Source organism: Neofelis nebulosa, chromosome 4, assembly GCF_028018385.1.
Source record: "Neofelis nebulosa isolate mNeoNeb1 chromosome 4, mNeoNeb1.pri, whole genome shotgun sequence".
In the NCBI taxonomy this organism is placed as follows: Eukaryota; Metazoa; Chordata; class Mammalia; order Carnivora; family Felidae; genus Neofelis; species Neofelis nebulosa.
In genome coordinates, this window is record NC_080785.1 from 14,808,109 (window position 1) to 15,096,466 (window position 288,358).

At 46.0% G+C, this 288,358-nt stretch overlaps 3 protein-coding genes and 3 long non-coding RNA genes across 10 annotated transcripts in view; 4 read left to right on the plus strand and 2 right to left on the minus strand.

Annotated features, from left to right (window-relative positions):
• The first annotated feature begins 2,219 nt into the window (after positions 1–2,219).
• Positions 2,220–40,553, plus strand: PARP12 (poly(ADP-ribose) polymerase family member 12). The gene is made up of 12 exons (XM_058724106.1): positions 2,220–2,667; positions 5,843–5,978; positions 8,726–9,026; positions 10,545–10,646; positions 17,385–17,508; positions 21,729–21,924; positions 25,539–25,680; positions 28,956–29,052; positions 35,077–35,152; positions 36,925–37,055; positions 37,871–38,022; positions 39,423–40,553. Exons 1-12 carry the CDS (start codon positions 2,342–2,344, stop codon positions 39,746–39,748), a joined length of 2,109 nt encoding a protein of 702 aa, XP_058580089.1. The 5' UTR covers positions 2,220–2,341; the 3' UTR covers positions 39,749–40,553.
• Positions 40,554–43,865: 3,312 nt separating this feature from the next.
• On the minus strand, positions 43,866–199,901 carry TBXAS1 (thromboxane A synthase 1). Its single transcript, XM_058724107.1, has 13 exons — positions 199,436–199,901; positions 163,498–163,591; positions 160,835–160,887; positions 129,247–129,343; positions 118,357–118,473; positions 101,561–101,649; positions 99,428–99,576; positions 97,603–97,733; positions 93,581–93,892; positions 52,104–52,195; positions 48,045–48,182; positions 46,356–46,518; positions 43,866–44,115 (listed from the first exon to the last, which is right to left on the minus strand). Exons 1-13 carry the CDS (start codon positions 199,522–199,524, stop codon positions 44,041–44,043), a joined length of 1,599 nt encoding a protein of 532 aa, XP_058580090.1. The 5' UTR covers positions 199,525–199,901; the 3' UTR covers positions 43,866–44,040.
• LOC131508904 (uncharacterized) lies at positions 48,873–210,819 on the plus strand. Of its 2 annotated transcripts, XR_009260208.1 has the most exons (6): positions 48,873–50,167; positions 51,318–51,455; positions 74,138–74,245; positions 137,833–138,116; positions 207,781–207,935; positions 208,871–210,819. It is a non-coding gene; the product is annotated as an uncharacterized LOC131508904 (long non-coding RNA). The 2 variants fall into 2 exon arrangements; XR_009260207.1 differs by lacking the exons at positions 137,833–138,116; positions 207,781–207,935; positions 208,871–210,819 and having other exon boundaries at positions 48,898–50,167; positions 74,138–74,361.
• Positions 90,649–93,286, minus strand: LOC131508905 (uncharacterized). Its single transcript, XR_009260209.1, has 2 exons — positions 92,739–93,286; positions 90,649–92,491 (listed from the first exon to the last, which is right to left on the minus strand). It is a non-coding gene; the product is annotated as an uncharacterized LOC131508905 (long non-coding RNA).
• On the plus strand, positions 95,759–97,666 carry LOC131508906 (uncharacterized). The gene is made up of 2 exons (XR_009260210.1): positions 95,759–96,444; positions 96,539–97,666. It is a non-coding gene; the product is annotated as an uncharacterized LOC131508906 (long non-coding RNA).
• Positions 210,820–240,360: 29,541 nt separating the features above from the next.
• Positions 240,361–288,358, plus strand: part of HIPK2 (homeodomain interacting protein kinase 2) — a 190,128-nt gene continuing 142,130 nt past the window's right edge. For 2 of the 4 annotated variants that reach the window (XM_058724111.1, XM_058724112.1), the window contains exon 1: positions 240,367–240,739. In XM_058724111.1, coding sequence (XP_058580094.1) covers positions 240,721–240,739 — 19 coding nt within the window. In that variant the 5' untranslated portion in view covers positions 240,367–240,720. Of the gene's footprint in view, positions 240,740–288,358 lie in introns of all 4 variants that reach the window. The other 2 variants (XM_058724109.1, XM_058724108.1) reach the window with 2 other exon arrangements.

A 288,358-nucleotide genomic window follows, 5' to 3' on the forward strand; every position in this document is an offset into this window, starting at 1 on the left:
TCCAGGGAACCAGTGGACAAGTCTAACAAGGACTTTTGGAAACCGCTCCAGCCCTGTTCTGCCCTCTCTGGTACCAGCAGTGTGGGCTGTTAGCTTTCAAGGCCGCCAAGGAACTGAGGAGGAGACAGGACTAGGGGAAGTTGAAGTGCTACAAAGTTTGATGTTTTCAACTTAGATTCAGCTGTTGGTTTGTTTGTTTGTTTGTGTTTATTTAAGTAAAGTCTCCACTCAGCCGTGGGGCTTAAATTCACGATCCCTGAGATCAAGCTTCGACAGGGAGGCCCTCAGCTGTTTTTCTTGACTAAATGCTAAATGAGTTGCTGCAAAACTTTATAATTTCCAGTAGGGATTTTGGCCAGTTTTTCACCTGGAAGGGCAAACTTTCTGAGGTCCTTACTCCACCATTTTCACTGCTGTCATCCTTCCTTTAAAAAAAAAAAAATACTGCAAAACAATATTAAAACCACAATTAAAAATTAGAATTTTAAATTAAGAATTAAACCTAAAAAATTGTCCACGATGTCTTAAAGTCCAAATTTATTTTATTATTTACTTATTATTATTTTCTTAACATTTATTTTATTTTTGAGAGAGAGGAGAGACGAGCTAGGGGAGGGGCAGAGAGGGGGACAGAGGGTCTGAAGCGGCCTCTGCGGTGACAGCAGAGAGCTCAGGGCGGGCTGGAATTCACTAACGGAGATCATGCCCTGAGCCCAAGTCCAACACTTCACCACTTACTCAGACTAAGCCACTAAATCCCAGGCGCCACTAAATCCACATTTAAAAGCCAAGCGATAACTGCCCCTCACCCCCTGATTCATTTGTGCGTGTTACTTTATACTCACCATCCACACACTTAACAGATTTTTACCGTTTTGCGGTAATATTATGGAGAATTTAAACATCGTACCTAAGTTTCCTTCCCCTGCAATCTTCCCGCCCCTCATTTTTCTCCCACTTTCCTAGTGCCCCTTACTGCATACTCCCCGACGCCAGTGTTCATGAGCAAACTTTGGCAGTGTGTCCTTCCTGAGCCTTCTCCTTGCTCATTCAAAAACAGCCACATTGACACACAAATAGGTTCTCTTTTCGCTATTGATTTAAACGGTTCTGTACCGCTTTTCCCCCTTAACACGTCACGGACGTCCTCCTAGGTCTGTAGAAATTTAATGCATGCTTGTTTGCGTCCTGTAACAAATAGTCTGGACAAGGATCCCCTGCGTTGCTCCCAGCACCATACCTCCTCCCCGCCTCCCCGAAACACTCTCAGCAGAACTTACTGTTGCTTTTACTTTTTTTTCTTAGGAGGGTTAATTTTATTTTTTGTTTTTATTTTAATATAGCTTACTGTCAAGTTAGCTAAGTGAAATAAATCAGAGAAACACCGATATCTTATATTTTCATTCATATGTGGAATTTGTTCCTTTTAGTGCTAGAAGATTCTCAGCAGACAGACTGCTGGGTCAAAGGTCATGCATCTTCAAAACTTTGCTAGCGGCTCAGGGACTACTTTGCCAAAGGGCGCCAACAGTTCACCTTTCCATCCGCCCGCCCCCGCCCCCCCACCCCGGGAGTGTGCCGGGACTCCGAGCGGTCTCTAAGCGCTCGGTCACTGTATCATTGAGCAGGGCTGAGGAGAAATGGCTTTGCTTTCGCACAGGACAGACGCTTCGGGGCTTAGAACGGCGGGAGCGCCGCCCAGAACGGCGCGGATCGCCCCGGCTCCAAGAGAAAGTAGCGCCCGAGCCGCGCGGCGGGTCGGCGTGATCGCGGTCACGTGGTGTAGGATACGGCCCGGCGCCGTCGGGAGCAGTCGGGCTGAGGGGCTCGGTCGCCAGGTGGGCGGCGTCCCCGTTTGCTCGGCCAACGCCCGAGCGGAGAGCTCCCGGGCCGGCGGCCGCGCGATTTCCAAATGCTCGGGGCTTCGGGGAGCGGCTGCGCGCGGCCCGGGCGTCTCCGCCCCCGTCCACCAGGCGAAGGCGCTTCGAGAGCCGCGAGGCGCTGCCCCGAAGGACGAGGCTGCTTCTCTCTGGAGCGCCGGAGAGCTGCTTTCCGGGGCCCCCCGGCTGCCGACGGAGCGGGGGAGCGGGCCGCGGGGCCCGGCGGCCGCGCACAGCTGGGAGCCCTGAGGCCGGAAGGCGGCGAGCCCCCTCAGCTGCGGGCCGGTGGGCGTGGTGAGGCGGCACAGGTTCCGTTTTTCCGGGCCCTCGGGAGCTTTCGCTTTCGCTTTCGGTTCCAGCTGGCGTCTGAGCCCCGCGGGAGCCGCCCGCCCAGTCCGCGCCGGCCGCCGCCCGCGTCCCGCCAGCAGCTCTCCGACGGGCAGCGCGCCCCCGCCGCGGCCATGGCGCAGGCTGGCGTCCTCGGCGAGGTGACCCAGGTGCTGTGCGCGGCCGGGGGCGCCTTGGAGCTGGAGGAGCTGCGGCGCCGCTTGCGGGAGGGCGTCGGCAACGACGCGCTGGAGCGGCTGCTGCGGGACCGCGGCCGCTTCGCGGTGGCAGCGAGGGCGGGCGGCGCGGCGGCCTCCGCGCAGCGCGTCGTGGTGGCCGTCTCGGCGCTGCGCCTGTGCCGCGCGTACCAGAGCCCCAAGCCGGGCTGCGTGGGGCTGTGCGCTCAGCTGCACCTCTGCAAGTTCTTGGTCTACGGGGCCTGCAAGTTCATGAGGGCCGGGTAAGCGCCGCGCCTGGAGCCCGACGGCGGGGCCGGGGGACCCTGCTCTCTCCCAGCCCGCCCTGGGCCCCTCCTAGAGTCTGGGGAGACCGGGGGGCGTCCGTTCCCTGGCCTCTCCCCACCCTTAATTCTCTACAGCGAACATTTATCGAGCACCTGCTGAATACCGGGTGCCATGCAAGGGACTCAGGGTGAAGCGGTGTCCCCAAGGCTCCTGCAGTGTCAGAGAGGGACTTGGAGCGCGGTACCCGCTGCGACAGCCGGGGGGGGGGGGGGGGGGGGTGGCGGGGGGGGGGGTGGGAGATTCTCCGCGAGAAAAAAGCCGCCTCTGGCTTCCGGAGCCCCCCCCCCCCACGCCCGGTCTCCAGGGCGACCTTTGAGGGGCCCCACAGCCGAGGGCTTTCTCTGCCCGGCAGCGAAGGAATCTTCGAAAGCCTGTTTCAGCTTTTGCTCGCTTGCTTTACAAGCCGGCAGTGGCCTCCGTGGCACTGGGAAGAAAATGCGTGGCCCCTGTTGAGAAGCTAGTCCGCTTATGTAGAAGAATTCGTTTCTCCTTATTTCCTTTTCTTTCCCCCTCCCTCCCTCCCTCCCCCCCTCCCCCCCTCCCCCCCTCCCTCCCCCCTCCCCCCCTCCCTCCCTCCCTCCCCCCCCTCCCTTCCTTCCTTCCTTCCTTCCTTCCTTCCTTCCTTCCTTCCTTCCTTCCTTTCTTTCTTTCTTTTTTTTTTTCTGGCTTCACTTCTTTCTTGCTCCCGTCAGGTCCACTAGACAGCATGAGGTAGTGGTCTTGATCCATGCAGTCATTCAGGGACCCAGGCCGACTGACCTAGACTCTGTCTCCTTGGCCCATGGCTCTTTAGGCCATTCTGGGTGTCGGATTCCGGGGAGCAGGTGGAGAAGATGGACAGGGGAGGGTTGGGGGGAGGTTTTCCCAGGTCTGGAAGTGGTGGACAGTTTTCCATCTGTCCCCTGGACCACAGGATGTCTCATGCCCCCCATCATGTCTAGATGCGAGGGAGGCGGGGAGCTGGGAAATGTGGCCCCTGGGAAGCAGCTGTTGAGAAATACCTAGATTAGAATATTCCAACCCCCAGCTTAAGACCTTAAGAGGGGTGTGTGTGTGTGTGTGTGAGACATTAGAGCGAGATGGGGAGTTGGTGAGAGTGTGGGGACAGGATGGGGGAGAGGTGATGGCTGTTATCTTATTGTTGACTGAGGGATGACTCCTACATTTCTTTTTTCCTTGTTGACCGAGGGATGATTCTTACTTTGCTTTCTTATTGGCGGAGAGAGCAGAAGTGTGTCCAGGGGCAGCTCTCCAAGTCTGCAGCCTGGGAGAGCGTGGCCAGGGTCCCAGGTGCTGGCGTGGGAGTTTACGGGTCCGTGTGTGCTAGGGCTGCAGCCCCAGGAGCGGGTCAGGTCTGAGGTGGAGGCTGACGGTGGAACTTTGGGCAAACTGGGCCCCCAGGGACTGGTGTGGATGGGTCACTTCAGGGGAGAAGGAGGAGCAGTAGCTGGAGAAGAAGGTGGACGTAATAAATGGTGGATGGGTGGGTCTAATGATGGGGTAAATAGATCATGGCTCCTGCTTTTGCCCACTGGTCACAGCTGGGAAGGGTCCCAGGTCCCTGACTTCCATCCTTTGCTGAGGAGCAGTAAGCATCGTGGTTAAGAGCACAGCCCCAAGACCAGCCTGCCTTGTTTCAAGCTGGCTGCGCTCCCTGCTAGCTGCACGATCTTGGGCAGGTGACTTTGTATCAGTGTCTCCGATCCCTCATCTGCAAAATGAGGATAAATATCACCTACCTCATAGACTTGTTGAGGACTGAATGACTTAACTGATAAAACCTCAGGAAATCCCTGGTTTGTGATAAATGCTCAAGTCTTAGTAGCTATTGCTGCCGTCATTATTCTAATTATTAGCTATATTTGGTTCTGGCGGCACCAAGTTTGCCTAGAATGTTTTCCTCTTCTTGCCTGGTTCCTCAACCTAAATATTTGGCCCAGGCTTTACACCTTTTAGGCACTGTCCCTTGAGTGCTTCTGTCAGGCTCAGGTGCCCTTCCCGTCTGCATAGACTTACTCTCAGCACAGCTGACCATGCCATTTTAGAGTCCTCTCCATATCTGTTACTTCTGCTAGAGGAGAGAAGGGGAAGAGTCTGGGTGACTCCAAGGTTGTCAGTCTGTGCAGTGAAGGAGGGAAGTGGTCTTTTACTGAGCTGGGGGAGCTTGTGAAAGGTGCAGGTTTGGGGGAGTCAGTCACGGGTTGGGTTTTCTTTTGAGATGCTCACAATAAACACGTGAGGTTTGGCAGAGTCTGAGTAAAGCAAATGGTATTTGCCTGACTCTTCCGGGTCCTGGTGACCTGGGAAATCATTTGAAGTGTTTGGATCATCAGGGCGTGGTGCCAGTACGTGGCTCACAGTGAACGTTCAGCCGGGGCTTGTTAATGGAAAGAACGGAGGAGGAGAGCAGAGAAGAGGTCTGAGCCTCAGGGTGTGAGTGTGTCTGTGCACATACCTATAACCGTAGGTGTCCACGCTCATTTATTCAGCCAGTGTTCAAGTGTCTGCTAAGTGCTCATTGTCTGTCATACTGCAACTCTTCTTTGGGGGATGGCACTGTCATTCTTACCAGATACTGATGAGGAGTGCTGTCCTAGACCCTTGAGCTTGCAAGGTAATGCCTTTTCCTTTGTGAATAAGCATTACATTTTTTCATCGCATAGACATGTGGGTTTTTTTCTGATGCTCCTAAGCAATGTCAAGAATGATGCCTGAAAAATTATCTTCGAGACTGATTTTACTAGCTTTATTAGTTTGCTATAGGGCTGCCATAACAAAGTGCCACAGGCTGGGGGCTTAAACAGAAACTTCTCACAATTCTCAAGGCAGGAAGTCTGAGATCAAAGTGTTGGCAGGGTTGATTTCTTTCTGAGCCCTCTCTCCTTGGTTTGCAGATGGCTGTCTTTTACCCATGTCCTCACAAGTGTGCATCTGTATCTTAATTTTCTCTTCTTATAAAGACATCAGTTGGATTGGACTAGGCCCCCACCCCCCGGCCCAACAACCTCTTTATAAACTATCTCCAAATACAGTCACTGGGGGTTAGAACTTCAGCCTAAGAATTTCGGGGAGGCGCAGTTGAACCGTGACACCAGCTCTGCTTCTTTGCAGGAAGAACTGTAGAAACAGTCACAGCTTGACGACAGATCACAACCTGAGTGTGCTGAGAACTCACGGTGTTGACCACCTCAGCTACAGTGAGCTCTGCCAGCTTTTGTTTCAGAATGACCCCTGGCTTTTGCCAGAGGTGAGTTCCAGGAGGGGGTGTGTATGTATGCAAGTGATGGGGGAGAAGCCAGAGGTCGGAAGATAGGAAATCTTGTGGCAGAAGAGGAGCCAAGGACCCCGGAGTGACCACAGGGATCTACTTGAAGGAGACCTGGATTGAATTCCTGGCTCTGCTGATTTTTAGACCTGTGACCTTGGGCCAACCTTGCCCTGTCTAGAGGCCTCCTTTCCTTCTGTGTCATTTGGGCCGGTATCTCCTTTTCAGGGCTTCCATGAGACTGGGGGAGTCTGTTTGGCCAGTGGCTGCAACGGGATGTTCCTTACATGGGGATGAGGGGATAAGAGACTCCAGCCTGCTCCTCTCTGTCTAGCAGGACTTGGAACCACGTGTTATTGCCAAACCCAGGAGTTCTGTGAGGAAATTTTTCAGAGATGCTGACAGGCAGGTGATGAGCTCTCTACTAAATCAGTTGCACCCAGGGAATTTTGACCTTTAGTTGATGTGCATTTCAGATGCTCATAATGCATTTCAGATGCTAACCGAACCTCCCTGTAATGGCCGTGTACTATCTTGGGCCCTCCAAGAAGCAGACGCCAAGATGGGATTAGAAGTGTAAGAGACCTAGTGGAGAGGGAGCAGAAGGAGGTGGGGAGCCTTTGGACAGTGATGTTGCAAGAGAGGGGGAAGGAAGGAGACCGGGTAGGAGGAGACCCTGACTGGAGCACAGTTCTAAGAAAGCTGCTGCTTGGCCATTACGAAGTTCTGAGCTAAAGTAGCTCATTGTTGGCTAGGAGCAGCCCGTGGGAGCATGGTCTCTGTGTGAATCAGGTAGTGGCTCCCGAGGGCAGCAGCTGAGCTGAGTAAGTGGTGCTCTGCAGCAGATCCGAGTGGTGTGTTCCTGTGGCCAGCACAGGTTTATGGGATGTTCTGGCACTTTCTCTGGGATAAGGCTACAGAGATTAGATTGACCTGGTTTAATGAAAATGCTTCCATATTACTCAGTTAAAACCACTTATTTGAGAACGGTGCTTTGTGGCTTAGTGACTGCTACGTAATAGATAGTAACTTTTCTCTTGCCTTTTGAAAATTACTGTTGATTCAGCTAACCTTTATTGAATAACCACTACGGGTCAGGCACTGCCGATAAGGAGATAAAAGACCCTGTTCTGCCCTTCCAGGAGGCAAGTTTACCGGGTGAGACAGACAAATCAGTGTGTGATTGTAAGGTGCTATTTTAGGTGCTGCGATAGAAGTGAGCACTCTGGCCTCAGGCAGTTGGGGCACTTGGGAAGGCATCCTGGGGTAGGCGGTGCCTGCTCTGAATGCTGAAGGGTGAATGAAGGATGAAGGTCTGGGAAGAAGGGGGGCACAGAGGACAGAACCTGGCACGGTCGGGGGACAGCATGTAGGTGAGCACAGCTTAGATTTAGGTTGGGAAAGGAGAGAAGGAGAAATGGGTGAGTAGAGACTGATCCATGCAGCCTTTGGTATCACAGGAAGGACTTGGGGTGGGGGGTTGTGTTTGGAGAGTGGACATTAATGTTTTGGAGTGAGCAACTTGTCAGTGGTATAAAAAAATGAATCCGAAGGTGACCAGTCTGGAGTGTGTAGCCTCTTGTCTTCTTGGGTATGCAGGTTGTTTTTAGAGCACAGTGCCAGCAAACAGGAACTGTGACCATAAACTCAGATCCAGTGCAGCTTTCCTGCCAGGCCTTCTGCTCTCAGGCTAGTCCCCTTATCAGATGAACAGTTGGGGCCACCACCATGAATCGAGCACCCACTATGTTCCAAGGCATTGTCTCGGCCACTTTGTATATTTCCCATTTAATCCTCATAATAACCCAATGATGGAGGTAGCATTATTCCCATTTTAGGGATCAAAAGCTGAAATTCAGAGCTGGTGAGTGACGTGTCTAAGGTCAGGCATCTTGTAAGTGGCAAAATCAAGGTTAGGGCCCAGGCTCTTCTAGCCTTTTCCCTTGGGGCTTCTGTCCCGAGTGGGGTCCCTGCATATCTAAGTCTGGGTTCTGCAGCCCTCTGCTGCTTTTCTATCTCTTGTTCAGTGTAATGCCTATGAATTGAGTGGGTAGGCCCTTGGTGGTCTCTAGCCTGGTTCTCGTCTCTAGGAATTTGGAATGTAGAGAAGGAGCAGTTGATTCAGGTTTAGGTCCCAGCTTTACCAACAACGCAGTTCAACAGACATTGCATGTGCCAGATGTAGATAGCTGGCAGTGAACTAGGACAAGCCGGTGAACTTCTCTGAGTTTCACTTTGCTCTTGAGAAATGAAAGGGCTGTATTTGGCTTTCTCTAAGATGCTTTAAACGCTCAGAGCCTCTTTGACCTTGAATTTCAGAAAGAAGGGAGATAGAAGCTTGGCTTAGGGAGAGTTGGTGAGTCATTGGGGGAAGGGTGTAGGTGGAGTATATGGGTTGTTAGCCTCCTGCTATGTGAGTTATGTTGAATTGTCTCCTGGGAAGGGAGCAGCTCTGATCAGCTGGAAGTTCTTTGGATTTTTCCCAGTGGAAAGGCTTGTTCTGCTCATTGCTGTCCACCCAGTTCCCGTTTTATCCAAGGGCATATGTTAGCACTGGTCCATCTAGAGTGGAGGATGTTCTCAGAGCTGTGTGGCTTGTGTGGATGACGGAATCACAGCTTTGGCCAGATCTCTGGAGGAACTTCTTCTGACCGTGGACTGGTCAGTAGTGGGGTGGTGTCCTGTGAGACCTTCCTAAGCTGGTGTTTTTATTCCTTTTCTGTCAACAGATCTGCCTTCATTACAACAAAGGAGATGGACCCTACGGCTCTTGTTCCTTTCAAAAGCAGTGTATCAAACTCCATATCTGCCAGTATTTTTTACAGGGTGAATGCAAGTTTGGCACTGGCTGTAAGAGATCTCATGATATCTCTAATTCTGAGAATCTGGAGAAACTGGAGAAGTTGGGCTTGAACTCCAATCTGGTGAACAGGCTGCCTTCCATATACAGAAATGCTCACGACATCAAGAATAGGAGCTCCACCTCCAGCAGAGGGCACCCTCCTCCTCCAGGCCCACAGGCCACTTCTGGTAAGGCCCTGGGCTGGGGCCTGTAGATTCCAGCTGGCCATTAATGGAATGTATGACTTTGGGCAAGTCACTGCTGCTTTTAGTAAAGTCAGTTGGTGATTCCTTCACCAGTGGGTGCTGTAAAGATGACTTGGAATCCTAGCCGTGAACAAGCAAGACAAATGCCATTTGAGGTTGACTGAATGAATTCCCCACAGGTCTGATCTACCGTGAAGGAAGCATATTTTAATTTCAGCTCTCTTCTTGGCATGAATAAATGGGATTTTTTAGTCCCTGTAAATTTTCTTTGTTCACTGCTCGTCTTCAGCACCTAGACAGTGCCTGGTCCATAGTGGGCATGCAGGCATTTGGTGAGTGATTGAGCATGCTAGTATACTTTTTTTTTTTTTTAATAAAGGAATTTGTTAACTATAGTGGCATTTAGGATTTTTAATAGACCACTTCCTAAAATATCAGTTCTAGGTGTTGCTAGGACTACCAGCAAACACACTTAACACTCTAATCTTTTAAATTTTTTTTTAAATGTTTGTTTATTTTGGAGACAGAGCATGAGGGAAGGGGCAGAGAGAGAGGGAGTCACAGAATCCAAAGCAGGCTCCAGGCTCTGAGGTGTCAGCACACGTGGGGCTCGAATCCATAAATTGTGAGATTATGACCCGAACTGAAGTTGGATGCTTAACTGACTGAGCCACTCAGGCACCCCAACGTCTAATCTTACTTGATTTTGATATTTGATATTTAAAAATTGTCCTTGCCATATATGTGTTTTCTTTACATTTTCTTCCGTTATTTTGGGTTAATTTCTTTCAATAGTAGGAAGCTAGATGTAGACAGGTTTTGCTTTAAATAGATTTTTAAGAGTGTCAATTGGATTATGGCCTTAGAAAGGGAGGGAAGGATACTTGTCCTTGGGGAGCAAGGGAGGTTATTTCCAAGGCCCCAAAGGTGTGGGTTTTGAGGCCCACCCTGTGGATGTCTGAAGGGCCCATAAAAAGAAAAAGGAAAAGAGTAACGTAATTAACAGGCGATACTGAATAGAGAGGGTTTGCGAATGGGTTTTGTTTTCTTGTATTATGGTAGGTGGGTGCGGTGGTAAATGTAATTGTTAAGTAAAGTCTCATTGGAGCACTAGTAAAGATAAACTCTGAAATCAACTCCATGCCTGTTTTAAATTAAAATTCTTGCAATTAATGTGAAGTTATTAAGGAGGTTTCATATTAAGATTGGGAGCATAGAGCTGAGAAAAAAGAGCCTCTCCATGGTGTCCTGGATTTGGCAAGCAACTGTGTGGCTTTGAGTTCCCTGGCTCCTCCCCTAAAAAGCAGAGAGGGGGTCCACTTGTATGTCTGAGGGTCATTTTATCTCGAACATCATAGGATTTTGTGAGATTACCTCGCCTGCTTTTGCCTTAGGCGGGGAAGTGAATGCTCTTTTCTGTCCTTTGTATCTTGAACTACTCTGACTCCACACTGGAAGCTTTGGTGGATGCTGATACATCTCTGTGGTGTTTCCTTGTAGAAAGAAGAGATAGTTCAGGTTGTGTATCCCCAGACAATGCTAACCAGGAGGAGAATGATCAGATCTGCTTGTACCACATCCGGAAAAGTTGTAGCTTTCAAGGTAAGTCAGAGGAATCCCCTTCATCCGCTTGCAGGTGGAATAGCTGCTGTGTGTTTCAAGAGTTCTGCCCTAAGACCACCCCTCAGGGCCTCTCCCCCATCCGGAGAGGGTTGGGGCCTTCTTCCTGGTGGGCTGGTGTGGCACTTTGCCAAACCAGTTCTGAAGCGATTTTGTTGGGGAGTCGAGGATGGTAGGAATTGAGTTTCTTGAAATCAGACTGTAGATGAGTTTTGGGGAACATAACTGGTTCATTCAGTGTCAAGTGTTGACCCTTGATCGCCTTAGCATGAGGTCACAGACCTGCACAGATGCCCCATCTAGTGGAAACAAATATAAGTGTCCCTTATAAAGGGAGGTTGTACACTTAGAAATGCTTCAGAAACCCGGAAGGCCCTCCCTGAGGTGGAGATGCCTGTGTGTGCTCTTGGGGAATAAGAACTTAAGTTGGGGGTTTCTCTCCATGGTCCCTCTTTTTTTTAATTTAAAAAATTTTTTTAATGTTTGTTTTTTGAGAGCGAGCGAGCTGGGGAACAAGGGGCAGAGAGAGAGGGAGACAGATCCCAAGCAGACTCCACACTCTCAGCAGAGCCTGATGCAGGGCTGGAACTCATGAACCGTGAGATCATGACCTGAGCCGAAACCAAGAGTCAGACGTTGAACTGACTGAGCCACCCAGGTGCCCCTTCTCTCCATGGTCCCTCTTTTATCACAAGTAGCAATTCTTGTGTGTACGTGTTTGTCTGTATTTACTAAAGCTTTGTTTTCTTCTTATTGCTGTCCTGGGTTTTGACTGAAGAAAGCTTCCTTCTCAAATTCGGTGACTGCTCTTAAAAAACCACCACCAAACTTCTTGTTTTGTTTTCAGTCTTTAAAAGCCACCCAAGCAATTCAGGAATACTTTCACTTTGTGAAAGAGTCCAATAATACAGAGTAAAGTCTGAAGTCCTCCTTCAGCCCTTCCCAAAGGTAAACACGTGCCGTGTGGTTATGATACTTGTTTCGCATGTTTTTCAACAGATGGGAACATGTGATAGGTATTATTTAACCTGCTTCCTTCACTTAACATTGTGTCTTGAAGATTTCTTTCTACGTTGGTATGTGTGCGTCTACCTTATTTTGAAAAACAACTGTAGTGTCCAGTAAGAGTGATGTTCCATTGAGCATCTGAGTACACATAGGTATTTCCATAGCTAGATTCCTGGAAATGGAATGCTAGCTCAAGAAATATGTATCATATATGCATGTATGTGTTTAAAGTCAATTTTAGTGAGATATAATTTACACACAGTAACATTTTAAGTATTTAAAAATTTTAAGTATACACTGAGTTTTTGGTAATAACAATTGGGGTAATGGAAGAGTTTCCTTATTCTAAAAGGGTCCCTTTGTCCTGTTGTAGTGAATCCTCATCCCCCCAATTTCCTGACCTCACACAGTCTCTGATCTGCATTTTGTCACTGTAGATTTGCCCTTTCTAGAAATTCATATAAATGGAATCATACAGCATGTATCCTACTGTACCTGTCTTCTCTCACTCAGCATGTTTTTGTGATTTGTCCATGCTGGCAAATCAGTAGTTTGCTCCTTTTTATTGCTGAGTTGTATTCTGTTGGATGGATTGAATACAATTTATCAATTCATATGTTGATGAACATTTGAGGTGTTGCAAGTTTTTGGCTTTTACAAATAAAACTTTTATAAATATTTATGTGCAAGTTTAATGTGGGTGTATGTTTTCACTTAAATTTTATTTTTGAGGTTTATTTTTGAGAGACAGAGTGTGAGCGGGAGAGGGGCAGAGAGAGAGAGGGAGACACAGAATCTGAAGCAGGCTCCCGGCTCCGAGCTGACAGCACGGAGCCCGATGCAGGGCTCGAACTCATGAACTGTGAGATCATGACCTGAGCTGAAGTTGGATGCTTAACTGACTGAGCCACCCAGGCGCCCCTGTTTTCACTTCTTTTGAGTAAAGACCTAGATGTGAAATTACTGGAACGTATATAAGTGTGTGTTTAACTTTATAAGAAACTGGTGGGTATACCTTCCCACCAACAATGTATGAGAGTTTGATGCTCTGCGTTTTTGTTAACACTTGGTATTGCCAGTCTTTTAAACTTTAGCCATTGTAATTAATGAGTAGTGATATTTCATTGTGGTTCTAATTTGCATTTCCCTGATGATAATGATTTTTAACATTTTTTTTTTAATGTTTTTACTTTTGAGAGAGACCGTGAGTGGGAGTGGGGCAGAGAGGAAGAGGGAGACTCAGAATCCAAAGCAGGCTCCAGGCTCTGAGCTTTCAGCACAGAGCCTGACATGGGGCTCAAACCCACAAACTGTGAGATCATGACCTGAGCCGAAGTCAGTTGCTCAACCGACTGAGCCACCCAGGCGCCCTGAACGTTTCTGCTCATGTACTCACTGGCCATTTGTATATCTTGAATCAAGTATCTGTTTAAATTTTCTGATTTTTTTTTTATGACCGCTTGATTGAGGTATTGAGTGTAATGCACATACCATACAATTTACCCATTTAATAGTTTTTAGTATAGTTACAGAATTGTGCAGCCATCATTGCAGTTAATATTTAGGACATTTCATGATCCTCGAAGAAATCCTGTACCCATTCTTCCTGCACCCCAGCTCCTGGCAACTACAGGTTTACATTCTGTCTCTATGGATTTGTTTGGTTATTTCATGTAAACGGAATCATATAATACATAGTCTTTTGTGACTTGTAAAAAGCTTATTTATTATGAAAGAAAGTGTGAGTAGGGAACGGGCAGAGAGAGAGGGAGACACAGAATCCCAGGCTGGCTCTGCAGTGTCAGCACAGTGCAGGGTTAACGACTCAAGAACCTTGAGATCTTGACCTGAGCTGAAATCAAGGGTTGATGCTTAACTGACTGAGCCACCCAGGTGCCCCCTTGTTTTGCCCATTCTTTAATTGGATGGTTTGATCTCTCATTATTGAGTTGTGAGGATTTGGTGTATTATTTATACAAGTGGTTGTGAGATGTAGGTATTGAAAATAAGTTCTCCCAGTCTGTGGTTTTATGTTCATTTTTTTCTTTTTTTCTCTTTTTTTCAAAATTTTACTTAAATTCTAACTACTTAACATATAGCATAATACTGGTTTTAGGAGTAGAATTTAGTGATTTGTCAGTTACAAATGTTCATTTTCCTTATGGTGTTTTTTTTGAGGAATAAAAGTTGTTTTGTTTTTGTTTTAGATGGTGGGAGAGAGCACGCGAGCAGGGGAGGGATGGGGGAGGAAAAGAGAGAGAGAGAGAGAGAGAGAGAGAGAGAGAGAAAATCTTAAGCAGATTCCACACTCATCACAGTCTGACACGGGCTCAATCCCATGATGGTTAGATCGTGACCTGAGCCGAAATCGAGAGTCAAACACTTAACTGACTCAGCCACACAGGCGCCTCTTGAGGAATAAAAGTTTTAATATCAGTGAGGATTTTAGTATTTTTTTGTTTTATAGTTTTCTTGTGTCTCAAAAATCTTTGCCTGTTCCAAGCCTCTGAAAATGGCGCCATGTTTTTTTCCCCTAGTTTTATCGGTTTCACTTTTACAAATTGAGGTCTAGCTGTTAATCTATATACTCTAATAATTATTTCTTGGGTATTGGATTTTTTTTAAATATTTATTTATTTATTTATTTATTTATTTATTTACTTTGAGAGAGTGAGTGAGCATGAACAGGAGAGGGGCAGAGAGAGAATCTTAAGCAAGCTCTGTGGTGACGGCAAAAGGCCTGATGTGGGGCTTGATCTCATGAACCATGAGACCTCGACCTGAGCCAAAATCACAAGTCTGATGCTTAACTGACTGAGCCACCCAGGTGCCCTGGTATTGGCTCTTCTGTGTGAGTTAGCTTCCTGTCTGTGTTAGTCTTCCTCACATGTGGGGTGACTCGTGGTTACCTACTACAGAATTCAGTGTCTGCTGGTGATGTGGATTCTGATTGAGGCTTAATGGGGAAGGGGCAGTACATTTTGTGCGGTGGCTTGGGCTGCTAGTGTGTATCCTTGGAATGGGGTGGGAGCTTTGATGGCCCTCTTACATGCTTGTCTCTCTCCAGCACTTATGTTCACAGTCACATGTTCTGTGGGACAAATAGCAAGGTTGCTGGGCACAAGCAATGCACAGAGGGAGTTCCTGCTCTGGTAGGTCCCATTTAGTCTCATTGTGAGTGGCAAGGTGTCTTTCTTGCCTTTCATTACGTGTAACTCTGAGTTTGTTAGGCCACTCTCCCTAGTATTTCTCCTTTCCATGGTAGATCTCTTCATATCTTGCAGGGGTTTCTCTCTCTTTATCTCTCTCAGTTTCATTCTGTGTCCTTCATATTCTTAGGGATTCTTCAATAATTTTGGTCTTTTGATAGCACTGATTACTGTTTTTACGGCATTTTTCAATTTGTTCTTCTCTCTGGTCTATCATTTCAAGTGATGTAGGGAGAGAGGGGATATGGATGTGGTACTTTGCCAAATTAATTTGTTTTTGCGACTTACCTTCCAGAAGGCCTAGATTCTAGAATGCCACAACAAGAGGGGAACGTTAGAAGGAGGGAGAGGAAATCGAGAAAGGGGACAGGTGGACCAGAGAAGATGTGGCAGAGAAGGGGACTCATCGACTGAGACTCCACTTTAACCAGCCACTGTGGCTGCAGTGGCCTGTACGGCACCTTCTTTTCTTAGGCTTGAGTGATGTGGTCTTCACGTTGAGCTCACATTAAGAGTTGGAAGCCTGGGCCTGCAGTCTTTTGACCACAGAGCCTTCCCTGTGCCCCTGTGTCCTTCCCAAGGAAGTGTCAGCCTGGAGGGTGGTAGGTGGTGTGCCTTCCTTGAAGGGGATCTTCTTAAGGAGAGAGTCTTCAGGCTGTCCAGGACTCACCTGAGCCGAGGTATATAGGTGCAGTGACTGAATGCTCCTCACTCTGATCATTCCCTTCGTGCCCTTCAGGGAGGGAACAGGAAATCTTACGTGGTTATGACCTCTGGACCATAGCTGTGCTCTTACCTATCCAGGTTGAGCCCTTCATTATTACTGTATTGTGCATATCCCTGGTAGAGTCCAAGAGGTCTCTTGGCTTGGTATGAGCTGTCCACGCTGTAACTCTGGACAAGTCAGGATGTCCTGAGTCCCCAGAGTGGCTGAATCCAGCCTTGGTGAACTTGGAGGGGATTTCCTGGGTTGAGGTGTCTCTTGTGCCCTGAGTCTTGGCTGGGTGCTCTTGTCTGTCCTGTCTGCCTGGCATCAGGCCTAGCCTTTGACACCTTCAGGCAGCCTGCCCACCTTCCTCCATGGTCCTTCTGGACCAAGGTAACTTTTGTAGATCCTGTGGGAAGGAGGTGGCATTGAGATATGTCTGAAAAGCCTGCATACAATTTTAGAAAGTTTTAATTTTTTTCAAGTGTCAAATTAGCCATGCTTCATTGTTAATATTTTGACATATGAGTTAAAAACATACAAAGGACAGCCAGTAAGAAATGTCTCCCTCACACCTCTTTTTTCTAGCACCCAGATCCCCTCTGGAAGCAGTCATTATTACCAGTTCCTTGACTATCCTTCCATGAAGATTTTATATGTACACAAGCATATATGTCTGATCAGTTTCCTTCTCACATAGGTGCACTGTGCACACTGTTTTGTATCTTTTCCCACTTAACCAGACATTTAATTTTTTGGAATATATTCTTGTGGTTCAAACTTCAAAAGAAAACAACACAAGTCTTTCCTCATAACTTTGTCCCTGGCTACCAACTTCTCCTCTGCAAGGAATAATATGTGTATGTATATGTATTTAGAGTATTTCTCATTTTTCTTTTCTACCTTTTTACCCAAGTAGAGGCGTTCTGCACCTTTTTGTGTATCATTCTACCTAATAACATATACCTTGGAAGTAGGTCTGTGTCAGAGTGCAAAGAGATTGCTGCTGCTTTTCTTTCCAGTGTGCCTTTCCTCGGTGGGGATGTACCAGAATTTCATATAGGATATTGAAAAGTAACAAAAGTGTCAGGTGCATTGCAGGTGAGGGGCTGGCATGAGCCAAGGCGAGGCAGGCAGAATGTGCTAGGAGTGACAGAGGTCCCAGGGTGCACAGGGAAGATGTAGGGGGAGCACCTGGCTTGAAACTGTAGACCTGGGCCATTTTGTGTGTTTTGGCAGGGGCAGGGCAGTGTATATAAATACCTTCAGGGATGATGCGGGGATGTGTCGAGGTGGTATGTTAGCAGCCAGAAGATCAAAGCAGGCTGGAACCACACTGCTGACCTGCCTGTGGTCAGATGTATCGGGGTTTGGATGGGTTTCTAGTAGAGATGAATCTGGTTCAGTTTTTAGTGTGACTGCTACCTGTCCACATGCTACATGTAGAGTGATAATGGGTGATCACACTGCCTCCCGCGGTCTGATTGACCTTTTCATGGTCAGCTGCTTTGCTCATGAGATGAAATTCAAATGTAATGTTACCTGCCAACATACGTATTTTTAAAAATTGATGTAACGCCCTATTAAAAGGGGAGATGTAAAACGGAAGTGCGTATAATAAAATACACAGTATTTCAGTGTTTAGATGCTCAGGTATGACTGCACTAAAAATAATGCCCCCACAGATCTCCAAAATGTTCCCAGGTCAGTGGGCATCACCACCCCCATTGAGAACCATGGGCCTGGGTCATGCTATGTATTGCCAAGATGTCTTACTTCCTAATATTTTTATTTTAGATAAGTGCAATAAAGTTCATTTCCATTTGCCATATCGATGGCAGTTCTTGGACAGAGGCAAATGGAAGGATTTGGACAAAATGGAGCTTATTGAAGAGGCATATAGCAATCCCAGAAAAGACAGGTATGAAATACATTACTGGTGTCTGCTTTGTGACTGGGCTTTTGTGTGCATGCAGTGTGGGAAGCTTAGACACAACAGAGTTTAGGTTTGATCAACACACACACACACACACACACACACACACACCCCAATAAACAGCTTGGGCTGGAAATTGGAAGTTACTGTTCAAACTGTGGATTGGTGCCTTTATCTCCTTCAGGGAGGAGCTATGGGGAAAGGAACTGGTGGTACCAGATAAGTTTTGAATTACTTGCTGCTGGGATTGATTGCATACATATATCCACATTGATTAATGCAGAAAAGCGAGAAGCAGTCATTTGTGAAATTTTAGCCTTTGCATGTAATGTCATGCAGCTGAATTGCTGTTTACTATTCAGCCTTTAACTTTTTAATTTTTCTGTGTGTGTCCCAGTATTTTCACTTAGTTGATTCAGAATGAATGGGGAAGTCCGGGGAGCCTTATTTTCAAATACTTCACCGTATCTTGGATTGAACTTGCTAAAATATGTTGCCATGAAGAGAATTTAAGCCCACTCTTTTTAAGGTGGAAAAAATAAATTTGTGCTAAGAGTGCAATTGTGTGCGAATTGCTGCTGGGGAAGTATGTGGAACAAATGGTTCCCCTTGGGAAGATGCATTGGCTGACTCCTCCCCTCTCTCTGTTTTTCTGAGGCAGAATTTACACATAGGGAAGTGCACAGACATTAATCGTGTAGTTCAGTGAGTCTTGATGAATGCATGCGCTCATGTAACACTCTCATCCAAATAGAGATCATTTTCATCGCCGTAGAAAGTCCCCTCCTGTCCCCTTCCCATCAGTGCCCGCCCCCAGGCCACCATTGTTTGGACATCTGTCACCACAGGTTAGTCTTGCCTGTTCTTGAACCCTGTCTGAATGGAGCACACGCTCTACCACCACGTCTGGTGTCTTTCTCTCAGTGCTTTGTGCTCGAGTCTCTGCTTGTCTCCTGGTGCGCGTGTGAGCGGGCTTCTGTAGGCCTGACGTTTGGGGATGAGAGTTCTGGGAGGTAGGCTGGCTCCCTCTTCAGCTCTGCCCGGTGGTGCTAAATGGTCGTGCCACTTTCCACACCCGTTCGGTCTGTGGTGACCGCGTCCCCAGCGTTTGGTATTGTTCGCATCTGAACGTTTCGCAGCCTGGGGATTTAAAATGGCACGTGGCATCTGCGTTTGCAGGTCTCTGGGTCCTAATGAGGTAATGTGTCTCTTCACCTGTTTATTGGCCACTTGAGCTTCCTCTGCTGTGAAATGTCTGTTCTTGTAGTTTGGCTGTTTTGTTGAAGGGGAAGATGGTGTGTTCAGTTATTTATTTAGTTTTAGGAATTCTTTAAATTTCTGGATATTAAATGTGCGTTGAAGATAAACTCTTCCTGTCAGCTTATGGTATATTTTAATATAGATAAGTATTTATCCATCTTTTCCTTTACGGCTTTTACTTTTTGAGTCATAAGAAATCTTTACCTATCCCAGGACTGGAAGGAAATTTTTCTGAATTTTCTTTAAAAAATCTTCACGTTTTAAGGACTGTTTAATCTTTACCCTGCAGGTGGTGAAATACGGGTCCAGTTTCATTCTTACGCAGATGAATCACCGGTTTTGGCAAAACTACTTTTTAAAAATATATTTAATTAAAAAAATATAAAATTGTGGTAATATATACGTAACATAAAATTTCCCATCTTAACCGTTTATTTTTATTTATTTTATTTTATTTTATTTTATTTTATTTTATTTTATTTTATTTTATTTTATTTTATTTTATTTATTTAAAGAACACGGGAGGGACAGAGAGAGAGAGAATCTTAAGCAGGCTTCACACCTTCAGCGCAGAGCCCAATATGGGGGGCTCAGTCTCACAAACCTTGAGACCACGACCAGAGCCAAAGTCAGATACGTAACCAACTGAGCCACCCAGGCACCCCTTTATTTTTATTTATTTTTTATTTTTCTTATTCTTCTCATTATTTTTATTCTTATTTTTGAGAGAGAAGTGGGGAGAGGGAAAGAGAGAGAATCCTAAGTAGGCTCCACACGTAGTGCAGAGCCCGGCATGGGGCCGTATCCCGTGACCCCAGGGTCATGACCTGAGCTAAAACCAAGAGGAAAACACTCAACTGACTGAGCCATGCAGGTGCCCCATCTTAACCATTTTTAAGTGTAGGTTCAGTGGCATGCGTTGCATTCACATTGTTGTACAGCCATTCCCATCATCCATTTCTAGCAGTTATTTTTAAACCCATCAAAACTGAGCCCAATTTGGCAGTGTTAACACATTTTATAGCTTATTTTCAGGCTGGTGTGCCAAATATCACTTGTTTAAGTAGGCCAGCTCTGCACCTGTTTCTAAGTGCCACCTGTGTCAGGCACTGGATCAGCGAATACACCCACTGGTCCTCTCTTCTTGTCGTTCACTGGTCGGTCTGTCTCTGCTTCAGTGCCACACTGTCTTAACCTAGTGGAGCTTTAAGTGTTGGCATCCGGTAAGGCAAATCCCTGTCTTCTCTTTCTTTGAATTGCCAGGGCCCTTGGTCTTTTGCTCCTCTTCAGAAATTAAAAAAAATTTTTTTTTACATTTATTTATTTTTGAGAGACCGAGAACAATTGGGAAAGGGCAGAGAGAGGAGACACAGAATCCGAAGCAGGGTCCAGGCTCTGAGTTGTCCGCACACAGCCCAGCGCGGGGCTCGAGCTCAAAAACCGTGAGATCTTGACCTGAGCCGAAGTCGGATGCTTAGCTTTCTGAGCCACCCAGGCGCCCCTAGAAACTTAAATGTCATTGGTTTTCACAAAAATCTCTGTTGTGAGTTTTGAAATTAATATTGCATTGACTTGGCATTTCTGGGGAACTGACACCATAATGATGCTGAGATTTTTCTGTTCATATACATGATAGCATGTGATTATTCAAATCTTTTAAAATATCTTTCAGTGGTTTTAATAACTTCTCCATTAGGGTCTTGGATATCATTTGTTAGAGATTTAATTTTTTTTCCAGTTGTGCTGAGATGCAATTGACTTTCAACACTAGAAGTTTAAGGTGTGCGGCATAATGACTTGACATACGTGTATATTGCAAAATGATTATCTGGATAAGTTAACATCCATCACTTCATATAGTTACTAAACAATTTTTTTCCTGACAATGAGAACTTTGAGTTTATTCTCCTACCAACTTTTAAATATACCGTATAGCATTAACTGTAGTCGTCATGTTACATGTTACATCCCCAGTAAAAAAAAATTTTTCTCTGTGCTGATGTATAGAAATGCGATTGACTTTTGTCAGCTGTTGTATCTGCAACTTTACTAAGGTATCTGAACTCAGAGGACTCTCTTGGTAATGTTTGAATTATCTGTATAGTTACCTATATATTCTAGATAATCTATCTAGACATTAATATTTGTGAATAGCATTTTAATTTCATCCTTTTTTATTCCTCCCTCTCTCCCCCTCTGCCCCCTCTCTCTCCCTCTCTCTCCCTTTCTCTCTTCTCTCTTCCTCTCTCTCTCCCCTCCCCCCCCCACAGACACACACTCAACTCACACACAATGCTGAATTTGGATGGCCAGTACTTAAGATATTTACATTCATATTTGAGTAAGATTGGTCTATAATTTTTTCATATTGTCTTGATCTGGTTGTTATCTTAAGTGTCTACCCTCATGAAGATGAGATTGGGATGGTTTCTTTTCTGTTTTCTGAAAAAATTTATGTAAAGTTAGGATAATTTTTTTCCTGAATGACCATGTGTCTATAAGAGTATCTAGGCCTAATGTTTAATTTGTGGGAAGATTTTAAACTGCTAACCAGTCAGGTTTTCTATTTTTCTTGAGTCAATTTTGGTAAACTTAATGATTTTTTCCAGGAGTTTGTTCATTTTATTTATTGCTAAACTAATTGTCATAGACTTGCTTATAATACCTCTTTTAGTGTCTATGACATTTTTAATTTTTACCTTTTATATTTCCAATATTCTTTTTTTCTTATCAATCTTGCAGAGATTTATTGATTTAATTAAAAATTTTTTTTATAAGAACCAACTTGTACTCCCCTCCCCCCACTTGGAAACATTTTTTCCCCCTAAGGTACGTGTCACACTGATGTTCACATCTACCAGCTGAGCATCTAGAAGACCACAGGTAGCACCTGAGTGTTCGCTTGACTGGTGGAATTTTCAGTTTACCTCTCACTTCCTTTGCAGGATCCTCTGTGCCGAGTCAGCCAGCAACTTTCACTTTGACTGTCTAGACTTTGACTCCATGATGTTTGGTGCTGCCCCAGCCCGCCGCCTCTCCACAGCCTCCTCGGTTACTAAACCTCCACACTTCATCCTCACCACTGACTGGGTTTGGTACTGGACTGATGAGTTTGGTTCTTGGCAGGAGTATGGAAGACAAGTAAGTGTCATGGAAAGAGGGCAGGTGTTTTCTCCTGAGGGCCCCCGATGGAGGAGCCATTTCAGACATGAGCACAAGGATTGTTCTGGGGAGTCCTTGATAGAGACGAAGAGCCCCAAATCCTCCTGTGACTCACTTGCTTGGGGAGAATTATGATAAAACTAGGTAGTTGGGAGTTCTTCTGTATGATTAGGTATCTGTTGGCCTCATGAGAACATGGCCTAGTGTAAATTATAGTGAGAGGACATTTCTTCATTGGTTTTGTTACATGGGATAGAAAGATGCCTCCCTTAACTGTTGAACAGATAGCTCCAAAGCAAATGATGTGTGTATAGGAGACTTGTGTAGCTGCAGAATAAACTTTAAGGCCCTTTGAAACTAGCTTCTGACTTCTCTGTAGCAGCAACTTCATAGAACGTGGGCAAGTGTAAGAAAATTGATTTATTTCAGGTATTGGTTTGGAATCTGGATCTCATAACTGTTGCTGTCAATTATTTGAAGATGTTCACGGCTGGATCACATTAAAGGGAACCCTCTGGGTGCCTGTAGAGGTACAAGTATAGGGAGGTCACCATTTCTATAGGAACAGCTTTCCGAAATGAAAATTGGGATACGTGGTCTGATAGACATTTGTACTCTTCTGTGTTTTATAAGGCTGTATTAAAGCTTTAGTTTCTAATTTTGACTTACACCTAGGATATCTTTTTCTCTGGGAACCCTGTAATTGAGAGCTCCATGAGAGCAGGGAGTTCTGTCCCTTTTGCCACACATGTGCCCTGTGTGGAGGACTCTGCCTGTACCCTGCAAGTTCTCAGGTCATAGATGTTGGTGGGTTGAAGGACAGAGTAATTGCTGCCCCACGGCCACTGCTGAGTTGGACATGGTCACTCTCAGCAGTAGCCTTGCTTTAGCCCTCATACACTTCTCCATTTCTTGCAGGGCCAGCCTTTCCTCATTGGCTATTCTGTCTGCCCTCTTTCCCACACATCTCCCTCTCCTTCCTTGCCATGGAGATATGTTCAGGGAGGCTCCCCAACATTGCTCTTGGTTTGGTCGGGAGCAGGAGGGGGAGGGGCCATGCCTGGTATCGAGGAGGGGGATAGAATGAGGGGCTGGTTATGTTCCATGAATGGAACTTCTCTGGTGACCTGATGAAGGAACTCATGGCAGGTGAAAAGCACTTAGCAAATGTGACTACCTCTCACGTGTTTGCTTTGTGGTGTGTCCCCCTTCTCGGGGAGCTGAATGAGATGACATGAGACCCTAAGGGCATCCCGTGAAAAAGTAGGATTCCCTAGGTGACTTGGCAAACTGCATTATCACAACTTTAGGAAGTGGGGGCCTTCTTCCTCCAAACAACCCACACTCAGGGCTTTACCTTTTTTTCCTCTATGCTGTTCTTCATTTACTCCGTATAGTCAGAGTGTATAACTTCACTTAGAACATTGAGAATCTCTGGGAATGACCTGTATTTGGGTATCAAAGATGTGCTACGTGATGGTGGGGCGCAGATGCACGTGTGTGAATTCAGTGGTTATTGGTTGTGCGGTCTCACTTGGTACCATTGGCTGAATCGCCTCATAGGGTGACCTGTCAACTCCAGCTCTTCTTTCCCGTACACTTCTGGTGTCATCCTGTATTTGGATTTCTTTCTTAGTTTTCTGCTCATTGCCAGTTTAGGACCATTTTCTTTTGATTCAGAAAGCTAGGTTCTTTTCTGCCCAAGCTCAGGAGGTACAGCCAAATTTCAGTCCAAATTACCTCCACCCTATATTAATTTCCTAAGGCTGCCATAACAAAGTACCACAAGCTGGGTGGCTTAGAACAGCAGTGACTTACTGTGTCACAGCTGGATGCTGGAAATCGAAATCAAGGTGTCAGCAGGGCCATGTTCCCTTTAAAGCTTGTAGGGAATCATACTTGCCTCCTCCTAGCTTCTCGTGGCTTCCCTGGTCTGTAGGTTCTTCAGTCCAGTCTCTGCTTTGTCGTCACGTGGCCATTCTCTTATAAGGACATAGGTTATGTGGATTAGGGGCTCACCCTACTCCAGTATGATCTCATCTTAACTAACTACATCTGCAGTGACTCTGTTTCCAAATAAAGTCAAGTTTTGAGGTACTAGAGTTAAGACTTCAGCATATCTTTTACAGCAAAGGAGGTGGCATAGTGCAATCCATAACCTAATCTTGTGTATAAAGGTGTTACTGTCCAGGCCCACTGAATTTTCCTGCGTTAAACTCAATGTCCCTGAGGTGTTGGGCTCCAGGATGCTTTACCCTGACCTGTATCCTTTTTGGATCATTCTCAACAAGCTGCTCATGTTGATAGACCTTTTGAGTTAGCACCCTTTCCTGTGATCTGCTGTGCCTTGATCTAAAACCTCTACAGTTGTTCTCACCCTTTTGGGCCTGAACAACCCATTCATCTCTACATGGAAGTAAAGACCCCTGTTCATTCCTTCATTTTCCAGGATCTAACTTGTGTTCCTGTTACTTGTTCATCTAGCCACCTTTCATGGAGCGCTGGCAGGACATGGGACCTTGCCGGACACAGCCCTTACTGTGCCATAGAAACTGGCAAATGGCCATGGGCCCAGGTGCCAAATCTTGTGGCATTTGCAGCCTTTGCCCGCTCCCTCCTCACCCTCCTGTCTCATTCCTCCTCAGTCTCCTTCATGGGCTTCTTATTTCCACTCTCCTTCTTGAATGTTGGGGTGTCCCAGGGTCCGGCCCACACCTCCATTCTTCTGACGTTAGTGGCCACCTTAAGTGGTCTCTCCACGTCTGTCTGCAGACCAGATTCTTTGAACTTGAGACTGATGTATCTAGATACACTCCTAATATTTCTGTGGCACCTTTACTTTTTGTTCCAGGCACTGTGCTAAGTGCTTTGCAGGCCTTATTTTAATTATTTTCCTAGTCCTTTGGGGATGGGATGGCACTGTGGAATCATGATAGGAGTATGATTTAAGTTTTCTTCCTGTTCTGTTGAGATAGTGGAGGTTCAGAGAGGTTAAAATAACTTGTCACAGTTATGAAGGAGCCAAAATTCAAGCTTGGTCCATCCCCAAATTTTAGATAGCTTGGAGGTAGTTGGATAGAAGTTGTGGGGTCAAAATGGATGATTGAAAGCAGAAGAGCTTCTCCAAGGGCCCAGAAAAAGAAAACAGGAAGACTAAGCTCTGACTGCAGGGTGGTGGGTACAAGAATGGGCAGAGAAGAGGCAGCCATGCTCAGGCCATCCCTTCATGCGGATTGGAGAATTCAGCGTTGGTGTTCACCTTCCCTTGAATGGAGGTGTCATCCGTTAGGAATGAATGCTGTGTCTTATTTTGCTGCCATCCTGGTTATCTTGGTATGGTTAGCCAGGATCTGCATTTACTCCCTTTCATTTTCTGGGCAGCTTTTGGAGGCATTTGTGCTGGCTTCTCTTCTGTGCCTCCCTCTCCTGCCGCACCCCTACTCCCTGGCTCTTCTCTTCCAGCTCCCCTGCCTCCCCCATGACACGAATATGCACCATGGTCATGCCTGCAGTGTGGTGTGGGTAGCACCCAGCAGCTTTCCTCATCATTGTAGGTTCTTGGCTTCACCAGGCGTCTGGCTTTTCCCTTGTAGGGCATGGAGCACCCCGTGACCACCGTCTGCAGCGGCGATTTGGAGAAGGCCTACCTGGCATACTGTGCACCTGGGTCTGATGCCCAGGCAGCCATTCTGAAGTTCCAGGCTGGAAAGCACAAATACGAGTTAGATTTCAAAGGTACTTCCTGACCCGCTGCCCCCACCCAGTAGGGCTTGGCCATCTTTTGGCTCTGCCTTCTCCACCTGCATCCTGGAAAAGGTCCATGTGCACACTGAGGGCCAGGAGAGAAAAGGAAAGGGTGGTAAGGGTGGTCCCTGCTCCAGAAGTGCTGCACATCTGGAATGGGAGACAGATGATGCCAACCCAGTGGGATGGAAGAGAAGTTGCCTGGGGAGGGGGTGGTGAGAGAGGACCCCGAGATGAAAACAGGGGCCCGAAGTTTGGAGGGATGGGGGTGGTCTGCATGCGTGCCATGGTGGTGGGCCTGTAGGCCATGGACGACGAGTCCCTCTGGTCTAAGGGTTAACTTGAGTCTCTGATTCCTGTCATAGCAGTTCTGCTGTGTCCTCCCTCGAATGGCAGCTCCATGTCATTGTCTCAGTAGGCACCTGTGGCTCAGGTGGGCTGCAGATTAAACACATGCTAGATGCACACTTTCATTAAAAGTTGCTGGGAAGCCGATTATCCTGTGCTCCAGATGTTTTGACGCTGGGCTTTAAGTGACTTGTCCTGGTTGCCTTTGCAGACAGACAGAAACAGGCCAGGTACTCTGGCCAGTTCATGTAGTGACTGATTTTGGAGAATTCCTTTGTTTAAATTTTAGTTTTTTTCTGTAGCTTGTCTTAAGACGTTTTCTCTTGGATTTATTAGTCCAGCTGTGTTTAACTCAGTTTTGCCTTACATTTGTTTATTTTTTATTTATTTTTTAAATGTTTTATTATTTATTTTTGAGAGAGAAACAGAGTGCGAGTGGGGGAGGGGCAGACAGAGAGGGAGACACAGACTCCAAAGCAGGCTCAGGCTCTGAGCTGTCAGCACAGAGCCCGATGCGGGGCTCGAACCCACAAACTGTGAGATCTTGACCTGAGCCGCAGTCAGATGCTTAACTGACTGAGCCACTCAAGTGCCCCAACATTTGGTTTTTTTAAATGTTTATTTTTGAGAGGGAGAGAGTGCAAGCTGGGGAGAGGCGGAGAGAGAGGACAGAATCTGAGGCAGGCTCTGCACTGTCAGCAGGGAGCCTGACATGGGGCTTCAGCCCACAGACCGTGAGATCATGCCCTGTGCTTAACTGACTGAGACACCCAGGCACCCCTTGCATTACTCACATTTTAAACTCTGAATCCTTCTGAATGTTCAGTCCTTTTAAGGGGAATAACTGGGCCTTCATTTAAATATGGTTTACTGTTTTCTCTATTTTTATGGACCTTCTTCTGGATAAAGGGCAGCAAAGTGTATCTGGTGAATTATCCTAAAATCACTTTACCTGCCTGCTGTTAGCCAGTTGTTTTTCTTGTGGTTGTGGGGCTTATCCTCTTGCTTAAGGTAGAATCGCTGCCCCCTCGACTTGCCCTTACAGAGAACTTAAAGGTTTCTTCTGCTCTGCGATGAGAACTGCTTACCAGCCTTCAGTCTCTGCTGGAGAACACCAGCCGTACATCAGGTGGTTTGCAGTCCACAGTCTGATAGGTACAAATACACTAAAGGGGACAGCGAACTCCATGAGGATCAGGTCTATACGGCTAGCACCCATCTGACTGCTGCTGGCAACTGTTCTTAAGTATCTGGAAAATATCAAAACCAGAAATGTCAGATGCAACCTTGATCATTCTCACCCTGGGCCACAGCCCCAGGGGACGTAACAGAAAATCAGGGTAAGGGTGGGAAAGAGCACACGAATGCAGTTTTCTGCAAACTGCAGGAAGAAGCGAGTTCACTCCAGACTGACCCAGGCTCATGCGAGTAAGGAGAATTACTTTTGTTGATGGTGGAGAACAGCAGCCACAGAAGTAGTTTGAGATGAGTTAGCTTCCCGTCTCACTGCCTCACTGAGAGGTGTAGTGAAAGCAAGTCTCGGACCCAAATCTGCCAGACACATTTATAAACCAAGTATTATTAGGAAACAAGTACATTTAAGAAACACACACAATTGGTCAAATGATTTGTACTGTAGGATTGAGGGAGGAGGAGGAAGCCTCAGGGAGGTGGTGGGGGAAGACTCAGTATTGTCATTTTAGGGACTCTTGTTATAAGTGCTGCTCAAGGCCACTGCCAGGGCCAAGAGTCCAGAGGCAGAATTCTGACAACTGTTAGCTGGCAACAGATGGGTAGAATCCCAAAGGTCAGGCTTGTGTAGGGACTCAGCCTATGTATCCCTGGTAACGTAAGTTAGAGAAAATGTCTTATTTTTCCCTGTCCACGGGAGGGTCGGGAGTGGGTCTGACATACATTTAGCCAGTCTGCATATCTTGAATCATTTCACTAGTGAAAGCCCATTTCAGATTCATCATGATGTCAGTCAACAGGCCAATAAAAACCCATGTAAGTGTGCTAATTATTGATGGGGACTTGAGTGGTGGACAACAATGGGGGCTGTGGTGGCCATGTCTGGATTATGGGTTCTTGATTAGAATGTGGGGGTCCCCCAAAGAGTGCCTGCTCTTGACGACCACCTGGGCTACAGCATGAGGGACACACATCTAGGTGATTACTCAGCATAGGTTCAAATGCTGTAATGTAAGTTACAGACATCTACAAGTTAGTATTAAGTGTTTTTTAAATGAAAAAAAGTTGTTTTTGTACTCTGGGTTCAGAAAGTAAGACTTGGCAGGGTTTTCCTGGTGGGTAAGGACATGGAATCTAGCTCATAGGCATTTGTGATTTTTCAACTTGAGGGTCAGTGTCGTCCCCCCACCCCCACCCCCGCCCGCCGCCAACCCTCAGGATAACCCTGAGGGTTTTGGGGTGGGCATGGGGCAAGAGTTTTGTTTATTAAAGATGGTACAGGTTTAAAAGGTTTAATACTGCTATGGAATCAGTTTAGTCAAATTAAGAAAAAAAGTCATAAGAGTAAAATTATTATATTAACTAAATCCCACTGGCTTAAGATGTAGTAATTTAGTCTCAGGCTGGGCTGAAGCTTTTTTATATCCAAGCTGGGAAAAATTGCTAAGCAAAATAATAGTTTAAACAAGATTGGAAGGAACAATTTAAAAGTACTCATGTATAATTGTTATGTCAATTACTCATCATTCATGTGTTCATTAAACCCAGTCTCCTAAGGATACCTGTTTTCTTTATGGATATTTGAAATGTGAAAATTGCTTTATTTCTTAGCAGACTGATCCTATACTACACATTTGGATTAGTTTTCCAGCCCATTTAGTTGTGTTTATAAAACCTTGCTGTCCTGTGTGCGTATATACATTTGGTGTTTGTTTTTTTTTTTTCAGCCTTTGTTCAGAAAAACCTGGTCTATGGCACGGTCAGAAGGGTTTGCCGGAGACCCAAATACGTGTCTCCCCAGGAGGTGAAGGTGAAGCAAACCTGGTAGGTGGCATGTGTGTCAGTTGGGGTGCGCTGTGCTGCGTGTACAGAAAACCTACTCAGACCAGCCAGCGCAGTGAGAGGGTTGTTGGCTTCCGTAACCGAAAGCGCCCACACTCCCGTCTCTGCCCAGCCCTCCTCCAAGTACCTTTTTTCTTAAAAAAAAAAAATTTTTTTTAATGTTTATTTATTTTGAGACCGAGAGAGACAGAGCATGAATGGGGGTGGGTCAGAGAGAGGGAGACAGAACCTGAGACAGGCTCCAGGCTCTGAGCTGTCAGCACAGAGCCCGACACAGGGCTCGAACTCATGGACCGTGAGATCATGAACTGAGCCGAAGTCGGATACTTAACCGACTGAGCCACCCAGGCGCCCCTCCTCCACGTGCCTTTGTACTTTCCTTCACTGAATGCCAGAGTGCTGGTATTAATATCAGTGTTCTATAAAAGGTCTGAGAGTTCATGAACCCGAAAAATCAGGGTACACCTAGCACATTTCAGATAGAGAAATATTAGCATGTATTACAAGAGTATAAAATATAATGCAGGTTTATAGAGAGGTGAACATTAGAGTATTATACTAATTACCAGATTAACTTTTATTTATTTTTAATGTTTATTTTTGAGAGAGAGAGCTAGAGAGCATGAGCAGGGGAGGGGCAGAGAGAGAGAGAGAGAGAGAAGGAGACACAGAATCCAAGGCAGGCTTCAGGCTCTGAGTCGTCAGCACAGAGCCTGATGCAGGGCTCAAACTCACAAAACAGTGAGATCACGACCTGAGCTGAAATCAGTGCTTAACCAACTGAGCCACCCAGATCAATTAATTTTTAATAAAGCATTAAAGTGACAAAGCAAGCACAACATATGTTTTAACTTTAAGTGTGCCAGTAATGTTACTGAGTCATAAAGGTACTCTTGTGCAGATTTTTCCAGAAACCAAAAAAGTTCTTGACTTTAGACTGATTTGAGAGAATGGTTAAGAAATAGTAATAATATCACTCCTAATATTTTCTCTCTGTTTCTATCTTCATGTAACTTTCTTTTGTTATAACTTGGAAGGGATCTTTTCAATAGCTCTTTGGGTTTTTTGTCTTTAGTCCCAGAGTTTTTTATTGATAGTGAGCTATGGTTTTTGCTTCTGATAAAAGCGCATTGTTCTTTGTTCTCCATTTGCATCATGAATGAATGGCAGTTCTGATGCCAAGTCACCTGTAGCAATTTGACTCCTGGCATCCATATTCCACTAGTTGGGAAATGCTTTGAACCAGAGAATTATCTTTGTAGGTAGGAGATTGGTGACACACAATTATAAGGCTGTTAGTTGTGATCAGTGTAGACTCGAACCTGGCTCATCAGGTTTTATTTTCAGTTGACTAGTTGAATTCTAGACTTGAGTATTTTAAAATGTTAAAGTAAAAAATTAATGGAATTAGATCAATAAAAATCCATGTATTTCAGGACTTGAATCTTATGGGATACCAAAAAACCAAAAATGGATAGTTGAAGGCACTAACAGGCCAGCTTCATCCTCAGAGTGGGTTCCCTTACAGCTGCCAGAAGCCATTAGGGTAGCGCCCTGCCTTGTAAGCATTTCAGAGCAGGAGAAGGCCCTTCTGCGGCTGATGGGGGTATATTTATGAGCTTTGCGCTGATCAGACTTCCTCTGAACCGCTAGTTTTAGGCTTGGTGCAGATGTGCCAGGATAGGAGCTGGGCAAGGGGTCCTTTCTCTCCGATCTGCACGGCCACATGATGGGGGAGAGGAGCCTGGCTGGCAAGAGATACTATAGTACCAGTTACATTCGGGTGTGTCACGGCTTAAGCTGAGACTTCAGCCAGTGTTGTTAGCCGTTTCGTGGAGAACTGGTAGTTTCTCTGTTGGCTCTTCTAGGTCTCACAGATGGACTTCAGTGGTCGTATTTGTGGAGCATGGTCATTTAGAGGAGAGTTTGATACAGGATAGAGGGGAAAGGTATTAGCAATTCAAGCAAAAGGTACACTCAGTGGTCTGTATCCTGCCTGCTGTTACCTCCAATGTTTCCGTAATGAGGACCTGTTTGTATAAGTTTTTGGTTTATCTTTATTATCTTTTTTTTTTTTTTTTGCAAAAATAAACAAATGCATATACAGTATTTTCTGGTTTTTCTTGTGCTAAGGGTAACATTCTAAATGTATTGTTTGTTCTGTACCTTTTCTTTTCCACTTAAAAATAATTATTTCCTTTCAACGTCAGAAGACGTTAAAGTCTTCTGAAATCTGTTGTTGTCTTCGTGGCTCTCTATCACCTGTATATACCCTCGTTTATTTAATCTGTTCCTTTTAGAGGTTTATTTTGCGTTGTTTGAGATTTTTTACTGTCACGAGTGTAATGGCACAATGGATGATCTGGTGTATGTGCTGTTTCATATTCATGGAGGTTAAAGCCCTAGAAGGTAAATGCAGGTTTCTCTGGATGGGGTTGGACCATTATGCACTTGCCCCAGGATGCTTGAGGTGCCTGTTTGCCTCACATCAAGCTCTTGGACTTTTGCTGTTCTCGTGGGTGGCAAAGGGTATATCAGTGTATTTTAATTTGCTTTCTCTTACGAGTGAGGTTTAATATTTTTTCCTAACCTGTAACAGCCATTTGCCTTTTTCTGTGGATGGTTTGTCTTTTTGTCCAATTTTCTGTCAGACTTTTGGTATATTTTGTAAATATTAAGAGCCTTTTATCTATTGGAGAGCTCACTCGGTTTCTTCTTTTAAATTTTTAAAAATATTTATATTTGAGAGAGGGAGAGAATATGAGTCAGGGAGGGGCGGAAAGATAGAGACAGAATCCAAAGCAGGCTCCAGGCTCCGAGCTTTGAGCTGTCAGCACAGAGCCTGATGCGGGACTCAAAAACTTGGGAGCAGTGAGATACGACCTGAGCTGAAGTCAGACGCCCACCTGACTGGGCCACCCAGGTGCCCCATCACTCAGTTTCTTATACAAATTTCAAACCTTTTTTCTTGGTTTGTTATTTGCCAGCTTTGTTTATGAAATATTTTACCATGCAGAAATGTTTATTTTTTATTTTTTAGTGAAATTTACCCATGTCTTCTGTGTATTGCTTCTGGATTTAGAGTTCAGGTAACTGTGGCTGCTTCTACTTCTGAAAGTTTATTTTTGATTCTTTCCCTATCCAGAGACTACCTTAGATACGGTTTGGAAAAAATCTGTCTCCTTTCTGAGACTGGATGTCTTTTATTGTCACTGTAATGTTGTTTTCATGGGGCCACAAACACACCACACATCAGAAATGATAGTGATCATTTTGGTTAAATTCAAACTGAGATGTGACTTGATTTAGGATCTCTCTGCTGCATAAGCTAAGAGTCACACAGTGTCCATACAGTGAAGTTTGTGGCTCTTCCTGCTAACCCGTGTGACAGTAGCCAGATGTTGTAACTCTAGAAAGCAAGTCTGCTTGGGCCTCTGTGGCAGATTGGGACTATTAGAGTAGGTTGCTTTCAGAAACAACTTCTTGGGGCACCTGGGTGGCTCAGTCAGTTAAGCGTTTGACTCTTGATTTCAGCTCAGGTCATGATCTCACAGTTCATGAGTTTGAGCTTTGCATCGGGTGCTGTGCTCATAGCGTGGAGCCTGCTTGGGATTCTCTTTCTGTCTTTCTCTGCTCCTCCCCCTCTTGATCATGCATGCTCAGAGATCTCTCAATCTCAAATAAATAAAGAGATACAACTTCTATGTTTATGTGAATGACAGGGTCACAGAATATGATCTCCACATTCCACAGTTATAATACAAGAGTTTAACGTAAAGTTCAAAATGGCATTTACACATCAGCTATCTGGACCTTACTGTCCTTGTATCCTCCATAAAAATGTTTTATTCATGTGATTGGGTCTTATTTTATCTTTTCTTGCCTCCTTGTGGATATTTTTTGTCATTTCGTTTTTTTCCCTTCTAGTTTGGAAGAGTTATACCTTGTATAACTCTTTTTTTTGGCCACCTTAGAAATTATAATAAGTGTTCTTAGGTATGAGTCAAGTCTGTATCTTTGTGCTTGTATCAACTAATATAAGGGCTTTCATATACCTGATTCCATTATCTTCCTCTGTTTTTTAACTTTGAGGTACTGTTATTTTATACTATGAATGTTTCATTAGATTTACTCACATTTTACCACTTTGTAATTTCAAATTATGAGTCTGTTGGACTCATAGATGAGTCTGAATGATGATGAATTTCAAAGATGAGTCTGTTGGAAAATTCTCTGTTTTTGTTTGCCTGAGTACATCTTTATTTTGCCCTCAATCTTCAAAGATAGTTTAACTGGCTGTAGAATTTTGGGGTGTGGTTATTTTCTCCTGAATGCCGAAGAGGTCACTCCACTGTCCTCTGGTTTCCATTGCTGTCTTTGTGAAATCAGCAGTCAGTCTAACTGGAGTTTCTTTCCCAGAATCCCTCGTTTTCCTCTGGCTGCTTTGCAGATTTCTTTGGTCTCGCTGTCATGCACTGTCACCTTGGTGAGGCTGAGCATGTGCTTTTATTATCCTGTTGGAGATTCTTGGGGCTTCTTAGACCTATGTGTCAGCGAGTCTCCTTTGTTCTCTTGAAGATCGCCTCCATCCTTTCCTCTCTCCTCTCTCCTCTCTTTTTCGAGGTTCGGTTAGGTTCCAACCAGATTCTGGCCTTCTCTCTCTCCCTCTTCTCTGTGTCCCAGCTTCTTCCCCACATCTTCCACCTCCTCATTGTGGGGCCACATTCTGAATTACCACTTAGCATCTCATTCAGCTCACTCTTTTCTTCCCTTCTCAGGTGGTCTCCCCTGCTCATAAGCCTGTCCTTCAAACTTCTAGCAAGGAGTGTATCTTTCATATTTAGAAGCTCCTCCTAATTCTTTTTCAAATCTTCATCTTTTTATAGTTTAGCTCCTTACATAGGTTTTTAAAGTTTGTCTTTTATTTCTTTAAACATAGAAAGAATAATTGTTTTATAATCTGCCTCCTAATTTCAGCATCTTTGGTCTTCATGGTCTGTTTCTGGCTGATTCTTGTTCATGGGACCTTGGTTAGTTATTTTTAAACTGTGCTATTTTCCTAGGAAAGTTATTTGTGGGAGTTCCTTGAGGCTTAGGATGAAGGTACATGTCTTATGCCAGTGGCAACAGAAGGAATATCTTTTGTAGGAAGAAAAGACCATTCTGAAAAGGAGTCAGAAAATTTTGGAATTATAGCTTCACAGTCCCTGTTCCTAGACCCTTTGTGTGATGTGTCTTTTTTTTTTTTTTTTTTTTTAAGTTTTTTGTGGTGGGGCGGGGGGAGCCATGTGTCTTTTAGAACTCCATCTTTCTTTATCTTTTTTGGAAGATCCTATGGTGCTGGTGTTATGTGAGACCTGTAATTAAACTTGCTAATATTGCAGCAGTAAAAATTAAGCATAGTTGGGGCACCTGGGTGCCTCATTCGGTTAAGTGTCTGACTCTTGATAGCTGCTCAGGTCATGATCTCATGGTTTGTGGGATCGATCCTCGAGTCGGGCTCTGCACTGTGACAGCATGGAACCTGCTTGGGATTTTCTCTCTCCCTCTCTCTCTGCCCTCTCCCACTTGTGTGCTCTCTCTCTTTCTCTCTCAAGAAAACATTAAAAAAAAAACATAGTCAATTTAAGTAGGGTATATACAGACCATAAGTACCCTCTTAGCAGTTTCAATCAAATTTCTACTGCCAAATTCGTTTTGACATAAATTTTATGTTTTTAAAAATGTTTTTGTATGCCAATTACACCTAATTGAGGCTGCTTGGAAAAAGTTGCAGAGCCCTTTGAATGTTAAAATGATGAGAGTTTAGGCTGCTCTAATCAGTTATTCTCTGCCTTTCATACAAGAGTTGGGATACAGGTGAGAAATGGATCCCTTGTGCCTTATCATTTGCGTTTTGGCCACCTGGGCAAAGTAGAATGCTCCCACATGGTGGATAGTGTGTGTTTAGGTGCTTCCTCACCTTCTACCTGCTTTCACAAAATGATATTTGTTTACATTTTGTAGCAGTGTCAAGTTTCAAGGCCCAAAGAGCATCCCAGACCATTGGGACCCCTCGGCCCTGCCAGACCCTGGCTTCAAGGTATGGGATTTGCACTGTTTTGGTCCGTGGAGGAGGGCGTTCTGTGACCTAGTGAGTGAACTGACTCCACCACTGAGGAAGCTATGAGGCCGGGCAGGAGGGGAGAGTTCTGTCGGGTTTTGTTATTTTCAGGTATAGGGGATTTTAAGCCTGGATGACCACCAAGAAGATGGTTGTGGCCCCGAGGGGAGAGGATGTATTGTGGATGGAGCATGATGACTTAGAAATTTCTGGGAAGGGCAGAAATAAGGAGCTTAACGGCTGCTCGGCCAATACGTATTAGTTTTACAAAGCAAGAAAACAAAACCAGGGGAGGACTTAAGTATGATGAGGGATGCGGAGAGAGGGAGTTGCTGTTGAAAGGTGCCGGATGTTCGAAGACTAGGAATAGCGACTCACCTGGCTCATGTAGTGCCTGCCAGCGAACAGGAGCTACACTGAGTTCTGTGGAGTGCTCGTGCCATTGTCCAACTGCCTTGTGTACGTGTGGCCCTCAGACTGCCCTCTGCTGCTGGCTTCCTGCAGAGCACTGCAGACCAGCTCTCTGCCCTGAGAGGACTCCTCTTGAGTTGGACAGAGCACAGAGACCCCAGCAGCACACACACACACACATGTAAAGGGCTGGGCGAGTTTGAACAGCAGCACTCAGCACCACAGGACGAGGTGTCTGTACCGAGGGGAACAGGGAAGATGTCACTGGGTCCACACCTAAATGATGGCTGGTGCTTGTACAGGCAGATGTAGGGGCAGAGCATACAAGTCGACGGAAACTTCTTAGGGAGAGAGCCTGGGTCAGGATAGAGGGCGTGTGTAGGTGTTGGGAAGCAGGAGTGACATCTGGGCTGTGCTGTGGAGCGCTTGGTTGTGGGGCTGAGTTGCAGGCTGTGACAGGTATGGGAGCCCTTGACAGTCTGGTCTGGAAGGGGCAGGCTGGTTCCACACTCAGGGGAGAGGAGTTTGGTGTCCTTCCTGGGGTGCGACCAGGGAAACCAGAGTCAGAATTTCTGTTGCAGGAGCCCATGGACATTCAGACGGCACTCAGGGTGAGGGTAGGGCATGCTACAGAGGGATTTCTCATGGGTCCCCAAATGGGCTATCACTGGGCCGTCACTGGGCCAAGCCTCGCAGAGCCAGGCTGGTTAGGTGTAGGCTTCAGGTGTGGGAATTTGTGGATGGTCGCTGTGTAAGTGTCAGCTGCCCTTGGTTAGGAATCTCCCGGCCCATAGGGAGTACTGTTCCTCAGAGCAAGACACTAGGGGAGAGGTGGACTCAGCTGGGAGGACGCAGCAGCCAGGCACCATCCCTGCAAGTCTCACTGCACTCCTGAGTTGATGTGCGTCTGTCTGCCAGCCTGAGAGCTCCTGATGCGTTGCTGCCCATAAGCCTGAACCTGCTTTAACAGGGTTGGCGCCCCTCTCTCCCAGATGTGTGCACTCCACATTTTTGATACCAATTCTGGTCTTGGAGGCTATATAGTCTGCCCTGTGTGGGTACAGAGGAGGAGAAGGGATGTCCTGGGGACACCAGGGTGGTGCTGATGTAAGCATCATCTGCCTGTCCTTCAGGAGGGTTTCACAGTGGACAAAAGGGAAGTGACCACAACTTGCATACATCTCACGCCTGGAGACACTACACCTCTTGGCAAAGGGAGGGTGGTGATCACTATCTGGGTTTGTTGGCAGTTCTGGTGTTTTATGAGCAACCTTGAGAAGGGATTGATGTATATCCTCTGCTTTGATGATAACAGAGAAAAAAATATTTGCTCCCTGCAGAAGATTGCCCTCAGTTCTGCATCGGATGAATATCAGAAGGTCTGGAACCTCTTTAACCGCACGCTGCCTTTCTACTTTGTTCAGAAGATCGAGCGAGTCCAAAATCTGGCCCTTTGGGAAGTCTACCAGTGGTGCGTTGGGGGCTCACTCTTGGTGGGCTGGTGACCGTCCCCTCTGATACATACACAGTAGGCTAGCTGCTTGCCAAACGTGTCCTAGGTTTCAGGGACAATCTGAGATGGCAGCCAGAGCTGTGTCCCCACTTTCCTCCCCGTCTCACTATCCTTATAGCTCAGTGCTGGCACATCCCTCAGTGCCGAGGGGACTGAAGCTGCCCTAGTAACAAGGCCAGTGCTTGCCTCTCTGCCTGAAGATCAGCGGGACTGGTCATTGGAAGCCACCCACACCTTGAGGAGTAGAGAGATGCTGTCCTGACAGCCACACAATGGGGGTCTCCTCTTTGTGCCTGAGGACTAGCATGTTCTTGGGCACCTAGGGACTTGGCCTTGTTGAGGGGAGATCTGCAGCAGGTCGCTGTGGCAGGCCTGGGATCCTGCTGACCTGTCCCCAGAAAGGGGGTTGGAGCAGTGTCCTCTGTATTTGGGGCCCAGTGATGAAATCAGGGTAGCACACAGAGGGGGAAAGGGGTGGCCCCCACTGACCAGCATCTTCCAGTTCCCCCAGCTGAGCTCCATGCAGAAGCAAGGTGCTGAAGAAGAAGTAGGTCTGCTTTCCAAGGACTGGTCTGCTTTGGGAGTTCAAGAAGCCGCTGGAGGCCTTTTCACTCCAGTCCCGCTGTTCACCTTCTTTCTCTGGTCCATGGCTGGTTTCACGGGCCTGGACTCCTGCTGATTCTAATAAAATGTGTCTTCTTGGGTCGAGTGGCTTGTATTTGGCAACAAGCACCCTCTGCCTCCCAACATACATTCCTCTCCCATAATTGTAGGCAAAAAGGGCAGATGCAGAAGAGAAACGGAGGGAAGGTGGTAGATGAGAGGCAGCTGTTCCATGGCACCAGTGCCAGTTTCGTTGATGCCATCTGCCAGCAGAACTTTGACTGGAGGGTCTGTGGTCTTCATGGTACTTCTTACGGCAAAGGTAAGGGCGAAGGTGGCCCCACTGGCAGAACCTGGCTTTACCTCCCCCCCCTAACCCCTGGGGCCCGGGTGGCCATTTTAAAGCAAATTGATGGAGGGCATGGGAGAGCCAGGGTGAGTTGATGAGCTGGATCGAACTCAGTGAGGAACAGACCCAGCTGGTGGCACCCTTGTTCTTACTGTGTGCAGCCAGGAGCCTGACCCTAGGTTTGAGCAGCTGGGGTTTTGTGTCCCTGTGGAATGGAGGCTCTGGAAACGGTGAGCAAGAATGGGGTGAGGAAAGCAGGTACCTTCCCAGCCCTGAGTCCGGCCCCAGACCATGCCCCGCAGTCGTTAGAATGGGAATCGGAACAGTTCAGATATGCTTGTGTGCGTCTCATGCCAGCTGTAATGGGAGTTCTCTGTTTTCTGGGTTATTTTAAAACTTCATTTGGAAATAATTTCGAAACTCACAGGGAAGTCTCAAGAATAATATTTTTACTTTTTATTTTTATTAACATTTTTTGAATTTATTTTTGAGAGAAAGAGACAAAGCATGAGTTGGGGAGGGGCAGAGAGAGAGGGAGACACAGACAGAATCTGAAGCAGGTTCCAGGCTCTGAGCTGTCACCACAGAGCCCCAGTTGGGGCTCGAACTCGTGAACTGTGAGATCAAGACCTGAGCTGAAGTTGGACACTCAACCGACTAGCCACACAGGTGCTCCAAGAGTAATATTTTTAAAACTCCAGCATAAGTTCTACCTAGATTAATCAGCTTTAATACTTTGCCACGGTGGCTTTCTCCTGACCCATGTGCAGGTAGGTGGCATATATGGTGCCATCTTTAACGTGACCACGACATGGCTGCTAGATTGAAGCATCTCCACAATGTGATACTGTAGTGAACAGCCCCTCTTCTGACCCCATCGCTTGTCCATCAGCCGTTCTTGGAGGTGGCAGCAGCTGTGGAGTCGGGATAGAGAAAGCCAGTGGCAGATGTATTTCCCATTGTGTGTGTGGTGGCCTCCAGTGCAGGCTCCTGTTGGATGGCTTCATAATTGTCTGCGTTGGGCTCCTGGCATCCAGTGTCCCGTGCGGGGTCTTGTTCCCTTTCCACACCAACCCTGTGAGGCTGGTGTGACAGGCCCAGTTGAGAGCTGAGGAAGCTGAGATCTGGGGGTTAAGTAGCAGTGTGCCCAGGGACCTTTCAGATTTGAGGGACAGAGTCGGAATCGGATCTTTCTGTCTCCAAGTTTGGAGACTCCTCTGTTGGCCTTCATGAGGGAGGACAGGAGGCAGGGGCAGGTGGTGACCGAAGGACAGAGGCCATCGGCACTGCCTGGTTGACAGGACACCCCAGCCTCCCCTTCCAGGCTGCGGGCTGTGCCCCGACACCAGCTGAGCCCGCCTGTGTCCTTGCAGGGAGCTACTTTGCCCGCGACGCCGCATATTCCCACCACTACAGCAAATCTGACACCAAGTCCCACACGATGTTCCTGGCCCGGGTGCTGGTCGGGGAGTTCGTCCGAGGCAGCGCCTCCTTCGTCCGCCCCCCGGCCAAGGAAGGCCACGGCAACGTCTTCTATGACAGCTGCGTGAACAGCATGTCCGACCCCTCCATCTTCGTGATCTTCGAGAAGCACCAGATCTACCCTGAGTACATCATCCAGTACGCCAGCTCCACCAAGCCCGTGGCGGGGGTCTCCACCCTCTTCTCCTTAGCGTCTTTCTTTGGCGGCCGGCAGTGAGCGTGCGGTGATGCTTTTAGTGCCTTTCAGGCTTCTTGTCCTTGGAGTAGCTATTTGGGAAAGTTTTCTTCTTTTTTTCTTTTAACAGAAAACTTTTTAATGAACTGTTCATTTAGCATTGACTTCCTGATGAAGTTACATTCTTAATCTCTCACTGATGATAGTTTTTAGTTTTAAGCCACTTTTGGGCTCATTAGTAAACTAACCAGAAGTGACTGTAGGTGGGCCTATTATTACTTTTTAGTAGTGTGTTAAAATTTTATTATTTACACTCTTTGTTGACTTGGCAGCTGATGGGCACCAGGCACAGAGTTTCTAGATACTATTTTATGGATTGATTTTAGATTTAAGTTGCTTTCTCTGCAGTGAGTGGTTTGGTTTTTCAGGGTCTCAGTGGCATCTCATTTAATTTTTTGTCAGAATGACACAGTAGTCATCGGTACAGGCGGCAGTCACTGTGTCTGTGGCTCTGGCTCTGATCCAGGCAGCTCTTCTCCTGGGCTTCTGGCCTTGGAATGGCCCGTATATCACAGGGTTAGAGCAAGTGGCTACTGTGTGGTGTCACCGCAGTCCTGTCAGTTGCCCTGTGTCCTGGCAGGGTCAGCATCCCTCAGAGGAAGCGCTTTAATCCTGGCAGGTGACATGGTCCCCCCAAGGGCCCCAGGCTCTGCCCACCAACACCCGTTGCCACATCTCCTGAGTACACTGGACACCCTCCAGATGTGGGTTTTATGTTCCTGTGAGATTGGAATACCTGTGCTGCAAATGTCACAACAGAGTATGGAAATAAAAAATATTTATCTGAGGTGGGCAACAAGCAAAGCTCATTCTTCAGCGTCTGTTATCGAGCACCTGCTGGATACAGGCACTATTCTGGGTGTCTGGATATAACGGAGCCTCCATTACTGGCCTCGGGGGCTGTGTGTGGACTTACCCATGGGGCTGATGAACTTGAGGGTTCAGGGCCCCTCACTTGCTGGGGCTGTCTCCACAACCGTTGCAGGGGTGGGTCCTAACTATGTGGCCACATGGTCATACATCTCAGTTAAATGCGTAAAAATTACATAGTTGGATTTTTTTCCTTCTCCAACCCCTATAAATCCCAAGTTCCACAAAACCCAGATTGGCTACTGAGTAGAGTGTGTTGTAGATGTGTGTGTGTGTGTGTGTGTGTGTGTGTGTGTGTGTGTGTGTGTGTGTGTGTTGGGGGGGGTGCATTCTGTGAGTGTCGTCCACACACAGCAGGTTATGGGAGTCTCTACCGGGTGCTGGCTGGCTCTGCTCTGGGGGAGGAGGGGCTGACAGGGTGGCTCCGTGTTATGAAGTGGCTGTACCTGTTGGTCTCTGGGTTTAGTCCTCAGCAGTGGGCTTCTCACCTCCCCTACACCTTTCCTACCCGTCCCCCCACCTTCCTAGTACAGTGTGTCCACCCCATGTGATGTCTTCACTTCTGCTGCTTTGTCCTCACATTCTCAGTTTAGTTCTTTCCCTCTTTGGAGCAGGGTTAGGGAGTGCTCTGGAACTTTCCACAGGTCAGCCAATCAAGACCAGTCATAACTGAATTTTATGACCGGGGGAATGAAACAACAGTACTATCTTACCCACCCGCAGGGCTGGTCACCTGGTTGTACATGGTGTGATTTTCAGAGCCCCCAAAATATTTCCCCCATGTCTTGACTAATCGTAAGTTTTATTCATTGCTTTTTTTTTTTTTTTTAATTTTTTTTTTTTTAATGTTTTTTTTTATTTATTTTTGGGACAGAGAGAGACAGAGCATGAACGGGGGAGGGGCAGAGAGAGAGGGAGACACAGAATCGGAAACAGGCTCCAGGCTCCGAGCCATTAGCCCAGAGCCTGACGCGGGGCTCGAACTCACGGACCGCGAGATTGTGACCTGGCTGAAGTCGGACGCTTAACTGACTGCGCCACCCAGGCGCCCCTATTCATTGCTTTTTGATTAAGTCATGGTCCTACTATATAGCAGGTGTGTGTTGGGGGGGTGCAGAGGGGTGTCAGGGAGAACCATTAAATCAGGTGCTTGCCTGCTACGTCTTAAATAGAAGTGATTCCATGCTCATTAACCACGTGGCTGCTGGGAGCTTAGTAGTGGGTGGCATGGATGGTCTGGGAGTGTGGGTGGGAAGAATGGCTGGAGAACGGTAGGAGGTGATCACACGCTCCAGAATTGGCAAGTGAGCTACGAAGACTCATCAAATCCAGAGGCCCTGGATTTGCTCATCTTGGAGAAAGCAAGCCAGGAAGAACACCTACTTGTAGGATCAGAAATTTGAGAGAAGGATGGGGTCCATCTTGCCAGATTGTTGGGATGGGGTGGGCACTGTGATGGGAAGATGTCAAAATGACGGTAATTCTCTTAGTGTAAAAACGTGGTGGGACCCAGGGTGTGTGTGTGTGACTGACAGGTCATGAGGACACGGTTGGGATACAGCTAAAGGGTTTTGTGGAAGACCCAGGCAGTGCCATCTCCTGCCCCGTTAGCTAGTGGTGTGCGTGTATGGTGGGATTTCAGGAGAGCTAGGGATTGTGGGTCGAAGCCATGGAAGAGCCGAGTCTAGCAATTCTAGAACATTAGGAAGCTTCCCTGTTTTTTTTTCCCCCCTGCTGTTTCTAAACGTGGTGAGCACCTGGACAGAACAGGTGAGGGAAGCCAATGGAGCTGATGGGCTCCGGTAGCAGGCATAGGCTGTGCCCTTAGGAGGAAGCCACGTGCTCAGCTGGGCCCTTCTGCAGGATTGAGGTTACTTGATGGCCATAGGGGGTCAGGGATTGGGAGACGGGCAGGGCAGTCTGGGAAGACAGGTTAGATCCCCAGGAATGGGAATGTGTGGCTTTCTCCAGTGGGTCTGAGCCTCAGGGCCAGACGTGTCAGAGGCTTGATCCCTGAGAGGAGCAGTGGTGGCAGCAAGGTTGCAGAAAGGGCTGTGTGATGGGCTGGCCAGGCAGCACCCAGGGCTGGGACAGTGGTGGGTGACGAAGCTGCCTTCCTATCTCTGGGGAGGCCAGAAAGTGAGAAGAGGGCTCTCTAGGGAAGGACTTTGGGGGAAAGCTTGGGGTCCTTTTGGCTGGAACAGGAGAAGACCAAACGGCAGAGGCAGGATCCACAGCCATGGATCCATGAACACCTGTTGTGCCAGCTCTCCTGAAACAGCGTAAAGGTGATCAGCCTCTGGGTATCCAGGCTTACAGATTCCCGCTCAGAATGTTATCTATGGGGCATTTAGCCCTTCGTGCTGTGCACATGTTACATAGAGGAGGGAGCTTTGATCTAGGACAGCTCCCTTGTTTTACAGATGAAGACAATGAGGCACAGGAGGATGTGGAAAGACCAGCAGTCATGACCACACACTGCTGGTGGCAGATGTGGGATTCACCCTGCAAGCTCTCTGTTGAATTTTAACTTCTCAGCAACACGACAGTTTTAATAAATTCACCTCAGTATTTGATTCTTTGATCAAAATGAAGAGAGGGGCGCCTGGGTGGCTCAGTCGGTTGGGCGGCCGACTTCGGCTCAGGTCATGATCTCACGGTCCGTGAGTTCAAGCCCCACGTCGGGCTCTGTGCTGACAGCTCAGAGCCTGGAGCCTGTTTCAGATTCTGTGTCTCCCTCTCTCTCTGACCCTCCCCCCGTTCATGCTCTGTCTCTCTCTGTCTCTCTCTGTCTCAAAAATAAATAAACGTTAAAATACTTTTAAAAAAAATGAAGAGAAGTTATGCCTTTAGTGCATTTTAGGCTCTATCACTCTTCTGTGCATTAAAACATTATAAAGTTAGTATTAGCTTACCTAGGAAAATCAAAGCAAAAGAAAGCTTTTGAGCCACTTGTCGGAGTTAAGCTTCCGATAAATATAGTTTTTTTAAGTTAGACACCATAATGTACCAGAAGTTGGAAAGGCCCACGAGGTGGTGCTGTTAGGGCAGCTCACCGGAGTGTCCCCGTGTCCTCTGCCCTGTAGATTCCTTCCATCCTGAGGCTAGGACTTCCTTCAAAACCCTGAGTTCTCAGTCACGTTGACAAAACTACATTTTTGCCTATTTATCAGCAATCTCTTATTGAGAGGTGGGTCAGCGGTTCCTACACCATCAGCAAAGTTAAAACTAAGTGCAAGAAACATTTATTAAATGTTCAGGAACATTTGGGAAAAGTTATGTAAAGACCTCTTTTATACTTGCATGGTGGGCACCCTTTCAATTGCTTCAGTGATGTTTTCCCCGAAATCTGAATTTCCACATCAAGGTTTCCTTTGCATTTGGGGGGTGTCCTCATAAAACTGTCAGCGAGAGACAATCTTGATGTAGACACCATTCTTCGGACCTAGGGCAGATTTGGATTCTAGCTGCAGTGGTACCTAAAACAGGGGAGATTAAGATACTTGTTATAGCTAACCACATCTATAGGAAAGCTTTTTGGAACTGGGCCTGAAGTGGGGTTGTGGAAATTTGAGAGATAGCAGGGCTGAGGGAGCAGAGCAGCCTCCCCAGCGCGGCCTTGAGAGGCCAGCAAAGCTGCCGCTCAGGGAGGCTGGGCGCTGGGGCCCCACCAGCACATGGGTGCTCGGCCCTTTTGTCCATGTTAAAAAAATACTGTAAGTAAGGAGGGTACTCAGTCCCACATTTATCCTCCCAAGAAGCCTGTGTAAGAGGTACTGGTGGCTCACTTTGCAAATGAAGAAATGGAAGTTCAAAGAGGCCAAGTGACATGTCTAAGGTCACGTGTCTGGAAAGTGAAGAGCAAAGTCTCAAACTGTCCCCTCTCCTACTATTCTCACTCCCTGGTGCCCTGCCAGTAGCCAAGCAGCATCCCCTCTTTTCAAGTGGCTTTGGGAGAGTGGCTTCATACTGTTCCCTTCTCATGAGTGCTGTGGTCTAGCCTCACTGCCATTCAGAAAGCTTTCCTTATGTCCAGCTTACAAGGAGATGGGTGGTGGACTGGGGACTTGGAATAAAAGCCAAAGAATTACTCAAGAAGCAGGGTGTCCCCCTGAGCCCCGTGTAAAATGATGGTTCAGTGGCTAATGTGAACACTTTAAAGGAAAGAAGCATCACTGGCCCTTAGTGCTGGGCCTTGGGTTTTTCAGATGTCTTTGGGGGTTTTAGTTCAGATGGGAGAGAAGTTCTGTGACCAAGAAACAAGATGGGCTAAACCTGTGCTACCCCACCAGTAGCACATGTGACTGCTGAGCATTAGAAATATGGTTAGTGCAAATGAGGGGCTAAATTTTTAATCTGATTATTAAAATTTAAATAGCCAGATGTGGCTAGCTGCTACTGTATTAACACAGGTATAGACAAAGTGGAAACACTACTGGACTTCAAAAAAGGAGGTTGGCTGGGGCTAGCAAATTCAGGGAGAGCTTCCTGGAGGAACATGCCCTTTAGGTGGGGCTAGGAGTCGGAGAAGCCTTGTGAGCAGCACTTCTCAGGGGCCACTTCAGGATATAGGGGAATACCCAAGGATTTGGAAGATGGGATTAGGCTGGGAACAGAGGAGTGGGAGAGATGGCATTCTAGGTAGGGAAGAGCAGGTAGAACTCTCGGGGTGGGAATTTGGGGCAGGGAATACAAAGTGGGCTCAGACGAGCTCTCCTTAGAGCTGGTAGGCTCAGGGACTCATGGCTGGTTCTTGAGCTGGGGAATGCCAGCCATAAGCAGTGTTTTGGGACAATGGTCTGGCTGCTGTGCTGTTTGTCAAGATTAAGGGTAAGTGAGACAAATCCCAAAAGGAAGTCCTGCACACATGGAACACCTACTTCAGGTAGGGGCCTGCTCTTGTCTCTGTTGGTTTGGCCCTGTGTTCCCAGTTTGCACCTCTCTGTCTAACCTTGAACCCAGTCTCCCTGTTTGTCAGAGGCAATGAATGCTACTCTTTGAATCTAGAAGTTCTCCATTCATCACTGGGTACTTATTATTTGTTCCCTTATGCACCCCCTGTCCAGCCATGCACAGGGGCTCTGAACAGGCATGGAGGGGCACAGTGTTGTTATGTAGGGAACAGCAAACATGGCAGAGAGGTGGCTCCATGTAGAGGAAGGAGGGAGGCTTGGGGGCGAGCCCAATCTGGTGTGAGCCCCTTTCTTCACTCTCTGGCTAGTCATTCATTTGCTAATATTTGTTCAGTGAAGGTGTGAGTACCTGCCCTGTACCTGGTGCTGGAAGCTCCAGCAATGAATCAGACAGACTTTTGGTTCCTGCCCTCACAGAGCCTGTGGTATATGGTAAACGTAGTATAAGGCCTCAGGCAAGTTACTTAACCTCTCTGAGCTTTATTTTAGCTCCTCATCTGAAGAATGGGGATAATAAAACCTACTCTGGGGGATTACTGGGTTCTCATTGCCGAGGAGGGAAGAGGTACAGCTTCCCTGTACACAGAACGTTAATAGTAATAACAGCTAACACTCTGATGATGTGCCTGACTTACCTGAGTGCCTGTACTGGCTCATTTAACCCTCGCACAGCATGAACAGGGAGGAGGTGTTATTACCAACCCCCTTATACCGATCAAGGCCTCTTGAGGCCAAGAGGGATTAAGGATCGGCCCCGCCATGAGAACTGGGGTGGGCACCCCCTGTGCCGGGGAGAGCGAGCTCACCTGCGTCTCCGGGCAGGCCTCGAACCGGAACTCACGCAGGACGTGGAGCAGCGTCAGCTTGATCTCCAGCAGCCCCAGCAGCACCCCGAGGCAGCTCCTGGGGCCCGCCCCGAATGGCAGGTATGTGAAGGGACGTCGGCGCCGCCGGGCCTCTGCCGTGAACCTGCGAGGGCCGTGCAGTCAGGGTAGGCCACGGACACCCCGCCTCCCTTCCCCTTCCTCTGCAGCCACTCGGTGTGGCTGAGGGAGCCCTTCATCTGAGGCCACGCTCCTACCAAGCGGGCCTGAACCCGACCATGCTCAACAGAATCCTGTTTTCACGCGGCCTCCTCCCTCTCTGGAGCAGGTGGCTGCTGATCCCTGAGCTTCAGTCCTGCCCTCTCCTGGGTCTGGCAGAGCCCGAGAGGCACTGCTGACGTAAAGGAATCACCTGGAAGGCCCACTTTGCCCTCTCGCCCTCTCCTTAAGAATTGATTGTGCTGTTAATGAGCCTGAAGGCTGTGATTCACGAGGATAAAAGTCTTGAGAAAGCACAGCCCTCACCTGGGCCTGTGGCACCAAATTTCCCATCAGCCAGCGGAGGGCACCAGCCATCAGCAGCTTCTTAAGCAGAATTCCCCACGGAACCAGCCCTCCACTTCCTGCGAGTTTATCTGTTGGTGCCACTGGGGACAGCTATCTCCCCTGCCCACACTTGCCCTTCTGGTTCAAGTGACACCTGAACCATTGGGTGCTTTCCTAATGGGAGGCCCTTCCGCAGGAATTCTCTCCTACCTGCTACCAAATAGCATTTGCCACACGTGTTCTGTGACAGCAGAGCCAGGTGTCAACTACTGTGTTGTCACAGCTCGCTTCTTACCTCTGCATTTTTCTGGGCCTAGGAGCCCTTGACCCCCTGACCCTTTTCAACTAGGATTAATGCACTTTTTCGTTTTCAAAGGTGATGCTGTAAGCCTTACAGCTGCAGTCCAGGGTGCTTGATATTTACTGTATTTCCGAGCCACTACGCACTCGATATTATTGATCTAGGTGCCACCGCCCACAGGTTCCCAGTGAGGAGGTTGTAGAGTCGGGGCTCCTTTCCACAGAATGTTGTAAGTCCTACAGGCGGAAACAGCCCGCCCGGGGCCTCCCCATGGCCAGATCACACAAGGAAGGGATATGGATTGATTCTGACGAGGAGGGTGTGGATGCCTGCTCATTTTAAATCTGGGATCTTTGAAATGAAATTTAGGCAACGGACCAAATCCGTGTAGGGGGGCAGGAGTGGGGATCCAGGTCGACCGTGTTAGCATAGCTGGATCTCATGAATTCAGGGAGAAATTTAGTTGATAACTCTTACTTAGGAACAAGCTCCAGTTTTTTAAAAAGGAAATCTATTGTTGCTTTCCAGAGCACACCTGAAATACGATCCTGTGTCCTGTTTCCCGGCTTGAAGAAACCGAGGGCCCCCAATTGAAATTGCCTTGTTACTTGCATGCAGGGCTGCTGAAACGCTACATCTCTGGATTCTGTTGGGGGCTTTTAAAAATGGTACCGGTATTTCCTTTGGAAATGATGCCTCACAAATATCTGACTCCCATGACTTTTGACTGGGGACAACTTTACTAAATCGGTGTTTCCCCTTGGCCGCTTCCAAGGGCCTTCCTCTCGTGTCCCTCCGGGGCCCATTTGAAGGACTGAGCTCACCTCTCAGGGTCGAAGGCCTCGGGGTTTGGCCAGTACTCAGGGTCATGGTGCAGGGCGCCCACCGCCATCTCCACCACGGCGCCTGCCGGGATACGCTGCCCCTGAACCTCACAGTCTCGCGCCGCCTCTCGCGTGAACCTGCGGGGACACACGGGTCAGCTCCCCGCCCCACCCCGCCTCGATTGCGCAGCTGCAATAAGCAGAACTCGGCGGCGGTGCTCTGGGGCAAACGGAGTCGGAGTGTGAAGTGCGCAGTGAGGCTGGGGTATAGGGGAACAAGAGGTCCGGCCCTCTTTCGGGGGTGATCTGGATGGTTTCCACACACCGCACCCCCCCCCCCCCCCCCGCAACCCCCTGTACTGCCCAGGACCCTGCAGTCTCTAGGCTCTTTAGACTCAGTTGGCGCTCAGTGAAAATGCATTCATCCATCGAGCCTGAAGAGCTTTTCTTAGGCCTGGTTAGGGGAGCACAGGTACCTTTGAAGGGCTTATTTCTGGGGAGGGGCTTGCAGGGCTACTCCCCTGGCCACGCTTTCCCTCATCCGTTCATGGTCAAGCCTCTTTAAATTGCCCTCGCCCACCGCTTTGCTTTACCTAAAGGAAATTTGGGTTTGAAAATCTGATCTCGGTTCATTGTCTGTGTCACTATGGATAACTTCTACTCGAGGGGAAAACTTTCGGGCAGCTTGTTTACTGTACCAAGTGGCCATGGCACAGTCCCATTTCTTTATATATATGTATTTTATATATAGTAAAAATTATATATATATAGTAAAAATTATATATACACTAAAAATTATATATATACTAAAAATTATATATATACTAAAAAACTATTATATTATATTATATTATATTATATTATATTATATTTATTATATATTTTTTGATAGAGAGGGGGCACAAGTGAGTGAGTGAGAGACAGAGGGAGAGAGAAGCAGGGCTCACCCGATGCGGGGCTTGAACTCACAAACCGTGAGATTTTGACCTGAGCCAAAGTCAGATCCCTAACGACTGAGCCACCCAGGCACCATGTATTGTATTTTTAAGGGCTAGACTATAGATTTTTTCATATGAACATAAAATTTCTGGAAGAATACCTGAACTTCTATGATTTCTTCTAAGGGATGAGACTGGGGTGGAGGATGGCAGGGGACTAGAGGTGTCAGCTTTCTCTTTGGACCCTTCTGTATTGTTTCGGTTTTTGGTTTTGGTGGTTTTTGTTTTTATTTTAAGTATAAGCATATTATTTTTGTAATATAGATAATTACTGTAAAATGAAAAATAATCTATGCTGGCTTTTACTTCACATTATAGGACTGGACTTTCCTAAATATCTTAGGGGAGATATAATTGTTATCCTAATTATTATTCTATACTCTTCTCACTTCTCAGAGAAATGAAGAGCAATCCGAGGCTCCTTGTGGGATTTAACACTCTGTTAAAGCTACCAATGCAGTTAATATGTGCTTGGAGCTGGTAGCAAAACACCAGGGCTCAAATCAGAGCAAGAAGGTGGGGGTTTCTGATGTTGCAGCCTCAGTTCTAACGGGTCAAACTAGGCTATACCCTGGCATCCCCTTCTTTGCCGTCTTTACTGGAAATATCTTGGACCTGGATCCAAGACCCCCTCAAAGCCAGGGCTTTCCCTTCTATATATGGTTGGGCCTCCTGCCGGGCTAGGCCAGCCCACACACAAGGCCAGAAAAATCTGCTGAATTATATTGCATAGAAACCTGGATTCACAGTGATAACACTTCAACAAGAGTTATGTTTTCCACAGGGGCCATTCTGAGATTTTGGGGGAATAGTGGTGTGTCAGTGCTTGGGAAAAGCCAAGATGCTTTTTTGAGATTAAAATAATAAAATAAAGTAAAATAACATAGAATTCTCACTGTGCCTGTATTCACCAAATCTATTGCTTGGGCTGAAGCGAATTGGCTTCTTGTCTGGCTGAAAATAATGATGGCTTGCCTCTCTCATTTCTGTTGTTTGATAACAGAAGTCAGCAGGGCTGATACGTTAAAAATTCCAACAGAGTAGGTGGGGAGGAAGGTGAGGCCCAGGAGATCACGGCTCGCCCAGGATTGGAGCAGGATGGAAGCGGGTCATTTGACTGGAAAGGTCAGTCCTTCTTTCTCTTCACCTCGCACCTTACGTGGTGCTCCACTTAGAGTGGTGTGGCTTTTCAGATGTTCTGTCCCACTGATTCTCACCACTCCTGTGGGGCGGGCCGAGCAGACATTGTGTGCCCACTGAACACACAGGAAGCAGAAGCACAGAGCAGTGCAGAATTTACCCAAGATCACACAGCAAACTAAGGGCAGTGATGTGAACCTGTCTTGACTTTCTATCTAAATTTGTTCTGTGATTACGGAGCACTGGCACTGTATGTGACCTTATGAGGGAATCAGCAAATCTTGTCCTGCCTTCCCGAACCAGCTGCTGGTTCTCTGGAGCAATGCCTTCGCTGGCTTCCTTTTTCATAGTACTGTTTATAAAAAGGTCACTAGGAGAATTGATCAGAGCATTTTGGCATTAAAGAGCCTGTTCACGTTGTCGCTCAACACATCATCTCCACAAGGTCTTGCGTGATGAGTTCTTGATTGGGTTCAGATCCAGGAAATGACGTGTCTTTGATCATTGATAGACTTTCTTCCCGCTAGAGAATGTGACCGTTCAACTCTGCTGGTTTCTCTCTCGGCCAGGAGCCTCAACAACCGAGCAGGGAGCTGACACCAGTTATCGGCCATCTCTAGGGTCCTGTAAAGGCTTCTTTCCTCTAGACAGTCTTTGTTCTATCACTGAATGTCTTATTTCAAATTTCATTTTAATGTGTATAGCAGATGCCCACAGTTCCCTTGGAAGGAAGCTAGGTATAAATCATTAAAAAACGAAGATTGGAGACAGTTTGCTCTGCAGCTCCCAAGGAAATCAGGAAAGGCCCATAGAATCTGGCCCTGGAGTTACTGGCTGTTCCCAGATCAGGGAGACTGAAACCCTGTGTGCTTGAGGACCGTGTGATTTCACTCCCTTCTGTGGAATTCTGTCTCTTTGCTCTGGGTCTGAACAATGCACAATCGCTACAGTCACACTCTCTGTGATGTTTTTGGTTGGAATATAATTTTGAGATACCTTCAAATCATCCACATTTTCTCTCTTAAAATGGCAAAAGCTACCTCCAAATGGATTACGCCGTATATTCATTCATAGACATGCAGAGTGGAACTTACAATATATAGGGTTAAATGCTTTGTGTTGCTTCTGTTTCTAGAACCTGAAATCTGGCCACTGTTTCCCTCCCTAAGGGTCTGGGGACCCAAGTTAAGATGCTGTGCTCCCTGGAAGGCCTCGCTTAGGGGGAGTTGGAAAGAAGTGGAAGACCAGATTCCTGCTCTCAAGGCACTTACAGGTTGGTGTGAGTGGATGTACTTGGGCAAAATATTGCAGAGGGGTTGAAAAGTATCCAAGAATATAATATGAAGTACAGTCAGCGTGAAAATGCTGGGGGAGGAGAGGCAAATGGCCTGCAGTGGCGAGTCTTGGGTTGGAGTTTGAAGGATAGGACAAGTGTGGGTTGTTGGAAAGTGAGGAGACGTCTCCCAGGCCTTGGAAGTTCCCCCCTGGAATGTCAACTCCGAGGGCAGGGGTTTTATCTGTTTTGTACATGGCTCATTTCCCAGTGCTTGCAACAGCATTCGGCTCAGTAAATAGTTGCCAAATGAATGACTAGTGAAAGCCATTCCAGGCTAGGAGGCCAAAGAGATTGGCTTGGGTTGGGTAGGAAGGTCGTTAAGAAAAGCCCAGTGATGCTTTGAGAAGGTAGTTAACAGAAAGGAAAATGAGCCAGACATTTACTGCTGTGGTTACTGCATGGAAGGCATCGTGCCCCAGGGGATACAAAAAAACCCAAGGCTCAGACCTCATCCTCCAGGAACTTGACTCCAGCATTCCTGATAACTCAGGTTGTGACAGTCTGAGGACTAGTGAGGACCTGAGACAGTGATGCCGAAGGGGCTTTGGGCAGTGTGTTGGGGGCGTGGGAGGGACTCGGGCATACCTGAAAGCTGGTGGGTAAATCCTCAAGGTCTCTGCAATCACCATGTCCAGGTAGGGCAGGTGTTCCTGGAGGCTGCAGTAGTCAGGGGCCGGCTGATGGAGGAGTCGTGACAAAGGAAGAAAGTTGAGTTATACCAAGTCACACAGCATTCTGGCTTCTCCATTAGCTTTACAGTCCCGCTCCAACTCAGCAGACTCGGAAGTGGAGACGCCACAAAGTGCAAAGTCAGTTCAATCCAAACTGCACTGGGCTAGCACTGCGCATGTCCTGTTGTACTTGTTTCGTGGTGCTGTATATTACTGGGGACCCGCCGGACCAGTTTGGCACCTGGGGGTCTCTGAGTGTCATAGAGACGTTTGGTTCCAACCCAATGACAGCAGCTTCAGCTGCAAGCATTTATTGAGGGAGGATGAGGTGGTGGCCACATATTGTATGGACACAACCTGACTTCCTCCTCCCTGCAAACCTGCGAGACAGCTGTTCTCCCATCTCTTAGAGGAGAAAACTGAGGCTCAGAGAGGTGGCCACATAGATACTAACTGGTACATCATAAAGTTAAAGGATGCATAGTGAAGTCACAAAAAAAGTTCTGATAACAGAAACTAAAGAGCTATTTTAAATCAGTAAGAAAAGAAACTCATTAGGAAAATGGTCAAAGGATATGAACAGGCAAAACACAGAAGAAGAAATACAAGTTGCCCTGATGAAAAATACAAATGAAAACGAGGAGATTCTGTTCTTCACTGATCAGATGAGGAAAGGTTGGGGAAAACTGATTAGATACTAGAGACTGAAGGTGTAGAAAAGCATGACCCAGCAGCCCGTGTTGGGGGGACACCAGTGCCCCTTGGACTGCCCACTGGAGTGACACTGTCACCCTCACCCCTGGCCTGGGGAGGAGGGACACATGGGTATGAGCTGGGGAGCAGGATGTGGGTGGGAGGGTTAGGATGGGGTCAGGGAAGCTCATTCGCTGTTCTGCTAGGTTTCCCCAAATTCTCTCTCTCTCCCCACTCCCTACAGAGCCAAACACCTGCTTGGTGGGGGACAGCGGGACAGCTTCATTTCTTTCAACCAGGTAGTCCTGATGCAAGAGCAGTCTTCAACTTGGAGATGTGCTTTCTCCTCTCCTCCCCTCCCAGAGCAGTAGAGGGCAGCACCAGGAGGGGGGTGGGCAAATTCATGCTGCAACCCCCAACTTTCCAGGGGTGGGCCCTGAGTGGCCTTGCTCCACCCTCTGGGAGCCATTCCCAGGCCTGCAGCTGGCCACATGGGATCTGAGCCAGTGGTTCTCAGAGAGAGAGCTCCCTGGATTGGCCACATCAGGGTCACCCTAGAAATGCAGATCCCTGCCTTCCCCCGCCCCCCACCACAGACCAGACCAGAAACGGTGGGGTGGGGCCAGTAAGCCATCCGGTGAGAGCAGGTGGGCAGGCCCTGTGTGGGATGTGCTTGGTTTGCTTGAGGAAGATAACACCAGGCCAGCTGGCTGGAGCAGAATGGGGACTCAAGGGGTCAGAGGGGAGAGTGGTAGGAGATGGGGTCAGGGGCCAGGACACATGGAGTCTTGGAGTCCATGGTAAGTATTTTAGCTAATCTATCACTGAACAGCCGTTCAATATAATGCAGCCATTCAACGATGTCTGTAGTATACTGTGGAGTAAAAAAGTCAAGTTACAGAATATGTGTAGTTTAATGTTTATAAATTTGCACGGCAAAGGGGAGGGGTTTCCATTTCTACTTTGTAGTAAAAAATAATAATGATTGGTTTCCCCAACTCACTCTCCTCCTCATTTCTGGGAACCCTTCCTTCGGAAGGTTACCGCCAGACCCTATGTTTCCACCTCCACAGCAGACCGCCAGGGCCTGCTCAGTGAGCATGTGGCCCTTGAGAAGGCCCTGTGCTTGGAGCTTAACGCTCTTTGGTCGCCATCTGTGATTCTTAATCCTTTTACCTCTGAATTGGGACTTTGGAAGTAGAGTCCGATGGGACAGTGGAGGATGCGCCAGGGCTTGGAGCCTCACTTGTGTGTGGTCCCGCCTCTGGCCACCTCCCCACGACCCATTCTCAGCTGCCTGCTCTCCCGCCCCTGGTGCCTGGGGCCCAGCCTGGCCCCCCTCTCCCTGACGTGCCCTGTAACCACAGTTGCCCTCCTCCCCAGTCCAGGGCCTGGGCTCAGGCACAGAGAGGGTGGGGATGGGGTGCATGTATCCTGAGGCATCTTGAGTGGGCATAGTGGCAGCTGTGCCTGCCCTGGGCTGGCAGCATCATGGTGTGTCTCAGGGCTGGCCAGAGGCTGCGAATTGGCTAGGGCCAGCATCTGCCCGCTTTTGGCCCAGGTACCAAGTGTGTCCCGGCACAGAGGTTTTAAAGATCTTTGAAGAGTCACAGTCTGCTATGGCATTGGGGGTGGACCTGTGGGAAGGAGTGATGCCTGGCCCAAGTTCCCTAGACCCTGTCCCCAGCTGGGTCACGTGCAGGGGTCTAGTGGCTAGCAGGATGGGGCAGGACCCCTAAACATGCATGGGGGCCTAAGTCCCCAGCCCGTTTGGTATCCCCGCGCCTGATGGAGTGCCCCCTTGGGGGAGCCTGGGGAACCCCTCTTCTTCCTTCTAATCTTTAGTAGTTTGAATTGTGCTTGTTTCTTCTGGCCTGCGAGTCACAAAATACAAATTGTGTAGTTTCAGTGATCCTGCATGTGAGTTAAATGCCCTGTGATAATTTACATTTAAAACTGGCATTGCATGATATAAAGATGAATGGTAAGATTCATGCTGGAGGAGAAGAAAAGAGGGAGAGCCTTTGTATTTACCATTAATGGCACTTTCCCCGAGTTTTGAATGAGGGGCCCCCTGTTTTCACTTTGTATAAAAGAATGACATAGTTGGCCCTGCAGGCCATGGTTGATTGGCCCAAGGGTGAGCCTCAGACCCAAGGGTACAATTCTGGAAGTTTGGATCTAGTGCAGACAAAAAGGAGTTTTTCTCCAACGGGTGGAGGCTGAGCTCAGGTGAGTCATGATCTGCTGGTGACCATGTTCTGCCTTGTGGATGAATAAGCAGAAAATTCCAGTTGGCTGTGAGAAAGAAGAAATGAATTAAATGTGCAGAGGGAAGTGGAGGCAAATGACACAGGAAGAGACCATTTCCTGGTGTCCCCTAGAGTTCCAGTTTCTGTTTGCCACCCTCCGACTAGTCACTAGCCCAGTGGGTGGTGAATCAGTACCCTTACAGCATTTTCTCATTTATGGTCTAAGTTGGCAACGGACAAATTCTGTTATCTGCAACCAAAGGAGACTTATCAACATATGCAGAAAATGTAAAAAACAAACAAAAAAACCCCAAAACCAAACCAAACAAATGAACAAAACACCAAACCAAACAAAACAAAAAACTAAAACCCCACAAAAAATGGTGGTACTGTGCACCAGAATATAGAACCATATTACAAAAAGAAAAAGAAACCAGATGTGGAAGCAACGTCCCTAACGGTAGATGGAATTGGTTCCCCAAACAAAATTTATGGTTTAGAAGCTGTCAGCATTTGTCAAAGAAAGAAAACTTTTAAAGGTAGGCTAAGGGAATTTGATGTGATCAAGTCACAGTCTTCATTATTCTTTCTCTGGATGAGCTTTTTACTGTGCTTCCAAGCTTTTGGCTCAAGATACACATGTAAACATCATCTTGGTCCCGCGGTTCTCCGCATGATGGAACGTTAGAAGCAGTGGGCCGACTTTTACTATATAAGGATGCTTGGGCCCTGCCCAGCCAGGGACTCAACTGTTGGTTTGAAGTGGGGCCTGGGCCCCAGTTCTTTCCAACCCCCGCTGTGGTTGTAATGTGTTGGGGGCTGAGACCACTCACTGCATTAGTCCTTCTGCTATCTACCCCCGCGATCCTTTCTGTGGGAGGAGTGGGCAGATGGGATGGAGGGAGGTTCACGCCTGCACATTTTAATCAAACCCAGGTAAGGTAATGAGGTTCAAATCCCTGTCCCACTGACAGACCAGTCTGCCCATCTGGACCTTTGCCTCACAGTAGTTCTTTCAGGAAAATCAGGAATAAAGGGGTCCTACATACCAGCAGAGGGCAGCAAGTGTATGGCAAATGGGGACTCCCTTGCGAGGCTGGGCCCCTACTCAGAATCACAAATTAAACTCCCAAAAGACTTAGGAATCATGAATCCGAATTTTTCATCATAGAGATGAGAAACAGGAGACCCAGAGAGGAAAACTACGAGGCTAAACTCACAGCTAGAACTTGGAGTAGAAAACTTACGTCCTTATTCATTCAGCAATCTCTCGATGCACACCTACTGTCAGGTGCTCAGGATCCAGAAACGATCAAGTCTCTGCTCTTTGGGGAAGCCGACTTCTAAGCAAATCATTATACTGGATGTGGAATGTGCTGTAGGATGGACTTAGGAGGAACGGGAAACAGTTTGGTTTGAGAGTTCATTCATCCACTTATTCATTCGACACTGCTGAGCAGATGTGTGCTATTGGCCAGCCACTGTGCTAGGCACAGGGCATATAACTTTGACACACACTGACCCTTCCCACCCTCTTGGACATTATAGTCCGTCCTAGAATGCAAACCAATGGTGAGGGTTTCAGAGCCGTGAGCACAAGGCTCTGTGGAAGAACAGAAGGACACACATCCCAGGCATTTGGAATCAGGGAAGCTAACAGGAGAAAATGAAGCCTAAGCCAAGGTCTTTATGATGGATAAAAAAGCCAGCGAAAAGTGGGTGGGCTTGTTTGGGTGTGGGTTCGGACAAACCAATCTAAAAAAAAAAAATCCGTGAGTCCATCACAGGACCTTAAACCATGACTGGATATTTGATATACTTATGAAATTATGGTTTATTTGCTGTTGTTTTAATTTGAGAGATGGTGGGGAGGGGAAGAGAGAGAGAATCTTAAGCAGGCTTCACACTCAGCTCAGCATGGAGCTCAATATGGGGCTCCATCCCATGACCCTGGCTGGGATCATGACCTGAGCCAAAATCACAAGTTGGATGCTCAACCAGCTGAGCCACCCAGGCTCACCAGTTCATTTGTTTTTAATGTGATAATGGTATGGTTGTCCTGTTTTAGAAAAGAGTCCTTTTATTTTAGAGGTGTAGAATGAAATATTTACAGATGACGTAAGACTTCTGAGACTTTTATTTTAAAAAAAACCCAAAAAGTGGAATTGGGGGAAGGTGGGGAAACACATGAAACCAAAATGACCATAGTTGACCTCTTGTTGAGGCTGGGTGATGCGTACATAGTCCCCTCAAGTATTCTAATTTGTATAAAGTTTTCCTTCAAAAAAAAAAAAAAAGTTAAAATACTGAATAGAAATTGAAATAACAATACTGCGGCATAGCCTTTTAGATGCGTTACAGAATTAAAAATGGCTCTGTCAGGCTGGCCAAGTGGGAGAGGTGTGGTTTGGAGCCGGATCTTGTAGGACACTTAGCAGTTTTCTGGGCACAGGAGGCAGAAAACCGTCCCACGCGGGGCAGCCTTTGGGCTGAGTCAGAAGTGTGGTGGGCGTGGTCGGTGGTGGAGCACTGTCAAGAAATGAACCAGAAATGGTACTTGTGCTCTATGGGTGCTACGTATTTGTCTTTGGCATCTAGAAAAAAAAAAATTACCCAATAAAAAAATGTTGGGAGGGGGTGGTGTAGAATTCACTTGAAGTGAGAAAGAGAGGGTAGCTTAGTCAAGAGAATGCTTTCCCTTAGAAGCAAAGGCTGGCCAGCTCACCCCAAGTGTTTACAATAGCAGCAGCATCCTCGAAGGCAGGAGGCCGGGAGCTTGGAGCTGAGGTTTCTGGCCCAGCCCATCCCATCCCTTGCTGTTGCCCTTGGGTGCTTGGACCCTCTGTGCTGCTCAGGGCTGAGGAGCACCTGGTTGGCCTGGAATGTCGGGAGAACTGAGGGGCATCTGAGCAGAACATCCTCTCATTTTGAACCAAGAAGCACTTTAAGCGTCTTGTGTTTCCAAAAGATAAAGATAAAAAGCCATCCCCCAGGGTTCTTCCTGACTTCGGTTATGCAGGCCATATTACTCAGAATTAGAATCAACCTGTCCTGCCTCCCACCCAGCGAGACTGCTACTGCAGCCTCGCTCCCCGACCTTGGCCATGCCTCGGGGTAGTTACTAGGTCCAGCTGGGGTTTCCGTCCCTGGATCCGTCCCTGGATCCTGTCCTGGATCCGTCGCCCAGCAGCTGTGGCCTTGGGGCAAGTGCCAAGGGCAACATCAGCAGGTCACCTGGTCTGTAAATTGGGGTCATGCCTAGCTCACAGGGCAGGGAGGAGGAGACTGTGAAGGTGAAAGATCTCTGCATCTTTGGTAATGTACCAAAGGAACAGGTAATTCTTCTGTTCGAACGTATCTGGAGGCAGGGAACTCATTTCATCACGAGGCCGTCTGTTGCATGAATTAAATGACTCTATCAGGATGTGTTAAGGAAGAAAGTGATTTTAAAATCCCATGGAACTTATTTCAGCTGGGATTTATTTCATAAAATAAGCCACTGTGCTCTTACAAGTTTGAAAAGAAAAAGAAATGTTAAATCTTAATATTTGATTTTGGGGAACATTGATTAAATAGTAAATATTTAATTACTAAGTATTGGGAAAAATAGAGATTTAAAAATAAACTGAATCTTTGCCTTGTGGTTTACATTCTCAGTCCAGAGTTCCTTGATTTTCCAGAAGGTTTTTTCATCTGTATGTTGATTTTCAGTGGGCAGTAACTTCTAATTTTACTTCAGGGTTCTTGGTCTCTTAGTCTTTTACTCTTAGAGCTTAGATCTGTAAACCAATATTTAAATGCAAGGGATAAACCTGATGGTTAAGGGAACGTTATGGAAAATTTGTGGATAAATCCTTTTAAATAGGAAATAATACTGCCCTCTCACCTTGCTACATTCAGATTTTTGTGTGCCATTTTCTTCGAGAGCTAGACACACATACACGTGCACATACACGCACCCACACGTGGACACATGCACGTCCTGCCCCCACGTCACTCACACCTACACTTACACCACACACACGGTGTGTGCAGATAGAATGAGAAAAAGCAAATAAAAATGTCACTGCTTTCAAAAAGATTTTTCCTGGAGAGCCAGAGACCTCATAGAAAAATTAACGTTTTCTTATTTTGTGAAAGGAAATGGAAGTGGGGGCGGCTTCAATTTTGTCCTTCCCGAGGACTAACAAGGGCAGCATCGGATGGCACTAGTGAGTGCCCACGCATATGTCACCGGACGTGGTGTTATATAAAGTGGGCTAAATTCTGCCAGCCTTTGCCCTCTAGAAGCAGGGAGCTCGAAATCCCTTAAGACTGGACATGCTAGCATGGGGACAGCCAGGGGCTGTACAGCCATATGAAGAATAAAGATTTCCATTCACTCTCATTCCCTGGGGAACGTACGATAATAGTATGAAACCAAACTGCAGAAAATGTAGCAACCTTCGCTTTGCCCTTTTGACCACCAGCCCAGGAGAAAAGCCCCTTCCCCCTGCGCCCGGTCCCCAAGATGCAGGCGAGGCCTGAGTGGGGATCTGGGCTCCTCACTGACCAGTTCTCTAAACAGAGGCTCCGACTTCTTGGCTTTGAGATTCCATAGATGGGCCCACGTGAGCTGTTCCAGGCTTGGGGCAAGAAGCAATGGGGGATGGAGGGATAGGGTGGGCTATGAGGTGGGCGGGGGATCTTTCTATCAACATCACTGCTTTGCCTAGCCAGTGCCCAGAAAGTCCTACATGCTAACTTAAAGAATTTGGCAGATTTAGATGCAGACATGCATCCTTGCCTTAGAAAAGGTAATTAGGAGAGTGTGTATAGTATCTATTTACATCCACTTGAAAAGGAAAGAGAACCCATCTCACATAAACCCCTGGATTATTCCAGGTGCTCCTGTACTCTGAGGCCAGGCCATTAAGGGATTAGGTGACAAGATTGTAATGAAAGAACACAAACCCGCCTGTGTGTGCGCTCACACACACACACACACACACACACACACACACACACACACACACAGTGCCAGCCCTTACCACCGAAGGCCCTGGGTTGAGCCTTATCAATATCCCTGACTTTCCATAAGAATTCCTGTCTTCGAGAGATCTAAGATAATAATAGCACTCCACCCCCCTGCAGTATTTTACTGGGTACAGTAGGATTTTTACATCAGTTCTGTCATTTGGTCCTCACAACTGCACTGTGGGGTAGGTAGGGCAGTTTTTGCTGCCTATTTTATAGGTGAAAAAAAAAAAAAAAACACAGAGATTCAGAGAGGTTAGTGGCTTAACTAAGGTCACACAGCTAGTAAATAGCAGAGTCAGAACTAAATCCAGATCTTCAAATTCTAAGACTTGTCCATCATGCTGTACTGCATAGACCTCCCTCCCTCTCCCCTCCTCCCATCCTCCCCCCTTTCCCTTCCTCCCTCCCTCTCTTCCTTTCCTATTTTTAAAATATTTTATTTATTTATTTATTTATTTATTTATTTACTACTAATTTATTGTCAGGTTAGCTAACATACAGTGTATACAGTGTAGTCTTGGCTTCGGGAGTAAATTCCCATGATTCATTGCTTACATACAACACCCAGCGCTCAGCCCAACAAGCACCCTCCTCAATGCCTATCACCCATTTTCCCCTCTTCCTTTCCTTTTGTACATTTTATGGAGGAATCACATGCATACGGAAAAAATATAGCACAACCTAAAGCACAGAGCTCGGTGAATTTTCACAGGGTGAGCGTACCCGTGTAACCATGTCTGGTCAAGCCCCCAGATATTGCCAGCACTCTGAGGCGCCCCCGTGACCCTGTCCAATCACAGCCCCCTCAAGGGCAACTGCCATCCTGACTTGTAACACGAGCGATTACTTTTGCCTTTTAAAAAATCTGTGTATAAACAGAATATGCTGTCTGTGGGGTTTTGCCCAGGCCTGCCTGTGTGTGTGCGGGGCCAGGTCTTGGAGACTCAGCCACGGTGTGGTGTGGAGCCGAAGTGTGTCCGCTCGAGTGATTGGGTGGTGCTCCCGCAGCAACTCATTCTTTCCACCGTGAGTGGACGTTTGAGTCATCCCAGTTTGGGGCCATTATGAATAAAGCTGAACATTCTTGTATATATATATATATATATATATATATATATATATATATATATATATATATATATTTTAAGTTTATTTGGAGAGAGAGAGAGGGTGTGCAAGCAGGGGAGGGGCAGCGAGAGAGGGAGGGAGAGAGAGAGTCCCAAGCAGACTCTGTGCCATCAGCGCAGAGTCCGATGCGGGGCTCAGAGCCACGAACCGTGAGATCAAGAAATCAAGAGTCGGATGCTTAACCAACTGAGCCACGCAGGCGCCCCTTGTATATGTTTTTTTGGTGGACATACGTACACATTCCTGTTGGCTCTGTACTTAGGAGTGGCTTTGCTGGGTCATAAGGGAATTGGTTGTACCTCAAACTTTAAGTGAATCAGTTGGAAAATAGGTCATTGACATACATTCCAGTTCCTTCTATTTAATCTCACTATGGGTTTGACCCTCTTCCCTCTGCCACCAGATTCCAACTCGCTGAAACGCAACCACTATCTCTATTCCAGAAAAGGGTTGAGAGGAAAAAGTAGTGTATTATTTGGGAGCAGAGTTATTTATCCCTCTAGTGGGCGTGTAGGGAAAAGGAGAGGTAGAGACAAATAAGACACATCTCTAATCACCTGATTTTAAAGAACTGTCCCAGTTATCAGACATAAGGACTCATAAGCATAAAACACACTCCCAAATCAACTAGATTCGAGTCTTTGGATTATCTGTTGTTATGTAACGTTTAGGATTCTGTTCTCTCCATTAACAGCCAAGTGGTATATGATGTTTAAAGAGATAAGCCCCTAAGTAAGTGACGGTTAAATCACCCAGCTCACTTTCTCTGCACCAGGGAGAGAGTGTTTTGCATTTAATTTGCAGACCGATGCTTTTTGTTCACTCTGTCCCCACATAGATAGTATGTCTAGGACATGGGTGTGACATGCCTTTAGCAGAGTGTGGGGGCAGGGGGAGAGAGGAGACAAGACACAGTCCTATACATTCAACTCATTATGTACTTGGGAAACTGTTGACTTGTTCCTTCAGAGATTTATTATTATGGTAATAGGGAGCCACTGAAGGTTTGATGAGTAGAAGTGACGCACTGAAAATGACTATAACTCTGACAGATGATGTAGAGGAGGACGGTAGGAAGAGCTGGTCAACAAGACAACAAGGAGACTATTGCAATAGCCTGGGCAAAAGTGAGGGTCTCTGATGACAGAGCAGTGGTCAGAGTGGGCAGGGGGTTGAAAGAGAAGCAGTGCAAGCGGTGATTCCCCATCTTGGCTGCTCCCCACCGAGCCCGGAGCCGTACCCCTAAATGTTCAGGTTTAGTTGGTCTGGACTGGTGTGCAGGAATTAGTAGTGTTCTAAACAGTCCCTGGAAAACTCTCATGTGCAGCTGATACAGAGTCATCGTAAGGAAGGAAGACTAGTCCAGGGAGGTGAGTCTTCGGATGTAAGGGGGCAGGGAGTGAAGTGATGAAAGCGATCCCGAGGTTTCATTCCTGGGGGCACCGAAAGATGGACGGAGGACCAGTCTGGGTGGGCTGCCTCCTCCAGGAGAGCTCAGCTCTGGCAGGCTTGTGTTGGGGACGATGGTGTCCCGCTCAGCTGCACAGAGGGGGATGAGTCCCCGGGATGGGGGCTGGAAGAAAAGCAGGGCACCAAGGACTGAACTGTAGGGCTTCCCAGGGAAAGGAGGCTGAGGGGCTGGAAAGGAAGAGACTCTGGATAGTCTCGGGTCTCCTGGACACAGCCATGGGGATAAAGGACAAGGAATGGCCTTTGCATCAGTCAACTGAATGAGGGAGGGGTGGGCCAGCATCAGGGTTAACAGATGAGCGGGTGGAGAGGGGATGGAGCGACGGGGAGTGAGCTGGGGCTGGCATGCCACTTCCAGGGGCACACTCCAAGAATTCGGGGGACCTGAGCAAACCAAGGGGGAGAAATGAGAGCATTGCCACACGACTGAGCAGCAGACATGTGACAAAGGAAAAGTACGTGCTGCTCCTCTCATTAGTGGGGCAGACCCAGGATGATGGTATAAGGCGTGGGGAGAACAGTTTTGATGCAATATAGGGAAGGATTTTCAGATGACTAGAACTTCATGAAATAGACAAGCCCCATGCACACTGGAGATTTTCAAAAGCTGTCACTGAGCATCTGAAGAGGTTGCTGGAGGATATTCATGGATCCCTCATTGAAAGCAGGTAGACATGTGTGACCTCATGGTAACTTCCACATCTAGGATGGTCTGAAGTGTCATGACTACCCGCCCCCCCCCCCCAAAATGGCACCGCATCTACCCAGGGACAGCCTGTGACACTAGCAGATCCTGGGTCACCTGCTGGCTGAAGAAATGTCACGTGAAGGTGGAGAGTGATGAACTTGCCCTATTTACCCCCCACCTCCACCCCCAGCACCGCACCCCCCCCCCCCCCCCCAGCCCTCATTCCTGTGTGTGTGTTGATAATTCAGTCTAAAAGTCAGAGCCCAGGTCAGGTGCTGTTTGGGGAAATGGTAAACACAGATAAGAGCTTTAAGCACTGGAATTTATTTTTTATCCACTCTGCCTAAAAGCAACTGCATGTTAAATTTAGAAGGCTGGCTTCCAGACCCCTCCCCACCCTCCTGTTTCCTGCCTCCTCTTTACCGCCCATGCTCACAGCGCGGTCTTGCTGACCATAGAATAGGAAATGTGTTTGGAAAGCCCAGGAGTCTTTAGAGGCTGCCTGCCTGGATGTTTCTAGAAATGTATCATCTCTGGGCCTGGGAGAGAGGGCCATTTCCTCTGATAGCTGGCTCTGCCCACCATCCCAGCAGCAACCGTCTCTACCCAAATATTTACCCACACGTCCTCTAGGCAGGGCTGCGGTACATCGGCCTCACACTGTCGGTAGGTGAGATGCTCCCCAGGGAAGTAGCCGCATTTTCAGCAAGACCCCTTACAATTTATTTACAAAGGTCTCCCTCACGCCTGGGAATCTATAATTGAACAGCTCTCTTTTCTATGTAGGTTAAATCCCTTTGCAACCAACTCCAAGAACCTGTAGAAATCCTTTTGTTGGCCTGGAATTCTGTTGTATTGAATATTGTTGGAAATAAATGAGCCATTGTCTGGACTGAGAATTTTCTGGTTAGATAGAGATCTCCACTGTGATGCGATTTATTGTGGCAGGATTTTTTTTTTCCAGCTCATTTTAAATTCCCTATTGCCTGCTCAGTCCATTTTCCCATCTCAGGATATAAGTGGGGAGGGCTAGGCTGAAGCTAAAAAAAAAAAAAGGAAAGAAAAAAAGAAAAAAGTCTCCTTTGCCCAAGAATGCTGTCCAGAGGCCTAAATGGAGTCTGGGACCAGATTTTAGCGAGGAAAGAGTAGTACATCTACTCACTGGCTTAGGAGAAAGGAGTCATAGGAACTGGCAGCCGGCACATGAGTAGGAGATTAGTTACAGGATGATAAAGAGCCTCAGAGCCTCAGAAGGTCCATGAGTTCAACCCCCTGGGGCCCCACTGCACAGATGAGGACCCACAGCTCAGAGAGGTGGGGTGGCTTGTCTCTGCCTGTGCTCACACAGGCTCATTTACTGCTCTTAAAAAAAAATTCCACTAACCCAGCTAAGCTTTAAAATATATTCAGCCCTACTTATGAGTACGTTTTTGAAGTTAAAATAAAAAAAAAAAAAAGTAAGGAGCAATTCACTGTTTTTCTCTTTTATAATCAACTCTTGAGATTTTGCATTTCACGGTTGACAGACAGAATTGTAAGTGGAAAAGCAGAGATGTGGAATTCAACAGATCTGACTGCAGGACAGTGGGCAAGTTATCAAGCCTCACCAAGATTCAGTTTGCTCATCTGTGAAATGGGGACAAATCACATTTCAAAGGGTGGTAGTGAGGATTCCTCAGAGAGTGCCAATTGGGATTTTCTTAAGAAGCTCTGTTTGCAATTCTGCTTTGGGGCATGAGGTGAGGAGTGCATGTATCAGATTTGCTTGTTTCTAGAAGTGCTGGTCAGGGACCCGGTGAGTCCACGGTAGCCTCAGGCGTGGGGTCTTCCCAGGAGGGATGGAAACGACTGTGCCAGTGAGAATTAAGAATTCACTGGGGCTTGGGGCACCTGGGTGGCTCAGTTGGTTAAGTGTCTGACTCTTGGTTTCGGCTCTGGTCACGATCTCAAGGTCTGTGAGTTCAAGCCCCACATCAGGCTCTGTGCCGACAGTGTGGAGCCTGCTTGGGATTCTGTCTCTCCCTCTCTCTCTGCCCCTCCTCTGCTCGCTCTCTCTCTCTCAAAAATAAATAAATAAACTTTAAAAAACATTAAAAAAAAAAAAAGAATTCAGTGGGGCTGCCTTGGAGGAGACGCTGGTGAGAGGCCCTCACTCCTGTAATCAGAAGAGGGAGGAAGATGCTAGAAGATAAGCCCTGGAAGACATCGCAGAGGCTCCTGGAGACCTGCCTCAACTCTTCCCTAAACAAAGAGCCTTGCAGAACGCCTCCTGTCACCTTGGAAGATTCTGCTTTGCCCCAGAGGAGGTGGACATTCCCAGAGTTTGGGTGGCTTGCCCGGGGCCCCATGGCCAGACATTGGGAGAGCTGGCCTTTAGTCAGAGCCTGTCTCCAGGGCTGCCTCGTACCCTCCATGATGGCTGTCTTGTCACCTCTGTCACCAGACACGATTTTAGCCCTTGCCGATTTTCTGCAGCTGGTGGCTTTTCGTGAAAAGGATTCCTTGTCAAGAGTGGCCTCTGCAGTGGCAAGGCTAAGTAAACATGGGCCCCGAGTAACAGCTAACATGAGCTGCCCTGACAGTGGTGGGACCAAGGACACCAAAAAGCATCCCTCCCTCCCCTTGCTGCTGGAGGACTGGGTTTGAATACATGAGGATGAGGTTTTGGGGGGAAAACCTTTTTTTTTTTTTTTTTGTAATTAAATTTGGGGGTGGGAGGAGACTCGCTAAATCAGACAGCATGTTCCTCAGAGGCTTGATAGCAATTTCTGTTCAGAGGAGCTGAGACGCTGAATTCCTACCTCAGCCTCTGGTCTGTTGGGTCAGGGCTGGAGCCTCAGGGGAAGGGGGGCTGCTGAGGTCCAGAGGGAAGGCTGGGCCAGCCGACCTGCGGGTGGGCTCCCCCGGGCGTCTCTGGAATGGCCTGGCAGATGCTTCCTTCATACCACGTTACAGGAGGTGGAGGGCTCACCTCCCTGGCTTGGGCATCCGGAGAGATGATGGTCACTCCCTGCCATCCTTCTCATGCCCAAGTGTGGGGAGAGAGGGTCCCAGGGAGACTCCTATCTCTCATGGAATGGAGGAGGGTCTCATGGAATGAGAGGCTGAGTGCTCCCAGCCCAGGCTCCCCATTCATCCCCCCATCTGCTGAGCAAGCTGGGCCTGTGGGCCCCCGAGGCAGCCAGCGAAGGCTTCAGTTAGGGGCATCGCTCTCGAGCAAGCAGCTGCTTCTGCGGACAGAGCTGCCAGAGCATGAGCCCTCGGGGACATCAGCCTGGTCCCCACTTGGGGAACTTTTGTTACCCGTTTTTGTTGTCATTGTTACTGTTTATCTGATACTGGGCTGTTCTCTAATGTAGGACGGAACCCCAAAAAAGGTGACTGTGGCCACGTGAGGGGACATTACTGCTCCCTCCCTTCCCCTCTGTGAAAAAAGATTCTGTTTATGTTTTCCTATCTTTACGCTTTTATTTGATGTATTTATTTATTTTAAAGATCTTTCCAATAAGAATTTCATCTGTCCTCCAAGGGTCCCCTTAGCAACCAACCTCTGGGGCTCCCCTGATGTTTGCAGACCACCTGGTCCAGACCACTGTTGTACCGGGAGTGTGTCCCCCACGCCTGCTGTGTGCCCCTGGGTGGGTGGGGGCCCTGGGGGGGGGAGGAGCCCTGTGGACCCCCGCTGAGGCTCACAGGGAGGGAAACACAGAATGGGGACATGGAGGGGGCCCTGTGGGGGCCACCCAGTCTGCTCAGGGCAGGGATTGGGGGGCATCGGAAACACTTCCCGGAGAAGGGGAGGCTTATGCCGAAGCAATTTTCAAAAAGCATTTGTGCTCTTTCACACAGAAACAATAAAAGCACTTAAACAAGGTTTTGGAGCAGAATTGAACCGAGTTCCTTCACAGGCGCATCGTTTATTGCCGTTTTATTGGAGTGCGTGCTCTCTGCAGTTTATGCCTCTCTGCTTCACGCCAACCACGTGGCAGCCCATGTATCGTGGAGGTGGCACGTGTTAATTACGGCAATTTGTTTTCACCGTGGATCTTAAGGAATCGTTTGTCTCTTTTGTCTTCTGCGTCTGCTGTTCCCTATCAGGGCCAGGTGTGGGGTGCCTGTCCCCCGCGTTGCAATGAGGCTTCTTCAAGGAACTTGACCTTCAGGTGGGAGCAGACTGGGGTCTCTGAGGTGCCATAGGTGACAGTGTCACATCAGGAGGCCCCGGGCAGGGGCCGGTGGGCCGAGGGATTTTTGCAGGACGGTAGCTCCAGGCAGCCTGGGGTCAAGTCCACGGCCATGGGCCAGGGAGGGTTGGAGGTGTGGACCTGGAGGGAAGCTGGGTACTTGGGGACAGAGAAGTGGCCTTAAGGAGGTGGGCGTGGCTGAGCTGGGCCAGGCCCATTTGCCAGGCCATGTTTCCTGCCCATCATGGGGTGACAGCAGATGGCCTCCAGGAACTCAAAGGGCAAGGGCCTTGCTGCTCTACAGGGTCCTGGACAGGAGGCCCAGGAGTCAGGACCAGAGGTGGTGGGGTGACCGCCCAGCAGACATAAGGAGGCTGGGCTCCCTAGAGGACATGCGGCTCACATCCTGCCACACAAGGCACAGATCGGAGAAGTTAGCTCTCTTTCCTGCCCGTAGTGCTGGCCCCACAGTATGGCTGTGACAGAGGAGTGGGGTGCTGGACCAAGGACACCCCATTGCCCCTCAGCTGCCACCTTTGTGATGACCTCCATGTCTCCCCTCCGGGCCAAGCCTCTGAGTGAGGGGCCTGGAAGCCAGCTCCAGGTGACGTTGGGACAAGGGTGGGGACAGGAGAAAGAAAGCCTGGCCTGGGGCAGGGCTGGAGTGGGAGCAGAGAGCGGAACCAACAGTGTTTTTATAAGAAGGGAATGCTCGCAGCTACACTGAGTATTCGTTGACCAAGTCCTGGAGGACAGGCACAGGGCGAGTTTCGCGTGTATCATTTTATTGAGTTTCTGTTTTACAGATGAGAAAACCGAGGCTCAGAAGGGTTTGTGCACAAGGTCAGCAGACAGAGAGAGGGTGCAGCCTGGCAGAAATAATGCTGTGTGAGTGAGAACCCCTGTCTGCCCTCCGAAGGCTGACAGGGCCAAGCCAAGGAAAGCAAGGAAGGAGGACTTTTTTCTCTTCCCGGTTCGAGAAGGACGCACAAGGGTGTGCTCATGCTCTGCTCCATGACCACGGCAGAGGGGCGGCCTGGGGACGATTGGAGGCTTCATAAGATAGCACGTAAACTGAGGCAGGAGCACATACTTGGGCTGGAGGGACGGGAGCGTTCGGGAAGAGGGAGCCCCTGCGGTGGCTGGGGGAGGACAGGACTCTGTGAGTCCAGAGTGTCCGTGAACCCCGGCCAGGCAGGTGGGGAGTGTGCAGTGGCTTCTCCCAGCTGAAGTGCGAAAAGCCCTTGCAGAAACCTCTTGGGTCCTCCTGGGTGCCTGGCAGAGTGGCTGGGCTGGGGAGGGCCCTCGTCCCAGATGGGCAGCGATGTGGGGCGGCTCCTTGGGAAAGGAGAGGGAGCCTCAGGGAATTCTACAGTGCTTGCTTTTGATGTGGTAGCTGTGGAGAGTTTCTGCCTTGTCCTGTTCCTTAGCCTTGGACCTGTAACCCCCATGAGCACCTGGGGAGCTCACTGGCCCGTGAGGAGGCCCCTGCTCTGTGCGATAGTGTCCTGTCAAACTGGGGTGGGGGGGGGGGCTGGGCTCAGGGCTCCTAGCTCAGGTTGCCTACCCCTCTTCTCTCTCTGACCCTAGCTGGCTCCAAGCTTCTTCACAAAGAGCAGTTGCTCCAAGACTGTCCCTGGGTCAGTGTGCGGCCACCCCTGAGGGTCCTGGCCAGACCGATACATATATTTGCAGTTTCCTGAAGATCGCACAATTCCCAGCTGTTCTTGATTTTTTCCTAAGGGAAGGGCACAAGGAAACGGTCTTAAATGGCAGCAGGAGGAGGGCCCCTGTGGGATCTTCTCAAGGTTCATTAACCCCACAATGAGTCACCACCTTCCAAAGAAACCGTTCTGATGTCTTGCTCCCTTTGGCCCAGACCGTAGGATGCTGTGATCTTTCCCCAGTAATCTAAGAAAAGAGTCTTTCCCAAAAGCTCAGACTAATGGTAGGTAGGGTTGGATTTCTGGTAGGGGAGTTGAATTTTGTAAAACTGCAAATCTGTCTGATGAGAAAACACCATTTGTTGTGACAGAGCCCTTAACCCCCTGAGCTCAGGGAGGTCCCGTGAGGTCTTCTAGGCCAAGGCAAGGCTGGCCTGGGCAGTCTGCTCTGGTTTTTGGGACTCCCCAGATCACTTAGCTTGCTGGTGTGGTGTTTTCTGAGACATGCGAGAGACAGAGTGCAAGCAGTGGAGGGGCAGACAGAGGGAGACACAGAATCCGAAGCGGGGTCCAGGCTCTGAGCTGTCAGCCCAGAGCCCGACGCGGGGCTTGAACTCACGAACCGTGAGATCATGACTTGAGCCGAAGTCGGACGCTTAACCATCTGAGCCACCCAGGCGCCCACTGGTGTGGTGTTTTTTAAATGTTTATTTACTTATTTTAGAGAGAGCGCGCGAGCACAATGGGGGAGGGGTAGAGAGAGGGGGGGACAGAGGATCTGAAGCGGGTTCTGCACTGTCAGCACAGAGCCCGATGTAGGGCTCGAACCCACGAACCGTGAGATTGTGACCTGAGCCGAAGTTGGACGCTTAACCGATTGAGCCAGCCAGGCGCCCCACCAATGTGGTTTTTTTAAGGTAAATTAAAAATAGGGCAACAGTCATATGCATTTAGAGCAAAAACGTCTGGAATTCACTTGGGAAAGCTCTTCGTGTTCCTGTGCGTTACCTTTCTTTCTGATGAGTGCTCTTAGTGGAAGTATGTTGTAATCAAAATTGTGCTTTCTGTAGCTGTTTTAGGCTCAGAGGCCCTGAAAACTGATTTATGAGGAGTGAAGCTAGGAAACACAGGGTGAGACTTCACACGTATGTAGCCAAGGAAGGAGGCCTCTGTCCTGAACATTCCCATAAGAGTACCGGCCAGTCGAGCTGGAAACAGTACAGTACAGTCGAACGGAAAAGCCGCATGCGGCCTCTGTACCCGGTCGTCAGACTGTCGGTCAGTCTTGGCCAGAGTATGTTTCCTCTGCCCCAACCCATTTCGGCCTCACTTGGGGTGTGAGAACTTGAAACTCCAGTCCCTGTTGAGGAATGGAAGTGAGACTCCCGTTCTGGGGTCCCCCTGGCCTCTGGGCTCTGCCGTGGAAAGAGCAGGGAAGAGCAGTTTCCTCTTGCGTTTTGATTCATGCTGGTTCTCAAGTTCAGCTGCACCCTGGAGTCACCTGTAACACCCCACAGGAAATGGGGCCTGAGGGTTGAGTCTCAGCTGTATCTTTAAGTTCCCAGGGCATTGCTTAAGCCCATGGCTTACAGAACGTTATATAAAGTCTAGCTCTGTGCAGACAGCCTGGGGAATTCTTTCAGGGTCTTCCCCCTCTTTCCACATCAAGCTTCCACCTTGGGAGCCAGTATTGTGCCTTGGGTAGAAGCCCACAGGAGTCACATCGCCCACATCTGAATTTGTGTCTCACTGCTTCTCGGCTGTGTGACTGTGGTCAGCTTCACTGTCAGCCTCAGTTTCTCACCCAGTAAGATGGAGATAATACAAATACACCTCGCGTAGTCGGCAAAAAGCCTGTTTGCAGACGGCACTTACCAATGCCTGGCACACAGTAAGCGCTTGGTGAGTGCTCACTGCTGCTCCAGCTGAGGAGCTGAGGAGTCCTGTGTGCCCCTCCCCCCATCCACATCCATCCTGGTGTCTTGAGCCCTAGGTTCCTCCCCTCTGGCCGGCCTGTTTAGATTGACTACTCTCTTCCGGCAGGTCTGACCTTCTCTCTGACTTGGTTTCTCCCTGAAGATGCTCCTAGAATGCCCACTTGGCTTCTCACACCTCACCTGCAGACTAGGCCCCGCCACGACACCATGCTTGGAACAGGCTCTTGGGTGCCGCCCCAGTGCAGGATCTCTGTTCTCAGACCCCCAGTTGTCTGGCACATGACAGGAAAGGAGATGGGGTTGATGAGGTGAGGTGGGATCAGAGCCTGTAACAGATCCATTCCCTCGCTCCTTAGGGCCCCCAGGATTCCCATGGGCTTTGGGGCTACCGTAGTGAGTCCCTCTCTTTGGAGCCTCCAGTCGGGCCAGTGGGGGGAGAGAGACGAATCGCATACACATAAAACCACAACAGAGCTAAGTGTTTTGAAGAAAAGATTTGAAGGGGGTGAAGTATGAAGTTGTTTACCATGCTTTGGAACGCTTGAAGGGGTTAATTTTGGGGGGAAAATCAAAGGAAGTACCTTTTCTATCCAGTGTATTTTTTTTTAATTTTTAAAATGTTTTTATTTATTTTTGAGACAGAGAGAGACAGAACATGAGCAGGGGAGGGGCAGAGAGAGAGGGAGACACAGAATCTGAAACAGGCTCCAGGCTCTGAGCTGTCAGTACAGAGCCTGACGCGGGGCTCGAACTCACGGACCGTGAGATCGTGACCTGAGCCGAAGTCGGAAGCTCAACCGACTGAGCCACCCAGGCACCCCTCTATCCAGTGTATTTGAAACTTGTAGGACTTACTACTCTGCAGAGTTGCAATAATTGAGATATATTTTGACAAATTCAGGGAAGGTGACTGGAGAACGGGTTATCAATGGCCGCCCCCCGTCCCCGTCACTGGAAACAACCATCATGGAAGCAGCTACTGTGCTCTCCTCTGCACCATCTGCTCGCACCCTGGGTCAGCCTGCTACTCCGGCTGTGTCACCCTCTAGAGGGACACAGGCTGGAGGGAGACTAGGGTGGGCAAGGGACTTGAAAGTGTGCCACATGGAGAAACTTTGCAGAAGCCTGAGGGGTTTCTTTTTTTTTTTTTTTTAATTTTTTTTTTCAACGTTTATTTTTGGGACAGAGAGAGACAGAGCATGAACGGGGGAGGGACAGAGAGAGAGGGAGACACAGAATCGGAAACAGGCTCCAGGCTCTGAGCCATCAGCCCAGAGCCTGACGCGGGTCTCGAACTCACGGACCGTGAGATCGTGACCTGGCTGAAGTCGGACGCTTAACCGACTGCGCCACCCAGGCGCCCCTGAGGGGTTTCTTTTAAAGGGTCATTTACATGGGCCCAGAGTTTGAAGCTATAGGTGGAAACTATAGGGAAATGGATTTGTGGATTAATGGTCTGGTCCAGCTGTTTGAAACATGGAAGAGGTGAGCCCTTCATTCCTGGAGTGACCAGTGGATGATGGGTCCCGAGCAGGTGCCCGGGAGAGGGCATTCGGGATCAACCAGCAATGTCTGAAATCCTTCCAAGTCCTCGGGTCTTGGTAATTCTACCGTTGTTTTGTTGGTCTCTGGCAGAAAATAGTGTTCTGGGGAAATAGGATGTGAAAAGAGGAACTCTGTTGGAAGGGAAGGAGGGCAGGAAAAGTTCCAGGCTGAAAGGGAGGGGCAGCAAGGGACCCCAGAGGGGCAGTGAGGGATGCGGGAGTGGCAGCAGAGGGGCTGCTGGCCGAGGGGCACAGATGCACGTGCTGAGACCCTGGTGGATCAGAGGCACATGAAGGGACACGGGTCTCCTTAAGGCTTCTGAGATGACATCTGTACAATGGGAGTGACAGGAAGAATCGAAACAACAGCAAAATAGAAACAAATGCTTCTGGGGCATAGGCACAGGACTGCACGCTAGGTGCTTTACATGTGTCACCTCATCTAATCAGCCCCAACCGAATGGAGCCAATAGGTTTATTATCCCCTTTAACAGGAAACTGAGGTTTACGGTCATGTGGCTGGTTCAGGGTTTCAACCTGGCTTTGAGGCAGGGAATCCAGCCTGGAGCCTGTGTCTAAGCCATCCGCCCAGCTCCATTCAGGGTGGAGGAAGATAAACTGGGGAAAGGGAGCTGCAAATTGCTGTCTGTGAGTCTTGCTATGAGCGTCTTGCTTCGTGCATCCCCGAGGAAGGTGGGTTGTGGCTCCCTGTGCTCAGCCATGAGGAAGCCAAAGGCAAGATTATTCTGCGGGGTGGAGGGAGAGCGCCAAGTTAACTTCTCCGTGTAAACGGACTGACTGCTGAGCTAGCACCAGAAGGAGCTCTGCATTTGGATTCTGCAAGCCAGGATGTACTCTTTTAGGGCCACGATAGGAGACACGGGAAAGGTGCTCTGGGGACCACGCGTTGCTTTGGACTTTGTCATCACAGCTAGGAAAAAAGTACACGTGGAGTGGATGGTCACAGAGAAGATCTAGAGGATAGTAAACTGAATGATTGTAAGATTCCAGAAAGTCCCGAATGTGGTTTGAAAGTCTAGACTTAGTATGTGAGAAAATATACAGCCTCCATGGATATCTCTTGGATTGATGTCTTTTTTTTTCCTGCCAGTGTTTTCCTGCCGGAAGTGTTCCTGCCAGATGTTTGCGGACATCTCGGCTCAGCACACTTCCGTGTGCTGATGGCAGAGCATCGGAGTTAGAGCAAAAAGACTTGAGCTCTTCAAGTCGGTGTTTGCTGTGTGACCCTGAGAAACACACTTAGCCTCTCTGAACCTATGTTTTCTCAACTCCGAAAGGGACTATTAGAGGGAACAAATGGTAACAAGTAATAGTTACTATCCTTATGTTTTTCTTGCATCTCTGGCAGTGCCTGTCTCCAGGGGAGAGTACATGGAAGTGTAAAGATCTCCTGAGGCACCAAAATAGTGAGACAAGGTTGGGCGCAGAGGGGAAGTAAGATGCTGCGGATCAAAGGGTAGGCGCCAAGATGAATTAGTTTGAATGTTTTTAGAAGTCAAGTGGATGTCATAAGCAATGATATAATCACTTTAGATCAGCAATGATATAAATCTTGGGAATTTTAGAAGAATCTGAAGTGGGGCGCCTGGGTGGCTCAGTCGGTTAAGCGTCCGACTTCGGCTCAGGTCATGATCTCGCGGTCCATGAGTTCGAGCCCCGCGTCGGGCTCTGGGCTGACGGCTCGGAGCCTGGAGCCTGCTTCCGATTCTGTGTCTCCCTTTCTCTCTGACCGTCCCCCGTTCATGCTCTGTCTCTCTCTGTCTCAAAAATAAATAAACATTAAAAAAATAAAAATAAAAAAAAAAAAAAAAAGAAGAATCTGAAGTAATAACAAAGTGGTTTAGGAATAGTGTAATTAGGTAAAATAAAACAAAAAAGTGGATCCTAGAATGTGTGTTATAAGTTGGAGATAGGGAAAATGGACACTAAAAAGTATGGTAGAATGAAACCAGAAACACAGGCTTGGGAGCTGAGAGACCTAAATTTCATTCCTAGTTTAGCCACAAATTAGTGAAATGGACTAGGAAAGTCTCTTAACTGATCTGACACATTTCCTCATTTGTAGAGTGGATTAAAAAAAAAAAAAAAGCTCCTTATTCACTTTCCTGAGTTATAACCCTCTAACCCAGTGTTTTTCAGAATGTGGGCTATGAACCTTTAGGGAATTGTGAATTCAATTTAGGGGATTAAGAGCAGCATTTTAAAAAAGGAAATAGAATGGAATAGAACATAGAGTATATCACACCTAGAAGACTACATATTGTTTCATAAAACATTTGTTTAATTACATGGGTATGTCTGTACTCGGTTGACTTATAAATATATTTCTTATGATGTGTTGTGGTCGACAAGTATGAAAACCATCGCTCTAACACTCCCAGGGCTGCCCCAGGAAAACTCAGGTATGTTGCCTAGCTTAGTTTCTCCCTTTGCATTTGTACCTCTGTGATCTGATCCCTCTGACTCTGCGTAGCGATCCCAAGAGCCCTACCATAGGCAATACCTGCTCCCCGCACTGTGACCATAGAGCCAGTAGGGGATAGGGTATTTATGAAGTCAGAATAGAGTTGCCAGATGTATCAAATAAAAATAGAAGGCTTCAGCAAACTGTGAATTTCAGCTATGCAATGAATCATTTTTTAGTATAACCATGTCCCAAATATTGCACGAGACATACTTACACTACAAAATGATTCTGTGTTTATCAGAAATTAATTTTTTTTAATGTTTGTCTGTTTTTGAGAGGGAGGGACACGGCATGAGCAGGGAAGGGGCAGAGAGAGAGCAGAAGACACAGAATTCAAGGTTCTGAGCTGTCAGCACAGAGCCCAATGCGGGGCTTGAACCCATGAACTGTGAGATCATGACGTGAGCTGAAATCAGACACTCAACCGACTGAGCTACCCAGGCGCACCCCTTTTTTGTAAATTTTTTTTCCAGAAATACCTACATTTAACTAGCCACCTGTGTTTTATCTGGCAATCCTAAGTAAGTAATAAATAAAGAGCAAACAGGAGGGAAGGTTTCCAAAGATTACGACTTTTAAGTGCCCAAACTACAAAACTTTGTGCTTTAATATGATCATAAATTAACAGCTGTATTATATTATGCAAATTTATGTTAAGTTATTCACTATCTGTCATCACGCTCCAATAAAAATTGTATATATGACATTTAGAAAAAAATGGTATCTTCTGATAAGAGTTTTGTGCTGCATTTTGGTGGTGCTGGTTGCCTTTGGCTTGCCTGAATGCTGCAGCCACAGACAAGCGGAGTCTTTGTGAGTGGACTCACTGAATTACTTATGGTCTGTCTACATCCATGAGAACAACCCCGGTGAGTGACCAGGGGCCGCTTTCCCTCCATTTTCATTCTTTCCCGAAGGAATGCAGGTTGGCAGGGAAATAACAGGAGAGAACCCCCCCTGCCCACCCCTGTCTTTCATCTAGAAGTTGGCAGTTTCCCACCAGTAAACACTGTGCAGCATGAAGGTTAGCCTGGCTGGACAAGCAGGAAGGGAGATTATTTGGTTTTTAATCTCTGTGCCCTCACATTTCTTGGTGATTAAACCCAAAGGGAAGAAAGCAATTTCTGCTGTTCCCTGTCTGTAGCGAAGCTATAGAAATGCCCACCAGTTGACTAATTTAACATTCAGAGTGTAATAGATAATGTCTTATATTCAGACTGATTTGCTTAAGTTTTTCACTGATGACTGTCACCCACTTGGAGGCTACTGGTATGCCACCAGTATTTTTTTTTTTAGCTTTTATAATTTTTTTTTTTTTTAATTGTGGAATACTGTCTGTGGAAGAAATGCCGGTGTCTGTTCTGGAAGGGTGGGAGGGGTAATGTCTTGACGTCTTGCTAAGGGCACATTACATCCCCAGAGCCGAAGCTTAGAGGACAGGGAGCAGATGGCCTTGAGGAATCTTTGAAGAATGCCAGGCTGGGCTTAGACGACAGGCTGTTGGCAGCAGGAATTACCGGGAGGAAGGCAGGTGAGGCCTGTACAGTGAAGAAGAGACTCTTTGTTCATCCAGAAGAGAAAACACAGAGTCTTTCGTGCTGGGGGCTGTATGGCACTCGCTCTCTGACCACAGCTGCAGACTTTCCCTGCTCCAAAGACACAACGTAGGGTCAAGGGCACACAGGCTAAGCTCGGAGTCAGGCACAGGTGACAGGCATAGGCCTGGAGTCAGGAAACCACACCAAAACCTCGTGATCTCAGGTGGTCTCCCAAAGCCCCCTGCCTCAGTTTCCTCACCTGTAGAATAAAGGGATTTGATTGAATGGTCTCTAAGTTTCTTTCAACTTTAGCTTTCATTCATTCACTTATTCATTCATTCACCTAAGCACTGAGCACCTATCATGTGCCCGGATGTGACAACAGACAGGTGTAGTCACAGGGCCAACAGCCGAGCTTGTCTAGGGGTCAGCAAGCAGAAGCATGTCACCCTGCCTAAGGACACAGGGAAGGAGGGAGAGCAGGGGGAGGAGGGGATATGAAATTATTTTTCTTCTAAGGTTGCTGACTTCAGACTTTCTGAAAATGGCTAAGGAAGACAAATCCCTAGGGGAAAGTTTGTTGCTTTCTTGGTCACTGGCTTTCCCAGCTGAGAAGGCAGAAGTCTCTAATGATTCGACTTGGACAACTAGGAGGTGCTCCTTTCTGGAAATGACTATCCAAGATGGAGCACTGGCAGGGATGGATTAAACTGATGGACCAGACTTCACCTAACTCACACGGAAGTGAATGAACTAATCAGAAAAAAATGTGTGTTGCAGCTCCAAACGCGTTCAAGTTTGATAGAGGAAATCAGGGTTGGAGGCATAGGCGGTATTTTCATCCCTTCCTCCAGTTGTAGGAAAGAAAATCAAGTGTGGAAATTTAATGGGATAGTGTTTAGATGCCAGCAATGGACAGGATTTGTTTTGCTGGATTGTGGCCTGTCTCACCAGAAATCTCACAGAGCCTGAGAAGGGTATTTGTCAGGATACCCACAGACCTTATTAAGTGGGCTTTAAGTTAAATTTTGAGGGTCAGGGAGAAAAATGCTACTAGATACAATGATAAATGACAGGTTTGACATCTGAATTATTCCCAAGGAAGAAACTGTCTGTTGAAACCCAAGAAACACAATGACTAGAGGGATTCTGATGTGGATTTTATGTAGAAGAAAAATTTTTCTTACGTGGAAATATTGATAGAATTTCCTTTTAAGACACCCAAGGGCAGATGAGGAGAATGTAAATTTTTCAAATGTTAAGTAAAAAGAAACTATATACTTCTTGGCTTAGGTTTTTTTTCTTTCTTTCTTTTGCCGTAGATTTTTATGTTGTTTGATCTGTTTATTGGTTGTTGAAGTAAATTAATTAATTTTTTATGGTTGAGACTGACACATCTTGATTTATTAGGGTTTCTTAGTTCCTCAAAGCCAAAGATCTAAGTAGCAAATGCCATTTATCCTGGCAGAAGACAAGGAGGGGACCACCCAGGAGAGGAGGGAAAATGACTCTGGGAACTTTCTGACACCCTGAGAGAGCCCTGGCTATCACAGTGCTAACGTAAGGGTCATAAATGTGTCCGAACGTGTGGTTTTAGACAGCCATCTGCTCTCATAGAACAATCTACTACAGACCTAGTGGTCAGTCCCAAGACAGCATCAAGGAACTGTGAGCTAGTGGATCTGAGTTCACATCTAGGCTCTGTTTGCACCTTGAGCCCTTCACTTAATCTCTGAGTTTCAATTTCCTAATCTTTAAGGAAATATTTTCTGCACTTAAAAATAGCGAACTGGTTGTTAGAATTGTTTGGCCCAGGGTCGGGCACAGAACACGTGTTCAATGAATAGCCGTTCTTCTTCTTATTCCCATCATAATTATTATCAATATTGTTTGATATTGAATACTTGATCCCAAAGGATCACTCCTTGATAAAAACAAATTGGAAATGGGATATTTCTGTAGCAGAACTTTAACACAGCTGAGGTAAATAGGAGAGAGTTACTACCGGCCGCAGGTTAGAGACTGAGTTAAGGAAGAGAGACCATGCCCCCTGAAATCGTACAAAGTGACTCAGTGAATCACGCCCAGAAACAAAACCGCCAGATGGTACGTGTGTCGCAGAACTTGAGACACTTCCGTTCAGTGTTTCTAGGTGATTTCTAATTGACATAATCATCTTGCTTCATAGGGCCCATTTCTTTACAGAGTTAGGTCGGATTTATTTCATGCATAAAATCATCGTGAATAATTACGGTGGTCCATAAATGTTTACTGTTAGGACGACGATGATGATGATGATGGTGGTGACCACATCATTAGTGTGTTTCAGGTCTACAAATCACTGATTTGCAGCCAGGCTGGCGAATCATTAAATGAGCTTTTCGGAGAAAGGTGAAAGGATGAGAGAGAGAGAGAGAGAGAGGGAGGGAGGGAGGGACACGCTCTGAGCGGCCACAAACACATTCCCTTCATTCTGAGATGACACGTGGCCTGAGGGAGCTCCCTAGGCCTCCGTTGTCTTGTCCATAAGATGGAGCGACAGCCCCTCCTGCTCCTGCGGGGGGCAGGGGGGTGGGAGGGCGCAGGCCAGATGGCCTCTGGTTTGGGGTCCTCCAGGTCTAAGGGTCGTAATCTAAGAGGTGCTTTCGCAGAGGCTGGTCTGCTGAGTGTTCAGAGCAGTCACCTCGCGGGCATGGCAGGCAGAGTCTCTGCTGCTTGGCTCTCTGGGTGGGCTGGATCTGCCCCACAACACAGTGGCAGAAGCCCCACTATTTCCAGGTGACCAAATGAGTGACTTCTACAAAAGTAAAAAGCAACTCCAGTAATCATGCTGATTATTTGTAAAGTTAGTCGTGTCCTTAATTATCCAACCCAAGGTCACTGTTTAACTTTGCAGATACACCTCAGGGGAATATGGCACCAGTTCTTCAGCCTGGGGTGTACCGTAGAATCGCTTGGAGACTTTTCAAGAAGCATGATGCCCCGCCTTGCTGCGGGCCAGCTACATCAGAATCACTGGGGGTGGCTCCCAAATATCTGTGGTTTCTAGTAAGTTCTCAAGGACGGGGACTACCCCTGGCTGCTCTTGGGCCTTAATTTGCATGTGGCCCTCAATCCCAGTGGCCGAGTGGATAGGAGAAGGAAGTGCTGGGAGGTCTCTAGTTGCCTGGACTCAGATTCTGCCTAGAGGTGGGCTGGGGTCTGCCCTCTATCCCCAGGCCTTGGTCCACTTGAATCAGAGACTCAGGGGATTTGGGGAGCACTCTGTAGGCCTTAGCGGGGAGCAGCTGCGTATCAGGGAGGAGTCGGGCAGGAGGAGCATCCTTGTGAGACAGAGGGCAGGCAGCACCTTCATGGTCTCAGGACGAGGAAGGTGGCATTCAGCAGCAGTTAACGGCTGGCGCCAGCCGGGAGAGCATCTAGTCTGGTGTCCAGTGGAGAGCCAGCGAGAGGCGGGACAGAGCTCGCTTTCTACAGTGCCGTGGTAATGGCAGAAGAGGGCCAGGTCGGTAATCGGCTGCCGGACAAATGTCTCAGATGCACATTTCACGCTCTTGAGCAAAGAACACAATGAAAGGCAACTGATGGGAAATTCCAGGGACGTGGGACCCAAAGGGAAAGCCTGGGATGGCTGGAGGACTGTGTACAATACATGAGACAAGACCAGTGTCACAAAAAAAATGAGAAAAGCACCAAGAGTGGCGTGTGGTGGGAGAAAGCAGCCCTGGGATATGATGTTTGTGTCAGGAATATTCCTGCTGCGTGGGGTAGGCACCCAGGGGGGCAGGTCAATGAAGAAGCTGCCTCGTACTCTTCATCTTGTGCTGTGTGGGCCACAGAGAAAGAGAACTGATATATTCAGAGAACGGGCCTTGAAAAAGTTCCAGAGTGATGGGGGAAAAGCCACCACAAAGCCAAGACCTTCTAGGAAAACTTATCCGCAGAGCAGAGAGCCAGGATGACAGGTCACGATGGTGCAGATGATGGTGACGGATGATGGTGTGTGCCCCCATCTGCTTGGACAATTGGCATTTTTCTCAATGCCGTGAGAGTGTGGGACAGACACAGCTACCAGCTCCCCCCCCCAGGGGCAGCCCAGAAGCCCCCCTTTATAGAAACGCTGGAGCCATCACTGACCCACGCCATCAGGCAGGACACCATGGCATGGAGGAGCAGCTTCAGAATCATTGAACGTGAGAGACAATGCTGAAAAGAATGGAGACTGCATGGTGGGGAGGTGTGAGTTCTAATCCAAGTTAGGCCCCGATCCTGGTTTATGACCCTTGACAGATTATCTTCTCGATGCTTCTGTGATGGTTAGCCTTTCATGCGGACTTGGGTAGGCCACAGAACGCAGCTATTTAATCAAACACTGACCTCGGTGTGGCTGTGAAGATATTCTATAGATGTGGTTGACATGTACAATCAGTTGACTTTAAAGGAGATTACCTTTGATAATTTGGATGAACCTCATCCAATCAGTGAAAGGCCTTGAGAGCAAAAACTGAGGTTTCCTGAAGAAGAATAAACTCAGTCTGACGATTGCAGCATTGAATCCTGACTTGAGTTTCTAGACTGCTGGCCTGCTCTGTGGAGTTTGGACTTGCCAGTCCCTACAATCTAATGAGTCCATTCCTTAAAAACTCTCTCTCTCTCTCTCTCTCTCTCTCTCTCTCTGCCCCCTCCCCTTTCCCCCCATTGGTTCGGCTCCTCTGGATATCCCTGACTCATACAGCCTCTCTGTCCCCATCGATTAAATGGGGATGGTGATAGTTCCTGCTTCGTAAAGTTGTGAGAGTCGAGTTAACTTTTATATGTAAAGAACTTAGTTTAGGGCCTAGCCTATAAACGTTCAATCATCATCATCATCATCATCTCTTCCAGCGAAGAAGTCTAGTTCTACCTCTTCCTTTCACAGAGAAGGAAACTGAGGCACAGAAAGGGGAATGGGGGATAATAGCGTATACACTGGCACTGTGCCCAGAATCGTACCTAGGTTCATTCACTTAATTCTTGAGACAACCTCACAAGCTATATACTGTTGCTGGCCCCATTTTATAGACAGGAAGACTGAGGAACAGAGATTATTATGCCAGTCCTCCATGACACACTGCCAGTGAGTGGCAGCTCAGGGCCTCCACATGCGCCGTTGGCAGGGCGAGGGCCATAGCACCCAGGTCTCGTGTCCCCTCACTTGGATGGCAGTGCCTCCTTGATGAGAGAAGAGTCTAGGTTTGGTCTGAATGTGATTGGGAGCCCTCCCCTCAGTGCGAGCTTCTTGACTCTGCAACCAAGCAGGTGCACCAGCGAGAGGCGGTGCCTGTCGCCAACAAGAGGGAAGACAGCCTTCAAGGAGTGGGACCCCTAAATCGTGACTGACAAGGCCAGGATACCTAGGTATACCACTTCCATGGAGAAGTTTGTGCTTCTCCAAGAAACACCCTCCCCCCGGCCCTCCCTCCTCCTCAGCCACTCGAACCAGTTTCTTACCGAGTTGATGTTCTTGCCTATAGCTAAGGAGGTGAGAAGTTTATCCTCTGCCTTCCAGTCTTAAATTACTAATTAAAATGTCTTGGAGTCTAAGCCCATTGCAAGAAAGAGCCTGGGTAGCTTTCTAAAGCTTCTTGTTCATAACCAGAGGGAAGTTGATTCTCTTCTCATCTTTATAATAAGGATTCTTTTCGCAGGGTATCTGCTTTATGCTTGCTACAGCTCTGGCCCCAGTTTGGTCCCAGCAGGGGGAGGCCAGTGGAGTTTAATTACATTCCTCCTATAGGGAACGTTCAAGGAATGAGGCTTTGAAAAACAACTTGTGCTACCAAAAAGAAAAAAAAAAAAATCAAATTAAGCGAGTGAGAAACAGGCATTGCCTTTTGTGTCCTAGAGACCCAATCTAAATATTTAAATTTTAAAGACAGAATTCTAAGTGCTTAACTTTATAAACCTTACACATTGCAATTCATAGGGGAGTCAAACATCCCTTCTGATCTGGAATATTCATATGCTTGGGCTAACAAGCTCATGTGGTTGCTATTTTCACACATACCATATTCAGCTGTAAAACAAAATGCTAAAAACAAAAAAATCCCCAAACCAAAAAACAAACGCAACACACACAAAACACCCAAAATAAAAGATAATGCTGCCTACAGTCCTGGGGCAACACAGACTTGCCAGAAAACAGAGTAAATTGAACGTCTAGGCTACAGGCAAACATTTTAGGAAGGCCCCTGTTCTCTACTGACTTCTCAGTTTCCCTTCCTCTCTCCATCTCTGAGATCCCCAGTCGCTGACGATCAGTGAGCATAGAAGTAGCCCCCACCCTGCCTCCCCAGGCGGAAGCTACTGACTTGCTGACTCCACTAGACAAATACCATGAACTGAGAGAAGTAGAACAAGTAGGCAAGCGGGTGGGCAATTAACCACATTTCAACTTAATGTAAGGATAAGGTAGCAACTTCCTTGCTCCTGGAAGCATTCAAGTGCAGTGGCATGTTATCTGTCCTGGGTGGGGGGCTGCCTTAGATGGCTCTGAAGATCCCCTCTGACCCTGAGAGCCCAGGTTCCCTCCGTTCCTTGGCATGCCAGGTTCTGGGTCCCAGCACAATTATAGGACTACAGACCACCGGGTGCTGCCTTCATCTGCCTGCATCTCCCTTGGCCGTGACCTTGTCTCTTTGACTCCCATCTCCTCCTCCCAGGGTGCAGTAACCTTGTTTTCTCCTGTGCGCCTTCCTACATCTCCCCAACTCAAATTTGCTTTCAGTTTATCTGCAGTTAGAAAAGAAGGGGCAAGCGAACATTTGTTCATTCGCTCATTCATCCAACACCTATTCATCACGAGCCTACTATGTGCCAGGCACTGCTGGAGGCCCTGGGATGTAGCAGTGTGCCAGGCAGCCGCGTCCTTGCTCTCGCAGGGCTCATATCCTAGCAGGGACTTCATTATATTGCCCCTCCCAGGAGTAAGTGGCATTTTAATAATGGATACTGTGGTGAAACAAAGGAAGGATCTCTAAGTGGTGAAATTTTAAGCCTAGTGATGGATGGATGGATGGAAAAACGAATGGGAGTCTTTAAATTTGTGCCAGCTGAGACCATTCTGAGGTCCTGCTCCACTGGGGTGAAAGCAGCTTTGGTCACTGGAGTTAAGTGGAGTTAAAAAAAAAAAGGCATATGTTCCTCCCTCCCTCCCTCCCTCCCTCCCTCCCTCCCTCCCTCCCTCCCTTCCTTCCTTCCTTCCTTCCTTCCTTCCTTCCTTCCTTCCTTCCTTCCAAAAGCTAATCGTTGGGAATACAACCCATACCTGTGATGTTTTAAGGGCCCAGAATGAGAGCAGTAGTTAAATAAATAAGCCATTCAGTTGAGAATCTACCTCAGTGCCAAGAGGACCCACAGAACCCTGAGCTTCACCTGTGGAGCCCACTTTCCCCAGTTTATTTCTAATTCTTGCTTTTCTGGATTGATGTGCACTGACCCCACCAGCTTATTTGCTTCACAAAGCCTGGCCCTCTAGAGGCTCAGATATTGAATATAAAATACTCCGAGTTGCGACATGAAAGGCACAAATATATGCTGATTGGTGTGGCCTGTTCCCCAAGGAACCACTCCTTGTGGGTCACCTCTCCCTCTGCTGAGACAGAACTTCTCTGCGGGGACTCATGAGGTGGGGGCAGCTTGGAGCATTAATTGCTAAAAATTCAAAGTGCTGAAGTGCTGATCTGGGAAGCACAGGAAAAACATCTGTAAGTCCTTCCTGTTCTTCAACCTGCCTCTCGCTTGATTGCCCCCACTGCCCCCATTCGGGACATCTTGGTACAAAACTACAGGCTTCTGGGGTGCCAGGGGCTCCCACGTGGGCAGTGGGTCAGGAGGTGGAACCAGGAAACTTCTGTGTCACTCTGATTCGGGGACTAGAGCCAGAACAAGGGCAAGGAGACTAAAGAGTGTGGTGAACTTTGGAGAGAGAGGAGAGGAGACAGAAAAGGAGCAGGACGAGAAGGAGAGGAAAGAGAGGAAGAGGCAGCGGGGCTTCTCAGAGTTCCTGGATGGCGTGAGGTCTAAGGATGTGGCTGTCACTGTTGAAACCCATGGGAGGGGGTCAAGGCCAGGGAGGGTGAGTTTCCTTGGTGGGCGTGTGGGCATGGGCTGTGGACGTCTCCAGGCCGTGGGGAAGAGTTTGGAGCCCCAGGTGGTGGCACAGGAAGGTCTTGGCCCTGAGCAGCACTCACTCACAGCACACATGGTCCCTGCCTTCCTGCAGGTATCCCCAAGGGAAAAAATGGGCAGGTGACCTGGATCGTGAAGATCAGTGCGTGTACGTAACAATCACATGGGCAGTGAAAAACTGGGGCTGCCACCTGATCCAGGGTGATGGGTCACCCTGCTTCAGGGACTCTTGGGTTTTCTTGAGTTGTCTTCTTTCCAGGAACTGGTATTTTCATAGCAGTAGCCACAAATTATGACTTCCAGGATGGAGTTCTAGAACACACCCAGAGAGGCCCCGCTTATAGGCTGTCAAGACTTCTGTGCTCTAATATTAGCTATAGGAGTGCCAGGAAAGGGTGAGAGAGGCTCATTTTCTAGGTCAGACTCTTCTAGAATGAAGGACAGGGAGTGGGCAAGTTGGACACATTCCACCTGCAGTGAGAATAGTCCACATCTTGCTCCAGGCCCCCAGGGGAATAGCATCAAAGAAGTCCTCTTTGACCACAGTAATCTCTGCATGGACTCTCATTTGGGGACTCTTAAGACTACCATGTACACTAAGGGCTCATTAGGGGAGCTTTTGGTCTAGGAGGAGCTCCCTGCCTAAAAGGTCCAGCCTGGTGGGTACCTGTTGGATGTGACAGGTCTCCAGTCTACATGTGCATCGTGAGAGAAGGCTCTGGTTATCATCTTCATCTGCCTTGAAGATGACTTCAGATCAACTCAAAAGCTCCCCCTAGCCTCCCACCCTGGAGAAGCAAGATGAGTTCAGGATTATAGGCAGTACGCCTCTAGAGATATACCCAAGATTGGGTGACCCTCGCCTCACTTTCCCTCTCAGTAAAGTGAGAGTGGCATCATTCTTTTCGGGATCGTTTTGAAAAAAATTCATAATTTATTAACAAGATGTAAATGGTCATGGAGGATCAGTGCTTTGGCATTAGGAATAAGTGCTTGCCACATAGAGCACAACTCGGGGAGAGGCAGGCCTGAGGGTTTGGAAGCTGGCTGCTCACAGCGCGTCGACCATGGACTGAAGTGTTGGTACCACCTGGGCGGTTGTTGGAAACGCAGAGTCTCAGGCCCCACCGTGGAAGTCTAGTGGTCTGTTGCTGCCGATCTCACCGTGCCGGTGTCCCTGCTCTTATCTTTGATTCTTTGGTATGACTTTAGGGCTGTAAGTTGTTCTGAGTTCCTGCCTCTTGCCTTGTACGTCTCAGCTTTGTGTCCTGTTGTGCTGTTATGGGATCTGCAGGAAAGGGCTCAGATGCACCTCTAAGCCCCACGGGGCCAGGTGAGCGTGTCGACGAGGACCCCTGAGCATATTCCTCCTAAAATGTTGGACAGCAGGACTCGAGCAGACCTGGGCAAAAGGGGAGGGAACCTGTCCAGTGGGGGAAAACCCATTTCCAGTTTTTCCCCTGAATCTTAAAATCAACTATGCCCTACTCCTGGTGTGAGGACGACCCTGAAGATTCATCCTGGGTACGATCCAAACTGGGAGACTTTTTTTTTTTTTTTTCCATAGCGAGGACAAATTTGTGTGAAGCTACACACATTTTTTCCACCCTACCTTCCTCTTGTGACAAAGGATGTATATTTATGAAACAGCCAGTTGGGAGCAAAATGGCGTGTGTGTGTGTGGCCACAAAATATGCTTTTTTTCCCCCTTTGAGATCCTCTGGCTGCTTCAAGGAACAAATCCTGAACCTTGCTCACATTAGCAGCATGAGCTAATCAGTTGAAATACCCAGCATGGAATGCTTTTATCCTTAAGAGAAAAAGAAAGAGTAAGTTGTATTTTAATTAGATATTTATAATGGTTACAAAGCAGCTCTTCAAGAGAAGTTTTAAGAATCTGGCCTTCCTTCTAAGGCATAACTGTGTTCAAATTATCCTAAAGAGAGGCTGTATATCAATCTAGCCCAATTTGTGATAAATTTACAACTGGGTTCTGCACAGCAGATTTATAACAACAATTAAACAGAAGGAAAATGGGTCATAAATTTCGGCTGGCACAGTCCGGCACCAAAGAGAAGAAGAGAGAATGGTTTGGCCAGATCAAAAGTCAATAATTTCCACATAAAGTGCTGAAGCTATAGCAAACACAATTTATATGGAAAGGGGCTGGGTTTTTTTTTTTTTTCCTTCCGATCCTTTTCAAAATTAGATATTGGAGAACACAATGAAGCATCTACGTTACAAAGGTCTTATTAAATAATTGGTGTGCTTTCTCAATTTTACGAGTAGTACACATACAAACTGCTCCCTGCTCCTCAATGCTTGAATTTAGTGAAGGTAGTGCCCCTTCGATAGGACTAAGGAAACATGGGGCAAAGGAAACATGGGGCAAGTGATTGGGTGACTTGAGAGGAAAAGTTTTAAGCTGAATTTTGGTGGTGGATTGAGAGGAAAGCCAGATGATTTGGAAGGAAACACATATGGCCTTAGAACAAAGCAGCAGGAATTATAAAGTGGGTTATAACCATATTATAACTGGAAACAGAAATATGTACACCGAAATGAGAAAGACATCAAGGCCACTTGGGTCAAAACAGGTGGCAGGACACGGACTATTACTGGACAGAATGTGTGAATTGTAAAACATGTACCAAGAGCATCTTCAGTAGTGAGGGAAGACCTCCAAGTGTCCTTATGCATGCCAGAAGTTGAGTTCTGCTGAATTAGTGACTTTCACTGCTGACAGTTTCACATCCTGACTGATAAAGGAGGCAGCGAGGCCAACCGCCAACCGGGACTTCACTCTAACCAATAAGGAAGCGTTGACTGGCTCTGTGGAAATCACAGGACATGTGGCATGAAGTGGCCACACTGTTATGAGAAGGACATAAGAGCAGGCCATGCTCACGGTTGAGAAGCCCAAGAGTGCAAGCAGTGTGACGTGCTGTTGGACTTCCATCCCACGGCTCAGGAAATCTGGGTTTTGAAAGTTCAGCGGAAAGGTGTGTGTGATTGCAGAAATTTGAAAGTGGGAGCTTCTGATCTGGGGACCATGGATTCTGGGTACTTGGGTGGACACACCGTTTTCTGGTCACCCAGCAGCTATTCTCCCCCCACTCCCAGGAACAGGGGTTTGGGGATCTCCCTCTCCTCCATCTGAGGTCTCAGTGGTTCCTGGGAGGCTGCTCCCAGGCACCAACTCCAGGGATGAGGCAAGTGACCCAGGTCTAAGTCAATCAGAGTATCATAATCTCCTCAGTCCCTGTGATTGGTGGAGGGCTGAGCGTGTGGCCCAATCGCTACCAGTGAGATGCTGTGAGCCTTTCGCTGGGACTTCAAAGAAAGAGACTCTCGCTGCTTCACATCGCACCTGAGCTGGCTCCGCACTACCCTCCCATCAGCCTATCGAAGGATTCGAGGACTTGAAGGAACACTCGTTGGAACAAGGAATCATCAGCTTAGATAGGAGTGTTGCCGGGGCCCGAGCCAAGGGATGGGGTCTAGGATAGAACACCCATAGAGTTTGGGGGCAGCTGGCTGAGTCTGGCATTTCGTTCTCCATTTCGTTCACCTGTGGATACGGCAGAATTGCTCATTTGCCCTCCCTGCCTATTTGAGCAGAGGAAAAGTAACTGGAGAGAGATGTCAGGGCAGAGGGGGCAGCCACTGTTGGTGTGGCCAAGGTGTGTGTCTCCCTGGGTCACATGGACACTGAAGGAGGCATGGAGGCTCAGAGTGAGCCATCTTGCCAGTAACCTGCTCCAGGGGGCTGACTGCCCAGGAGATCCCAATGCCCAGAAGCCGTGAGCCCTCTGGTAAGTCCTGCAGGGCCCCGTGCCAGCGCCATGGGAGGTGCTGAGAGAAGCCTCCGTTGTGTAGGAATGGGACTTCTGTTAGATGGCCCCAACCCTGGGAGGAGAAGGGGGCCCAGGAGGGACAGGGAAAGGCTAGGAAGGATTAAAAACAGACCACAGGCTGTCCCCGGGGCAGCTTCCTCAGGCCACACAGGTCAGCGTGAGCTAAGGACATGGAAGGACATTAAATTGGATCAGAGACTGAAATTTTAAACTGGACCACACTAGTCTGGACTTTTTCATGCCGAAAAGTGACCAGAAATCTTTGAGATCTATTGGAGCCATCATCAAGGAAAGGGAAAAGGAGATCATCAGAGCACAGTAAAAAAATGATAATTGGAGAAAACACGAAAAGTTTCCATGTTTGTACCTCACGTAGTTCAGATTGTTCAACACACTGGTTCCACAGCTGTCTTGAGACCACTAAGGGAGATCCTGTCTGAGAATGGGGTATGCCTAGAGTGAATAGAGCTGAAAGATGGGGAGAGAGAGAACACCGGGTTCCAGTGACAGAGTTTGAGCCCCTGCATCAAGCCACACCCGAGACAAATCTCCTCTCTGGAGTTTTCTGTTATGTGGGTCAATAAACTCCCTGAGCTAATATGGATTAAGTTTTCTATCACTATCAACAGAAAAAAAAATCCTGGATTGATACAGTGTATATATACAGTCTTGTTCTTGGGGAGAGGGACATAGCTTCTGTCGGACTCTCGTAGAACATTGCTATCAAAGGATATAACTCAGAGGAAAGAAACCCTGAAGCTCGAATCCAGCGATCCCATTGACAGATACAAGAGAAATCATCGGGTGAGATGTGTGGGGTTCTACAGGGGTATCATGGAAGAGCTAGATACTTGGGGTAGGGTCTGGGGCCTGAGTCTGGCATTAACTGGCACTCAAGAAATATTTGTTGAATGGAAAGCAACAGGAAAATTATAACAAGTCCTACATTACATGCAAATTTTCAGGAGAATATCGAAAGTGTGAACATCTAATCTGCATTTCCATGTCCTGACAGATGGCCCATGTTAACAGAACTCTGACTATAGGAAGGAAGGAAGGAAGGAAGGAAGGAAGGAAGGAAGGAAGGAAGAAAGGAAGGAAGGAAGGAAGGAAGGAAGGAAGGAAGGAAGGAAGGAAGGAAAGAAGGAAGGAAGGAAGGAAGGAAGGAAGGAAGGAAGGAAGGAAGGAAGGAAGAAAGAAAGAAGGAAGGAAGAAAGAACCTACAAATATTCATTGAGTGGGTACCATGTGTTACACTTATACAACTATTAACACAGCTGTGACTGCCAAATCAATTTTTTAAAAACGATAACTCCCATGTATTCCTATTTCTCAGAGACAGTCCTAGTTTGTCTCAGAGAAAGAAAATGACCTGGTGGGGGCAGGGAGCTTCCATTGCTGGGGCAGAGCATTGGACCCTGTTTCTTCTTAGAAGAGGGGTTTGGACCCTGAGAGTCTAGGGCTGACTTCTTAAAGTGGAACCAGGGACCACCTGTATCAAAATCACCTGGTATGTTTTATCTAAAATGCAGGCTCCTAGGCCCTGGCCCAGACTTACGGAATAAGAATCTTTGAGGAAAGGGCCCTGGCTTCTGCATTTTTAAACGATCTCCCCAGATAGTTTTTATGCACATGACAGTTTGAAAAACTTTACCTACCAAAATCTGGTTTTTTCCCCATAGGGTCTCAGTGCCTTGTAATATTCTGCACAGCCCCATGGAAGGTAGTTCTCTGGGGGAAAGAAGCCCTATCTTGGGCTGGGGGGATTGGAAGGAGGCTGGACCACACATTCTGGACTTGATTACTTGATGCCTTCTGTTGGCCTGGAGGGTTTCATTTGGAAGGGAGGTATTTTTTTTCCTTTTTTTTTTTTTCAGTTGGTGATTAAATTCCATGAAGGTAAGGATCATGACTTCTACCTCATAGAGCTGCTGCTCCCTCTTCGATACACTGCCCTATCTCCCACACTGTTGACCACTCTCTAGATGCTTAAATGTCTTTAGTTTGACCTGTGTTCTGGTTTGTTTGAGACCAAGGGGCGATTTCTCACTATTGCCCTTGCTGCCTTCCTGGGATGGCAACCAGAACTTCCTCTGGCAGGTGTCTCCCGAGTTCTCTGTCGTATGACATGGGTGTGATGGACTCTAGGGGTGGGATTAACTGGCTGAAGCCCTTCCATGCCCCCATTCCCATGGCCATGATAGTTGGTTCAAGAATGGGCAGTGACCTTAGCATCCTGGCCAGGGTTCACCTGATTGTTATTGAGAATTTGGGGCCACAGATTCTTTTTGCCCTTGGTAATGAGCAAGGAAGCCTGTAGTCCTATACATTCTTGGCAGGCTGCCTGGGCTTTGAGAAGAAAGCACAACGAGAATGGGGCCAGTATTAAGGAGGCACAACCAAGAACTGGGGAGAAACGGGGACCTGAGCACATATTTGAGGCCCAGAAAGACTTGCCTGAAGCCACATCTATTCCTAAGCTGCTCAGTGATCTGTACTATTAAGTCCCTCCTCCCCACCAGTTTTTTTGGTTTTTTTTGTTTTTTTGTGCTTAAATCAGTTTGGGTTGGGGTTTTGTTATGTGCTGCTAAATGCATCCTAACCGGTATGCCCTTCAGCTCCTCTTATTTCTCTTTCTGTAACATACCCCAGACATCTTGGGTCCCTTTTCAAACAAACAGAAGGACAGACAGAAAGACAGACAGAAAAATACCACAAGTACCCATGAAACAGAATAGGATGGATGGTAGGAATAGGTGGTAGGGTTATTTGGATGCATGGCTTGTTGAGACTCCGTGCCCTAAGAATATTGATTAATGGATCAATTTCAACCTGGAGGGAAGCCCTGTCCTGTTCAACATTTTAATCAATGACTTGGATGGAATAGGAGGCAGGCTTAGCAAGTCTCAGATGACACAGAGCTGGAAGAACTGCTAATATGACAGATGGCAGAATCAAGATTCAAAATTATTTTGACTGAGTTGAGCAATAATAAGGATAAATATAAACTCTTGCATCTAGGCTCAAAAAAATCAATTGTGTAAGCAGCGGACTGGGGAGACCTGGCTTGGCAGATGTCATAAGAATGTGGAACTTTACGTTGACCGTGAGCTCATGATGAGCCAAAAAGTTGAGGCAATTAGTAACATAGTTAATGAAGTTTTCAAATATTTGAAATATCAAAATATTGGAGAACTGCATTGGTGAAGAAAGGCTAACCTTGCATCTACTTCCCTGGTGGGTTAAAGAAGTGGGAAGCAATTTTCAGCTCAGTATATATATTTTAAAAAGCTTCTGATGATTCTAATAACAGAACAGGCTACCTCCCCAAATTGTGAATGTAATAATTATATCAGCATGTAATAGAAGTCTATTATGGTGGTCTTCAATCTATTTATTTATTTATTTATTTAGAGTGAGGGGAGGGGCAGAGAGAGGAGAGTGAGAATCCCAAGTAGGCTCAGCATGTAATAGAAGTCTATTATGGTGGTCTTCAATCTATGTATGTATGTATTTATTTATTTATTATTTGTTTATTTTTAGGGAGGGGAGGGGCAGAGAGAGAAGGAGAGTGAGAATCTCAGGTAGGCTCCCCACTGATGCGGGGCTCAAACCCATGAACTGTGAGATCATGACCTGTGCCAAAATCAAGAGTTGGATGCTTGGGGCGCCTGGGTGGCGCAGTCGGTTAAGCGTCCGACTTCAGCCAGGTCACGATCTCGCGGTCCGTGAGTTCGAGCCCCGCGTCGGGCTCTGGGCTGATGGCTCGGAGCCTGGGGCCTGTTTCCGATTCTGTGTCTCCCTCTCTCTCTGCCCCTCCCCCGTTCATGCTCAGTCTCTCTCTGTCCCAAAAATAAATAAAAAACGTTGAAAAAAAAATTAAAAAAAAAAAAAAAAAGAGTTGGATGCTTAACCGACTGAGCCACCCAGGTGCCCCTGGTCTTCCTTTTAAAAGCACAGATTTAAAAAATGATTTTAACAACTTGTAAGTCAAAGCAATACACACAAAAGCATCCAGAAAAAAATCTGGCGATTAAGTAGCCTAGCTTGGCACTCTTGAAAGTTTGTTTCAGATTCACCAAAGAGGAGCCTCATCTAGAAGGAATATCCAGAATCTGGACTTTGCGCTGGCCATCCCCATTTCACCTCATTCCATTTATGGCCCTCCTGCTTGGTGCTCACCCGGGTTTCATTCCTGCTTTGGGTTGGCCCATCCTTATGCCTGCTCCCACTTTCCAGCTTGGTCCCCTTTCCTGCCTCACACTTGCCTCCCAGAGCTGACTCCACAGTCATAGCAGTGGGAAACCACACCTCTTTCCTGCCCCTGCCTTTTGACCCTCACCTGTTGCTAAGACTTTGCAGCCTCCCTGAGCCAGGCCTGGTTTCATGTACAGCCCTAGACAGTGAAGATACGTATACAATACTCCTCTCCTCTCCTCTCCTCTCCTCTCCTCTCCTCTCCTCTCCTCTCCTCTCCTCTCCTCTCCTCTCCCTTCCCTCTCCCTCTCCCTCTCCCTCTCCCTCTCCCTCTCCCTCTCCCTCTCCCTCTCCTCCTCCCCTCCCTTCCCCTTCTTTTTATTTTTCTGTTGTTCTGAACACTCCATTTTACTTGCTAACCCAGAGAGGCAGAGAAGGTGGGCCCTATTTCATCTCATACACTTAGCATGTGATTTTCGCAAGGAAGTTATCAAAAGTAAGTTTCACTTCTACGAACACAAAATCACGTTTCCTGTGGATTTCACAAGGACGACTGTACTCACGAATTTCTCATTAAAGCTGTCCACCTCTGTCAGAAGCTTCTCTTGGCAGTTAGGGTTGGTGGCCAGGAGGTAGGTGGCAAAAGAGAGCGTGTTGGTGACGATCTCGTAGCCAGCAATGAGGAAGATGAAGGCCTGGCCCACGACCTCATCCACAGTCAGAGGCTTGGACAGGCGTCTGGGCTGGTGCAGGTGGGAGGGACCCGCTGCGCAGTCGGTGGAGAAGACTTGTCTGACCATGTCAAAGCTCTCCACGCCCACGGAGGTGGAGGAATGTCGGGCGTCCAGGATCAGTTGGAGGAAATCTTTCCGCCTCTAAGGGACAAAAGGAGAAAATGCCCATTTTGGTCTTAGAGTCATGTGACGGAGGCACAGAAGAAGACACACACCTGAGCTTGATGGGAACCAGTACCCTCGTTGTGGGGTTATCTGAGATGGCAAGAACCTGGAACCCCCAGTGTCCCTTACATGGCATTGGTTCTCAGCAAACAGCAGACTGTGATGCTGCCGTTAAAAAAGGATGAGGCCGTTCATCTGGACTGATTGGGAAGGGTGTTAAGCCATTTTGGTAAGGAAAAAACAGCAAGTTGCAGAACAGCCTGCACAGTGGAACCTCATTTCTGTAAAAACAGTACACGTACAATATATATAATTGCACGCACTTGTTCACGCATAGAAAATGTTCAGCAGCATCTATACCCAGCAGTTCACAGTGAATTTGGAGGAGGCGGGGAAACCAGCACGGGGTGGGGGGGGGGGGGCGGGGGGGGTTGAGTTTTTACGTTATGCATGTTTGTACTGTTGTTTGGTTGGTTGGTTTTCCAACAATAAAACAATGAAAACATCATATAGATTTAAACGAAAGTACGCGTTCCCTTGTGCACTTAGGCACCATTCAGGGCTAATGGATGGGTGGCCATACATTTTCCTCACACAGTAGGAAGTTGGCAGAACTGGGGGGCGGGAGGAAACTAGCCTTGGGGAAGCTGGTCTTCAAAGACCTCCCCCACTCCCTTTGTCCCCAGTGATCCCTTAACCCATTTAAGTGCTTAGAGCTTTCTTACCATTTCCCCCTACCTCCCTTATCGGCAATTTGCATATTCTTTATATTTTTACTGCCACTAATTGTAACCATAGAAGCTTTTGCATATTGCTTTCACATTGACAAAGTGTATCCCTGGCATACCCCTTCTTTGAAAAGCTCTTTAATGTGATGGGTGACAACCAATATGTTGCTCTTTTCTGAAGTTTATGGGGCTCAAACAGCAAAAGGAGAGTATCAGAACCACCAGCAGAAACATATTATAATTTCAAAGTACTTTGCTTGGTGCAGCGTTTTCTCAATTCATTGACTTCTGAATTTCTATTGCATTAATAATCTGTGTCCCACACATCAGCACTTAATTCCATCTTTTAAGATTGCTGTTATTTCACCTGTTGTTGCTTTTTCTCCTCCAAGAGAGTGTAAGCGTGTCCAGGGCAGGACCCTGTGTCCCACCCCCTCCCCCCAGCCCACGCCGCGCTGTTGCGCTGAGCACGTTAGGTGTGCGATAAACGATCCCACAAATAACAAGGCTGTGCAGGGAATGCATTTTGAAAAAGGCTGTGTTGGATTGGCTTACAAGTGATGCTATTTGGAGCAGGCAGTTTGGGTCATGAGGCCTTTGCGGCTCTACTGGTGCCCAGCTTTTGTGACCTTGCAAGACATCTGCTGAGATTCCAGCAGGGTCACAGCTAAGCCTGTGGGCATCAAGAACCTTGAGTCTCAGGAGCCAAGGCCTCCGTATCCTGCCAGCCTGCTCAGGTCAGCCACACTTGGCTGCCTCTTTCCACCCCGGCCTGCTCGTTCTCATTTCCAGGCGGCATCCTCGAGAGCTGGCTTCCCCCGGATTCCTTCCTGATGCTCTGCCAACATCTGGGTGGCTGTCGTGGCTCCACTGCCAGCCTGGCCAGGCAGAGTCGGGGCAGGGCGGGGCATGATGGTTCCTGTGGGAGGTGAGTACCTTCTGCTACCTTGGCTCCTGGAGGAGAACGCGCAGGCCTATCCGCTGGTGAGTGCGAAACTCCTCAGGGTGCTGTGCAGTCCTCCCTGAGGCTCACCTGTGGCTTTGCTGGAGGGCAGTGGGGACGACATGGGCGGGAGAGCACCTTTGGCTTTGGTAGAAGCGCAGCTGGCATCCTTTGCTCTCATCCCCTGCTCAGGAGGCTGCTAGAAGGCCATTGGAGCTCGGGAGAAATCTGTCTTCACCTCCAGCTACAGAGGCCGGAGGAAAGGGCTGCTCTCCAGGGCCCGTGCGCTGGAGAAGAGCATTAGTGCAGACGGGTTTCTTTTATTTGCACTGCATCACAGAGGCTGTTTGAACAGTGCCCATTTAGGACTGAAACAGTGCTGCTTTATGGTTATATCCAAGGAAAATACGCACCCTGATAGATGTAGGTGTCTAATCCACCCATCGGGCTAGAGCTTAGAAAAATATTTACCTTTTAACATCTGTGCTGCATTTTCCACTGCGCAAACACACATCTGCTTGATGGAATGTCTGCAGAGTTTAGATGGGTTTAAAGCAAGTTTTCTTAGTAACCATATAGCTCTGTCTTGACACGGGCAGTCCTGGATTTGTGGTTGGGAGGTTTTTCTCAGATCAGCTCATTGTTTGAAACAAATAGCTCTCGAGTTTATAAAAGGAAGAGCTGGAGGCAATCCCAGTAATTGGATCTTTAATAAACCCCTCACCTCTTAGTAAGCCATTCGGTGCAACAGTTTTAGAATTTTCAGCCCGATTCCACAGCCTGTGGGTTTCGGGCTGGGGGAGGGCTGGGGTGTGTGACAAAACTGTCATCAGGAAGCCCTTCAGAGCGATACTGAGGTTTGAAAATGCGGCTTTCCTCACCCCTCCCTCCCCGGGCTTCATCCTCATTCTGGAGACTCAGGAACCTGATGAGAATATTCTGTCCTTTTAGGCGGAGCTGGGCCAGTGATATCAGCGAGCTGATTCTTCCCACACCTCCAAGGGCGTCGAGTGGAGTTCACCATGGTGCGGGCCAAGGGGCTGTGAGCTTCTATACACCGTCCCCTGCCCCCTGAACCAGACTCCTTTGCCTCACAGGCTCCAGAGGGGGAAGCCAGGCAGATGAGGCCGCTGGTGCATCCAGGCATTAATTAACCCCCCATCTCTTTCTGGGCCAATGGCGCAGCAAGGGACCTCACGTCCTCCCTTGTTAAGCCCTATGAACCCATCTTTGAGCAACTCTTTTAAAGCTTGCACAAGTCAATTCCAGAGAAGACATGTTAGCCCTGGTTTTTTTTCCCTCTCGAAGCCATGTTCTTGAATGCAACGAAGCCCTTAAAGAATAGTGTTATACATGCATGAATGCATCCAACAGTGACGTTATCTTCCAAACACTGAAAAGTCCAATTTCTATTCTCAGCCAAGTTCAAACAACAAATATTTACCGGATTCCTACTATGCACCAAGCATGGTGCAAGTCTAGGGAGGAAAGAAGCCTCTGGGTCTCAGCCGAAGCGTGAGAGGGCCCTCAGCCCCAGACTTTGCAGCAACATCCTCCATGCTGAAAGTCAAGGTGGGATTAATTGAGAGCTGCCTAAACTCCCCTCTACTGGTAGTGCTGTTCACTCTACAACTCCATCTTGCCAGTTTTCAGTATACAGAATATGCCGATGAAAAGTACATGTGAAAATTTACCTAGAAAATTCTTTGGGGCTGCTATTGCCTGTGCTTGAAATAGAGAGGCCATGAGTTTTGGGGGGTACCCACGGCAGAGCATGGACAATTTGATCTGGGTTTCTCTCCACCATCCTTCCCCCTCCCCTTTCTCTTTCTTGTTCGCCCCCTCCTCACCCCTTCTCCTTTCCTTCCAGTGCCCTGGAAGGCTCTAAGCGGTAGGCCACTGAAGGCCAGCATAGTGTGGTGTGCGGGGTGGGTAGGGAAGAGACAGAAGAAACAGAACTGTACCAAATTAGGCCCCATTCCGTTTCAACGACAGGCCCAAGTGAGATACGTTACCTCTTCTGCTGCTTGCTGGTCCCGCAAGGCAATCACATTCCTAATGAGTTTGTTAAAAAAGCCATTCAGTTCATCTCGGTTCTTATTGGGCAAAATCCGGGCCAGTGGGACCATTATGGATGGAAATGATACTTGAAAGAAAAAAAACAAAAGCGGCACTGAAAACGGGGCGGCAATAACCCCAGGGCTATTAGATGCCTGTTGCCAGGGAAGCAAACCCTGGCCTTGACTTAGTCATTGGAAGCCGGGGCTCCCCTCTGGATCTGCACTCTTCGCGGCAGGGTTTGTACCTCATTTCACTTCCCGACTCCTCACGTTCCTTGCACATTGTAAGCACTCGGTAAATGTCTGCACAGTTGAATCCCCACTTCCATCTGGCTCCCAAGAATTCAGTCTCATACTTAGAAATTAATTTTCCAGGTCCTAGATCTGAGGGTTCAAGGTCTTTGTATCTCATCAAGAAAGGACAGATTATAGGCCATGTTTTAAATCTTAGCAAGTGGTGGAAGTGATCTACTTTCTTAACTTTCTGGTTATTTGCATAATTGTCCCCAGAGCTCCACCTGAATGGTCTCTAGGAGCTGCTGCCCAGGGGCAGCTGGTGGCATGAATGCCGGCCCCTTGGGTATCTCCCCTGCTGTGCCAGCCAGGAAGCCTGTGCCTTTGCTGCCATGGCCTTGGGACAGAGCCACCTGGGGACACTTATCCCCTCCTAGAGGGTGGCTTAGGCTGAGGGGCTGAGCTGCTGCAGTGTTGTTCAGGTCAGTTCAGCTTCCCGGCATCGACAGTGGGCTCACTGCGTACAGGCAGTGCGCGGGAGCCAGGATGGAGAGGGTAACTCTGCCCATTTCAAGAGCCAGAGTCTGAACCAATGTGGGATAGCAGGGAGGTGGGTTCAGAGAGGGGTAGTAGCAGGGCTGGGACAATGGGGCCATCCCCCCCGCCCCCCTCCGGGCATGTCCATGGTCAACGGCAAGCGGAGCTGACGCAGCGGAGTAGTTCCCGGGGGGCCGAGGGGGCAAGGGGCAAAGGGACTGCTTTGACCCCTCAGCAACTCCTCCGATAATTTGATTGCGGGTCTGATGGGGGCGACTTGGACTTCCACAGAAATGGACTCAGAAATGGGAGTGAAACTGACCAAGGAATGAATACAATTTAGCAGCCCGGCAGAAAGGTTAGAAGTTAGGGCAATAATCAATAACAACAATGGCCACACTTCAATACTTCCATAAAAGCAAGAAGATGCTGGAATTGGCCAGAGGGTAAAAACTCCCTTCTAAAATAAAAATAAAATAAATCGACCAGTCTCCACAGCATTAGGTAACCTGCTAGTCACCCTTCGTGTATGATTTCTAGTTTACTGTGCTTTGGGCTTCAAGCAGAGAAGTCTTCCAAAGGGGATTTTGCTGGAGGGGAGAAACATGTCCTAGAAAATGGAAGGCTTTGGGCTCCGATCTAGGCTGTGGCTTTCTAAGCCTCAACTTTCTCATCTGTGAAGTGGGTGAGAATACTTCTCTCTTAGTGAACACAGCACTAACAGGCGGTGCAAGCAAAGCACTTAGCGCTGGTCACGGCTGCTGTTGCTGCTGTGGCGGTGGTGAGAGGGGCGGGCACTTCCTATCTTGGTGACGGGTAGTCCTGAGTGGTGACAAGAGGAGCCTGGGTGGCCCCGGGAACATAAGGCCTCTGCAGAGCGGACTCCGCAGGGTGACTCTCAGAGGCACCTGGAGTTGTGGCGAGAGATGCCTGGGCCACCCAGCCGTCACGGGGACTGGCCAGCTTGCTGGACCCCTGCCTTGCTGCCCTGGGCGGGAGCTGTACTTACAGATTAAAACCAGGATCGGCCTGGGGATGGAGTACGCAAAGAAACGCCTGCAGTGCTTCACAAAGGGGTCCTCAGGAGTCCCCCGGGAGTCCACCTGGGTGCCAAAGGCGACACTGGCAACCACATCTGTAGTGTAGCAGCTGTAGCACCTGCGGCACAGGAGACCATTTGGATTTGGAAAGGACCCTGCCGTCGGCCTGCCCATCACACACGCTACTAAAGAGGCACCACTTCATCGTCTGCCTGCTCAAGCTCAAAGGAGGTGGTCAGAGGGGAGTCCCGGGAATGGGGTCCTTTGAGCGTGGCAACAGAATTTGGGAGGAGACACCAAAACATATCTGATCACTGGTGTAAACACAGACTGGGGAGGGGAGGAGAGCATCACTTCCTCACCTTGCAAGCTTCAGGCAGCCTTAATCAGCCGCAGTCAGATTCCAAGAAATATGCTCCAACCCATCCTCCCCAGGGAGGAGGGAAAACAGTGGACCCAAAGCTCATAAGCATTACCCCAAAGCTGTGCAGCGTTGGTCCAAAGCCAGGATCGAGTGGTTAATTGATAAAAAGCAAGTTGGGATTGATGAATTAACAACCTGGTTGTCTAGTTTTATTAGCTCTGTTTCCCCCTCTTCCTCCTAATGATTTTACAGTTTTTGTAAGAGTTACAAACAAAAAACAAGGGCACTTCACACTCAAATAAATTCAAGACAAACTTTGGGACCAGCTTCGTGAACATATGTATATTATTACAGAAAACACACGTTGCACTTTAGAAACAAACAGAAGGAAAAGTGTCTGGCAATCGCTCCGGAAAAATTAACCTCTTAGGCTCTAAGAAACCTGCCCTTAAATGGCCATTTTAAACCAGAATGATCCTTTTTTATCTTAGAGGAGCAGTCAGGTTATTTCTTTTTTTTTTAATTTTTTTTTCCAACGTTTTTTATTTATTTTTGGGACAGAGAGAGACAGAGCATGAACGGGGGAGGGTCAGAGAGAGGGAGATACAGAATCGGAAACAGGCTCCAGGCTCCGAGCCATCAGCCCAGAGCCCGACGCGGGGCTCGAACTCACGGACCGCGAGATCGTGACCTGGCTGAAGTCGGACGCTTAACCGACTGCGCCACCCAGGCGCCCCTCAGGTTATTTCTAAAACAGGCTACCAACGGCGTATGCATATCCTTTTATAATTAAAAGTTCTTATTTTTGTGGCTTGACTTAGGCACATATGTAGTTCCTTTTGTCTCCTAACCAACAGCTTATCATTAAGGGATAAATGACATCTCCAGATGACTTCTTTTATTTTGACTGCTTTATTGAAAACATTTCTACAATTGATTACACATGTCTCCACTATAGCAAAAGCAGTTTGCCTACTGAATGTGATTTCATCTGATCCTAAAGGCTGAAGAGTTAAGAGGGTTTTTTTTGTTTTTGTTTTTTTTTTTGGAAGAGTTAAGGATTTTTAAGTTATTTACTTTGCTTTTGTAACCATTCAGCCCATCTTATCTTTAGCCAACTCATGCATCTCATGACCAGAGAGAAAGTGTATGAGAGGATTTTGTAAACACAATGGCAGAATTTAAATGCTGATGATAATTGTGTTATTATTTTATTAGCAGTGATAATAAGAACGAGCCAGCTTCTGGCTGATCTGCATCTCTCGCCCTACTCTGTAAGCCATAACTTAGCAGAGGACAACTGGAGGGAAAGCCAAATAATTAGTCATTTAAATTTGGTGTTCACCGCTAAGTCATGGCTTCCAGGCTGAGGTGCACCACAATTTTTCTTGAAGTAAAAATGCACAGATTTCCCCCGCCCCCCATCCCCCGGGGACCCTGTCCTTCCTGCCCACTCCTGGGTCTGCAGAGGTCGGAGGGCGTGTCCAACCACACACCGCTGCCCACTCAAGGCTTCCCTCCACACGCCACACTTACCCTAGCCTTTGTTCATATTCTTTTCACATTTTACGGGGGTTTCCTTTTTTATTATTCAGTCCACCCATGCTTTTATGAGCCTCTAGCATTTCCATAGTTTGCTGGTCCCGAGGTAATTGTCCAGCAATTATGTACAGTTACAAGAAGCAGCAATTCAGAAGTGCAATTTCTCATCTGTCATGTAGCCATGTAGCACCCTTACCTCTGGATATCGAAAGCATCCCCGGATTCCGCATAGCCTTTTAGGTGAGCCAGGAGCATGTCACAGGCTTGGCTGATTAGGGGAGTCATCTGATAGCAGATAACAGAGGTGTAATTAGGACACGATGCAGAGAGCACACCTAAAGTAGCTGCAGATACAGAGGTTATGTGTGGTCCTTCCTGGGAAAATGGACAAGGCAACCTTCCTGCAGCTGAGATTCAAGAGGAGGAAGTTTTGAAATTCACAAATATCATAACATACAATCGCCATAAATGTCTACTTTAGCTTAAGCAATCTGTTCTTTTGGACGCAAAAAGAAGAAAGGATGTAGAGTAAATACTGTGAAATAATTACAAAAATGATCATTAAGTGCTTAGTCAGAAATGAGAATCACTACTCGGTTGCATGACATTTGGTTAGCATTAGAGAGTAAATAGACCACAATCCATATGTACTCTCTCTGGAATTAGCCCAAATCCATGTTTGCTTGGTTCCAATTATACTTTAGATCTTCTACTAGAGTATAGAATCTTAGTCTCCAAAGGAACGTGAGGTCGTCCATTTCAACTGCTTATTCAATACGAAAATCATTTTTAGAGCATTTCTGTTGGATGGCTATTCATTTCTGCTTCAGCTGCTTAAAACTTTTGAGTATGTATAAGGGAACCCTTGACATCAAGAGGCCTTCCATGCCCACCCAGGAAAACTGCTGAGTTTCTTTTCTTTTTTTTTTTTTTAATTTTTAATGTTTTATTATTTATTTATTTATTTTTTTATTTATTTTTTTTTTTAATTTTTTTTTTTTTTTTTTTTTTAACGTTCATTTATTTTTGAGACAGAGAGAGACAGAGCATGAACGGGGGAGGGGCAGAGAGAGAGGGAGACACAGAATCGGAAGCAGGCTCCAGGCTCCCAGCCATCAGCCCAGAGCCCGACGCGGGGCTCGAACTCACGGACCGCGAGATCGTGACCTGGCTGAAGTCGGACGCTTAACCGACTGCGCCACCCAGGCGCCCCCTTTATTATTTATTTTTGAGAGAGGGAGATAGAGTGTGAGCGGGGACAGGGAGTAGCAGAGAGAGAGAGAGAGAGACACGGAATCTGAAGCAGTTCCAGACTCGAGAGCTGTCAGCACAGAGCCCCACGCGGGCCTCCAACCCATGAACCGTGAAATCATGACCTGAGCCCAAGTTGGACACTTAACCGACTGAGCCACACAGGCGCCCCCCCCCCTTATTTAATATTAAAATATTTTCATTTTGGAATCCGTCTAACATATGCCCAGAAAGATACAGAGAATGGTGTTGCGAACATTTGTGTAATTATTATCTAGCAAGTTTGGATCTCACTTCTGGCCGCCACCACGTTGACCCCAGCCGTCTGGCTCAAGTGGATGGAATTCTCTGTGGAGCTAACGGGCAGCCACATGACCTTCTGTTTTCTCCCTCATGTTTGCAAAGCCAGGTCGGAAACATCAAGGGGAATCCTTCCAGCCAGTGCCCGTTCTAGAACAACATCGTAGCTAAAGCAGCCCGCCCTAATACCTCGTTCTGACCATTTCTTATGGAAAACATTTTTGAAATGTTAAATATGTTTAGGTTTTACTATTTTGACACTAGAATATAACTTCTAGTGGAGGCCAGGGGAGGTTTTTGTCTTTTTGTTCATTTTTATGGCCCCAGAACCTACAACAGGGCCTTAGCCCATGGTAATTCTTTGTTGAATGAGTGAAGGAGTTGGAATGATTATGTAAGCCTCAGTCTTTGCTCTTAAAGTCTCGAGGATTTGGGGAAAGTTACAAAATGTTAATCTACTTGTTGGAATATATGTTGCTCTGAGCCAAAATCTGCCCCCTTTAACAACCTCACACTGCTTTCATTGCCTTCTTCCTCTTGGTAGTGCTTCCAATACTCAGACGGCAGGTGCTGCTTCTCCTCACAGACCAGACAGTTCTTCCCCATCCCTTCAGCACCCCTCGTACACATGGTCTACACACACTTCTCCAATCTCATTGCGCGGGCTTGCTCTCTCTCTCCCTGCCTCCCTCAGTCATCAGTGTCACTCTTTTTTTTTTTTTTTTTTTTCAACGTTTTTTTTTTAATTTATTTTTGGGACAGAGAGAGACAGAGCATGAACGGGGGAGGGGCAGAGAGAGAGGGAGACACAGAATCGGAAACAGGCTCCAGGCTCCGAGCCATCAGCCCAGAGCCTGACGCGGGCTCGAACTCACGGACCGCGAGATCGTGACCTGGCTGAAGTCGGACGCTTAACCGACTGCGCCACCCAGGCGCCCCCATCAGTGTCACTCTTGAAAGGCAGCTCCATAAATGGAGCATGGTATTTCAGGTAAGATCCTTTATTAAATCTCTGGGGCGCCTGGGTGGCTCAGTCGGTTAAGCGTCTGACTTCGGCTCACGTCATGATCTCGCAGTTCGTCAGTTCGAGCCCTGTGTTGGCCTCTGTGCTGACAGCTCAGAGCCTGGAGCCTGCTTTGGATTCTGTGTCTGCCTCTGTCTCTCTGCCCCTCCCCCCTTCTCAAAAATAAGTAAACATTAAAAAAATTATTTAAAAAATCATAAATGGATCACTCCCCTGTCTGCCAATCACAAGCCAGGTGTGTGTTGACTTTTTTAGAAGACACCTATGACAGGCAAACATGGAGGTTCCAGTCAACAAAAACCACAAGGTTTTTGATGACCATGAATCATCACCATAGGCCATTGATTTTTTGACACTTTAGGCTCCATTCATTAGAAGCGAATTTACACTTACATTACATTTATTGCCTTGAAAAGTTGTCCTGCTGTGTGTTCTGAGCAGAACAAGCTCTTCACTCCCCCTCAAACATTCAGGTGATTGGAGAAGCCCCGGCACAGTGGGACAGCCTGAGTGGCTGGTTGGAGGGACATCGGCTTTGTTGGACCCCTCCCTCCCATAGCTCTGCAAGCCAACCCCACGGTCTCTGGAGGGTAAGGAAAGATCTGTAGCTACAGGATCTCTGGCAGAGTCCATCCCGAGAAGCAGAAGGACATTCCCAGTAAGAGTGAGCTGTAGTCTAAGCTCAGGGCTGCGTCAGTTCCCAGAACCGGGGACAGTGGCCTGGGCAGCCACATGGCAGGTCAAGGAGCAGACGCTCGGAGAGGAACATACACACACGGTGAAGAGATGGCAGGGCATCCGAGATACCCCCTTGTTGCCAAGACTCCTGGAAGAAGCCTCTGGAGAGGAAACTCCTGGGGAAAAGGACTTTTAGCTCATGGAGCTTCAAGTGCTTAGAGCCCTAGAGTGCTTGTACCCGGTGTGGGTGGGCCAAGGATGTGCTCACGCGTTCAGATCTCCTCTCCTGTAACACTGCCTAGTCCTTTTGGTTCCACGTGAAACTTGAGAAGTGTGCCTTCTAAGCCTCCATTCAGTTCGCCACTGGTATACAGGATCAGACACGGAGCCGCGTGGCCCTCCACCACACTGCTACTTTACGTAGCTGTGGAATCGGTCAGTCATCACCGTTTCTGGCCCCTCAGCCAGCTGTGCGTGAGCCTAAGTGAACATTCAGCCAGGCAGCAATTACCAGTCAGTTGGCTGGGGAAGACTTTGTCAAATGTTGTGCCCAAATAGAAAGGTAATTGACCTCACATGCCTGTCCTGAAGTCCGCTCAAAACAGGGATTAGATGGCTATCCTGACTGATTCTTGATAACTGGGTGGGCTCTCTATGCCAACTGCGTTCTTTTCTAAATGCTCACAAACTGTCCACTTAATAATCCATCAGTACAAAAGTGCATGTAAATGGGTCACTTTTTTTAAAAAATGTTTATTTTATTTTATTTATTTTGAGAGAGAGCAAGGGAGGGGCAGAGAGTGAGGGAGAGAGAGAGTCCCGAGCAGGCTCCATGCTGTCAGCACAGAGCCCCACATCAGGTTCAATCTCACAAATCGTGAGAGCATGATCTGAGCCAAAATCAAGAGTCGGAGCCTTAACGGACTGAGCCACCCAGGGGCCCCTAAATGGGTCATTTTTAATGGCCTCTGGGCCATCATTCTCAAAAATTCTTAGACTACCTTTGTGTTTGGAGAACTCTGTACTCTCTCAGCCACCTTTCTATGACTGGCTTCACTGGCTACATTCTTCCATTATTTTAATAAACTTGGTGGTACAAGTGAACTCTATTTTAATAAAATCCCATATACCAAAATTTCTCTTAGATTTGTTTTAGAGGAATAAGAACATGGTAAAAAGAAAAATACTGTTTGAAAGGAAGTCCTTTTAGATATCAAGCTTCCAGCTTCCTTAATGTAACAAAAATGGTATGCGACATAAAATACGGTTTCCACTTAACTCTTCAGAAGTGTGCCCTGTGTATAAAGAGGGGTCCATCCATACTGAATCCAGTTGTATGCTGGACAGTGCAAAGGGGGGCTGTCCCCACTGCCCACCATCGGTTCCTCTACGTGCTTGTAACTAGAATGCTTTGCGGCTGACTGGCACGATTGTAATTTTCTACCATGCTCTGCCTGCTTTTTTTTGCACTGAATGGATAATGACATTTTTATTTGGGTTAATGTGATATGAGATGGGGCATGTAATATGAAAAATGTTTTTGAAAAGCAATGCAGAGAAAATATTATAAGACAGTAGAGCATGATCTGTATGTTGGCCAATAGCCATCATTTCAGACTTTCTTCCTTGCATTGTACACAAGTAGTTATGGAATATTCACTCTTACATGAGTTGCATACAAACAAAAGCCCTCTTTGATGGGCTTGCAATCATTTTTATACAATCCACAAGCCCAGCAGTTATTCCCGTAGATTTGCAGACAGGCAGGCATACGTGGCTTGTGCAAACACACACGCACAGATGAACACACAATGCTATCGTCAGATCTTAATAAAAGATTCTCATTGGATTGTTACATTTCATCTTTGAAGGATAATGAGAAATTTTTATTTTTGTTTTTTCCCCCACATTTTTCACAATGCACATATGTTATACTTACCATCAGATAAAATATTAACGTTATTAGGTTTTAAAAGAAGGATTTCTTTTTGGGGATGACAGTCTAGCAGCCATGCCCCCTGGGGGAAAGTTACCTGTTTTCCTTCTCTCACCTCTCACATTGGTTGTCTTTATTCTAGAAGATGCTGAGTGTATGGCTGGTCAGCTGTTTGGTAACTAGCAGTCACCATCAAGTGTAAAGTATCATCCTCAGCCTGGGAAAGAAATTGTTCAAGGAAGAAGTCCTTGCTCACCTGGGGTTGACTGTATGGTTAAATCATCCAGTTAAAAAAATGGATATATATATATATATATATATATATATATCTCCATATATTCATGTATACATATATGGATATATATACACACATATGGATATACATATATATGGATATATCCATATATATATATGTGTGTGTGTGTGTGTGTGTATTTTTTTTTTTACTGACTATGTTTAGGGAATTCTGAGTCAAGGTATAGACAGAGGGCAATAGAGTTAATTCAAGAAGGTGGAGAGAGCTTTCTGAGTAGTCAAAAGAGAACTCGTGAGGTAATGACAAAGAAGGGGTAAGAAGTTCTCCTGCTCAAAGGCTTTCTTCTCTCCTTTTAGGTGATCCCCAGAATTTCATCACTGGAGTGTCCTTCTTTGAGGCTGAGATGCTGACCTTGTTAAATACACTTGACCCTGGGAGAGCAAATACTCAAAGCCTCTGCCAATTATCAGATTTCCTCTCCTTGGCACTTTTTACTTGTGTGACCTTGGGCAAATTGCTTAACTTTATTGAGTCTGTTTCTTCATCTGCAAAATGGGAATAATTAGACCTCCCTTGAAGAGTTTGATAGAGATCATATACATAAAAGGCTTGGCCCTAGAAGGTAGGTTGGCTGTCCTCTTGAGGACCCCCATGATCCCAGACCGGTTTGGATACCTGGCAACATTTTCTCTCCTCTTATTCCTCATAGACAGTGCCACATCTGATCCACCTGTTCTGGCCTCACCATGTTAATATCACTTCCTTGTATCATGTTTATCTCCCCACTGACTATTCTAATTCAGGCTTTGCCACCTGTCACCTGGAATACGGCTGTCATCCTGCTTCTTAAGAACAAAGCGGTGGAAGCATCTTTGTAATCTTAGTTCTTTGTGTCGTGCCTGACACATAGGTGTACTAAAAAAAATTTTTTTTAAGAGCCTCCCAGACTCCTTTCTTTTCACTTTTCAATCCATTCTGTACTCAACACCAGATTGGTCTAATGAAAATACTTGCTGAGGTGCCTGGGTGGCTCAGTTGGTTAAATGTCCGACTTTGGCTCAGATCATAATCTTCACAGCTCGTGGGTTCAAGCCCTGCGTCAGGCTCTGTACTGACAGCCCAGAGCCTGAAGCCTTCTTTGGATTCTGTGTCCCTCTCTCATTCTGCTCCCCCCACCCCCCCGCTCATGCTCTGTCTCTCTCTCTCTCTCTCTCTCTCAAGAATAAACATGAAAAGATTCTTTTCAAAAAAGAAAATACTTGTTATTATCTAAGTATCTCAATTGGCTGAAGGACAAAGAACAAGCTACTTATCCTATTTTCCAAAGCCCACCAAGAATGGAATCCTGCCAATAACTATGGTTGTAAGATTAGCAGATCTTCCCCCAGTCAAGCCTTCAGATGAGATCACAGCCCAGGCCAACAGCTTGACTACTACATAGAAAGACCCTGAAAGAGAGGCGTCTGGCTAATCCATGCCAGATTCCTGACCCACAGAAACCACGAGCTAATAAAGTTTTGTTGTTTTAAGCTGCTAAGCTTTGGTTGGGGTAATTTGTTACACAGCAGTAGATAATAGAGTCTCCATGTCACCTTCTTGTGGCCACTCTTGTATATTGTCATGTACTATTGAAGTTGTCAGTATTCTGTCAGGAATGAACTCAGTGCAACACATTCAGTTGAGTATCTAGAAGTATCTATGTGATGGCAGATTGACTGAATACTCATTGAGCGCCTTGACATAGAAGGAACATTCATCGATTGAAGAGCTCTTTCTGTCTTAGTTTAAATGCAGTGCTGTTTGCTGGGAGCTGGCCCTTGTGAAAGACCATGTACCCATGCTGGTTCTACCTCTTACTTTTGGCAAGTCATTTGAATCTCTCTGAACTGGGGTCCTCATCCCCAAATGAGGGGCCAATTGAAATGCACTCTGAAGTCCCTTTCCATGGACATTCTAGGATTTGAAGGCGGTCGCTAAGCATCAGATTGAGAAAGTGACTTAGAGACCATGGAAAGAACAGGCAACTTCCTAGTTGGGCACAGTAAAGGGTTGGATCCACGAGCCCCCCTACTTGCTCTACTTCCGTAAGAAAGTCTTTTTGTATTTCTTTGATGCACTGACTTCACGATTACATAAAGACCTAAATCTGGTTATTTTTATGCTCCAATGATTTAGTAAAAGTGGGAATTAGAAATCCAGATCCTCTGACTTCTGGCTTGTTGCTTTTTCCTCCAAAATCAGAATCCGCATTCCCTTTATTCCTCAGTCTGTTTGTTTCTAGGTTATAATTTCACCTCATGCAGCTATGATGCCATGAACTTGGAAAACAAATAAATACCATTAAGCCTTCCGAGCCCTGGAAGTTTGGAAAACAGAGTTGGCCTGAGTGCTAGGGAAGACCCATTTCCTGAGCAAGGAGAGGGAAGGAGACGGTCCTTCTGCATTACCTTTTTTTTTTTTTTAATGTTTATTTATTTTTGCAAGAGAGAGAGCACGAGAGCTTGTGCACACGCACATGAGTGCACAAGTAGGAGAAGGGCAGAGAGGGGGGGGAGAGAGAGGATCCAAAGCAGGCTCTTCACTGAGAGTGGAGAGCAGGATGCAGGGCTCGAACTCACATACCAGATCATGACCTGAGCCGGAGTCGGATGCTTCACTGACACCCTGGCACCGCACTCCTGCATTATCTTATGCTTCAAACTGAGATGACCCCCATACCTCAATGGTGTATAGGCGGGGTGACTCATTTGTCTACATATGAAGAGGGATTCTGAAAAAAGCCCTGAGATCAAAATACGGCCCTTGGGAGCTGTCCCCCTGGGGCCATGGAAAGAGGAGACTCCAGAGGTCTGACTTGTAGCTGTCCTCATCTGCTCCACAAGTGTCTGTCGCACGGGTCCAGGGGAAGTCTCTTTCCTTACTCCCTCCCTTTCAAGTACCTAATAGCTCCTCACTCTCCAGTGAAGCTCGCACCAAACACGCCCCGGGCACAGAACTGTCGGTGCCTCAACCTACTTCTCCAGTTTTCTCTCATGTACTGTGTGTTCCATCCAATTTGTACTCCTCTGTTCCCTGAACACATCCTGTACTTTTCATCCAGATGCCTTTGTTCTGTAGCTCATTCCACTTGCAATGCACCTTCTCCCTCTGTCGAAACTCCGTCGAATCTTCAGGACTCACTTCCAATGCTACCCCCTGCCCCCCAGAGTGGCTTCTGATGCTCCAAAGAGGATGTGAACTCTGTCACTGTTTTCCATACTTGGTAATCATGTAGGAATATGCCCTTGTTGCCCTTCTGCATTGTAAACCCCTTAACGACAGGAACTAATAAATAAATTCATTGAATTTTATAAATTTAATGTTTCATTCTATTTGGCACTCTCAGACCTGCGGGCAGTGGTGTTTTGGAACTGATGTCAGAGGGGGATTTTTCTAAATAAATAAGGGTCAGCTCATGGGGATGGGAGATGGTATTTGAGCATATTGTTGGCTTCAAATATGAAAAGATTAATACCTTAAAGTGCTTTAAACGGGTGGCTAACATGTAAAATTAATACCAGTTAACAAAACTTATCTCCTTTTGCCATCTAGATATTAAAAACATCCACAACTTATTTTTATGCAGAATTTCCTGCTGCTAAGTATCAGCTCTAGCCATCTAGGTGAATAATCAAGTGTCATTTCTAATAAGTCAGCGGTTCCTGTCAAGAGTTGTGACCAATTAGAACTCACCCCGATGAGGAGGTGGCTGCTGGTGTTGCCAAGCAACAGCCAAGCTGGGAGGCACATTTAGATGCTCGGTTAGATTTAACCAGTGGCAAGTCAGAGTGACATTATGATTCTGGCAAAGGAAAGCCAAATTATAGCCCAGGATGGGGTACCCGTGATGAGGAGTGTGTTTTCTTTTAAATGCAAATGGAAAAGGAACATTTTAACCAGAATTTAAGCAGTCCATCATTATACTGATTTTAATTAGGAGATTAGGTGTCAGTGGAATACAACTGTGTTGAAAGATAATGGTCTCTTGCTGCTAGATAAATACCCAGACATTCTGCAAAATGGGCAACTGGTCAGGCAGGGACAATGTCTTTTTGGACTCCGAAGTATTTACCGCCACAGCCACACTTGGTTATAATGACTTTCATTCTTATTGTTTGAAAAGATTAAGAAATAAAAGCAAATATTAAAAATAGACTGCTGCAGGCTCATGCAGCCGAGAGAAAGCTGCTTGCTGCAACATTACTGGAAGCCTGGGTCCTGTCCTAGAAGCCCTCATGCATGATCATCCCGAGAGTGTACGGTGAAAATCTGAAGGCCAAACTAAACCATGATGAAGACTGTAATTCTGTGAAGCCTTTTGCACTGAAATGATCGTAGCTATGCATTTACTCATAAGCTGGCTATATCAACTTAAATTTTTTAAAATTGTAGTCATTCTGGAGTAATATGTCTTCTCCAAGGCAGGAAAGGCCTGGAGGGAATAATAACCACATCTGCCTCCGCCTTTAAGATTCATACATTATTGACTGTGCCTTCCTGACAGGAAACATCTGGATGAAAGTGAAAAATCAGGCAGAGAGCTGGATTCTCAGCGACTGTGAGAGATACCAGCCTTCCCTGTCGGTCTGGCTTTCCTTTAACTGAGTCCCTATCCACAGAGATATGATTGGCTCATTTAGTGTTGAGTGACACGCCCAGCCTGGCTCAGGCTGTCATGCCTGAAGCTTCCAGGTCTCCTGTATCTGCTCAGTCACCATCAGCTTAGTTTTGTGGGTGAATGAGGCAATAACCATCACTTCTACAGTGCTTTGAGGACTGAGAAGACACAAGCCACCATATTGGGTTGGGTCCGTGGTCCAACCAGTTTGGAGCCACTTAAAAATGGCCGCCCTCATGGATTCTACCACCAAAGTCACAGCGCCCCGTGGCCTCATTTCTGTCAGTAGCTGACTTTGATGTTAACGACCCATGCTTTCACCTACTAAAAACTTAACTAAAACTTAAGCCCAGAACAAGATTAAACAGATTTCTTCACTGCAGATCTCTCCCAACCTGTTAATATGTTAAGGTAGATAGCAAATCGCTCAGAAGATGGTTTGCAGTGTTTTCCGGAATTGTATGACCACGGGTCCTGTCAAACCCTTTTCCTCAGTAGTAATTCATAGCTTGAAAGTTCATTATCATAGAAGTATAGTCTTGATGCTTTTCTCTTAAATGTATTATTTTATACTTTCTTGGTTACACTGAAAGCTAGCTGCCACTTTTGTGTTGACTTACACAATCTTAGAAGAATGTTGGAAACTTACTCTAATTGATGTGATATTTCTAAAATCAGAAGAGCTTAGAGGAATATACAAATGTGTAGATTTCATGGTGTGCTCCCTCTTTCAGATGAATTACAAAATTCAAAAATAAAATTAGTGCTAACCTCGGTCCCCAGGGAATCCCCCTTATTTATATTTTTCCCTCAGAGGAGAATTAATTTAGCCCCAGTTTTGTTTCTTAAAATTAAATCTATTTACTTCCTGACCCATAATAAAGTTTTACACAACCCCAGGGTTACTCATTAATAGTCTTTGGAAAAGAATCTAGCACAAGACTCTAAAAATCTCAATAAATCTACTGGTTGCCCTTTTTAAAAACTTAATCTTTTAGGGGACAGGGTGAAAACTCTGGCAGGTCAGCTGGGCAAGATGTTCTCTAATAAAAAAAAAATCCTTTGTTTCCTCAGCGGTGCTCAGCAGTCCTGTAACTTAAACCTCAATAGCGTGGCTGTCACTGGACTATGATTTCGGTGGCCTTTTTTTCTGGAATCAGGGATGCAGCAACTAAATTTTCACCAGTTCTGCATCTTTCTGTGTTACCCCTAGCCTTAAGCCAAAACCCAATCTTCTTTTAAGTAAAAATATGGCTTCATGATATAATGCTGATTCTAAAATAACTTTCAAGTGTTGCTGACCCATGCTGCCTAATATGCACGCAGATAAAGACGGTGCCATCTAGAGCCTTTGAATATTAATGACACTTCCAGACACAGGTAGTAAAGGACTCAGACCACCAAGGTGCTAAAGGAGAAAAGCCTCAGAATTCCAAGGGAAAGCAAATCTTTATTTCAAGAATAAATTCTGAAGTTTGATAATAAAAGTCCCCGAGCTACTTACAAATTCAGAAAGGAATGGAGATATTGATATTTCAAAGCTATTTCAGGGAAAACTGACTCAGATGCCCATAAACCGAGTGGAGAGCAGGCTCGGGTCTGTTGTCCGAGCCTCTCTTATTATTGTCTCCGCCCCTCCACCCCATGTCCTTCTGTGCCTCATTCTCCTCTCTGTGTCTCTGTGGCCTGTTTTTTCTGTTTCTGCATGTATATGCTCATGACTCCAAAGAGAAAGCCAACGATTTGCCTCCTCCCTTATTTAACTTTTCCTTGATAAAACTATTTCCTTTTATTTTTCTTTTATCTTAGTCTCAACATATATCCTTCAGTAGAAAGCTTCCTGACTCTTTGATTCTTCATTCATCCATCCATTCATTCATCCAGCAAATCATTATTGAGTGCCTGTTCTGTGCCTAGTGCAATGCAGTTAGCAATAAAGAAAAGAGAAGTAAAGTAAATGGACTGTTCACTGGCAATAGCACTACAGAGAAAAATAAACAAAGCAGGGAAGGGCATAGAGAGTTCTGGGGCCCAGCTCCTGCAAGTCTGGGGAAGCCCTGAGTCTGAGATGGTCAGGCAAGGGACCAAGAGGAAGACTCACACCAGTGCTTTCCACTCTGACTCTTACCAGAATTGTGCCAGGGAACTTGTAAAACATACAGGTTCTCAGTCACCCTTAGACATTCTCATTCTGTAGGTCCTAGGGTGGCTAGAGTTATGTATTTTTAAAAAATGTTTATTTATTTATTTTGAGAGAGCGGGAAGGAGAGCGACGTAGGGGCAGAGAGAGAGAGGGAGAGAGAGAAGCCAAGCAGGCTCCGTGCTGCCAGCACAGAGCCTGTCACAGGGCTGGGACTCCAGAACCGTGAGATCATGACCTGAGCCTAAACCAAGAGTCGGACGCCTAACTGACTGAGCCACCAAGGCGCCCCTAGAATTAAGTATTTTAACAAGGATCCTAGGTGATTCTGGTGCAGCCCTTGGTCACACAGGTTTGAGGACCAGTGACATAGAGAGCAAAGGCCAGTGGGAGGTTAAGGTCCAAAGAATGCATCCAGAAACTTAGAGGGTTAGTTTGGTTAACTATTGGTTAACCCAAACTATTGGTTACCTCAGTATTTTACTGGCTACATGTAATAAAGGTGACTCACTTATGCTGGGCAAGGAGGCAGTCAGGGGCACTAAAGTCTGGTACCCTGCCCTCCTCCCCTACCCCTCCACCCATCTTCCCCAGGATAAAAAACCACCCCCTTGTCATATCCTCCATCCTGTCTACAACCTGGTGTAGAGTGATGCTCCACGCTCAGAGCCCCAAATCTTGCTCTTTGGATTCCAAAGGAAGCTCCCTTTGAAATTAGGAAAACTCTTTTCTCTCCCGAGACTGTTTAACTTCCAAGACCCCTGTCCCAGTAGGACTCGAGAAAGCCTGATCTGCTGTTCAAGACTGAGCACTGACCTCCTTGTTCTGGAAGGCACCCCCTTCCTCCTTCGGGAGCAACACGGACCATTGACTCAGTGCAGGAAGGAAAATCACAGGGCGTGTGATTTAATGTTTGAAAATATTATCTTTGTCACCTATTTTTTCATCCTGGTGTTCCTCTCTATTTCAGCAGCGCTGAACACCTCTGGCTGCTCCTTGCTCCTTGCAATGCATTTCCCTTCCACTTTCTCCTGGACTCGAAGGCTTTTCTTCCCGAGGCTTATTTGTAGGTGTCTCCTCCGCCCTGCACTTAGATATGGTTCTCCCCACCACCCTCTTCTCTTCCTAGGTAGACTGCATGCACTCTGGGGGTGAGCTCGCCCATGTCTGTGTTTTTGAGGACCATCTTTCCTGCCGTTCTCTCCTGAGCTCCAGATCTGCAGTCAACAACTTGCTGATGCATCTATTTAGATTCCCCACCCCCCACCAAGAACTTTAAATTCGTCCGGTCTAAATGCTCCAGAGGTGGGGAGAAGGAGGTCTACTGCTGCCACTGGAATGGCATCCTTTCTAATGGAAACCCAAGAACTTAAAGTATATTAAGTGGAAAGAAGGTTTTCAATAGAGTTAGGTTGACTGGGAGTGTATGTTAAGTAATGGGGTAGAATGGAAGCAAACCCCAGGGAATCCAGTCTGTGAAGTTTCTTCCCCCTGGGGGCACCTGGGTGGCTCAGTTGGCTAAGCATCCAACCCTTGATCTCGGCTCACATCGTGATCTCACGGTTTGTGAGTTCAAGCCCCGTGTCTGGGTTCTGCACTGACAGCAGTGAGCCTGCTTGGGATTCTGTTTCTCCCTAGCTCTGCCCCTCTTGCGTGTTCTCTCTCTCTCTCTCTCTCTCTCTCAAAATAAACTTAAAAAAAAAAAAGAAATTTCTTCCTCTCCCCCTCTTCTCCCACCTCCGGCTCCCTCTGCCTCCCTCCCTGTCATTTATGACCTCCCTCCTTCCCCTAGGTACCTCCGTGCAGTAAAACACTTGGAGGAACTCTTTTCTGCACCTAATTCAGGTTCTGAGAATTTGATTTCTGAACCAGGAGGAGAAAATGCTTTGGATCCCAGGAGCATGGAGGTTGTTTGGGAAATGACATCATATCCATTTCTGGAGTATACTCTATAAGGTGCTAAAGAAATCTGGACCTTGAAAAAAGATTCGGATTTATTTGTTTTCCCCAAAGAAACATAGCTTAAATCTGTCAAGAAAACTTTTTTTTCCCTTTCTTGAAGCTTACTTTAAAAAAAAAAAAATCTGGTATCCTTCATCATTTTCTTTTTAACAAATGATGAAGATTCTGCATCCAAATCACCTGCCAAATCACCTTTTCCTAAAATAAGGAAGTGTGCTGCCACACGTTTGAGCTAGTGATGTCCACCCATGATTTACCTACTTCTCGTTCCTTCCTCTACTGTTGGTTAACTCAGTACTTTACTGGCTACACGTAATAAAGGTGACTCTCCCTCCACCTGTTTGGGTGGTCAAAACACTGCTTTGCAAATTTTATTTATTTTTATTAAAAAAGTTTTTTTTTTAACTTTTTTTTGTTTTTGAGACACAGAGCACGAACAGGAGAGGGGGAGAGAGAGAGGGAGACACAGAATCCGAAGCGGGCTCGAGGCTGTCAGCACAGAGCCCGATGCCGGGCACGGGGCTCGAACCCCCGAACTGTGAGATCGTGCCCTGAGCTGATGCTTAATCGGCTTAACCAACGCTTAATCGACTGAGCCACTCAGGCACCCCAGCTGTGCAAGTTTTGAAGGAGCAGGCCCTTTCTTCAAACAGATCCTCACCTGAGTCTCAGTCTCTCACCCAGCTGAAGTGTGGAGCAGGGCCCATTGCTTCAGCTGAGGGGAGACCTCCCCTCCCTGTGTTTCCTTTCGGGGAACTTCCACGAGGGGGTGGCTCCCAGCGCTGGCTTCACATCGGAATCACCCCGGGAGTTGCAAAGCCTCAGACCCGGACTGCATTCCAAGCCAGGCCAATTGAATCGGAATGTCTAGACGTGGGACCCAGACACCAATGGTTTTGGAAGCTCCCAGGTGATTGCCATGTGCCCACGCGGCTGAGGAGGGCGGTGTCTCCTGCTCTCCACACCCTCCCTTACCAGACTGGGAGCTGGGAGGAAGGGACTGAGCGTGAATGGGCAGCCGTCGGAACCTGGCTCCGTTCTCCCGTGTGCTTTTTTGCCCTCCTGCCGGTAAGGCTGCAGCGTCCCCTTCCGGGTGAACTCCTGGCAGGCCCACGTGACCAGATGGCAGAGCTACGTTTCTCAAAGGGCGTACCGGTAAGAAAGGAGAGATTTGTATGTCCTCTGTGGGAAATGTGTTTCCATACCTCAGCTGGTTCCAAACTTAGGCAGAAAACACAGAAGTGTTGCTCCTGAGCCCCCTAGGTTTCCAACATAACCCCCACGTGCTCCCCCTCCCCCTGCCCTCCAGATAGCCCCTGGGACAGTCCCACGGAGCCTTAGGACAGTGTTCAAAAATCACACATAGGGTAGAGGAGCCGGGCAGAGAGGTTAAGCGTATTCAGGAGCTGGATTAGGATGTTGGCTCTGACTTACAAGCCGTGTGACGTGCTCACAAAACTTCAGCTCTCTGTGCCTCAGTTTCCTTATCTGTGAAATGAGGGTGCTCGTAATCGTATTTACCTCAAAGGGACGTGGTAAAGATTAAGCGTGTTAATATACACGGGAAGCTCTCAGAGTGGTGCTGGCACAGCTAAAAGCTTGGTGGGCTTTAGCTGGTGCTATATGAGCTCAGCTCACCCTCTGCCCTCAAATACCAAAGGCTGTGTGGAAACACAAAACCTCACTGAACGTGGGCAGGACCACTGGTTTCTGAGTGAGTTATATTGGATGGGATTAGTTGTGAAGTATGGGACCTCTCCTCTTCCTGGGGGCGGGGCTTTAGAAGATTTCTAGGAATTAATCAGGACTGTACGGATGAGCATCTTGTGATTAAGAGCAGCTTTCACTTATTGAACTGAAGACAGGCCACTCTGAGCCCAGGTTTTCTGGAACAGCTAGACATGGTGGATGAGTCTGGAAGGACGCTTGCTTTGGAGTTGCCCGGGCACTTGGGACTCTGACTGAGGCAGTCCCTGAGTGCTTCACATCAGAAGGGTTCAAGTGCACAGTCCCGAGTTCTTACAAAATTCAGAGCAGACACCGAAGCCGCACCAGCAATTGAGAGGCCATCAGTGAAGATCAAGTGTGACAGAACTTGGCCAAGAGGCAGGACAGACAGCCTGAAGAAAAGGGCGGGTCTGTGGTGGGGGGGAAAGAGGGAGCCCAGAGTTTGAGAGCTGGTAGCATGTTGTGGATGCCCCCTGGTCCACTGACTTGGCCCCCAAGGTTAACCTGGGCATGCCTGCGTGCCTAGAGTTCAGTCCTCCCCAGTAATCTGTGGCCACCTCTTCCCTATTTCTGACTGGACTCACAGCTCACCTGTGTTTCAACCTGTTCTCTGGTTCCTTGCTGTGTAAGAGGTGTTTCACTGTTCAGATGCATCCGCATCACCTGGGAGTTTATTAGAAATGCAGAATCTCAGACCTGCTGAGTCAGAATCTGCATTTTAACAAGATCCCCAGGTGATCTATCTGACCTGGAAGCATGAGAGGGCACTCCTCCGGTTTTCTCCTGGGCGCCCCCAGAATGCCTGGGGCAGAGTCTTGGGACTTCACAGGAGTGCCTGTAGACTCACAATTGCTTCGCAGCAATTGGAGATGTGGGAGGCTGGACAAATGGAAGACACTCGGATACATGCCCTGCAGCATAGGAGGCCCCAGTGGGCAGGGCATTTTAATGCACCTTCTGGACAAGTGATGTGGTGTGAACCAGTGCTCCATCACCATTTGGAGAGAAGAAACCTCTTTCGGGGAGGGGGTGGGGTGAGTCTGCTTTTCCTGCGTCTTACCTCATTGAGCTTCTCAGGACTGAAAGCAGAAGTCAGGACACTTCTGACCTCTTCCCATCTTTTGTCACGTAAAAACAGGACGCTGTCCATTACGGGTTTGGACTCCAAGCCAGACACCTGAGGACAACAAGCAGAAGATTAGGACACAAGGGAGCCAAAGACACCTTGGTGACAACACAAGTCTATTGTAAACACTTGGGTTAAAGTCCACCAGTGACCAACAAATTAGGAGATTTCTCTGGCAAGGACGCAGAGGAAGCATGCAAAGCCTCATGGATAACGATGTGAAGGTTCATGGCTGAGGGCCTGGAGGCTGCAGATGGGTGGGCTCTGTCACAGTGCGGTCACTACTGTACAAACAACTCAGCAACTTCTATGTGTTGTGCATTCCCCCTGCTGAGTGAGGGTTCCCCTAGGACCCTACAGAAGGCTTCTCAGAGACGGGCTAGTCTTTCCTGGGGTTGAGTTTCACGTCTGAACTTTGTGGTGAGGGGTTTTGTGTGGCTGGATTGGTCAGGTTGGGCTGGGAGTTGACGGACTCATGTCTCTGGGTCTTTGGCGATGTGTATGTAGAGCAAGAGAGAACGTGGGGAGCATGGGGGGAGGGAAAGGGAAAACAGAATCTTTCAGAGGCATGTCCCAATGGAGCCGCTTCTAAGAGAACCCCTGTCATGTTTCCGAGTTCTTCTATTCATCCATCCATTCATTTTTTTTTCACTCAACAAACATTTGTTGTGTCTAATGTGCAAGGAGTTGGCTACTCAGTGTTGAATAAAGAAGACATTGTGGGGCGCTTGGGTGGCTCCGTGGCTTAAGCGTCTGACTTTGGCTCAGGTCATGATCTCGCGGTTCGTGGGTTCGAGCCCCACATCGGGTTCTGTGCTGACAGCTCAGAGCCTGGAGCCTGTTTTAGGTGCTATGTCTCCCCCTCTCTCTGCCCCTCCTCTACTCACGCTCTGTCTCCCTCTCCTTCTCTCTCTCTCTCTTTCTCTCTCAAAAATAAACATTGAAAAAAAAAAGATATTGCACTGACCCTCTTGGAGTTGATAGTCTACTCGGGATGCAGACAGTAAGCCTCTGAACTAACAAATATGCATGTCATGAGAAAGAAGTAGGACAAGGCTAGAAAACGATAGGTGCCTGACTGGCTAGGAGGGCTTCTCAGTGGAGGAGATATTCAAGCTGAGTCCGAAAGCATGTAAAACACAAGGTCTCCTCACTCTTCTCCCCAGGCCGATCTGTTCCATTTTGAAATCAGCTACTCCTACCCAAGTCATCAAAACTGGGGTCGCTGCAGCTGGTCAGAGTGCACCCAGACCCAGGGCTGTGGGGTACAGGAAGGCAGGGGGATTGGAAGACCTGGTACTCTTTGGAACAATGTGCGAGGGACAGTTTTTGCTACTTCTTTTCACTGTTTTGTAGTTGAAATATGAAACCAGCCATCATAATTCAAAAGCCTCGTAAAAGCTCGTGTTTAGAGGAAAATTATAATTTTCTGATAGAATATGAACATTCAAAATAAGCTATAAAACATAACTGCAAAAGTATCCAGGAGGGGATTTAATTATATATTAGAACAAAGTTGCTGAGATACTTCTCTGCAGAGAAATGCCTCTCTCTGTTTAGAATGAAACTCTAGGAGTACCATGGCCATTCTACAGAATTATTACCTTCATGGAATTTGGGGAACATAATCCATTTGTTTGGGTTCTGGAGTCAAAGAAGGAAAATTTACATATTGGCAAACACCCAGTCCTGGGCCATGTTACATGAAATAAAGCATCTCATTCCAAGGAGAGCTGGGTGGTTTCTGGGGTTTGATGAAACAGAATAAATTAGAGATAAGAGCAATGGTTGATTTGATTTTGCATCTATCCTTCAGACTCAAGGAATGGATCCATGCGATTTTTTTTTTTTTAATCGTGCATCTAGAGGACAAATCTGGTCTTCCGTGCAACTTGTCCATGTTGTCCTCAGATATGTCCCTCGTCAGCTTGCCTGCCAGTGCTCTCCTCTTGGCCCAGAACTGCCATTAGAATTCTCCATTTTGTGATGGAAAATTTCAGGGCCTTGGTTAGAGTAATGTTTTGGTTTCTAGAGATGATGCTGTAATAGGGAGAGCAGCCGATTGGTCGTTTCAGGAGAGCCATGGGATGGTGAGGGGACAGTCTGACAGATTTTGGAACATGTAGTTGGAAACAGAAGACTTGGAAGATCAGAGAGTGTGCTTAGGATGCACTGAAAAACTACTTATCAAATACGTATTATGTGGAAGAGGAAATTTAGGTGGTTTTTGGTGACCTTGAGAGGTGGAGGTGGGTTCCATACTGGAAGTGATGGGGGAAATTCCAACTTTCTAAAGGAGCACTTCTGAACAGTCAGAAGTCAGAATTATTCCAAGATAAAATAACCTGCTTTGAGCGATGAGCTCCCATTGCTGGTGACCGTAATCCATTTTTTAGAAATTCTGCACAAGAGGCTTGAGTGTCAAGGGGGGATTGGTCTAAACGATGCTTAAGAATTGTTCCAACCCTGAGGCTTCATCTCCAGGGGGCCCCTGCAGGCTGTTTTTTGATTTTTAGTTTGCCTATACACACACACACACACATACACACACACTTTTCAATTGTGGCAAAATACACATACTGTAAAACTTACCGTTGTAACCATTTTTAAGCACACAGTTCTGTAGCATTAAGTACATTCACACAGTGCAACCACCTCTGCTGCCTGTCCACAGAATGCTTTTCATCTTACACAACAGATGTTCTGTGCCTATTAAACACTAATCCCCTCCCCTGTTCCAGCCTGGTCTCCACGTAATAATTGACTTGATTGACTGAGTGATGCCTTGAGAGCTCCGTACAGAGAGCTCTCCCCCAAAGGAATGAGGTACGGGACTGGTAAGTCTGATGGGGCAGGACTATGGAGATAGGAAGGGAACACAAGACTCAGGAAGAAAAATCCAGAGATCTAGGGCTGTCTACCCAGCCCTGTGTCCTGAGTCTCAGCGAAGGCACCTCCACTCACTCTCCAGCCTGGCGTTGCCAGACTGCAGGCAATAACCAGCCATGAAATCAACATAGTGGATGGCAACCAGCATTTTAAAAAAGAAAAGCTAAGAGACACAAGGAATATAACACAGTAGAACATACAGAGGAGCATTTCACAAAGTAAGGATAAGCATTTTGTTATTTTCAAGATAGGTGTGTGTGTGTGTGTGTATGTGTGTGTGTGTGTGAGAGAGAGAGAGAGAGAATGTGGTTTTGTGTGTGTATTCTGTGTCATGATGTGAAAATAGGTTTTTACTGTAGGCCACAGTCAAACAAGTTCGAAAAGCCTACTTAGCCTACTAAACCCCAAACTGGGAGTCATCCCCGCCCCTCCGCCCGCCAACTAAAGTCCTGTTGGTCACAGCGTTAGTTAGCAAGCTGTGAACATTTATCGAGCTCCTACTATGTGCCAAGCGCTATGCTAGCATTGAGACTATCAAGACAAAGAATGGAATCCTTGCCCTCAGAGGAGCTCACAGTTGACTTGCAGGGTGGGAATGGGGTGGTTTACAACCAATATTGCTGATCTTACAGCTAACAAAGTGCTTTTCACACCACTTCATTAATCTTGGGAGCGGTTCTCCAGGAATGGGGAAACACTGCCCTGCCAGGCAGTGACGGATCAGTAGCGGCCTCGTGGCTCCAACCACAGGTTTGGAACTGAACTTCTGTTAGCCCCATGCCCCACAGCTCAGGCTCTTCTTGACTGGGGAAGGGGTCAGGGGGCCTTGTTAAATCTTCTGAGGAAAACTTTCAAAAGCTCTCAGCAGTTTCTTGCCAGAAGCAGAGTTGAGGAGGGGCAGGGTGTCCCTGATCTAGCACCTGTCGCACTTGGCTGGAAGGAAAAATTCCCTTGGGCCCTAAGAGGGACCCTTGCATATGAAGCTCAAGATGGCTCTCTGGGATGCTGGTGGGATGCCATGGTTTACCCACTGGTGCTGACTGCACCTGAACTGGGAACCAGAGAGACCCAGGGGTTAGCTAGTCTAATACCCATACTTGACAGGAAACGGGCTCAGAGAAATGACAGGAGTGGTCCACGTTACTCAGCTATTTAAAGGCAGCAAATCCAGATTCTGATTTAATTTCTTTAAGCCAAGTGCCTTTCACCATGCTGCTGGGCTATGGCTTAGAAGTAAAGGGAGAATGGGGGAAAATGGGGTGTCATTAAAAGGAGATCGGGCAGAGAAGCATGAGGGTCAGTACTCACAGGCACAGTGACTTGACTTCCTGAGATGTTCAGGAATCCAACCACTGGGACACCAGCATTGCTTCTGTGGCTTATTTACTATTCTCTCCCCCAAATTCTAGACGAGATTCATCTCTAGATGAATCTGCCACCATAAAAGTTAAAGAAATAAGGTATAAATACAAGAACAAGATTTTACTTATCTCCTTTTAAAAATATGTAAAGATGGCTTCCTGCTGAACCAAGGGCCTAGTAAGACACGGTATATGAAATCATTTTCAGCGAGATGTTGAAGTTTAAAAAACTGCAAGGCACTGAGAGAAGAGCATTTGAGCATTCGAATCAATACCACTTAGCACAATTCCTACACTCCTAAGGCTTCATGATGCACTCCGTGCCTTTAAAAATGTTAACGTGCACACTTACCTACCAAGTTGAAAACGTGAGGCTATGTGTGTTTTACAGACCAAATGCAATTCCCTGAACCTGGCTTTTTCAGGGCCAGCCATGTCTAGACATGGGGAAAGCGAGGGAAAGGGGAGGCTTACAGGTTGTGGGCATCCCATCATGGCTGTCACTTGGGGACTAACCATGAATAGCCCATCCCAGGATGAGACGCTCCCAGCTCAGGCTGGAGGGTTTTCTGTGCATAGCACAGTGTGTCATATAAACCAGAGAGTCCTGGCTCAAAATAGAGCCCAGGCAAATGAGATCGCACACATCTGTTTCTGGCTTTCGGCAGTCTGGGTTTTAAGTATGGACGTCTGCCTTGCTCAGAGCTGTGGACCTATCATGTACCCTGACCCTTCTCAAGAAACTCAAGGCTACTAAGTGCAATAAGTCAGAGAAAGACAAATACCATATGACTTTACTAACCTGTGGAATTTAAGAAACAAAACAAATGATCATAGGGGAAAAAATGAGAGAGACAAACCAAGAAACAGGCTCTTAACTGTAGAGAACAAACTGATGGTTACCAGAGGGAAGGTGGGGGGCGGGGGTGATGGGTGAAACAGGTGATGGGGATTAAGGAGGGCACTTGTGATGAGCACTGGGTGTCTTATGGAAGTGTTGAGTCACTATATCCTACCCCTGAAACCAATATTATCCTGTCTGTTACCTAACTGGAATTTAAATTAAAACTTAAAAAAATCACAAAGGTAAAGTAGCATTCAAGGTTTGACTGAAGTGATGAGAGTGTCCCTAAGTGCGCAAAGACCGTTCTCTCGGTGTAAATCGTAGTGCTTGTGTTTGAAAACCTGAAAGTTTTCATTTACTCAACATTTTATTTAAGGGAAAGGGGATCAGAAACTCTAGACGAGCAAGTTTTCAAAAGCTGTCAGTGGAGAGGTGCTGGTTGCTGGTGTAGGGGACAGTTGTATGGCAAACTGGCCGGGCTCCCCCCACCCCTGCCTCACCGGACACCAACCAACAGGCAGGTCCCTTGGCCCCAGCACAGGTGGCCCGATCCACCTGGAGCCCTGGATGGAGCTTGCTTGCTGACGAGCTCTGTAATGAGGCAGTACACCCCTGTTACTCTCTGTAATGGGGTGCTGCTGCAGATACACAGGGTAAGAAGGTTCTCAGTGATTCATTTGCCTCAGAACTTGAGTAATCTTTGCCAGTGCCAAGGGCTTTGTGGTTTCACAGGAAAACCTATGATTCCCATGTTGTATGTGGTGAGAGGCGGCACCTGGGGCAGCCAGGCTCTTGGGTCTTGATGGTTCTGGATAAAACCACTCGCCAAATCCATTACATGGCTATAGGTGCGACTCTAGTGAGTCAGTGCTGTGGCTGGACCTACGCTGGACAGGGGGCCCCCCAGTGTTGCCTGTGAGGACGTGAGGGTTGGTACCCACACCCTACACACATACCACCACCTCTGCTCCACACGCCAGGGGTGGAACTAGGGATGGGCAGCCTACAGCCCACCCCGTGGACCATGCTGCCATTTTGGTCCAGAACACAGAGCTCCTGGCAGCAGGTTTAGTGACTGAACATGTTGTCTCCATGCCCCCATCCAACTAGACCGATGTAACATAGACCACAGACCACCCTATGTCTTATCAACCTTCCTACAGCTTCCCCAACCCTAGGCTCTGAGGAGAGGCCAGGAATAAGAAGTTCCCCTGCTGGTTATGACTATTTCTGCCCAGTCATGTGAACCCAGCTCCATTTTCCCACAGATCTTTAAAAATAAAAGCTGCACGCATGGCTTCATGGAGTACCCGCTAGCAAAGAAGAGCTAATTAAAGACATCTAAATAAAAAAGCTGGGTCCTGAGGTGCTGGGACATCTGAGGTTCCATAAATGCTAAGAAGGGGGTGCCTGGGTGGCTTAGTAAGTTAAGCATCTGACTTCGGCTCAGGTCGTGATCTCACAGCTTGTGGGTTTGAGCCCCACATCGGGCCCTGTGCTGACAGCTCAGAGCCTGGAGCCTGCTTTGGATTCTCTCTCTCTCTCTCTCTCTCTCTCTCTCTGTTTCTGCCCCTCCCCTGCTTACACTCTTTCTCTCTCTCAAAAATAAATAAATAAATAAATAAGCATTAAAAAAATTTTTTTAATTAAAAAAATGCTAAGAAGATTGATTTGGGTCTAACGGTAAACTGTGGTGGTACCATCATGAAGGCACTTCAGGAAGCACTTAGTGCCCTGATAGGGGCCGGAGGACTCCATCTGGAAAGTGGGCGAGATGCCATGGAGACCCTGCCCGGAACTGAGGACCTCCAGCAATGTGAGTGGGAAAGCATTGATATGAGATCTGCCACCCTGGGTCTGACTCATCGTCTCTTCATCCCAATGTTCTTGAGTTAGAAAAAAATATTTCATTCATCAATTCCGACTTCAAATAATTGCTCCGTGCTGATGTGTGTCAGAGAGTTCTCTGTGATGTCACACCAGCTCCCGTCAGTCAAATCTTTGGGCCAGACCCAGCTTCCCACATCACAGCCATTCTCCGCCAGGCTCTTCTGGGACACACGTAAGTCAAGCCCACATTTGTGAGCAGAGATGGGCTGTCACAGTCAAAAAAGGAAAGCGTGCATTATCGAAGTTCCTTCTCACTTAATGGATCAAACTAATATGCTGAGGTATTTTCTGTATCACAAGGGACCATTTGGTAGAAGCTTGCATGGAGTAAGCGTTTAATGTTTACTGAATGAATGTATAATAAAAGCCAAATTGCTGAACACTTAAGTAAACATGGCTTATTAGAGGGAAGGCAGCATGGTGTCGGGATGAAGAAAGCATGCCTCACTAATCTCCTTGAGTTCTTTGAGCAGATAAATAAGCATATGGATAAGAGGGAACCACAGAACCCAATTTAATTTGACTTTCAAAAACCTGTGAGAAAATCCCACTCTAAAGATGGTTTTTAAAAAATTGAGTCACTAAGGATTGTTTTATCATGAATATGGAATTGGCTTAAAGACCATCAACAAAGCTAAAGATAAGTGAATACATTCCCAGATGGAAAACTATAAACATTGGGGTTTCCTAGAGATCTAATCTTTGATGGGTCTTTTTACATGTTTAGGAATGATCTAGAAGAGGAAGTGTGTATTGAATCTCCAGGTTCAGGTAATACCTGGTTCTTCTGGGGACAATGTTACAGTGATGGAGGTTCAGTTCAGTTGGAACTGAACAGTCCTCATGTATGTGGGCCATGGGGTGTTAAAGAGAAGGATTACTCCCTGAAGGACCTAAGAGTTGAGTTCGCATGAAAGCCACACCTTCATTTAGCTGTAAATAGCAGAAGGCACAATGGGGTCAGTGATGATGTGGTGCTGATGACAGATGCTGTGAGTATTCAGACAAGGGGAAAGGTAAATGTGGATTGAAGCAGGGAGGCTTCTTGGAGGAGGCGGAATTTGAGGAGAGCCTGGAAGAAGAGCTAGGGTTGAGTGGCTGTAGGGAAAGGGGAGGGTCTTCCCATTGATTTGGTAGCTAATGCATGCCAAGTGCTTGTCTCGCCTGCATAGGTGGGGCATGTCTGTGTGATCTCATTTAGCCTCACAGCAGCCCAGGTAGGTAGATCACCTCCTCATTTCCCAAAGACAGAATGAGAGGCTTAAAGAGGTTAAATGATTTACTCCAGCTTACATTGCTGGTAAACCCAAGACCCACTGTTATGCCACCTCCGGTTCTAGCAAGTGCCTCAACACAAGCAAAGCACGGGGCGGGGGGGGGGGTACTTTCTAGAGCAGTTTACAGAGAGAATGGAGGGGTCGGTCCAGCTGGAGCGACAGCCTGTCTTGGGAAGCAGGGAGACGTGAGGTTGGAGCTTACATAATGGATCCAAATTATAGAGGCCCTTCAGTCTTGCCTGGGGGGCTTGAACCTCATTCCGTGGGCACTGTGTTGAGTGGAAAAAGGAAAATGGAACCATATTTCACAGATCCTGGTCTGGGAAGTAGACAAAAATTAATCTGGGGGATGGACAAAGGGAGGACAGACCATGAGCTTGGAAGAGAAACTGGCCGAAGCTGAGGCAACTTTATTTTGTGCCCCCTGCTTGAACTTGTGTGCTGGGTATATGCCTGCCCCTGGCACATCAGCGAGAGCACAGCCCTCTTCCAGGTCAGCTCCTGGGATTTCATGCCCTGGTGACATCCTGAGTGTCACATGAAGCTATACAGAGACACACAGCTGCCACATCGCACATCCCTGCTTGGGTGGGGGAGGGGGATGGTCAGGCAGGCTCAATGAGTGTCTTCCTTACCTGCATGGGATGCAGCTTGGGGGCCCGGGTCCGGTGACTCACTGGCTTCCCCTGCTGCTGCTTCTTCTTCTTCTTCTTTTTTTTTTTTTTTTTTTAAGTTTTAATGTTTATTTACTTTTGAGAGAGAGCGAGAGAGCGCGCACACAAGCGGAGGAGGGACAAAGAGAGGGAGACACAGAATCTGAAGCAGGCTCCAGGCTCTGAGCTGTCCGCACAGACCCCAATGAGGGGCTTGAACTCACGGACTGGGAGATCATCACTTGAGCTGAATTTGGAAGTTTAACCGACTGAGCCACCCAGGGGCCCCTTCCCCTGCTTCTTTAATCAACACTCCTTACTGAGTCTGGCCCAGCAGCATTCTACAGCTGCATTTAACTGTCAGACTCCATTCCTAAGATCCCAGCAGCACAGAGGAACTTTAGGGACTTTGCGCAGCAGGGTGGCAACATCACATTTGGGGAGGAGCATCTAGAGGCAGCAGTTAAACTTCTGCATTCCCTTCAAATGCACCCTGAGGTGACGGCGTTAGCAGGCCAGGTGGTCACCTCCTTCTAGTGGCCACCTGGTGTCTGCAATTGGACACAGCACCCTGGGGCTGGAAGATGAGCTGCTTTGGGGTGAGCAACCAATTACTCAGTGAAACCTTCACAATCTGGAAATGTCCCCCAAGGCGACTATTAATAGAGATGGCAGTAAGGACTTGAGTTGGGAGGTGGCATATGAATCCCTGTTCCTGTTAGGCATGTGACCAGGATTGTCACTTAACCCCTCTGGGTCTTGGTTTCCTTGTCTGAAAAAGAGAGATGATAGTTGTACCAAACTCATAAGTTCTCATGAAACTTAATGAGAAAAAACCACTCTGGGCGGCTCCAGGGAGCTATGCTACTATCTTTAAGGCTCTTCCCCCATCCTGGATGGCACAGAGGTTCCCACTACAGTGGCACTTACCATACAAGATTGTACTAGTCTCTTTGCCTGTCTGCCATTGGCCCTAGACTATGAGCTCCTTCAGGGCAAGAATAGATCTTCTGTCTGTTTATAATCAGAACCTAGACAGTGCCTGGAATACAGTGGGTGTGCAGAAGTTTGCCGAATAACCAACAGTGAACACAGTACCTACTATTCCTGTAAGAATGGAAGTTGAGTTTAATTTGCCCCCCCCCAAAAAAGATCGTGAGCCTCTGAATTCTCACAAGCAAGTATTTATCAATTCACTTGACAATATTTCCAAGAATCAACATAAAGTTTCTTGGTCTCTGCTAGAACTCTTATATCCCCATCTTTGGAAAATAGGGACAACACTGACCTCTGCCACCCTCGTCACTTCTTTCATTCTCTGGGAATTCTCAACAAAGATAAAAAGTAGGATACATGCTTTCTAAAAAAGATGGAATGTGTGCATTCTTTAGTGGATTGGGTTGAGCTGATACCAGGGAACCCTCTTACAGGGCTTCTCCTGCTATAAGGGGACAAATTTCCCTTATAATGTTGCTTGTCTCCCCTTTCCGGCCTTATGACTTTTATATGCTCTGAGAAAGGTGTAAGCACAAGAGGCTTGAAATTTTGCTTTGCCTCTGATATTTATTAACCTTACTCTGTCTTCCTCAGTCACTTGACCTGTGCCCTCTGGATTCCTCTAGCTCTGAGCAAAGCTTAAAAAAAAACCCTTCTGGTTTTAGCATTTTTATTAACCAGAACTTCTCTTGGGCTGTAGCTTTCTGGAAGCATTTCTTAAATGCAAATGCCATTCTTTTGTACCAGTCCTGTATGTCTCTTTTGAAAACTGGAATTCATTGGAGAGCTGTTTTGAGTCTAACTGATTTAAGTGCGATAAGAGGCCCAATCACATCCCTGTTAGATGTGATGCACAGTCGTTGAATCCTAGAATGATTCTCCATTCATTCATATGCAGAAAGAAAACCACATACCATTCTGTTGGTAAAGTTATGGAAGTTCTCAACCAACACCTGCTCGATCATGTCTGGATCAGAGATAACAATAAACATCCGGCGACCAAGATAGTACCTAGGGAGTAAAAAAATTACTTTAAAATGTGTTGTATTAATCTACCCATTTCTCCTTTCCCAAAAGAGTTCACAGTGGCTTAGAATGGAAGATAAAAGACAAATAGGAAGTAAAGATGTAGAGAAGATAAGGAAGTGCATATGCTGATTATAAGGAATAGTATAGTGTGATGATCTAACATCTCATTTCATTCCACAAATGTTTCTGGAATCCCACCATGCACCAGTCCTTAGAGACTGTGGGATAAATAAGACAGAGTCCTTGCCCCCCAAGGAGCTCATAGCCTGATAGAAAAAACAGATCTGTAAATGGGAACACAATATTAGGGCATTTATAAGATCCAGAAGGAAGTAAAAATGGCATAGATCAGTGTTGTCCATATTGCCCCCAAATGGGGAGACAGGTATTCTAGCCAAAGAAGGCCGAAACTTTTATATACTGATCCTTGGAAAAAGTCTAAAGTGAATTAATAAATGCTGTGGAAATTCAGGAAAGATTAAACCTGCTGATAAAGGGCTGAACATCTGGTTGCCACACCTGTACATGAAGGAGTTCAACAGATACTTCTGACATTAATGAAGAAAGGGAGGAAAGGATCAGCCAGACAGCTGGTGGTAGTGAACTCTAAGTGGAAGCAGCACTTGAGTACATGTCTGGTTATATTAATTTAAGTTCTGGGGCACAACAGCAACTAAGACCCAGTCCCAGCTTTCAAGGGTCACACAGTCTAGTGGGAATGAAAGTTAGGTCATCAGCATGCAGTGTGACCTCTGGCAAGCAGGGGTCACATTGGAGGCACACCCGCCTTGGTGCTTGGAAGAGAATAAAGGCTTCTCAGGGGTGGTGCTTCTCAAACTGAGTTCCGAAAGAGAAGCAGAAGTTAGTTCTGGAAAGTGGGTGGCAAAGGGGGTGAGCATGTACTGGGCAGAGGAACCTGCTTGTGCAACTGTCCAGGGGCAAGTCTGCTTGGGGAAAGTATGAGCACTTGGCTACCAAATGTATGAAGTGGACCCAAGTGAACCCAATGATAAATGAGTCCACTGCATAATGCCGTGTTTTTAGTCTATGAAGTTATATGTTCAGGATGTAATTTGATCACTGTCCTATCCAGCTCAGAGTAGTAAGGGATAGATTTTATTTAAAAAAAAATTTTTTTTAACGTTTATTTATTTTTGAGACAGAGAGAGACAGAGCATGAACGGGGGAGGGTCAGAGAGAGAGGGAGACACAGAATCTGAAACAGCCTCCAGGCTCTGAGCCATCAGCCCAGAGCCTGACACGGGGCTGGAACTCACAGACCATGAGATCATGACCTGAGCCGAAGTCGGACGCTCAACCGACTGAGCCACCCAGGCACCCCAAGCGATAGATTTTAAAGGGTAAAGTCATAAGGTATGAAAGCCGCAAAATTTACTCTGAATTATTAGTTGCTGGGAACTTTTCATAAGCTAAAAATGGCTTTAATTTTTTTTTTAACTCTTCCTTTTCTCACTGATTAGGGGGAAAATGAAATAAAAATTGGCTGGCATATATTAGGCACTCAGAAAATATTCACCTAAGTGATCATATTTTCCAAAATTTTTGGGAAAATCTTGGAGACGCATGAATTCAACAGATGTGACAGAAGGAAAGAAATGATACTAACTAGATTTTATTGTTTTTAACCAAGAAGACCAAAATTTACTCAATATGACTATAAACAAATCCTTTTGTAAAATTTATGGCGAGTGTCATGGATCTTGAGAATCTAGTGAAAGCTGCAGACATTCTCCTAAGAAACATGGACATTCACAGCATCTTGTATGCAATTTGAGGGGTTCTTTAACCCCTGAAACCCACTCTAGAGCAAAGCTTCTCAAATATAAAATGTGCTTATAAGTCACCTGGGTTTGAAGAAATAACTGCTGAGAGTTTCTCCCTTTTGGCAAAAGACATAAACTTACAGATTCAAGAAGCTGAGTGAAGCCCTAGGAGGAACCCAAAGAAATCCATGCCAAGACATTATAATTAAACTTTCAAAAATTAAGAACAGAAAAATCTTGAAAGCAGCTAGGGAGAAGGGATGGATTCTTTGTAGGGAACACTAATTTGAAGGATGGCAGATTTCTCATCAGAAACCGTGGAGGCCAGAAGGAAGTGGTGTATTTTTCAAATGCTGAAAGAAGAGGGCTGTCAATCATGAGTCCTATACCTGGAGAAAATATACTTCAGGGAAGAAGAAGAAACAATGGCATTGTCAGTTGAAAGAACACTAAGAGAAACTGTCACTAGCGGATCTACCCTTAAAGAACAGCTAAAGAAAATTCTCCAAACAGAAGAGAAATAATAACAGAAGATAGCTTGAAACTTCAGAAAGGTAAGACTAACCTAGAATACCTAAAAAATAATAGACTAGCCTTCTCATGAGTTTCTTAAATCATACATGATGACTGAACCAAAAATGATAACACCATCTGATGTGGGGTTTAATATACTTAGAGATAGTGCCTAAGGGGGTGCCTGGGTGGCTCAGTTGGCTAAGCATCCAACTCTTGATTTCAGCTCAGTTCATGATCTCATGGTTCATGAGATCGAGATCCACATCAGGCTCTCGACTGCCAGTGCAGATCCTGCTTGGGATTCTCTCTCTTCTTCCCTCTCTCTGCCCCTCCCTCTCCCCCATGTGTGTTCTCTTTCTCTCTCTTTCAATCAATCAATAAACGTTAAGAAAAAAGAGATCATGCTTGAGATAATTGTAGTTAAGAAATAAGGAAGGTCGGGGTGCCTGGGTGGCTCAGTAATTTAAGTGTCCAACCTCAGCTCAGGTCATGATCTTGTGGTTCATGAGTTTGAGCCCCTTGTTGGGCTCTGTGCTAACAGCTCGGAGCCTGGAGCCTGCGTCGGATTCCTCTCTCTCTGCCCCTCCCCTGCTCACACTCTGTCTCTACCTCTCTTTCAAAGATAAATAAACATTTAATTATTATTTTTAAAAAAGTAAGAAAGATAAGGGAACCAAAATGGAAGTAAAGTTTCTTCATATCACTCAAAGTGGTAAAGCATCTATACCAGTAGACTGTGATAAATTACATATGTATATTTATGCAACCACTAATAAAACTATACAAAGTGATACACACAAAAAAATTTTTAGTGTCATAGAGGAATTCTAGAAAATGTTCAAGTAACCTACTAGAAGGAAAGACAAGTGAAACAAGGAATAGAAGAATAAAAAACAAACACATTACTCTATTATAAGTATAATAATTAGATAACAAACTGGGATTTGTGGTGGTAGCTGAAGTAATCTTGAGACAGAAATTTGTAGCATTAAGTGCTATCTTAGAAAAGAAAAGAAGAAAAATCTTTTTTCTTTTTTAGAGAGCAAGTAGGGGAGAGGGGCAGAGGGAGAGAGGGAGGGGGGAGAGAGAGAGAGAGAGAGAGAGAGAGAGAGAGAGAGAGAGCGCGATATCAGGAGAGGATCTTAAGCAGGCTCCATGCTCAGCATGGAGCCCGATCTGGGGCTCAATCTCAAGACCCTGGGACACTTAGCCAACTGAGCCACCTAGCCACCCCCAAAAGAAGAAAAACTCTTAAATGAATAATCTAAGTACCTGCCTCAAGCAACTAGAAGAAAGAAGGGCAAAAAAACCTAAATCAAATAGAAGGAAGGAAATAATAAAGAGAAAAAACGAATGGAATTGAAAACAAAAATTAATGAAACAAAAAATTGGCTCTTGGAAAAAAATCAGTAAAATTAATAAACATCTAGCAAGATTGATAAAGATAAAAAGAGACGAGATACAAATCACTAATATCAAGAATGAAACAGGATATCACTACAGATTCTGCAGCCATTAAAATAGTAAGGGATGATATAACTTTACACTAATAAATTTGACAACTTAGAAGAAGTGAACCAATTCCTTGAGAAGCACAAACTACTAAAAATCATTCAAGATTGAATAAACAATGTGAATAATCCTATAACCATAAAAGAAATTGAATGCATAATTTTAAATTTCTTGGAAAAGACCTCTCCCAGCTCAGATTGTTTCAATAGAACATTCTACCAAACATTTAAAGAATAATTAATAATTTTACACTATTCTAGAAAATAAAAGATGAAAGAACAATTCCCAACTCAATTTATGAAACAAGTATTACTCTGATACCAAAGCCAGAAAAAGGCAGTACAGAAAAAGAAAACTGTAGATCAGTATTTCTCATAAATTTGGATACTGAAATCTTCAACCAAATATCAGCAAATTGAAACTTGCAATGTATAGAAATTACAAACCACAACTAAGTGGTCTTTATTATAGGTTACATGACTGTTTCAATATTTTTTAAAAAATCAGTATGTTCATGGATTGGAAGACTCCACACTGTAAAGATGTCAGTTGTCTCAAAACTGATCCATGGGTTCAATGCAATTCCTATCAAAAGCACAGCAAACATTTTTGTAGGCATAGACAACCTTTTTCTAAAATTTATATGGAAAGCAAAGGACTTAGAATAACTAAATTCATTTTGCAAAAAAAAAAAAAAAAAAAGTGAAAAGGGAGGAATCAGTCTACCAGATTCTAAGTCTTGGCTACACTAGTCAAGAATGTGTGGTATTGGCAGAAAAATAGACATAGATAAGTGGAGCAGAACCCAGAGATAGAGAACCCAGAAATAAAGAACCCAGAAATAGACCCACACAAATATTCTCCACTGATTTTTGACAAAGATACAAAAGCAATTCAATGGAGGAAGGATAGCCTTTTAACAAGTGCTGGAGCCGTTGATTATATAGTGGCAAAAAACTGGACCTCACACTTTCTACAAAAATTAACTCACAGTGGATTACAGACTTAAATGTAAAACATGAAACTTCTAGAAAAAAAAAACCTTTGGGATCTAGGACCAAACAAAGGGTACTTCGCCTTGACACCAAAAGTATAATCCATAAATGACAAAAATTGATCAATTTAACTTCAAAATAAATTTTTTTGCTCTCTGAAAACCCTATCAAAATGAAAAAACAGTCAACAGACTAGAAGAAAATATTTGCAAACCATATATCTGACAGAGCCTTGCATCTAGAATCTATGAAGGACTCTTAAGACTCAATAGTTAAAACACAAACAGTCCAATAAAAAATGGGCAAAAAGACAGGAACAGATATTTCACCAAAGAGAATAATACAGATGCCAACGACACACATGAAAACATGCTCAACCTTATTGTCCATGAGGGAAATGCAAATTAAAATCATAATGAGACATTGATATACATCTATCAGAATGGCTAAAATAGAAAATAATAGTAACATCAAATGTTGATGAGCATTTGGAGAAACCAGATCATTCATGAATTACATCTGAATGTAAAATGATACAGCCATTTTGGAAAATAGTTTGGAAGTTTCTTTCTTTTTTTTAAAAGTGAGTTTCACAGCCAGCGTGGAACCCAACACAGGGCTTGAACTCATGACACTAAGATCAAGGCCTGAGCTGAGATTGAGAGTCAGACACTTAACCAACTGAGCCACCCAGGAGCCCCAGTTTGGGAGCTTCCTGTAAAACTAAGGAAAACTTACCATATAACCCAGCAAGAGCACTCCTGGGCATTTATCCCAGATAAATGAAAATTTATGTTCACACTAAACCATGTTCATGAATGTTCATGGCAGCTTTTTTTTGGTAATAGACAAAAAATGGAAACAACACAAATGTTCTTCAAAAGATGGAAGGTTAAACAAACGGCGATCCATCCATATAATGGAATACTATGTGGCAATAAAAAACCCCTCAAACTATTGATACATGCAATGATCTAACTGGATCACCAGGGAATTATGTGAGAAAAGCCAGTCTAAAGAGGTGACACATGAGTCTGTTTGCATAACATTTTTGAAATAACAAAATTGTAGAGAAGGAGAAGAAATTAACTAGTTGCCAGAGGTTAGGGAAGTGAGTGGTAATGGGTTGGGGTGGCTCTAATGGTGGGGGCACTAGAGAGCCTTCTGGTGATGGGACAGTTGTGTATCTTGGCTGTGGTAGTGGTTACATATCTGACAGAATTACATAAAGCTACACACACACACACATGTGCGCGCATGATCAAACGTGTGTAAAGCTGATAAAATCTGAATAAGCACTGTGGGTTGTACCATTGTCATTTTCCCGGTTTGCAAATGCACTGTAGTTACGTAAGAGGTCATTACTGGGGGAAACTGGGTAAAAGGTACCCAGGACCTCTCTGTATGCATTTTTTTTTTTTGCAACTTCCTGTAACTCTATAATTATCTCAAAACAAAAAACGTTTTAAGTCACCTGGGAGCTTAATGAACAACTCTGATCCTCACCAAGTCAGATCTACTAGGCCTGGGTGGGGCCAAGAATCTGCATTAAATTTTTTTAATGTTTATTTTAATTTTTGAAAGAGAGAGATAGAGCATGAGTGGGAGAAGGGTAGAGAGAGAAGGTGACACAGAATCCGAAGCAGGCTCTAGGCTTAGCTGTCAGCACAGAGCCTGATGAGGGGCTCGAACCCACAAACCGTGAGATAGTGACCCGAGCTGAAGTCGGAAGCTTAGCCAACTGAGCCACCCAGGTGCTCCAAGAATCTGCATTTTAATAGGCTCTCCAGATTCTGGTACCAGAAGACAACTTCCATAATCTGAGAAATACTGTCTGAAGGGAGTGATTTTTAGCCGCAGTGGCTGGTCAAAACTGTCTGTTAAACACTCAGAAAATACAGCCTGGCTCCACCCAAACCTACCTGACCAGAATCTCTGAGGTGGAACCCAGTCCCCTTTATTTTTAACAAGCTCCCCAGGGAATCCTGATGTGACCGACAGTAACCAGGTTGGCCACCCACAAACCCCAAGTTCAAAGCCCTGTTCTATATTTAACCCGAGTTCACATTCATTTCCTTATGTTCTTAGATCTAAAACACATGCATTTATGCTGGGGTGCACACATATTTTGGTGATACATTTGTGTCGATTTAGTTATTGCCGAAATAATTTTACATGTAATCTGGATTTTTCAAAAAAACAAAATAATACTTCCACGTTCAAATGGAAGTTGTCCTTCCAAACGGGCACCTTGGGAGTCTTTGTGCTTTTTTCTAGTAATATTGCTAATGCTAAAAACAATTTTGTCACAATTCCTTTAGAATTGCTTCAGAGCTGGTTTATGAACCTCATGAGAAAACTGGCCCCATTTTACATGTAAATTGTGTAATCTTGTGAATTTATATTTATACAAACACTCATCTATAGTTTGAGGAGCTCCTAGAAAGATTTTGAACAGAGAAACATGTAATGAAGATTGTTTTTCAGGCTTTCCTTTTGGTTGCCTGGGAAGGTTTTGGTGTTCCAGTCTGCCCAGCCCTCCACTGGGAAGCACCCTCCCCATTCCATGCAGTACTGGAGGAGTTGTTGATTATAACACCTTTCCATTCCACCCACCAAGTCCATCCCCAGCATCTGGTCATGGACTTGGACTCACAACCCAGGCATGCCAATCACAGTATCTCATCTCCCTGGCAACAGTGACTGGTCTTGGGGTGGACACATGACCCAATGAGGGTCAGTCGGAATCCTTCATTGGATGTATATATGGAGGCTGCAGGGGGGAAACTTGGTCTTTCTCCTGGAGCTGCTGAACTGGGGATGTATGAATACAGGGCTGTTGGTGACCATCTTTCTACCACATGGTAGGAACTGTCTGCAGAAGGAGCTAACAGAGATGGGCAGAGATTTAAGACAAACAGGTGTTGAGGGAGTACAAAGTCCAATTCAAGTCTCCACCTGCTGCGGTCTTCCTGGATCCTCTAAGCTTAGGTTAGCTTTTGTACTTAAGTTCATTTGAGTTGGGTTTCCATCATTTGTAATCCAGAAGTCCTAACTCATATGGCGCCCCCTTTCCTTCTCAACTTTGTGAATACCTGTTGCCATCCTGCCTCTCAAAATGTACTTCCCCAAGAGGGCTTGATCTCAGCTTTGTACATTGGTGTGACGGTATGGGGGCATCTTAGTGCTTCCTGAGTTGGGGTGACACACTGCAAAGTAATAGGCATGGGAGCCCGGGAGGCTAGATCTGGGATCATCCAGCGCTGTAACTCATTCCGACAAACACTGCAGGTGAACTCTGCAAACACCCTGTCCCTCAACGTCCTCGCCTCTGAAATATGGAAGTAAAACAAGACAATCTCTGCAGTCTGGTGTGGCCTTCAATCCTGTAATTCCCATGAATTGACAAGGAAATTCCATCATGGTCTTTGAATTTTAAGTCTCCTCTGTATACAGTGTGTGAAGGAACTCCCTATGTCAGCAAAATCAGTTAGTAGTATTTGTATGGGTTGAGGACCCTCCCCAGAACCCTCCAGCTAACCGCAGCTATTGGCCTTTATTGAGTGCTTACTACCTGCCAGGCCTTGTTCTAAGCACCTTGCTGTATTAACTCGTTTAATCCTCATAGAAAATGGATGGGGTAGTTATTATGCCCACTTTTCAGAATAGGAAACTGAGACCTAGAGAAGTTGCCCAAGGGGAGGACTTGATCCGAGCCCGACAGCTGTGGAAGCCCGAGCCCCTCACCACTGCCTGTGCTGCCATCTGTTCCAACGGACACCCTTCTCCCAGGCCGACGCCCTGGTGTGGTGTGGCTCCAGTGCTGAGCAGGTGTGTAAGAGGAAGCAGCCAGAAGCCAGCTGTGCCGGCACTGTCTTGTAAAGGAGGAAACTCAGGGCGGCTTCTTGCTTCGTGGACCAGAACCCCTTCTCCAGCCCAATTACCAAGGTAACTGCTTGCTTCGCCTCTTGGTAAAAGTTCTTAGCCAATTATATTAATTTATATTTATTTATGCACATAAGGATTTGCTTATTGAACTACAAAGCACCTGCTGGAAGAGAATATTTGGGCAAATCAGTGATGTGTTGTGTGAACAAGAAGACCCACTTGTCTGACTTGTTTAGTTATCAGATTTCTGTGTTGTTGTTGTTGTTGTTTTTGTTCTTCTTTTTTAACTGACCAGTCAGTTCAATTGAAATAGGTGACAATTGTCTTCTGGGACCCGAGGCAGGGTAGACAGCTGGTATGAGCCCATGGGCTGCCTGGCCCTGTTCCAGAAGGCTTGCCCCTGTCAGGGGTGACCTAGCTATCAGGGCTGGTCATCAGTGGCAGCTACGGGAACCAACACGAAAGGATGGCCACGTTACACAGCTGAACAGATGAGCACATTGTCAAACAGTGCATGTGGTTGTGTAAATAAACAATAGTCTACCTGACTGTTCATTCAACAGGCATTTATTGAGCACATACTCTGTGTCAGGTGCTATGCTAGGGCATGGTAATAATGCCCCTGGGAAAAGTCTAGAGGAAGATATCTTAGCTAACAGTGCACGTATCTGGAGCAGGAAATTACGGGAGACTTGTACTTGTCATTGTGTATTTCTTTAACGTCCCAGTATTTTATAATGAGCGTCTGTAACTTTTGTATTAAGAAAAAGACAGAAGGAAAAAAAAATGGGTTTCTCACTGGATTGTCTTTCAAGAGTCAAGGTGGGGGTCGGCAGTGGTACAGCTGCTGGGGCTTGGGTTCAAGGCCCTGCCCTGTGATTTTTTTTTTTTAATTTTTTTTTCAATGTTTTTAATTTATTTTTGGGACAGAGAGAGACAGAGCATGAACGGGGGAGGGGCAGAGAGAGAGGGAGACACAGAATCGGAAACAGGCTCCAGGCTCCGAGCCATCAGCCCAGAGCCCGACGCGGGGCTCGAACTCACGGACCGCGAGATCGTGACCTGGCTGAAGTCGGACGCTTAACCGACTGCGCCACCCAGGCGCCCCTGCCCTGTGATTTAACAGCTGTGTCACCTCGAGTAAACTGTAACTTTCCTGCACCAGTTTCTTTAATGAAAGAGGCTGTCATGAGGGTCAGATGAGAAATAGGAGAATGCTTTGTCTGCAGTACCACATTTTAGGTAAATGCTGGTCATGATAACCTCTCCATCAGAAACACGGGGCCCCTGTGGGTCCCAGAGGGCATGCCGCACCCTGCTAGAGCCACTTTGTAGAAGATGAAGAGGCTGGATGGGGGCTGCCCCTGGGGAGATCAAGCGACTTGCTGACCTCCCTTCCCCCAAAGTCCTCAGAAGGAATCTGAATGCTCCACCAGAGACTCCTGGTTTCCAGGTAGAGACTGAAGAACGGATGAGGGCCTTCAGTGACTCTAGCAGCTGCTAAACATCAAGCCTCTGATAAATCCTTGCCTTGATGACAGTGTGATTTCCCAGCAGGTTGAGGATGCTGAAAGGATAACTGCTGTCCTGGCCTTAAGTCTGACCTCTGGTCTGGAAGTGGAGGGAGCTCAGTGCAGAGAGGGGGCATAGACTTCGGGCAGGCACAATTGTGAGAGTCTCAGATTCTCAACTTCCAGAAAGTTCTTGGAAAGGCTAAGTAGAGGTCCAGGAGTCCTAGGGCATTTGGCTTTCCTAGGGGCTCCCCTGGGCGGGGCAGCTGGCACAGTGCTAGAAGGAAGAATGGCCCTAGGAGTCCTGGAGGTCTGTCCCTGCTCAGCTCACTGAGGCATCTTGCTATCCAGTCTGTCATTAGAGCTGAGGAGGTCTGTGTGAGCAGAGGCAGAGCAGACTCAAGCTGCCAGGGATACTTTTCTAGAGGAGCGGTGACAGAGTCACAGGCCCATGGAGTCTGGAATCACTGGGAGCAAGGAGTGGGTCACCTGCGCCAGAAAGCCTCAGGGTGCTCACGCCTTCGGGCTGACCTGACCTCAGACCCAACAGAGCCTGTGGCCTGAATTGGCCCTTTATCAGCCCTGCCCCTCTTCAGCGGGGTCTGGGGCCTGCTCAGCTCCTTCCTCCTGCCCTTTTCCTACTGGTAGAGTCTCTGGTCTCTCACTTCCTGGCTGGACTTTGGATCTCCCACTGAGAGACTTATGTCTCCATCATTCTGGCTTATCTCCCCACCTGCTGCTCATCTACACATGGCTCTGACTCAGTTATCCATCTAGGACTTTGTAAACCGCAAATCCAATTGTACCAGTCCTTTCCTGAAAACCCTTCAATGGTTGGTCATCATCAAGGGCTTTAGGAGTCTTCAGCTCTCACAATCTGGCCCCTGCCTTGTTCTTCAGCCTTGTCCCTCCATATTCCCCATAACCCCAAGATCCGCTACTGATAATCCCGATTCACTGAAACCCTCCATCATCTCTCACCTCCACACCTTTGCACATGCTGTTCCCTGCTTTCCTGGAACAGCGCTCCTTCTCAGTTTCCTGCCTGGTGAACTGCTAATGGTTCTCCACTAATTGTAGTGAGATGGGTTTTTTTGGCTGTCTTTCCACTTGATTGTGAGTGCTTTAAACAAACAGATCTTACCTTTTTTTCTCTTTGGTGTCTAACACTGACTACAGTTTTGGGCAAGCCGTAGGAGTTCCGTAATGTTAACAGAGCGTGTGTATTAGTCCCAAACTCTAATGCTGCGAGGTTGAGGCGCCGTCTTTCTTACTAGGACCTCTGCAGTAGCCCCCAGTTGGCTGTGCCTCCAAACCAACTCCCCCCTCAAGGCCAAAACTACCTTTGAAAATAGAAGCTGACTATGTTGTCCCACACCTGATAAACTTCTAATGTTTCTCCATTGTTTGAAGTAACAAGTCTAAGCTTCTGGGCCTGTCATGAGGGCTCCCTGCAGGAGCTCGTAACTTCTCTCCCTGCCCTGTTCCCCTTCCACCAAGGTTCCCAAACTTTCTCAATTCATGGCACCCTTAGGGACTCATAGCAGTAGCTTTTCATAGTCCCCCAAGGCCAAAGGAAGTACCCAAGAGTCTCATTTTTAAGCAAATCACGTCCAAACAACTCAATGATTATTTGTGTTCTAACAGTGGACTTTGGAAAAAGGAATACACATAAATTGAAGGTGCTTCTCACAGTGACCAACAGATGTCACTGTGTTCCCCATGAATATTAAAATATCCCAGGAAGCCCCTATAAATTCACTGTGGCACCCTGGGTTGCCTTAGCACATGGTTTGGGAACCGCAGCCACATACAGTTGCTATGAAAAAGGTTATCTGTGGTTCCCCAAATTTGCAGTATGTCTCCAGGCCCCATCTTACGCACCCAATTTTCCCTCTGATGTCTTGTCTCCATCTTGTTAGTTTGGAAAACCCTCTGTGATTAGTCGGGCCACCTGTCCCCTCTGCTGTGGAGCCTTCTCAGACCCCTCACTCCTTGCAGTTTCCACAGCACCTGGTCCCTCCATTGATTTGCATCTCATTCTGTTTTATTTGTTGATGGTCTCCTTACTACTATGAATTCTTTGAGGACAAAGCCCTATCCTTTTTTTTTCCTTGCATCCCCGAGAAGCCAACAGGGCACCTCACACATCATAATAAATGGAGGGATGGTCCTGAATCTGACTTTCTAGTTCTGGGAAATCACTTGGTATCCTGCTGACTTTTCCAACTCCTGCTCCAGGCTGATCTGAAGCCAGACTTGAAACTCCAGAACCTTGTTTCTCTTTCCTCACCTTTATCCGGCATTCCAAAAGCCACCTGGTTCCTGTTCCTTCTAAAATCTGTGGCCCACCCTTGCTATTTATCTTCCACCACTATGGAGGAGGCATCCACCTGCAGGGCCGCTCAGCTGGCTTCCTCACCTGTGTGTCTGCCTTCGTGGCCAGCCCTGGTGATCTCGGTTCTGGCTGTGCACAGTCCCCTGGGGGGCAGCTGAGCACGCAGAACCCTTACATCACCTCCGCACCGCAACTCCATGGCTCTGCCAGATTTCATTTGAATCAAAGTTTCCATTACATGGTGGCACCAAGATGAGCTGCTCAGATTCCCCCTTTGGGAAAGGACCTGTCCAGCCAATGAGCATGTAGTCACCAGAGAGCCTCCAGTCTCCCTTGAGGACCACGGGTCAACGTGGACCAAGCTGATCCACCTTTGTCCCCACGTCCAGATGTCAGCTTCTCTTGCTCCAACCATTCCCACCCCAAGGTCTTTCTCTGACTGTTCCTACTGGGTGGAATACTCTTCCCTCTTCCTCCTCATCTCCCTGCTATCATCCCTCAAGACCAAGCTCAAGTACCACCTGCTCCTCGAAGCCTTCTCTGCCTTCACTGGTCCATGATTCTACCCAATTCATGGCTTCAACTTGTCTGTTTAAATCATGTATTCAGTCATTTACTACCTGGCATGTTGGTGTAACTTGGCCCTTGTCTGTGTTTTTCTTCTAAATCAGATGCCAAATTTCTTCAGGAAACAAGGAACAAGTGGTACTTTTTTTTTTTTTTTTTTTTTTGGAAGGGAGGGATGGTCTCCCCAGGGCCGTCAGCTCAGTGCTATCTATACATATAACCAAGACCAAAATATCTGTTGAGTAGACGATGCCTGGGGTGGAGCCAGCAGTGACTTCTTCCAGATAAGGGGAGAAATGTCCCCTCTGTCTTTGTGCCACTGGAAGACATGGACACAGATGCTGAAAAGAGTGTTGGAAAAGTCATAAAGAGGGTAGAAGGGAACATTCCTCCCAGGATGAGCCAAGAACAGATGGCAGAGACAGCATTGCATTTGGACTTTGGGCCCTTGAGTCTTGGGGGTCCAGTCCCTACACCTGGTAGATTTCCCAGGTAGCAGGTAGAAAACAGGTCTCACCACCCTTCTTTCAGGACCTTCTTGGCTACTGCCAAGAATATGCTTTGTCGATGCTGACGTGGGCTTCTAGTGGTGAACAATAATAAGGGACACTGGAACAGAAAAGGGACACTGGAACAGTGTGGGGTTAGTGAGGACTCTGCTGAGTTCACACAAGCCAGCTTGGAAAAGGCCAGGCAACCACAGCACCCCCAGAGAAGTCCATGAGAGACGGCCCTGCCCATGACCCTCCCTGCCTGCGTGCCCCACCCCCTGCCCTGCATGTCCTTAACCCAACCCCACCACACCCATGGAAAACATGCAAATGTGTGCTCCTGAGGGGCCCAGGTCCATGGCAATGGCACGGTATGAACGTGGTGGCAGGGTCCCACCCCGAGGCCTCTACTGCCAAAGGACAACCCCAGGCCTGGCAGCCAGGAGACACGGGTTCAAGCAGTGCTCCATTTTTCGTGAGTTTCTGGCTCTGGGGCAGGGAGTTAATTTCTCCCCCTGATCCTCAGCTTCTTCACCTATAAGATGAAGTGGCCCTTCCAGTCCTGGTGAGTTGTGACTCTGCCAAGCTACAGTCGAGCGTTCTCCAGAACAGAGCTATGGTGAAAAAAGGGAACTGGACAGCAAGGGGGAAAATTATCTGAAACAAACCTATAACGATAAACCTCTCTACACTATTGAATATACCCGCCCATTTAATTTATTCAGTTAATAAAACTTATTCCCCAGAGGGGGACAGGCAGAGGTAAGCTACAAACCAATCTGCCTGTGTGAGTATGGGTATAGACGTCTAGCTCATAACAATAAAAAAAAGAGTAATTAAGAGATGTATTGAAGTGTATAGAAATCCTGAAGGACACTGAAGAGTCCAATCCAAGTTACTGTCCTTGGTGCAAATTTAATTCAGTAGGGAATAGATAAATAGAAATACAGAAAAAACAAATTCAGAACAGATGTTAGGCAAGCAATTTTTTTCACAGTAAGAATCATAAACGTGAAGAGGAGCCTATAAGGCAAAGTTGTTGATGCAAACAGCATCAAGCTACTAAATAAATAGTTAGATAGCACCGCAGGGACAAAGAAACATTAAAATAGTCATTTGGCTGTCCCTGAATATTTGCGCCCACACAGTTATGCCCAGGCATGTAGATTCCTGGGCATTGGAGGGGGCTCTGTGTGTGTGTGTGTGTGTGTGTGTGTGTGTTCCAGTGGGTGTGTGTCCTGTTGCAGAGAGTACGTGCGGGGCATATTATTTGTGTGAGACTCTAGCAAAATCTCCTCTCCAAATGACATGTGGACTTAGAATATGAATAGCAGGGCTTAACAAAAGCTAGAGTCAGTTCTAGAAAGACAATGAGGTAGGGGAGGAGCCCCAGGAACAGGGAGGGGCATGTGGTCCTGGGCTAGGTATCGGAGCAGGTGTGTGGCTCTGAAGAAAGGAGAATTCAAAGGCAGAAGGATTTTAGACACAGCTGGGGTAAAACAGGGGCAGGAAAAGAAAATTAAAGCCCAGATCATAGTGGTTTAGAGAAGGATGATTGTTCTAGCCCAACCTGCCCATCTCATAGCTAGGAAAATAAAGGTCCCCAGAGGTAAGGTGACTGGTGGGCACCACATGGACACTTGCCATGGCCAGGAGGAGGAGAGGGGACAGTAATTCCCTGGGAGACGGGAAAAGCTAGAGACAGTCCTGCCCAGCTTTCCTGAGGACCCGCAGAAAGGAGTGAAACTTGCCTTACACCTGGCTAGGGACCAACAGCCCCTGAAGTTGGCATTATCACAGGGTGCCTGCTGGTGTAAGAAGACCTTTCAAAGACTGAGCTGAAGAGTGGAGGAATCAACCCCACTCCCTGGGCAGGCTTCACTGATAGTTCCTTTGATTCTCATGTCAGACCTGTGAAGTAATAGGCACTCAAGTACTTTTTCAGGGTTGAGGATGATGGTTAAGTCACTTGTTCTAGTCCCATGGCTGGGAATGCCTGAGCTATAACCAGAACCTACCTAGATCTGGCTCCCAATCCAGTATTCTTTCTGGCACCCTGGGGAGACACCCAAGGGTTAGGCTAGGAGAAGGTTGGCCCCTCGGAAGGGGACATGGGTTAGGGGCTCCCCTAAGAGCCTGATGAATGATCTAAGTGGGGGGAGCCCCGCTAGACCCCTCCACCCCAAACCTTGATTTTAGTGAGAGACTTTCCCCAATTCCTTTCATTATGTCCCAAAGAAATAATACTAATCACCAAAATCATCAAAATAACAAGACTTTCCTGTTGAGGTTTTGCCCTGAAAGGCATGTGTGCAGAGGTGGCAGAGGTGATTTCTCCAGTCATTCAGCAAACACGTCCTGAGCACCTTTTCTGCGTCCAGCACTGTTGTGGGCGCTGGGAATATCCCAGCAGGGAAGAGACGGACTTCATGTCCTCACAGAGCTTGTGTGCTGGCAGGAGCACAGGGCAATAAAGAAATAATGATGTGACCTATCATTAGGGGCAATGTCCTAAGGCAGGAGTGTTTGACGCATGAGAGCATCTGAGGAACAATAATAAGGGACCCTGGAACAGAAAAGGTTTTGGATTAATAAAGAGAACCAGGGGTGCCTGGCTGGCTCAGTCGGCGGAACACCCTACTCTCGATCTCAGGGTTGTGAGCTCAAGCCCCACATTGGGCATGGAGCCTGCTTGAAATGAAAAAACACTCTTATGTGGATCCTGAGAAACTTAACAGAAGACCATGGGTGGGGGGGAGGAAAAAAAAAAAAAAGGTTAGAGAGGGAGGGAGCCAGTACATAAGAGACTCCTAAAAACTGAGAACAAACTGAGGGTTGATGGGGGCTGGGAGGGAGGGGAGGGTGGGTGATGGGTATTGAGGAGGGCACCTGCTGGGATGAGCGCTGGGTGTTGTATGGAAACCCAACTTGACAATAAATTTCATATTTAAAAAAAAAAAGAAAAAAAGAAAAAACAAAACAAAACCTGCAAAGCCCTGCACACATCTCTTGCTAACCATGTATTATTCTCGTCATAAAGTCCCTTATGTTTCCATATAAATTGAGGACAATGCAGTCAGCCCAGCCAAACCCGCAGGGTTGTTGAGGTGGTCACGTGAGATACTGTATTGAAAGGACAAGATCCAGATAGAACACCAGAAAACAGTTATGGATTAATATTTACTACATAAATGGCCCCAGGGAACAAAGATATATGTCTCTTACAGTACTAGAAGCAAGATACATGCCCATAGAACATGCACGCAATTCCATAAAGTGTCTGTGAAAGGCTCACTGCAGCATGGCTTGCTGGAGGCCATTGGGTGTCCCCCCTCCAGGAGAGTGGACGGGCAGGATGGGTGGGGGCACCCTGAGGAGGGACAGGCAGTGGTTACAAGCCACAGACTCTATGGAGCCCAGTGACATGACAGTCTGCAAAGCATAGCACTAAGTGAAAAAACCAGAGTGTGGAATGAGGACACTACCATTGGTATTAGCTAAAGAAAATACATGCACACACACAGTTTGCAAGAATATGTACGTGTTAAGGACAACGGTATGGTTGTCTGTTGGAGAGAGAAAGGGAATGAGAGAAAGGTATGAGGATAAAAGAGAATAAATAAACATGCAAAACATGTGGCAGTGTTTCCTGTTCTCCACGATGTCTCACAATGGACACACACATGCACACACACACGCATACACACACACACACACACAGAACCTTGAAATGGAGGTAATTAGTAATTGCTGGTTGCAACACAGGTAATTCACAATGGTGAAGTAAGCTATTCTTATCAATGGCTGTTTTTTATGTGGAATACGTTGGGATTAAAATGCTTCTATTTATTAGATCAGTGTTTTCTCTCAAAGCCTGTTCTCTATATTCTAGTCCCAAGAGATATTCTGGAAAACAAAACAAAACAAAAGTTCTGTGGCCAAATAGACCCTGCATACTATATTTCTCATTTGGAGATGTTCCAAGCACATTATTACATGAAAGGTTCTGAGAAGTCCTACAATAAAGAGACCTGTGTTCCTTTGACTAACCTACTGTTTCTAGCATTTGACCAGGGGGAACTCCCCCTTTTTATTTTCCGTGTAACAATTATTATTGTCCATGGAAATGGTCCAAAGGACGCTCTGTGGGAAACAGCACATTAGATTGTTAAAGGATGGGAGGCCGGAGACTCCAGATTCCAAGCATATTCTGGGACCCACACCCTCCTGTCGCCTTCCTAATATGACTCGGTGATCCTTAAGGTGCTTTGTTTCTAAGCCACCCAGGACCCCATGTCTCATCCGTAACTCCGACCAATTGTGGCAAAGGTGGAATTGTCTTTCCCTCGGCCATGCTCCCCCTCCTCTGTAGGGGGGAAATAGCCATCTTGTCTCCCAAACTCAAAGCCAGCTTTGGTGATTAATGTGGACTCGTGTCTTATTCCTTAGAATGGACAAGTTGTTCAGTTCTGCTGCTACATGACGTTTTCTGTATAAAATTTTCCTTCTCCTTTAGACCTTACATTTCTGATGACCCAAATCACTGTTATGGCTCACCTGGGCTATTAGAATGATTGTTTGTTTGTTTGTACATTCCATCCCCACCCCTCCCCCACCCACACACCTTGCCTTCTGTCTCTACTCTGTACTTCTACACAACTTCCTTCAAGTAACCGACTTCCTTAACACCACGGCTTAGGTCTGTCTCCTCTCCTGCACTGTCAAGGTTGTGCTCCCCATCAGTGTCCCAAACATCACATTTGCTTAGCACATCCTCGGCCTGCACTCTCCCTTTCTCTATCTCAGCCAAAACCCTGACACTTTCTCCAAAGCTTTTACATCTGGGTGTGTGTTCCTCTCTATGGGCCACCTGTCGTCTCTCCTTGACGTGCATGGCTGTGAAGCCAGTCAGCCTCTCTCAGTGAGTGCACACTTGGTGCAGAGACTGTGGGGACAAAGGGGAACTTCAGTGTGCCACCTCGAGTAGCAAACAATCACAAAGCCAGAACACAGGCCTCTGCCATAGCTGGGCAAATAACAAGCTACACATTGCAAGGCCACGATCTTGACAAGTTAGTTCGGGTAGAAAGCCCAGATAGTGAGGGGCCAGTGCCAAGGAGAGGAGAAGTGGCCCTGTGAACGAGAAAGTAGAAGTCAACAGGAGTCCCAGACACAGAGGACTAAATTTATATGAGACACAAAGGCCACAATGACCTGGTGGGAAAGAGGAAACTTGGAGGGAACTGAAAGCAGAATTGAAAAGCAAACGCATAAATTGTAAAGGGTTTGGCAGGGAGTGAGATAAGGGGAGAAGGGGCTCCGGGAGGGACTACTGGGAATTTATTAAAACGAACTGAATTTATGGTGCAGTTCAAGTATTTGTTGATAACAGGGCTAGTCTGGTAAAGAATGTGCTCACTGGCGTAGAGTCAACAGGAAGTCAGGGCAAGATGGCTGGGGCCATGCATTCCAACGAGGATTGTGTGGTTCACATTGACCAGTTGGATTCCAGAGCACAAGGAGAACTTTAAACCTCTTCAGGAGTTCACGCTCCAGGTTTGAAGGCAAGAAGTCATGGCCACTTAGCCATGGTTAAAGGGAATAATAGAGCGCTGCCACAAGATGTTCTCCAAATGGAAAATGGTGCGGTCACTACAGCAAACAGTATGGTGGTGCCTCAAAAAGTTAAAAAAGGAATTAGCATGTGATTCGGCAGTTCTACTTCTGCGTATGTCCCTGAAAGAATTGAAAGTGAGGTCTCGAAGAGCTACGTTGTACACCCATGTTCATAGCTGCGTTGTTCACAACAGCCAAAAGGTGGAAGCCACCCCAGTGCCCACAGACAGATGCGTGGATGAACAGAATGTGAATTTCCATACAGTAAAGTATCATTTGGCCCTAAAAAGGAAGGGCATTCCAACACATGCTACAACATGGGTGAACCCTGAGGACATTATGCTAAGTGAAGTAAGTCTGTCAAAATCATAAAGCCAGAAAGTAGAATGGTGGTTGTCAGGGGCTAGAGGAAGTGGGGAATGAGGCATTGTTGTTTAATGGGTACAGAGTTCGTTTTTCAAGATGAAAAGGGTTCATCTAGAACCCATCTAGAGATGGGTGGTGCGATGGTTGCGAATGTACTTAATGCCACTGACTTGTACACTTACAAATGATTAGGATGGTGACTTTTGTGTTGTGTTTTAGCACAATAAATAAAAAAATCCCTCCATCCAAGTGTCCTTCATGCATATGCCATCCCTCAGTACCTGGATCTGACCAGGGATCAGGGGACCCATTAATGCCACAACCGTGGGAGGTGGAGGCATGACGACCCTTTCTGTTGAGTCAGATGGAATCTTTATTCTGTAGGTGTCAGTTGTGGGGTCTCAGACACTGAAGCCTGGTACTCCTTAACAAGTACGGATGTGGGGGAGGGTAGAGCTCAGGATGCTAAGTGTCCATTCAGGAGATAAAGCATCATGGTGGGCTCACAGGCTAAGGAGGACAAAGAACTGGGATGGTCCAAGGAACCCAAACTCTACCAGAGTCATCTAAGACTTTGGGGAAGCAGTTAAGAATCTTTAGGCTAGAGTCTTTGGGAAAAATCCAGTGGCCATGTCAGTCATAAGACAAAACCTGTGGTCTGGCAGTGAATCAGAGAAGAGAACTTGGACAGTTACAGACGCCCTTCAAAGGACAATGGAAGGTCCACTCAACGATGGCCTCTCTGGTGGTTGATATACACCGGGCACTGCATTAGCAATGGAGGAGTTGGAGGAGGGTGACCCCGAGAGGACCTGGCTTTCCTTCCCCAAGGGTCCTGTTGGGAAAGGCAGTAGTCTTGATCAATACTTGTATGCCCACTTCCTCTATGGCCCGAGTAGTATCAGGCAGTGCTGGCAAGTGTTGTAACACAAAAGACCACACTCACCACGTCCACCTAACACGTGGTAATGGGCCATCCACCAGCCAAAGGCCCAGGGCAAAGGTTATAAGTTCCTCTTTAAACAGAGGCAAAAAATAGCATCATCTGCTAACAGTGCCTCCTTAGTGGTTAATGTGGGGAGCCCGAAGAACATGCCAGAGAGTCAGGCCTTTGTAAATAGGCCAATACACCCAGAGCCTTACTCAGAGTGGAAAACTTTGTATAATAGGTTGCAAAATTCTTGCAGTTTTGGGGTGTGATGGGGGAGAAGCTGTTAGGGGCATGGTCTTGAGATGCAAACAATAATCAGGGAACCTATTTTAGTAATTAAGTTGCTATGGTGTGCCCCAGGCATGCAGGCATCATAAAACCTGGAAGTCCCTTGCTAGGAATTACTTCGTGTGCACAGCTGTGGAAGTGTTACACATAAGACTGACCAGGAATAATCGGAATGCATAGTAAATAACCCAAACTCTAAAAGATTTTAAGAGTCCCGTGGAAGAAAAAAGAGTATGGTCCATTTTAAAGACAAAATCTGATAGTTCAAAATTTAGTAGAATTTCAAATGTGTGTGATGATATGTGATTTTTGTTTGTGTGAAAGTTTGTAGTATGTATCTAGACTTATTAGTTATTTAGATGCCTTTGCCTTTTGACCTACGTGAGTAACAAGATTTAAAACTGTTGTGTTTTTTTGTTACTCATTCAAGTGTTCCAAGAACTTGAAAAAAGTTTCTCTGCTCCCAAAATAATGATAAAGAGGAACTTTAAGTTCTGTGTGAATCGGGAATTAGTTGCTCCTTTGTATTGAGTAATAACTTCTTTCAAATCTTGATATCAAAGATGGGTTGTCACTCTTCTTTTTGGACAGAATAGGAATGCTATTTGCATTCTCAATTAATTAGGGTTGCGAGCCATAAGAATTGGGTAAGTGTGTGCAATTTTTGAGATTATCTGTGCAAAACAGTTCTTGACAGAAGAGGTATGCGTAATGCCATGTGCTATCTGGACCTGCTTCCAGATGGGAGAGTGCCTTGGCAAATGCCACAGTGATTCATGGTAGGTTACATAATTCTATTTTGCATTTTGGGTTGAACAACTTGGATTTGTTGCAGGTACAATTCAATTAAATATGGAATTTATTATTTGAAAATATCAGCTTGAAATCGAGGTTTTATGCAATTTCAATCTGAGATGTTCTGTTCTTTGGGGACGCATTTGTGCAGGGCCGTTATCAGGGGGGTAAAGAAGTTGTTGATGCCATATTGGATTTTCACTGATGGAGAATGAGCTCCCTTCTACCTTAAACCTGCTATAGTGGTAGATTTTGGAAACATATGTCAAGGAATGTGAAACTGAAAATCTAAGGCTGACTTCCCTGCCTCTGAGACCCTGCACTCTCCCCAGTCAAGTGCTCATTCCCCACCTGCAGTCCAGCCTGTCCCCTGAAGTGGAACAACCCCCAGCATCCTCAACCTTGATCTGTTCCAGCCAGGATAGATCTTTTGTCCCCAGATAACAGGGTTGGGTCTGGTTTCTGCATCCTGGGCCTCACATCATGCTCCCAGTCTTAGGACTGAGTGCCTGTACATGATTTGTCCCCACGCCTCTCCCCCTGAGCTGCTGCATGCCTCCTGCCAGACTCCCAGAACACCCCCTCATTGGGCCCTACTGTCCACTGACAGGCCTTCTTGACTCCTGCTTGCTGGCCTGATTACTGTCCAACTGACACCTTCTCTGTGGGCACCGTTCTCCTGAACTGTCCACGATGGCCAGTGTTCACTAGAATGGGGAACTGCTGATTTCTTACCCTTTAAACATGGTGCTTTGCTCATCAGCTGGACCCTGCTATCAACACCAACAGCCTGGTCAGTTTTCCATACCTGGACACCCCAGTGAATGGGGCCACTTCCAGTTTCTAGGCCATTCCCTCTGCTGCCCTATCCACTAGAAGTAAGCAATGATGGCCATAACAAGCTGAGACAGGATTTTTGCATAAATTACTTAGGTATTTATCCTCAGTGCAAAAATCTTCATGAGAGATGTTTTAAATTGTCAACCGAGGGGCGCCTGGGTGGCGCAGTCGGTTAAGCGTCCGATTTCAGCCAGGTCACGATCTCGCGGTCCGTGAGTTCGAGCCCCGCGTCAGGCTCTGGGCTGATGGCTCGGAGCCTGGAGCCTGTTTCCGATTCTGTGTCTCCCTCTCTCTCTGCCCCTCCCCCATTCATGCTCTGTCTCTCTCTGTCCCAAAAATAAATAAAAAACATTAAAAAAAATTAAAAAAAAAAAATAAATAAATTGTCAACCGATATATTGTTAAGCTTTTTTAGCTTGAAAGATTCTGTGTTAAGACTGGGAAGTAATTTTAACAATGCCTGAACTTGTGATTTTAAAGAAGGAAGGTGCTCTTGGGCAACCAGTGCTGGCCCTGGTTCTACAGTCAGGGACCGGAGCCCCGTTTCCAGAGGAACGGTTTCGGCTTACATTCTACTTCAGCTGCCGATCTGGTCAGAGATTTCCCAGAGTCTTAAACCACCACAAAAACAGGGGCTTATATAAATGTTCAATCACTGGGGCACCTGGGTGGCTCAGTCAGTGAAGCATCCGACTTCAGCTCAGGTCATGATCTCGTGATTCATGAGTTTGAGCCCCATGTCGGGCTCTGTGCAGACAGCTCAGAGCCTGGAGCCTGCTTCATAGATTCTGTGTCTTCCTCTCTCTCTGCCCTCCCCAGCTTGCTCTCTCTCTCTCTCTCTCAAAAATAAATAAACATTACATTTAAAAAAAAGTTTTCAATTGCAGACTCTTGGGGTTGAGCCATCAAGCAAAGGGCTTCAGGCATCATCTGGCCCTTTGCTTTTCAAATTGCTCATCTTGACTTACTAGTGGTTATAAAACCGATTTAGAGAGTTGTGACCACCTTGAATTTTTTTTCATGAAATAATAGAATAGTTCAATGTGGATCTTACAGTAAATTAGATATTCTTTTGTAAGACTTTTATTTCAGGTGTGTGTGTGTGTGTGTGTGTGTGTGTGTGTGTCCTGGACCACAATGTAAAATATATAATTCACTGAGGCTCATAATTAAACAAAGTGTTGAAGTCCACATCCCTCATTTTATTTTGAGAAAACTGGGGCTTTGAGAAGCGGGGAGAATGGCCTAAATCCATTAAGCTAACCAGTGGCAGATAGGAGAGTCGAGCTGGCATTTGAACTCCCATTTTCTATTGTAAGTTGGCATGCTCTGTTTGATGTTGTTTCCACCCAAGGAAGAGGAATTAACATAGGCTCTTGATCTTTAGGAGTGTAGGTCACAAAGATGTGGACAGTAGTAGTCCTACAGCAACCACCACCTACAAGTGGTCATTGAATAAGAACAGGGGAAAGGAAGTGGTGTGAAATAGTGGGTAAAAGAAGAGATTACAAGTCCAAGAGGCACCTGGATGGCTCAGTCAATTAAGTGTCCAACTTTGGCCCAGGTCATGATTCCACGCTTCGTGGGTTCGAGCCCCACATCAGGCTCTGTGCTGACAGCTCAGAGCCTAGAGCCTGCTTCAGATTCTGTGTCTCCCTCTCTCTCTGCCCCTCCCCTGCTTGCACTGTGTCTGTCTCCCAAAAATAAATAAATATTAAAAAAAAAATTTTAAAGAAGAGATTACAAGTCCAGAAATAAATGGGTAAACTTTAGAAGGGTCTTTGGATGAAGACTAAAATAAAAGGTGATCTTAAACCACAAGGAAGAACGGAAACTTTGTAGTAATTCACCATTCGGTCTGACAAAAGACCATGATAGGGATAGGAGAGGTGAAGAGTCTATTCAAGGTTATTCAAGAGTAGTGCGATGCTAATAGAATTCTTCTGTCCTTTTCCTCTTTTTTTTTAAAGTTTATTTATTTTCAGAGGGAGAGAGGGAAAGAGAGAATTTCAACCCATGTACCGTGAGATCATAACCTGAGACAAAATCAGGAGTTGGACGCTTAACCAACTGAACCACCCAGGCACCCCTCTTCTGTCCTTTTTGGTCCAGATTGCCTAGTTATCTTAGGACAATTGTTCCTTTGATAATTCTACCTATTGGGCTACAAGTTTCAAGTGGTGATAATTGTCACATATTTTCCTACAGACAATTTTCTTCCTTCTCTTAGAAGTCTCCTAGAAAAAAAAAAAAAACCCAGCCAATTATACCAGGGTATTCATTTTTATAAAATAATGCACTCCCCCCCAAAATGCAATACCAGTGTAATTGCTCATTTAAAAGTGGGCCCTTACAGGCTGAGTGTTAGCGATTAATCTATTGTGATCAGTGAGAATATGGATATTTAACTCACTGAATGATGGCCAATAGTTACTGCATACAGATCATTGGGTCTCGTATTAATTTTGCTTTCAGACTCATCTTGCTTGGAAGTGGTGATTCTAAGCTATTTTTTCCACACTTTTGTGAAAGACTCAACTTTTACCAAGCTAGGAGACCCAAATTTTGCCCCCTAGTCTGGCCTCATGGCCAGAAATGTAAATATAGTTTAGGATTTCTGTGCTTAATTCCAGGGCTTCAAGGATACCGTGTTTTCTCGGTGGTCATCGTAGTCTTCATTCTCATCGATTCCTCTTAAAATGGAGTCACATTTTTAGGTCAAACACCTAAATGAGTCTCCTTGTGAGGCACACACTCCAAATCAGTGGCAGAAACTTCACTGTTTGACCCCTGTGCATCAACACCTACGGCTTTTCTGCAACTGTGCCTTCTTTCCCACCTGAGTCCTGCCATTCTTCACCATCTATGATTCTATTGAGCTCAGTCCAGCTTAAAAATGAGAACAATCGCCCCATATCACTTGCCCAGTGTGAGTCTGAATGCTTCTATTTTCTTGAACAGAACAGTAGTTTCCATCCCACCCCATCCTCTGCCACATTTTCAAGCCCAGTGTGTTCAAGTGTCTTGTGTCTTCTTAGAGACCAACCGGGAGGCACAAGGGTGCAAGAGGGCTGAGTCTTTCAGAGCCCTCTAACTCTGATCTAGGGGAGTGGGCCAGCAAATGTCCCACACGTTGATGACCCAGCCATATGACTGAATTAAAGCAAACCTTCTCGGCTCTGCCCTTTCAGCCGCACCTAAATAGTATACAAGCATGATGGCGAGAAGTTTTTGGATGGCACTCACTTCCGAAGCACACACTCTTCTAATGGATGGCGCAATGGGATCTGAGCTTAAAAAAATATTGAAATGACCTTATTGTTTTCATTGCTTTTCCATATGTATCCTAAAGTTCTCAACTTCTTTACTGCCTGGTGACAAGGTGCTATTAGTTCATGTGTGTTAGCTAATTAAATGAAAACACTGCTAAAAACCTCCAAGTTAGACACATATGAGACACCTTGATCTCCTGTGGGCATGAACCTTCTATCTAAGTGCCAAGTCTTTTTATCCAAAGTCTTATTTGCTTGCTAAATTGATTTTTTTTTCAGTCCAGGGACCCAAGGTTCCCTGAGAGGTGGATTGCTTCAGAGTCTGAGACTTGCAAAGATGCTCTTAGAACACTCTACTGCTGCTAGGTACCACAAGGTGCTACGTGCATGATATCCAAACGAGGTTATTTGATGTAGCACGGCAAGTGATCAGGCAGAATGGAGCACAGAAGTCGGAAATATATATATGAGAGCTAATAAATGATAAAAATGACATTCATTTCAGTTGGAAAAAAAATGAATTTCCAGATGGAACACGACCATCCAAAAAAAATAAAGGTGAATGCCTACTCCTGTCCTTCCCCTCAAATAAATGCCCGATGTACTAAATAACTAAAAATTTTTAAGTTTATTTATTTTGAGAGAGAGAGAGAGTGAGTGCGTGTGTGTGTGTGTGTGAGCAGCGGAGGGGCAGAGAGAGGGAGAGAGAGAGAGAATCCCAAGCGCTAGCTGTGCAAAGCCTGACACGGGGCTCGAACTCACAAACCGTGAGATTATGACCTGAGCCAAAACCAAGAGTTGGACACTCAACCGACTGAGCCACCCAGGTGCCCCTTAAATATCTAAATTTTTTAAATTAAAATAAAAAACACTAGAAAAGTAGAAGTTAAAAAAATATGTCTGAGTAAGATACAAAATGTAGACATCATAAAAATTGATTAAATTGAAGAATAAAAAAATGTTTTCCGATTGCAAAAATGCACAATAAACAAAGTTAATATAAAGGAGGAAATATTTGCAATAAAGGGCTATTTTCTTTAATATATAAAGAGCTTCTACAAATAAATAGGGAGAAGATCTCTAACCTGATAGAAAGGTAGCAAAGAATTCTATAGAAAACAAAATACAATGGATTTTAAACATATGAAAAGATATTGAGGCTTGCTCATAATTAGGAAAACAGAAATCAAAACTACCATCACATGATAAAGATATAAAATCATGAACACCATATTTAATGGTAATCACATGAGAGAACCAGGTGTTCTCATACTCTTATCTGTGAGAATGTAAATTGATACAACTCCTGGACAGAGCAATTTAAAATAAAATTTAAAAATGTAGATGATCTCTGGGGCACCTGTGTGGCTCAGTCAGTTAAGGGTCTGACTGTTGGTTTGGGCTCAGGTCATGATCTCGTGGCTTCAAGCATCTGAACCCTCCATCAGGGCTCTACACTGGCAGCATGGAGCCTGCTTGGGATATTCTCATTCTCTCTCTCTCTCTCTCTCTCTCTCTCTCTCTCTCTCTCTCTCCTCTCTCTCTGTCTTCCCCAACTCGTGCTATCTCTATCTCTCTCAAAATAAATAAATAAACTTTAAAAAAAGAGAATAAACCTATTTTTTTTAAATGTAGATAATCTTTGATCTAATAATTTGTTCTAGGAATTTATCCTACAGACATACTTACACAAGACAGCAATGGTGTATATACAAGAATATTACCTGCAGTATTGTTTATAAGAACAAAAGGTATTCATCAACAGAGAACTTGTTTTTAAAATTAGGATACATCCGTACAATGGAATCCTTAAAAAATAGAATAGCATTTAACAAGAATGAATGTATTAAAATGGGACAATTTCACAAATATCATTAATGAAAAAAGCAAGATAAAGAACAACATCAATCATATATTATCCATCTGGGTATTAAGAAATTGATAACAGAGGTTGCTTCTGAGGAGTGGCTAAGGGTCCAAGGTGGGAGTCAGTTTTACTTTTTTCTGTATACTTGTTTGTACTTTATGAGTTATGTACAATGCGCATGACTGCCTACTTAAAACTTAATGTTCTAATGAGAATATATGAGATCATTTAACAAATCTGGCTTGATAAAAGGATACAAGAATGAGGGGCCACTAATCAAATGGAGGGGCATAGGTGATGGATGCCAAGAAGCATGAAAATCCAAAGGGGAGCTAAGTTTATACCAGAAATCAAGATCAAAGTGATGTGAGGGCAAGAAGAAATGGGGATGAGGCTAACTAAAAGAAAAGTGACAGTACTAGTATTTACAAGAGGGATGGTATGAGGGATAAGAAGCTTTAGATAGGAGCCTTTAGGAGTTGCAAATGAGCTGAACTTAAGGTGCTGTAAGTATTTATAAGTAATTAATAGTAATAGCATAATAAAGGCTGTCATCCACTGGATTATAAAGTCAGTTACAAATTAGAAGGGAAAATAATCTCCATCCTGTTTATATCCAATCACAAATGTATGGGGATTATGTTGATACCATTCTTTTAGGAGTTGGGAAGGAATATAAATCCAACTTGGGGCTCATGCTCAGACTGAAGAAGATAACCAGTAACCATTAATTGACTCAAGGTTATCTAAAGCAGTAAAGCCTCGCTCTCTTCCTATTATGTTGTCAACTCTGTGCAATTCAAAAGAATTCTAATCAAGTTTTGTGAATAAGAGCTATATAGGTATGCATGCCAGTCCATCTGCTTTATCTTCAAGTTCAAAGAAGGCAGAGACTACATGTGTAGTTTTATCTGCACAGAGTATGGCAAAGCAGGCTACATAATTAGATACTTGGTAAAGACATTTTGTTCTTGGTGGTGGTGGTGTTGGTGGTGATAATAAACAGTGATGTTGTCAGCCCTTCTTGGCAGCAAGCTTTTCTAGCAGTATCTTCCCCATGGCAGTGAGTGGGAGGGAAAGTAGATAAGGAGCCCATCTTCAGTTTGGGGACCCATTCTCTGACTGAGTTGCTATGATAACAACCACGTAATAAGCATAATAATCCCCATATTTGGTGTTCAATTCCAGAGCAGAGAGGACGTCCTCTCTGCCATGTTCCTTCCAACATATAGTACTATCCTGCCATCTAATGACATAGTGCGTCTCTATTTGCTGTCAACAGTGTGGGGTTTCCTTTGTCAAATGGTGAATCAGGCTATCATTCCAATTTTTAAGAGGACCAATCTGGTCTTGATAATATCTGCTTAAAAACTAAAGGTAGTCTAAAAATTAATATAACTTAAACCAAATCCCTGTATAAAGGAAGGATCTTTCATTGAACATAGTTCATCCTCGACATTCCCAACCAGGGAAATTATTTTGCTAAAACTTAAGCAGTCTTAAGATCATTTTTAGGGCTAGAATGGACCTTAAATATAGGCTAGTTCATCCCTTTTGTTGTAAAAGGTGAGCACACGGAGTCTCATCTGGATTACAGAGCTCAGTCAGGACTTTGCCCACCACTGTATTGCCTCCAAATCCAGGAAGGGACATGTTTAACAACAAGTCAGCATTTTATGACTCGTCTTTTTTTTCTAAAGCAGAAAAGGTTGATAGCTTTGTAGGAAGAAAGTATGCCATCACCTTTCTTTCTTCCCCTTTTTACCAGAGGTGGGAACAAAGAGTAGAGATGATACTGCGATTTCGATCTCTACAATTTGAAGTCATTCTCTTTAAGTTTTCTTCAAATGAAAAGGATAAATAGTGTTAACTTAAATTTGGGGGGTGGGGCTGATTGGATATCTTGTCAAGGAAACTAATTCCCTCTCTCTCTTTTCCTCTCTCTCTCATATACAGACATGCACACCACACCACCCACTAGTTATAAACTCTTTATCTGACATTTTAAAATTATGTTAAAACACCCAAGTGCTCTTCTCTGGAAATCTGCACAAGAAGTGCTCAAGGGAAGTGATTCCTAGAATTCAAACTGCGGGAGGCCTTTTCCTACTTCCAGGGAAGCTACTGTCATTCTGAATCAATGCTATGTCTCAGAAATGTATGGGACAGTCCCCAAGGTCACTGGCAAGTCAGCCACAGAATGACACTATTAGACCTGGACTGAGAACTTTTAAAAAGCCATGGAACAGCACCAGAGTAAGAGAAAGGTAAACGGGTCAGTCCCCTAGCCTTTATTGAATATCTATCATGCTTAAAGCAAGAAGCAATGCACTTAAAAAAAAAAAAAAAAGTAAGTAAAGACCAAGCTAAAAGGGATCTTAAAGAGGTAGAGTTGCTTATTATTGAAAGATACATGCCACGTCCCTGCCCCATCAGTGTCAGTCTTGGCCAAGTGACTTGCTTTGGCCTCACCACAGAGTGTGCTCCCTCCCCTGATTTTGAGTTTGGCTATCTAACGTGATTTGGCCAATAGGATGTTAGCAGACATGATGCGTCAGAAACGTTAAATGTTCTTGTGCTGTTAGGTTTTCTTTCCTGAATGTTTGCCTTCACCTTGAGAAGAGCCTGTTCTAAATGAGCTTACCTACCCAGAGGCCTGGCAGATTCACTAGAAAGCCCAGTTAAGCTCAACCAAGTGTAGTTTACATCAATCTATTCTGGCCACGCCTTTGCAACGTGGTGAACAATAATTAGTTGTTGAAGTCCCTGCATTTTAGATGGGTTTGTAATGCAGCAATAACAGACTAATTACGGAGAACATCTAGTATGACATCTTAATTTATCACTTTTGCAGGATTACATAACAAACGAAACAGCAGAGAGAACAACTTGGCTAAAACTGTGGCTCTCCAGGGTAGGTTTATTTCCACAGAGTACAAGTCAATCTCTTTTGAAAATCACCCCCAGGGAGAACGATGGGATCCATGGGTCCCACGGACGGAAGAATTCACAAACCACTGGACCCCCATTAGCATGTACATTAGGAACAGAACTTCATTGCACCTAAAAAAGTGATCACAGACCTGGAGGTCTGGAGAAGGAGCTGGGAAAAATCACCCAGTGGCTGAGGAGGAGTGATGTGAAAACAGACTAAAACGATTAGGGCTCCAGGGTGGAAAGACACATGTTGAGAATCAATATGATTCGAGTCTGTCAAATCTTGAATAGAGTAAATGATATGAACATATGTTTGTTCACCAGATTCTGGAATTTTATTTATTTATTTATTTTTTAAAGAAGGCGCACACTCAGAGGCATAAAAAGGGAAACTTCAAGGAAAAAAGAGAGACTCTATTACTTTACATGGCTGAAAACTATGGTGGCCATATGTCCCAATATATCCAGGACAGTCTCAGTTTCCACTGTTGTCCTGGGGTAATTATTAACAGCACCCCCTTTCACGTTCAATACAGTACTCTATTGGATGGTAGATTACATGGTCGTACAGCTGACAGCATGCTGAACAAAACATGGTCAACAAACAGTTGAACAAAACAGGTCCAAGTAAGGTTTAGGTAAGTTCTTGAGAAGACCAGTCATGGGTTATCAAGGCACATGGGACTGAGGCACGGGGACCAGTGCGTCCGATTGCAGCAGTGGTGAGAGATGGTCAAGACCCCCAGGGTCTTAAAGGCTGGGAAATGGTATTCTTTCAGCCTAGGATGGGGCCCCCTTGGGCAACCCTGGGGCCTCCTCTCAGTGCCTTATCTGTACTGCCAGGCACTCTCTTTGTGGATTCTTGAAAGATCTAAGCACATGCAACATCACCATTTTGGTTATTACTTCCTTATCAGAACATGCAGAAATTGAGGTAGAAGAGTGAGGTTCCCTCTTACCCACACAGAGGTCCGTGTAGCTTTCTGAGCTCCATTTGGCTTTCCCAGAAACCCTGCAGAAAACACAGCACTATAGTAAGGATAAGATTAAACAAAATTTTGAGTATTCAAATTGATTCAGGAAAAAAGTCTGGAACTGTGAGAACACAATTACGTAAACAATAAAAAAGAATTGAAATTATATTGCTTTCAAGTACTTTGAAGTATTAGAATAAACTGGTAGCCTTAAAAAAATATATTGCTGAGGAAAAATCTTGGTCAGTTCTGCTTTAATGGACAGAAGAGATCATCTGTACTTAAAGTATTTGTGTATAATTGCTTCTAAAATATTTGAAAACCGTTTGCTTTCTCAACTATGTTAACATTCCCCTCGGCAGTTTGGTTTATATTATTATTAATTTTGGCAAAGCCTCTCTTGACAGCCACTATATGTGTAAACGCCTGCTGAATCTATCCAAATTATCACAAGTTCTGAATTATCATGATCCTCATCCAATTTTTAACTAAGACCAACAGAGTCAAAACATAAGAACCTTAGGGTAACTTGATATAGGACTAATAAGAACCTTAGAGTAACTTGACACCCTAAGTAGGACTAAACATTAGACATGTTTTGTAGCAGGGAACGAGTATACTTAGAGTTACACGTGGGGTGGAGGGTCAGAAGGTGCCAGATCCATTGTGCTGTAGGGATGCAGTAGTGTAGTAGGGATGGAGTGTGTGTGCAAATATACACAGAGGAGCTGTAGGGGTGAAGGGATGGAGATGTCACACAGATCCCTGTGTTGTGGGAATGAAGTACACAGGGAGACACGTGATGGGTAGGGAAGGGGAAGGGGGGAAGAGGTGGATATCCTTAATGGAAACACATCTCATTCTTATTACATAGACTTTCGCAGTCTAAGCTTGCCATATATCAAAGAAAGCTTCTATGAATATAAAAATAGTCGCTGAAATTACTATGTTCTGGAGAGAACTTGGCAAGGTTTGCACGTACAAGGATGCTGAGCTGAAAAGGAGCATATGTGGAAATTAACCAGAGGCAGGAGCACAGTGTTCTCTTCACATGGACGGTTATACTATTTTTTTTTCCTCAAAAATGTTAGTACTAAATTACTCAATGGAATGCAACTGATCATTCCCCCCACCCCCTGAAATATGTGAAATTTATTTACTTTAATTTCCTATCCAGTGTGTTGTTCTATTTTGACACTCAGAAATTTCTTCACACTTGCTTCAAGAACTCACAGGAAGCCTTGATGAGATCGTTATTTGCAGGCTTCACATTGTGAACATCCCCCCAAGACAGAGACGAGGAGAAGGTATTTAAAACCCGAAGAAGAGCAGAACAACAACAATAAAGAGTGAAAAGAACATTGGACAGAGAAAGGGACAAAAAGGAAGAGAAAAGAAAGGAGGAGGGAAAAGGACAGAAATAGCTATTGTTATCTGTCTGGTGCTGAGGGCCAGCCTTTCTGAGGGAAGGGGTGGGGAAATGCTAGAGACATGTTGAACAGATATGATCAGGATTGGCCCACACTTAGCCCTTCCTGTCTCTGGCTCAGCGGCCCTTCACACGCAGGACCTGTCGGCTCCTGATGTTGGGGCTGGTGGCAACACGGCCATGAGTTCGCAGATTAAACCATGTGGCTTCTGAGAAAACCCAATGAGGGAAAACAGAATACCCTTAGAAGATAGAGTCCTGGGGCTGTATCTACAAATGACTACTGGACATATTGACTTGCATGTCATTCTGGCCAAGGGTATCTCCCTGAACCAGCTGCCTTCCTGACCTTCTATTTCTGTCAACTCATGGCCATTCTCCCTATTAACCTGGCTCAACACTTAGAAGCACTTAGCTCATTTACCTTGAATTCTCTACACCCAATTCATTCCAGGAGTCACTAACTTTGCCCCCAGTGTCCTTCTTTTTTCACACGGACCACCTGGGCCAAGCCCTCATCGATTCACCTAGACTTAATCTAAATCTTCCTCCCTGCAGAGTCACCCTTTACTTCAAGGTCCCTCTCCTGCTTGAAAATGATAGCACACTAGCCAGCCAGCCAGCCCATTGCTGTCTCACACAGCTGCTTCCCCTAGTGCTCCCCCATCTTCAGCTTTTAGTAAGTCCAGGCTGCTCGTCAAGCTGTGCCTTGTTTTTCATTTAAGTGAGATCGCACACATCGTTGCTCCCCACCTGGTTTGTGTTCTTGTCTTTGTGACTATTGTTCCTGCAGGACCTCCTTCTCTAGGAAGTCCTCCAGTGTGATTCTGGCCCTGACAGAGAATCAGGGTTGATTCTACCTAGGGTACATCCTATCTCATGTTTAACACCATGATTTTATGTGTGCACTCAAGGGAAGAAGTAACTTCTGCTTCTTCCATATCCCAGGCCCTGGCACATTTAGACACCCAGTCAATGGGTTTTGGGGTGAATGGATGAATGAATGGGTGACAGGACTCACTGCATGCTGATGAGTAATAAACAATGGATTGTTGTCATCATGTGAGAATTCAATCAGTAGGGGAAGGCTCAACACACAGCACCTTCACATATAGACCACCCCAGTGTAGGCGATGTAGATGGGAGCAGTGCTTCATGGGTAAAGTTGCCCTGGGCTCAGCATATCTTATGCTGGAAGACAATGGAAGGCTTCCCTTACCTGGCGGAAAAATGCCAAGTTTCCAACAAAAGGAGAAGGCTTGGGATGTCTGATGCCCAGCTTCTCCAGTCTTGAAAATGCTGATGTGGAGTACCTGAGGGGAAAAGCAAAATTTAAAAACCAAGGACCTGAAGTTTTCATTCATACGTTGGCCCTGTTAGGAAACAGAATTACTGAGCTCTCCTCAGGGAAGGGTGGAAGGAGTGGTTTCTGGTTGACAGTGTCTAAGGACCAAAGAGGTAGAGACGTAGAGGCGAGTGAGTGGAATAGAACCCAGGAAATTCCTCCTGATTGAGTGACAGGCTGGAGATTGAGGAATCCTAAAATGTCACAGTTAGAAGACAAGGTGATGGTGTGGTCTAAATGCCCCTTCCCTACCTAAAGTTTCCATCAATACATTGTTTTTAAAAATGTACCTCTCCCCAGTTCAGTTCCTTTGTCTCTACATCTACCATGGACAATTATCAGAAGGCAAAGCAGAAAAAAAAAAAAAAGTAACAATGGCAAAAATAAGTTCCCTGTGCAAATTTGTGTTTTTCTGGTCAAAACTGACCCCTGCACATAATTTGTCCCTCATCACATTGCATGGACTAATAGAGAAAAATAAAAACCAGGAGGGAGAGAACACACCATGGAGATAAGACCTCATCTCCAACTGCTTATAACCTCTTTATGTCTTTGTTTTCATGTCCTGAAACCATATGGGAAGCATATTTTCTTAACCAAAAATCAGGAAACGTGGCCCGACAGATTTCTGTGCCACTTTCTAGGAGAAAGCAGCAGTCTGAGAAGTGCAGCGTAGCTGTCAAAACATTGGAATTACTAGGATATTTCACCAGTTTATGGGAACAGAGGGATAACACAGTTAAAGTCAGAACTGGCTTAGAAAAACCTGGACATATGGCTAAAATCCCTAATCAGCCAGCCAATTAGGTCAAAAGTTCAGTTAGTTCAGAAAAATTAATGAGTCAAACTGGGTGTTTAGCATCATGCAGAGATCAGCCAAATCTCAATTCAGGAGCAAGGAAAAATTTAGAACATATCATTACAGCCAAGCTTCCTGGGAGTACTAGAATTTAGATGAACAAAATGCTGCTCTAAAAATCATTCACCTATCATTAGAAAGATGGAATGTTCATGGTAGTCTCTGACCTTCCCCTTTCCCACCTGTAGTCCAACAAGAAGCACTTAAAATACAAATTTTTCATCAAATATTCAGAAATTCAGGGAAAGGACAACCCAGCTTAAGTGCTGGTTTGTGTTATTCTGAGCAATGGGTCTACTTTCAAAGTAGTCACAAGGGAGAACCAAGAATGGGAAGAAGTTTTCCACCATCTGGCTGCATTACTGGGTTTGAATGAGTTCCCAGGACATCACATGTAAGTCCATGTTCAAGTGTGATTACAGGCCGCACTTAAGAGCCACGTGTGAATTACACGGATCAGTCAGGCCATCATTCCTCTTCATTAGCTTGTGTACCAAAGGTCAACAGCATAGTGTGCAAAAGTTATTCGTTCAAGTAGACTAGGATATTTTAAATAATATCCTCCTCACCCCAAAGAGGAAAAACCAAAGAAGACTTACCAGTGCACTTAACACTTCCCTCAGCATCCTTGAATCTGGCTTCTATCTTCATTTCTCTATCAGTTTTTGTGAATTATTTTCTAAATGTGATCTCTAATGGGTAGAAAGAGATATGTAGATCTTGGGCCACGTAATTACATCTTAATTTTTTAATTAGATGTCTTGATTGTCTAATTAAAGGACAAGAAGTCTGTGCCTAATTACACGTGCTAATTATTATGCAAGTCCACGCCCTAATTATGTAACTCCACTTACAAAAATACTGCTTGTGTGTCTCTGCACAAAATTCAGACATTTTCAAACATATGGCATCAGCAGAGAATGTTCTGGACATAACCATAAACTTCACTTTGCAACGTGTACTCCAAGTATAGACTTGGGCCTCTTCAGCTGGGAATTGGCCAAAAGTTGCCATTAGTAACCAGAGACCTCGTACCAGAATCAACAGGGAAGGATCACTGGCACCAGACTGCTGGGCAAAATTGCAAAGTGAGTTCCATTTGTCTTGCTTTCACTTCCTTCTCTGCATCCTTGTTTCATCCTTCCTGGTCCCAGAGTCCTCATGCTGCCCTCTGTCTGTCTCAACACACTCTCTGGACAATCCATGGACCCTAGCTGTTATGGGTTGAATCGTGTCACCCCCAAAAAAGAATAGTTGAAGTCCTAACCCCTGGTACCTCAGAATATGATCTTATTTAGAGATAGAGTGGTCACTAATGTGATTAGTTAAGATCAGATCATACCCAAGTAGAGTGGAACTCTAATCCTTATGGCAGGTGTCCTTATAAAAGGACGGCCACGTGAAGACATGGAGACATGGGGAGAATTCCATCTGACAACAAAGGCAGAGATTGGAGTTAACACAACTACAAGCCAGGGAACACCAAAGATGGACAGCAAACCACCAGAAGCTAGGAAGAGGCCAGAAAGGATACCCCTTTATAGGTTTCAGAGGGAGCATAGCCTTGCAAAAACCATAATTTCAGGGTCTGGCTTCCAGAACTGTGAGACAATGAATTCCTAGTGTTTTAAGCTCAGTTTGTGGTACTTTGTTATGGCAGCCTTAGGAAACTGATACACCAAGAATACCCATGAATGAGTTTCAGAGAATCAATGAAAAAATATCTTTAAAAAAATCTCCTCCTGCTACTCTAAAAATTGTCACCATGAAGGAAATTTCTTTTTTATGTCAAATTGTGCCATTAGGTCCTGTGCCATCAAAAAAGTGCAGGTGGCCTGGGATGCTACTGTGAAAAGCAAGTAGTATGCAGTTGTCATGCAGCCGCCATATTGTAGTATTCTTGTCTTTGATGGGAATTAATAAAAACATCCTTTATGATTATGGACATCTATCATTGTTTACCTTAAGGATACTTAAGTTGGAAAATGACATCAAAAAGTATATATAGTAGCCTTAGATACCCTTCTCTGGTTTCATTTCACAGCTGAAATGGTCATTTCTTGCTATAGCACACAAATTCCTGCACTGCCAGGGGTGTGTCTTCTACTACACCTTCTCAAAATAAATTGAATAATATGAATCATGTTCAAAATAAGATTCAATTTTTAAAGTCTAGAAGTTCCCCAGTATTTCATTTTCCCCGAGACAAAGCCCTTTCTTGATGGATTCCACAAAAGTGGTCAGCCTTTTGGTTAGCCAAAGAAGTCACTTGCGATACATTGAGGAAATATTTTGATGAATCATGTATGAAAGAGATAGTCAAGCTGATTGAGGTTTGGAGCAAGAGAAGACAGTCAAGTGATGGCCTGCCCTCCAGGATTTCCCTCACTGAGTATCTTAAGCAGCCATAGAAGACGTGGTTTCTCTCTTGTGTGCTTCTGGGAACCGCTAGCTCCTTGGTTCATCCATTATGTTCTCAACATTACTATTGAAGAATTTCTACTTGGTGAGATTCAAGTCTGTTGATGTGTTTTTGAAATGCTGAAATATTCCTTTGGCAAATAACACATCTCCTGGGATAAAAATCGTGATTCTCCAGTGAAGCCAGGTAACCCCACCTGTCCTGCTCTTTGGAGAAGAAAAGCCCTTTGTCATGGTTACTCGATGCTTGTGACATGTATGGCCATCAAAGGACTTGCCAGCAATTCCATTAAAAATTGTGGCCACATTGGAAACATTAGAAATAAGGCCTTAAATTGTTGCCTTCTCAAAAGGTTTTAAGACACGGGAGCAGAGTGTTTGCCAACTTTGACAGAGATTTGGGCAAAAAAAACCCACTACAACTATTAGACAAAGCCTACTTTAATTTTACTGTAATTCTTTCTAGTTTTTTCTGTGAGGATTTTTTGAGATTACATTCTCTATAATGTTTTCTTGTTTCTATTTCTCTATATTTCTACTTTTAAACTTGATATAAGGGAAGAAATCTCTGTATTAATCCTTTATGAATATTATTTTTTGAAAATGTTATTAATTTATTTTAAAAAGAGAGATTGAGAGAAAGAGCATGAGCAGGGGAGAGTGGCAGATGGAAAGAGAGAGAATCTTAAGCAGGTTCCATGCTCAGCATGGAACCCTATGCACGTCCCAATCTCACGACCCTGGAATCATCACGTGAACCAAAATCAAGAGTCAGATCCCTAACCGACTGAGCCACTCAGGTGCCTGTGAATATTATTTTTATGGCTGCAGAATATTCCTCTTGTGGACATATCATAATTTACTAAGTTATTCTTATTGGTAAATGTTTAGGCTGTTCTTGATTTTTTTAGCTGATTTAAGGTCTGTTACTATAATGAATATCTCTGTGCATCAACCTTTTCTAGCATTTTATGCATCAAGCTTTTCTAGACCTGAAATCCATGAGTGACTGGATTCAAATATCGGTACACAATGCTTTCCAGGAAGTTTGTCCCAGTGAGTCTCACTGGCAGTGTATCCATTTCACCAAATGCTCTCATAACATTTCCCCCCCTTTTTTAGACACATCAATGTATCTTGATGTCTGCATTTCTTGGATTATGGGGCGGGGGGAAGAGAGAGAGAATGAGAATATTTTGCCATCTCTTTTTCTCTAATTTCAAAAATATCTCCCACCTTTGAAATTCTTCCTTTCTCCCCTCATTACTACCATAGCTGATCCAGGTGGCAGGCATAATTGTGCCACACCAACTGGTTAAATAATTAATTGGAAAATGAGCAGTCATTGATGGGTGACTGTAGGTTGACTCCAAGCACACATTTGGGTAGGGAAACGAAGATAAGCAGATGAATTCTGAATAGTTTTTTGTTTTTTTTTTGAGAAAATAACTCTCTACAGGCTGGTTAGTTGATTTTAAATTCTGTTTCCTTCTCCTTCCTTGCCCCATTAATACTACAGAAGCTGTAAGTAGAAATTGCATCAGCCATGCCTCCAGGCAGGAGCTCCTTAGAAATGCTGAGTTTCTAGATGAGGTCACCCCAGGTCCCCTGTTAGCACCTCATCTCTGTTCAATATCTTCGTGGTCGGTCCCCTCTCCCAGAACCCCCTGCCCCAAGACCATGCCCTCAGCTTGTCCTCAGGGCTGGAAACCATCTAGTGCACATTCATGTCTCCATTAGTAGTAGTTAGATTATCTACTAAGATACAACCTACAAACCAGAATGTTCATTTACTAATCTGTCAGAGTAGGTATCCTTTTCCAGGAACAGGAATCTGATGTCCCTCCTCAGAGCCCCTCCCCTCCTAGTACTTGAGAAGCCAAATCAATCATCAGAGTGTTGAGTCAGGTTCTATAATGAGAGGTGGCTCATTAGAAGAGGTATGTCACTGGGACCCTGGTAAAATAATCCTGCCCTAATGCCGAGCACATCCCTATAAAGGTTTGGCAATGAGACAGTGTGCTTGCTGTCCCACCCACCTTTCCCCACTGATTTGTAGTGCCGCCTCTATCATACTCCTTAGTACTAGAGGTGCCTGGTTCTATTTTGATCCATTTGTCTGGCTTATGGCAATGCCTCACTATTTTAACTATTACAATTCTGTATTACTTTTTAATATCTTACTTTCTCATATTAGTTTTAGAATTAACTAGTCTAGTTTGATGAAATAGTCTGCTGAGATTTTTTTTATTGGAATTGCATTAAATTTATAGAGTACCAACATTATTACAACATTGAGCATTCTCACCTATGGATGTATTATATCTCTCCATTGATTCTGTTGTCTCTGTCCTTCAGTAACATTTTATAATTTTATGCACAAGAATATCTCTTTGCCATTTACATATGTTGGTTATTGATATTGCTCATGTGTAAGAATACTATTTGTTTTTTAATGCCAATCTTGTAATCAGTGATCCTTCTAAATTTTCTTGTTAGTTCTGTGGGATTTACATGTGGGATATCTGGTTTCTTATGCTGACAATCATGTTTTATGCAAATAATATCAGTTTGTTCTATTTCTTTCTAATCATTTTGTTTCACTTTTCATTTTATTTTCTTATTACATTGGCTGGGACCTCTAGTACAGTGTTTAAAAGAAGCAATATAAGAGAGCATCTTTTTCATATTCTTGATTATAGGAATGTGTCTAATGTTTCAAACTCAATAGTGAGGGGCGCCTGGGTGGCTCAGTTGGTTAAGTGTCCGACTTCGGCTCAGGTCATGATCTCATAGCTTGTGAATTCGAGCCCTGCGTCGGGCTCTGTGCTGGCAGCTCAGAGCCTGGAGCCTGTTTCAGATTCTGTGTCTCCCTCTCTCTCTGGCCCTCCCCTGTTCATGCTCTGTCTCTCTCTGTCTCAAAAATAAATAAACATTAAAAAATTTTTTAAAAAAACCTCAAGAGTGAGATTTTGCTGCAGATTTTTTACAGATATCCTTTATTGGGTTAAGGACATTTTTTTTTCTATTCCTCATTTGCTTAGAAAAGTTTTTCTTAGTTAGTCTTGCTATATAGGCTTATCTATTTTATTAATCTTTTCAAAGCACCAAGTTTTGCTTTTATTGATCCTTTCTAGTTTTTTGTTTGTTTGTTTTCTATTTCACTATTTGTTTAGCATTTTTTATTATGGTCCACCTTCTATTTTCTTTGGGTTTACTCTTTGTTCTTTGTTTCTTTGGGTTTTGTTTATCTGTTTTAGTTTGTTAAGTTAATAATTGTAATTCACTTATTTTTAGTATTTAAAAAAAAATAAATGCATTTAAGGCTGTAAATCCTCCTCTAAATGCTTCTTTACCTGCATCCCACACATTCTGAAATGTAGTGCTTTCATTGTCTAATAGTTCCATTCTAACAGGGAACTTCTGAATATAAAATGTGCTGTAAGATGGACACAAGCAAAACTCAGAGGGAAGTATTTTTGAATTATAAGACTTTCCTATTGTTTTTCATTTCTGCCCAGCCTTACCTATAAGATTTACTAAGTAAAATTCCTTATAATTTGTTCCAAAAGACCCAGAAAAGGGAACTGCTTAAAGTCCTCACTCCTCTAGGGGAAAAGAAAATAAATGAGTACTGAATAAATACGTAAGTATCTGACTGATACTTTCCCTAGTAATGTAAAAACCACAAAAGCCTACTCATTTCAGTCATTACCCTGACAACAGCTTTGTCACAACACAAGAAAAATACATTTATACAGAAATACGATCATATAAATCATATAAAGGTAGAAATCAATATTATTTTCACATTACTGATTTGGAAATTAAGTCATAAGGAGGTTACGGAAGGCACTTAAGTGCTGCTAAGCAATTGAGTCAGAATGGAAACCAGGTCTGCCACATTTCAAACAGGTGCTGGTATCCACTAACTCCACTAACCTGTTCCTTTCCATCCTCTAGGCTAGGATGTTGTGGATAAGCCACCACATGAGAACACACAGAGAATATGCTGAGAACAAAAGCAGGTTTATTAGAAACCAAAGGTATAGTAATAACAGATACTAATGAACTGATGATCATGATGAGAGATATATTTTGTCTATCTAAAAGCCTCACTTGTGTTTCTTACCCATCTCTTACTCAGAATTCTCAACTATGTCTTCTTTCAGTTGTGTTGCTTTCTCCCATTCTCCTGGATCATTCCTGTCTGGATACAAACATATTGCAGTGTCTTCCATCATAAAGGAAAAAGGCAAACCCCTTTGATTCCAGTCATTGCCTTCTTTTTCGTCCTTCCTTGAGAGTAACATCCTTTGAAAGCATTATCTAGACTTGTTCTCTCCCCTTCTATACCCCTAGTCTCTTCTCCACCTGTTCCAACTATGTTTTTTGTACCCACCACTATACTGGGATTGCCCTTGTCAAGGTCATTCATGATTCTTATCTTGTCAATCCAATGATTTCTTGCCAATCTTTGTACTTGACCTCTCAGTAGCATTTGACACAAATCAACACTTTCTTCTTCCTGAAACACTCTCCTTCTCTTGCTCCCTGTCGGCATTCCTCCTACCTCAGAGGCTGCTCCTCAGTGTCTTTGCTACCTCCTTTCCTTCTAACAGTCTCACCACTTTGCATACCATCTATACATCAATAACTTCCACATTTCTGGGGTGTCTGGGTGGCTCAGTTGGTTAAGTATCCAACTTTGGCTCAGGTCATGATCTTGTGGTTTGTGAGTTCGAGCCCCACGATGGGCTCTGTGCTGACAGCTCAGAGCCTAGAGCCTGCTTCAGATTCTGTGTCTCCCTGTCTCTCTCTCTCTCTGTGCCCTTCCCCTGTTTGTGCTCTGTCTTTTCTCTCTCAAAAATAGGTAAACATTTAAAAAAATAACTTCCACATTTCTCTCTCTAGTTCCATTCTCCATTCTCTCCACTAAACTCATCTTTATACAACTGCCAAATTGATTGCACGCTTTTAATGTCTATTAGGCATTTTAAACTTAACATATCCAAATCTGAGTTCAATTTTCCCCCTAAATTTCATCCTGCCCAGTCATCTCTATGTCACGATTGCAACCACAATCCACCCATTGCTCAAGCCACAAACATTTGAGACATGGTCAAGTGTGTAATTGTTTAATATATGACTACCCCTTTTAGTTGGAGAATTATACATCTCCACCCCATTTACATTAGGCTTGGTTATGTGGCTTTTTTTTTTTTTTTTTTTTTTTTTTTTTTTTGCCAACTGAGCATGAACAGATACAACATGAACCACATCCAAGCAAAAGTCAAGAGAGCAGCACACGGTGAACCATTTATTTTTCCCTCTGCCATGAGACCCCTAGTCTCCCAGGTGAGAGCTTTCCTGAAGTCTGGGTCCTGTAATAAAGATGAGGAGAAGCAGAGCTGAAAGTGATCCATGCTAGATATTTAGTGTGAGCAAGAAATAAATATTTGTTGATGTAAATCACTGAGATTGGAGGCACTTGCTGTCCATGTGAAACTTACCTGAAGTTGACTGATATTAGACCTGTTTTATCCTTCTCTTTCATTTTTCATACTTTACAATCTATCGGCAAATCCTTACAGTTCCATCTTCAAATTAGCTCCTTCTCCATAACTGCTCACTTCTCTCCATCTACATTGCTTCTACCCTGGTACAAGCCCCATAGCAGGGCTATTTGCTAGTATCTAGCAAATGCATTTACCCTTTGACCCATCAAATTCACTTCTAGGAATTTGTTCTACCTGCATCCTTGAACATATACAGAGGTATTCATTTCAGCATTTTTATAACATCAAAAGACTGGAAACAACCTAGACACCTGTCGGTTTGGGGCTCTTTAGATAAATCATGATGCATCCATTTAATAATATACTATGCAACAAAGATGGAAAGTCGTTAACATACAATATTACACATTGTCGGTGTTTAAATTTCCCCATGTGTCTCATAATTTTTCTTTTATAGTACATTTGTTGAATGAGGATCAAAATAAATTCTATGTGTTGTAATTGGGTCAGATGCCTCTTCTTGAGTATCTCTAAGTCTCTAAATTCCCCTCAACCCCCCCCCCCCACCTACCTTTTTCCCTCTTGGATTTTTTATAAACAAAACAGGTTGTGTCTTGTAGAGTCTCCCATCGTCTGAATTTCAATAGTTGCATATTCCATGGTGTAGTTTAACATGTTCTTCAGTCCCAGTCTGGTAGTCTGATCTAAACCACTGGTTCCTGAATTTGTCTGCACACTGAGGAGCTTCAGAATATCCTCATGTTTATGTCCTACTCCCCACCCCCCATGGTGACTTAATTATGTAAGGTGTGACTTGGGCTTTGGAATTTTACAAAGATCCTACATTGATTGCAGTGTTCAAAGCCTGATCCAGAGGCTTTTTCTGTCAGACTGCGCTATAGGAGATTGATGATATCTATTTTTCTCTGTTATTTTGATCTTTGGACTTGTGAAGATTGTCACCTAGATCCATTAATTCATTAGGAGCTGCAAAAGGGTGATATTCCTTCTGCACTGTTAGCTGGAATAATTCTGAATTTACCCTCATCTGCTATGGTTATAGCAGTTCATATAAGAAAAGTAGGATCAGTGCTTGAATCTTTCCTTTTATTGTTAGTTTTCAAAATAATGAGTTGATTGTATAACATCGTACAGTAGTAACTCCTGTTATTTTTGTATCATTTTGAATTCATGGGTTTAAGTATATTTGATATGTTTTGATCCATTGTAATGATTGCTTTATTCATCAAATTGTCCCATCTTTGGCTAGTGGGACCACATATAAGTTTGCTCCTGACTACTTTGGATAGAATGTCTTTCTTGCTTTCTGAAATGTCAAGATGCTTCAAGTTCATCTTGTACATTTCTTGCCCCAGACCTAGATTAGCCACTTTCGCAAGAAGCCATGGTTCTGTTTAATGGAAAATGCTATCTGGGGATCATAATAAGAGAAGACTTTTCACTGTACCTCTTGGTGATACTTCATGATACCATTTTGATACTTCAATCACATGAATGCCTATGCAAAAACATGAATAGATCTTGAAACTTTTTTTTTTTTTTTTAATTTTTTTTTTTTCCAATGTTTTTTATTTATTTTTTGGGACAGAGAGAGACAGAGCATGAACGGGGGAGGGGCAGAGAGAGAGGGAGACACAGAATGGGAAACAGGCTCCAGGCTCCGAGCCATCAGCCCAGAGCCTGACGCGGGGCTCGAACTCACGGACCGCGAGATCGTGACCTGGCTGAAGTCGGACGCTTAACCGACTGCGCCACCCAGGCGCCCCGATCTTGAAACTTTTAAATTAAATCCTCTATACTTGGAATTATTTTATTTTATTTTTTTTTATTTTTTTTATTTTTTTTTTTTTTAAATTTTTTTTTTCAACATTTTTTATTTATTTTTGGGACAGAGAGAGACAGAGCATGAACGGGGGAGGGGCAGAGAGAGAGGGAGACACAGAATCGGAAACAGGCTCCAGGCTCCGAGCCATCAGCCCAGAGCCTGACGCGGGGCTCGAACTCACGGACCGTGAGATCGTGACCTGGCTGAAGTCGGACGCTTAACTGACTGCGCCACCCAGGCGCCCCTGGAATTATTTTAAATGTAGGGTGATACCTTACAAAAAAGATCAATATGGTGAATACTATCAAAAAGTGAAGGAAATTTTTTAAGTTGGTTCACACCCAGCATGGAGCCCAACATGGGGCTTGAACTCAAGATCAAGACCTGAGGTGGGATCAAGAGTCAGACACTTAACTGACTGAGCCACACAAGCACCCCAGGTGAAGGAATTTTTTAAAAGTAAGCTTTCCCAACTGTATTAGTTTCCTATTGTCATTATAACAAATAACCACAAACTTAATGGTTTAAAACAAAACAATGTATTATCTTACAGTTCTGGAGGCCAGCAATCCAAATGAATCTCGCTAGTCTAGCGTTAAGATGTCAACAGGGCTGGTTCTTTCTGGAGGCTACAGGGGAGTATTGGTTCTTTGTTTCCTTGGCTTATGGCCACATCACTCCAATCTCTACTTTCAGTCACCATATTAACGTCTCTGATTCTGACTCCTCCTGCGTTCCCCTCATAAAGGCCCTTGTGATTACACTTAGGACCCACCAGGGTAATTCAGTACACCCTCCCTATCTCAAGATCCCTAATCGCATCCTCAAAGTCCCTTTTGCCAAATAAAGTGGCATTCACAAATTCCAGGGCGTAGAACATGGACATCTTTGGGAGTCATTATTCAGTTACCACACCAACTTAAATATAACCTATATTTATGTATACACCCTGACTTTATTTTGGAGTGTGCCTGAAAAGGGGAAGTGCCTGGGTGGGGACCATGAGATCATCAGGGCTTCCTGTTTAGAGAGAACTGGATGGTACATCTGCTTGGGGGTGGGAGGAGGCAAGCCCAAGGCTCACATGACATTAAGCCTTTGTCTCAGGCACCAACCGCTGAACTAAGCTTTACTGGCCCTCCCGACTAAACAGCCAACAGATAAGTATTTTAAAGAAAATATTACAATTTTTTTAAACAAATAATATCTCATCCAGTTGATGGCTATTATAGCACAGAGCTAACTTTTTCATTTCTATCCCAACTTTTCGGAGCAGGAGAGTCCGTTGAGGAAATAAATCTCTAAACTCAGTCATTTGTATAACATCTTTACAATTTCTGCCGTGTCTGCAAATGTCCTATGCTATTACTTGCTTACCAATTTCCTTTAAATAAACTTAAGTGCATTTATTTCAAAAGGAAACCTTATGTCATGACCATAAATGAAAACTATTACCGATTCCATAAATAAGAAGTAACGGTAAAAATCAACACTATACCGTGGAAAAATTTTTAAGCCTATGAACCCCCTAAAAGTTCACACGGATGGTCCATAGGCCACTGCTGGGAAGACCTGGCTCTTGAGGACAATCTGAGCAGGCCACATGTTTTAGTGTGCTCTGTCTAGTTTGTCCCAGCTTAGCAGACAGTTTAACACCATTCCCAGAGAACGATGAAAGACCTTTCTCAGAGCGCATGTGGAGAATTAGAGCAAATGAATCTTATTGTCCTGTATTTCTCTCTCTCAGTACTGAAGAGAGCTAGTCTGCTTTTGCCATTGGATTTATTCTAAACTGTGATAGTAGTTTACCCTCCCGAAGAGGTGAGGTCCTAGCAGTGAAGTGCTTTATCACTGTGAGGGCTAATGTTAACCGACATGTTACAAATGAAGAGTATCACTGGGTCGACACAGATTCACTGCATGTCTCATTGCAGACACGGTGCTGGGTGCTAGGGACGCTGCAGGGACGTGTCACTTACAACCTAGTGGACCAGACAGATTTTCCATGGCTAATGACAAGCAGTTAATTAAGCATTTACAGTATGATCTTTGCAGCAAAGAAGCATCCCATGCCTGTTGAAATGTATGTTTGTAGTTTGCTAACTTAAGAGCACTCCTCCTGTCTAACTACTGGATGGAATTTGTCGCAGGTGAAAAAAATGGCAAGCAGTCCTTAAGGTTGTTACTCCCCCTCAAGACTAGTTTTCAAGCAACAGGGCCCTCCCAAGGGGAACAATCTCCTCAAAACCATTAAGCCAAGGACAGAGGGATCAACACTGGCATGGATAACAAGAGCTGTGTCACCATAGCAGGTGAGGGCACTGGAAGAGACTGCTGCTTTGGAAAGGCTGGTAAACCAGGCCAGACAGAGGGAGCAAAGGGGGTACACTGAGTGGGCCCTGCTATCCCAGGATTTCCAATGCCTGTCCCGCCCCCAGAAAACCCGCCAGTGGGGACTAATTGGCACCTCTGGGGCTGAGGCAGCAAAGGGCGTGGAATCGGAGTTGGTGGTTAGGAAGGGAGAGGGGCTCGGTGAAGACACCTCTGCCTCTACTCCCCGATTCTGCCCCACATCGCAGTTGGCCACAGACAGATTCTGTGAGCGGGCCTTGCCCTTCTGCATCAGTGAGAAGTAAGGAGAATGATGAAGTAGCACAGAGAAGTTTCACAAGGTGGAAACACATACAACCTAGCTTTCTATTTTAAAAATAGAGCAAAGCCATTGAATTTTGTCACAAAATCGGTTAAGTGATATTTATGAAACACTTCCAGATTTTTTTTTAAAGTGTTGATTGTATGACTGAATTTAACTAGACTGAGCCCCCCGCCACAGACACGCCGGAAAATACAATGACAAGTATCTGATCTTAGCCAAAAGGCCGAGAAGCGATACAATGACAAATATAAATGCAGCATAAAATCTTCCCCTGAAACCTCGTTTCTAGCATGGAGAAGGAAAAAAAGGACTAATGGCTTAATGCATTTAAGAAGCACAACAGATGAACATAAGGGAAGGAAAAATAAGATAAAAACAGAGAGGGAGGCAAACCATAAAAGACTCTTAAATACAGAGAACAAACTGAAGGTTGCTAGAGGGGAGATGGCTGGGGGGATGGGCTAAATGGGGGATGGGCATTAAGGAGGGCACTTCTGGGATGAGCATTGGATGTTATATGTAGGTGATGAATCACTAAATTCTACTGAAACCGTTATTACACTATGCGTTAACTAACTTGAATTTAAATAGATAAAAAATATATTCATAATAAATATTTTTAAATAAAATATTTTAAAATGTTTATGGTATTTAATTTTATAAATTTTAAATACAGATCTACTTATATATAATTTTATATGTTTATCTATTTGAAAATTAAATGCTGGGCCTTGAATTCCTCATGCGTCCGGAGGCCGCCTGGACGTGGCCTCCTCCAAAGCCCCTGCCTCATTCTGCTTCCCCCAGAAGCTGGCGAATATGGCTCTTGAGAGGAAAAAAGCAAACTCCCAGGTTTCTTACAAACTCCTGTCAAGAAAGAATTTTGCTTCGGTGAACTCCTCTCTTCTCAGTCCCCCCACCGCTGATTCCGCAGCCCTGCCCATAAGAATGAGGTTCTCAGCAGTGAGAACACAAACACAAGTCACCCACGACGTATTTTTGCAGTGGCGGAAAAAGAACTAGGTTGCCCCAGTTCGGCAGGAGCATCACGGTGAGACAATTTAAAAGACTCTTGTTCCTCCTAGACAGGTAAGGGTCCAGGCCAGAGCTGAGGGTTCATCTCTTTCTCTCTCTCCATCTGCCAATTAGTAGACTGGGCCTCACTGATAATTGTGCTCTCAAGGTAGTGGCTTGTTTAAGTAATTGATGATGTTTGTCCTCACTAGGGAATCTTAGCACATCAAAAGATGTTGAGAAAGCCAAAATTCACCTAGAGTCTGAATTAATCACTTTGTCAAGCACAACAAAGGCTGTCTTGCTTTGCTAATAATCCCAAATGAGGTAGCAACCCTCGGTTAAATAAGGAAACTGTGGTGTCTGTAATTAATATTTCAAAGGGCTCAGACTGGCTTTTTTTACTCTATTTTTATGAGAGCACAGCGAAATGCATGCAGAGCAGGAAGAGTGAGGCCTGACTTCACTGGCTTCATAGAAAAAGATTTGGGGGCTTTTGTTAACCACAGGGTCAATGTGTATGGCTGAGCCTGGGCCAGAGGAAGTTCGTCCCAGCATTTGCCTCCAAATGCTGCCTGGAGCCTCAGCACTTCCTCTTGCCCGGGCTTGGCTTCTGGAGTGCCACTGAACACCTCCCCTTTCCCCCCGCTTCAGCCGCTTCAGCCTTTCTGGGCTCACCTCAGAACCCACCTGCCCTTCAGCCTGCTCTCTGGCCAGCTCTCTGACCTCAAATTGGCTCTCTTCACCTGACAACGCAAACTTCCCCAGCCTCCCCACAGGACCTCACTGCCCTTTGCCTCCCTACCTCCCAGACCCCCACGCCAGCCCAGGTCAGCCCTGGCATCCAGTCACACTGAAGCCCCGACTCAAGATCATGCAGCACAGGTCAGAGCCCCAGGATCCTGCAGGTCCAGGATGGAAGGCTGAACACGTTGCTGTGTTGGCCTGATTCCAGCTGCGTGGCCATCTCTAAAAGAACATTGACACCCCCAAGGCCACTTGTTAGCCGATGAGTGGGATGAAGGGATGGGGTCTGGCAGCCACCCAATTCAGTTCAGCGATCCTTACAGACTGTGGATACCATACAAAGGGTGAGTAAGACACATCTCAGCCTCCAGAGAGCCTATATTCCGGAGATCAAATGGGAGGGAGGGGATGGGATTTCCCTTGGACTTGGGTGAACCCTGATAACTAACTGCCTTCTAGTTACTTCTTATCTTACCTACTAACTCCCCAGTTAGAAACCTCAGTGTCATCTTTGATTCTTTCCATCAATCTTCGTCTGCTACCAATCCTCACATACTGGCAGTTCGGCTTTCAAAACATCTCGAATGTGTTCTCCTTTCTTCTAACTGGCACTGCACGATTTCAGCCATCACTGTCTCCCTGGGGCATGGACTCTTCATTGGTGTCCTGAAATGGCCTCCCAGCCTCTGGTTTCTCTCTTCATCCAACAATCTGCTATCCACACCAATGCCAGAAGAATCTTGGTAACGTGCAAATCTGACCATGTTGTGGCCCAGTTCAGAGTTCTTTGTTGGCTCCCTGTCACCAAATACTAAACTCCTTTATTTGGCACACAGGGCCTTGGATGATCTGGCCCTGGACTGACTCTTCATTGTCATTCCAAGTGGTCCCTTCCCCTGCCTTTAGACTCCAGCAATCTTGCATGACTTGGACATTTCCAGTTATACCAGCTTGTTTTACCCTTCCAGGCTTTTACCCATGCTCTTCTCCAGGGCTAGGACTGAGGCATCTAGGGTGCAACATTTAATGGGGCACTCACTTCCAGGGATGTGCAAATGCCAACCCAGCTCTTGTATGACCCTGAGAGTGAACGCCTCCTTAAATCTTGTGTTCCAGATGCCTGTTTTCCTCACCCTGGTCCCAGCACACTCTTCTCTGCCTGTTGTGTCTGCCCTCTTCCTCTACCTGGAAAGTCCTAACCATTCTTTAGGCTCTGCTAGAGGGCTACCTCCTCCAGGATCCCACCCAGAATAGAGATGTTCTCCTTGGCCACCAGCTCCCTAATGTGGAGGGGTTGCAAATGAAGAGCAGGAAAGCTCAGAATATTGTTTGTGAGAATATAATCCTGTCTAAGTTCTTTATTTACTGTACCTGGTTCTGTTTCTATCATGCGGACTTAGTCATCTGTAGTTAATCCTTTTGTTTTTACGAAGTCCTTAAAGAACCCTTTAGATGTTGTTGTGAAAAGGAGACATCTGCCTTGAGTGAACCCTAACAGACAATTAAATTAGAGCGCAGAGAGGGCAGAGGGGGCTACTCTTGTCTCTGTGTCCTGCATAGTAATAGCGAACAATTACGGAATGTTTCCCATGGGCCAGGAGCTGTTCTAAGTGTTTTGCTTTTATTAACTTATTTATTCCTCTCCACACTCTGTGCAAGAGGTGCTACTTGGACAATCCTCATTTTTCAGATGGGAAAACTGAGGCTCAGAGAGATTAAGTAACTCACCCAAGGTCACACAGCCAGTAAGCAGCTGAGCTGTCTGGTTCTGGAGTCTATGCTTAAGCTGGCAGCCTCCGCAGTCTGTCATGTTACATTTGCAGAGCAGCAGATTGCCTGGAACCCAACCTGTCTTACAAGCCCTGCCCTGCTCACTTCTGTGGGTTAAGGACTCTGAGACCCCTGCTAAAAGGCAGATGCCATCCACAGGACTCTGTCATCCCCTGGGATCAAATCAGTTGGTCAAATCAGCCAGTCAGTCAGCAGAGCCACAAGACTTGATATAAGGACAGGTAAACTTAAAGTGAAGACTGGCCTGGGCAGAGTGGAGGCCAGCTGAGTTTCGATATGTCTGAGTAGCCAGGGTTGATACACAGGGGCATTGGGTATTGGTACAGAAGGATTCTGTTCTTTTGTATCTTGCCTAGTAGGCATTCAAAAAATACTTGCGAATTGGATGTGAGGTTATGTCTTCATAAACCCAGCCAATATTCCCATCTTTCTATTGCATTGTGACCTGTCCAATAGCCTAGAACAGGTCAGGGAAACCCAATTCTGTCTCCCAGCTTAGCAAATGGCTTAAAATGCTTAGGCAATCGAAATAACGAAAAGATATTGTGAGTGTTTCAAAAATATTTAGAATCCCATTGTATCTTGTTTGTTACTGTAATCCCCAAATCTTTGCATTGACCTAAATCTTAGCAAGCTGACTCTTTGGTCTTTTCTCATCTCCTAGCCACAATGCTCAAGTGTAGGTCCAACTGGAAATTGCATGAAAAAAAGTCAGAAGGCAATAGCTCCAGTCTAAAATCACTGAAAGTGTCAATGCCCTTTGCTCATCAGCTCTTAACCCTCCGAGCCCTGGTTCAGATGTGCAGACCTACGGAATCAGCCTGACCTTTGCCATCAGGGGAACTGCCTGCCACATCACTCGTGCCACAGTGTGAATAAATTTAATTAAAGTACATCTGTCGTCCAAAGTTTCACCATGGGTTTTTCAAGTCGGTTACTGAGCCTTGTAAAATCTGTAAGCTCTTCTCTCCTATGATGAGGTATTGAAACAAGATTTGGTTGTTCCATTCTTCATTCCATAAAGTTGTATCTAGTGCCTGCTCTGTGCCAAGCACTATGCCAGATGCCATCATACTGTACCAAGAGAATACGTAGGGCCTTCTTGGCTTTTACTGAAGAGTAAGATCGGGGCAGTTGCCAACTGAGGAGAGTGAAAATGGATGGAGAGCCTTCAGAAAGCACATGGCTAATGATAGCTAACATTTCCTAAGCACTTGCTATGGGTCAGGCATCGTACCAAATGCTTCGTGAACATTGTGCCCTTTCGTCTCCACCCACATCCATGTTATGTCCACTATGTAGATGGGGAAACTGAGACTGAAAGCTGGCCCCACGGATGTAGCCCAGGCTTGATCTGACTGATGGAATGGCCTGAGCCTCCATCCAGGCCTCTGATGTGTCTGCTTTGGCCCAGCAAAGCTGATAAGAAAAAGGAGACTGCAAGAGTCTCCTAGGAACGAAAGAAAAGAGAAGCACCACAAACTGGGGGCTTATAACCATAGAAATGTATTCGCTTGCAGTTCTGGAGGCCAGAGTCTGAAATCACGGTGTCACAGGGCCATGTTCTCTGAGACTCTAGAAGAGGATCCTCCCTTGCTCTTCCTAGCTTCTAGAGGTGCTGGCAATCCCCAGAGTTCCTGGCTTACAGCCACTCTCTCCAACTCTGCCTCCACTGTCACATGGCTTCCTCCCTGTGTGTCTTAGTCTTCATATCACCTTCGTTCTGCCTGTGTCTGCATCCAGTTTCCCACTTCTTATAAGAACATCAGTCATGGATTAGGGCCCACTTGAACCCACTGTGACCTCATCTAAACTTCAGTGCATCTGCCAAGTGCATTTCCAGCCAAGGCCACGTGCTAAGGTCCCAAGTGGACATGAATTTTGGGGGAACACTACTTAACCCAGTGCAAAGACCATCAGAGCTGTCAGCAGACCTGGAAAAAGCCTGAAGAGAGTAACCGATATGTGTATATTGGTGGGGAGGGGTGTTCCATGCCATCCTGGGACAGAAAAGATGATACAGAAAGAACCTGATCCTAATGAAAGAAGATAGTAATTCAAAAACGTTTTTCCCTAGCGCATTCTGAATGCCATGCTTTGTTTTTTGCCTACTGGGGTGTGGGGACTCTTTTGGTATTTATGATTACATTAGCTCATCTATATTTAGTTGTTTTACTCAGCACACCCATTTTATAGAGAAAAAGGAAATGAAATTTTGGCTGATTATGGATTACAAGAGCACTTGCAATTCGGATTTGCCAGCAACTTCGTAGAGGACAGTGTGCACAAGTGTATGACGGGGAAGAGCATGGAAGTGAGTTAAGTCTCCTTTTATCTTTGAAACCCCAAGTGAAATTCACCCTGTGTAACAGGCCTTGTGATACTGGGATATGCCCTTTCTTCTTATAACCACCAGCCAGCACCAAGGGGTAGTTTCTGGAAGGGCAAGAGATAATCTTAAAACATATATATATTTTTAAGAACACAGTAGGCCTTAGCACCCATGAGAATATTTAAAGCAATTCTAGAACTATTTATGTTTTCAGCCATAGTCGTTTCTTGGCATAACAGTATCCATAAATTCACTGCGCAGCATAGAACAATACATTTATCCTAAACAACACAGCTCCCAATCTGCAAGGGTGTCCCCTGGTTATAATATATTTCATGATAGGGTGGACACACTAGGTTTTCCATATTTAGGCTTCTTCGGGTCTTCTGGACTTGGGCAATGCCTCCCTTCCATCTTGCTTTTCCTGACTGAAGTTGGGCCCTCAGTGTGTTAGCTACTCACTTCCCCACCCAATCCCTGAATCAATATTTGCTCTTCTCAGTGTATGCTCCAGCTCAGTCATCAGTCCACCCCTGACCTCCATTGTCTGTTCACCTAGAAATACCTGGTCACATCCCCGGGCTCCATTCAGGTCCAACCTGCACCCCTACCCTGAGCTCGTGACCCCATAGTAATACTCTTGGTGCTAGTTCATCACTCCACAGCTAAGACCACCGCAACCCTCCATGTCAGTGTCTCGGCTGCCAAAGTCCTCATTGATGTCCATTCCTTTTTTTTTTTTTTTTTGAGATCATTTTTTTCACTTACAGTAAAAATCCAAGTGTCCAATAGCTTTAAGGTTTTGTTTGTTCTTCGTTTGTTTTTATTTTTGTTTCTTATTTTGTTTTGTCTTGTTACTCATGGCCTCTTTCTGCTTCACCAGAGATCAGGACCCAGACGTGAAATCTTGGAGCATATGGTAGATTGAATCATTGCTTCCAATTTTTCACACCCTCCTCGTTTCAAAATTCTATATCATCATCCTTTTTTGTTTTCTTTTAAGTATCTCCCTCCATGGTGGATGGAGTCTTCTTCCTCCTCACTAATGTTAGGCTTGGGCATGTCACTTGGCTTATCCAAAGAAATATGGGCAGAAATGACAGTAAACCACTTCCAGGCTGAGGCCTCAAGAGACATTATTTCCTCTAGCATCTTTTGCACTCCTGTCATCTGTCAGGTGTAGAGCTTTTCCCCAAGTATCCTCTTCATCCTGGGCCCCATTACAAACACATATGAAGTAGATCTGAACCCCATCCACAGTCTAAAACAGAGCCACCCCAGCCACCCCACAGACTGTGAGACAAATAAATGATATTGTTTGCCAATGAGTTTAGAGGGGTTTGTTATACAGCACTGCAACAATGGCTAATACAGGTCAAGTCACTTGACTTCTCTACACATTCATTTCCTCAACTATAAAATGAGGCCATTGGATTATAATCAAGGTGCTTGACCTTTTTTCTACCCCTGCACTGCTGAGGTCTCTGGAATATACCCAACAGTAACAGAGACTAAATGTATCAGAGTAAAATACTACAAATCACTAGAGAAAGAGAACAATGGGGAAATGTTAATTCCCTTTAGGAGTGGCCATGGAGACAGTCATTTCAGTGGGGCTGAAGGGCAAATGGGAGGGGAGAATGTGAGCAAGTGTGGGATCCTCTTTCTAGTCTCTTGGCTGGAAAGAGAAGGATGGGTGGAATGGTAGCTGAGTGGAAAACACAAAAAAGAGGTGGTTAGTTGATTGGTTGGTTGGCTGGCTGCCTTACTTGCATATAAGACAAGAGGGATTTGATTCTGCAGAGACACATTTATAATGTCATAATTAAGGGATAACAGAGGTAAGGGCTTAGACAGGAGTGTGCAGGAAACGAAAGGTCTGGTCTACAAGAGAGAGAGTGGAGGAAGACATACCAGGATTTGTGTGCTGATTTGATATGCATCACTGACACCTCCAATTCTCAAACGCATGGGCAAGGCAAGCGTCAACCAATGAAACAAAGGCCAAATGGCAAAAAGAATTGTGCGGTTACTGTTCAACTCAGAGGATACATGTAAATTTTGTCACAGGAAAATCTTAAATTTTTCTGGAAAGCAAATGGGTCTAAAGCTTGGTTTATAGAGCACTATTCAAGAAACAGACTTTTTTTTAAACACCTAAACTAAGAGATAAACAATTGCCATCAATAGACTAATAATAACATATGGGTGTAAGATATACTGGAATTTGAAATTTATCGGATTTGAGATTTATTGGAAATTGAAGCTCAGAAAGGCAGCTGACATCTCAACCTTCTTCTTGAGAGAAAAGTCCATCCTCTTCTCAATTGCCTTCCTTCCTAATTGCTTCGACACCTGCTGCATTCTGGCTTCTGTCCCCATCACCCCATTAGTGACCATCTCCAATATCACCTAAGACTTCTTAGTTGTTAAATATCACAGGCATTTTTCAGCCTCATCTTACCTGTTCAGGGTCAAAAGCAACCTAGTGATGTCAGCCCATGATCATTCAAAATAAGACCACTAGTTTGAAATGCAGCTCTCCACCCTTTTCACTTTTATGCATTCCTAAAGATCATGGGAGAGTTCTGAACGGTGCTAGAACTAATTAATAAATTAATAGAAACAAAAACAAAATCATGATCTATCTACCCAGCATCTACATAATTACGGCTGAGTATAAGCCTGCAGTTAATAGGTAACAACTAGCTAACACTTATTGAACACTACTGGGCCGGGCAAGTCTACTCCATGTCTTAACTCACTTAATCTTCCAAGCATGCTATGAAGCCAGTACTGTTACTATCCCTATTTTACAAAAGGGGACCCTGAGACATAGAGACCTTACCAACTTGCTTACGCTTGCAAGGCTGGGCAGAGTTTGAATCCAGGCAGTCTGATTGCAGGCTCAAACTCTGGATCACTGCACAAATGCAGAAAGGCAGCCATGAGTGAAGTGGTTTTTAGTGAGTTTTTAAAGACAGTATTGGAGAACTGACACACTGGTGAAGTTCTTGGGAGTCATTTGCTTTCCTAAATGGGTTCCCCAGTCACCTTTGCACTGTGATTTTGTTTAGCAGTCCTTCCCTTATAAATAGTGCAGAGATGAACTTCACCCACAGCACAGGCTAGGCTGAATTATAGAGACATAATCTTTTATTAAGATCCAGAGCTCAGGATGCCTGGGTTGCTTAGTCAGTTAAGTGTCTGACTCTTGGTTTCCTCTCAGGTCATGACCTCATGGTTTGTGGGTTCAACCCCTGCATCAAGGATCTGTGCTGACAGCACAGAACCTGCCTGGGATTCTCTTTCTCTCCTTCTCTCTCTGCCCCTTCCCTACGCGTACTCTGTCTCTTTCTCTCTCAAAATAAATAAATAAAATTTTAAAAAAAAGATCCAGAGTTCGATTCGATGACATTTTGTTATCTAACAAGTGAGAATTGTAGCTGCTCGTGGTGGAATGCAGCCAGAAACAAATGGAAATTCTCTATGATAATATTCATAGCAGCGAAGAGCAACTAACATGTATTGGGTGTCTATATATGCCAGGCCCATGCCACACAAAATTCTGTGTATTATCTCTCAGTTTGGTTTGGCTCAACAAAAAAGTGAGTGCCTGTTATGCATAGAAATGTATCGAGTGGCCCAAGCACAATACTGGGTACTTGAAGCAAAAGCTGTGTAAGACCCAGTCCTGCCTCTGGGAGCTCACCTTAGATAAGTAGAAAGTGAGAGAAGGGACCAGGTGCAATGGGGCCAGGAGCACAGGGAATGCAGAGGCTCTCACTTGAATGAAGGAGAGAAGGAAATGGATGGTAAACAGTGTGGTGTATGGAAGGAAGTGTGAGCACCAGAAAGGGGAGTGCCAGGTGAGAAGCAATGGAAAATGAACATGCAGAGTGGGAAGTAACCAGGTCAGAGAGAGACTCGGGGGTGCTAGGCCAGGGAGACTTCATTCTGGGGGCAGGGAGGGCCATGGAACTGTTTTACACAGTAGAGTGGTGAGTTCCTGTGGTGTTATTCTGGCTGTAGAGTTGCAGGACAGATTTGAAGGACCCAGGCAGGAGGCAAGGAAACCAGTTAGGAGACTATTCCAGCCAAGGGATGCTCTTGAAATCCTGGACTACAGGGGGGCCTGGGTGGCTCAGTCAGTTGAGTGTGTGACCCTTGATTTCGGCTCAGGTCGTGATCCCAGAGTTGTGAGATCCAGCCCCACATTGGGCTCCTCACTGAGCATGGAGTCTGCCTAAGATCCTCTCTCTCTCTCTCTCTCTCTCTCTCTCTCTCTCTCTCTCTCTCCCTCTGCCCCTCTCCCCCTCACTCGCACTCTCCCTATCTCTCTCAAAAAGGAAGGAAGGGAGAGAAGGAGGGAGGGAGGGAATCCTGGACTACAGTGGTAGAAGAGCAGAGAGAGAGGAAAGAACGATTCAAGGACCACTTAGGAAACCAGACTGGCCAGAATATGGATTGACTGGCAGGTAGGGGTGAGTGAGAGCTGGCCTAGGTGGCCAGTTGGAAAGGTGCCATATGCTGAGAGGCAGGGACTGCCAGCCTTCTCTTATTAATGAGGAAACTAGTGAGGATGGAATGATTTGCCCAAGGTCATCCAGAAGAAAAAGTGTGTCTGTCCTACACTGTAAAGACCTAGCTGATTTCCATGGCACCATATTTCTCCTGAGAACTTCCCAATGACCTTCCTTTACCATCCCTCTTATCGTGAGATGATGCTACCAGTTTTGGTCACTCTCTGTTTACAAATAGAGTTCAAACCCTTAAATGTATAAGTGACTATGCTTTACAATGTTTACGGTCTGAGGTCCCCAGATACCTATTGACTTGTGAAGGTAGGAAGGGGGTACATGAGATGTTTTCCATATTTCAAAGGGCCTAATGTAAATCATGCATTTATTGACTATAAGATTGTGCGGGTTACCTAAAACGCCAAGTTTCTTTACCTTGGAGTGGAATGATAACTTGGTACACTAATGCTGGTTATCTCATTGATCAGCTGTTCTCATTGGCAGAGCTACTATCATTGTCTTTGATTAAAATGGGAAAATCAATCAATCATTACTTAAATATGCATTATTATCTAGACAATGGGACCTATGGGGAAGTAATATAAACAGGGGATGCTGGAGAAGAGTTTAGATAGCATTGCTTTAAGCTGTGAGGATAGAACAGGGTAAGAGGAAGTGTGTGTCCTTTGATGCCTCTCTGCAGGGGGCAAGATGCCTCCTATGCCCCCCTCCACCGCACTATTGTCAGGGTACCCTGGTCAGACCCCAAGAGCTCTATGATCCCTCATATGCCACATCTAGATGGCTATGTCCTGCATTCTGTCCCATCCCTTCCTTTTGTATCAGAGCCCTGCTCTTCGATTCCTAATGTGACAATTACTTTATCTATCTGAATTCATGAGAATGTTATCCACTGCACATCAATGAGGTAGAACCAGCACACAGCCTTGAAAGCCTTCAGCATTCAATGAGTGTGCGAACTAAGAAGTCATGTATTTACTCTTTCAGTGAGCCCTGTGCAAGGCATTCTGCTAGGTAGTGGGAACACAGGCCACTGGTGTGCCAGCAAGTCAGAGGGAGATTGATCCTGTCATCCCCTGTGCGCTCTCTCTCTCTCTCTCTCTCTCTCTCTCACACACACACACACACACACACACACACACACACACACACGTAACAGTAATCATTTGGAAGCAGTGTCACCATCTCCATTACCTGAGGCATGGTAATGATCATTAACATTTACTGAGCAGCTACTGTGCACAAGGCACTTACTGGCTCAAGATTCAGCCCTGCCCTCAGGGGCTTGGAGTCAGGCCAGGAAGACAGGACACATGCATTCACAGGAAGATAATAGAGTGAATGCCAGGATGGCTGTAGAGACTGAGGACACTACAAGAGTTCAAGGTGGGGGCAGAGCTCCAGAGGGCTGGCCTAGTTAAGGTGACCTTCAAGAAGAGTGACATTTGGCCAGGTTTTGATGGCTGGCTGGGATTTAAACAGAGAGAGGAGGGCATTCAGACAACAGGGACTGTAATGAGTGAGCAAGAGTAGGGAGAAGAACAGGCACATTGTGTGCAGCCAGGAGGGAAATGCGGGGGAGGATTGTAGGGCACCTTTCAGCCGAAATGTGGAAGCAGAGGCCAGTTTGGATACAGAGCGCTGGCTCTCCCCAGGGTGTCTATGCATCGTGCTCAGAAAACAGGGTTTCACTTGAATCCACTATTTGTAGAGGTTGGTTCTGCTTTCAGGCCATCTCTGACACCATCTTTCTAGATACCTTTGAGCAAAGAAAGGGTCGCCCTCTCTCTGGGACCATGTTCAGGAACTGCCGTCTGCTGAGGTGAAACCCAAGACACCCCTTTGCAAGGACATATGGAGGTTGAGGATGGCCCCACAGTGTGGCCCAGTGCCAGACTCTGCCAGGAGACCAAAGACTCTGCCAGGAGAGCCGAGGGCTCCAGAATCTACCCAGTCAGACAACACCCCAACACTGCCCATCCCAAGGAAGTTATGAAACATCACATATTTCTGACAAACCAGAAAAAGGTGGCTCCTAATAATTGAAGCACCAAATGTACAGCTGCATGAGCAAGTGTCCCCTGTCCCATCTCTACCCAAAGTGCTGTCCCCATGTTCAGATATATGTTGTATATATAACACTGCTAATGTTCCCAAAGACAGAGCACTTAACCTCAATGGCAAATGACAGCCTAGGAAGATGGTTGTTATTATGGTATTCAGGGGTGCAAGGAAGGATTCATTCAATAGCTCTATTTCTGGAAGAGCCACTGTCCTCCCAGGGAAAGCAGTCCCAAGCGTATACTTGAGCACCTCATTAAAGCACCAACATAAATCCGCTGATTTGCTTTGTTTATAGAATGAATGAGATCCTTCTCTCATCTCTCCCCAGAGACTAGATGCTACCAGAAGCCTGAACTCCTTACAAGATAAGAAGAGAAGGTTTGACCACAAGTCTTAAGATCATTGCTGTTGTTTTCTTTAAAACAAAACAAACCAGGAAGTGAGCAACAATGCATATTCCCTAGGAGTGTGGCCCCTCAAGTGGAATCCCCAGGCTTCCTGGTTCATAAACCTCTCGAGTATAGAAGAAGCCTTATTGTTTTCTAATCACATTTTATTTTGAGTTGAAAAGAAGACGACCCAGTCTAATCACCTATTTGCCAATATTGGGACTGTTTAAAAAAAAAATCAGTCCATTCTCAACAAAAATGGCGACTGGCTGCCATGAGACTGTCAAAAGACTGACTCTAGACACCAGGGCCATTCCTAAAGGAAAGTGCTAAGAATGCCTTTTCTGATAGTGCCATCTCTGCAGCAAAGGTTTAGCATATCAGGAAAATGCTTTTGAAGGTCATAAAATTCATTTGGCTGTATAAGTTCTGGTGTGTATGCTAAAATAATCAGTCACGTTACTTTATAGTCACGCCTCGTACTCTCGTTCTGGAAAATCAATAAAGTAAGGGGAAAGCTAGGGATATTGTGTATAACTATGTGAAAGAGGGAAAACAAAAAAAAAAATATTCTGTGGAAATGGGCCTCGAGGAAGTGCAGACCTAGTTTTCCTAAGCAGGTTCAATTTTATCTCCAAGCTCATCGCTGAGTTATTAAACCAAAGTACCCATCATATCCTAAACAAAAGTACAAAAAATAAAGAAGGGAAATAGCATGCATCTTTCTCTAGATGTTCTGGGGCACTGGAAATTATCCATGGCCTTTAAAATGTATTTCTAAAATGTGTCCATTATTCACACCCTTAATGTCTTGTTCTACCAAATGTTACAAATCCTGATGTTGTGACCCTTCCTCACCTGAAATTTTCTCCCTCCTCTCCTGTGCCACATCACTTCTCCCTTATGTTTCCAGACCCAGTCCAAGACCCTTCTGCTTCTCCAAGCCACCTCCAAGGGGCTGGGGACCCAGAAAGTCTGAGGAGTAAGGGCTGGAAGGCTAGAAGAGTGTCCTGCATGAAGCCATAATGAGGCCCCACGAAGTTGCTTTGTGAGAGTGTTCCAGGCTCCTGCCTGGGACACGCTCTCCTCGCCATGGGAGCTGACACGCTCTCCTCACCATGGGAGCTGCTGCTGGGGACAAGAGGTGTGTCCAGGCAGAAGAGGTTGCAGTCACTAGTGGATCTCTTGGGCTTTATCTGACTTTTCCCTGGTGGTAGCTAGGTTCCGTGCAGACCTTCCCATACACTGAATCTAGATCCAGAAAGCACTCAGTGGTCATCTGTGCCAAGTGCCCATGCCACGTAGGAAGTGCTTTGGCAGCATTCCTGGTGGATGTTGAGGGACGCTCACCACCTCCCAAGGCAGTGTTCCTGCCATGGCCAGACAGCTGTGGTTATTCGTTTACTTTGATGTTGAACTGGAGTCAGCCTGCATGTTGGCCCTATTTTGCCCTCCAGACTATCTATACCCTCTATGCTCTGAAGTAAATATCATCAACCCTGGTGCCTCAGAGCTTGCAAAAGGATAGTTTTCATGTTTTATTCCTCTGTTCGGCAGCTCCTCCACTTCCACCAGACTATGCAGCTGCCTGATCACCAACAACACATCCAATCACTCATTTCAAGGGAATGTCTCAGCTGGTCAAAATTGACCTTCTCTCTATGATCCTACACATCATTTCTTTTTTGTTGTTGTTGTTCGCTTGTTTTTTTTTTTAATGTTTATTTACATATTTATTTAGAGAACGTGAGAGGGGAAGGGGCAGAGAGAGTGTGAGAGAAACCAAGCAAGCTCTACACTCAGCGCAGAGCCCGATGTGGGGCTCAATCTCACGAACCGTGAGAATCGTGACCTGAGCAGAAACCAAGAGTTGGAGGCTTAACTGACTGAGCCACTCAGGTACCCCCACAGTGTTTCTTAATCAAATAAGTTTAGGAAGAACTGGACTAAATGAAGTTAAACAGATTTCTTTACTGCAGAACCTCTTGGGAACTTTGATATGCTATGATTCTCCAAGAAGGCTTACCTTATGCTTAATTTCCCAAACATTGTTAGGAACAGAACTTGGGAAAATGGTAGCCAACTGATTTTCAAATACCCTCATTCTGCAGCCAGACACCCCTCCCTCTACCTATGATTATACCAGGGAACACCCACATGGCTTCCTTACTCTGACAAATTCAAGATTTCTTAGCTGGGCTCCATATTCCAATACAGTGGTGTTTGCCTTTTTAATTATTATTATTTTTAACTTATCGAGGTATGATTGACAAAGGAATTGTATATATTTAAGGTATACAGCTTGGTGTTTGATACCAGTATACCTTGTATAATGATTACCACAATGAAGCTAACTAACATATCCATTATCTCACATAGTTACCATTTGTGTGTGTGTGTGTGTGTGTGTGGTGAGAATACTTAAGATTACTCCCTTAGCAAATTTCATGTATTCTACATCATTACTAACTATAGTTACCAGGCTGTACATTCAGCTCTAGAACCTATTCATCTTATAACTGAAAGTATGTCTCCCCCACCCTCCAGTCCCTGGCAACCACGATTCTACTCTTTACTTCCATGAGCCAACATTTTAGATTCCACATATACGTGCGATCATGCTGTATTTGTCTTGCTGTGTCTGGCTTATTTCATGTAGCATAATCTCCTCCACGTTCCTCCATGTTGTCACAAATGGCAGGCCTCCTTTTTTAAAGTTGAATAATATGCCATTGTATATGTAGACCACATTTTCTCCATTCATGGGTCGATAACATTTAAGTTGTTTCCATGTCCTGGCTATTGGTGAATAGTGCGGCAGGAAACATGGGAGTGCAGATATCCCTTCGAAATGCTGATTTCATTTCCTTTGATATATCCTCAAGAGTAGGAGTGCTGGATTGTGTGGTAGCTCTATTTTTAATTTTTTGAGGAACCTCCCTACTGTTTTCATAGTGGCTGCACCAGTTTATGTGCCCACCAACAGTCCACAAGGGTTCTCTTTTCTCTGCATCTTCACCAACTCTTGTTATCTCTTGTCTTGTGAGGTGATCTCTCTTTGGATTTGCATTTCTCTGATGATTAGTGATGTTAATCACCTTTCCATAGACATGTTAACCATTAGTATGTCTTCCTTGAAAAAATGTCTGTTGAGTTCCTCTGCCCATTTTTTGAATGGGTTATTTTGTTTTGTTGCTATTGAGTTGTCTGAGTTCCTTATATATTTTGGACATTAACCCCTTCTCAGATATATGGCTTGCAAATATTTTCACCCATTCTGTAGGCTGTCTTCTCATTTTGTTGACTGTTTTCCTTGTTGTGCAAAAGCTTTCCAATTTGATGTGGTCTCACTTGTTTATTTTTGCTTTTGTTGCTTGGGCTTTTAGTGTCCTATCCAAAAACTCAATGTCAAGATCAATGTCAAAGGGCTATCCCTTATGTTTTCTTTTAGGAGTTTCACAGTGTCAGGTCTTACATTTAAATCTTTAATCCATTTTGAGCTGATTTTTGCATATGGTATAAGATAAGGGTCCAGTTTCATTCTTTTGCTTATCACAAGCAAAACTGATCCAGTTTTCACAACATCATTTAATGAAGGGACTATCCTTTTCCCATTGTGTGTTTTTGGCTCCTTTGTCACAAATGAATTGACCATATATGCGTGAGTTTATGTCTGGATGTTTTATTCTGTTCCATTGGTCTGTCTAATTTTAGGGAAGAACCATACTGTTTTAACTACTACAGTTGTGTAATATAGTTTGAAATCCAGAAGTGTGATGCCTCCAGGTTTGTTCTTCTTTCTCAAGATTGCTTTGGTTATTCATGGCTCCATAAAAACTTTAGGGTTTTTTTTCTATTTCTGTGGAAAATGCTACTGGAATTTTGATAGGGATTACATTGAATCTATAGATTACTTTGGGTTGTATGGACATTTTAACAATATTAATCCTTCTGATCCATGAACACAGGATATCTTTCCACGCGTGTCTTTTTCAGTTTCATTCATCAGTGTCATAATTCTCAGTGTACAGATCTTTTACCCACTTGGTGCAATTCATTCCTAAGTGTTTTATTCTTTTTGATGCTATTGTTTTTTTTTTGTTTTGTTTTGTTTTTAATGTTTATTTATTTTTGAGACAGAGAGAGACAGAGCATGAACGGGGGAGGGGCAGAGAGAGAGGGAGACACAGAATCGGAAGCAGGCTCCAGGCTCTGAGCCATCAGCCCAGAGCCCGACGTGGGGCTCGAACTCACGTACCGCGAGATCGTGACCTGAGCTGAAGTCGGACACTTAACCGACTGAGCCACCCAGGCGCCCCTCTTTTTGATGCTATTGTAAATGGGATTGTTTTCTTTATTTCTTTTCACATAGTTTGTTGTTATTATAAAGAAATGCACCTGATTTTCATATGTTTGACTTTATATCCTGCAACTTTAAGGAATTTGAATTTCATAAACTTTATTTATTAGCTCTACCAGCTTTTTGATTGGAGTCTTTAGCATTTTCTATATGTAAGATTATGTCATCTACAAACAGAGACAGTTTTACTTCTTCCTTTCTAATTTGGATGCCTATTATTTCGTTTCCTTTTCTAATTGCTATGGCTAAGACTTCTGGCTTGATCTTGAATGCTAGTGGTGAGAGTGGGCATCCTTGTCTGGTTCTGATCTTAGAGGAAAAGGTTTCATCTTTTCACTGTCAAGTATAAGATTAGCTGTGCACTTGTCATATACAGCCTTTATCAACTTGAGGCACAGTCCTTTTATACCTAATTCATTGAGAGTTTTTATCACAAAAGGAAGTTGAATTTTATCAAATGGTTTTTCTGCATCTATTGAGATGATTATGTGATTTTTTTTCTCCTTCGTTCTGTTAATATGGTATATCGTGTTATTTATTTGTGGATATTGAGCCTTCCTTCCATCCCAGGGAGCAATGGTTTCTTTTAAATATGGTCTGGGACTAGATTACCTGGATTACCAGATATGGTCTGGGCTTAGAATTAGAATCTAGTCCTTCTATATGTAAAGCAAGCTCTATCAGAAAGAAACTTCCAGGTACAATGATTTTCATTATAGTCTTAAGTCTTAATAATCACCAATAACATTTTACCTTAACGTTATCTTAGAATGAGACTTGATCAGAACTCTAAAACACCCTGATTCCTATTTTCACAACTAGTTGACTCATTCCTCTGAGTCTTGGGCTCCTGAGCCTTAAATGCAGCCTGGCATGAAAAGTCCTTGCATCTCTGTAAGACAGCACTTCTCAGCTGCCAGGGTATTCATGTATTTACCTGCTTTGACTCTTTAGCTACTTAATGGAACTGCTACAGTTTACCTTTCACACTGCCTCATTAGCCAAGAAGCTCCCTCATTACTCTAAATTCCCCTTGTATATTCTACTCTGTTGGTGGAAATAGTGAGATTATAGCCCCGAAACCTCCATTCCCACAGCATAAAACTGGTTTCCTCTTCACTACTAGAGAAGAACAATTTCCTTCTCCTTTTAATAACATAAAGTAACATAATAAAACATAAAAATAACATAAAGTAACAATTTTTTGCTCCGTAATTCATACTTATGAAAGAAATGTGGAAGATGTAGAAAGACTAAAAAAAGAAATAAAAATCATCCATAATCCCACCAATGAAGAAAAACCACTATTAATATTTGGGCTACTCTTTCTTTTGTTAATTTTTTAATGTTTATTTTTGAGAGAGACAGAGGCAGAAACAGAGCACGGGGATGGGGAGGGGCACAGAGAGAGGGAGACACAGAATCTGAAGCAGGCTCCAGGCTGCTTCATATGTGCTTCATACATACACCTTTGTATGTACTCCTAGCTAATATATTCTATATGCCTGCTCCGTCTTCCAGCCCCAGTGGAGTAGCCCTGATCTCCTTATACCCCAGTTCATGCTACTCAGCCACATATCTGTCAACTTAAATAAGTATTGTTGAAAATCGTGTCAAATTCACTTTGAGGAGAACTACTGAAATATACTATGCCTATTTTATAATGGTCTCCTTTTAAATGAAATTAACTCTTTGGTCTTCTTTCCAAATTCACATGTACACTTAACAATTAAGTATTTATCAAGTACATGGCATGGTCTCTGTTCTACAAGGTGGGTGGGGATACAAAAACAGTACACCTGCAACAATTTAAAAAGGAGTCACCAAGGTGGTACCAACTGAAAACACAACAGGCTTACAGGAAAAGGAGTGACTCATATGGGCAAAACTGTTAAGATTTGTACTGAACTATAAAGGCTCAGAGAAGAACCGGCAAGAAAAGTACCAGCAGAGATCAGAGGCTGGCATTAGCCTTCAGCCAACATTTATTTAAAAAAAAATTTTTTTAGGGGCTCCTGGGTGGCTTGGTCGGTTAAGCGTCCGACTTCGGCTCAGGTCATGATCTCACGGTCCGTGAGTTTGAGCCCCGCGTCGGGCTCTGTGCTGACAGCTCAGAGCCTGGAGCCTATTTCAGATTCTGTGTCTCCCTCTCTCTCTGCCCCTCCCCTGTTCAAGCTCTGTCTCTCTCTGTCTCAAAAATAAATAAACGTTAAAAAAATTTTTTTAAATATATTTTTTAATGTTTTTATTTATTTTTGAGACAGAGAGAGACAGAGCATGAGCAGGGGAGGGATAGAGAGAGAGGGAGACACAGAATCCAAAGCAGGCTCCAGGCTCTGAGCTGTCAGCACAGAGCCCGACGCGGGGCTCAGACTCATGGACTGTGAGATCATGACCTGAGCCGGAGTCGGACGGTTAACCAACTGAGCCACCCATAGCCAGCATTTATTATGTGCCAGTGCTACATACTGGGCATTGGGGGGAGGGGAGGTGATGAGAGATGATAAAAGCAGCACTGACTGGGGGCTTGTAAGTGCCCTGGACAAACAGGAGAAGCTTCCATGAGGAGATACCCCTGAACTTAGTGCTGAAGGAAAGAGAAGAAGGGAATTCCAAACATGGAGACTAGCAAGGGCAAAGGAAGGACTCATGCAGCAACATGGCCGCTCTCAGAACAGGATATGGGGGATGGATGAGGGAGATGAGGCCACTGGAAGAGGCAGGAGCCAAACCCTAAATCCTGGGTGCTGTACTTCTTCACTTTACCCCCTTTAAACCAAACGCTAGATGAACATTTGTGCCATGGATAGAAATTTCTGGAATTGCAATGAGATATGAGACCTCGCCCCTGCCTTGCAAGAACTCACAGGCTGGTTGAGGAGGCAAGAAGCAATCCTCATAATCCTCACTCTCAGAGTTTAGGCTCTCCATGACAGTCTTACCTGGCCCAATGGCAAAGGTAACTCTCAAAGGAAAGACAAAGGAGTCTGGTCAGGGCACACCACCCTCCATAGTTTCTTCTTAGGAGCGAGATGGCTGTGGGGGGTGGGGGAGGTCTCTCCACCTCAGCTTTCCCTGAGCACCCCTCTTCTCCCACAAGTACCTCTTAAGAGAATGAAGCAGGAGGGAGACCCCACCTCATTCAAGCTGGAGTCTGTTGCTCAGAGGCTACCTAGAGCCCTGCCTGGAAGAGGAGGGTCTTGAGCTGGATCAAGGGATGGACTTAGGAGCTCCAGAGCCATGGCCAGAGCCCCTCCCTTCTGCTGCCTGCTCTCCTTCAGCATTATTCCCTCCAGACACCAAGCTTACCCCAGAACCTCCATGTATCCCCCAGCCTTGGGCATCTGACCCAGACCTCCTGTTTCCTGACCTTGTACCAGAGCCTCCCACTCTCTGCCTGGTGTACATTAACAGATCAACAAATATTTCTGCGATAACAAGTGGAAGTCAGCTTTCACTTCCTATTTACCACCTCTGCTTCATGCCTTTATCTAATCTCTGTGTCTTTGACCCAGGTTATTAATATGGCCCCGGGAATAGATTACAAATGCAGAGCTGCCTTGCTGAATGGTGCGGTGTTATTGTCCGTGACTCCCTGATCTACACTGATTATAAACATCCAGTTAACGGCAGCTTATCAGTCAGGACACATGCCCTTTTCCATGACCAGAGCAACATTAACGTATGCAATTCATTCATTCGTTCATCAAACATTTATCGAGGCCGTGCTGTAAGTCAGACACTGAGCTGGGAGTTGAGGATACAGAAATGAAAACACACACACACACGCACACACGCTAAAGACAGAAATGTGTAGAAAAGTGTATAATCTAAACATTAATGCTGAGACCACCTGGAGGATTCAGGGGGGACACACTTTGAGAACCACAGTCAGAGCATAGCTATTGATGGGAAAATATATTCATAATCATACTAATAAGGAATTTCAAATACGCCTGAACCACTGAAGACTTATTTTCCTCTGTTGTTAGGTTACCTAAATGGTTGCGAACAATGGCGGTGGACCTCTATGAAGCACCTGCTATGTGTTGGCACTAAGGCGTGTGCATCACTGAGCACAGAAACACGTTGAGATGGATAAATGGGGTGCAGCAGGGAAAGAGGGCTACCATTTGCTCCTGGTTTTGCATGTGGCTGGTTTCAAGGAAGAGAAGCTACACTGAGAACTAAGTTCAAAAGATAATTAAACCAGTTAAAAAAGCAAAAACAGCACTGGGACTGAAGCAGAATTTCAGAGCCAATTTCCAAGAAGTAATTTCATCATCATAGAACATCAAACGTGAATTCCATTTTCAGCTATGCAAATTCCAAAAGAATAATACCTCGCATTTGCATAATGCTTGATGCTTTTCAAAGTGCTTTCCCAGTTATTAATCTAGGGAAGGCTTTATTATCACCAGAAACATAAATTGAAATTCTGTTCAAACTCAAGTTCTCCATTAATTTTTTCACTTTCCCCTCAAAAACCAGAGCCACCTAAATCCAGGTGCTTTGGCTTGAGTGGGTAAGTGTAATAAGTTTAACCAGCAGGGTGAATGTGCATAAATGGAGCATATTGTGGGCCCTTGCATCTCCAGACACAGGCCTTCGGCAGAGCCAAACTTCAGAAAGCCTCCTGTTGAATTAACAAGATAACAGACAGCTGCTCTCAGTTCAAATCCGAGGTCCTTTTGGGGTCTCAAACTTTGTGGGCACGGCACATGCTATGTTCATCAGAATCCATTCCCTTCTATCAAATATCAGAAAACTATGCAATCAGTTCCACCGCTTTGTCCTTAAACCGGCAGAAATCCCTGTGAATGACCTCCTGCAAAGTGGTCCACGATGCCAGACAGCTCCGATGTCCTTTTTGTTTTTAATGGCATATGAACCGAGAGCTGAATCTGCTGTAAATCCAACAGGGGGAGAGGATCTCAGAAAAGTGAGGTGGAAGATATGATGGGTACGAGGAAATACTTCTCCCCAAATCTTTCCAACTTGTTTCTTTTTCCATCTCTTGCAAACTTAATTATGTGTAGTGCTCTCAGTCACTGAATCACCAGCCTTTCCTGACACCTTGATCTCATGCATTTTAGCAAAAGATTAACCTGGCTGTTTGCTTTTAATTCTGAGGCTGTGTTAATACTCAACTCCCTCTAGATTAGAAAAGAAGAAAAACACACTCCCACATACCCCTCCCTGGCTCCAGCAAGGCTCCAGGGCTGCTGTTTCTGACATTGTCACAGTCATGGGAACCTGCTGGCCACACTTACCATTTCAGGAGGGCCAAGAGGACCACTGACAGGGCCACTGTCACCATGGGGCCATTCACTTCCAGTTTGAGAAACCCCAAGACTTCCATTGTTCCTCAGAGTCCCAAGAGGGGCAGTCCTCCAGAGGAAAGAGGGAGGCTGATGCCCCTGCTGTTACAGGGACCACACTGTACAGACGGAAGAAGGAACAGGCAACCAAGAACACATCACACCAAGTGGGTCCCCAAAATGTGCTGTTCGTCAGAGTGTCTCCTTATAAAGAGGAAGGAAGAGGAGGGAAGAAACACAGAGTTTCAGTGTAAGGCAGTGAATCAGCAACTTTATTTTCTTGAGGACTGCACTGTCAATAAACATTTATGTTAACTCCCCTGGGAATTAGCAGCAGAACTGGTCCCATGTTTGCTGAGAAGCTACGTGGTTGCAACCAGAGATTTCTACTCTGATGCGAAGTCTGAGTAGTCTACGAAAAAAGACTCCCCTTCAAAAAAAATTAATTCATAATTCAGTAAAGATATGGGTCAGGAGACTCTGAATGTCCCAGAAAAAGTTGGGGTCAGGTATCAGCCTGATGGAAAATACTGGCTGCATTGAGGACATCGATCCCACAAAGTTCATTGGTTCCTGGGGTCCGAGGGGCCCTTGATGACTGGCTGTTGGAACAGAGATCTTGCCCTGTGTCAGCACTCTCATCATGAGTCAGAGGATTTTTCAAACATCTAAAAGCATATCCACAGGCTCATGCGTTGGTCCTTTGTTCTAGTTCTGAGCTTATCTGACTAAAGTAGACAGAATTATTTTTTGCTTATTAGTCAGCATATTACACTTTTAGTAATGGGGAGGGTGTAGTAGACAGTGAGTCATTCACGCACCATGACATTCATCCATCCATTCGGTATGTGTGGGGCACCAGGCTCTGAGCTGAGTTTACGGTGTTTGGAAAACAGAAGTAGTACCAGACTCTGGGAAAATGTCTCTGGGGAGAGACAGACAATAGACAGGTAGACAAAGAAGTAATTGCTCTGAAGGTCATGAACACACAGCCATGACTGAGAACAACTAGAGTGACCCACTAAGAGAGGGTTATAGGGGAAATCTATCTAGAAAAGAAAGTTTGAAGCTGAGATTCTCAGTTGAAGGGGAGCCCATCACATAAAGAGCCATGGGCAAAGCCTTCTGGGCAAAAATGGTGACACAGATAAGGGCTGTAAGGTGGGAAGGAATTCCCGTGTGTGGGAACTGGAAAGAGGCTAATCCTGCTGGAGTAGAGCGGGCCAACTCAGGGAGGCAGCTGGGAAGACAGGGAGATGGTCAACAGAAGCTAGACAGCACAAAGCCACGGTGAGAAGCATGGGCTTCATTTTATGGGCCACTTAGGGTTTTAATATGTTCTTATTTATGTTTGTTAAAAGCATTCTGGCTGCCTGGGGAGAATGTGTTGTAAAAGAGCAAGAGGAAGAGCAGGAGACCGCTTAGAAGACTAGTCATTTATCCTGAGATGAGCCTGCTCGGACCAGAGCAGGGATGCAAGTAGAAAGAAGTACGGAGATGAACTTGAAATATATTTAGCAGTCGACTGCGGAACTTCCCGGTGGATGGGTTGTGAAAGGGAAGGGGGAGACAAGTCTGATTCCTGGGCTCCTGACTTGAGCTGTGAGTGTATGTGTAGAGGTGACATTTCCTGAGATGGGGAAGTTGGGGTATTGGTGGGAAAAATCAAGAGTTTACTTTGGCTCCTGTTTAGTCTGAGATGCCTGGGACACATCTGAGTGGAGTTGTCACGTCAGAGAGGAATCTTGGCTGAAAATATAACTAACAGTAATGAATGACAACAATGCCATTTATGTAGGACTTACTATGGGCCAGTTACTATTCTAAGAGCATTCATATGCGTTAACTTATTTCATCTTCATAAGTAACACTATGAGGCAAAGCTTTTTATTAACCCTATTTTATAAAAGAAACTAAGGCACGGGACATATGACTCCCAAGTCCATTCTCTTAATCAAAAGATCGTATTCAAACATGGAAGGCATCGATATACAAATGGGATTTAAATCCAGATGAGCCACAGCCACAAATAGCTAGCAAACCACACAAGGACCAAGTACCTTCCAAATACTTCCCTTTTCTCTGACCATTTGCCCTGCCTCCCGGTTTTTCATTCCTACTTAGGTGCCCCCAACAGCTGCACCCAAGTGTCCCATGCTTCAGCCCAGCTCTTTTGGATGTTTCTTCCCCTCTCCATATTCTACGTCTCCTTTGTCCTATTTGATCAGGACCTTGACACACAGTTAAGGGATCTCTATATTCCCACTCACAAAGCAGAGGTATGCTTCATTAAGGGCCATCTGAGATATGATGCTTTCGGCCACAGTGGCCACGGTATGGGGTTTCAGGGCAGAACAAGCTGGTGTGAAGGAAACAAGTCATTACGGTTATGGATTCTGAGAGCTGGAAAGACCTCAGGTATTACTAAGACCAGTGTATGTATCAGCGAGATGCTCATGAAAAAAATGTTAAGATTCCAAGGTGAAATACATGTGAGAAAATGCTGGTGTCAGCATTGATAAAGTAAGTTTATTTCCTGAAAGACCTCGCAGAGACTTGAACTTGCTAATGTGCATTGTGGAGCTCCAAGACTAGCATGCAGAGAGCAGCATTTCCCAAGTGTATTTGACCACAGAATTCTTGTTAAGGGGCATTTATTAACACATCCCAGATGTAGTGTTCTTAGGAGCATGCTTTGAGAGATGTTGGCCAAATCTAACGCTTATTTACGGAGGAGGAAATAAAAACCCAGAAAGAAAAAGTGACTGGTACAAAGTCTCATTGCTGCCTAGTGATAGAACCTGGGTCTCCCATCTCTCTCTTCGGGCTGTTCATCTAGAATATACTCCTCGTGTCTCCCCACAGACATGTTGCCCCTGCACCTGGAACAGGTCCTGCCCTGTTCACAGAAAACCTTTGCATGTTCAGAGGTGGCCAGTTCAGAGGTGTCTGACCTTCTTGAGGAGTTGTTCTTTTCCCCAAGTGACTGAGTTTACTCATTCATTCCTCTGACTAATATCTTTGGAGCCCTTTCTATGTGATTTGGGGGAGCTGTAAACGCTGTGGAGAGATCATTGTACCCTTTCCACACTAGCCTCAAAGCAGAGATAACACTCAGTGAATTGTGGATAGTAAATAAACCAAAACAAAGTGGAAGGGTCAGATATGAGAGATAATAAGCATTTTTATCAGAGAATAACATAATTAAGAATGTATCACAATTTTGGAATCTGTGACGTAAAGCAAGGACACATTGGGGGTTTTCTGCGATGAAGGACAGACTGTCGCCATCATGCTTACCATAATTAAACATCAGGCCTTTACTTTCTGAATATTTTATTTTTAATGGTATGTCTATTAAAAACAATCAACTTTATAAACCTGTATAAAAAATCTTCTATAATTCCAACTCCGAGAGACAAACTCTGTTAACAAATTAGTGTGTGTCTTCCCACATCCTTTTTTCTATGCATATACAAACATAGGTATGTCCTCAGTTCTTATAAAAACAAGATCATCATACCCATGCTATTCTGCACTTGGTATCATGCGTATATCCTTCTACATCATACCTAGAGAGATACGTCACTGGCTCTGCTGTACAGACGTGTTGTGATTCATTCAGCCTGTCCTTCACACTGATTGACATTTGTATTGTTTCCAAGCTTTCCCAACTACAAATGAGACCACCAGGAACATCCTTGTACATATCGCTATGGCCTTGGGTAAGGCTATCTGAAGCGACATTCTTGGAAATGGAAGCATTGCGTGCAAAGATGTGCCTTTCAAAAATGCTGGTAACTGCTTACCTCCCTAGAGGCGGTTTCCATTCTCCCTGCCTCGAGCTGTGTGTTGAAGTGCCCACTTGCCCCACCTGGTGGGACACCCCACAGAGCTTTTTTTCTCTTCTGTCTCAACCCACCCCAAGTCGATCCTTTTTTTCCTCCTCCATCCAGGCAGACATCTTCCCCAGAGTTGAGTCAACTGTTTTGACTTAAGTCTTGTGTTTCTTTTTAAAGCTTTCACTCCATAAATTCTGTGGTATTTCCTCCATGTTCTCTGTGTTTAAAAACTGCCTCTGCAGATGTCTAAGTGGTGGTTGCCTTCTCTGCTGAAGGTTCCCAGCTGGCCTGCCCTAAGCCTGATGTCTCTGGGATGTTTGAGGCATGGGGCACATTCTCCCTTCCAAGCAGGACCCCTAGTAAAAGGACAGTGGGGCTCACCCAGCACCACAGAAGTTCAAAGAACATTTACATATAACCTCATTTCAGTCTAGAGCAGCCTTGAGGAGTAGGTGAGCAGGACCTTTCATCCCTGGGCTCTGAGAGGAAGCAACTAGAGTTCAGAGATATTACATGACTAAAATCATACGTTAATAAATTCTAGCGGCCAGGCTCAAGCCCCAATCTTCTGGCTTTAAACCCTGTGTTTGTTCCACTATATCTAAAGTCACATCTTGGCTTAAAAATGCATCGTTCACCAAGCCAGCACCATGGTTGTGATGTAGTTTATCTTTATGTTTGCCCCCCTGGGGTCTAGAGTTGCTACAGTTAAGGAAGATGGAGGGATGGTGTGTGCCTGTGGGCTGCTTTATCTCCTTGCAGATGATTCTAGGGCCCCTTGTAGAAGAGGCAAACAACAATCTCCTCAACAGCATCCAGTATCTTAGAGATTCTCATCCACTTTCTGAGAACAGGAGGTCAGATTAGGAGGGCCCGTCCATTCCTTTAGTCAACAAACATTTATTGAACAATTGCTAGGCATGAGGCACCAGAAATAGAATCCCAGTGTGTAAGACCTAGGTCTTGCCACCAAGGCACTCTGCTCCCAGGATAGGGAAGCACACACGTAAATACCTAAGTGCCCTGGTGTTATAGGTACTATGACACAAATAGGTACAGGAACAAGGGGACAAAAATGGGAGGGAGGAGATTGGTAAAAGGTTTGAACAGATGACTCATGAGCTTAGACTGGACAGACGACTTCACTGAGCAGATGAGAATAGGACAGATGTGCTTAGCAGAGGGAGCACAGCTCATCCTTGCTCCAAGGCATCAGGGGCTGGCAGTAAGGAGGGAGAACAGACAGATACTCAGAGACCAGGTCATGCAAGGCATTTTGGGCCACGCCAAAAAGTTTACACACCTTTCCAGGACCCATGGGAAACCAGATGAAGACCTAAATTGAGCAGTAACATGATTAGATTTGCTTTTAGGAATATCCCTCAGGAGGCAGATTGGATGGGTCACACCCAAGATGGGAGGCCAGCCAAGAGGCTGCTGGCCATCTAGGTAAGAGACAATGGCCTGAATAAAGCTGTAGAACTGGAAATGAGTGAAGAAGGAGTGAAGAAGGGGTTATCCAGGATAACGCCCCAATTTCTGGCTCCATTGATTGAGCCCATGTGTGCCAATCACACAGGGGAGGAGGAACAAGTGTAGGGGAATTACTGCCGCCTCCCTGGTGAGCACACTAAGCCCCTGGTGGCCACACAGGTAAAGATGCTTAGGGGGAAGCAAGGCCTGGAGAGAAATCTGAAGCAGGGAAGTCATTTGAGTTTTGAGCGCCATCTGTACATGGATGGGGTGAAGCCATAGGGATAAATTGGCTACAGGGAAGAGAGAGAGTGTTAAAGAGCGGACCATGGAAAGAATATCAAAAACAGCAGCTTTGGGAGAAGGGTGGGCACGGGAGGTGGTGGGGTGGGTGATGGAGTGCAAAGGGATGGTGTGCCTGGAAAGGGACTGAGGAGGAAGGAATGGTCCGAGAGAGCAGGAAAACCAGCAGAGGGACCCTATTTCAGTGCTTAAGGATGTAGCTTTTTGTTTTCAGATGACCTGGGTTCTTTAGCTCTCTAGCTTGAAAAGTTATTTAACCTCTCTGAGACCTCAGTTTGTCATCTGTGAAGTGGGGGTAATGGTACACCCTTCACAAGGTTGTTGTGCTCAGCACCTTGCTGCTCAGCAGAGCTCTTGACACATAGTAAAGCACGTGTGCGTGCGGTCTGGGATTGTTTTCGCCAAAGCCACAGGAGAACGGCTGTAAGGAGCAGGAAATGGCCATGGTGTGAATGTTACAGAAAGGTCAAGTGAGGTGGTTACCGAGGCATCTTTGGATTTGGCGCTCGGGTCATTACGGCCACCCCCAGAATGGTTTTGGCGGAGCGGTGGGTGTGGAGAGGCAGAACCAGGGAAAAGGAGGTTTGGAAAGGGCTGATTCAGCCTTCTCTGTCATCTCTTTGGCCCCACGGTTGAGACGTGGGAGAAGACGCAGATTTGCACTGGCTAGAGTAGAATTTCCAAGCGTCACTAATGGGGGACCCACGTGAAGTGAGAACACCTCCCGCATCAGGAGACGTGGGGACAGCAGCCATCTGTTTGTGTTTCCCCTCCCACAATAAGGACAGAACTCTCTCCTCTCTTCGAGGTTGCTATGGAGACACGGATGGGTTCTATGTCACATCTTGACGTTGTATTGGTTGTGAGGGCAGGGACCATATTTTATATATCACTGTGCGACCGCACCGCCCGTCACATTGCCATCTCATATACTCGCTCGGCTTTAATTAACATCCGTGAGCCGATCACTCCTAAATCTATTCTCCCCAGCCCGATTCTCATTCCAGAATTTCAGGCTAATATATCCAGCTGCCCAGTGGTTCTCTTCTCATAGATACCCCACAGATGCTAACAGCTCGAAATGCCTAAAGCTAGACTCATTGTCAGAGCCTCCTCCTTCCTCCATTAAACTCGTCGACCTCGTGCCACGTTCCCCATGTCAGTAAATCATACCACCTTCCGCTCAGCTCCCAAGTCAGAAACTTGAGCTCATCCTTGACCCTTCCTTCTCTCCCAGCCCCCCCAGCCCCACATCCAGTCAATCACCAAGCCCTATTGTTTCCACCTGTGAAGTCACGCTCATTCTGGTCACTACTCCCTTTATCCGTTCATTCTTTCGTGCATTCCACCTCATTTCATTGGCTCAGTGAACGTGCCGGCATCTGATCAGTATCAGGCAAATGAGACTGCACTGGTATGGCAAACAAGCCAGGCTTCCCACCTCATGGAGCTTGTGTCTGGAGAGGGACCCACCCAACTCACCGCTCCGTGATCTCTCACTAGACTGCGGGAGTCTTCTAAGAGCCTCCCTGCCCCTCGTTCACCCATCAGCATTTGTCTGTCGAGTTTGTGCTAGGTGCCTGGCCCTGTGCTGTGTATGCCTGAAGAACATATAGACCAGCGTGACTGGGATTCATCAAGCAAGGGGAAATGTAAGGCTGGATGACGTAGGAGGATGGCTAGCGGTCAGAACACCTAAGATCTGCTGGGCCCTGTGAAAAATATACTATCTCCTTTCAAAAGGAAAGGGAAGCCATTGAAGAAAAGGCTTCAAGCAGGGAAGTGACATGATGCTATTTGGGCCAACTCTATCCCATGTGGCTTCATCATTAAAATGAGCATGGAGCTCGTCAGATGACAGTCGAACAGCCACATGTCACCATCGCCCAGGTGCCCCAGTCACACAGTAGGGGCACCGAGGCAGTGCTACCGTTCAGACCTTGACTGTGTGTTTCGTCAGAGGGCGGGAGACGCACTTGACTCTAGGGCTGCTCTCGATATTGCTAATCAGACATGGCCCATCCTACCTCCTTCACATCTCAGCTTCTCTATCAATTTGTGTCGCCCATGATCTCAGCTTGTCAGATGTGAGCACTTTCTAAATTGTCATCCGATCTCTCCTGGCACTCCGCGTGGCTGAGTGTGGCTCCATGTTGATGATTAGGCATGGTTCTGCTTGTGAACGTGGAGAGTCAGCAGATGGCTTGACTGCCTTAAGGCAAGTCTTGGAGTTTCCAGGCAAGCTAGTGCCCAGAACAGCCATTTTTCACCTCCTATCAGTGGAGAGGGAACAGGCATTGTGAAGACAGACTGCATGCCCAGAAAGCAGAATTCATAATCCAGAGTGTGACAGCACAGTGCAATGGTATTCCAGTCAAGTCAGCACGATGAAGTCCCTACACAGAGTAGAGAGGGCACTGTGACATATGCATGGGGCCTAATAATGGGGATCCCCAAGCAGAAGATAATCAGAAGTTTTGGCAGCAGCTGCCTTCAAGGAAGTATATACGTGAGCGGGAGGTAGAATCCCAGGCCCCAGAACGGCAACATAGGAATAAGAATTGCGTCCTGGCGGGGGCGGGAACAGAAAGAGAATGGGGAGGAAAGGTGTTGTAACAAGGGGCCCCCACATCTCAAGGGCTTAACGCTACAGAATTCTATTTCTCATTCACCCAACAGTCCAAGTGCAGGCGTTCCGTGGGCAGCCTTCCACGCAGCGGATTTGGTGGACTCAGGCTCCTTCAATTTTGTGGCTCCGCCATCCACTACCCCTGAGATGCCCCTGCTGGGTCATCTGCAGCCAACTGGCTCAGGGGAAAAGCAAAGAAGAAAAGGTGAGCAGAAGGTTTTTACAGGTGGGGCCTGGGAGTGGCGTAAGCACTCCCACCTTCATACCCTTGGCCAGAGTTCAGGCACGGCCACACCTACCCGCAGAAGAGGCTGGAGGTGGAGTGGGCCCAGGAAAAAAAGAAAGGCAGTTTGGCAAACACACGGCATTCCTGCCACAGGGAGGTCCCATCTTGGGTATGTTCTCCGTCCAACGATTCCTGCCTAGGAAGCCAGCTACTAGAACAGGGTAGAAGGTGGAGCTATTGAGGCCCCCCAAAAGCCTAAGCCCAGCAGTCAGTTCAGGATCAGGGATAAAGAGCAACCAGCCTCTAAGATAATAGGGTGCTGCTATCTGACCGTTTTCCCTGCTCTCTCCCCAGCTGAGCCCATTTTCCGTAGCACCGGCTGCTAGCTGGGGTTCTGCTCTAGGTGGTGGCCGGGAGCTTGCCCACAGCTCCCTGGGGCCATTGGAGCCTTGTGTGATGCTCATCCGGACCCAACCAGACTAGACTGGTCCACTTCACTAGATCCTCTTAGAATGTGGTGCTGCTTGAACCAACTCCCCCCACCCCACTGGGCTATGAGAATCAGAAGTATTTGCTCTGCCAATAGAAGTCAACTTTGGTGCCTTGAGCATTCCATCAAGGCCTGCCTTTACTGGTCCCAGCTCCCTCCCCTCGTACTGGTCTGTGTACTGAGGTCCCTGCCTGCCTTTTACCTGTGCCACCTGACTTATGACAGGCCTTGTGTCATTCTATATTCTCACCCTCCCCTAACAGGCCAGGCTCTTTCCTGTGCCTTTCCAAAATGCAGAATGGATGTCACCTCCTCAAGGAAGCCTTCCGGGACTACCCGTGATGACGAGTTGCGTTTTTACGTCCTGCCATACCATCCCAGGCTTTCTCCATTGAAGTTGCCTGACTGCATATCTATACTCTAGGTGGAAGCCTTTCCAGAACAGAGGGCGGACCTGATTCAACAGTGTATCTCCAGTGGCAAGGAGAAAGCCTGCCTGTCACTCAGTAGGTGTTCACGACATGTTTGAGCGAATGAATGCCCGCCTGTGTTTCAGGTAGCAGCCACCAGATGGCAACAGTGTCCTTTGGGCTATGAAGGTAAACGGTAAGCTTTCTGCAAGAGCACCTGAAATAAATGGAGGTGGGTCCCCATAATCGCGGCACTTGGCTATTTTTCTAAAAAACATATCAGTTTATCGAAATACCCGCAAAGTCATTGCTCCAGCCAGACCTTGTGCGAGAGACACAGCAAACAAAATCCCGTAAGGAAAGGGAGAGGTAGGTACCTGTGCACCACGGAGTGCTTGAACCCTTAGTACCATTCTCCATGGGATCTCGGCATGGTATTACCTAACTCGAGGGCCCGAGAACACCCATTCAGACTCCTGAGCATTTGACGTGTCTGAAGCCATCCCAGCCTGACACCCTTGTGGCTGCCTGTGCCTGTTCCGGGTTCACTGGCTCTAATTTTACTTCCTTATCTTATCAGGGTTTTTACCAGGAGACCAGTTTGGCTGGAGAGGAAGGTTTATGAAGGTTCGTGAAAGATAAGGTTGGCGGTAGGGAGGGGCCGGCAGGGGAGGCCTCTGGATACCAGGCTGAGGAGTGTGGACTTTACCCCACACACGACAAAGTAGCTGGCAGGCTCTAGTGCCGCAGGCATGTGCACGTGCGTGTGCAGGCAGGCGGCGCGTGTGTGCATGAGTGAAAGGGGAGTGGAATGGGGAGGGACGGACAGGTACCAAACGGTGTCGGGAAGGATGGGTGATGGGGCTGGGGGGCAGCAAGGGAGGCCCGCGGGGGGTCACTGTAGCAACCTAAGGTATAGGGCTGAGGCACCAGACGGTGGGGGTGGCGGATGGCAGACGCCCAGATGGATTCAGGTAAGTTCTGCAGGGAGATCCACTAGAGGATTGGGTGATTGATTGGGAAGGACGGGGGGAGCCCAGAACCAAGCAAGGAGCTTCACTGTTGGACTAAACCCTGACCTTGTGCAAATTAGAAGAAGGCCTGTCTTTCCCAGGACACTTGGCTTCTACCTGCCACCAAACTGTCTTGCCTGCAAAGCTCCCAGGTGAATAGGCCCCTGAGGCAGCCAGTCCGTGCCCGCCCTGCTCCACGGTGGGGTGGGACCCCAGCATTCCAAGCCTGGCTGCGGGAGGCAGGGAGGGTATTTCTGAGAGAAATGGTTTAAGGAAAAGAGCATCCCGAGTCTCATACATCTCCAGTGCGGTGGTTCTCGAACGTCAGTGGGCATCAGACACACAGGGAGGGCTTGCTAAAACACAGGTCGCTGGGGGTCTGATTGCGTAGATCTGGGCTGGAGCCTGAGAACTTCCATTTTATACCAAATTCACTGGTGACACTGTTACTGCTGGTCCGGGACCACTCTTAGAGCCCTACCCAAACCAGATGAATCAGAATCCAGGTAGAAGAGCATCTCCTGGACATCTTTCTTCCACCCACACGTTAGATTCAAAGATAGCACCTCTGGGGGCAGCTCAGGTCTGAAGACGCGGCTGTATTTGAGCTGCAGGATATTGGCAAATTGTTTGGTTCCTATTGATGAATTTCCCCCATTTCATCTCTAATACTCCCCTTTTCCCCCAGGAGAGGCTTCAACTTCCCCTCTTTCCCTGACAGGAGTACCAGGCTGGCCCGAATTGTCCAGTCCTCCCTAACAAGCAAGGTGAACTGTGTCAAAACCTGCTTCTTTCATAATAAGTACCTGCCACTTTGCTTTTTCTAGCTCTTCTAGATATCTTTTAGAGATTCCAGAATTTTCTGTGGGCCGGACATGCCTGTTTACTGCTCACCTGCTGAATAGGAGCTACCGGTTCCCCTGACCCCCCCCCCCGCCCCGTCCCCTGTCATGAGCTCCTCCTACCCCAACCCGGGTCCCACCCCTGCCCTCTGCAGCCACCCAGTGCTTTGGAGTAGATGTCTGCCTTATCTGCCACCAAGGTTATTTGAGGTTCTGCAGGAACTAAAAAAAGTGTGTCCTTTCTCTCAATATGGTAGTAGAAAGAAGAGGTAACATAAGGTGTGTGTGGGATAGAAGTAAATATGGGTCTGAAAAACCCACATAATTATATAATGGAGAGATACTGCCAAGGTAAATTAATAAGAAAACAGTTGGGTGATGTTTACCGACAAAATCAGTTTGGGGTGTGTTATTCCCTGCATTTCCTTTGTCAAACGAGCTACAGATTGGAAGAATGTGTCTCCAAAGAGGCAACCCCCTCATGGAAGTGGCCATATTTTTCTGTCTGGTTCGTCAGGCTACCTAGAAACCAGGGAAATTGCCAAGGAAAGGCCTGGGAGCTACGTGGGGGCTCCACTGTCACTGGCTGCTTTGCTGGACACCTCTCTGTCTCTCTGGCTGGCTGGCTGTCTCCTGTCTGTCTTGCCATCTGTCCTGCTCCCCTATGTGACTCCCACAGGCTTGGAACAGCAAGGCCAGAGTTCTCAACTCTAACTCACAGTCCAAATGTGAATGCCTTGAATCTGCATTTTCTTACATGGAAACAGCTGGACGGTAAAATTGTGATTCAAACTGCGTCCATTGTCAGTATCATGGGGATGCCTCTCCTTTCCCGAAAAGTTTTGTAACTTGGTCCAGCCGGTTTGGATTTGAGACAGGATGCAGGCTCGTAACTGAGATCAGAGGAGCCATCACCCATTTAGGAAACGCTCTGGAACGTCTGCCAGGAGTTCTGGAACAGGGGCTAGGAGAAGAAGATGGATAAGAGAAGTGCCCTGTGCTCAGGGAGCTGGGACTCAGCGACCCAGGGTACCAGACTCTAATCAAGACCACAGGATGCAGTCTATATGAGGACTCTAGGTCAGTGCCAAGAATCACCCTCTTTGGAAAAGTCAGGAAAATCACAATCTTTGGAAACCAATGAAAGACTATAGGCACTTAGTCTAGTCTTTCGCCTTCATTATCCTGGGCACCTAGTCGACTGGTCTCTGCTTGAATTCCTCCAGTTCTGGGGAGCTCACGTCCTCTTGTTGTCAGGCTTCAGAACCTGTATCAGGTTTCCCCAAGGCTGTATTTCCCCTTGCCACTCCCACATCTGGTCTTTCACCTGATAGTGACAATCACCCTGTGATTTAAGCAGGGTCGTCGAGTGCCCACTTGACCAAGCAGTTACACTCAGTGTTGGTCAGGTTCAGTGAAATTTGGCAAAGACAATACTGACACTCTGGCTGCTGAACTCCTTGCCCAACATTTTTTTTTTTTTTTTTTTTTTAATCATACAGCTCTGCCATCATGTTGGGAGCAGTCCAGACTCCAGATTTCTGAATTTGAAACATAACCACGCTACTAACCTTCCCAGCAATCTGGGGGAGAAAGCAAAGGTTGGAACCATAGGCCCTAGAATTCCAACCTTCATGAAGAACAAGCCAATTGCCTGGGCTAGGGGCTAAGTCAATGGGGAAGACAGTGGAGGGTCAAAGGGAAGGCTACTCTTCATACTCTATCTAGAGATATGGAGTTAGAGGCTCTTTCTTCCTGTTTAGATGACCTCTCTGTAGTGAAGGGATGATGCCATCCCAGTGTTGTGGTGCCTGACCCAGGAGAGGTGGAGCAAAGGTGGTGCTGGAGGAAGGCTTTGGTCAAAGCCACGTGACCAAAGTGTGTGTACAAAAAGAACACCCATCCAGGGGGGGCCAGACAGAGAGATGACAGCCAGATCCACACCAACAGACTGGGGGCAGACACATCGCTTGTGCAGAGTGGACAGGAGGTAGGACCTAGGGAGCTCTCATTTTGCCTCTGCCTCATTTATCCTGGCTGGCTTGGACACTGGGTCCCCGATATCACAACTCTGATTTATACCTGCTGTTGGCAGGAAAAGGTGTATGTTCTATCTGTTATTATTGATCCTAGGATTCATGAACATTTAACACGGTTACAAAGAAGATCTAGCAAACCCACAGTCCTTGTGCTCTAGGGTTCCTGACACACGATCAGGCAGCTTCAATTACATAACCAAAGAAAAATGTTTATATGAGATTCAGGGACCCAATCCAAGGTCTGAGAACAGTTTGGGTGGCCATAGTCCACAAGTCTGTGATGGGTGTTTTTATTCAAAAGAAGCAGGGTATAAATAACTTAGTGCTTGGACAAACCCAAGGAAGCCTAGACTTATCCTTTCATCTCAAACACTTTTCAGGAAGCCATGAGCAGTCTAGTGGGCAATACATTTTCCTCAGCCCCTTGACCAGAAGCATGTTTTCTTGGCCAGTGTGTGGCCGGTCGCTCTGTGGTACTGTGGAATGACTTACACATGAAGGAAATGATCTGATGACTCCAACAAGGGTAGTCCAACATCTCCTGAAAGGACGTCATTGACCCAATGCTGGGAGGTCTCTGAAACATCGCTTATTGGAAGGACTGAATATGAAAGGTCCGTGCCTTGCTCGAGATGTTCTTCACTCATTGTCCTTAAGTAGAATGGGTGCCTCTTCAGAAGATTAACCAAGTGACCCAGCAAACGTTTGCAGACATTCAAAGTACTTTGAATGAGGTAGTAATTATGCATATTTCACGGGAAGCTTATCCTGTGCCATGTTAATCCATGTAGGAATAAAGGGGCTCTCCATTCTTTCCCCCCAAAATGGGGTTGAGAATGTAGTGAGGTGGTATGGTCTACCTCCACTCCTTCTTTCATGTCCCTCCTACTCATTTCAAAACCAATCTCTAAGAAGAGTACTATCTTTATTTAGGCCTAATCCACAAAATGTAATACAGGGCAAAGGATGTGTTTTTGCATATACACGTGGGAAAAGCAAAGGGAATTTTCTTCCATATGTTTGTCTGAACTTCTAAAAATCTAGAATGAACATATATTACTTTTGTAAATGGGGGAAAGTTCTGGAAAAACTTTTGATTTGGCCTGCAAGCAAACTGCTCAGAAGATAACTATCCATAGAAGGTTTTCGTTCACTCCATCTCAGTTTCTTTTTTTTTAAATTTTTTAATGTTTATTTAGTTAGTTATTTATTTTGAGAGACAGAGAGAGCATGAGCAGGGGAGGGGCAGAGAGAGAGAGTGAGACACAGAATCTGAGGCAGGCTTCAGGCTCCAAGCTGTCAGCACAGAGCCCGACGCGGGGCTCGAACCCACAGACCATGAGTTCATGACCTGAGCTGAAGTTGGACACTTAACCGACTGAGCCACCCAGGTGCCCTCACTCCATCTCAGTTTCTTCCCAAAGATGTACCGTCAATATCATCTCCCTGTGCTCACGTATATTTGCTCAGGAGGAATTCGGCATTGGCCACAAAATGTAGAACATTTCAACCTAATTATCCTTGCCTTGGAAAGAGCTTCCATCTAGCTTTTTATGGTGCACTGAAAAAGGGAAGTTCTTCTACCATTCCTATATGCTGCTGCTTTTCAAGGATAGCAACAAGAAATAAATATAAGATACCGACTTTCCACCTATGGAAGACTACTCTGTGGCATGACTTCCAGTTGTGCCAAGATCAGCACTTGAGCACCTTGAATTTGGGAGCTAGAAGCCATTGAGCCCCAGATTTATGACCGTTCCCGTGTCTCAACCATCTGCTCCAGGCACGTTCCCGAAATTTATGAAATGCAATTGCTCTAAAGGGTACAGGCCAGGAAGTGCAGGGTTGAAATATTCCACCTGGCCAGAGACACTGTCGTGTGGACTAATTTAAGGCTTTGCTCATTTTAAAGGGGGTATTTCTCATTCACAGTAGAGTATCTTCTGTGCCATCTGAAGTATCATAAAGCAGTCAAATCCTGCTTGAAATGTTCAGAAAAGATTCCTCACCAAAGGTCATTTGCTCTTTCCATCTTTCAGGTTAATTACTCCTGTGGTTCTTGTCTGAGTGAAAAAGTCCTTTTCTTTTTTCTTCTTTTCCTTCGTTTGTTGCTTTGACAGTTGGGTATTGACTCTGTAGACCATGTCTAGGTTTTTCTTACAGAATTAGGTCCCTGGCTTCCCTGTTCAAGAGCCCCAGTCGTGCCATGGAATCATCTCTAGTCCAGAATTGTCAAGAATGAACAGTCAGTTCTCCAAAGATGTTGATGTTTTCAAAGACGTGGGAAGAGTCTGTTCATGCCTTTCTGTCCTTCTCCAGTGGGGATAATTTGGCTTTCAGACTAATTGAAAGGCACAGCTCTTTTTTTGAAACATCTACTGAGAACAGCTTTATCCCTGTCACCCACACCACACCTCGGCTCGTGAATCTTAGACTCTTGGGAGACATCTATTCACCTCAGATGTGACCCATGTATCCACTGTAACAAAGAATGGTTGTGTGTGCAGGGTATACACAGATTTGTACCCATTAGAGGCAAGAAATGATGTTTCCCTGTAAAAGGAGATTTGTAAGAAATGTCAGTATTTTCAGGTTGAATCCAGTCAAAAATAAGTTCTTTCAAATTCTACTTACGCGAATTCAAATTAAATTCAGAAATTAAAACCAAAAGGCTGAGATCATTCAATTTAAATTCATGTGACCTCAGTCTTTTGATTTTGCTTTTCAGACTGATATATGTGTACAGACAGAATCTTAAAGACACCAAGCTTTTCTTGGGGGATGGAGTAAAATTGACACAGGTTTTATAAACATTTAATTCTTATGAGACACGGGCCCAGACTAGCTGGCGTAGTTTGGGTATGTGTGATAGTTGGTTTTCACTCTGTTATGATTTGCTTTTAAATATTTATTTGTGAAATATAAATCTTGCTAACATTGAAGTCTGTTCTGAAGCAATGACTACTGCTTTTGCTGTTGCTTAATGGAACTGTTGAATCTTCTTAGAAAACAAAAAGATTCAGTTATATAAACAAATCATACTAGTGAAGCATCAAATAACAATTCTAGAGCCTCTGTGAGGCTGGAGCTATGTTCTGCAGATGGGTGGTAAGTTAGGAACCCTAAGATAACAGCCTGCGTGGTCAATCAAAAAAAAAAAATGTGAGTGACTCAAAAATGCTGAGTAATTAGGGTCTGTGTCCTTAAATAACAAGCACTCACTTGAAAAATTGGAAAAATATCACCAGTTTCATCAGTACATTTATAGATTCCTTTTCCATTGATCCATTCCCATTGCTAATACACCTGTTATGTAATAGATGCTTACTCACTGTTCTGTCCAGTCCAACAGATAACGACACTTCCTGGTGGAAGGCTCTGATTTTCTGTCGGTCAGAATGATGATTTAGAATGTTCAGCTCATTCAGTAAAACAGACTAGTTCTGAGCATAAAGGCTGAAGGACATCAAATGTACAACTGTTTTAAATGATCACTTTCCCACGAGTGATGAGTTTACATCCTATATGCTGTCAACATGAACCATGACACTCATGGCCGTGGGGGACCCCCTGTCTGGGGACTAGCTGGGAGAGCACACCCTTTCCTACCTTGAATATATGAATAAATTATTCACAGCTATAAATGCTCTGGTCCAGTTGGTCAGTTAAGCCAATCAACAAGCATTGTTTTCATTGAGACCTGGCTCCCTGTTCCATAATGCAGTCCATAGCTCTTCCCAGAGTGAATGGAAGGGAGATGGGTGAGGGAGGGATGGGGCCAAGAGCAAAGGCATCAACAATTTTTTAAATAATAATTCCTGGAGTATCTGCTGTGTACCAGGCACTGTACTGGGATTATAAAGATGAATGGAACATAGCCTCTGCCCTCAAGTAGCTCATGGAAGAGGGGGGCACCTGGCTGGCTCAGTTGGAAGAACATGTGACTCTTGATCTTGGGGTTGTGAGTTTGAGCCCCACGTTGGGTGTAGAGATTACTTAAAAATAAAATCTTAAAAAATAAAGAAGAAGAAGCTCATGGAATAGGAGAAGAGAGAGGTGTATAGACAGATCATTGCCACGCCATGTGGTAAGAACAATGATGGAGACAGAAGAGCGGTACATTCCCAGCATGAGCAGGGCTGACTCTTAAAGGAAGAATAAGCATTGGCCAGATGTTGGTGAAGAGGAGGGGTCTCTGGGAAAGGAGTCAGTGGGGCCGTGGAGCTGGTTTGAATGGGCTCACGAGGACCAATCATTAAATGTTCAGGCATCTTGCTAGCTGGCTGTTACACACGATCATAAATTATTAAAATTATTTTAATTATTACAATTATTAAAAAGTAAATGATGCAAGTTTATGATTGAATAAATCACAAAAAAGACAATAAATACTAAAAATGTATCACTCCCTAATTATTTTACTACATTTTACTATTATCTCTGCCCTTGAGTTTTTTTTCAGGTCTATTGCATACGTCTGGTGAAAATACTGTCTAATTGTGGCCACTGCCTACCTCTTCTCAACTCCACGTTTAATGACATCATATAAGTTTGAAGTTGGCTGTGGTGGGAGTATTTACACCAGAAAAGCCACGCATGCTACAGATCAGGGATTATTTCCTCCCCAGAAGGCCATTTACCAGCAGGCAGGGGCAAGGCCATTCAAGATCAAGGCAGGGAACTCCAAGCTGTGCAGAAAGCTGGGAACACAGTGCCGCAGGGAGCAGGGAGCGAGGATACCAAATCCCACATGACCTTTCAGGCCACATTAAGGAGGTGGAACTGGAGGCTTCAAAGGACTTTTGTGGTGTCTGGTCTGTGAGATCTAGCAGAGAGCTGGACGTGTAAAAGGAGCTTCGGTGGCATCTGGGCGGGGGCCCTGAACCGGGCATCGTGGGCGTGTGGATGGTAGTGAAACTTTGAGTGCACGGGGCCACCAGGAGAGGGTCTGGAGGAAGAAGTGCAAGAGGCTGGGGGAGCAGGGGGCAGGGGAGGGGAAGCAAGGTGCCCACAGAAAAGGGGCACAGGAAGAGGCTCATCTGGAGACCCTCCCATGGGAAGGGAGGGTAACGGACAGCAAAGGAGAGAGGTGTTTCAAGAAGCAGGAGAGAGAGAAAGGGGAGAAGGGAGCAGGAGGGAGACTTGGAAAGAGAGGAGCAGAGCACAGGCATTCAAACCACAGTGAAGACCAAAAACATTTCTTTAATAAAAATTGGGGGAAATCCTGCTCTGTGACAGAGAAGTACCAAAATAAGCCGCGTGGTTGTCAAAAACAAATACAAATACAAATACAAATACAAATACAAATACAAATACAAATAGAAAAACAAAACCCTGTGATGTGTTTTAGGCTTTTTATTTTTAAGTTTATTTTAAGAGAGAGAGAGTGCATACGCCTGCGTGTGCTTGTGAGTGGGAGAGGGGCAGAGATCGAGGGAGAGAAAGAGAATCCCAAGCAGGCTCCGTGCTGTTAACACAGAGCCCGACCCGGGGCTCGATCGAACCTACCAACCGTGAGATCATGACCTGAACCGAAATTGAATCGGACACTTAAGCAACTGAGCCACCCAGGCGCCCCCATGATTTGTTTTAGGTAGTCAGGCAAGGGGGAACCAAAATGAGAAGGAAGACCCAAAATTCGACTTACCAGAAAGTGATACGTGTCCAGGGATGGAAGTGGAGTAAGGTGATGAGGGCAGGGAGAGCCTGCTAGAGAAGGAAGCATCCTCCTCCAAACCAGCATCAGGAATGAGGTGTGGCCACCCCAGGGGGGGAAGCTCTCAGGCAACTGACCTCCCTAAAGTATTCTGAGAAAACTGACCTGGAGGTTTCAACCAGAAGTGTTGCAGAAGGTCATCAAGAGGACGTGACCCCCGGGTGACCCACAAGCTAGACTGGGGAGGCAACTCACCTGGCCGCAGTCCTTGGAATGCACATTCTGCCTTCTGTTCCCACAGTGGGAGCCATTTTCCCAAGAGAGCAAGGTGTTCTTAAGGCCCGGACTAAATATGTGATGAGCCCCCTTATGGCCTCCATCTCAACTTTCGAGATCCTAGCTGGAGGTGGCGGAGATCTACTGGTCTTGTTGCGTCTCAGACCAGCCCGTAGGTTCCCTGCTTGTCTCACCTGCTGCCTGGGAGTCTGCACACTCTGCGTCTTCAGTCTCTCCTTGCCCTCTGGGTTCGGCGACCAGTTTGCAAACCAACACACATGAGGAAGACAGAGGCATAAATAAAGAAATTATACATCAGTGACGTAGAAGTTAGGCACATAGATTCCCGAGCCAGATTGGATTCGAATCCCGGTTCTACTAATTCTTTGCTTGGATAATTTACTTAAAACTGAGCCTCAGTCTCCTCATCTACAAAATGAGGATAATGATGAAATATACCTCATAGAGTTATTGTGAGGATTAAGTAAGGAAATCCATGTAAAATATTCGTAACAAGCCCTCATGTCCAGTGGGAGCTACTGATGATAAGGATTATGATTCCCTGTCAGGACAGCTTTGCAGCCCCGGCCTCCTTGCCACACCCACCAGGCTGTGGGATCATAGACCTGGTCTGTCTTTCATCCATGGATTCACAATTTTCCAAAAACTAGAACGCTTACCATTCAAACTGCATCCACTAGTCAAAACACACTCAACGTAATTCATCTTTCTTTGAAAATTTAGAAGTTTCCTCTAAGTTCTTGTCATGCTGCAGGGTCACCATTAGGAACACGAATTATGGATGGCAGGAAACAACCTTATCTGAAACAGCGCTAGCATGGTTTGGGAACAAATGTCCTCTTTGAACCTTGATATATGTCGTGTGCAGACCCTGATCTCCTGCCCACAGGTTGCTATTCTCACACTTTGCAGAATTTACCCAGACTTATTTTCTGTTTTCAGTGTTAACTGACTAACATTTTGTTTTCTGCCTTTCCCTTCTCACGTACCTCAGAAGCCATATGGTAGGCAGCTAATAATGTCGTTTGCAGAACAGTATATACCTGGTTTCCCCTGCTCCCGGAGCAATGAAAATGGCTCCATCCGCTCAGTGTCCCTGTGTTCTCCCTGCTTTGCCTCCCCTGCTGACAATCTGCTTCTCCCCCTCCGCTTCTTCCATTTTGTGTCTTCTTCTCTTCCTTCTTCACCTGCTCCCTTCTTTTCCTTCTGCCTTGTCTTTCTCAGTTTGTCTGCTTCATCCACCTTCTCCCCCACAGAGCTCATAGATTCAGAACAACACTTGCTTGAATCTCATTGTCTGAGCAATGACTGCCCTCCCTGACTTCTGTCTGTTAAAAAAAAAAAAAAAATTCTTGTCATCCAAGCTTCGTGACTGCCTGGATTCCAGATAAACTAAGATTTATTGTGTGCACACAGTGGCGACCCCCAGGCTATGCACTTTGAATGCATATCATGGGCGTGCTGAGGTGGAGTTTAAGCAAGCAGTCTCTTTGTTTTATCTGGAAAACATTATTTTGATGATGGTTGGAGAAGGCAGTAAATCGAGTCAAATGGATGCTTTGTGTGGCCAGATCAGTGGTTGAGACCAAAGGAATCATCATGAGGGCAGCGCGGCCCTTTTTAGGAGGCTTGAGTGCTGGGTCACCATCTGCTGGGAGTGGACACACGAGGCTTCAGTGCAGCCCGTGAACCACATGTGAGCCGTCATTTGCTGACTTTTTTGTTTTTTAAGTTTATTTATTTTGAGAGAGAGGGAGAGAGAGAGAGAGAGAGAGAGAGAGAAGGCAGATGAGCGTGAGTGGGGAGGGGCAGAGAAAAGAGGGAGAGAGAGAATCCCAAGCAGGCTCCACACCATCCATGAGATCCACAAACCATGAGATCATGACCTGAGCCGAAATCAAGAGTCGGACGCCCAACCGACCGAGATGCCCAGAAGCCCCTTCATTTGCTGACTCTTAACTATTCTCTCTTTCTCTTCTTTCCCCCCCAAAGCCAAAGAGCAAACAAGAAGGTAATGAGTTAGGGCAAGTTCAGAGGTTTGCTGGAGATAGAAAACATGGAAGGGCAGAAGGAGAGCTTTCCTCTTCCCCAGCTCATAACAAAGCACCTTCTACCCAACCAGTTGAATTGCTACGTGTATAACCTAATCCATTTGTTGAGATGGGCAGAATAATAGGACTTTCGAATGGCTCATGCCATCATTTCAGCCTTTTTAATACCTAGACAAGAAGACACTATGTAAGGATAAATATGGGGCAAATGGCTAATACTATGGCCAAAATCCTTGCCTGACCTCAGAATAATCAATTGAGGCAGGATCTTTAGGGGAGAAGTCACCTGGGTCAGTTACTCCTAACTACGTTCTTTCAAAGTTGAGTTTGGCTGCATTTGAATTTGACCCCATTACTCACTGAACTGATTTTCTGGGGCTCCAAATAGTCATGTTGTCCCAGGTAGATATGGCTTTTCCTCAAAGCTTCTGTTAAGAATGTAAAGGCAGAACAAGAAGAGAGAACTATTTTAAATGACAATAATATCTTTGTAGGCCTTCTTTCCGTTTATGTCTAAGACCTACAATGATACACGAATGGATTTTTTCATGTTGAAATTTGTGTGTTAAACGTTGAGTCTTCCGTTGACATTAGGACTGCACTGAGTCTGTGTCATGAGAACACATCTTATTCAGTGAATTCATTTGAGAATCCTGGATATTGTCAACATGATGTCAAACAGCAAGTGTAACCAAGATTAACACCAATAGATACAGCCTTTGGAAAGCTAAGATACAAGGATTGTTTTAGGGAGTTGAATATTCTTTATCCCAATAGCCATTAGAGGCTACAGTGAGAAATCTAAAACTTTTCTTTTAATTAATAGATTTTATTTTTTAGACTAGCTTTAAGTTCACAGAAAAATGAGCAGACAATACAGAGAGTTCCCATATCCCCTGCCCACCCCTGGCAGTTTCCACTATTATGAACATCTTATATTAATATGGTGCATTTGTTATAACTGATGAGTCCATACTGATATATTATTATTATTAACTAAAATCTCTAATTTACACTCTTTGTGTTGTGCATTCTATGGGTTTTGACAAATGTATAATGACATGTATCCACCATTATAATACTAGACAGAATAGTTTCACTGCCCCTTAAAACCCCCTCTGCTCAACCTATTCATCCCTCCCTCCCCTTGGACCCCTGGACACCGCTGATCTGTTTGATATCTCCATAGTCTTGCCTATTCCAGAACATCACCTGGTTGTAATCATACAGCACATAGCCTTTTCATACCAGCTTCTTTCATTTAGCAATACGCATTTAATGTCCCTCCATGTCTTCTTGTGGCTTGATAGCTCATTTACTTTTTTATCACTGAGCGATATTCCATTGTATGGATGTTCCACAGTTTGCTTATCCATTCTTTTTTTTAATTTTTATTTATTTATATATATTTTTTAATGTTTATTTTTGAGAGAGACAGAGCTGAGCGGGGTAGGAGCAGAGCTAGAGGGAGACACAGAATCCAAAGCAGGGTCCAGGCTCCGAGCTGTCAGCACAGAGCCCAACGTGGGACTCAAACCCACGAACCGCAAGATCATGACCTGAGCTGAAGTCGGACACTCAACCAACTGAGCCATCCAGGCACCCCTCTTTTTTTATTTTTTTACTTAAATACCCCCCATGTGCTCTAAATTCTACCTAGTTCTATGAGGGATAGCAAAAAATTCTAAAATGTCTTTATTTTCAAGGTTAGTCTATGAAGATAAGGCATATGTTAGGCAAAATAATATAGAAGTGTATTTTAATCAATTGAAGTATACTGATGACATGAAACAAATGTGTGCTAGAAATACCATATTTTCAGGGGAACATGAATCTCTTGAAATCAGACATGTGCGTGTGTGTGTGTGTGTGTGTGTGCATGTGCACACGAGGGTGTGCTCAGGGTCCAAGATATTCATCAAATTCTCAAAAGGATGTATCACACCTCCTCCCAATATTACAAATGAGGAGGGGTGCAAATAATCATCAGTTGCATTTATAGCTGGATAAGAGCCCATGAAGGTGGTTGGGCTTGATCTAAAAACTGAAGGGTGGTGATAGGACAGGGTTTGGTGAAGCAAGGGATGAGGAGTAAGACAGGCTATGGGGAAGTCTGTCAAGGTCAAGGAGGTATTTAATTGGGGATTATAAACTGTGAAATGTCTTGTTCATCCCCAATAGAAGGTGCCCATGCCAACGGTTAGTGGTCGCGCGCGCACACACACACACACACACACACACACACAGATTTACAGAAGCAACACTGCCCCCTGGTTCCCTTTGTCAGCTTTGTACAGAAAAATTCCCCTCTAAGAGGGCTTTAGGTTAGAAAGTCAATATGAAACCAAGAATCCTGATTCAGGAAAGAGAGGATAAGGCAGAGGGGGAAGGACAGATGATTACCTCTGCTCTGTCACCTTGACCTCAGCAGTGGGCTCTGACAAGCTTTGCTCATTTCACCTCCGTAGCATGGATGAGAAAACAGTGTGCAAACTGTAGAGCGCTTTGTAAATGCAAATTATGCTGCAATTCATGCTGTCCCGTCTCATGTGAAACAGGTTTCCTCTCCTTCTCTGCTTTTCTCAGTCAGATCCATCCCTAAATGTCTGGCTCGAAATTCAAGGTTTCCTTTGTTTGCTCATTTCTTCTGGTCTCTGCTTTGTCTTTTACTACACGACTGTGAGACAGACGTGTTCACTGATGTACGCTATGCACTAAAATGGTGTCTGACACACAGGAAGTGTTCAATAAATACTTTTCTAAAGTTTATTTCTTTATTTTGAGAGAGAGAGATGCAGGAGAGGCAGAGAGAGAGGGAGAGAGAATCCCAAGCAGGCTCTGCACTGTCAGCGCAGAGCTCGACACGGGGCTCAATCCTGTGAACTGAGAGATCATGACCTGAGCTGAAATCAAGAGTTAGATGCTTAACCGACTGAGCCACCTAGGAGCCCTTCAATAAATACTTCTAAATGTACTAATGACTAATAGAATGCCTGCCAGAATGTTTTACGCTATTTTTCTTCCTCACAAACTTTTGTGCCATTCACAGAGTCGATAACCGTTCAGTTACATATCTAGAAACTGGTGATCTGATTCAAACGTCTTACCTACTTGGCCACAAATTAGGCAGGCTGCAGACAGACAACCCACACGATCCTTCTTCGTGTAGGTCAGATAATGTCACACCAAGTAATGTTGCTTTTCTTTTCCTTGACCATCTTGTCTTGTTTCCTGTTGACGTTCTCTTATCTGGGCCCCAAGCGATACTGAATAATGTTTACAACTCTAAAAATGCAGGAGGAGTGAAGGCAACCTCTTCTTTCTCCCCCATTCACCCCCCACAGCAGAGCTGACTGTTAGCAAGCTAACACTTTGGCTAAGAGCAAACCCAGGCTCCTACAACTGTCTAAACACAGGGGGCTACACATCTCTAGTGGCCGATAGGGACTGGCTCGCCAATCGTGGAATCTCTGAAGAATAACCACCCATATCTCTACCACTGTTTTGCTGACTTGTTTGTTTATTGATTGTTAATAGACTGTAGGCAGATGCTGGACCAAGTTCTCTGATACATTTGACTTAAAAGACACTGTCTTCAAATTCGGGGAACTGCAGAGAGAATAGACCAGAGAGTGAGTGATAACACAGGTCAGAAACAAGCCACAAAGAGATCATGGGTGAGGCCGGTTGGATCTTTCAGCTCACAGGGATTGTATCTCTGCGGAGTCTCGTGGCGTCAGGGCTCCGTGTCTCAGCCTTGTGGTTTTGGTAACTCTATTTTAGCAGTTTACCCAAGAGTTATCAGGATCTGATGAGTTGATTCATTCTAACCAAACCACAGACTGGCTTTGTTTTTTTTTTTTTTTTCCCCAATCACAGAACTAACATACTAATTTAGAGAGAGAGAGAGAGAGATCCTTTCAATGTCCAAATATTTGGGTTCAGGGCACTTACCTTCTGATATACATGAAACTGATAAATTACATTTCTAATGAGGAGACAGCTTGCTAAGCATGGAATCAGAGTCTTGGGGTATATTTCTATGGGGAATAGCGTAGCCTGATGTATACACACGAGCCCTGCTCTGCTTTGGAAAATATCTTCCCAGGGAAAAGAATACTACAATGTGAAGACACATTCTTCTTCATTTCTCTTTTTTTCCCCTACATTTCATGAGGACTACCCTCCGTTTATATATGGCATTCTAAAATGTCCTTTGTTTCAGTATTTTAAAATCAAGCTTAAAATTCTTTTAATTCCTAAGTATGTGATCATTGTAAGAAAAAAATATACTTCATGGATGTGTAAAGAAAAAGTTAACCCTCTTCTGTCTCTGCCGTAGTCTCCATTCCTAGCCCTGGAGTAATAGATGTGGAGAGATTGGGTGTATGGCCCTTCTTCACCTCACACCGGGGCCATACAAAGATATGCAGCGTAGTTAGGGATCTTGAAATGTAGAAGTATGGGGTTATGCAATGCACTTGACTCTGAAACTTAACTCTTTTCACTTAATGCACCGTGGACACTCCCCCTAGGTCAATGGATAGAACTTTCAACTCATTACTTTTAAGTACTACATCATATTTCATGATGTGGGTGGATGGACCCAGCATCTTACTTCAGTCACTTCTAGTCTTTGGCCACTACAAACAATCAAGTGTTAAACACTCCTGTGTCCATATTGTTAGATATTGATATTTTTGTTTCTCTAAATTAGTTTCCCCAAAGTGGGTCAATGCCTTTTAAAAAGAAATGGTAATTCTAGTTCTAGAAGCTGTTTTGTGTGAGTTACAGTGAATTCTTTTGACCATTTCCTAATGCCAGAAACATAAGGTCCCTCTTTTTTATCAGAATCTGCGAGTCACGTGAAGGGGCTGTTAGGCCCATGGGGTGTGGATTCTTGCAAAACTTCAGCTGCAGTGGGAGAAGTCCCCTGATTTAAGTATTTTGCCCTTTTCATAGCATTTGAGGGTATTTGAGCTGGCCTAGCCCAGTAGGCACTTAATAAATATTCGTTGAGTGTTCAATACATGAAGGTCATCTGGTTCAAGTTTCTCATTTCACAGATGGGGAAATTGAAGCCCAGAGGGTTAAATGAGGCACAATTAGGGTGAAAGGGAGGAAAAAATCTGAGTGATCTAGGTTGCAAAGCAATCTGGGAGCTCGGAGTGGGGAGGCGAGGATTTCGGCAGGTAGCTGCCATCTATCCAGGACACGCATGTGGAAAGCAACAGACGGGAGAAGACAGCTTACAGAATTTGTGCATTAAGAATATAATTCTTCTTTGAAGCTTTGTTTGGATGATGCAGTTAGGGCTCACATTTAAATTTCTCATTTTAATTATCTCTTGAGGCTGCACCCGTGCAGAAACTGGACCATCGACAATCCAGGGGTGGGGACTGGGCAGCATTCACCAAACTCGTTCTCTCCCACTTGGGCACTCAGATAGACCCATTCCCCAACCCCCCTATGTGGTGAGGTATAGCCATGTGACTGAGTTTTACCCTTGGACTGTGAACAGAAGATAGGACACCACTCCCTGCCTGGCCCATAAAAAAATCCCACAGGGGCTCTTCCATTCCTTCCTCCTGTCTGCCACCTGGAAGTAGAGGACTCCGAGGTCCCACACCCAGGGGGGGGGAAGCGTGGGTCCCTGCATCACTACGTTAAAGGCTGCCTGCTAAGCACCCACTCTGGACCGTCATTAAGAGCAAGAAGTCAACTCCCATCGCATTAGGCCACTGTTAGCATTTATCTGTTACAGCGCCCTGGCTACTTAATTAACTATATTAGCGTTTCTGGGTGTGTGTGTGTGTGTGTGTGTGAGAGAGAGAGAGACAGAGAGAGACAGAGAGAGGGAGAGAGGATAACCAGATGTAAAATCCAGAGCCTGTATCAATCAATACTACAGTTATTATTACACATTTTCTTAATACCCACTAATTCATACACATGTAACGTGGAGTCCTAACCCACCTGCCTTCTCCAGGAGAATGAATACCCAGGAGCAAGGGGGAGAAAAAGCTCTCACATTAAAAAAATTTTCCTTACTCCCATGTCACTTCAGTTCGTTTCATTTCTCTTCTCCAAGAGTTTATGGAATCGTTTTTCTTTTTGAGCATTGTCTTGTTGTCCACTGTTCTTGCCTAATCTTGCCCATGTAGGTTTTATTGTCTTGACAGGAGGGGAAAGTTTCTAAATAATTATTTCAGGGTGTTTTTTTTTTCCTTTTTTATCACTTTAAAGGTAGGATAAAGGATGAATAGAAACCAGCTGGGGAAATGAAAGGAAGGAGGATTAAAGGAAATTAGCAGGACCTGGATTATTCCAGTTTGCCAAATCATCCCAACACCGTTAGTAGCCTCAGCAGCAGCAGTAGTAAGGAGTAGTGGTAAAAGTTGGCATGTTTCATTCAGACATGAACCCCAAAGGATCTTCATGGCCCCTACTGGCATTTTCAACCAAAGCTACATTGACTCTTTAGAGCTAAAACAAATTGGTTAGTAAGCCTAAGATCTTTTCTTTTCCTTTTCAATTTTTTATTTAAATTCTAGGTAGTTAACACAGAGTGCAATATTGCTTTCAGGAGAATTCGGTGATTCATCGTTTACATACGACACCCGGGGCTCATCCCAACAAGTGCCCTCCGTAGTATCCGCCACCCATCTAGCCCAGCCCCCACCCGCCTCCCTCCAGCAACCCTCACCTCGTTCCCTATTGTTAAGAGTCCATCATCTTGATGCAGCCGTGTGGGAATAGAAGGATTGCCACTTGGTCACAGGTATGTGGGATAAAGGGAAATTATTGTGGAGCGATCTGTGCTTTGTGGTGAGGAGGAAATGATGGAATGTGTAAACAGGTGACTTTGGAATGTCATCCGTGGGCCTCGCGAACCATATTGCTCAGATTACAAAACAGCAGTTAGGGCTCAGTGTGGGTTGATGGGAAAATTGACCGAGAAGTACACGAAAAGACCTAGAAATAATCTAGAAAAAACAATGCTCAAAGGATGCAGTGATTTGGGACCATAGTAAAAAGACCATCAAATCCTAACCACTGGGTCGCATGTTTTACCAGCAAAGAGATTAAACCTATTAACAGTATAGGCATTTTCTCTAATTTCTCAATTTATTACAAAACAGACACAAAGGTAAATATTGTGACTGGTGGGTCATGACACAGCATCATGCCAAGAACTCTCACTCAGCAAATAGATGGGTGTTGCATGTACAGAACTGGAGAGGAGGGTTACGCCTTCTCTTGATAACAATGTATAAGGTGGGTACTTACCCAGACTTAAAACCTTGTAGCTTTTTGTCCAGCCCTTCCTTCCTATTTCTCTACCTCCTTATTTCTCACTCACCATCTTGGAATCCTGCTCAGAAATATTCAGTGCTTCTCCATTGCTTGTAGCAATAGAGTTGAATACCTCTGCTTGGTACCAAAGCCCCACCTCCCCCACCCCCACCCAATCCAGGCCCATCTAACTGTAGAGACATATTTTGTGTCCCCTGTTGCCTAACATCTGCCCCCTGCTGGGACAGGGCAACCTCCATTCAGGGCACCATGATCGTTCCTTCATTCCCGGGCCTAAGCCTTTCCTGCTTGCCTCTTCCCTTCCCTCCACATGGCCAGTCCTATGGTGCTCTGCGTGGAGTTCAGCATTCTGAGATCTCCACAGGGGTCTGGCTACCGTCCCGAGGACAGGATGGCTTCATGGACGCAGTTGCACAGGACTGGGACCGTGTGCTTGGTTTGATATTCTGTTGTCATTGTCTTGAAACAATTTCTGAAGAAGGAGCCATTTTGTATTGGGCTCCTGTCGCCAGGCCCATGGTGGTGGTGGTGGGGGGGGGGGGGGGGCAGCTATTCACGTGGGCAACTCCAACACATGGCCCTGTGATTTTATTTAACTAAAATGAAGACAAAGCTGGAACGTACCTGGAGCACTTTATGTGTGCGAAGCAACTTTACGTGCACTGCCTCGTCTAAACCACCCAGCCCTCCCCCCACCCCTGCCCCCCGGGGGGTGAGGATGTTGGATCCCAGCAGCAGTTGTGGGCCTTAGGCATTTATGAATTGATTTCAAGCATTTTCTGGTTTTCCTTTTAATGTGTTGTTCCTGTTGTTTGTTCATCCCCAATCCTTCTTGCTCTGTCATGTTTATAATAATAAAAGCTCAGAGTAGCCTAAACGTTCACGGTCCTGGTGTAGCTAAACTTCACCCTATGCTACTTTCCTTGAGCTGCTGTAACAAAGTAACACAAATTGAGTGGCTTAAACACTGGAGATGTATCATCGCACTGTTCTGAAGGATAGAAGTCAGAAATCAAAGTGCCCTCAGAGCCACGATCCCTCTCAAACCTGTGGAGGAGTCCTTCCTTGCCTCTTCCTAGCTTCCGGAGGTTTTCAGGCCACCTCCGGCCTTCCTCGGCTTGGAGACATGTCTGTCCAATCCTCCATCTTCACGTGGCATTCTCTCTGTGTCTCTGTCTTCATGTGCTGTGTTCTTACAAAGATGCCTATTATCTTGGATGAGGGCCTGTGCTCATACTCTGATATACCTTCAACTTAATTTAGTGAATTACATCTACAAAGGCCAATTTCCAAATAAGGTCACATTTTGTGGTATTGGGGGGTTAGGACTTCAACCTATCTCCTTTTGTGGGGGGGGAGGGCACAATTGAACTCATGACACTGCCCCCTCCCCCTCTTATGGGTCATTATGTCCTGCAGGCTCCAACTGTGGAGTGTGTTTTGCAAACAGCCATCCCCCTAATTGTTGTCATCCCCATGCCCAGGTCCCCCTGTCTTCCAGTCTTGTGGCCCTCCAACATATTCCCACTCTGTCACCAACAGGGGCTTCTAAAACCCGGATGGGATCTTGTCATTCCCTCACTTCCCATTATCTCTGGGAAAATCCCAACTCATTGATGAAGTCTCTGATGCCTTGGGTGACTTGACGCCCTTACCCCTCTGACCTCTCCTGTCCCCCTTTGCCATCACTCTTCCTCCTGCCAGCTATTCCTATTCCTCCCTTATGCTCCACACAGACTGAATTTCCCCCAGTTAAGGACTAAGATCTCTCACTCTCCAGACCTTCATGCTGCCAGAAATCCTCCCCTTCCTGCTTCACCCTTCAGGGTGTCCTTCATCCTGGGTGCTCCTGGGTCTAGGCAAAATTAGTGCTGAGGGGGCCTGCACAGCCCTCTCTCCTATGCTGTCTACCAAAGAGAACCCTGAAATCTCCAGCCCCGGTATTTCAGCCCTGCCCCTTCCTTCAGCCCCAAAAGGAAGGTAAGAATTTTAGTCAATCTGCACACTGAAATCCTGGGGTGTCTGGGAGAAGGAAATGAAGTCTGGGGTGGAATAAAGGAAGATTTAATAATGCTTGTCTTGCGCTATGAACTTGAATTCCCTAATGGGAATTCTGTTGTTCCAGAAATGTGAAAGCCAATGGAATTCATCCGAAAGTAGGTGGAGCTAATGAACTCTTCTTGACTATGGCAGTGCACTAAGACTAAATTTCATGGGGTTCAAGATATCACAAGTTACCCTCTTACAGCATTTGTCCTTTGTCCATCAGAGCACTTGTCATGCCATTGTGCATTTCCTCATCTGTCTTCCCACTAGACTTCAAGCGCCTGGCACAATGGCAGGCACCTAGGAAGCCCTCCCCTGATTAATGGATGAATGACCAAATGATGTAAAAGAAACTAAGTCACAGAGAGGTTAAGAGATTTGCCCATGGTCAGACAGCAGACATTGAACTTGGGTTTTCCCAACTCCACAGGCCATGTTCTTAGCCACTGCCCAGTGGGTGATGAGCTCTAGAAGCCCCAAGTCTGGGTCTCTCTTATTATGGTAAATCCTTGCCAAATGAATTTCTTGAATGAGAGAGAAACAAATAGAGGATAATAAGAAAGAAAGGAAAGGAGAGAGAGATTGTAAAAGTGACAGAAAACAGAAGGAAGAGAGGAGAAAGAAACAGAGAAAGAAGACAAGAGAACTCTTTGCCACCCTGCCTGGACTCAGATGCTGGTGCATTCTGGCCTGATTCATTGACCAGTATTTATGAAGCCTCCAGCAAGTGCCAGGCGCTGTTTAGAAACTCGGGACGCATCAGTGAACAAAACAGACAAAGGCTCCTGACTTAGTGGAAGTTGCATCTTAATAGGGAGAATCAGACAATCAAAAAAAACAAACAAACAAACAAACAAACTTAAGAGATACGTAAATAATATGTCAGAAGATGAAAATACTGTGCAAAAATAGCAGAACGGGAGATATCCACAAGGCGTTCGTGGATAGAATTCAGGGGGTCTGGGAACTTGGATGGGCGCGCGGAAAATGACTTGTTTATTCTCATTCCCCTTAAACTTTCAAATCTTGTAGGCAACCAACAAAAAATAAAGGCAGTGCTTGTGAATTTGTTATCAGTGGAAGTCACAGGAGTTTTTATCCTATACCCACAGTTGTTACAGATATGTTCAACTATTGTTCATACTTGTCACTGCTTTGTAGCTGTTGGACCTCCAGTTACAGCTTGTTATTTAATGTATCAGTAAAGAAACATACATTTGGAAACTGTATCACAATGTAATTAGTTTCTTTGGTAACCTTTTGTATTTTTTTGAAGGTGTTTTACAACATTGTTGTGAGTAGGGATCCCTAGGCTCCACCAGACTTGCCAAAGGAGTTCACAAAACAGAAACGGTGGAGACCACCAGGCAAGGGGAAACGAGGTACGTCGGAGGACACTGTGGGGGTGGAGGGATAGTTGCAATGCTAAATGAAGTGGGCAGGGTCAGTCTCACACCTGATGTCCTGCTGAACCTGTTTCTAGCACATACTTACCTTGGCCATCCTCAGTCAGCCCTGGCTGGGACTCAGGCACCGAGCGATGCCAGCCTATTTCACCAATGGAAGGACTCTGGCCCTTCCCCGGTACTCCCCGCCCTCCCCCCCTCAGGGGCTGCTTAACACAGGATTTAACATTCAAAAGTTTGGAATCAACAAACTCATGTAGAAAGAGCACAAGGAAATTCTAGAATATGTTTTGTTTTTTTAACGTTTATTTATTTTTGAGACAGAGAGAGACAGAGCATGAACAGGGGAGGGGCAGAGAGAGAGGGAGACACAGAATCTGAAATGGGCTCCAGGCTCTGAGCTGTCAGCACAGAGCCCGACGCGGGGCTCGAACTCACGGATTGTGAGATCGTGACCTGAGCCGAAGTCGGCCGCCCAACCGACTGAGCCACCCAGGCGCCCCATCTAGAATATGTTTTTTAAAAGCTTACTTTCTGTTGTTCAGACGTCCAGCTCTACCAGACAAACTTGCTCGAGTCAGCCAGGCAGTATAAGTCTTCCACAGAAAAGATAAGCAAATCGGGCGGTTTCTGAATGTTAAGTGCATCACCTAGGGCAAATGGAATGTGAGCTGAAGATACTGCCGTATTTCAAGAGAAATCCTTGAAAAATTCACATTCCTCTCACACGTACAGTGAAAATCCTCAGAATCGTTTGCCAAGAGATCTTTTGTTTTTGGACTTTTTAAAATTACACTTTCAGGCTGTTGAGGTCTGTTTGAAAGATCTACACAGTGGACTGCGATAAAATGTTCTCTGGGAATCACAAAATTAAATTCTTCCTTATATTAATGAAGATGCTGTAAGTAACAGGAGGCCCGGGTAAAGGTAAGCTTAATCAAGACCTCACTTCTCTCACTTAAGGAAAAGCCTGGAAGTCAGTGCCTCATCTCCAAGATGTCGGGGTTCTGGGTTAGCACCGTGGACCCTAGAGGAAACCACGCAGCCCCTAGGTGACTGGGTCTCTCCCTTCCACGATGCAGCTTTTGCTTCCAACTTCTCACACCAGGGGGTATTCCATACCGGTGGCCGGAATATCTCTGTGACAACTGTATCCCCTACAGAGTGAGTTTTACATGCAGATTTCCAGATTCCACCGCCAGAGATTCCTGAGTCAGTAGGCCTGGGGTTCTGCCTGAGGAATCCGCATGTTTAGAAAGTCCCTTTGGGGTTTTGGTGCAGGTGACCCAGGGACCACACTTTGAGAACTGACACCTTGTAACCTCCCCCTGTGTGGTCACCTCACGCCTATGGATTAGCTCCCCATGATATACTGATGACTCAAAAACAGATTTCTCTCTCTTATTAAAAACTTGGCTGAGCTCCAGCCTCCTACACTCATTTGGCAAATGAGCATCCCTATCTCAATATCTCGTAGGAACCTTAAACCCAACAGGTTCAAAATTGAACTTGTTTTCTCCCCACACCTGGTGCGTATAGAATAAAGACATTCCTTGACTTGGCAAATACAAGACTCTGCCTTTCCTTCCAGCCACATTCCTGACCACCGCCTGGGCCTCGTTCTTGGTGTTTAGCAATATTCTGACTTTGCACAGACCCTGGACACACATGACTTTCTACATGCTCTCTCCCTGCCAGAATTCATGCTCCTGGGCACAGGTGGGCCATCTCCTCCCATACTGTCAACACACTCCTGGGGCGCCTGGGGGGCTCAGTTGGTTAAGCGTCTGACTCTTGATTTCAGCTCAGGCCATGACCTCACGGTTCATGAGTTCAAGCCCCGCTGCGGGCTCCAGGCTGACAGTGCAGTGCCTGCTTTGGATTCTCTCTCTCCCTCTCTCTGCCCCTCCCCTGCTTCCCTGCTTATGCACGCTCTCTCTCTCTCTCTCTCTCTCTCTCTGTCTCAAAATAGAAATAAATTAATTAAAACAGACACACACCCTCCTGGCCATTTGTCCCTCTGCATTAGCTTCTGACCATGTGCGCCCTTTTACTGCTGCATTCACTGTAATGTATTCTACTTTACCTGGTGGTTTTGAACTTGAGCTCCTTGAAAGCAGGGGCTGTGGCTTTTTCCCTTTTATACTCTCAGCTCCTGCTCTAGAATCTAACACATGGAAAGCAGTCATTGAACATTTGATGAATTGAATTTCTTGGTGAAAGAAAGAAAGAAAGAAAGGGAAAGAAAAAGAAAGAAAGAAAGAAAGAAAGAAGGAAGGAAGGAAGGAAGGAAGGAAGGAAGAAAGGAGGGAGGGAGGGAAAGAAGGAAGGAAGGGAGAAAGAAAGAAAGAAAGAAAGAAGGAATGGCCAGGAAAGTTGAAGGGAAAATTTAAAAGTGCACTGTTAAGAAAGGTCAAAGGAAGGGATTGATTCAAGAAGGTTGAAGGGATTAACAGTGTCTAACTAACGTTTGTTTAGAGATCAAGCAGGGGAGAGGCTGAGAAAGGGCACTGGATTTGGCATGGGAGAGGTCACTGGCAACCTCAGAGCAGAGGCAGCCCCAACCGCCCTCTGCTGTGATGACCATCCTCCCTCCAGGGGCTGCCCCACAGGGACAAGCTCTTTCCTGCCAGGGAGAGGGAACTTTACAGTCCGAGGTTGACATGACACGGAAACATACGGGTCCACTGATGAATCAGTGAGTTAGGCTTAACTTGGCTTAACAGGATCCTCAGGCTTTTGAAAGAGCTCTCCTGTGTCTACCCTCTTGTCTATACCCGCTCAAGCTCGAGGCTTCCCTCCATGCCACTTCTGCCTACTTGGTCCAGCCTAGACTTGATGTCAGACAAACCAAGCTGTTACCCGTCTCCTCTCATCACAGAAATTCTTCTGCAGAGATTGCTTCTCAACTGCTTCTCGGGTGCAAATCCGTCCTAACCTGCCATTCCCGAAACCTCAACAAAATCACCTCATCTTCCGTACATCACGGCTTCTTTTACATTCAGAGGCTGATGGCATTTATTCTTTTGGCCACGACTCCTTTCTGTCGGATGCTGTTCTGGCCTCTCCTTGCCTTTCCTGTATCCCTGATCAGGTGTCTGATCAGTTTTCGTCTAGGAGCAGAAGCAGAAAATGAATGATGCTTCTGTATTCCCCCGATTTTGCCAGTGCGATTTCTTCAAGACTGCCATTTTCCACACACTCCCTCCACCCTGCCAAGTCATGCTCTACCCTTTGCCCTTAAAACCAGAGCCCCTATTGTTCCTAACTTGAATGCAATGTGTACTCTTTTACATCCTCTGTCAGCCTCCTGTCCTTTGTTTAAGGAGTCCTGCAGTTATTAAACACCAGTCTATTACAAAACGTGTCATTTAAGCCAATCAAAGGTTTAAAGCAGAAACATGAAGTAATTTCTCTGAAATAACTAAAACAAATGTAGGTCAATATTGCGACTTGTTAAGAAATCAATCATAAAGAGAGGAGAGGAGAGAAATAAGAAATCACGTGTGGAAGAGATAGGAGGATGCACAGAAAAAGAAAACGAGACCGAAGCATTGTCAAGAGAGAGGAAAACAGACACACATAGAGCCAGAGACCAAGAGAGAGGCAGGATGTTGAAAGACAGAGCCTGAGAAAGTGAACCGCCTCTCCCCAGGCATATCCCCCAAAGACAAGACCACAGGCTCCGACACAGAAAGGACCAGGCAGGACAACGGGAGCATCGCACACCGAGTCCAGATAAGATACAGCCTGCACACATATTGCGGTAGAAACACCCAGAGAGCGATAACAAGACACGAATACCTAAATATATACACCCCAAGGACAAATATCTCCATCTTGTGGTCTTGAAGATACTGGGATGTTACGCATTTTCACAACCAGAGGCAGAAATGAAGAAAAGACCATTTGTCATCCGCCCTTTAAGCAAAATGAACTTGAAACCGGCTCAAAACTCCCTCCACGTCTGGTAACCCCCGAGAAAGGTATTACTCATGCCATTTATAGAAAAGACACATTGGGAAGAGGTAACTGGCATAGATGACTAGTAAATCCTCTCCGGTTCTCTTGCATTTATTATGCGTCTTAAAAGACACTGAAGTCGCATGGTCTTATGGCAACCTAGAGTTCCATGCGGTGCAAAAAACAAAACAAAACAAAACAGATGTATTAAATGAGTGAATATTTGTAAACTTTTTAGAACACTAAGCGCTAAGGTGTTTATTGAATAAATGGAATGCAGTGCCTACTAACCTAGCCAGATGTGATGGCTCCTGGACCTGGCTCCTTGTCTCACCCTGTGGCTTTGGTTGCAAGCTCTCTACCTGGAATACTCTCTACTGCCCTCTTCTGGAGCTTCCAGAACCCTCCTCACCCTCCCCCCTCCACCTACCAAAACACTGCACATCCTCTTCAGGCTGAAATGAAGAACCCTCCCTGCATTTCCCACAGAAGTGGTCTCCCCAGAGTCACTAATGTAACCTTGTTGCGAAATCCAGTGGACGCCTCCCCGTGTGTGTCTCATGCGACCTCTCATGAGCGCACAGCGCTGCCAACCATATCTCCCGTTGCGGCGGTCTTTCCATGTCCAAGAGTCATTCTAAGTTTAGGTTGTCCTCTTCCTTCCCTGTCCACTCCTCCACAGGGAGTTCTGTCTCCTCTTCCCTTACTTCAGATACGGGCGCTCCTTGGGGCTCTGTCTCAGATTCTGTCCCCTTCCTGATCTCCCACCCTCCTTCAGCCATTCACTGTGAGCTTGTAACCCTGTTCCCACCTGACTGCAGTCACCGGAGGGAAGGGAGACAAATAGGGGTACTCAACCTGCCAATTCATGAGAAAAAAAAATCTGGAGCGCCTGGGTCGCTCGGTCGGTTGTCTGGCTTTGGCTCAGGTCATGACCTCGCGGTTCCTGAGTTCGAGCCTCGCATGGGGCTCTGTGCTGACAGCTCAGAGCCTGGAGCCTGCTTCGGGTTCTGTGTCTGCCTCTCTCTGCCCCTCTCTCGTTCGTGCTCTGTCTCTCTCAAAAATAAATAAACATTAAAAAAAAATTTTTTTTAATCTAAATTCACTTAAATAACCTTTCCCCAACCATGCAAGGCCAAGCAGGCTAGCTCAACTGAATGCTTCTTACCGAAGTTGTATGTCGTAATGAGGCAGCTTTAGTCAGTGGTTCGAAGAGAAGGTGGGGATCTTCCTTGTTTGGCTCCCTTTTGCTCTCCTGTCGTGGGGCTCACTTTCCATGCCCAAGGTGGGCATGTGGGACGGAGACTCCTCTCAAGATGTTGGCACTTGACGCAAGTGCTCTCTTTCTTCATTTTAATTCACCTTCCGTGGGGGTATCTTAGCTTCCTAGGGCTGTCATGCCAAAGCACCACAGACCATGTGGCTTTCACAACCAAAATTTACTTTCTCACAATCCTGGAGGACAGAAGCCTGAGATCAACATGTCAGGAGGTGCAGTTTCTTTTCAGACCCCTGTCCTTGGCTTGCAGATGGCCACCTTCTCCCTGTGTCTCTTGTGGTCTTCCCTGTCCGCGTCTGTGTCTGAATTTTCCTGAAAGGACACCAGCCATACTGGATTAGGGCCCCCCGAATGACCTCATTTTTTAACCGCATTACCTCTTTATTTTTTAAAAATTGTTTTTAACATTTATTCATGTTTGAGAGTCAGAGAGAGACAGAGCACGAGTGGGGGAGGGGCAGAGAGAGAGGGGGAGAATCCGAAGCAGGCTCCAGGCTCTGAGCCGTCAGCACAGTGCCTGATGTGGGACTTGAACTCACAAGCTGTGAGATTGTGACCTGAGCTGAAGTCGGATGCTTAACCGCCTGAGCCACCCGGGCGCCCCTGCATTACCTCTTTAAAGACCTCAATACAGCCACATTCGGAGGGACCAGGGGTTAGGACTTCAACATGTGAATTTGGGGAGGATAGAGGGGGTATCCCAGAGACCAACATGGCCTGGAATCACTCATGGCTTAAGAGCAACTGGGGTGGGTTTAGAGGCAATTATTTCAACACCAATCAGTGCAAGCTCTGAGCAGAGGGGCATCCAAATGAGTATGCCATGGACCTGGCCCCAGAATGCTGCCAAGCCAGCTATGGGGGAACAGACCGCCTCCCTAGAAGGGGGGGGGGGTCGGCCATCTAGGCTGGGCGATGCCATGTGGCAGCAGAGTGTGCATGCCAGGAACTGTTCTGTAAGCCTAGAAGAAGAAGAGATAAAAATCAGGTCAGTCCCATGGAGGTTTTCGAAATAATCACAACCACCTCTTATCGAACCTCTACTGTCTGCCAGCACTCTATACAAGCTCTGTCTCCAGTCCAGTTCCACCCCAGGTGCCGTGGAAAGTCCTAGACCCAATAACTTCTACCAAGTTCTCAGTGTTGTGCTGGACGCAAACGAGCACATGTTAAATGGCAGCTATCATCGCTCAACTAACACTCGTCCAGTACCTACCATGTGCCAGGCGATGTGCTCGTTGCTGGGGATATAAGGCCAAGCAAGATCAACATCGTTTCTGCCCTTGTTGAAGGTGCTCGCTCTTTAGAGATGCACCATCCAGTATGGTGCGGAGCCGCTAGCCACACGTGGCCATGACAATGAAAAATTCAGCTCCTCGGTCACATTAGCCACCTTTCGTGTGCTCGACAGCCACAAATGGTTACATTTTCATCCCTGCAGCATTTTCTATCAGGTAGCACTGGAAAGGGGCGGAGAGATAACACCTGTACCGTAAAGGTCATGAGGGAAGAATAGTGATACTGTTACTCTCTCAATGCAACAGCGTTGCAGAAACTGAAGCTAAGAGACCTTAAGCAATTTGACTCAGTTCACACAGCTACTAAGTGGAAGAACTGGGATCGGAACCCAGGTACATCTTAATCTCATGTTGCCTCTGGCTGTTTTGTGGAGGGAACTGTCAGGCACAGGTAGAATCTGGTTAAAGAGAAAAGACAGAGAAGGTGCCCTTGGTGGGAAAGTAGCAGCTTGGGCAAAGTCACAGATGGGGAAGGCTGGCAGAAGACCATGAATAAACCAGTCTGGCTGGAGAGGCAGTGACTTGCTGAACTCATGTGCTTGGAATGGTAAGTCAGGGCCTGCCTGCTTTGATTCCGAGCCAAGGAACTGGGAACCTCGGCAAAGGGTGACTCCTTGAAAGGTGTCGGCAGGTCCATGGCACGGTCAGAACTGTGTGTTATGGAGGTGACAGTGCTTAGGGGGAACTGGACTGAGATCAGTTAGGGATAGCAGTCGGGATAGAAAGAAAGGAACGAATGAATGGTGTGGAGCAAAGAACACCAAAGTGGGAGCCAAAAGATGTGACCTTGAGACTTCATAGCGGGCAACGTTGAGCGAAATTCACTTCTTTGGGCCTCACTTTCTCAATTCTAAAAGGGCAGGCCTGGCCCAGAGGATGTCTGAGGCTCTTCTCAGCAGTCGTAGTCCAGGATTCTGCAAATGTGATAACATGAGGCTAAGAGAAGCAGTGGAAAGCAGAGCACTGAATAGAGGGGCGAAGAAGATGGCCGAGTCAAAGGTCCCCCTGATAAGCGGGAACTGTGCTTCGCTAACAAAACCAGGTAAGTGTGTGAACGGGCTTCCCTCTTGTGGGGTTTGGGGGTGGGGGTCAGAGGGTATGGAGGTTGGGAAGAATAAGTAGTGAGAAAATCATGACTTTGTTTTTAAGAAAGTTGTACAGTGATCGTTACGTTACAGCCCCCAAAGTATAGATTTTAAGCTTTTTTGATCCTTGACTCACAGTAGGAAATAAAATTTACATCACGGTCCAGTACAGGTGTCCAGTATTGTATAATGGAAATAAAAGGTTTCTGAAACAATAGTTACGCTCACTAAGAGCAATGGATCCTAATATTGTCTATTCTGTTGCATTTCGATTTTTTTTTTTTTTAAGGTGGTCGCCATCCCCTGAACTAATTTTATGATCAGTTAATGTGTCTCGATCCACAGTTTCAAAAACACTGCTTAAGAGTTTGGCCCCAAGTCTTCTCACGCTGGAGGCGATGGCTGGGCATCCTATGGAAGAATCCAGGAGGGAGCTGAAGTGACCCTGGAGAAGACTCCGGGCTGGGGGGAGTTTGGAGACGTTTACTTGAAGCCCTGATCGGAGCGCGTGGAGAAGAGCAGAGGCCTGGGAACGGCCGTCCGGGCGGCGGAGCCGCGCCCCCCCCCCCCCTCCTCGCCCCCGCCCAGGACACTGCAAGCCAGGAATTCGGCAACCACCGGGGGCTGCAGGTCTGAAGCTTGCGCGGAACAGCTCTGCACCCTCCGACCCCAAGTGGATTTCCAAAGCTCCTCCCCCCACTCACCCTCCCGGGAGGCGGGCGAGCGCCCACCCCTCCCTTCATTCATTGCACACCTAGCTCCGGGCCAGGCGGGCGAGCCTCTCCGCCGGCGGTGCCCCCTTCCCGTCTCTGCCCTCCCGCCCCGCTCGCGCGCGCACACAAACTTCTGGCTGCCACCCCTGCGGACCGGCTGTCCCCGGCCGGGCGGAACGCAACTGCGCGCACCTTGCCCGCGAGCCCCGCGGCGGCCCCGAGCCTCCCCCCCCGCTCCGCCCCACCCCGCCCCCAGCGCCCGCGCCCGCCCCGGCCCGCCGCTCCTGCCCTCCGCTCGGCCTTCCCCGCCTCGCATCCGTGCCATCGGCGCTCGATTGCGCGCGGACTCCGCGCTCCGCGGCTCGCTCGCTCGCTCGCGCTCGGCCCGCCGCCCCCGCCCCCCCCCCCGGCCCCCGCCCCCGCCCCTCCTCCCGGCTCCGCCCGCCCCTCCTCCGCCTCCCGTGCAACTTTTGCCGAAGCCCCCACACACAGCCATGCTGAGCTGAGCTCCGGCCGGGCACTGGCCGCGCGCTGCCCGCCCCGGCTCCCGCCCCACCGCGGACCCGCTCGGGGGCCGCGGCCGCCCGGCCCCTCGGCCTCGGCCGCTGCGCCCGCCCGCCCCGGCCGCCCCGGAGCCCCGCGCAGGGGCCCGGCCTCGGCGGCGGCGGCGGCGGCGGCGCCCGGCCCCCTCCCCCGGCGCCGGCCAAGTGAGGCGGTGATGCGGGCGCTGGCGGCCCCGGCTGCGCCGAGAGCGGAGACACAGGCTCAAGATGGCAGATTCCGACTGAGGCTGGGGGGGCCGAGCTCGCGCGCCGCGTTCCCTTCTCCGTTGCCATGAACCGCGGACACCCCGGCCCCGATGGCCCCCGTGTACGAAGGTAAGGGGCGCCCTGCCCGCCGACCCCGCTCGCCCAGCGCCGCCCGGCCGCCGCGGCCCCCGCAGCTTTGTTCTGCCCGCGGCCCCTCGCCGGGCCGCCCCCCCCTCCCACCCCCGGCCCGCAGCCCCCCGGGCGCCCGGCCTCCGGCGCCCCACCCCCCCGGGGCTTTAACCGGCTCCCGACCCCTCCCCGCCTCCCCCTCCCCTGCCCACGGCACGACCGGGATCCGGAATTTAACAGGATCTTATTTCCAGGGTGGAGAAAGAGGCGGGGGGTGGAGGGGGGGGGGGGTGCGAGGGTGGGCTCCTGCCCGAAGAAAAGAAATTGGGAGGGGGCGCCTGGGAAAAGACGGACCCGTGACTGTGCTTTTCATTTATTTGGGGTAAATAAAGGTGATGCGGCTTAGCTTTCATCCTCCCCCCTCCCCTGCGCACCGCCCCCCCCCCCCCGGAAAATTACCTTTAGGGTGATCTTCCCACTCTGTCCCCACGGCTCCCCTTTCCGCTGCTCTCCACTCCCTCCCCACACTCCTTTATTCTTCGCGAGCCTCTGATTTTGGGGGGGCTGTCGGATGGGAATGTATGTATGGGGCTAGGTGATGAGACGGGGGTACGGATGAAAAGTCCATTTCAGACCCAGGCAGAACAATGAAATTGGCTAAAATCTCCCCGCATTAGCGTGTGGAAGGGAAAATGTAGTTGAGCTTTTCAAGTCGGGGTGGGGGGGGGGGGCTCGGGGGGGAGGCGGCCGAGACGGTTCCCTCGGTGGGTCTGGCTCAACCTGCGTGGTGGTGCACCTTCACCTGGCGTGGGGTCATTTTCCCGATTTGACTGTCTTTAGGAAGAAAGAAAAGCACGGAGGGCAAAAAGCACTCCACTCCCCTTGCCCTCCCTCTCCGTTTCGCTTCTCTCCGGTCGGTTCTTGTCAGCTTGCAGCCAGAAATCAAACCAGAATCAACTAAGTTTTTACACTTCGGTGTGTTTTTGTGTGCTTGTAGTAGGAGGAATTTTAAACCAAAGGGTGCCCGATTTTTTTCAGTCATTTCATCGTGAAAATGTTTTTCTCATGAAATCATTGAAATAGCAGCCTTTACATACTTTTAGCGTCAGTCCATCTGGCTTTCTTTCGGTTTTGTTCAGATATTCTGTGGATGAAATAGCAAATGAGAGGGGAAAGGGTTTGTGTGGAGCAGAGAGGAGGGGCGGGGAGAGGAGGTTTTAATCCTTCTATAAATCCCGGGGACAGTGCTGGCGAGTGAGACAGGGAACACATTAATAGTTTTATCTCTGTTACAAGAGGCAGATTAAAAAAAAAAAAAACTTATCTGAAAAGAAAATCTGTTATTAGTTCCAGGGCTCCAAATGAATTTGGTTTCTGGATGGAATAAAGTTACCAGTCAGGCCCTGGATAATGAGGCTGTAAATAACCTATGGACTGTAAATATTTTTTTTCAGACTCTCTTAGAAACAAAGGGGCTGTTTAGAAGGCAACAGAGAGATGTTATTCCAGGGGCTTTCCTCTTTGATTCTGAAGAACACAAGGTCCATTTAACCATTCGACAAAACAAAACGAAATTTCTGATCACTCCACCACGCAGAATAGAACGAGCCAGTGGCTCTGTGAACATGCTAGGAGAGCCCATGTCGGGCCTTCATTGTTCGTCTGTGTCTATGGGAGGGGGCTACAGTCAATGCTCCCACTGTCTATGGAGTGTTAAAATGAAACAATTTTCTCTTTATTAAGTACCTCCTTGAGACTCCCTCTGCTGGACACTCCGGGTGAGCATTAGAGAAGGAACTTGGCAATGGATTCAGAACTATAGTAAACGGCTGCTTTCCCTTTTAGGAGGGGCTGGGTATGTGGGTTGGGATGTATTTTGTCAACTTTGTAGAAAGCCGGCTTGGGAACTGTGCTGTTCTCCTCCTGTTCCTTTCCGTTCCAAATCCATATGGAATGTAGGCCATACCCCCGGGGCTAAGACGTGGCCCTGCGGTTCTGACTCCAGTGTTTTTTAAGTTATTCTTTTAGTGCATGACACCAGATAAAGAATTGTGGGTGGGTAAGGTGTTAAGGGTTAAGAACGATCTTGGATCTCAAAGGTCTCAGGAGCTCGCTGTTTTTATTTGCAAGCTTCATTCCCTGTGGCAGGTGACCTACCTGGTCACCTCTTTCAGCCCTGGGTTTCACTCAGTCTTGCCTTGTTCCTACACTTTGTACCCTTTGATTCTGCTGGAGTTTCTGTGCATCTCTATCCTTTTTCTGTTCTTTCTCCTCTCCCCTTCTCAACCAGTCCAGCCTCACACGCTCAGGCCTGGGTCTTTCTTGAAGGAGACTGTTGGTCACGTTCTGAAACAGACAGGTGACCTCTATAAAGGATTGTATTGCTGGAACCTACATTCATTTCGTGGGATGAGTGCTTCTAAGACTCCAGTGACCTCCTTTTCCCCTCCTTGGCGACATCCGCTGCATTCAGTGAGCCTGGTTTTTACCATATCCCGGTCACAATGCACGGACTCCCTGTGTCTATCCTGAAGGAGTAGGGCTTTTCCTGGGGAAGTCACCCAGAAGAGCGATTTCTAATTGTTTTCGAGCTACTAAAAAAACGAACATGGGGTTCTTCTAAGGAGAAGTACAGTGACAGGTGAGGTATTTCTGCTGGGATTCAGGAGTGCACTCGTTTGTTTAAATGGGGTGCACTTGCCCCAGGCGGGGATACTGGGTCAAGGCCTGAATGCAACCGTGGGGCATTCTGAAGTGCCAGCTCTTGAGAGAGAAATGCCGTCTTTGGGTATGTGTGATAATCCGAATTAATGGGTAGCCAGGTGTTACCAGGCTTCCACTTCCTGCTTTTAAGGTTAGGTTTTAAATAGTGCATTAATTTTCAGTAACTTGGTACTGGTTAAGGTAAACTTCTTTAAAAAGGTTTATTTTCTTTAGAAAGTTAAACATTTGCCTTGCGATTGTGTTTACTCCATCAACTTGCTTAGCAAGGCTTTTTTTCAGTATGTAGTGCAAAGGCCAACCACATAGGTCTGTATTGCCAGGGGTTCTGAACTAGGGGACCCTACATTCCAAGTTAATTATGTCCCACCGTACCTGAGATGTGTCACGTCAATTAGTGCTGGCTTACACAGTCAGACTTCCCAGAACTGTCGTACTGAAATCTCTCATCAGATGGGTCTAAAGACACCTACCAAAATGCCTACCAAGAAATGGATTCTGAATCATCTTCCATTAAAAGAATTTGATGACACACGTTCTAAAATATCTTTTCCTGTGTTTGTGTTTTATATTTTTAAAATGAGTAAGTATAAATATTGTTTTCATTCGCGCCACATTTGAGTAGTGAAGCAAGGGTCATTAATTTTATCCTCAATTCCAGACAGTGTGGCACAGTGCTTAGATCCGAGAAACCTGGGTTTGAATCTGGCTGTACGACTTTGGACATGTTACTGAACTTCTCTGAGCTTTGTTTTGTTTTGTTCTGTTTGAAGCCTTATTGGATTGTACGAGGACTCCATTAGCAAGGAGTATATGTAAAGTGCCTGGCTGTAGGCATTTTCTCTGTGCGTGTTAAATCCCTCTTTTTTTTTTTTTTAAATTTTTTAATTTTTCTGTTTTTGCACTGCTTACAGGCATGATGACTCCAGGGAAAGAATAACCCACAAATAGTTTGGAAAACCAATAATAGCAACATTTCAATTATTAATCTCCTGCTTTTCCTCTTCCAGTTTGGGCACCAGCGACAATAAAACCCCCCACGGCCACGCAAGAAAGAGCCTTTCTGACCCCCTGTGTGACCTTTCTAGATTTCTATTCCCACTGAGTTTCTGCCAGCTTCAGGTAGAGAATTTCTCACATTCTATGCCACTTTAAAAATGAGGAAACAAACCGTTAGAGCAGAGTTTCAGGGGCTGCAGCTGTGCCTGTGGGAAAGTATCCCAAAGCATGAAAGATAACCTTCAGCCCTAACCAGGATCCCTTCCTAACCCAGGGGGCAGGCGGGGAAAGGGTGCAGCCAGTCGGCTCACCAGCCTCAAGAGGGGCGGCACCCACCCAGTCCCACGCCGGCGTCTGGCTCATCGTGCATTTGACACACTTTTCCTACAGGAGAAAACTTGGTGCTTTATGCACGTTACAGCTGCTCCTATCTTCATATTTAATTTTCTTATGTTTCCTCATTTCTCTTCCTTCCCCCCGTAGAGACCAACCTCAGGGAACCACCTTTGAGGTTTCTAAGGAACAAAGTAGAGATGATCAAGAGGGTATGATATGTGACCATTTTTTTTATTGTTCTCTGAACGTGTAATTTGCCAGGGCTTTCTGGTAGTCTTGTGATGACAATTCAAGCACTTGAGGTGGCCGTCAGAGACGGGATTCAGAATAACGCCAGCCGACTTTGTATAACCACCGATAGATAGAGTGTGAACGTGAAAGGCCCGAACTCGCAATAGTTCCGTCTAATTTGATGATACTCTGTGTGTGTGTGTGGGGGGGGGGGGGGGGTGAGCAGGGGGGAAGAAAACTGAAAAGCTGGGGTATAGGGAGGTCTTTATTTTTCTTCTAAAAGAAACCAAGGTGCCTGAAGTTCATAGCGGGAAGTGTGACTTATGTGCCACTTAGAATGTGCTGCACCCCCCACTCACATTAACTCACTGTCCTAACAGCCCCACGAGCTGGGCACTGTCACCCTCGCTCTGCAGGCAGGGCACATCTTTAATGAATTCACTTAACAAGCATTTACGTAGGGGCTCTTTCCTCGAGGAGTCCAGGAGGTATGGGAAGCGAAAGTCAAAAAGTACACGTGGGATCACCGGACCGTGGCCTGACTCAAGGTGGAATGCTTTTTGGGGGACGCGTGTGCGCACCAGTTTTTAATTTTTAACGTGCGATTGTTTCTTAAGCTGTACAGGGAAGGCCTCGTTTCCGCATTTTTCTCTTGAAAGATGTTTAATTTGGATCAAACAAGTATTTCTGAATGTAGGAAATCCCTGTTACAAATTTCCTTAGAAATCACCATCTCTAGTTACCATTGCTTCCTCTTTTCTTATATTTTGTATCCTTGTAAATGCAAATATGTTTCTAATTTGCACACCCGCCCCTCGGAGACTTTTTGTTCTTTAAGGCTACGGGTTGTGCTGTGAGTGGACCAAGCGGACCCCTGCATCGGCCGTGGCTTTTGGAGAATTAATTTCTGGCCTGGCTGCCTGGATGAGATCTTGTGTTGTGGTACTTATTGGTGGGGATATAGATCCCTCAGGGAATTGTGGGAGAAGAAAACCCGGCTCTGCCACTCAGGAGCATAGAACCGAGGGCAGGAGAGGACCTCAGGAGAAATGTAGTTCATCCCTCCTGCCTTCAGGAGTGTCAGTGTCCATGACTTGAAATCGTCAGTTCATCAAAACAACCTCCCAACCCCCCCCCCCCCCCCCCCCCCGCCCAGGGAAGAGCCACGCTAGGAACCCCCCTCAGTGACCAATTCCAGGATTCTAGTAACTGGATTGCCAAAAAATTCCTGGGCCCACCAGTTCTCTGCTGCCATCGTTCAAACCTGTTTTCTTTTACTCTGTTCCTTTCTCTAAAACCTTTCATATATTTGAAGATAATAACTGGGTCTGTTCAGCTCTTTCCCCACAGAGCCTGTTCTGTGTCCCCTCCCTCCTCTGAACTCTCTCTAGTTTCTCCACGTTAAAAAAAAAAAAAAAAAATCGTGGTGGTCGAAACTGAATGCAGTTCTTTAATAATGGTCTCATTAGTACAGTGTACATAAGAAAAATGACTTCAGGCTTCTTGCATCACCGGGAACCCCTAGAGGGCAGGAACCAAATCTGATTCATCTTTGCACCCCCCACAGTAGCTGTGCAGTCCGTGAAACCTCGTAGGCACTTCATAAATATCTGTTGAATTGACTCTTCCTTTAATATATCTAAGTAATAACTTACATACACCAGCGCTGGATTGGTAACCAACAGCTCGCTTCACCTCAGTCCCAAGTCTTCGAGTTCCTTCCGTGGCACGCGCAGTCATCCCTCCCCCAACAGCGCCGCCTTCCGCTTGACTCGGCGTCTGCTGGATCCCTTTGAATTCACTCACCCGCTCCTTCCAGCTCTTCAGAATCTTATTTATCTCCTACACATCCGACCAACAGAATGCAGAGGACATGAGTGTCTGAAGTTGAACTGCTCTTGAAAGAAGAGAAGAGACTACACAGAAGAATCTTGATGATTCAGTGTAATATCAGTTCCTCCAGGTTTAGAAAGGACAGTTTGTCAAATTCTCTACAGATTCTGAGTCAGCTAAAGCCATACCTGTTTTTCTGGGTTCTCTGTGACAAGTAAGCGAGGCATTTGTGAGAGCGGCTGCAAGTCAGCTGGTATTCCTCCCTGTCTTCTTTGGTCTAAAGCCAACAGAAAAGGCCAAAGATTCTGATGGACAAGGCCATTCAACTTGGGACTTTCTGATGAGTGACTCTCCCATTAGAAAGTAAGCCAGTAAAATAGTTGCCAATACAAAAAAAAAAAAAAAAGCAAACCTTGAAAACTGGAAAATAATTTTGTGGTTTTTACAGTCACTTATTTCTACACATGGCACTGAAGAGATTTGTAGTGTTTTGAAAGTGGTCTGTTTTGGCAATTCTTGCCTAACTTCTTTTGCTCTAGTAGGTTCTGATTAATTAAATGCCACTGTGTTTAAGCAGAATGAAGATTGATGGACTCTTGCATGTGCTAATGCTGTAGACTTCATAAAACCTTTACTGTCACAAAAAGAATACAGTCTAATATGTGAGCGAACAAGGGCGTTTTCCTTCGGTTGGTGGTACCTATGCTCAGGAAAAGATCGCTGCGGAAGCTGCTGTAACGTTGGGAAGAAAAGCACTTTTGGTTCACGCAGTTATAGATTGCATCCTGACAAAGGAAGGTTTGTTTCTGTATTTTTACCATTTTCCTCCGTATCAGTATTACCTCACTGATTCAACCTACAGAGTTCTTATTCACAATATAAAATGATTTTTCCAAGAGCTTATCGTGCCAGTTCTACGTAGAACTTCTAGTTTCATAAAGTATTAAAGAAGCAAATTTCAGGTCGCCTGGGTGGCTCAGTGCATTAAGCGTCCTACTTCAGCTCAGCTCGTGATCTCACGGTTCATGAGTTCAAGCCCTGCGTTGGGGTCTGTGCTGACGGTTCAGAGCGTGGAGCCTGCTTCGGAGCCTGTGTCTCCCTCTCTCTGGCCCTCCCCCACACGCACTCTGTGTATCTCTCAAAAATAAACAAACATTAAAAAAAAAATTTTTTTTTAAAGAAGCAAATTTCAATGGTACCTGTGCCTGCAGTCCTCTTTTTTTTTTTTTAATTTTTTTTTTCAACGTTTTTTATTTATTTTTGGGACAGAGAGAGACAGAGCATGAACGGGGGAGGGGCAGAGAGAGAGGGAGACACAGAATCGGAAGCAGGCTCCAGGCTCCGAGCCATCGGCCCAGAGCCCGACGCGGGGCTCGAACTCACGGACCGCGAGATCGTGACCTGGCTGAAGTCGGACGATTAACCGACTGCGCCACCCAGGCGCCCCTCCTGCAGTCCTCTTAAAAGTCATATGGTCAGGAGATTTGGAAAGCTCTGGTTTGCTGATTGTTGAAGTATATTCTTTTTTTTCCCCCCCCTCTAATGAAGAATTTATAGAGCTCTGACAAAAACCAGCATGTAAGTTCCTGAAATTGTGCAGAAAGGCTGCAAGTTACACCCTCCTGAGTTCTGTGTGACTGCAGCTACTCACCAGAATCCAGGCTGATAGCAACTTCTGCCGGAAAGTAAGTTCCAGGGGAACTCGTTATAGGCAGAGCGAGAGCACACGCGTGCACGAGTTCAGCTTTATCCCCTGAACCGCTTACATTTGCAGCCCCAGCACAGTATGGTTACTGTTACTCATTAAGTATGACCCTCACCATCAGGGAGAGATTAATCGATATTCGTTATGTTCCGTTAGCCGTGACTGGGAGGTTCTCTCTCATGCAGTGCAGCAGTGTTTCCTTTAGAAAATAGTTAAAATGAAGAAACTCGTTTAATCACACCATAACTTACTTCCAAAAGGATTTAAGGCCGCTTACAGGGTTAACTTTCTGGACGATGGGAAACGAATTTAGGTAGATCAGTTTTGTGGATCAGCTTATTACCGAGGATGTCGGATAAGTGAGGTATTCCTACGCCAAGAGGCTACAGGAGCAGTCAAAACTCCCGTGCCAGCATAACAAGGTGAATAAGCAGAGAGCATAATGGAATTCATTTGCAAAGTAATTTTTGCTTGGCTGGAGTGGTAAGCACAAAATAGGCCAGTAGATGAGAACGGGAAGTGTTTGGGATCAGTTGTTGAAAGGTTTAAAGGGGGTTCTAATTCAAGAGACATTTTATGGTATGGAGAAGGGGACCAATCTAATCAAAATGATACTTGAACAAGGTAATTTTCCCTGGCCTGAGTATCATAGTGGAATGAGACCACCAGAGGGTGAGCCTTGCTGGGAAGCCATGTGCTGCAGTGGAAGGTATGAGCACCGTGCAGACGGACCCGGGGCCCTTGTTGGGGTCACGGAGGAAAATGTGCAGCGTGCCTGACCCGAGGGTTCAGTACATATTTGTTCTTTTTCACTTTCCTCCCCACACCTTATGGCAGCATCCTAGGATCAGGAAAGCTTGCAGGGGTTGGCAACACCATGATATTTATTCTGTTTTTCCCAAGAATCTCTTCTCTTTCTAGGCTCTCTCACATTCCACGTGGAGATCGGCCTATTTCAGTATCTTATTGGTCACAGTAGAAACCCAGTGGGATCTTCACACATTAGTATCGACCTTTGACACAGGAGGAAACCGAGGTCCAGAGAGGCGAAGAGGCTGCCCTGATGTCGCCTAGAGAGAAGAGGGGAGGCAGAGCCAGGGTTCTTGTCTCCCAGGGCAGTGTGCACAGAAGGCTCGGGACACCAAGCGGGGCTTTGCTGGGCTGCACTAGCAAATGGAGCTCCGGGGGTAATGGTTCCCACAAGGCTGTGGGAGCCCCTGGCCTTTCCCCCCGGCCTACCCAGAAGGGATAAGGCTGTCAGAGGCCCTGGCCTACCGGGGGCCGGGGGTGGTGGGGGACAAGGCTGTTAGAGCCCTGGCCTTTCCCTCCAGACCTACCCGGAAGGGAGCTGCTGAGCTGTGCTTCTCCTGGGTCCCCTGTGGCCCACAGTGTCTCACAGAGCTTGTACGCAGGCAGGATTTTCCCTGTTCCCGAGGAAAGCAAGGCCCCGTGCCCTCAGCTCCAGCGTTCAGAGTCTTCTGTTAGGAAGTTGTTGCTCGGTTTCTCTGAGAAGGTTTGCAGCTTGTCACCATAAGCTACTCATTAACAAAAACAGAAAAATCACAGAGAAACCAGTACAACTGAGCTGAGTTTCAGAGAACCTCAGAGTATCTTCCAGTCATTAAGCAGCTTTGCTTTTCTTTTCTTTAATTCTGATTTCCCAGGTACAGTTTAGAGTCATTTTTTTCTCACTGACATGACCAGAACTTGTACCCATGGGCCCTGGGGAAGGCCTGGAAGTGGGCGAGAGGCCTTTGGGGCAGGAATTCCCTGGGCCCCAGGGACCTAGGTCACGGTCGGGAGAGGACAGTGCGCAGCCCGTGAGGTGGCGCACCCCTTGACCTGGGGGACATCCCCATCCTAAGGGCAGTGGTGATACGGGGACTTCTTGCTGTAAAACTTGGGGCAAGAAAGGCAACTTGAAACGTTTCCTGTTTATACAAGTCATGGCTGTTGATTGCTTCACTGGATACTCAGCTTTCCTTTCTTTTCCTCTTCAGCCTTGATCTTCTACTGTGGTTGCTCCATTAAGCACACTTGATGAAACTGACCCATTTCCTGTTGCTTGCTATGGCAGCTCGATAACCAGTATGTTCCTCCCACAACGAAACTTGACAGAGAGCCCAGTAAATCGTATGGCTTTTCTGTTTCGTCTGTTGGAGCCCTTGACGGGCACAGCCTCTCCACGGCTCTCCTTCCTTGATGTTACGTCACCTCTCTGCTTCCACCTACTTATTACTTCCCACTCGTCCGCCCACAGCCGGGCTCCTTTACCGACCTGTTTGTTCTCTACTTTGTGTGTCTTAGCTGTGTGTTCGCATTGATACGCTCGCAGGTGTGAGGGTCCAGGTGGAGCGGCACGTGGAACCTCCCTTTGGGTCCATTTGTGCAGGAAACTGTCCGGAGAAGTGGTTCTCGGACTTTGCCAGTCACCTGGAGGGCTTGTTAAAACACATGGGTGGGCCCCACCCTCAGAGTTTCTGTTTCAGTAGGTCTGGGGTGGGGCTGGAGAATTTGCATTTCTGATTGAGAACCCCTGTTTTAGAATGAATGTATTCAGAATGAAAAATCAGTAAACCTTTAAAAGGAGGTGGTAGTTGTTTTGATTACAACTTCCCTTGGAGGAGGGAGAGTCAGAGACCTGACATGAGCATTATTTTTAGTCCTACTGCCCTTGTGTGGCCAAAACTTCCTGAAATCCAGCCCCTGGCCTTCCTGCCTCTGGCTGCGGGAGTGCCAAGGCCCCATCCTCCCTTTCCCTGGTTCTTCCAGAGCCAGCCAGTCTGTAATTCATGCAGGTTGGCCCTGGGGTCCTAGAGTAGACTGGACAGGTAGCATTCTTGCAATAATAATATATTGTCATTAACATGAAAAGCTCTGTGATCTTCTGCCTTTGCACAAGAGGCCATTGAGGCTTAGAGATGTTAACTAATGTGTCTCAGGTCTCAAGCAGTAACTGGTTAGAGCTCGGGCCTGAGCCCCACCTGGTACCAGAGCGTGCCCTTGTCTTGACCGGAAGGCCACCTTGCTTCTCACAGGTGAGGGGTCTGTGCCATATGAGACAAGGAGATACATGATTAGGACCCTTGGAGAAGGGGCAATCCCGGTGGGGGCTGATGGTCCTAGAGCATTAACGTCACACACACACTCCCGAGGCCCTGCTGTCCCACTTGCCGCTTCTTCAGGATCACGTTGACATGGTGATCTAGCACTTAGTCTGGTGGCTGGCAGAGATGCTGGATTATAGTAAAGGGCAGCCAAGACATGAACCCTCTTTGAGCAGCAAAACAGATAAAATATCTGAGAACAATCTTACTGAGGCCTCTAAGAAAAAACTGCTATGGGAAGATGATAACAGCTAATCCCTAACAAGCCCTAGCGTTGCCGGTTCTGTTCTAAGGTTTCACACGTATTAATTCATTGAATCCTTGTAGCAAGGCTGCAGGGTGGGTTCTGCTACCGTTGTGTTAGACAGAAGCCCAGGAAGGTTCCGCAGCTCCAAAGCGGCAGAGCTGAGGCTGACCCCAGGCAGCCTGGATGTAGAGCTCGCACCCCAAGGTGGAAAAGTCCTCCCAATCCCCTTCCTAGATGGAGAGTAAAATTTGGAAATACGTTCTTCTTTGGGTTTTTTTTTTTCCCCCTCCAAATGCAGTTGTTGTTTGTTTCAATCAAAATCTACATAAATGTTTCCAAATTTGAGAAACTGATTTCTGTTGTTCTTGAGAGATGAGGTAGTGGGCATGGAACAGTCAGGCCCGAAAGGGGAGCATAGCAAAGGGGTGAGCTCCACCACGTGTTAAAACAAACCGTAAAACGTCAGATTTGGCACGAAATCTGACAGGCCCATCAGTGGGGCAGAATACATGAGCCAGCTTGAAGGCCCTGTTGTCTGAGCATTTAATAGATGATGAAGGAGGTGCCACAAAGCAGTGGGGGAAAGGAAACCCGACTGAACAAATGGGAGTGGGGCCATCTGATAGCAATTTGAAAAATCTCAATGGACGTCCTCACCTCGCACCATTATACCAACATAAATTCTACGTGATTAAGATGTTAAATTCAACAAAAATCTGTCGAGCGCTTTCAACATGCCAGGTACTGTTCTAGGTGCCGGGTGTACTTCAGTGAACAAAACAGATGAACAGCCCTACCCTGAAGCAGTGTGCATTTTAGTAGATGAAGGTAACTAATCCAGTGGTTTTGGTTTTGGTTTTGGTTTTGGTTTTAAGCCTAAAAGAAATAGAAGTGGCTATTTATTAAACCTCTGGAGGAGCTGAAATTTCTAAGCTTAGAATCTGTGGATAAAATCACAGAGCAAAATAATCAATAGTTTTGTCAGTGTAACATTCCCCAAATGTTAAGGTTATTTCTGGTTTTACGATCGCGAGATGTTCCTCAGTGTTTATTCAGTGTAGCATTACGGTGTGTCTGAATTTCAGGAGAGGTTCTCCGAAGTAGAATTACTAAATCAAGGGGTGTGAACATTTCTCGGGTTCTAGATATGTGCCGCCAGATTATGTTCCTTCCCGAAGTATTTTTGTATCAAACAAATCCAACCACCTAGATAAAGGCTTAGGTTTACCCACCCCTTCCTTCAGGAAGGAGGAGTTCCTCTCTTCTCAGGGGATGTATCATTTCCAAGGGCTTTGGGTACAATCTATACATATCAGTAACTCCCAAACTTGTATCTCTACCTAGATTTACATTTTTGAGTTCCAGAGCCTCAGAGCCAACAATCGACCCGACATCTCTGTTTGGATGTCCCACAGGCATCACATTGAACACGTACAAAGAAAATAATTTTGGCCAACCCTCTGAAATATGTGCCTTTTCCAGAATTCCTTGTTTCCGTGAATGGCATCATCTTCTACCTAGTAATTGACATCAGAAAGCCGAGAGTCATTCTTGACTTCATTTTGCTTCACATTTAATCTATCACCAAATTTTATTGATTTTTGCCTCCCAAATATAGCCATTCTTGTTTCTCGCCAGAGTTATGCTCTGTAAAGCTGCCACAACATGAATTAGCAAATCCTGAAGCACTGCTCCTAGGTTAGCTGCCTGCAAGCCTCTAGTCATATTTTTATCAGCCGATCGATACATAACCTTGTCTACGTGTGCTTCTGTTTAAAGACATCTTCTTTAATGTATAGTGTTAATTCATTAACATTGAACTCAAAGGCTACAGCACTATTAGCTCATGCTTGAATGAAGCTCACCAGCACATGTACTTTCTCTGTAAGGCACATCGCAGCCTTTTTGCATTGAAAAACACTAGATTGTCCTTCAGCACTGTGCTTGGGGATCATTTTTAAATCCCCAGCGAAATCCACAAAAAATGCAAACCACACGGTACTAAATAGACAGTGGAGAGTATACTTGCATATAGTAAAAGAGCGGAAACTAAAAGGCAGAGCGTGGCCTCATTTGACCTCAGCTGGGAACACAGTGTGTCAAGGCATGTCCGGAAGTTACTGTGAAAGCACGCTCTGAGTACTGATTTTGGGATTACAAATAAATTTTAGTGAGTTGGTGAATTCGCAAATACGGAATCTGCGAATAACGAAGGACCACTTGTATATGGTGAACCTATCCATTTCTTTCTATACTGATGTCCCCTGGCCCAGTGGTCAGCAGACTCATTCTGGAAAGGGTCAGACAGTAGGTACGGTTGACCCTTGAACAATGTGGGGTTAGGGGTGTCAACACACAGTCAAAAATCCATGTATAAATTTTGACTCTCCAAAAACTGTACTAATAGACTGGAAGCCTTACTGATAACATAAAGAGTTGATTAACCCCCTTTTTTTTTGTATGTGTGTTATATAGTGTATTCTTACAATAGATTAAGCTAGAGAAGGGAAAATGTTATTAAGAAAATCATAAGAGAAAATACATTTTGGGGGCTATATTGTAAAAAAAAAAACTCTCACATAATTGAACTTGTGTGGTTCAAAGCTGTGTTGTTCAAGGGTCAACTGTATTTTAGGATTTACAGGCCGAATGGCCTCTGTCACAGCTGCTCGGCTCTGCAGCTGTGGTGAAAGCAGCTGTAGACAATGCGTAAATGAGTGGATGGCACTGGGTTCCAGTAACACTTTATTTACAAAAGCAGGCTTCGGCCGGATTGGCCCTCAGGCTGCAGTTGGGAATCTTCTAGCCTAGTCTAACCCACGGTTGTGTCTCATCTGGACTGTCTTCCTGACCTGTCTATCCCCCATGTCCATTCTTGAGCCTCCAGCCAACGTCCATGGTGATAGGAAGTGTGAGTTAGATCTGATCCCCTCTCCCACTTCAGATGTCCAGCTGTTTCCATCACACTTCAGATAAAATCCAAAATCTGAATATCATGGCTACAACACGGTCCCTGCTGATTTGTCCAATCTTATTTTATGCCAGGCTTCCCTTCTTTGCCCTGTCCGGGCCTCTTCCAGGTCTGTGACTGTTCCCAGCTGTTTCCTGCTTCAGCACCTTACTTCCAGTCTCTCTGCCTAGAATCGTCTTCTGCCTCTTGCCTGGCTGACTGCTATTCACTCTGTAGTCATAACCGAAATGTCACTTCCTCTGGTGTGAATTAGATGCCCCTCTTCTGATCTCTAGGCGCCCCGTTCTTTTCCTTCACAGCACTTACAGTCTTTACCTACCTACTTCCGCCTGCCTTCCCCATTAGACTGCAGGCTCTGTGAAGATAAGAACACGTCTGTGGTTGTGTCTGTTCTCTACTCGAGTTGCCTTCATGCACGTTGCAGACACTTCCTAAGACTTGCTAAATCAATGGATGATTGTACAGCACAGTTTTGTTCATATAGATTTTTCTACACTATAGAAACCTGAAGAAGTCACCCTTTCAGGGCATACAATATATCTTCCAAAATTGAGAGTGATAGTTGAAGAGAAAAGTCATCCTGAGAAGTGGATTTGTAAATGGGTGTGAGCGTGTCTTTATTGTTCAAGGGTGTATATACCTGCCAACAGGTATATCCGGCCCAACGTTTCTTCCCTGGGACTTGAGTGCTGTGTTAAGTCCTGCTAGGCTCCCTTTGCTCCTGGAGAGTTATTGAACCCTGCCGGTAACGTCTTCTCCCAGGGGAAGAGAGGGTCAAGTGTGCTCGAGGAGGCATTTGGCACCCCTTTAAAGACTGCCTACAGTGTGAGTCTGGGGAAGAAACCTTTGATTTGTCAGAGAATCGTTTTAGCATTGAAATCCAAAATCAAAGAGTGTTCGCAAGTCATTCCAAGAATCCTGCATGCTAGAGATGGACAGACAGCATATTTTGGAAAGATGATATATCATTTCTTAGATGGTCTTTCGTGGATTAGCATTGTAAGATTTAAAGCCTGTTTAATGTCTTTTGAAAAGATGTGTTGTTATTGGAAACACTACCTGTGCGTTATAAAAAGTTAGAAAATACAGGCAAGCAACACAGACATGCACACACTTTCTCTTTTCTTCTCTCGAGAGATTACCACTGTTATACATCGCAGGTCTTTTCTGTGCATATAAACGTACAAGCACTTTTTTTTTTTTTTAAGAAAAACCAAGATGATATATTACTGTCTCGTAATCTGCTTTTTTCAGTGAACAGTTTCCAGTCTTGTATTTCAGTGAAATTCATTTCATTTCATTCCTTGTCCATATTCACATTTCCTTAATTGGCCCCCAAATGTCCTTTGAAGACAGTTTGTTGAAGTCGGTATCTAATTGGGGACCACGCACCATGTCTGATTTAACTTTCTTTTAGTCTCTCAGCCTGGCACAGTCTCTCTCTGAAAAAATGGACAGTTTCCTGTAGAAGTTCTCACCTTTTCCATCTGCGGGCTCGCTTCTTTAGGGCATTGCTGCACCTGCTTCTCCATCCCCTGGATTTGCTGAATCTAAAGATTCCATGGGTTCATCAAGTTCACCAGTTTGCTAGAATACCCCAGAGGTGATTCTGTGCACTTCATTTACCTTCCACTTACCTACTCGTAGAGAAGCTGAGATTGACCCCCTGGATTAGGGTTCGGGCAGCCCCAAACCCTTCACTGTCCAGTTCTCTTCCCCCCCTTGACACCAAAAGCGATCTGTGTGGTGTAACTTTGGTATATAGACCATTTGCCGAACAGTTTTAGCACCAAATGATAAGTCTTGCCTGTCATCTTATGTTCATTAGGTTTTGTGAAAAGATGCTTTTCTAATTCATTTCTTGTACTGGGTTTTCTCTCATCTTTGGGGGCTGTCTGGTTATCCGGAAAAAATTCTTCTAATGTGAAAGGCAGGATCTTTGCTAATACTCCATCCTTAATCATTAATTTTCAAAGTAAGGAGTTGTATAATAGTCTTTTCAAATAGTGAGAAATGAGGTTTTTTTCTGTCTTTTTTAAATCATTTTATAGGCATGAGTTTGTTTTTTTCTTTTAATTGGTTTGGTGTTTTAGTCATTAATCTTTTTGTTACATCTTCAGGCAGTGAGGACCCCTTCGCTAGCTGCTGTGACCTTTTGACAGGACCTTCATAAAGTTTTCTTACTAGATGGCACAAAATGCCCAAGGCTCATCTTGGACTTTTCAGTGGTCTCAAACAATGGTATTAGAGACCACAGTCTGTGCGTTAGGGGTGGTTATTGCTACAGAGGTGACTTGTTGCTAGGCAATTCCAGTGGACGGAACTAGAAAATACATATTGTTAAAAAGTTAGAGTTCCAGTTGACTAGTTTAGTGTTCATTTCTCTGTGGTTTCACTCAGTTTCCTCAGTTCTTTCTTTTCTTTTCCTTCCTTCCTTCCTTCCTTCCTTCCTTCCTTCCTTTCTTTCTTTCTTTCTTTCTTTCTTTCTTTCTCTTCCTAAAATTTACAACCAAGTTAGTTAGCATATAGTGCAATAATGATTTCAGTAGAATCCAGTGATTCATCCCCTACGTATAACACCCAATGCTCACCCCAACAAGTGTCCTCCTTAATGCCCCTTGCCCATTTAGCCCATCTCCCCCCCACTGATAACCCCCTCCAACAACCCTTAGTTCATTCTCTATATTTAAGAGTATCTTATGTATTGTCCCCCTCCCTGTTTTTATATTATTTTTGCTTCCCTTCCCTTATGTTCATCTGCTTTGTATCTTAAATTCCACATATGAGTGAAGTCATATGATATTTGTCTTTCTCTGACTAATTTCACTTAGGATAATGCACTCTAGTTCCATCCCTGTTGTTGCAAATAGCAAGATTTCATTCTTTTTGATTGTGAAGTAATACTGTACTCCATTGTATATATATATACCATATCTTCTTTATCCAATCATCTGTTGATGGACATTTGGGCTCTTTCCATACTTTGGCTATTGTCAATAGCATTGCTGTAAACATTCAGGTGAATGTGCCCCTTTGGAACAGCACACCTGTATCCTTTGGATAAATACCTAGTAGTGCAATTGCTGGGTTGTAGGGTAGTTCTATTTTTAATTTTTTGAGGAACCTCCATACTGTCTTCCAGAGTGGCCGCACCAGCTTGCATTCCCACCAACAATGCAAAAGAGATCCTCTTTCTCTGCATCCTCACCAATATCTGTCATTGCCTGAGTTGTTAATGTTAGCCATTCTGACAGGTGTAAGGTGGTATCTCATTGTGGTTTTGATTTGTATTTCCCTGACGATGAATGATGTTGAGCATTTTTTTCATGTGTCTGTTAGCCATTTGGCTGGCTTCTTTGGATGTCTTCCCCGGTTCTTTACTGGATTATTTGTTTTTTGGGTGTGGAGTTTGATAAGTTCTTTATCTGATATGTCATTTGCAAGTATCTTCTCCCGTTCTGTCAGTTGCCTTTTAGTTTCGTTGATTGTTTCCTTCGCCGTGCAGAAGCTTTTTAACTTGATCAAGTCCCAATAGTTCACTTTTGCTTTTGTTTCCCTAGCCTCCAGAAACACGTTGAGTAAGAAGTTGCTGTGGCCAAGGTCAAAGAGTTTTTTGCCTGCTTTGTCCTCTAGGATTTTGATAGCTTCCTGTCTTATGTTTAGGCCTTTCATCCATTTTGAGTTTATTTTTGTGTATGCTGTAAGAAAGTGGTTCAGGTTCATTCTTCTGCCATGTCGCTGTCCAGTTTTCTCAACACCATTTGCTTTATTCCATTGGTATTCTTTCTCAACACCATTTCCTTTATTCCATTGGTATTCTTTGTCAAAGTTGAGTTGGCCGTATGTTTGTGGGTCCATTTCTGGATTCTCTGTTTTGTTCCATTGATCTGTGTGTCTGTTTTTGTGCCAGTACCATACTGTTTTGATGATTACAGCTTTGTAATATGTCTTGAAATTGGAGTTGTGATGCTCCCAGCTTTGGTTTTCTTTTTCAGGATTACTTTGGCTATTTGGGGTCTTTTCTGGTTCCATACAAATTTTATGCTTGTTTGTTCTAGCTCTGTGAAGAATGCTGGTGTTATTTTGATAGGGATTGCATTGAATATGTAGATTGCTTTGTGTAGGATTGACATTTTAACAATATTTGTTCTTCCAATTCATGAGCATGGAATGTTTATCCATTTTTTTGTGTGTCTTCAATTTCTTCCGTGAGTTTTCTATAGTTTTCAGTGTATAGATTTTTTTACCTCTTTGTTTAGGTATTTTATGATTTTTGGTGCAATTGTAAATGGGATCAATTCCTTGATTTCTATTTCTGCTGCTTCATTATTGGTGTATAGAAATGCAACTGATTTCTGTGCATTGATTTTATATCCTGTGGCTTTGCTGAATTCGTGGATTAATTCTAGCAGTTTTTTGGTTGTAGGGAAATCTTTTGGGATTTCCTTGTAGAGTATCATGTCTTCTGTGAAGAGTGAAAGTTTGAATTCCTCCTTGCTGATTTGGATGCCTTTTATTCCTTTGTGTTGTCTGATTGCTGAGGCTAGGACTTCCAATACTAAGTTGAATAACAGTGACAAGAGTGGCCATCCCTGTTGTGTTCCTGACCTCATGGGGAAAGCTCTCTGCTTTTCCCCATTGAGGATATTAGCAGTGGGTCTTTCCTATATGGCTTTTATGATCTTGAGGTATGATTTTTCCATCCCTACTAACAGAGGGTTTTTATCAAGAAAGGATGTTGTATTTTGTCAAATGCTTTCTCTTCATTTATTGAGAGGATCATGTGGTTCTTATTCTTTGTTTTATTAATATGAGGTATCACATTGATTGATTTGTGGATATTTGACCAGCCCTGCTTCCCACGTATAAATCCTACTTGATCGTGGTGAATAATATTTTTAATGTGTTGTTGGATCTGGTTGACTAGTATCTTGCTGAGACTGTTTGCATCCATGTTCATCAGGGAAATTTGTCTGTAGTTCTCCTTTTTACTGGGGTCTTTGTCTGGTTTTGGAATCGAGGTCATGCTGACCTCATAGAATAATTTGGAAGTTTTCCTTCCATTTCTATTTTTTGGAACAGCTTCAAATGAATAGGTGTTAACTCTTCTTTAAATGTTTGGTAGAATTCCCCTGGAAAGCCATCCAGCCCTGGACTCTTGTTTTGTGGGAGATTTTTTATTACAAATTCGATTTCTTTACTGGTTATGGGTTCTTTCTTCTTTTAAGTTCATTTTTTTATTTATGCCATCTCTACACCCAATGTGGGGCTTGAACTCATGACCTCAAGATGAAGAGTCACCTACTCCACCAACTGAGCCAGCCAGGTGCCCCCCCCCCCCAAATCTATTTCTTGTTTAACCTGTAAATATAATTATAAAGTTTTGAAATACCAATACGTATATTATTACAAATACTAAAGCTACAAAGGAAAGCTTAACACATCTTTGTAATTTTTGTCATCCTTAGAAGAATGCATCCAACTAAGTATGTGTATTTAAAAACCGTGTTCTAAAAGTACTTAAAAATAAAGCCTTCCTCACGGTGATTGTGTCACCAGTTTGACATATGTATTAGGTTCATTTCTTTCAGTTTCTTTTCAGTTAAAGAAATTTTGGGGGATGCCTGGGTGGCTCAGTCGGTTGAACATCCGTCTTCAGTCCAGGTCATTATCTTGTGATTTGTGAGTTTGAGCCCCACATTGGGTTCGCTGCTGTCAGCGCAGAACCCACTTCAGATCCTCTGTCCCTCTGTCTCTCTGCCCTTCTCCCGCTCGTGCTCTTTCTCTTTCAAAAATAAACATTAAAAAAATGGAAGAAATTTTTAAATTTAGCTTTTTTGGGATAAGTAATGCATTTTGCGTGACCGAAAGGTCAGAACTATGAAGGTATTAAATCTGGATGACAGTTATATAGGAATTTATTTTCTCTACATTTCTTTTTGTTTGAAAGTTAAGATAATTAAATTTTAACTACAGTAGACTCCCCTGATCTGCAGGTGATAAGTTCCAAGGCCCCAGTGGATGCCTGAAACCATGAATAGTGCCGAACCCTATAGATGCTGTGTTTTTTCCTATACATAACATTCCTACCATGAAGTTTGCTTTATAAATTAGGCACCGTAAAAGAGTGGCAATAGTAACCAATAATAAAATAGAACAGTTATGAGAATATATTATAATAAAAGCTGTGTGAATGTGGTGTCTTTCTCACAATATCTTACTGTACCACACTCACCCTTCTTGTGGTGATGGGAGGTGATAAAGTGCCTGCATGATGAGACGAAGTGAAGTGAATGACGTAGGCACTGCTACCTAAGCGGTAAGCTATTATTGACCTTCTGACCATACGTCAGAAGGAAGATTATCTGCTTCTCCACCGCGGTTGACCTCGGGTAACTAAAACCAGGGGAAGCGAAATCATGGATGGGGGAGAGGGGACTATGCGTATAGAAAGATAACGCGCAATGAAGTCTTGCTCTCTTTCCTCATAGATAACCATTTTTGTTAGTGTCTTGGCATTTAACTCTTTAAGTCTTTCATTTTGTAGATTCAAATTAAGTGTGTGTGTGTAAGCGTCCTCTTATTCTCCTTTGTTTGTGTATATTAAAGGTAACCTACCTTGTATATTCTGCATCTTAACCTTTTTTTCTTAATGTTTTCTAGAGCTCTCTTCCCTATTAGTACATAGAGATTATCTTCAGTCTTGTTTATGGTCACAAAGTACTCCATTTTGTTGACATACTATGACTTATGGAACATTAACAGAATCTTGGCTTGTATCCATTTCTCTGCTATTTATAAACCATCTGTAATTGATAACTTTATATCCATGTCATTTCATCCTCGTGCAGGTGTATCTATGGGATATAGTCCTATAAATGGGACTGTATGGTCAGAGGGTGAGTACATCTGTAATTTTTTTTTAAAGATACTGACAAATTCCTTCTGCCAGGATTTGTACTATATTTCACTCACACAGGCAATGTAAGAACATGCCTGTTTCCCTAGAGTTTTACCTATATTATCTGTTGTCAAATTTTTGAATTTTGCTGATAGGTAAGAAACGGTATTTTGATGTAGTTTTAATTTATAGTTCTTTTATAAGTGAGCTTGAGGATCTTTTCATTTGCTTAATTGTCATTTTATATATATATTTTTGTGTTTTGAACTTTATACATTTTCCTACTGTGTTGTTGGTCTTCTTTATTTCTTAGAGCTCTTTATATATTGTCTGTGATCTGAGTTGCAAATACTTTTTTCCTGGTTGGCTGTGTATGTTTTGATTCCCTTATGGTGGTGGTGTTTGCCCTTCGAAAGTCTGTTTAATTTTATGTAATCGAGTTTATATTTTTGTTTACGGCTTCTGTGTTTTGAGTCAGAGTTAGATACTTCCCATTTCAGGTTTTAAAGTTCTTTCTGGCACTTTTGTCATTTCATCTTTTCCACTTACATCTTGGGTCATTTGGTGTTTATATTAGGGTCTATTCTGAGGTTTGGAGCCAAGTGTATATTTTTTCAATACTCAACTGTCCCAACACCATTTATTAAAAAGCTTATACTTTCCCCACAGTATAATAAGGTCTACTTTATCATGTATTAAATTCCTTTAGGCATGGATGTGTTTCCAGACTATACTTTTTGACTGGTTGGCCTGTTGTCCGTTACTGGGGTGTCTATTGTCTTTTAGTTAATATCTGAAAGATATGAAAGTTCTTCCCCATTGCTCTTCCTTTCCAGAGTTTTCCTGGCCCTCCTCCTTGTTCGTTTTTCCATATGAATTTGAGAATCCACATGTCTTGATTTCAGAAAAACATACTGGCTTTTCTTTTTGGGATCACATTAAATTTATAAATTACTTTACAAAGTCAGCTCTTCTCATCTAAGATCACGTTTTCTTTCCATGTGTTTTTGTTCATACTTTCCTAACATTTAAGGTTTTTTTGTGTGTGTAGAGATCTCAAATTTATTCTTGTAAACGAAGTCATTGACTTTTAACTGGTCGTTTTCATCTATGAGGACTATTGATTTCCATGTGTATTTTTTTGAACAGCTTTATTGAGATGTAATTCACATAATTCACCCATTTAACATGTATAGTTCAGTAGTTTTTAGGATATTCACAGAATTGTGCAGTCCTCACCACTATCCAATTTTATAACATTTTCACACCCCAGAAGGAAATCCTGCACCCCTGTCCCACTCTCCTTTCATTCCCTGGAAACCACTAATCTACTTTCTATTTTGGAATTTCATGTAAATAGAATCATGCAACATGTGGGTTTTTTTGCAACTGGCTGTTTTCACTTAACATTATGTTTTCAGGGTCCATCCATGTTGTTGTAGGTGTCTGTCTTTTTTATCACAGCCCTCCATGTGGGTGTGAAGCAGCATCTCATTGTGGCTCTGATTTGCTGATTGTTTGTAATGTTTAGTTTCCTTTCGCCACCTCCTCTAGTGAACTGTCATGAGGGCAGGGAGCAAGCTTTCAATTCTGAATCCCCAGTGACTGCCATAATGCCCGGCAAATGTTTGATATTCAGTCAAGTCTTATTTAACGAATAATTGGCTCTGTTATATTTCTATACCGCCTCTACTTTTTAAAGTTAAAATGTGGTTTAGCACATATAAGTTGACTTTTAGTTACTCTAGGCAAAACATAAATAGAGGGTGTTTTTCTCCCCTCTGGGAAAGTCATGTGTGAATCCAGCAGCCCAGTAAAGACAATTTTGTATGATATATGGTTTGTGATGATCAGCATTCATTTTTCTTTCTTTTTTTTTTTTTTTTTTAATTTTTGTTAATGTTTATTTATTTTTGAGAGAGAGACAGAGTGCAAACAGGGGAGGGGCAGAGAGAGGGAAACAGAATCTGAAGCAGGCTCCATGCTGTCAGCACAGAGCCCGAGGTGGGGCTTGAACTCATGAGCAGTGAGATCATGACCTGAGCTGAAGTTGGATACTTAATCAACTGAGCCACCCAGGCACCCCAGCATTCATTTTTCTTACGTTAGACTGAATGACTGAGAGTAGCTGGTGTCTAGAAGACTCATTATCTTTTCAGGAGGATGATTTTAAGCTGTAGATTCTGTTGTTATTGGAGACTACTTGGCAACATATTAAAAATAGAGATGCAGGGCGCCCGGGTGGTTCAGTTGGTTAAACATCTGGACTTCAGCTCAGGTCATGATCTCGTGATTCATGGGTTCGAGCCCAATGTTGGGATCTGTGCTGACAGCTCAGAGCCTGGAGCCTGCTTCAGTGTCTCCTTCTCTCTCTGCCCTTCCCCTGCTCACATGCTGTCTCTCAAAAATAAATAAACATTAAAAAAATTTTAAAAAAACAGTAGAGATGAGAACTTACGTAAAGGTATTCTGGGCCTGGAAACATGGCGTTTCAAATGAGATTAACTCATATATTTGAGAAGTCCTAAGTTTACTAAGGTCTGTGTTCCAGAATTCCCTTTGTAAAGCAGCTGTATAGACACAGATCAGATTTAACAATAGAAGAAAGTGTTATCAGTTAAGATTAGGGTCTCCAGCTGACCTTAAAGAATATTTAGCAGCATGGCTGATGCTTGTGTGGGGGCAAGAGGAATATAGGAAATCTCTATGCCTTCTGCTCATTTTTGCTGTGAGCCTGAAACTGCTCTGAAAAATAAAGCCTATAGTAAAATTGTTTAAAAGAGAGAAAGTAGCTGAAATACATATTTTTCATAGCAAAAGGGAATAATTAATGTCAGAAAAATAATCTTGAATAAGAAATGATTACTTTAATGTCAGCGTATGAAGAAAGATATTTTAATTATAAAAATTGGTGTGTGTGTGAGAGAGAGAGAGAGAGAGAGAGAACGAGTGTGTGTGTGTGTGTGTGTGTGTGTGTATGTGTTTGCAGGAGACTTTGGGGTCACTGTCCAAGGATTTAGGGGTCAAGCATCCCGGATTTTTATATTGCCACAGTTTTGTTCAAAATGTGTGACTTTTAACATGATTGTTACCCTCATATTATTAGGCATGTTTGGGTGGGGGGGTAAGAGGGAGGGAAAGATTGATTAATTCGCTGATTCGTTCTTTCATTCATTGACTGGGACAGATTGATTTCCCTGAAGTGTCTGGGCCTGAGAGATGGGGAAGTAGAACATGGGTTGAAAGTACGTGCATTTGCTGTAAGGAAACATTTGTCTGAAGGGAACTGAGAATTGAACTGTATGAGACGGAAGCAGTATCTCAAGGGCAGATGGATTTAAAAAAAAAAAAGGTAACTGTGGATCCAGCTTGAACCGATGATTTGAAAGCCACAGGGAGCAGATTTAATCAAACTGTAAGGAAGAACATTATAATGCTGCAGTCTCTCCACAAATGGACAGTTCTGGGGAGCAGGGATTCCTTTGGTACTGGAGGAATTCAAGATGAGCATCTTTCGCTGGGCCTGCTGGGGAGTGGGATCCAGTATAAGATGGATGGGTGGACGAGAAGAGCTCTAAAATTTCTTCTGAGGGAGAAGGTAATCGTCCTGATAGGACGCAATGTGTCCGAAATATGTGGTTCCGGCTCTGTTCCTCGCGACCTCCACGAAAAGGTCTTGATGCCCGCCCCCCCCCCCCTTCTGTTTTCCAGCTAAATGAAGCTTCGGTTGGGTGTGTGTTTCCTTGACCCAGAGCCAGATGACAACACTTATTTGAGCATCTCGCGTTCGTGCGCCTTCTGTTGCGGGAGACTTAGAGAAAGTAACTCTTGTTAAAATGGCTGCGAAGGCCGGACAAGGGCCCGAGGTGCCCTAGCTCTCGTGTCCAGTCCTGTTGAGGCCTCGCTGTGGAGCAGCTTTCCCCCTGCTTCCGAAGGGTGCCTCCCAGGGAGAAGTCAGATAACAGCTCGGCCCGGCCCCTTTCCCTGTTCCTGCGTCTGGCACCCATCTTTGAAGTCAGGTTGCAGCCCAACGGGCCGAGCTGCTGCCCTCCCGCTCCTTGGTTACTCAGCGCAACCTTTAGTCCAGGAAGAGTGCCAGTCTTCATTTCCAAGAATCGTATCTCCCTAGATGGGGCAATCTGCTTTAAATGCCTTCTCAACCGGCGCCTTCCCCATCTGACGATTGGCATAATTAAAGGAACAGGTTCACCTTGTTAGCTGCTTGTACCGTGCTAAATCGGGGTGGGTGGCTGGGGCCCACGTCAGGGTGTGTGCGTGTGTCACCGTGTGTGCGTGCGCGCGTGTGCACAAATATCCCGTCCTCCAGCCCTCAGAGTGGCCATTTTCGGAAGTGCTCAGAGTCGTAGGCAGACGCAAGTTTTACTTTTCACACTTTCCCTATTGTGCTCAACCTAAAACAAAAACTTTTTTTTTTTAAGCAGGCTTGCTACTGTACGCACGAGGCTTTTTTTTTTTTTTGTATCTTGCCAGAACGAAAGTTGAGCCAAGAGAGAGCCTCCTCCCTGCGTCGTCCCAAGTCGGAATTTGTTTGCTCCCTCCTGACATTTGTTATCTTCCTCCACGAATCTTTGCCCTTCACTCACGCTCCCGGTGTCGGGCGGGTGCCGTGCTGCTCTTCATCCGCAGAGCCGGGACCGGGCTCAGCGAACACTGTGGGATGGAGAGCGTCTCCCGTGGTCGCTTGCCCGCTCTGACTCCCAGTCCAGCTGACAAGCCAGCCCCTTCCATTGGACTCCTTTGGAACCCGGCTTCTTATTACCTGCCACTCGGCTTAAACCAGAGGCTTCTCTCAGGGCACAGCTGCGACTGGTGCTACCCTCTGTTCTGCGAAGGCGGCCGCGGTTCCCGAGCCCTTCGCTCTCAGAAGTCAGACCCGCAGCCGCATTTGAGGCCCACTGCGTGTAAAGCCCTGTGCTAGGTGGTTCGGCTGAGAACGGAATAGAAAACATGACCGTGCTTCTGGATCACTTTACAGACGAACAGAAGAACCTGGGGACAAATGCCCACCTGGGCTCTCCCTGGAACAGGTGGACATGCCCTCTTCTGGGACATGCACTTGGAGTTGATTTCCTGGCGGTGAGGACACATCTGTGCTCACGTCTGCCTCATTTGCCACCCAGGTCCCCTTCGTGGTGAAATCTGGCGTGCGCACGTGCAGGCCCCAGCAGCGGTGTCGGACTGACGCTGGGAGTTAGGAAATGTTCAGTCGGGCTCTAGAGCATCTGTGAAGGAAAGCCCTTCATGTCTCAGGAGAGCAGGTGCGGCCGGCTCTCCACACGCTTCCGCACGGTTTACTGTTTTGGTTTCTGCCGTGAGGAAATATGGGTCAGTGAGAAATAGGGTTTGCCTTACGGGAGGTGACTTTGGAGAATCCTGTCCTCAAAAGCAAAAGAAGCCGAAAGACAGGGGGACGGAGGGAATGTTGGGTGTAGTGGTCCTAACCCCAAGAAGTTAACTTTGGGTGCGTTCGGGAAGACTGTGGGTTTTGAGCAGTTCAGAAGTGAGATGGGTGTGATTTGGTACAGGAGGGAGAGAGGGGAGCGTGGAAGTGAGAAGTCGCGTGCAGGCACCCTGAGTAAAGAGACGGCACGAGACAGGTGTCATGGCTGAAGGGAGACCATGCAGAGTCTGGCTGTTGGGGGTTACTAGAATGTAAGAGAACCTTCTTTCATTTTGTCATGTGTGAGATTATCTGGAGAGTGGAGAAGAGCTGCGTGATGCCTTACACTTCAGGTGTCTCCAGGACACCTCGGCGGGCTGGGTGTCCTCGAGACTGCAAGAGGAACAAGGCCTGGGCGGGACACCGCTGACCTCTGGGGGCCGTGGCAGCACAGCGGGGAGGCGGCGAGGAAGGAGCTTGGACATCAGTCCCTGCTCGACCAGAAGATATGTCTGTGTGCGGGAGGAGGTGGCTGAGTGGGTGGGTCAGAGAACATCTAAAATAGTTTCTGGGCGTGTGGGTGTGCCCATGTGTGTCTGGTGCCTCTAAGAGAAAAAGCAGATAGAAAGGCCATATTGCCAGTGACCCAAGAGCAGCAGCATTGCAGTGTAGAAGCACCATTGCCTGGTCCGGAGAAAACACAACTGTCTTGTGCTTTGAAACGGACTAGCAAGCTTTCCTGGCCTCCCTCTCTCCCTCCTTCCTCCCTTCTTCTTTTGGGGAAGAATAAGAGCTATGCGTATGTAGTGGTGGCAAATTCAGGACTCATACAGAGTTTCTCAAAGCATCTCTCTGGCGTTTCCCTTCTAGCCTTCCCGTGGTTCAAGGGAGCATCTGGAGAGCTGCCTTCGGAGGGTGTTTTCCAGGAGCGTTGCGGTTCTTACGGCATCTGCCTCCTCCGGCCCTTTGTCATGTCTCATTTATCCTTAGAGCTCCCCGAGTGTGCGGTTTCGTGCCCAGCCCTTAATGAGGGTAAAAATTAGTGTATGTGGTTGGCCCTGCAGAAATCCCTGTTTGTCTGTCCAGCCAGCCAGCCCACCAGCCCACCAGCCCACCAGCCCACCAGCCCACCAGCCATCCAAATAAGCGATTCTTCAAACCAGGAAACCTTCCCTAAAGGCCCCCCGCTGTTCTCTTCCCCCTTGGGTAGAAGTGTAAGTGCCCAGCCCAGGCCAGTGACTCCCGGGCACAGGAAGTGCTTAGCCTAGACTAATCGGGATGGGCCCCTGAACCACCCTGGGTGCTAGTGTTGGGGGTGACACTTGAACCAAATCAGGGTTCTGCCAGAGGACAAAGCGGAAATGGCTGTTAGGAAGGCAACTTTATGGTGCCTGCTTCAGCATATTAATTATTTTACTTTTTACTCTGCATCGTATTTTTTTTACTGAAAAAAAATTTTATTTTTTCTAAATTTGGCTCTCTTTACTATAGTAATTATTTTCGTTGAGTTCTATTCAATCAAGTGTTTACACCTCACCTTGTTTTACAAATTACGCTTTGTTTTGTGGTATAAACACAGATACTACAATAACCGATACAATACAAAAGAACATTGAAGAACAGGAAAAATCGAAATAAATATAAAAGTTCAAGGCCAGGAGGAAAAAGTATCACAGGTATGCAGACACTGAGACCCCCTACATTGCTCTGGCTGAGCCTCCTATCGTGTCTGAGGCGTCATAGGGTCAAAGAGAAGAGGGAAGTGCGGTCACTTCAGTAATTCTTGGTGCCAGAGAAGGAAGACATACTGAGTCTTTAAGAGAAGCCAGAGTTTTTAGTTCTTTTGTTGTTTGTTTGTTTTTTAAGTAACTCTCATGACCCCGAGATCAACAGTCGCAGGCTCTACCAACTGAGCCAGCCAGGTGCCCCATTTATAAACTAAATTGTGCATGTGGACTTTTTGTTTTTATCTCGGAAGAATCAAGTGGTATCATGAACAGGGTGTGACGTTCCCACAGCAGATGAACAGCTGGGTTCTTGTAGCTCTTTCTCATAGTCCTCCTGATGGGAGACTCAAGGCAGAACTTCAGAATGCAACTTAGCAAAAGGAATGCTAGCCTCAACAGGTACGATTTGATGCAACGCTAGAACCCAAAACACCCAGCGCAAGGGCTGGTCTCCACATCCATCAGATAGTCTCCATAACCATTACTTCTTTAACTGGGGTGTGTGTGTGTGTGTGTGTGTGTGTGTAGGTATGTATGTATATCTGTATACACTCACATGATACTAACACGTACGTGCACGTGTATATGTACGTCTATATGAAGAGACAGTTCGGGTTATATTCCATTGCCTACCCTGCTGTATTCCAGCTCACTGATTGAGGCTTTAAGAATCGACCTGGTAAGTTTGACATCTTCTGTAGAAATTAAGGATTCTATTTGAAACACTCACAGAGGAGAGTTCTATTTTTGTAAATAGGATAATTGGGTGGAAAACTGTGCTAATATCTATCTTTATTTAACCACTCCCAGGGACAAAGCCTAACTGTTAAAACTGTGAGTCCATAACCAAGGAGCCACTATTTACCCAGGGACAGTGTCCTCTGTATGGAGGCTGAACAGTTCAAAAGAGTGCAGAAGCCGAAAGCCAAGACCATTCAGGTCCATCTTAGTCTCCAGTGTATAAACAGAGGGTGGGAAGTGACCAGGTAGACTGAGGCAGGTTAGTAGGGAGGAGGGGAGAAGAGTAAGTGACACCACCACCAACTGCCAGGAACGTTATGTGGCAAAAGGTTATGGAAGAGGGCTTCGGGGAGTGTTAAATGAGACAGTAATTGTGTCCTGACAGACCAAAGTTTTTTATTTTAAGTGACATTTGATGATCTTCTTTCTGTCCTTGTGCAGATTTGAGCAGTCGATGGCAGTATAGCAGGCTTTACTGCCTACTCTACTCAATGCCAGGGGAAGGTAGGGATGGGAAGCATTTATAGAGCTCCTACTGTGTACTGGGCATATCATAAAATGGTCAGGAGTGTGGCTTTGCAATCACAGGGATCCAGCTCCAGGCTCTAAGGTCGAGTTTCTTCATTCAAAAAATGGGGGCAGTGGTGGTACTTTACCTCACAGACTCATTGGGAGGTGTCACGAATATATCACCAACGCTCAGTAAATGTTAGTTATTAGAATGATGGCCATCAGTAGGTCTTTCTTTATATAAAGTGCGGCAGATCTCAAGCTCCCCATTTTACAGATGGGCAAACTGAGGCTTTAGGATGTTAGTTTACTACGCTGTCTAAGATCTTTCACCTAGTGTCAAAGCTAGGGCTCAAACCCGGTTTTCTAGCACTGGAACCCGTTGGTTTTTCTCTGTGCCTTGCTACCTGAATTTATGGATGGCTCTCATATCTCACACTGAGATGTTTGGGCAGTAAACTCAAGCACATTTCTGGGTACCCTGTGCTGCTGGATGACTTTCTGTTCTTTCTGTTTGCATTTGATAAGCTCGGGCACTGGTTTGTGCCATGACTGTGACCACCAAGCATTATGCTGAGGGGTCTGGGTCAGGGGAGACTTTCCCATTTGCGTCTGCCATGCCACCTGGAGAACATACCTGTACGATGAGTGAGCTTGGCTAGATGAACGTGGCTGAGTTTACCAGCCCTATATTTTGTGACTGTGACAGTTGTCGTGGTTTTCCTTTTGTACTTCTGCCAAAGTCTGTGTTTTTGGACCTTGTTAAATCTGGCTTAGTGGACTTGAATTGACGTTATGTATAATGGAAATAGCCTTATGTGGTATAAGTTTCTGCCTGGGGTCACCACCTGCTCCCACAAAGCTGAGCAGCCAGTAACTTCTTATGGATCTTTTCCTATTAATAGAATAATGGAAAACAGATGGTATGCCAGGAGGAGTGCTTTTTCTTGGGGGCTTTGAGGGCCTGTCATGGGCTGAATTGTGTCCCCCCTGCCCAAATTCATATTTGAAGTCCTAACTCCTCACACCTCCGAATGTGAGCTTATTTGGATACAGGATCATTGCGGATATAATTAGTTCAGATGAGTTCATACTAGAATGAACTTCTCCTCTATGGCTGGTGTCCTTTATAAAAAAGGGGAAATCTGGGCTCAGACACACAGGGAGAACGGCATGAGAGTGTGAAGGCAGAGATGGGGGGTGATGCTTCTACAATCCAAGGACCACCAAAGATCGCCAGAAACCACCAGAAGCTAAGAGGGAGGCCCGGAACAGATTCGCCCCCACAGCCTTCAGAAGAAACCAGCCCTGCCGATGCCTTGATCTTGAACTTCCAGCCTCCAGCGCTGTGAGAGGCCAATAAGCTAGTGTTGGTAAAACCAGCCAGTCCCTGGTCCTGTGTCACAGCAGCCCTGGCAAACAGAAACAGGGCCCACGAAGTGACTTCCCCGATTCGACAGAGAAACGAGTCACCTCACGTGCTTTGGTTACAATTTGCATTGGAGTGTGGAGTTGGATGTAAGCTTGGGAGTCAGGAAGTAGAAAGAAGACAAGCAATACAGACAAGCAGACCAACATCTGAGGAATGTGAGTGCTTGTTCTATGAAGGACGTTGCTCTGAGGTGACCTTTTACCTCACTGGGTTTTTTTAGGAAAAACCATTTGTCCATTGGGGTTGGAAATGTATTTTCTTCAAGACTACAAGGTGACAGCTTTCAAAAAATTAGACCACCTACAAGTTCAAATGTTACCACCCAGAATAGTTTTGTCTACTAGAACTTTCTGCACCGATTATAATGTTCTAGGTCCGTACACACTAAAATGGTAGTCACTTGCCACGTGTGACTGTTAAACACCTGAAACGTGACTGGTGTGGCTGAGGAACTAAATTTTAAATTCTATTTAATTTTAATTTTAATTTGCCACTGTGGCTGGTGGCCACGGTACTGGACAGTGTGGGGCTAGGACCCAGAGGCGAAAACGGTGCCTGGATTTTTAGTAAGGCTCACGGGAAGGCTGGGCTAACTGGTCACCCTCACGTGTGGTCTTGTCCTCAGCTAAAGGGGCTCTGGTGGGAGTAAAAGTGAAGAACACAACAGAATCTTCTAGATGCTTTACTGAAAAGACGCTTAACACAGAGCTTTGTTAGATGTCACTTCTCAGAGCCCAAATTGTCTTACAGTAGTTAGTGCTCAGTAGAGAGATGGGGCAGATAAGTGAGCGTGAAGAGGGCACGGGGAAGGTGGGTGTGTGGCTCCAGGTGGACTGCATTTACTTTCAGGCTGTGCACGGGCCCTGATGTACCCCGAGGGACCTGTAGTCCCAGTGTTAGGACTGCAGGGATGTCCAGATTGGGCCACCTTCTCTGGAGGGAGGAGGGTCTCCCTCCGAGTCTTTGGTGTTAGACTGGCTTATGCAGATGGCCTGGCAGAAAGTACTGGCTGCAGCCCCCTCGGCCCAGCCCTCTGCCCTGGTGGCCACTGTCGCAGGATGTGCGAGCAGAGGATGCTGTTTGGGAGAGAGTGCACGTGGGATGTTTCAGAGTCGAAAACGGAACCCCATCCCAAGCATTACTAGATGAAAAAGAGCCCGTCTGTGTGAATGTTTTGGTCAGCCCTGGACAAATGACTTGTCATTGTATCACCGCTGGCTTTGGCTCAGTGCCCGGTATAATTTGAAAACTGCTTCTTTTTCCAGCTCTGCTTAGTTATCGTTTTGATTTCACAGAGAAGTAAATGGTTCATCAGTCTTAGGTTTTTCTAGCTCCTGAGACAAGTGATGGGTGCGGCACAGAGACGCTGCACGGCGGCATGGTGCCTGCCTCTCCCCGCGCCCCCCTTTACTCTGGCGGGCTGGACTCAAAACAGCGTAGGGGGTGTTGTGGAAGGAAGAGGGAGTACATGTGACTGAACAGTTAGCAGGTGGATGTTCAGCTGGAGTTTGTGGGTCCCGGAGGGCAGAGGTTTCGTTTGAGAAGAGGCTGAGGGAAAACCGCTTGTCAGCCTTTAGCACGTTTGGTGACTGGTGCCACGTGCCCGGGACCTGGGGGACACCAGTAAGCAATGAGGGCTAATAGTGCTAATGCTCATATAGCGTTACGCTGTATTAGCCCACTTAAGCACCAGCTCTCTCTTCTCCAGGAACTTATAAACTCACTGCAGACGGGGTTAGGTAAAGCAACAAAAGATAGCAAGTGACGCAAGGTCATTTGTGCTGAGCACCATCAGAGAGGCCCGAAGAGGCAACCCTGAGGGTCCCAAGCGGCCAGCGATGTCTTACTTGGTCTGGTCTTTGAAGGACGGCCTTGGTTTGGACGGGCAGTGCGGGAGCCCGTGGTGGCTCCAGGCAACGGTGCACAAGGCACGGCTGGGGGACAGTGGGTGTCAGACTTGGCACGACTGGAATAAGTCACAGGTCGCAGGTTTTTCCAACCGAATGTGCTTATTTGACTGCGGTTGCCATCAGCAGATGGAGAGTTCAGAGGGACTACCCTGAAATAATTCATAATTTGCAGATGCAGTCAGTAGCCCCGGTGCGTCCATGTGCCTTTCCGTTCCAGCAGAATACACGCAAAGAAGGGCTCACAGCCCCACCTGCTCTGCTCTTCCTGGCTCTACCTTTTATTTAATAACCCTCTGTGACCTGTGCACGTGAGGCCATCCGTCTCTTCTTTTTCTCCTTTGCTGTGTTTAAATAGACTTGGCTGCTACTTGCTGTGAAGGACTTAACTAGTTAGTGGGTGGGATCGACCTAATTGAGTAAACATATTGAGTCTAGGACGGTGTTTGCCAGGAGCCGCCCAGGAGGTGGACTCCAGCCTGGAGCGGAAGAGGAGGGAGAGAAAGGAGAGGGGGAAGGAGAGGGGGAAGGGGGAAGGCCAGCTGGGCATTTCGCCCAGGCCGCTGGGGGCGCTGTGAGGACAGTATAGTTGTGGGAGAAAGGGAAACAAGGGAGGGGTAGGTTTGTGGGATGGAGAACAGGGTCATGACCTTGATTTGGGACATTTTCCGTATGAGACAGGACATCCCCGTGGAGACATTAGGTAGGCATTAAAAAAGCCCAATCTTCAGCTTCCCTCTCCTTCCCTTGGCAAGTGGTTCCCCGTAGAGTCACTTCGGATTGGCGGGGGGAAAGTTGCTCAAGTCTCCTGAGCCTTTATCCTCACACTTGAATGCTGAATCCAGAACTCCCCGTTCCTGCTAAGTAGTTCAAAAGCTCTGAGGGATCCTTGGAACAGTCGCACCCTGGTGGGACTTTTCAGAGCACTCCTGGGGTTGGGAGAGAAATTTCAGGGTAACTGCAGAATAATGTGAGCTATAACCGGCTTGAGTGATCTTCTAGCTGGGATCTGGATGTGAGACTGGCATGTTTGAAGGTTGCTGAATACCTGTTGACCCGCATGCCCCAACTGGGTGAACTCCATCTACCTTTTGATTCCTAACTAATCGCAGCGAACAATACATCAGCTTGTCTTCTGTCAAACGAGAGGGGTGAGCGTTCCCACCAGCCTCGCCGCCTTGGTTGGACAGGTCAGTTGACTGCCTTGAAGCTCTGCTTATTCATCTGTAAATTGAAGGGATTTGGCGAGCTGCCCTTTAACACGACTTCCAACGCTAGCATTTTATGTCGGTCAGGGATTCTTTGTCCAGGGAGTGCTATTTTTTCCATAGGAACCGTTCTGCAGTTGCTAGTTAGCGTATCACCCTGGCAAGAGGCGGCGTGGAGAGGTGGGCAGAGCACGGCCTTCGGAATCAGTGACCCGATCTTAAACCCACTCTGTCACATGGCTCGCTGCGCGACTCTGCGAGTTAGCCATTCCTCGCCAATCCTCAGGTTTTCTCGCTTGTGAAAAAGGGGATGATAATGCCCATTTCAGGTTCACTGGGTGATAATAAATGTCAAGCATCTGCGTTTGTGTCTTTTTTTTAGGCAGTTTTATTGAGATGTTTATATGAGAAACTCATACACCACAAGTTTGCCTTGGGTTTTAGTATATTCGCAAAGTTGTGCATTAATCACTAGTGTCTAATTCCAGAACATTCTCCTCACCCCAAATAGAAAGTCCACACCCATCAGCAGTCCTCCCCCACCCCCCATCCCACCCTCCCCATAGTCCCTGGCCACCACTAACCGTATTCTGTGTCTCTGGATTTGCCTGGCCTGGACATTTCATGTAAATGGAATCATACAGTATGTGGTCTTTTCAGTCTGCCTGCTTTTGCTCAACAGGACCCTGTCCGCCTTCTTTCGTGTATCCCCACTTTGCTCCTTTTCACTGCCGAGTAATGCTCCGCCGTATGGATGTACCGCATTTTGCTCATCCATTAGTCACTTGATGGACATTTGGGTTGTTTCCACTTTCTGGCTGTTATGAATAGTGCTGTGAACATTCGTACACAAGTTTCTGTGTGGAGTGTTTTCAGTTCCCTTGGTATCTCACTGTTCTTTTGATTTGCATTTTCCTAAAGGCTAATAACGATGAGCCTTTTTCATGTACTTGGTGGCCATTTGCATGTCTCCTTTGGAGAAAAGTCTTATTCAGGCTCTTTGCCCCCTTTTTTAAAAAATGGGTTATTTGTCTTTTTATTGTTGAGTTCTAAGAGTTCTTAGTATATTCTGGATACTATGCCTGGCATACAGTTTTAAATAGGCATGCAGTCAGTGTCACTTCCTGTCCCCAGGTTTCTCACAGAAGTCTGTAACCTTTTGAGGTGACATCTAGAACTAATTGCTCAGATGTTGCATCCCCAGTATCCTGAGTCCTACCCCCTACCATTATGTCTCGACCAGAGCTCTTAGCACAGGGCCTTTCTGATGAGCCATTCTGATCCTGGAGCCCAAATCTGGAACCGGGACTAGCAAGGGATAGCTAGGGTCTGGAAATGAGCTCTGGATGAATCCATTGGGCCAGTGGTTATTTCTAAGTCTTGGGCTATTTCTAAGTCTAAGTCTATTTCTAGTCTTGTTCTAGATGGAGGACTTAGGGGGTGATTGTACAGATTGGTTGTCGTTGTTTGTTTGTTTGTTTGTTTGTTTGGCTGCTACTGCACTCTGGTATCCTCTAGCCTATGCTGTGGGCATCTGGAAGCTGAGGCTGACGACCACATGGAGATGTATAGGAGAACATCGGCCCCTTTCCACAGTGCCATGGCCAAGATGACTAACATATTTTCCAAGAGTGATCTGGCGATTTTAAGCCATGTATAAATATGTCCCAAGGAAAATCGTGGGTCTCCTTTAAAAACAAGGGAGTTTTATGGGAAACCTTTGAAGACCTGGAAATCATTCTCTGTTCTGAGAGCTGTTCTGAACTGTATTCTGTGCCCTGAGACATGTTCTATCCTTTGCTGCCCCTTCATCTTTACACCCATCCTCCTCCTCCTCCATCCCTGCAGCCTGGCGTGTGTAACCATTCCTCAAGGCCCAGCAGAATCTCTGTAGTTAGAACCCCTTCTTCCTGCACACCAGGGGAAAGTTGCCTGCAGGGCGGTGACGGCCTGGACTGCCCCTCAGAGAGCCACCTCCACCAATTTGTGAAACTGCCAAGCCGCAGATTTGCCCTGAAGACTTGTTCTTTCCTTAGATGTGGCTTTGAAGGGCCATAGACTGACGATAGTGATTCCTCCCCTTAAGTTCATCAAGACAGGTTGAAATCTCTTTAGCGCCCAGGGAATTTGCTTTGAGGGGACAAAGTCAGCCCAGCTGCATTTGGATGATGCTTACTTATTTTAAAAGGAGGAGCGCCTAGGTGGCTCAGTTGGTTAAGCATCCGACTCTTGATTTTGGCCCAGGTTGTGGTCTCACGGTTCGTGGGTTCGAGCCCCATGTCGGGCTCTGGGCCGACAGCTTGGACCCTGGAGCCTGCTTCCAATTCTGTGTCTCCCTCTCTTTCTGACCCCTTCCGCTTTCGCACTCTCTCAAAAATAAACAAAATAAACAAATAAAAATTTTTAAAAAATAAAAGGATAGGAGGCACCTCTAGGAATGCGAGTCCTTTTAGAACAGCTGTCCCCAGGGGAGCTTTCTCTGGCTGCTTTTACTCCTCTGAACATTCGGATCTGCCTCTACCTGGCTGCCCTCTTCCTGATTTCATAGAGAAGCACACCTTGCCCTCGGGAGGTGTGCCCTCTGGTTGGAAGGATGAGATGAATCCATTATTCACTCTTAGAGCTGGAGGTTTCCTTAGATTATCCAATCCAGTGTTTTCCGGTCTCCTTTCTTGACTGTGTGTGTGTGTGTGTGTGTGTGTGTGTGTGTTGGGGGGGGATTTTTCCTTTGGTAAAGACATTTGGGCCACATGGTGGCCCTCTGGGAGATGCGGTGCTCGCTCACTAGTAGATTCGAGGCTCCAAGGAGTCTTGCAGTGAAGAAGCAGTTCCTAAACTGTTTGAATCTCATTTTTTTTCTTCTTTTTCCATAAAAAGTATTAATAGCTCACGGGACTCTAAGCACACTCTGGAAACATTGAGTCCCATACGGACAAAAATACCTGTGTTCAGAAATACTGAGTGACTTACTCAAAGCCAACGCAGAAATCAAGATTTCCAACTCCTAATCTGTTGTTCTGCGTACAAATAACAATCCTGTCATGCTGGAATGACAGTGCATGACATTCACAACGTTGCTGTTTGTGCTACTAATGAAAAAAAAAATACAGGCTTCAGAGTAACACCGATGTGCATTGAAACCCTGGTTCTGTCATTTGACTAGTGTGTGACCACGGGTGGCTAAGCCCGTTAGTCTCTCTGAGTCTCTTCTCCAATAAAGCACAGATAACAACGGTGACTTCAGAGTTATTGTGAGGATTAGTTGAGATAGTATATGTGAAAATCCAGTCTGTGTTTCTACCCCTGTTTCCTCAGACTTTTCTCGTCAGAGCAGGCACTGGGCCCCGTTATCTAGGATTTTGAAAGGCTAAGCATATTACAGATGCCAAGAAGTGGAGTACAGGTCATAAGTGATATTTACTGAATGGTTGCTGAAAGAATGAATGAGCATGAGTTAGGAGTAGTTACCTAGGAGCACGCAGAGCTACACTGAGCTGCTAAATATTCATGGAATCGAGGGGGAAACTGACAGAGGGATGGGCTAGAATTTGTAGATTAACTGGGGCCCCAGGGACAGGCTGTGGCCAAGGCAAGACACATTCAGCATCTCAGACCAGCTAGCTGCCTTCCCCTTTTCCATCCCACAACACAAAACCATGCTTGAGGTCTTTTTAGTAAATCGGTAGCAATTTGCCTGTGGATTACAACGTATTTTAAACGGTTTGGGAACAAAGTTGGTCCTGAGGCGGGAAAGGTGACAGACAGGCGGAATGTGGCAAGGGGCTGGGACGGTGCAAAGTATGGCTTCTGAAAGGCGGAAGGGCCCCAGGGCCCCAAGGGCTGCCTGGGTCTGAGGTGCCGCCCCCCAGTGTTCCCAAGGGAGCAGAGTGGAGAGCCAGCCATTCTACGACTTCTCTTTCTCTCCTCTGCAGAAATCGTCCCTGCCTCACCAGCCCATCTCCCCAGCCTCCCAACTTGCTTGCGGAGCTTTGGAATTTGTACTTCTGCCTTAGGAGTTCAGTCTGGTGTCCCGACACGAAGCTCAGGCGTGTGTCTGCCACCAGCCTGGAGGGGCCACATGCCTGATAGGGAATCACCAGTTGCATCGGTGGTGGGCCTGGCTGCCTTCCTGGGCTTCAGTCCCTGTGTGCTTGCTGGTCTTTGCCCTTATTCTGGAACACATCAGGACCAACAGGCGACAGGCCCCAAAGGGCCGGCCTCATCGATACCTTCCTCGCCTGCTTGCTGTCTGGATTTCTCGTGGCCCTCGCCCTCTCCAGGTTTTCTCCCCGCCAGGTTCTCGGCAGGCGTTTATAGGAGCACAATCTGTGGGCGATAGTAAATAACTCTCCCCAAGGCTTTGACCAGTAGCACAAACAGCTTTGCCACAGCGAGGGGACAGTCAGAGAGTGCCAGCTTGCGTCCCGCTGCAGCTGTGCCGTGACAGAGAGCCGCTTCATCTGGCAACGGCACACCACGTGCCAGACCTTGTCTGCCATGCCAGGTGCTGGCTCATTCTCCGGGACGGTACAAGGCTAAGCGTGCTGCTGGCACCGAGCGAGTCACAGCTTCCCTAATTTATTTACCTCGAGTCAAACAAACCCTGACTCCTGCTTTTGAATGTAGACTGCGGTAGTTCGCAGATGACAGAAGGGCAGCCATTTCTGTAGAGTTGCCTTCTGTGGGCTTTAACTGGGGCTGCTGTATTGGATGGCACAACTCCTGGGGACAGCAGGAGGCCACTTTAGAAGACAGGGTGGCAGCTCCTAAAAAGGTGAAGCCTGGAGTATCCACACGACCCAGCATTCCGCTGCAGGGTACCCCCAAGGGAGCTGCGCACACTTGTCCACACAGTCTCTCGTTAGCGAGTTCGTAGCAGCGTCGTTCCCAACAGCCAAAAAGTGAAACAGCCCGAATGTCCTTCAGCTGACGGATGGGTAAACTAATGTGCTCTCTCCACTCAGTGGAATATTATTTGGCAATAAAAAAGGGATGAAATGCTGACACATACTACGGCGGGCATGAACCTTGAAAAAATTACGTTAAGGGAGAGAAAGTGGACACAAAAGGCCGCTTGTTGTACGGAGCTATTTATGTGAAATGTCTGGAATAGGCAAAGCCACAGAGCAGAGAGCAGATTACAGGGTGCCAGGGGCCGAGGGAGGGAGAGCGGGGAGTGGCTGCTGGTGGGTGGGTGGGGCGGGGGGTCCCTGATGAGAACGTTTGGGGGAATTAGCTAGTGATGGTGGTTGCACAAGTGAATGTACTTAAAAACCACTGAGCTGTGCATTTTCACAGGGTGACTTTTACAGTGTGTGAATTATACGTCAGTAAAGCTGTTAGATTAAAACTGCCCTGAGCTTGCCATTGTAGTCAAGTCCTTTGTGGACATATATAGGCTAAGGGTCAAGTGGAAGGAGTGGGAAGGCCCATGGCGGGAGAGGAGCAGCATTGATCGTGCGCCTGGGAAGAAGCACCAAGTGATGGGTTTGGATGAGCAATGCTTTGGGGACACATTGGGGTTTGGGGACACATTGCGGGATCCATCATGTTTGCTCTCAATTTCAGGATGCCTCGAACTTCCAAGTCCCAACCCCCTACCTGCAAATAAGTTCCAGGTAGATTTCATTAACTAATGAATAACTGCTCACCCTTATCCACTTAAAAAATATTTTGTTTGGAAATAATTGTAAACTTACTGAAATTTTGAAACTAAGCGTAATTTACAAAGAAGAGCCCCGTACCTTTTACCCAGATCCACCGGTTACCATTTTACGCCATTTGCTTTATCATTTGCATGCTTGCAGTCATGCACGCTCACTTTCTCCCTCTGTTGTCACACATGTGTGTGTGTGCGCATACACATGTATGTTTACGTCTAAATGTACTTCCAGGGAATGACTTGAGAGTAAGCTGTAGGTGTCATGGCCCCTTATTTCTGCACCATTGAATACAGCAGCCACAAGCCACACGTGGTTATTTAAGTTACAATGGAATAAAGTGTAAAAGTCAGTTCCTCAGTCACACTGGCCACATTTTCAAGTGCTCAGTAGCCCCCTGTGGCTCGCGGCTCCTGTGCTGGTCGGCAAAGGTGAGGGGGCATTCCCGAGATCACACGGAGTTCTAGGGGGCGGCGCTGCTCTAACCTCCCCCCCCCTCCCCCAGCACATCCTGCATGTTTCCTGACAGTAAGGCGCTCTCCCTGGTAACAGCATGGGCTCCAACGTTGGCGAACTCGACGCAGATGCGATAGTTTCGCACAACAGTTTGTATCCCAGTTTTGTCAGTTGACCCAGTAGTGTTCTCATTCCTTTTGGAATGAGGTCTCCAGTCTTGTCTGTGGCCCAAATCTGTGTGGTTTGTGCCCAGGGGAAGCATCTGAGCTAAAGACTGTGTCAAGCTTTGATGAGGGCGGCCCTTCTCCCGCAGACTTGACTCGCATGCTGGAGCCTGCTTGCATCCCCCTCTCAGGATCGTTTCGGAGTCTTTGCCGCTCAAGGTGCAGTTTCCCTCTCCTTCTGCACTGACATTCGGTCTCTGAGCAGGTGGGGCTCTCTCTTAAACCAGCAGGAAAGGCTTCCCCGTGCGTAAAAAGAAACCAGGCTGCCAGCAAGCACACCATTTTTCTTTGTTCTGATAAGTTTCCCCAGATTTTAGCCTGCATCTAAAGAGAGGCCCACCTTGTTCCTTGTTTGTTTTCTGTTCATGGCTGAGTTGTGATGCCATAGTTCTGAGTCACTTCGTGTGGCCCAGGACCAAGGGGGCATGGAGGCGCTTCCTGCCCCCAGCTCGTGTGCATGGAGGCCAGATCTATCTGTAGGCCCACATTCCTGAGTGCTGCCCACCCTGGCCCTGGCCCTGGCCGTTGGCGGCTCACTCTCCACCAGGCCCGGGGAAAGGCTGATTCTTCATGATTTTCACCCGTGCTTTGGTTGAAGCGTGGGGAGAAACGAGCAAATTGCACAGTGGTTTCTACTTTTGAACTAACTGGTATTAGAGCTTATCCTCCTGGGGATTCCTGGTGCCTTAATGGGATTTCATGGCATGAGTAAAGCATGGAACACAGGTTCCCGGGCTGCTGACTTCACTTCCTTAGAGGTCCCTTCATCGCCCCCAGTAATTTCTAGCATTTTGTAGGAGTCAAAGCTGGGGGACGAGAAATCAACAAGTTTATTCTTTTGCCTTCTTGTATTTCCATTTGCCCCTTAGAATGTGTTCATACTCCCTCCCACCTTTTATTTGGATTCAGCCTTTCTTAGAAGAGAAGAATACTTAGCAAGGTAAGAGTCCCTGAAGAACACGGTGGGAATCCTATATGAGCCATATAGTTTGAGCCAAGAAAGAAAAGGGAAAAGGATTCATGCAGAGAGAGTGGAAATGGAGCTGATGGTTCATTTTCTGCTTAACTGAAAAAGAATGAAAAGGGCTTGGCCAGCGGGGTCAAGACCACAAGGCGAGCCGCTGAGAGCCGTGTGGTGCAGGATGGCGGCGAAGTTTCGTCCTTCACCACCTTTTGAGAACTGATATACAGAGGACTTTGAGCACTGGGTCCACTTGGCTCACTTGGGCTGGGGCGGGGGGTGGTGTGGGGAGTAGATGGAGTGTATGTATTTGATGTTAGTGAAAGACCAGAGAGTTCTCACCGTACCCGCCATCAGAAGGAACACAGAAATCTGGATGTTCTCCATTAATATCTCGTGTGTAACAAAAGGTACCCTCATAGGCCGGATGGTTTTGGTTGAGTGCTTCTGGAAGGGTTGCTGTGTGGTTTTGCTCGAGGATTATAGGTCCCTGTCACTCCTGGACCCCCCCCCTCCCCCCCGGCCTAGGGATTAAGGCTTTATGTTCCCTGGTAGTGTCCTTCCAGCTACGGCTGGAGAGCATCGTCATGGGGCAGTAACTCATAGACCCGGTGTGAGAACTGACTTCATTTTAGATCAGCTCCGGCCTCGGAGACGCATTCACGGAGAATCTGGGCGGCTGGAGGGGTCATTGCCTCAGCTGCTTCCCAGGGAGCATCCTGGTTCAAAGAGCCCTCAGGCCTGGCCACGAACACCAGGGCGTGCCTCCTTCTGCTGCTCCAAGTCAGCGAGAGCCCCGTGTTCTGTCACTCGTCACTGCTCTACGGTACGGCCAATCCCTCTCCTGCCCTCTCCCTCCCCGCCCGCCACCACACTCTTTACATTGCTCCTTCAGTCTCTTGTCTGTGGCCTTGCCTTCCCATCCCATCAGCTCTACACCTTTCGTTCAGGACCTCACCTCACAGAACCTCCTCTAAGGCGGGCTGGGAGCCTCTTGGCCTTGGCCACACAAGGCCATTTTCCATTTGGCAGGCCGACTGGCCCTCTCGCTCACAAACACCTCACGAGTCCTCGCTGCCTACAGGATACAATTGAAACCACGTCTGACTATAACTCGTCTTTCCAAATGCATGTGCCACTCCCTGCGGGAGTCCTCATTCTTCCTTGTGTTCCCTTCAGATAGTGGTGTTCCTCTCGTATCTTAAGTTATCTTATTCTTATATCTGCAAACTATTCCAGGTCCTGTGGGAAGTAGATGGCTTATAAATCTTAAATAATAATGGGTTTAGGGGCTCTTGGGCGGCTCAGTTGGTTAAGTGTCCAGTCTTGATCTCAGCTCAGGTCTTGATCTCAGTGTCGTGAGTTCAAGCCCCACATTGGGCTCTGCTCTGGGGGTGAAGCCTACTGGGGAAAAAATGTTTAGTCTTATTCCCTAACTGCGATGCATGTCTGCTGACCCACTGGCCTCTGTGCTTCAGCCTCCCACCGCTTCCTCTTGGGCTGCTCTGTCCTGTGCTCGGTCCTCCTTCCAAGCCTTACGGCATATCATCAGTAACAGTTATGTCAGCCTTAACGTGGTCAGTTACCGGTTCCCCATCACCCATCTCCTTGTGTTCTCTTCAAAAGCAGTAGTACTGTTCTCACAGCCCTTGGGATGGTGCTTGAACATGGTGGTCTCTCGGCAGACATTTCTGGATGCTCACCATGGCCTCTAGAATCCTCAGCCTGGCAGATCTGTAAATCTGGCTTCATAAATTCATCAAGGATTATGAGATCGGGAAGGACTGACTCGCAGTAACTAATCTTACAGAAGACTGATTGATTAATCTGGATCATTACAGAGAGAGGCGAGGCATGCTTATGCCAAGGGCATTTCCTCCTTGGTCAGGGAGGCCTTTCTGGAATCCCAGTAAGAGATCGTATTGCTTAGTAAGCACAGAATTTGAGCAAAAGGTATTATGTGTTTTTTACAGATAACTATAAATTTAAAAAAGGCTCTCGAGGGATGTTTCTCTCTAAAGAACCTGAATCACACATCTAAAATGAAATCCCCTCTCTCCCCCTTAACAATGAGAACTCTCCGACTTATTTATAAACTTCACTCCGACGACTGTCACTTACCACTGTAACATCATCCCTCTTTATTTTGGTATGTTCAGCATGTTACAGTTCCCAAGTTTATAGATCTCTTCCTTAATGACATTTTAGGATGATCATGTTTGAGTCACAAATATGACAGCATCTTAAATCCTGCTTTTGCAATTTCTAAGGGTTCCTTCTTTTGGGATCTGCCGAGCTCTCTCTGTAAGTTAGCACAGCACAGCACCCCTATTAGAGCGGGGACACGTGCTGTACCTCAGTTCTTGGAGCCTCGGTCTAAAACCCCATAGAAGTAAGGAGTCCAGGATAGTGTTTGTTCCTCCATTAATGAGTCAGTGGTACCCTGGGTGTGGGAGCAAATGCTATTTTTAAACCCATTGCTGACTTCAGTGATAAAGAGGGTACAGACTGTGCCTCGCCAGGCTTGTGAGCGTATCGTGAGTAATACCCACGGTTATTATGATGTCAGAACTTGGGTATTCTCTCCCAAGAACAGAAGCATTGCATCATGCAGCTGGGGGCAGGGTGTGAAAAAGTCTCTTTTTCCCAGGAAAGCGGCAGCAGAGGGGCATGCGCTGAGGCTCCGACCAGGGCACCTCAGCGTCAATTCGGCCAAACTGCCGTGGCCGGTCTGAAGAGCAGCTTCCCATTTCAGTGCTAGCATGTCATTTGTCTCCAAGGTTCCAAGCCTAATAGGCATGTGTGACAGATGATCCTAAACCTTCTGCTTTTTTTGGAGCGTTCCTGGGTGGGGATAAGGGTGCGCACACCTTAAATCACTAATAGCTTTGAGGATCGGAGCTTTGCCATCGTTTAACGCATGGGTCTCATGAAGCTTTTTCACAGGGCACAGACCTGGTGCCTAAATAGGGGCGGTAGGGATTGAACCATTTAGAAGTTTTAAATTTGTCTCTAAAAATGGTGCTCTCTGCTTTCGACGGGTAAGCACGACGAGCATCAAAATATAATTACATTCGACCTCGTTCATTTAGACTCATCTGGGACAGCAGCATTAAGGGAAGTTGCATTGTAGTTAGGAGGGGCTGAGTTATACTGCGGCCACAAAAACCGCCCGCAACCCGGGACTTTAAAACAACAAGGGTGTGTGTGTTTCGCTGTCATGCTGCCTGCGTACCTGTGGGGACTCAGCTGGGGTCCCTCTGCTCCTGGTTATCCTCATTCGGTTCTCTGGCCATGCAGTCTCCACCCCGGGGATCGTCGCTGGCGGGAGGATCGAATAGGGGGACCGCACACTGGCTCCGCAAAGCCTCTGCCCAGAAACGGTATTTCACGCTCACTTTTTATTGGCCGCAGTTAATCATGTGGCCAAGGCTAACTCACTTGGCTTGGACATCTGAGTCATAGGCGGGGGTTTTCAAAGTGAGGGGCTCAGAACAATTTATTGGGAAATAGAAGCAAACACTAGAAATACATATATTTTATCCCATTCTTTTAAATCTTGTATGTTTGTGTTTTTAGTAAGCATACTATGGTACTAAAATAGAACATGTATAATTTATTAAAAATAAATATCATGTATTAGGGGTGGTCAAGTTTTGTTTTTGTTTTTTTTCTTACCAAGTGTTCAATCAAAAAAGGTCATAGTTTATGTAACAGATACAGATCTGCAATGAACACGTTGTATTTAGAAACTGGGTCTATCACCTCACACCTGTCTGAATGGCTGTTAATCAAACAGACGAATAACAAATGCTGGTTAGAGGATGTGGAGGAAAGGGAACCCTTGTGCACTCTTGGTGAGAATATAAACTGGTGCAGCCGCTATGGAAACGGTATGGAGGTTCCTCAAAAAATTAAAAATAGAGCCACCATATGATCCAGCAAGTCCAATACTGGCTTTCCAGCAAAAGAAAAAGAAAAACACTAATTTGCAAAGGTATATGCACCCCTGTGTTCACTGCAGCATTATTTACAGTAGCCAAGATGGGGAAACAACGCAGGTGTCCATCAAATGATGAATGGATAAAGAAGATGTGACACACACACACAATGGAATACTACTCAGCCATAAAAAAGAATGAATCTTGTCATTTGTTACAACTTGGATGGACCTAGAGGGTATTACATTAAGTGAAATAAATCAGAGAAAGACAAATACTGCATGATTTCATTTACATGTGGAATCTAAGAAACAAAAACCAACCAACCAAAACAAAACCTAGATTCACAGATACAGAGAACAGACTGGTGTTTGCCAGAGGAAAGGGGGCGGGGGGGAGGGGAGGTTGGTGGAGGGGATTAAGAGCTACAAACCTCTAGTTATAAAATAAGTAGGCCATGGGGATATAACATGCGGCATGGGGAATATAGTTCAATCATATTGTAGGACCTCTGTAAGGTGACAGATGGTGACTAGACTTATTTGGTGGTCACTTCACAATGTCTACAAATGTCAAGTCACTAACCATGTTGTATACCAGATGCTAACATGATACTGTATGTCAATTATGCTTATGAATAAAATAAAATAAAATAAAATAAAAATAAAATAAAATAAAATAGAAAGTGAGTCCCAATTATGACCAGGGGTAGAACTTTGGTATAAAGCATTATAAGGAGTCCTGGAGGAGTTAGGGTGGCCTAGGCTCACCTTGTCCCTCAAGCACAGCAGGTGAATACCAAATCATTTCAAACACCAAGAAATCGGTCTGAATGCTGAGAGAACTACACAACTCGAGAGAGAAAAGAAGCCACGTCACGGGAGAGTTCAAGTAAAAACTTGAGGGGCACCTGGGTGGTTCAGTCGGTTAAACGTTGACTTCACTCACATCATGATCTCGGGGTTCACGAGTTCGAGCCGCGCGTCAGGCTCTGTGCTGACAGATCAGAGCCTGGAGCCTGCTGCACATTCTGTGTCTCCCTCTCTCTCTGCCCCTTCCCCTGTCACACTCCGTCTGTCTCTCTCACTCTCAAAAATAAACATTAAACAAATTTGTTTTAAATAAAACAAATCAAAACTTGAAAAGAAGAAAAGAGTTACAAGGGGAAAAAAGGCACATGTTTTTTTAGGCAAAGTAGGTAAAATATAGGCTCTGCGTGTGAATCTTCTCAAGCCCTTGAAGTTTCCCGGCATCCTCTTCAGGGTCATCGGAAGTTGCTTTCTTCCTGATCAAACTTGCCTTTCCTGACGGAGTAGCATTTGAGATAAGTAATAGATGAGACCCATTTCATTGTTTCTCTGTTTCCTTTGTCCATCCGGAGATGGCACACCGGACTGCGTGTGTGGGCCAGGCACCGGGCTGAGTGCTCGAGTGTCCTCGCGCCGTTAATCCTCACCATGACCCCCTGAGAAGCTCTCGCCGTGCCCATTTTCTGGAGGAGGACACCGAGGCCTAGAGAGGCCGTGCGGCGGGCCGAGACCGCGCAGCCAGCGAGGGGCAGAGCCCGCGGCCCATGTGCTCCCCGGGAACTCGGAAGCAGTCTGGAATGAGCTCTGTCTGGAATGAGCTCTCAGAACGCTGTGACCCCCCGGCACCAGGTGCCTGCCTGCGTTACGAGGCAGGACACGGGCAGGCTCTCCTACGCGTGAGCCATGCTGCGGGAGGAAGGCGCCAGTAACCGTCAGAGCGTCACCTCCCCTCGGTGCCGCCTGTGGGTAGCCCAGCACCCAGGCTGTGGGCTAATAACCGCACCGGGGCTGGCCTGATGGCAGTGACTCCTAGCATGAAAGTGTCTTTGCGGCAGACAGAAGAGCCCACCTTAATCTGCACAAGCGTTTTCTCACTTCTCTCCCTTCTTTTTCTTTAAAAAAAAAAATTTTTTTTAAACGTTTGTTTATTTTTGAGAGACAGAGCAAGAGCCGGGAAGGGGCAGAGAGAGAGGGAGACACAGAATCCGAAGCAGGCTCCAGGCTCCGAGCTGTCAGCACAGAGCCCGACGCGGGGCTCGAACTCACAAGACGGCGAGATCATGACCTGAGCCGAAGTCGGACGCTCAACCGACTGAGCCATCCAGGCGCCCCTGCCATCTTTTCTTTTACCTTTTCCTCCTCCCCTCCCTTCCTCCCAGCATCCCTGCCAGCCTTCCACCCATTTCTCTGACTTTTCTTCCTTTGTGTCTTCCCACTTTCCTTCTCTTTCCACCACGGGAGTGGCACTTCCTCTCCCTTTCTCCAAAATGATCTCTAATGGAGTTTTGTCAGATGTCGGTTAAAGCAACTGAGAGCAATGAAAAAACCTGCCAGGGAGCAAAGGAGCAGTAATGGAGAGTTCCCGATGGGA

Excerpts from the sequence above, each read along its gene's own strand:
- PARP12 (XM_058724106.1), top strand. The coding sequence starts at position 2,342 with ATGGCGCAGGCTGGCGTCCTCGGCGAGGTGACCCAGGTGCTGTGCGCG. Across the intron at positions 21,925-25,538 it reads GGCAGGAGTATGGAAGACAA|GGCATGGAGCACCCCGTGAC; the intron begins GTAAGTGTCATG and ends TTTCCCTTGTAG. Across the intron at positions 35,153-36,924 it reads TGCCAGACCCTGGCTTCAAG|AAGATTGCCCTCAGTTCTGC; the intron begins GTATGGGATTTG and ends TGCTCCCTGCAG.
- TBXAS1 (XM_058724107.1), bottom strand. The coding sequence starts at position 199,524 with ATGGAAGTCTTGGGGTTTCTCAAACTGGAAGTGAATGGCCCCATGGTG. Across the intron at positions 163,592-199,435 it reads CTCTTGGCCCTCCTGAAATG|GTACTCCACATCAGCATTTT; the intron begins GTAAGTGTGGCC and ends TTTTCCCCTCAG. Across the intron at positions 46,519-48,044 it reads GAGGCCTTCGACCCTGAGAG|GTTCACGGCAGAGGCCCGGC; the intron begins GTGAGCTCAGTC and ends CGGCCCTCGCAG.